This window comes from Syngnathoides biaculeatus, chromosome 14 (assembly GCF_019802595.1).
Source record: "Syngnathoides biaculeatus isolate LvHL_M chromosome 14, ASM1980259v1, whole genome shotgun sequence".
NCBI lineage: Eukaryota > Metazoa > Chordata > Actinopteri > Syngnathiformes > Syngnathidae > Syngnathoides > Syngnathoides biaculeatus.
The window spans coordinates 24,882,679-25,103,909 of NC_084653.1; the positions used below are offsets into that span (position 1 = coordinate 24,882,679).

Genomic DNA, 221,231 nt, shown 5'->3' on the forward strand with positions numbered 1-221,231 from the left:
ACCCACCCTGCGGGCCGGTGGTGCGGACTTGATCCGTCTCGAGCGCGATCTCGACGGAAGGCTCGGCCAAGCTCGGGGTGGGGTGGGGGGTGGGGGATTGCAAAACGTGCCCCTGAGACTTTGACGCAGGTTTGCTGACATCATTGCTCCTTTGGACCGAGCCGTCTGCTCGGCGGCGGCGGAGGAGGCGGGGCCGGCCTCCCGTGACGCTCGGCGTGACGAAAGGGAGATTGAAAAGAAAAATGGGGGACGTTCAGTTTGAAAAATATATCGCTCAGCCACCCTGTCTGCAACCTATTATATTGTCAGTCTTTAAGGATAATTAGTTCCCCCGCCTCCTTTTTCATGATAGTATAATTAGGGCTGCTGATTTTAATTGCATAAAGGTATCACACTACGATAATAATATTTGACTCATAGTATGGGGTCCATACATATTATGAAAAAACCAGAGAGGGAAAGAGAAAGAATGGGGGTGGGTGACGGGAGGGAGGGGGTGGGGGAACCGCATTCAAGCTGACATCAGTGACACGGCGGTGCTACAGCGAGAGGATTTTCAAAGTTAAGAGGCAAAGTTTTGGACAGAAACAAGCTATGGAATATATAATAATATATATTTCACAAAAGCTATTCTTGTGGTTGCTGTTCAAGGCAAAAAGTACTTTGCACTGCAACTTCACAGTGCGACAGGTAGCCATTGCTCGGAGGGTTCGACGATCGTTGGGCGGGCCGGTTCTGGCGCGCTGAGCCCATCGTCGAACTATCAAACTATCGGAAGGTCCATCTTGAACTACGGCGGTGCAGTGTGGTCTCCCTCCCGCAAGCCATCGCACTGGAAGAAGCTCCAGACTCGGCAGAGTCACCACCGACTGCCTGGCCATGGCTAACGAGGACCACCTCCATCGTGAGACCAAAATCCTACCGGTGAAGCAACACAACGAACTACTCGCCCGGCGGTAGCTGCTATGTTACCAGACACCCGCACACCCGTGCCATCGGCTGTCAAATGAACCATATCAACCGCGCTTAGTTCACCATGACATTCGTAAATACCGTCAAGACATCGACGAAGAGATCCTCACCGACACGGTGTTCGCAGAACGAGCCTACCCAGACGGGCTACGTAGGCTCCACCGAACGGCGGTTGAAGTACCGGCTACAAAACGGTCATCATCCTTGGTGGCTACCCTACTCCGAGGTGGACAAAACCGAAATCGATCTTCCGCGGGACACTAGATCCAAACTATCGCAACTCCGCTGAATGTTCAATGACTATCTGGCTCGTGTCGACAATACTATCGTCAACCTCTCCCCGAAATGCGGACAGCGCCCTCACGACACGCAGCACATCTTCAACTGCGCAGCGGCTTCCACAAAGACCTGTGGAAACGCCCGAAGGAGGTGGCTGCCTTCCTGGAACTAGAACTCGACTGAACAATGCAATTGCCTGACAACAACAACAACGTCAACAACAATGTGATAGGTGAAGTCTGTTCCTGCATCAATCCATTAGAGGTACAGTAGAATGTCACCGGTCCTCTCAAATCTACAATTTCTGTCCTCCTGACTGACACTCCAAAATAAAATTTGCTACAACACAGAAAAGAGTGTGCCCAAATCTGACAAATTTCAACGATTAAAAATATCTGAAAGTACATCTTGGATCAGCAAAAATATGTCCGTTTGAAGCCTCCGGTGGCTGGAATAAATGTCAATGGGTCATCGCGGGGGGCTTTCCGAACTGCAGCGAGAGGTATTAGCCACCAGCTAGCTCGCGGGCTAATAGGCTTCCGGGGATCCTCTTAGCCGGCACAGGGGCAGTTGGGCACGTCCGTGAAGTCAAGTCCTCATTTAGGAACTTAAATAACGACACCGAGATGTTCAGTCAATTGTCAATTTGCGGGGTGACGGCGTTTCTAGTTAGCCGACTGCATGCTTCAGTAGTAGAATTAGCCTACGGGCTAGCGGTATATTAGTGTACTTCTAACACACTTTTTTTTCAGCTTCAGCTTCAAATATTGGTTGAGCTTCTGTGAAAAATGGAGTCACAAGCTGTATGGTAAGAATTATCAGTCGTGAACTAGTCAGCTATGACCTCATCCACTTGAAATGACTCAAGGGACAAATGAGACTAGCATCTTACCTGCAACCAGTCCTGAATCCTACATTCTTTTTTCATTCCTTTCAGGACTCAAACCTTCGACCCTCCTTCACAGAGGTGGATGAGTCAGTTGGATGATTGGAAGATGTCACCTCCGTCTTAGGGATGGTCATCCACGACGTCATCTATGGGCACGACCCACGGCACAAAGACAACTAAGATCTCTTCAGCAACCAGTCCTGAATTCCATATTTTGTTCATTCACAGAAGGGATTCCAACCTCCAACCCTCTTTCTATCCATGGCACATGATTTCTATGTCCTTGCCAATGTACAGAAATTCACCTTGGAGTCCAGCAATTAGCCTTACCAATTCATTTAGAATTTATTCTGACAGTTTATCACCCCACCCTGAGTGACTCATATTCTTTATCAACAGAAACGCTAACGTTCATAGATAAAGTGAAGTATGGGTGGTCTGTTTGAGAGGGGGTCGGGGCGGGGGGGGGGGGGGGGTGGAGGATTGAACCGAGATGGAAACACGAAGGCTGTTTGTTGGGCAGGTTAATGAATAACGGTAGGTGGTCCGGGTTTGCCCGGTTGGGCCGAGGAATAAAAGGAAGTACCTTGACAATCTGACACTTCATTTTACGAACAACAAAACTACTCAGACGATAACGTTTTTTTTTTTTTTTTTTTGTGATCACTTCCACAAATGAGCGAAATTAAGCATTTTTCATGACAAACCGCTCACGGGAAAGCACGTTCCGCACTTGTGGCGGGGAAATTGGAAAGCGTCTTTTACGCCGAGTTCCATCCTTAGAAGAATATAAAAAGCGACGTTACGTACATTCAAAGTACCGACAGCGGCGTTATCTTTTTGAAGAATGATAAAAGTCTCAAGTATAACTTTGTCTGGAATGCCAGTAAAAGTTTTACGTGAGCCGCAGTTTGACTCGAACAGATCATTTGCCTTTCCGTGATTTGCAATTGGGAAAAAATGTTATAATATAAGCAAATCTACGGTCGAGCAGCAGTCCAGGAATGAGTCTGTACTTTGAATCAGCACTTTAAATTGGGGGGGGGGGTATAATGAAGAAAATCTGAGCACAAATCTCTGGATTTATTGTTCCAGGACTTTTCAAATCAGTGACATTTGGGAGAGGAGAACAGTATGTGCCGGGCGGTGCGTGCGTGGGTGTATGTGCTTATTTGCACATTTTCTTGGCGCGATCGCACGAGCGCTTTCGTGTAGAAGATAACGTCAAGCGCGGACGAACACCTCGTCAAGACGTTGCGTTGAGTTGATTTATTGCAGATGATCAAAAAAAAAAAAGCAATAAAATCCCTTTTTATCGTGATCTCGTTCTGGCGCCGCGCTTACATCTCCAGATGAGTAATGTGCGCGACTCATCCCCGTGACACATGGCGAGAGCGACCTCTCGACCCCCCGGTGCCTTGCATGCCTTTTTTTGGTCCTGGCGCGTACAAGATGACCCCCCCCCCCCCACCCGCCTGCGGACTCCTCCCCGTTTTCCCGCTTTGATCCGGCGATCACGTGGCTCGAGCAGGCGGCCGCGCAGATGTCCCAAGTGGCGTCGCGGGCTTTTCGGACACCCTCCTTTAGCCAGATTAAAGACTCCTAATCCTCGCTTAGCTGTTCTTTCCTCCGTCAGACGCCTCTCTGGCAACATCGCCGGCGCCACAAACGAAAAACACGTCGCTCTGCTTCTCTCCTCGGCGAAATGTGAAAGGTGACGCCGGGCGAAAGAAGCAAAAAATAAGGTTGTTCGTGGGACTGAACAACATCACTTTGGAAGGTGATGCAAAAACCACAAAGGGGTCCTCATACAAATCAGCACTTTTTCTACGTCCAAAATCAAGACCGACGCCAATACTTCTCCCGCCGCTGAGAATGTTATCCGGGTTTAAGGTGGGCCGGCTGACCGACCATATGGACTCCGAGCAGCAGAGATCAGGAGCAGACGCTTCAACACCTGGAAAGATAAAACTCAATTCCCAACCGGACTTTTCCATTGTGAACTTTCAAGGCCATCTCGTGATTTGTCCTTGGTACCGACATGTTGCGTTGGCAGACAGTGCCACTTTTGGCGCCTCAATGCAGATTCCATGCAGCTATCATGTGGCATACGCCATTACACTACCAGCCCATTCCAGAGGTTCAAACAAACCAGCTCTTCACGCATCTCCAGGATCTAATCACGCAAAGGAAACCACTTCCCCAGAATTGTCCTAACTGCATTATACGCCCCACAATCTTGCTTTTGAAGAGAAGTGATCTTAACTTGGATTTGAACCGCTGGTCTTTTAAGTTGATAAAGACCAAAGGCCTTAGCTACATTACGAGCATAGCTGGAATGTAGAACACGCCGTCACACACGTTCTCCCTTACGGACATGCTGCTCGTCTAATACGAGGCTCGTCTCCAGAATCCCAAAACCCTGGTCAGCTTCTGACACCAGCGATGTTTGAAGTTGACTACCCCTAACGTGGGTTTTATTTGAACCCCCGGTCTTTTGCGTTGTCAAAATTTGAGGGGAAACATCAACGCCGATTTGAACCGGAGTTTATTGGGTAACCGTCAGTCTATGTCTCCGCCAAGTGTCCCATTTCAACCATCCAGTCCTACCAAGTGGGTAGCCTCGCTCCTGTTGATCTCACGTCTGAAACCACGGACGGAACAGATTTTGGAACCTTTGTCAAATGGACTGCAAAAGACTCAACTGAACTGAAAAAGTGGAGTGACGCCTGGTAGCCAGATCACATAGATCACTATAGCAACGGCACAGTTACCGGTACACTAACTCTTGCTTCCCTAGGTGGGCCCAAATCCCACATGGGTGCCACATTCCAACCATCTTTGCTTTGATCCCATTTCAACATCAAAGGAAGAGAATCCTAAACGCAAATTTGAACCCTGGTGAGAAGTACTGAAAAGGGCTAAAGGCTCTTTAGCATGGTAGCCAGATTACATACATGCAGTACTACCTTCTTCCTACTTCTTCACCTGATGAGCCTACTTCTGACATCTGCAAGATATTTGAACCGAGTTAAAAAACAGCGTTATAGTTTGTTGTTGTTTTTTTTTTTTTAGCGACCCAGTATTCACAACCACAGTGATGCCGCATTCCATCCCCCATTTTATACAGTGTACTGTATCCCAAAAGGATTACCGTAATTCCTACAGAGTGCACCTGGTTATAAGCCTCACCCAGTATATTTGTGAAGGAAATACCATTTGGTGCATACGTAGGCCGTAGCCGTGTAAAAGCCGCATGTGCCGGCATTGAAACCGACATTGAAAGACGAGATATTTACAAAGAAAGACGGTACACGGAGAGTTTAACGCTAGCGCAGCCACGCTAACACTAATGCCAGCACCGCCGCGGCAATTGCTAGCCCCGCCGCGATAACGCTAGCGTGCTAACAGGGCCGGTTAAAAAAAAAAAAACATACTGGTAAAAATAATTGAGACACGGCGGTATCACGCTAACAGGTCCAGACCGGTTAAAGTCACTTCCTCGGCACCGGTCTCACTTTTACCTTTTCCGTTCCAGTGCCCCGTTAGAAAAAAAAAAAAAAAATGCACAAATTAGCCGCATCACCGCATAAACCGCAGGGTTGAAAGCGTGTGGAAAAAGTTGCGATTTATAGGCCGGAAATTGTGGTACTATATAATTTAATCAGACAATTTTGGCAATCCTTATTTCATTGCCGCTTTCTCACACGGGCTTCAGACGTTTTCTGACTTTGTGGAGCCTCCCTGGCTGGATTTCCTTTAGACATGAGTCAATCTTTTTTTTTTTTTTTTTAACCGCATTGTGTGATGTATTAAATCCATTTTAATATAAGCAGCTCAATTTTATAAATCCCCTGTTGGGTTTAGATTGTGTGTGCGTACATGTGAGTCAGCAGTACTCTTGCCCTGCACGCCATACTGTACATATATCATATATGGTTATATATATTTATATATGTGTGTGTGTTCTGCACACTGTGAAACACATGTCGCCAACTTTTTGTTTGATTTCATAAAAAAAAAAAAAAAAAAAAAGCCGGTTGTGTTTTTAGTTCAAATTCATATAATGTGAAACGAGGTAAAAAAAAAAAAAAAAATAAAGTATCTTGGACGCAAGCAGGATTAACTCTTATCGGCATTTGACGAGCCTGCGCGTCCGCCGCCATTCCTGTGGTTCGTGCAATTTTCACCATCGCCTCCAGGGCGCCCCGCAAGCCGCGCACATCCACCCCCCCCCCCAAACCCGGGATAATAGACTGATCCAGGTTATGACGCACACGGCTTTGGTGTGCAGAGGGGCTCTTGCGCACGCAAAGCGTTCACAAAGGCTTCGTTTTTTTTTTTGTTGTTTTTTTTTTTTTTACCTTGTGTGCGGACACGGGTCGCGGGCAGGTATTTACATCACAAGATAAGAAAGTGACGCCACGCGATTGCTGTATCAGCACGCCTTGTGCTGATAGTGCGCCACAATGCATTCTTTCGCCAAATTATATATTCCGTCGATAGATGAGTTCCATATGTCACGAGCACTCAAAGTACTAACCTGTTTTTTTTTTTGTTTGTTTTTATCTTGAGGATTTTTTTACATTTCATTTGATGCCATTAAGGTGAATGGGAGGAAGAGATATTGGAAATCGATGTTAGGGGACAAAAATGGCAACGTCAGTCGAACTGGATCCAATACAAAGTTTGTTGTTCCATAGAACTGCAATACATCATGTTGAGAGCTGTTTCCAATACTTTTTGCTACTTTGGAGTCACTGACTTTCAACGTGTTGGAATTTAAAATAAAAATGTCATTTAATGTAATCCTTTTATTACCTATACAGGGATTTTAGTCATATTTGAACGTTCTTACGTATCACAGGAGTGTAAAAAATAACTTCAATTGGACTTGACTGGATAGCAAACAAAACAGTCCTTATGTTAAGGACTTTTTTTTTTTATTTTGCAGCTCCACCTCTATTCTTCTCATTTTCATTCCATTCTTAATTGTGTCATGTTGTTCACTTCTTTTTATATTTTTTACTATGACGCACATGGTTTTATTGTTCTGAATAAGACGAGAAAAAGCAAAACACCAGCATTAATGCTTACTCTTGGCCTTTTTTTTTTACAACTTTGTGGGCATTTTTGAACCCCGGGATTTTGCTTGGCTTGAGAGTATAACCAAAATATTGAGGCTCACATTGAGAGTATGATTCAAAACTGAGTCATAAATTAAAATATTTTGAAATTTTTTTGGGATATGGTCAGCACGGTGTCTCAGCTTGTAAAGTGTTGGCCTCACAGTTCTGAGGACCCGGGTTCGATCCCGACCCCGCCTGTGTGGAGTTTGCACGTTCTCCCCTGTGCCTGCGTGGCTTTTCTCCGGGCACTCCGGTTTCCTCCCACATCCCAAAAAACATGCAACATTAATTGGACGCTCTAAATTGCCCATAGGTGTGATTGTGAGTGCAGATGCTTGTCCCTATTTGCCCCCGCGATTGGCTGACGACCAGTTAAGGCTGTATCCAGCCTCCTGCCCGTTGACAGCTGGGATAGGCTCCAGCACGACCCTTGTGAGGATAAGCGGCAAAGAAAATGGATGGATGGATATTTGGGGATATGGGCGGCACGGTGGACCAGCAGTAAAGCGTTGGCCTCACAGTTCTGAGGACCTGGGTTCGATCCCGGCCCCACCTGCGTGGGGTTTGCATGTTTTCCCCGTGTCTGCGTGGGTTTTCTCCGGGCACTCCGGTTTCCTCCCACATCCCAAAAAACATGCAACATTAATTGGACACTCTAAATTGCCCATAGGTGAGATTGTGAGTGCGACTCTCTCTTTATGTGCCTTGCGATTGGCTTGCGACCAATTCAGGGTGTACCCCACCCGCCTCCTACCCGTTGACAGCTGGGATAGGCTCCACCACTTCCCGTGACCCTCGTAAGGATAAGCGGCTAAAAAAAATGGATGGATGGGATATGTGGGATTCATTTGGACAACACGGTGTTATGCACAACTGCCTCCCAGTGGGGCAGATCTGGGTTTGAGTCCCCTTTCCGACCATCTTTGGTGCGGAGCTTTCCATGAAGATTCCAAATTGTGCACAGGTTGAGAATGTGAGTGATTTATGCGCACCGCTTCTGACTCCTGTCACGGAGAATGGATGTATGGATTTCATATATATATGAGTAGATTGATCTTATGTTGAAGTGCACGTTGCAGATTGTCCTTTTCATATTTCATCATTCAGCAAAACCATTGCGGAAAGTTCGATCAAAGTCAAGAGACACCAGCAAAATAAGGAATGCAAGTCCCCTAAAGGGCAAATTTACAAAAAAAAAAAAAAAAAGGCACATGGACGCACGCTTAGCTCTCCTCACCGCGATAATTTTTTTGATGACGCACGAGCTCACGAGGGCACGTGGCGCAGGCGAGTGCCGCGGACACGGCGCTGGCGCCAATTAGCAGAGAAGAGTAGAGGCCCTTGTGTCTCGGGAACACAAAGACGGCGAACCGTCGGCCGGACAAAGATGCTTTTCACACCGCAAAAATCAAGCGAGATCAGCGACGGCCGGCGCCCAAACGATCGGGCCCTTCTGTCGGTCGGGACTCTGGCTAATTAGTGAAGCGCGACGCCAACTGCGAGTGCTTGTGAAAGATTGTACGTGTTCTGCAGAGAAAGAAACTCATCTTTGTCTTCTCGATGATGCAAACGGACTGCGAGCGTCATCCCGTCATCATCTCCTGCAGGTGTTTTGTTGGACTCAGATGTGACCCGTCCGAATGATTCACAGCTTTTAATCGAATCACTCGCGTGAGCTTTGTTCAGTATTTGTCACACCGTGCCCTTTCCAAACAAGTCAAATAGAACAAAAATACATATAAGCATACCATCGATTGAGTAATAAAAAAAATTAATACAAATAAAATCAATTCAAAGAACAGGAAATGAGAACAAATCCCGGTTCACGCAGTGCAAGAAAGATTGCAGTTAAGTGAAATGAAATCCACTTACCGGCCTTTTTTGGGTGTCTCGTCCCTTCCTGTCCGAGCGAGATGACCCGGAAGTGCTTTGACGAGAGGTCGCTTACATTTTAAAAAGTCCGACGCTTTCAGCAAAGGTTACCGACCTTTACAAAAAGGTTTACAGAGCACTGATAAAGTTTACACACTACACAGAGGTTCAGCACCTCGACTTAAAAAATTATTATTAAGAAAATATCTATATATATTTTTTATAAAAAGTACAGAATAGTCTATGTAAACAAATATGCAACAACAGAATAGCAATGTGAGCCTAAAAAAAAATTGGCTCAAAATTGTAACATTTGTACATCCATCCATCCATTCTGTTAGCCGCTTATCCTCACGAGGGTCGCAAGGAGTGGTGGAGCCTATCCCAGCTGTCAACGGGGAGGAAGCGGGGTACACCCTGAACTGGTTGCCAGCCAATCGCAGGGTACATAGAGACAAACAGCAAATCAAACTCACAATCACACCTATGGGCAATTTAAAGTGTCCAATTGATGTTGCATGTTTTTGGGATGTGGGAGGAAACCGGAGTGCCCGGAGGAAAGCCACGCAGGCACAGGGAGAACACGCAAACTCCACACGATCGAACCCGGGATCTCAGAACTTTGAGGCCAAGGCTTTACCAGCTGATCCACCGTGCCGCCTCAAGAAAATATATTTGAATAAAAAGTACCGAATAGTCTATGTAAATAAATATGCAACAATGCAATCTTGTAGAACAGCAATAGCAAATTTGAAAAAAAAAAATGGCCTCAAAATTGTAACATTACTACATGTACAGAAAAAAAAAATGCTGATGACAAATTTTTAAACTAAAAATACAGAAACGTGTGAGGAATAAAAGTTGTATAGGAGAGATAAAAGACAGAAAAATACAAAACGCAACTTAGAGACTTCCATCAGCAAATAGTCGCCATCGTGCGATGACGTCGGTAAGGAAGGCAAAGTCAAATCTATTTGAAAATGTTCTGTTCTATGTTCTGTTTTGAAAGGAAGCAAATTTTCATGACTTCTCGGCGTAATGGCGAGTTACAACAAAGTTTAAGGGTTGCTGGCATAAAGTTTAGGAGATTCGAAGCCCGCGTAAAACGTGGGGGTGCAAACCTAATTTCCATCCTGACGACAAAGTTTGATTCCACCCTGAAATATCTGCGACATTAATTCAAAACAGAATCAGTATCAATTGTCTTCAATGACCCCAAACCGACAGGAACTCTGAAAGTGAACCATACGAAAACCACTTGAGCAAAATTGTGTTGTTTTCAAAACCCGATCCCCGTTCGGGAGGGTCTGTTTCACCTCCATCCCGTTGGTTTTGCGCTCTGGCTAACTCGCAGGCCCCCGCTGACCAATCCGCTTCGTGGCGGCGCTAAAAACGTCACGTTGTTTCATTTGGTTTCCTTGTATTGTTCGGAGTTGCAGTCTTTGGTTCCTTTGAGTAATGTGTCAAGGCTACTTTTGTTTACGTTGACCTCCACCCACAATCCCCGAGGGGTCAATATCTAGTTTTTATATTGTCCCCGAGGTATCATTGTGATTTCATTGCAAATGATGTCACATGCTAATGCTAACCTCGTCATTTAGCATTTACGTTACCAACATTTTTATTTGCTGAATGTTCCAAAAGTTGGCACGGAATAAGGCAAACAAATAGTTTTTGGAGCTTTCATAAATATTGTGCGGGCGGAACAGTGGATCGGCTGTAAAGTGTTGGCCTCGCAGTTCTGAGGTCCCGGGTTCGATCCCGAGTTTTCATGTTCTCCCTGTGCCTATGTGGGTTTCCTCCGGGCACTCCAGTTTCCTCCCACATCCCAAAAACCTGCAACATTAATCATCCATCCATCCATCCATCCATTTTCTTTGCCGCTTATCCTCATGGGGGTTACAGGGAGTGCTGGAGCCTATCCCAGCTGTCAAAGGGCAGGAGGCGGGGTACACCCTGAACTGGTTGCCAGCCAATCGCATTGGGACAAACAGACGCACTCACGATCACACCTAGGGGCAATTTAGAGTGTCCAATTAATGTTACGTGTTTTTGGGATGGGAGGTAACCAGAGAGCCCGAAGAAAACCCACGCAGGCACGGGGAGAACATGGAAACTCCGCACACGGGATCGAACCCGGGTCCTCAGAACTGTGAGGCCACCCCTTTACCAGCTGATCCACTGTGCCGCCCATACCCCAAGATATCCATCCATCCATTTTCTTAGCCGCTTAACCTCATGAGGGTCGCAGGAAGTGCCGGAGCCTGCGGCATTAATTAGACACTCTAAATTGCCCATAGGTGTGATTGCGATTCCGGCTGTTTGTCTCCATGTGCCCTGCGATTGGCTAGCAACCGGTTCAGGGTGTGCCCCGCCTCCTGCCCGTTAACAGCTGGGATAGGCTCCAGCATTCCCCGCGACCCTTGTGAGGATAAGCGGCTACAAAAATGGATGCATGGATAAATATTGTGCGTGACTTACTGGACTCCATTTTTAATATGCTGTCAAGGCCAGGCTTCCGTTTAAAAAAAAAAAAAAAAAAAGATATTGTTTCTACTTCCCATTAACTGTTTTCAAATAGAGATTGTTTTATCTTCCCGTGCCGTTCTGCACGCCGCCCCGGGGGAGCCATCTTGTTTTGCCACCCCGCGTCTCGTGATCGTGACCTTGCCGGCTCCCCCCCCCCCCCCACCCGAGGGGATGTTTGGATTTGAAGTACGTCCGCAGATGTTATTGCGAAACCCCGCAGATTAGCAGATCCCCGCTCTCAATGTGCCCCTTTGTGCCCGTTTTGCATCGTCGGGCGAGCGCACGTGAGCGCCAGGAAAATTATCATAGCCGCGAGGTCGCTGGCGGAAAGCAGGACTCGCACGGCCGCGTACAAACTTTAAGCGCTCGCGGACAAGTCTGGCGAGACCCCCGTGTGACTTCTGTTCCAAAACACCTGAGCGACAGTGGCGCACGATTCCGCGACTTCAATCAATCAGCGATCAAAAAGAAAAAAAATGAACCCTACTTGACCCGTTGCCACGCTCTCCTTTTCTGCACGTCTTTGCAGAAAGAATGCGGACAGTTTGCGTCAGTCAGCACTTTAGCGCGTTCCACCCATAGCGATGTTACCGTATCTGCAGATGAAAATACGCCGACGGTGTCTGTTGATGACACACGTGAGGAATGCGGTGACACGCACGCACGCCTCTGGAATGAGGAAACGGTAGATACAGTAAATGGATCCGACCCGTTTGTAGCTTGTCGTTGCTGGACATTTAGCAGGTCTGCGTTTCTTGTCATTTTCCTCATAGCCAGCAACAACGATTCAACAAGGTACAAAACAGATCAATGGAAACAATGCAAAACTTTATTTCCAGAAGTCTCATTTTCTCATGATCACAATGTCCCATGAATGGGGAGCCATTTTTGGAAGAGGCTCACGGGCCCCTCGTGGGGTCCTCGCGGGCCACCTGCCGCCCACCGACGCCATGTTGGTGACCCTTTGCAAGCTAAATCAAGGCTAGGCAAACTTCTGGATTAATGTCACATTATCCATCCATTTCCTTTGCCGCTGATCCTCACAAGGGTCGCGGAGAGCGCTGGAGCCTATCCCAGCTGTTAACGGGCAGGAAGCGGGGCACACACGGAACTGGTTGCCAGCCAATCACAGGGCACAAATAGACAAACACCCGCACTCACAATATACCTGGGGGCAATTTAGAGTGTCCAATTCATCCATCCATCCATTTTCTTCACCACTTATCCTCACAAGGATCGTGGGGAGTGCTGGAGCCTATCCCAGCTGTCGACGGGCAGGAGGCGAGGTACACCCTGAACTGGTCGCCAGTCAATCACAGGACACATACAGACAAACAACTGCACTCACAATCACACCTATGGGCAATTTAGAGTGTCCAATTAATGTTGCATGTTTTCGCGATGTGGGAGGAAACCGGAGCGCCTGGAGAAAACCCACGCAGGCACGGGGAGAACATGCAAACTCCACACAGGCGGGTCCGGGATCGAACCCGGGCCAATGCTTTACCCGCTGCCACACCGTGCTGCCCATGTCACATTATATTTTTGAAAATTGACAAACAAGTTGTATGTGCATGTGTACAGGAATGAATAAAAGAGTTCATCGCGAGAACAACAACAAAAATCTAAGTCATTCTTATTTTTCTTTCTTTTAGGGATATTAACATCTAGTCCTACATAATACATGTTATTTTTCAAAAGTAGGATGCATCATTATAATTGTAAAATGAACATTATAGTAGCTAAATCAATTATTTCATGTGATAAATGTATAATCAAAAGAGCAATATGTATTCATCTGTTTTTAATCGGCTCAACGGGTGAATTAAAGCCACTCCTGGAATAAAGGGCATAGCAGCTAATATAATGCAACTTTTAGAATTGCCATCGTGTCGTAGAATGTGCAGAATAAGTACTTTAAAAGCGAAAGTCAAGAGAAGTGCGCTGATCGTCAGCGGCGACTTCCTCTTTCTGTCACACTCAAACATCACGTGGTGACACATCCCCACCACTGACGTCACGCCGCCCATCACCCGGCAACCACCTCCATCAGCGCCGACGTCACCGACAGGCCGAGCCGCGCCGTTGCCACGGGCGACCCGCGCGCCTCGAGCCGGCGCCCGGCCTTGCAGCGGACTCGGAGCGCGGAGCTCTGACGCGGGTGTGACGTTAATGAGGCGGCCGGCAATTTGTCACGGCGGAGTGGAGAAGGGGGGGAGGAAAAGGAAGACGAAGGGGAGGAGGAGGAGTCCGCCACCATCACTTCCCCCCCCCCCCGCCCCCCCTTACACACACTCACCGACGCTCGCGTCCACTTTTGCGAGCGCCGAGGAAGCGACGACACTTGGCCACATTCCGGCGGAAAGCACCGCGGCGCACGGCGGCAGCACAGCCCCAGCACAGCCCCCTTGGGTCAGCCCGCCCGACTCACCTCACACGGGCGCGGAGGCGACGCTTCTCCGGCTCCTCTCGTATTCTTTCCTTTCCGGCCCCAAACGTCGCTACGAAATTGTAATGCCATTTTGTTAGCTTTCTTCGTTCGAGAAGAACCCCCGGGAGAAGATTTATGTGCGCTTTGTAAGGTAAGACTCGTTTATTAAATATGACCGCGTGCTATCATGCTAACTGGTCTCAAAGCTAGCTCGCCTCCAAATCGCTTTAAATACAATTTCCTGTATTATATTTGATTTTCGCTATTCGGGCTACGACGACCAAAAAACACATTACATCACTTAACAGTTCAGTTATTCAACACAAACGGGAACTACGTACAAGTAAAATGTTTTACTTTAAATTTGAGCAGAATTATGTTTTCTATTTAGGTGCAGGAGTCGGTGGGGAGGCTACCATTACGGCTCTTTTGGCCAAATTATCCCAACAACAACAACAAAAAAGATCACAAATGCACTTTTTCCCCCAAACTAAATGGATTAACAACAATATTAGTACTATCTCTCTTGCACTACACCATTTTTTTAAAGCGTACCTTGTTTTTACATGTCTATGTCCTCTTTTCCACTTTTTTTTTTTTAATTGTGTAAAGCATATTGGGTTACAAGGTGTTATATAAATACATTTGCCTCGCCTTTTATAATGGTGTGATAAGAAAAGCTCAAGGTAGCTCTTTTGCAAAGGAGTGTACATTATAGCTACTATTTTGTTTGATTGAAATACGATGTGTTTATATAAGCAATTTCTGGGGTAAATATTGTGTCTTGAATAGTCACAGTGTGACATGTCCCTGTTAAAAATTTTCTATAGAATATTTTTATAGAACTTTAGGACCCAAGTCCTATAGAACAAGTTGTTCTGTATAAATTCTATAGAATTTCTATAGAAAATTTCAAGCAGTGGTTTTCTTGGGCTATATTGTAATAGAGCAAGTTCATCCATTTTTGTTCCGGTTTGTTATGCCATTGAGCGTCCGAACAATAGATGACCTGAGAACGTTTATTGACGTCCGCATAACATCTCATTTGTAGGTCGCCAGCCTCGTCCCGTTCCCCGCCTGCTTCGGTGCACCATGGTGATCATGTCGGACCACAACCGGGGGCCCCAGCCCGGCCCGGGGCCCCAGGGGAGGCCCCTGCAGGTGGGCTTCTACGAGATCATCCGCACGCTGGGCAAAGGCAACTTTGCCGTGGTGAAACTGGCAAAGCATAAAGTCACAAAAACACAGGTTCGGGATTATTCTCCTTGTGCATCCATTTGTTATTATTTTGAGGGGGAAAAATCCTAATTTAACTGTGAACGATTTCGATCAGGTGGCCATAAAGATTATTGACAAGACCCGACTGAACCCGTCCAACCTGGAAAAAATCTACAGGGAAGTGCAGATTATGAAGCTGCTCAACCATCCTCACATCATCAAACTCTATCAGGTATGCGTTTGAATTTTCACCCTGTGTGGGGGTGTGCGCGGTGGCTGTTTTACCACATTTACCGGTATTTTCCCCCTTACAAGAAATTCCGCAGGAAGTGGTTTCGTGTTCACTGGCCAAGTGAGAGCTCACGTAGCAGCGCAACAATTGCGTCCCTCAAATGTTTATTTTACGCAGTCATCTAATCCTCGTACGAGGGTCACTTTGGTTGACCGCGCTTAGCGTTAAATCGAATTAGCGTCCTCGGCAACGGCGTGCGGCGTGTCTGTGCGTCACGTGAAGGCCTTCCCTCGCTAATTAAATTGTGGAATTAAAAAAGGAAGAGAATCCTCTCAGCTGGCTTCGCGTGACACGCGCCTGGCAAGCGCAAACAACACGCCATCTTGTAAACAAACTTTCTTTGTTTTTTCCCTTTCTGCCTTTTGTTCCAGTCTCCTTTGTTTCCGGCCACCTCATTTGGCGGATTATTAGTCAAAGTTCCGGTTGTATGCGGCTCAACAATGCCTCGCTCGGTAAAAATTTGACAGATTGACGATTATTTGTGTTATTTTGTTGTCCTGGACTGGCCGAGGAAGCCTACTCTGTCGTTTTGCGGCAACGTGGCATCGTGGTGTAGAAATGGACGCTAAAGTGGACGTATGACCAGAGCAATGTGATTTTTTTTATTTTTTTTTTCTCAAGGCGATCAGTCAAAAAATTTAATGAGAGTTAAGAAAAAAAAAAGGGTTAATGGTAATTTCTAAATCAATCGGTGAGTGTTTTATAAATTTTCAGGCAAATATAAAGATCAGGCTTTTTTTTTGGCCTTCTTCTTAGTCTTTGTTGTTGGTGGCAGTTACTCCTACTGCTAAGTTCTTCCTGTACTTTATTCTTTTAAAAAATAGAGCCTTTTTTTAAAAGAATAAAGTACAATTATTATATAAAGTACAATTAAAAATATTCCCACTTCTTGAAACGCAATGACTTTGTTCTCATAACCTTTCAAAATTTCTCATACTTTTGTTCCGATAACATTTTTAAGATTTTTTTTGGGCCACATTACAACTTTTTCTTATCATTGCAAATGTTTATTTTTTTTTTTTTTTAGTTTTTTTTAGCCAATTAACTAACAAATTTGAAGTCACGTTACAAGGGCGCAGTACATTTTTTTTCTCATGAATTAAGAGATTAAATCTTGTCATGTTACACATTTTTCATGTAATTTTATTGTAAAATGAACAACTCTTGAGGACCTTTTTTTGCGGCTTTTTAACAGCATTTAGTATTCTGCGTTTGAACTACGTTAAAGGGGTTTCTTTCTCTTTTGCCGTCATATTGCGTGGACAGTAATCCTGGTAATTTTGCGGTAATCCCGCTAACAAACAGACGTGCTCCTTGTCGGCAGTAATTCCCAACAATTACATAAGCTGCGCAGCTGTAGCCGTCATTGGTTTCACACGTACTTCGCTCGGTCTGAAGGGAAAATCTTGTTTCACGGCTTTATTCATAACGTGGACAATGAGTCAGCATTCCTAACGGGGTCCGGTCTGATCTGATACGCACGCCTCGTGTTATGATTTTGTTTCCTCGCCGAGTCGCACGTCACTGTCGAGCGAATGTCCCTTTGACCTTGCGTTAGCCTTTGACCTTGCGCCGCGGGCGTCGTGCCCGAGGGCCCTCGTCGACGTGCTCTAGCGCCGTGACGTCAGCTGGGGCTCCACGAGCGCTGGTCTGTGTCACCGATTTAAGAAATCTGTCGCCGCACGCAGGCGGCGGCAAAGTATCAGACACCGGAATTTACAGTCGGTGCAAATTTTTCAAATCGGCCAATTTTGGGCAGGGCCCTCGAGAGATTTCTGGATACACACAACCTTTCTTCAAGTATCTGGAACGATCCGGAAGGACGTCTAACCGGGGCTTGTGTTGTCAGCTGGCTGGCGAACACGTTGCCGGGCCATGTGAGCGGCCCTCTGAAACCGCATCCAGTGTTTTCTTGAAAGTCAGACCACACAAAAGACGCCACTGTTTTTCTTCCATTTATTCTAAAGAATGCCTGAGAAATTTTGTTGACTGATTCGAATTTTGCCTCGTCATTCCATTCATGGCGCGTTTCATTCAATATTCCTTTCTCTTGTCTCCGTAGGTCATGGAGACCAAAGACATGTTGTACATCGTAACAGAATATGCAAAGAACGGGGAGATGTTCGGTGAGTTCTTGAATTGTTTTTCCGCGAATCTTGATTAGCGGGCAGTTGCTATAGGAGCTAAAATACTTCCTGAGGCACCAAACTAGTTGAGACAGGCTAAAGAACGCGTTGTGACTCCCATTTGGCCTCAGTTGCTTGGAGACACAAAAGTACTCAGCAAATGTCTCACACGGGGGAATACATTACATACAGATCAATGAATTAGTTGTGCTGGTCATTCCAAATTGCATGACCTATGGGAGAGAGGCATTCACACTTTCATTATTACTTGGTAATCTGTTTGCGCAGCTCTATTTTTAACAAAAATCTCTTAACAGTGCTTGCCTGGTAGCTCAATCCCGGCCAAAAACAACAAAGTTAGTCTGGGGCAGGCGAACTTTTGTTGCAAAATATAGTACAGTGATGCCTCGGTTCTCAACCCCAATCCGTTCCAGAAAACAGTTCGAAAAGTGAATTGTTTGAAAACCAAATCGATGTTTCCCATTACAATGAATGGAAAAGGATATAATGCGTTCCAAGCCTAAAAAATTAGGCTTTTTAAAACATTTTTAGCGTTGCCTGATAATAAACTGCATAGTAGAAATATATGTCTAGTTTAAATACTTCATATAATAAAATTATTTAAAAAATATATTGATTTTGTTTTTGCTTAAAATGTATGCTGGATTAGTACAGTACGCTACACTGGGAGTGCATTGCTGTATCTGTAGCGACTCGGCCCCCAGCCTTGTAAAAAAAATTTATTAACAAAAGTGCAGAATAACTTATCCAAACATTACTAGGGGGGGTGGGGGGGCATTTCTTTGTAGGCATGATTGAGGGTTAATACAAGATGACGGGAATGAGATGAGAAGAAAAACAACAGTTACTACCGGGACACGTCTGTGTACAGAGGCTGCGTTATACAGAATAATAAAAAGAATAGAAAAGAATAACAAAAGTTGTTATTTCCGGGGCTTTTTCGGCAGTGTGGGAATTCACAACAAAGCGCGTCGCAATATGTTATTTTTGATTTTTGTCGGGGGCGTTCGAGTACAGATTTTGGTTCAAAAACAGAAGCAAAAAAAAATCTCAACATTTTTCGTTCATGACACCATTTTTAAATAATAAAAACATCTTTGCATCACCTCCAGATCACCTGACCTCAAACGGCCGCATGAGCGAAGCCGAGGCCCGGAAGAAATTCTGGCAGATCCTCACGGCAGTTGACTACTGCCACCGGCACCACATCGTCCACCGTGACCTCAAAACCGAGAACCTGCTGCTGGACGCCAACATGAACATCAAACTGGCCGGTACGTCCCCTATGACCCTTTGTTGCTCCAGTTTTTCCTCTTTCAAATTCCTTCATGCTTGGCGTGCCGTGAAGAGAATGTTAAATTATCGCACTGTCTCCGGGTTAATTAGGTGTGATAACACTACGTACGCTTAACACACGCAAGAGAGAACGCATAGTTCTAGTCCCTGGCTGGTGATGTAATCTGGTCCACAAACACGCCGAACCCGAGTTCAGTGACCCTGGAATGAAGAAAGGGTTTTGTACTCCCAACTGTTCCCACAAAGTCGTCCAAACTGTCTTGCTAAGGTGAATAATTAAACCTCAGGGAGAAATAAGTCAACTCCTGATTCATTAACTAACCGAATAAAGTCTGCTTTTGTAGCATATTGTATCTCTCCCCCCCCCCCCCAAAAGAAGATTTGGAATGGCGAGGAAATAGATCCATAAATTAATAGGTTTGAATTACTCTCTTTGAACTGTTCAAATTCAACTGACCTGAAGCAAATACATATAATAACTGCACAAGTGTTTCTTTATTGGAAGGCAGAGTACAGTAATTACGGTTAAATAATGGATGTTTTTGTGTGTGTTTGCAGACTTTGGATTCGGGAACTTCTACAACGGCGGGGAGCCGCTGTCGACGTGGTGTGGCAGCCCCCCGTATGCGGCCCCCGAAGTCTTTGAGGGCAAAGAATATGAAGGCCCTCAACTGGACATTTGGGTAAATTTTGCTTTCGGAAAAAGAAATCATAGAAAGAATCCAACTACAATTTGTTCGAATATTTCTTACTGTGTATTTCCTCCTCGCAGAGCCTCGGTGTGGTGCTTTACGTGCTCGTATGTGGCTCCCTTCCCTTCGACGGTCCCAGCCTTCCTGCGCTCAAGCAAAGAGTCACCGAGGGACGCTTCAGAATCCCCTTCTTCATGTCCCAAGGTAGCTTTTCATTGCTATTACAGTGTAATTACTGCTAATCACTTCTAGTCATTTAAAAAAAAAAAAAAAAACCTCAAACGATTCCTCCAGACTGTGAAAACCTCATCCGCAAAATGTTGGTGGTGGACCCCGCAAAGAGGATCAGCGTGGCCCAGATCAAGCAGCACCGGTGGATGCTGGCGGACCCCCTGGCCGCCCACCAAACCCTCAGCCACTCCCTGACCGATTACAACTCCAACCTCGGGGACTACAGCGAACCTGTGCTGGGGATCATGAACACCCTGGGGATTGACCGCCAGAGGACAATTGAGGTGAGCAAATCAAATCTAGTTTAAGGGGCAATATTAGATTTAAATTATTATAGTACATATAATGCATATTTTTGTGCATCCAAAGATTAGACTCATAAAATACACAAAACACGAACTGTGCCCTGCGATTGGCTGGCAACCAGTTCAGGGCCCTGCCCGTTGACAGCTGGGATAGGCACTCAACCGGGACCCTCGTGAGGATAAGCAGCGAAGAAAATGGACGGATGAATTCTAAATAAATAAATGCATCCACTCCTCCCCTCATCTACAGTGGACACCATATCGTCATCATAATTCATTCATCATGCCTGTCATATGGAGTTAAAATAGACTGAAAAATGATTCTTGCAGCCATAAAATGCTTGCACGGTTGATGATTGATTTTAAAGTTCATTATGGCGTTGGCTCAAAGGTTTAAACCAGCCAAAGACGAGGCTAACACAATGTCCCTGTTTTGTCTCCAGTCTTTACAGAGCAGCAGCTACAATCACTTTTCCGCCATCTACTACCTGCTCCTGGAGAGGGTCAAAGAGCACCGCAACCAGCAGCTGAGCCGTCAGTGCGGAAGCTGGAACCAAAGGCAGAGGAGCGTTTCGGACACCACCGGAGCAGAGGTGAAGCTTGTCCCTCCTGCTCCGGCGAGAAACGGTTGAATCTCGTCCGGGCGACTGACGAAGAGCCTCTGATTTGCAGCAAGTCATCATGAAGGCGGACGGTTTCAGAACGGCGGCGTTCTCCATTCCGACCAAAAACGTTCCCGCGGTCTACTCGGAGATGGAGTGTGATCAAGGTGGACTGTTCCAGGTAAAAAAAAAAAAAAAGGGCGCCATTCGTAATCATCATCGACTTGCCGATTGTGTGGCTAAACTGCATCGATCTTCTCCAGCGCGTGGTCTTCCCCGTGGAGGCCAGCTTCAGCAGGCTGCTGTGGAATCGCTCCATTTCGCCCAACAGCCTGCTGGAGACGAGCATCAGCGAGGAGGTGCGGCCCCGCGACCTGGAGGAAGAGGAGGCGGCGCAAAGCTTGGGTCCGCTGCTGCCGCCCGCCACCACCTCGCGCCGGCACACTCTGGCCGAAGTTTCCGCCCGGTTTCACCAGTGCAACCCTCCGTGTAAGTAGGAGTCCAACAATTACGCCTGTTCACGTCACAGGAAAAGATGTAATCATAACAGATCGTGCATCCATTTAATTTAATACATCCAAGTCAAAATGAATGGGAATGAATGGTAATTCCCGGCCGACAGAGCGCACCTGTTTATAAGCCTCACCCAGTACATTTGTAAAGGAAATACCATTTAGTACACACGTAAGCCGCACCCGTGCAAAAGCCGCAAGTGCCCACATTGAAACACGAGATATTTACAAAGACGGTAAACAGAAAGCGTTTAACATTTTAATACCTTAGCTTAGCTTAATATAGTAACAACACTGTAGAACGAACGGGGCCGGTTAAAAAAAGCATACCTAAATCGCTGAGGCGCAGCGGTAATGCAGCAGCAGCTGCTAGTGCGGCGCTAACTGCTCTAGCCGCTAGTGTGGCGCTAACTGCTAGGCGGCGCTAACCGCTAGCAATGCACGCGTACACAAAAAGCTACATAACTGTGTTAATGCACACACCGTTGAGTTTGTGACTGACACGCAGATAATGTGTGGGAACAAAAGAGGGGTGGGGCGCTAGCGCGGCGCTAACCGCTAAAAACATACCGGCAAAAGTCACTTCCTCGACACATATATTCCACCGGTCACACTCTTACCCTTTCCGCTCGAGTGCCCCCTTGCGCCCGTTAGAAAAAAATGCACAAATCAGCCGCATAAGCCGCCAGGTTGAAAACGTGTGAAAAAAGTCGCAGCTTATAGGACGTAAATTACGGTGAGCAATTCGATTCTGAAAGTAAATAAAATATGATAGAATATAATACATCGTTGTGAAAAATGTGCAAAAGGTAAAAATCTGTGCAGAAGTGCAGAAGGATAAACAGTGTGCAAGAAATGGCAAATATCAAGTCATATTTAAACAGTCAAATAAGGCTCTGGAATCAAATCGTAGATTTAAAAAAAAAAAAAAAGGCAGTGATGTCATGGAATTGCTGGAGATGGATATTTTTATCTACCCCTTCGGAGTTTTTTTCTTTTGGTATTTTGATTGAGGAAGCGCATTCTTACAGGAATCACTGATGAGGGACAGCCCAATGACTGAGTGAGGAGTGCCAATGACGGCGCTCTACCGTCAAAAGGGATATAAATAGAAACAATACAGTCGAGCAGGGGTGTCAAACTCATTTTTTGTCGCGGGCCACTTTGTAGTTCTGTAGTTCCCCTCAGAGGGCTGTGATGACTGAAACCATGAAAATGTTTCGCCTCATCATATTTACACGTGAAACATGTGAGCTAGTTTTGGAATCAAGGTTAATGACCTTTTAAAATATCGCTGATGCTTGGGTACACAATAATGCTCGCAATATCTCACCACTATCATTTATGCTATGACAATTTGATATTTAGGTACAGATTTGAACAAAAATCATGGAAGTTCATACTTGTGAGTTGCCTTTGCGGGCCACATAAAATCATGCGGCGGGCCGGGTCTGTCCCCCCGGGGCCTCGAGTTTGACACCCGCCCAATAGAGGAATACGTGCAGACTGCGTTCACTTTTGAAATATTAAGTCGTCATCCACTCCGCATTTTGACCAATTTTTCCGTTCTCATTTTCGCTCCCCCTTTGCAGGTATCGTCGTGAGTCCCTCGGACGGGGCCTCTTCCGACAGCTGCCTCAAGTCGTCCGCCAGCCCCGCCGCCGCTCCGCAGGCCCCCACGGGCGGCGACGACGTGTCGACGCCTCCGGCCTGCGGGGCCAAAGCGGGGGCCCTGCTGCCGGCTGGCGCCCCCCTGGCGTTCTCCTCTCACCTCCTGCCCCAGATCCAGGGGAGCCTTCCTCTAGCCAGCTTCCAAGAGGGGCGCAGGGCCTCGGACACCTCCCTGACACAAGGTGCCATAACAGAACATTCAAATGGGTGGGGGGGGGGGGGGGGTACACGTTGTCGGATCACAAGGCGGTATTGTGCAACACGATTCCCATGCCTCTCCGCAGGCCTCAAAGCGTTCCGGCAGCAGCTGAGGAAAAACACTCGCACCAAAGGGCTCCTGGGATTGAACAAGATCAAAGGTCTGACGAGGCCAGGCGCGTCGCCCCCGGCCTCCAACCGGGGCAGCCGCGGATCCCTGGGCCCCGCCCTCTCTGAGCACCGCAGCATGCTGGAGGAGGTCCTGCACCAGCAACGGTGAGACGCACACAAAAACATCATCACATTTTCCATTTAAATGCTAAATATCCACAGACCGCGTCTAAAAGTTTCCGTTAGTTTTGGGACTATAAACTGTCAAGACCCATAAAAAAGGACCACCTATAAACCTGGTAAGACTTTGAACTGCATTTAAAGTGTGAAACGCTGCAATGAAAACCGCCAAATAAACCTTGATTCACTTTACAGTTAAAAAACTGAAATCTTTATTGATTATACAGTAACAAAAAAACTATTATTTGAACATTTTTAGCTTTCATACAAGTATGTATAAAAGTAACTTTCGACCCATTCATGGGCTGGGTGGCAATTTTTTTTTTTTTTTTGCCTTATTGAGATAAGTCTCCTAAGAGGCCACAATCTAGGAAATTACATTTCTTTTTCATTTATGCTTAATTTATATGATAACTTTACTAATTTATAATCTCATCCCAAAAATGGGACGAGAAGGTACTTGGGTTTTTTTAGTAGATCGTCGCAAAATCCAGAATCAGATTAAAACACTTAAATATTTTGATCTACAGAAGGATATGATGTCCCAAAAATGGGACGCTGCCCACGAATAGGTTATTACTAACTTTGTCAACAATTTATTTATTTATTTTTTTTTTTTTTACACCATTTTACAATACGATAAGAGATGACAAAATTTAGAGCATTGGATATAAAAATTATTGAACCCTGCCGCAATACTGATTCTATTTTCGACTCTCCTCTGACTCAACTTTCAGTCGCATCAAATCAAAAGTCTCAAAGGGACTTTTTTCTTTTCCTTCTTCCCATCAGGATGCTCCAAATCCAGCACCAGCCGCACCAACCTCAGGTCCAGAATGCTCCGACGGGCCCCACCCACAATCCTTTGCTGTTCCTGCCCCGGCGGCAGTCGTCCTCCCCTCCCCCCGCCTCAGTATTTGCCGCCTCCCCTTTATTCGAGGCGCCCTCCTCCCTCCTCCAGAACGCGCCTCAGCACGCCCTGGCGCCTCCCCAGCCGCTGGGCCTCCCCCGCGGCCGCTGGCAGCACGGCCGCGAGACCGCCCCCGCCTCTTTGTCTCCCGTGGCGTCCGCCGCTTACCTCCTGGAGGCCCGTCTGCACATCAGCCCGCACGCCCAGCACCACCACCACCACCACCGGAACGCCCGCCACCACCACCACACGGGCGTGCAGCGACCGCTGGGCGCCGCGGATTTCGCCGGCGAGCCCGCCGCCTGGGCCGTGGCCTCGGCATCAGTCGCCGCGCCCGACGCGCAGGAGCTGGTTCTGACGGGTCAGACGCCGCTGAGCAACTGCGTGATGGTCAAGTAGAAAGACTTGAATGAAGCAAAGTACTCAGTGCGTACACGCTTTAGTTGTCGTATAAGCTAAAATAGCAATAACCAAACAAGGTGGCACGAGAAGCAATAGGAGACGAAAACGGGAAGACGCGCGACCTGAGCGAGGACCAAAACATTTCACTTCTTCACAATACGCGTCCCAATTTGTTCGCCTTTTTTTTCCCCTCCCCAAAGACATTTAATATGCTGGATGAAACTGTGATTTTATTTTGTTTTTCTTGAATATAATAAGCTGTTTAGCTGCAGACCACGCCCACCGCACCCCCTCAGAACACTTCCAACGTCACCCAACAATGAAGGAAAATAGTTCATTTTTCCTAAGACCAAGCACAACACATTTGGTACCTCGCATCCGGTCCGTCCCCTCCATCCTCAACAATGCACCGTGCGGACCTAAAAATCGACATCCCGTACTGTGTGGGCCCGGTTAGATTGAAACCCAACCGCCGGATGGAATATGCAAATGGAAGGGACGAAAGAGGTCTTCGATTTCGCCCTGGGGAGAGACTCCAAAATCCGTTCCTAGTCGGCCTTACCGGTGTCCCCCCTTTTTTTTGGAGTTTCTCAAATTTGTTTGGAGGAACCGATGGCAATACCAACACAAAGATGAATACTTAAGTTTCTTCAAAGGTGCAGCATTGTCCTGATTTTTACAGTATGAGGAGGATCTCGTTTGAAGTCAGCAAAGGGCGCGCACCAGTCCTCAAGGTGTCGCTGGGTCACACTCCGGGTCGCGCAGCCCCTCGGAAGGAGGATGATATCAACAAAATAATAAATCTAACAGGCCCTTTTTATCTTCACCTAGCGCACCAAACAAAAGTCCACCGAAGAACTTGATTCCTTTCATTTTTCCGTCCCTCTTCCGACGCTCGTTGCCCTTTGTTAGGAAAAAGTTAGCAATAATACAGCACTGAGGGGAAAAAAAAAAAAACAAATGGAGGAAAAAGAACACAGGAAGTTGATTCTGCTCGACTGGGACGCTAAGCAGGAGTTCAGGACGATGATGATGATGATAACCGTCTCGTGAAGGAAATTCACACCATCCCAAGACTGCGGGAACAGTGCAATAGCTTAACGCGACATAGGATGGTGACAAATGCGCAGGTACGAGTCGTGTAACATAGTAAGTCAAATGACTGATTTTTATTGTTATTTCTTTTTTTTTTTTTTTTGCTACCAAAGAGCCGACTAGAATCCGCGATAAAACACAACACTACTGAGTCGTCCACACGTAGTAGCGCGTCGCTCGGACTGCCACCGAATCCTAATGCTGCTCGATGGAGAATCTCTTCTGCCGGTACTGTCACAATCTTAGCAATATACTGTATACTGTACCCAGCAAAAATATGTAGAAGTGAGTGAATCAATATTTAAAAATGAGAAAGAAAAAAAAAATAAGCTGTGTAAGATCCTTTTGTGTCCGTTTCCACTTCCGTGTCGGAAAAAGAAACATGGCAGTGTTGACGTCGCGGGTTGTTTTGCACTCCCCCCCCCCCCCCCCCCCCCCCGACACGTGTGCCTTTTGATACGAACAAACGTGCAATGTTTCGGCTCCTCGGCGACTTTGCCGCGGAAGCAAAAGCGGCGTCGCACATTATTTCCTGTTGCCGAAAACGGGCACGAGCGGGATCTGTTTTGTGCAAAAAAAAAAAAAAAAAAAAACGGCGGTCCCGAGTGACTCAAAACACTAAGAACTCTTGATCCGACGTGACCATTATTATTTTTTTTTTTTTTTTGGTTTTGATAACGATTTTGGATATCAAGAAGTATTTCATGTTTATCTTCCTGATTTGTTACTTGACTTCTACTTGTGTGTGTGTGTTGAAAGATGTGAGAATGAAGAAAAATTATTTATGTGGCTATTTATTTGAATAAAGTTCACTTGCAAAATGGCCTGCGGTTGCAATTTATTCATCACATACACCCTTGTGGGATCAGCTGGTATAGCGTTAGCCCCACAGTTCCGAGGTCCCGGGTTCGATCCCGTGTGGAGCTTGCATGTTCTCCCCTTGTGCCTGTGTGGGTTTTTCTCCGGGCACTCCGGTTTCCTCCCACATCGCAAAAACATGCAACATAAATCGGACACTCTAAATTGCCCGTAGGTGTGATTCTGAGTTCACCTGTTTGTCTCAACATGCCCCGCGATTGGCTGGGAACCAGTTTAGGGTGTACCCCGCTTCCTGCCCGTTGACAGCTGGGATAGGCTCCAATGCTCCTGTGACCCTCGTGAGGATAAGCAGGTAAGAAAATGGATGTACTTAATGTTACAATTGTGAGCCAATTTTTTTTGAGCTCACATTGCTATTCTATTGTTGCATATTTGTTTACATAGACTATTCTGTACTTTTTACAAAACCGTATTTTCTTAATAATAATTTTTTAAGTCTAGGTGCTGAACCTCTGTGTAGTGTGCAAACTTTATCGGTGTGTGGCCTGTGATTGGGTGGCGACCAGTTCAGGGTGTAGCCCGCCTCCTGCCCGCTGACACCTGGGATAGGCTCCAGCACTCCTGCGACCGTTGTGAGGATAAGCAGCAAAAGAAAAACGGATGGATGAATGGACATTAGCTTACACTTGTACCACCAAGACTTTTGCTTTTCCCTTGAACAGAACCAAGGGGCAAAATAAGCTCATTAGTTCAATGTAGTTTTAATCAAGCTGACTTGTCATTAACATTTAAATAAGAAATGGAGTCATTTTAAAAATATTTCATATTAGTCGCAGAGCAGATATTTACGGAAGCGTATTGCTGTCACACAAAAAAAAACCTCCTGTTTTTCGGGAAATTTTTTTCTGTTTTTCGGACAAGTTATTTTTTCCCCTCTGTTTTTCGAGCCATTTTTTTCCCACCCCGAGTTATTGGGACACATACCGTAGAACTCACGCGAAAAACAGAGGGAGAAATATTAGCCCGTAAAACGGAAAAAATTAGCCCGAAAAACAGGATTTTTTTTGTCCGTGTGTGTGACAGAAATATGCTTCAGTAGATATTGACACCATCATTGAGCGGGAATTGCAACGCCATCAGTGGCAACGTTTTCAAAGTCCATCCATCCATTCATCCATTTTCTTTGCCGCTTATCCTCATGAGGGTCACAAGAGGCGGGGCACACCCTGAACTGGTCGCCAGCCAATCGCAGGGCACATAGAGACAGTCGCAGTCACAATCACACCTAGGGGCAATTTAATGTTGGATGTTTTGGGGATGTGGGAGGAAACCGGAGTGCCCGAAGAAAACTCCACACAGGCGGGTCCGGGATCGAACCCGGGTCCTCATAACTGTGAGGCCAACGCTTTCCCTGCTGACCCACCGTGCCGCCTATTTTCAAAGTCCTTCAATCGAAAGATTCATTTTGCAATAAAACAAAAAGGGAATTTTTTCCTCCCCTCCATTAAATATTGTATAATTTTATTGGTGACAACAAATTGGGGCATATGTGCTCCCAGAACGACGAGTTTGACACGCCCGCGAATGCCTCGCTTTGTTTCCTGTTGAGTGGCCGATTAACGTATTCAATAGCTGCGTGCGTGCGGCGTGTCATTTCCATTAAAGAGAAATTATAAAAGTGCTCGGCAAACCCGAGCAGGGCGCGTTGACATTCCAGCGCCGCCGCCGCCCGGCGTGATCTCATCCGTCGGCCTCTTTATGTAACTTCTTTAGGAATGCATGAAGACACGGGAATGTCATGAGGGCCCGCGGCGTGCGTCATTTACATAAGCGGAGAACCCTCTCCAACATTGCTCGAGATTACTGTATCGCCGTATACCGTACTGTACCGGTGTCAAACCCGAGGTCCGGGGGCCAGAGCCGGCCCGCCGCGCGATTTTAGGCGGCCGGCGAACGCAAACCGTCCGTGTCAACTTCCACGATTCCTGTTAAAAGCTGTCCGAGCATTTCAAATTGTCGTATCATTAATGATAACGGTGAGACATTTTTACCAAACGTCAACCATTACCGGTGAGTTCTGATTCCAAAACTAGTTCATCAATTTGATGTATAAATATCATGAACTGAGTAAAGATTTTGATGTTTTCAGTCATAACGGCCCTCTGAAGGAAACAATAACCACAATTTTGGCTGCGACAAAAATGAAATTGACACCTCTGTCGTAGTTTGTGCCCAGTGAAGCACTGACTACGAAGTCTGGATGGACACAGTCAGTCCAAATTGAATGCTCGTAGGTGATTTTTCTACATTAAAACTGTTTTTTTAATATATATAGTTTAACACTCTTTAAATCTGAACAAAAAAATCTGTCCATCCATCCATTCTCTTAGCTGCTTGTGCTCACGAGGGTCGCGGGGAGTGCTGGAACCTATCCCAGCTGAAAGACTGTACACACAGCTGCTAACACTAACGCTAAAGCTAACACTAACAATAAAGCTAGCGCCGCAATAACACGGCCCGGTTAAAAAAAAACATACTGGTAAAAATCACTAAGACACGGGAGTAACACGCTAGCGCAGCGCTGACAGGGCCAGACTGGTAAAAGTCTCTTCCTTGGCACATCTGTTCCGCCGGTCTCTCTTACACAACCGTAACCGCTCGAGTGCCCCCCTTGCGGCCGTTAGAAAAAGATAACAAAACATACCTAAATCACTGAGACGTGGCAGTAACGCAGTAGCGCGGCCCTAACAGCTAGGCGGTGCTAACCGCTAGCGACACACGAGTACACAAAAAGCAAGATATTTGTGTTAACTCACACACCATTGAGTTTGACACGCAGATAATATGTGGGAACAAAAGGGGGATGGGGCGCTAGCGCGGCGCTAGCCGCTAAAAACATACCGGCAAAAATCACTTCCTCGACAAATATATTCCACCGGTCTCACTCTTACCTTTTCCGCTCGAATGCCCCCCTGGCGGCCGTTGGATAAAACTGCACAAATCAGCAGCATAAACCGGAAATGACGCGAATATCTGTTATTTCCCTCAAAACGCAGCTATTTGTTGTTTCGTCAACGTGTAACTTGGGCGCCGTCGGGGTGGCAAAAAAACTAGGCCGAAGTGAGGCGAGGATTTTCATTCGCGGCATCTGTCATTGTTGTATTTCTTTCCATTTTTTTTGTCATGAGTTGTGTATTTTAGCGGGGTAAAGGTCGCTATTCCCCAGCTGCGCGTTTGTTGACTTTCCCGGCCGGGGCCGCATTCATTCTCTTCCCGCCAAAGAGGGTCCATTATGCCGCGCCGTGACGCAAGTGCCCCCCCCCCCCCCGCCCCAATTAGCGGCGCGCTCATCTCGCTCGGCTCCACGCCCGACTTCCTGGCAATTGGCCTCGTGCGCCTTTGTGTTGACGGAGCATGTCGGCGCATGAAAGGGACGTATTATGCGCATTTTTACTATCTACGTTTTGTGTCTGGGGCTCGCTCAAGAAATTCAGATGTAGAGCGAAACCTCGACTTATGAGCAGTTTTGGAAAGATGACTTTGGAAATGGAGCCGGTGACATCTGCAATTTACATTAACACCATCCTCTGAAATACAATTTTTCCACTCTGAAACATATTTCAATGTTTATCAACACAGTACTGCGCTGTAGTACTATCCATCCAGTTTCTTTGCCGCTTATCCTCACAAGGCTCACAGGGAGCGCCGGAGCCTGTCCCAGCTGTCGACGGGCAGGAGGCGGGGGCACACCCTGAAATGGTCGCCAGCCGATCGAAGGGCACATCAGGACAAACAGCCGCACTCACAATCACACCTATGGGCAATTTATGTTGCGGGTTTTTGGGATGTGGGAGGAAACCGGAGTGCCCGGAGAAAACCCACATAGGCACGGGGAGAACTTCCAAACTCCACACGGGCGGAGCCGGGATTCGAACCCCGGTCCTCAGAACTGTGAGGCAGATGCTCTAACCAGCCGACATCGTGCCACATTCCTTCAATTTCATTTTGGTATATTTGAGCAGTTGCCCAAAGACAGCTGGGATAGGCTCCCCGCACTCCCAGTGACCCTCGTGAGCATAAGCACCTCGGATAATGGATGAACTGGATGGAATTTTTTTGGAGTGAAATCATACTTTTTACATAACTTTCATTTTTTCAAGTTGCCACTTTACACCCTCCTGTTCAGTGTCGTTGTGCAATCGCATTTTAATGAGATGTTACGTGAGACATTTGTCATATTTTGGATGCATTTTTTTTCATACTTAATCTGACCGTTTTCATTTTCCCCTCGATTGAACTTTTTCGTCGTGTTTTCATAACATTTGACATTTTTTTTTTTTATTTTAAAAGAATTGTACCGAATCAATTGTCCCACGTGGGCTGGAAACTCGACCGTGATGTAATAACGCAGCGTGGGCCGCGGGTCGGAGGTCAGCGGGACGGCCTCACGCCGCAGTGCGTCAAGGTCGCCGTGACGACAGCGCGCCGTCCGTGACGAACTGGGTCGGCTCTCCCCTAAGTGGGTCGCGTCTCGTGCGTCGTGTTGGCCGAGAGCGCCCGGGGGGGGGGGTCCAAAATGACGATGAGCGTTGGCAGTGATGAGGAGAGGCCGGTTCGAGCCGGAACGACCCGGTGTGGAGGCTTTTTTTTTTTTATTATTGGGGGGGGGGGGGGGGTGTTGAGTATTTCGCAACAGTAACAAAAATGAATCTGACATTTGGAGCAAATTTTCACCTTCCTATTGTCACTTATCCAATCAGATCACTTTGTCAGTTATGTCATCTCCTTATCCGAGCCGCTTATCCTCACAAGGGTCGCGGGAAAACCGGACCCTATCCCAGCTAGCTTCGGACTGCACCCTGAACCCAGTCAGTCGCAGGGCAGATATCGACACCGTCGCTGGGCGGGAATCGAACCGACGCTGCCCGGCGGACACGTGTACCACCGCACCATCAGTTATGATTCTCGTTTTCCTTTTTCAGGGCATATTTCCGAGAATCAAAACTTTTTGTTCCATTGGTTGCCCCATTTCTTTTAACATGCGGCACGGTGGAGCAAGTGGTAAAGCATTGGCCTCACAGTTCTGAGGACCCTGGTTCGATCCCGACCCCGCCTATGTGGATTTTGCATGTTCTTCCCCGTGCCTGTGTGGGTTTTCTCCGGGGACTCCGGTTTCCCCCACATATCCCAAAAACATCCCACTTTAATTGGACACTCTAAATTGCCTAAAGGTGTGATTGGTCGTTTGTCTCCACGTGCCCTGCGATTGGCTGCGACCAGTTCAGGGTGTACCCCGCCACCTTGCCCGTTGACAGCTGGGATAGGCTTCGGCACTCCCCAGTGACCCTCGTGAGGATAAGCGGCAAAGAAAATGGATGGATGGACAGTCTTCTCTGTGACACATTCCATATTTAGAATTTGTAAAAAAAATTGGAAAATCTACATGAATCTATATTTATCATATTCTACCTCAATTTTTCTTCACTGTCTAGTTAGGACTAGTTATGGGTTTATCCTGCAACCTTAGTGAGGATAAGCGGCTCAGAAAACGGACGGGTGGATGCCATGGGCTTTCGGGCACCGTTGCGAACAACCACTTGAGCGACCAAATATGGTTCCTCTGCTGGAATAAAAGATTAATATCAATTCACGATGACTTGGCCACTTTTGTTTTGGACGCAACACCCACTGCGTCAAGAAGGAGGAAAGACGGTCGCAGCGCTCATGAGGATCGGAGCAGGAAAACCTGGTGGTGACCGGGGGGGGGGGTGCTAATGGGGGACGATATGGGCTCTCGGGATGGAAAATACTGAGTAATCATAACAATTCGTCATAAAACCGGGGAAGTATCATTTTAATGCCGTGTCAGCGCTGTGCCTCCACAGCAAGTTTCCTGAGACACACAAGACGACCACCTCCATTCTTTTCTGTCCTGTCCTGTCCTGTCCTTCTCTGTTCAATCCCGTTCCATTCTATCCTTTTGTTTTGGGTTCTATGTTGTTCTGTCCTCTTCTGGTCTGTCCTATGCTGGACTGTTCTGCTCTGTTGTGTTCAAGCCACTCAGTACTCTTGCGCCATGTTCTTTCCTATCCTGTTCTGGCCTGTACTGTTCTGTCCTGTACAATACTGCTCTGTCCTGTCCTATCCTTTCACGGTAAATTCGGACCAATTTTGTTCTGTCTAATCTAATCTACCCGTGTTTTGTAATGCTCTGTCCTATCCCTTCCTGCTCGGTTCTGTTCCAGCCTCTGGAGTGTCCTGTTCCATCTCGTACAATGTTGTCGTCTACTCACCTTTCCGCTTCTGTCCAATCCACTTCCATCCTGTCCTGTCGTATCCTATCCTCTCCTGTCCTGGTCTGTCTTTCTATGTTCTGTCCTGTCCTATCCTGTCTTTAATTGTCCTTTTTATAGCTTGTGGTCTGTCATCTCCCATTATGGAATGTTGTATCTTGTAGTATTCTGACATTTCATGTTCTCTCCTATCCTGTCCCTTTCTGACCTTCATATTCCACCCAGTTCTGTTCTGTTCTGAACCATCCTAGTCTGTCCAGTGCTGTTTTTGCCCGTTACATCTGGTCCTGCTCTGTCGTACTCTATCCTTTCACACTCTTCCTGACCTGTTCTAGCCTCTTCTTTCCTACCTTATCTTGTCCTATTCTGTTCGCCAATCGGCTGACCTATCCTTTCCTGTTCTTTCCAATTGCATCTTGGTTCCTGTCATGATCCTGTCAATTTTTAACCTTTCCTCTTCTCTCCTGTCACCTGTTCTCTCCTGTCACATTATGTACTGTCCTACTTTGTCCCGTCTTTTCATCTTCTGTCCTGTCCTGTCATATCCTATTCTGTCCTGTCCTAGCCTGTCTTGTGACATTCTGTTCTGTCCAATTGTACCTTGGGTCCTGTCATGATCCTGTCATTTTCTGACCTTTCCTGTTCTCTCCTCTCACATTATGTCCTGCCCAACTTCGTCCCATCTTTTCGTGTTCTGTCCTGTCCCGTTTACTCCTTGTCACGTCCTTTCACATCACGCATAATACACACTCAAACACGTGGAAACATTTTTCTGCCTGTCTATGTGACAGGGTTAGGGGACCCTAACCCTAACCCCTAACCCTAACCCTAACCCCCTAACCCTAACCCTAACCCTAACCTAACCCTAACCACACTCATGAAACGGCTGCACGACTAAGCTGCTGAACATGACGGGAAAATAGGAACATACGGCGAAATAAAATGTAAAAAAATATTCGTTTTTTTTAATATTTTTCATTTATTTAGTCAGGAGGGAGTATGCGGTATGTGCTAGCGGCTGCGGTGACCTCACTCGCACGCGCTGCTCGGTCAGAGCTCATGACACGGCTCTGTGAATGTTGCATAAGCTGGAGCTGTGCAAGGTCATCAATGGGACTGGGGAGGGGAGTGCTGGTGGTGGTGGTGGTGGGGGGGGGCGGAATCACGCTGCATACGTCAATAACCCGCAAAGTTTGCAGAGGAGAGCGAAAAGAGGCGGGCTCACAACGAGAATAATATCAAACGCGACATCCCGCCCGTTTCCTCGCCGTGCAGTATTGATTTCGCCAGCGTCAGGCGAGCGTCACGCGGCCCTCGCGTCTCATCGAGTATTTAAAACCGCTGCACCGGCTGCCGAACTTTAGCTCTGACGACGGTAAGGTTGAAAAGCGCCCCCCCCTCAAAATTCAACTAATCACCTCCACTACTCGCTGAAAAACTCACCTATTTGCTGCTTCTGTGCTTTACTACAACTTCGACTTGGGCACCAACTTGGGGGCTCTTGGCGCCAAGGAATTATGAACGATGTGAGTTGAGGAGTTTCGTTTAAACAAAAGTGTTGCCTTGCTGCCAACGCATGGCGTCTCTTAGTCGTTCGAAACCACTTTAAGGGCTCTGTTTCTATCCTCTGCAAATTGGGCAGGGAAGGGGGTGTATTTGTATACAGTTTGGTTTACAGTTATCCATCCATTTTCTTCGCCGCTTATCCTCACGAGGGTCACAGGGAGCGCTGGAGGCTGTCCCAGATGTCGACGGGCAGGAGGCGGTGCACACCCTGGACTGGTCGCCGGCCAATCGCAGGGCACATCGAGACAAACAGTCGCACTCACAATCACACCTAGGGGCAATTTAGAGTCTCCAATTGAAGTTGTAATGTTTTTGGGATGCGGGAGGAAACCGGAGAGCCCGGAGGAAACCCACACAGGCATGGGGAGAACGTACAAACCCCACACAGGCAGGGCTGGGATCGAAACCTGGTCCTCAGAACTGTGAGGCCAACGCGCTGAAGTACAGGCAGACAAGAACATGCGAACCAGACTGGACCCTGCGTCGGTCACCTGTCAAATTTCTTTGCACATAGACAGGCAGAAAAATGTTTCCACGTGTTTGAAACCAAAGTCAATGGGCCTTTCCGACCTGTCAATCCCTCGTACAATAATAGCCAATCAGATAGCCGCATTGTCTTGACACGCCCCTGCCGCCATGTTGTCCAACAAGCAATACTGGCTGTCAGTAGTGTGCGCTTGGAAAAGTTAATGTTACAAAGAAAATGGCCCTCTTGTGCGCATTTGACGAAGTGTCTACGATGGATTCAGGCTCGCGGAAGAGCGCGCATACAACTAAATGTGGACAATATCAACAAACACAAGGCACACCAGACTTTTAAGACAGAGCACTGGGTTCGATTACGAGCCAAGACTAGTCACTTCTAAAGACTACAAAGATATTACTCGTGATCTTTCCAAGTAAAAAGTACTCACCCTGCTTTACTTGCGCAGTACGATTCCACAACTTGATCCTGTTGGATTTCAACATGGCGCTTGTGAGGCGTTGAACTTTTTTTGCATCGATCCCCAACGTTTCGCCGTAACTCTGACATTGCTTCCCGCTCCATCCAAAATCTTAATTCCGTGTGCGTGAAATAGTCGAGACCTCTCTGTAGAACTCTCTTGGACGAGTCTGTCGCACTTGGCAAAAAACATACCCCAAAATGGAGAATCGACTTCAAACATGTTCTGTTCAATCGCCATTTTGAAATCCTGCGGGGCACGGCGAAGAGGGCGGAGCTTAAGCTCGCCATCGGAATGGTCCATTTTTCACACAGGTCCCCTTCAGTCGCGCTCAGGACCCCGAATCATCATCATTCCAGCCATTTTTTTTTAAAAAAATCAATTGCTTTTATTTGATCAAATGCTTTTGTTTACTGGTAACGCAAAGGACGTGACGTCATAACCACGCGTCACGTACGAACGGCACAACAAAATGGCAAACTCCCGCCGTGGTCTGAAAACAGCCTTTGTGTTGTTATTTCCTGCCTGGCGGCGAGCGAGTGCGCGAGTGGAGCTATTTTCACCTCCCGCTGAGTGACCCCCACCCCCATCCCACGAATGGACGTGACAATCGAGCCCAATCAGCGCCGCCTCCGTGTGACGTAAAACTCCCAAACGCGGCGGGGTCGCGGCTGCAGGTGCAATGGCCGCACGATGCCCCCCCTCCCCCCCCCCCCTTCACTTCCTTCCTTTCCTCAGTGCTGTAATTTGGATAAATGCCGGTCGGGAGGCCCGAATGAGCCGCTGACGAACTTCCTGCCCTGAGCCGCAGTGTGCAGTGCGGACGACGGGCTGAATGTTTTGTGTGCCCCCCCCCCCCCCTCCCGTGGGTGGGGCGCAGATATCTTAGCAGGTCCGTGTCCCATTCCGTGGTCCCGTTCGAAACGCGCCCGACCTCCATTTGCGTGGTACCACTGAATGCGACACCACGTCACGACTGCAAATGGCGATTCGCTGACAAATTCCAAGGATAGCAAAAAAAAAAAAGGGGGGGGGGAGCACGCAACATGCAAACAACACAGTTAGCTGGCCAAACTGAGATTCGAACCCAGATTCTCTCGACTGCGAGGCACACGATTGATACAGTACTCTCATTTTGAAAGTTGTGTATGTACTTATTATATTTTATTAATTAGGCTACAGTTGTTTAGTGGGAGCTACCAAATATGTTGCAGAAATGTCGATTTCCATTGAGGCTCACATCAGATGATTTTGATTCCATTCATCCATTTTCTTTTGCCGCTTATCCTCACGAGGCTCATGAGGAGTGCTGAAGCCTATCCCAGCTGTCAACAGGCAGGAGGCGGGGCGCACCCGGAACTGGTCGCCAGCCAATCACAGGGCACGTAGAGACGAACGACCAATCGCACTCACAGTCACACCGAGGGACAATTTCAGGGCACGTAGAGACAAACGACCGATCGCTCTCACAGTCACACCGAGGGACAATTTCAGGACACGTAGAGACAAATGACCGATCGCTCTCACAGTCACACCGAGGGACAATTTCAGGGCACGTAGAGACAAACGACGATCCCACTCACAGTCACACCTAGGGACAATTTCAGGGCACGTAGAGACAAATGACCGATCCCACTCACAGTCACACCGAGGGACAATTTCAGGGCACGTAGAGACAAACGACCGATCCCACTCACAGTCACACCTAGGGACAATTTCAGGGCACGTAGAGACAAACGACCGATCCCACTCACAATCACACCTAGGGACAATTTAGAGTGTCCAATGTAATGTTTTTGGAACGTGGGAGGAAACCGGAGTTCCCGGAGAAAAAACCCACACAGGCGGAGAACATGGAAACTCCACACAGGTGGGGTCGGAATCGAACCCGGGTCTTCAGAACTGTGGGTCCAACGATTTACCATCCCAGCCACTCCATTTAAAATTAAAAAAACCTTTTTTTTTGTTTTTGTTGTTAAGACATTAATATCTGCCGAGGAAGTGATGACAATGGCAGAATTTGATCCCAAGAATGTGGATTGATGCAGGCAGGCAGCGGCAGTTTTGCAACAGTCGTTTGAAAACACACACCGCGCACATCATGTTCCATCTGAAATGATATCATACGGCCTCCCGCGATTAATCACAAAAGCTCCATTGTGGACATTTCGTGGGAAAAGAGAATTTGAGCGTCTCGACTCATGACACGCTGTTCGAGCCACTTTTTTTTTTGGTTTTGTTTTTTTTGAGCGCGACTCTCACACGGCCGCCGTCATCTGCTCCGACGAGACACTTTCCTCCGGGCCCTCGCGAGAATCTCGTCCCCGACGCAAACTTCCACTTTTTCTGCAAATGACTCGCAGCGGCGCACAACTAATCTGCGAACGGCCCGAGATGGCAGCGGACGTGCGTCATCGGTCTCAAACTCGCACACTCTGTTCCTCATCGGTATCGACGCGCACGCGCGGCTTTGTGGTCATCGGGTGATGAAGGCACGTGCCCGCGTCCTCTTCTCCTTTTTTGTTGGATGTCGTCAAAGCGCAGGATGATGGGGATGGAAAAACAAAAGGCATCATTTATTTAGCACATGCATCGCTGACACGTTCTTGTGTAATATATCCCGTACGTCAGCCCCCCTCCCCCCACTAGTGCCGTCCCTGGCAGATGCCAATATCATCCATATTCATAAGCGCCCTTGACCACCTATGATGGCACTTTAGACAACCCATTACCAATAAAAAAAGAATCAACCATCTTGTCTTTGAGTGCTGCCAGAAGAAATAAAAGTATTACTTTTGCATCTTTGTAACAAAGCAACTATGTTAAAGTGCATTGAGAGCTTTCGTTTAGACAAAAGTAGTGCTTTTGCCTCCTATCCTGTGAAATCCAGAAGCTTCTAAACCAGGGGGCGTCAAACTCATTTTTGCCACGGGCCGCATTGTAGTGACCGTTTCCCTCGGAGGGCCGTTATGAATGTGAAACCATGAAAATATTTTGCCTTATCATATTTACTAAAGAAATTTTATGAGCGAGTTTTGAAATCACAAATCAAAGGTTGCTTGCAATATACTAATGTTATCATTTATGATGTGACGATTTGAAACTTGAGTACAGATTTTTTATTTTTTTTTTAAATCACGGAAGTCGATTTCCATCATTTTCCTTCGCGGGCCACATAAAAATCACACAGCGGGCCAGATTAGGCCCCCGGGCCTTGAGTCTAAACCTCAGTGAGGGGCATCAGTTACAGTAATCGGTCCAAATCCGGCGAGACCACGGTCCTCAGTCGGAAAAGGGTAGCGTACAGCATCGGAAAATACTTTTAACGGCCTAACGAACGGCAAGTGGTCGCTTAAGTGTTATTGAACAAAATGCCACAAATTTAATCCGAGACCGCGAATCGAAAATCGAGAACAGACGAATCCATCCAGACAGATTAGACACGTCACATTACATAAAAATTTTAATGGGATGAAAGTAATTTCAGAACATAACAACTTACAGCCGTCAAAGCTTTAACAACTGGTACCACTCAATTCTTCCTACAATAAAAGTGGGAGGGTACAAACTTTAGAAAAAGGAGGAAAAAAAAAAAAAAAACTGCGAAGATGGTACAAGGAAGCATGTCGTCATGGCTCGTTGGTTCAGAAGCGTCCCGAGCGCTCCCTGTCTCGGGAACGGCGTCTATCGTGGTCGCGGCCGCCCCCCCGGCCCCCTCGGTCGCCTCTGTCCCGGTCCCTCGAGCGGGATCGGCGGTCCCTGGAACGTGACCTGGACCTGTGGCGGCTAAGGATAGGGAGGGTCCAATTAGCCAGCGTGTCCAAAGGGGCGTTTAAGAACCGCCAACAAAATGTCAACGGGTGATTTTTCCCCAGTAAATAAAAGAGGATATTATTTGAAAAAAAAAATATATATATATAGATCCAATTTGTTAATAAGTGGCGCTCAACGGTACGCGTGTAAACGTACCCTCCCTTCCGGCGACGTCCATACAGCTCTCGCCTCAGCTCTCGCGAGATGGGCTTCAGGTGCATGAAATTGCAGAAGCCACCTCGAGTGCATTCCCTGCGGACGGAGGACAACTTAAGAGAACGGCAAAGAAAATCAGACACAAAAAAAGAAAATTGTGATTTAGGGGCCTGTTGCGACCGTCACGCTTCATTTTTGTTGAGAATTTACCGTAATTTAATATAAAGCTATGACTTTTTTTTTTTTTTTTAAACGCTTTCAACCCCGCGGTTTATGCGGTGATGCGGCTAATTTGTACATTTTTTTTCTAACGCCAGCGAGGGGGCACTCGAGCGGAAAAGGTATGAGTGAGACCGGTGGAATATATGTGCCGAGGAAGTGACTTTTACCGGTCCGGCCCTGGGGAATTACGCTCGTCACTCTTGTGGAGTTTACTCATTTGTCCCCCCCCAAGTTTATGCGTTGCAAGCTTCAAGCAACACATTTCATGACTTAATTCGGTTAACTCTTATGCTGTCTAAAATTGAAATAAGAAATAACCCAACATTTTTATTCCTGTAAAGTCTGAGGCGGACTTTTGAATTCAAACATTTTCGGGCAAAGATATGCTCAAGAAAAGCGAAAATGCGCTCCGACTCCCCAGAGTTACTCCAGCGAGCATCGAATGATTGACACCGCCGGCGTTTGTCGTAGCTCACGAGGACGATCGACAGAGCGCGCGCAACACCCACTCACCCCATTTCATACTGGCGACAGCAAGCTTCCCTGAAGTCTGTGACGGGAGAGAGCTCGGCATGGATGGGCTGCCCGTTGAACCAGCGATTGTTCAGGTCGATCACCGCCTTCTCGGCGTCCTCTTCGCAGCGGAACTGTGGAGAAACGATTGCGCTGTTGGCACCGAACGGGGAGGACGCTGAAGCGGCGACGCCCGGCGCCCACCTTCACGTAGACGTTCCCCACGAGGTGGTCTCCAAGGTTGTCGCACACGTTCATTTCCTCCACCTCGCCGTATTTCTCCTCCATTTCTGTGAAGACCTCCTAAGATCGGCGAAACGGGGAACAATTGGCCTCCATTTTGTCTATGTTGTAGCTGGAATTGCTAACACCCGTGAAAACTTTACCTCAAAAAACTCATCATAATGCTCCTGCATTTCCATGTCACTGATGGCACCTAGTGGACAAAATCGAGACTAGCAATGAGGCACACATGGTAACGTTTGATTTAATTTCATCTATTTATCCATCCATCCATTTTTTTTTTGCTGCTTATCCTCACAAGGGTCGCAGGAGTGTTGGCGCCTATCCAATCTCTCATTGGGCAGGAGGCACAGGACACCCTGAACTGGTTGCCAGCCAATCACAGGGCAGACGGAGATGGACAACAGACACACCCACAATCACACCTAGGGCCAATTTCCATCCATCCATCTGTTTTCTTTGCTGCTTATCCTCACAAGGGTCGCAGGAGTGTTGGAGCCTATCCTGCCTGTCACTGGGCAGGAGGCACAGGACACCCTGAACTGGTTGCCAGCCAATCACAGGGCAGATGGAGACGGACAACAGTCGCAACCACAATCACACCTAGGGGCAATTTCCATCCATCCAACCATTTTTCTTTGCCGCTTATCCTCACAAGGGTGTGCCGGAGCCTATCGCAGCTGTGAATGGGCAGGGGGCGGGGTACACCTTGAACTGGTTACCAGCCAATAGCAGGGCACATGGAGACAGACAACAGTCGCACTCACAATCACACCTACGGGCAATTTAGAGTGTCCAACTAATGTTGCATGTTTTGGGGACGTGGGAGGAAACCGGAGTGCCCGGAGAAAACCCACGCAGGCATGCGCCACACAGGCGGGGCAGGGATTTGAACCCCGGTCCTCCGAACTGTCAGGCCAACTCTCTAACGGGTTGCGTCACTGCGGCGCCTGCATCTGTTCATTTAAATATATATATATATATATTATTCCATAAATTTTGATACTTACAGGTGAGGCCATCTGCTGATTGCGCGCTATTCTGGGGGTTGCGGTAAATGTTCAAGAGAGCGATGGTCTGAAACCCAGCGTACACACATTTAGGATGATTTACAATAACTCAAAATTGAGGCAAACTTTAACTGACTGCAATTCCATAATTTGTTTTCACCACTTATTTAAAAATCAGTAGACATTAGGTACACCTGATGCAAATGGTCAAATATTTTGCCTGTACCGTATGGCCCGAAACGGTCAGATGCAAAACAATGTTTGTGCTAAATGTTAACTGCATACGTTTATGAGCATAAAGTTGCAATATTGTCGTCACCCCCCGTGCTACATCTTTAGTCAGACTTTGCAGCGCCAATTTCTAATTCTTACACATTTCTATTTGCAAATTCCATGTCGTAATTTAAAAATGTTGCGGGCCGGTCCACGCCACAACTACAAGGACAAAAAATAAACACGTCAACTCCAATCCGAACTCTGTGAAAATCATTTTTTGCATTGTTTGAGATTGTCGACCGCGCAGGTGTACCTGATGCGAGATCAAATCTGTAGGCAACTAATTTACCTGACTGAAAGTGGGCTTGTTGTGTAATCTGGAGCAGCGGTCACCATGTCGACAGGCACCGATTTTAAAATAAAAAGAGCAATTTACTCTGGGGAGAGAAAAAGAAGAGAGACGCCAACATTATTCATTCATTCAGTGTGATAAAAGTTTAATAACTTGGAAACAATAGAACACAGGACACCGACGTGTCACCCGCAAGTACCCCATGAGCTCACATGGCTGTTCTAAAAATTGCCAACCAGTCATGAGCTATTATGATTTCCTCGGAATGTCGGAGAAGTCTTCATTTCATTGTGTAAACATCTGCGGGGATTGATAAATGTGTTTATTTTGATGTGTTTGAATTGAATTGTACGTTTCCTACATTTTTTTTAACTAAATTTTGATCATTAGTTTGAGACATTAACATGATCACTGTCTTCACGTAGATGAATATCATCATTAAAAGTTTTTGAGTAAATCTGTTACTCTTAAAAAAAAAAAAAAAAAAAAAAAAAAAAAAATCATATTAACCAGCAGCAGTCGGTTACAAAAAAGGTTTTTGACCCAGCTGAATACAGAAGAATAAATCAAGTGGATATTTTGTTACTAATTTTGGGGGCGGAAAAAAAGATAAACTCATACAAGGCGTGGGTTTAAAATAATTATTTTTTTTTAATCAAGGGGTTTAAGTCTCATTGCTATTTGAACGGGCCTCTGATGCTACCTTATGTACATAGCATGCTACACGGCGTTTTCATTCAAAGAAAGACTTGATTAGATCGCAGCCACTTTTTGCGCGTGTTCCAGAAATGTTCACCTCCACTGCATCCACGCGTTTTGATGTAACGATTTAATAAATCGGATGAATTTGTGGAAGTATTCCAGCACTTTAGACATGTTGCCGTTGCAGGCCAAGAAACATTAGCAGCGCGGCATTTTCTAGCTAGCCGGAAAGCTAAAGCTACCTGGCTAGCTAGTATGTTAAGATTTAGCTCTTCGAAAACTCTGCCAAAGCATGCGTTTAAACGCGTGGCATCGCTGTTGATGTAAACCGTATAGATCGGGTTTTATTTAACGTAGAACTATTCGTTTAATGTCTTACTTGTCTTTCTCTGTCCCAAAAATCGACGCCAAGTACTCCGCCATCTTGGCTAGCTTTCCGTCCTACCTTCAACACCACGCTTTCCCGTCCCACCCCTTCACAATAAAATAATGACCCCTATCAACCAATTCAAGAGAAATAATTTCCTAGTCAAAGTATTCCAAGATATTATACAATGGATGTAGGTTGAAACACTTTTACATTACAAAAGCAACCAAAACCAATGTGACGTAATGTCAACATTTTTAAGTTTTAACCTTAAAATAATAATGATCGGTTGAAACACTTTTACATTACAAAAGCAACCAAAACCAATGTGACGTAATGTCAACATTTTTAAGTTTTAACCTTAAAATAATAATGATCGAATCGTGGCATGTTCCATCACGTTTATTGTAATTTGTGCACACGACTTTTTCTTAGCAATGTCATATTTGTGGCGACGATGTTACTGTCAAAAACACGAAGTTACAGTATGTTTCAACAAAGCAACGGAACATGAACGCCTTTATTTTGACGGGTTGTATCCGTACCGGCAATTTATGTATACATAGTCCAGTTTAAAATGGATTTCAAAATAAGAGCTGCCGAAAGTGTCAGCTTTTAATTCATCTTCAATACTGTTTTACCTTTATTTTTAATGTATTGACCTGAAACAGACGAATAATTTTGTTACATTTTTAATGCTGGTGCTACCAGTATTACCTGAATGCAAAAAAAAAAAAAATGCAGCTGGAGTTTAATTGCAATTATTCCCTTTGATTTTGGTCATCAAGAAAATTGTCTAGACTTGATTAATCATTTTCAAAACAGCGATGGAAGATGTCTAAAAATCAGTCCCTTGTGTTATTTTTACTGTTATCCTTTGTCCCAACAAAATAATTATAACAGGCATGAAAAAGAAACATGAAACTAATGTGGCCAAATAATTGGACTATTGTACAAGTTTGTTGCATGTTTTCTTAATTTCTCTGAAAAATTATAAAACTTGATACAGATACACAGGAGAGCAAGACATTTTTTATTGAGATGGTAGATACATCTGCGAAAAAGCTCCAGAGAAAAATGGGACACATATTTTGAGGTGATGGGGTCAAAGTTCAACTCCCAGTCTTTTGAGAAACGTTTGCATGTCTACGCTTCCTCCCATACCTCCAAAATATCCCTCCATTTTCTTAGCTGCTTATCCTCACAAGGGTCACAGGGATTGCTGGAGACTTTACCAGCTGTCGACGGGGGTACACCCTGAACTGGTTGCGAGCGAGACAAACAGCCGCACCCAAAATCAGACATAGGGGCAATTTAGAGCGTCCAATTAATGTTGCATGTTGGAACGGTGGACCAGCCGGTAAAGCGTTGGCCTCACAGTTCTGAGGTCCCGGTTCAATCCCAGACCCGCCTGCGAGGAATTTGCATGTTCTCCCCTTGCCTATGTGGCTTTTCTCCGGGTGCTCCGGTTTCCTCCCACTTCCCAAAAACACGCAACATTTAAGTGGACACCATAAACTGCCACTAGGTGCGATTGTGACGGCGACTGTTTTGTCTCAACGTGCCCTGCAATTGGGTAGTGACCAGATCAGGGTGTACCTCCCGCCCATTGACAGCTCGGATAGGCTCCAGCACTTCACGTGACCTTCGTGAGGATAAGTGGCAAAGAAAATGGATGGATGGATATATAAGCGATATCGTTCCTCAATAAAAGACTGTGAAAAAGGGTGCATTTGATTTCCACACCACCACCGGGGGGCGGGGGGTGTGTTCTAATATGGGTGATATAGGCAGAATATTATGGGATGCCGGCAGCTGCTCCACCCCCCCAAACTCCGGTCTTGGACCGCCTCTGACCCAGCAGTGGTATTCGGGCTCTATCTGGTGAGTTTGCAACAGAATCACCGAATTAAATATAAAAATTGGCAATATTTCAAACAAATACATCAAACACTTCTGAAGGAAAATGATAGCTATCAGTTTTAGTTCCCTGAAAACCTTTTTGGACTTTTCAAGTACAGTAATTTCATTCAACTACAGTTCAGTTGTAATTAAAATTGTGTAAAGGCAAGACAATGCAACTATTTCACATTATGCACTACATTGCAATTATGCCATGATTTAAATATTGAAAAAACCTTTTGTCTTATTCAAAACCACTGCACCTGCTACAGTGACTCACAGGTTTGACATAATATTTAGGCCTCCGATTTATGTGCATTTTAATTTTCATCACTATGGTGGTACTTTGACAGTAAAGTAGAATTTTGGGAGAATTGGTACTTGGATGATTTATAAAATTAAAAAAAAAAGTTTGATGAGGAGAGTTTGAGTTTCGAGTCGTGCCAGTTAGTCCCCGCCCATCTCTGACTTGTAGTAGTTGACCAAAAAAAAAAAAAAAAAAAAAAAAAGTTCGCCTCTGCTGAGAGAATACAGACACCCCCTCGGCCCCGAATTGCTCACATTTCAACATTTTCAGCTCGGGGCTCCACGTTTAAGAGGTATGTTAATTTCTGAAAACACTCGAATCGTTCCAACACGAAGCGGAACCAAGTCCGTGTTTTGTTAGCAGGTGTGTTCCCGCTGTTTCAGATAGCCTAGCAGTCGTTAGCCTAGCTTTGGAGGCCGCCTGCCTTACTGCCTCGACGGCGGGGAAGCCAACTCGTGCCGCCGCGGACCACGAACGAGCTAAGTTTGGGTCTTTTTTACCCAAAACAAGCCGGTAAATCGCTTGACTACTTTTCCAGGCGGAAGTTAGCCGCGTCGCTAGCCGCTGTTAGCCGAGCCCGCCCGCTGCAAAGACGGCGAGTGCGTAATAAGACGTCGTCAGATGATAAATGGCGTCGTTCGGTCCCCATCAGCGCCGCCCGTCCGACGTGAGCATCAAAGCGAGTGTATAGGAAAAGATGATTCGAAGAGTTTTTAGGCCATCCGCGGACTCGGTGGTGCCGCTCCGGAACGCGTGTGCGCGGCTGATCTCGGAAGTCTAAACGCAGTAAACCTTGGCCAGGATTTCCGGCTCCTTTCCATTTGCCCTATGCTGTTTTGTTTCCGTTTATTCTATTTCCGTTTCTCAAACTTTTCCCCATTCAGCGACCAAGTACGCCCCGACGCCCATCTTTTTGAAAACCACGAAGCCCCGCGTGCGTGTCGGGATATCGCAAGCGTTTCTTCTGCTTACGGTTGTGCAACGGAGGGGCTGGCCGCCTTGCCTCGCCTCGCCCCGGCTTGCTTCGGCACTTGTGTCGCTAACTTTGGTCACTCGGCGTCACCGAGCGACTTGCTCGGCCTGACGTTTACTTCGTGGCGCATTTATGTCGACCCTCGTGAACGCGTACTTTGAACATTTTACGTGAGGTCAATCCTTTTTCATTTTTTTTTTAAATAATTGGTATACGTTGGCTGAACGTTTGGCCTTAAGACGCCAGAGCCTCGCCCTCGAGTGTGCTAACGTTAGCCGTTAGCTGTCGACGGTCCCAGGCGGCACAGTGCAGTTTGTGGTGTCGGATGCTGACAGGGCCTCTGTTCTTGAAACCCTTCCTCATACTACACATTTTTCACACATTTATAAAATGACCAGCATACTACAAATGCAAAATACCACTTCAATGGCATAACATGGATAGTTTCCTATTCATAGCCTGCATACAACGCAATAGTTCCTGTTAATTCCTTTAATCAAAGTGGTTGCCCGTGATCATCGATCGACAGACAACTTTTCATATTCCTAAACGTCACAGTATGGGTGTTGGAACAAAGCATCGAACTGAACAAGTCTACACACCCCTGTTCAAATGCCAGGCCTTTACAAATGAGATAGTATAATACAAATAATATTTCACTATAATTGTGACCTGTAATTTTTACAATAGGGAAAAAAGAAAGTTTTTTTGAAAGATCAATTGAAACAATAAAGATATTAAGTGTACATCCTTTTAAAACTGGTTATGTTAACACCATCCTTTCTTGTTCTTGGGTATATTTTGTCAATTCACGCAGCTATATTTCTACTTGTCAATAATTAGTCATTTAGTTGTCTTTTCCTGTCAATTTTTTAATTTGTGGTGCAAATGTATGTGATTGGCAGTGCGGTGGATCAAATGGAAAGCGTTGCCCTCACAGTTTTGAGGTCCCGGGTTCAATCCCGGTCCTCCCTGTGTGGAGTTTTCATGTTCTCCCTGTGCCAGCGTGGGTTTTCTCCAGGCACTCCGGTTTCCTCCCACATTCCAAAAACATGCAACATTCATTGGACACTCTAAATTGCCCCAAGGTGGGATTGTGAATGCAACTGTTTGTCTCGATGTCCCCTGCGATTGGCTGCCAACCAGTTCAGGGTGTACCCGGCCTCCTGCCCGTTGACCCCTGCGATAGGCTCCAGCACTCCCTGCGACCCTTATGAGGATCAGCGGCTAAGAAAATGGATGATGCAAATGTATGTGATTGAGTGAGTTTTTTGGGTAGGGAAATGCTATTACAACCCCTAATGCCCCTTCATTTTAAAGGAAATAATTATTTTCAACTGTGACAAAATCAAACATCAGAGAGATCAGTTACTACACTTTTCTGTATCTGTCAGATAAAGAAAAAAAAAATCTAAACATTTGATTTGGGGGGAAAAAAAAAAAAAACTTTGTGGCATCGCATTCAAGCCCATGTCCATTTGGGAATGGAGCCACTTTTTTTTTGTTGTTGTTTTAATTTCCTGAAATGGTACCGTATCAGGAACTCACCAAAAACAGAACAAGAAGTAAGCCCGTGCAATGCAAACATACAAGAATGACCGGGAAAGAAGAGACATTTATGCGGACCGAGGACGAGGTACAACATCTGCGGAATAAAATTCCAGGTCACTGTCAAGGTAAAGAACACCTGACAAAGTGATGCACTATTGGTAAAGTTGTTGGCCGCGTTAGCGCACGATCAAGTGAGGTCTGTGGCGTCATCGTCTCATAAAAGATGTTAATTGTGTGTGATGGTATTAAAATAAAAACGCTCTTACACAAAGCAATTACCAGTTCGAAATGGGATTTCCTGCCAGTCCTCTCCGTTAAGATATATTTTTGACTTCTAAAGCCATCAATGGCAGTTTTTTCTTAAACGACAAAACTAAAATAGGATTAAAATGCAGAAAAAAAATTTGTTTCTAAAATAAATCCACTTTCCTGCAGCTCGCCTGTCTGAAATTTCAAAGAGACGATGTCTAAGGGTGGAGTAGACGACATGATAGAGATTGAGATCGATGAACGAGAAAAGCAAGCGTGCTTAGAGGAGGGGTGAGGACCATCAAATTTTCTATTCCATGATTTTTGCCCCTTATAGGCACGTCACAGTTATGATATGCCTTCTTGTCCCGCCTTTAGCATGGAGGAACAGACCATCATGGCGTCGGATCTGATCCAGCAAGACATCGACATCAACGAGCCGGTCGGCAATTTGAAGAAGCTGCTGGAGCCCCGCCTCCAAATTGCACTGGATTCATATGAAATATGCCTGCAGGACATTCAGGTAATGCCACATATTTAATAATTTGCTTTTAATTTGACGCTTTAGTTGATGTTATAGGGGGGGAAAAAGATTTTTATTCCACCTTTCCTCCAAAATGTGTATAGAGCTCGTGAACCTACGTCGTAAAATCACGTGACCTTTGTTTACGTCGCCATATTGCCGGTCAAGCTAAGCTAAGCTAAGGCGACACAAAAATATGTCTTATAGAACGACGCCCGGAGTCTTGTCCGATACTGTCAGACATTTAGAAGGTGAAAATAAACAAAGGTACGTGGAAAAATGAGATAAACTCAGCATAGAGGACCGTATTTAATGCCGAAGTCGACGTTTTCGCCGATAAGAAATTGGACTGTGAATTTGCTTCCACTGGTCTTGGACAAGTGGATCTACACATGGATCTGGTAAGTAAGTCGTCGAGAGTTACACGGAAAAATTCGAAAGCGTAGAAAAGTCTGGATGCTTACAAATACTTTGTTGCTGGATCTGTTCTCAATCAGGAATAAATCCCGCATAGTGACGCTTTTGACGGGTAGTGAACGTGGAAAGCGTTCGGCAACACGTTAACCTTTCCCGGAATCCATCGATCTGTTTTGCTAGTATTCAATAAAAACACCAATATTTAAATAAATGACCGCTGGTTTTACAAAAACTCGCATTCATTTGCTATGATTCGGGGGAAAAAAAAACAAAAGAGGACAGTCGTCTCCACGGAACGTACACGGAAGCCATTGCGGCCACACTTAACTTCCGTAAACCGCTGCGACAGACTTTTTTTTTTTTTTATGCATTTTTCTCAAATGAGCCAACTTGGCATTATAAATACTTCCTGGGAATTTGAGATTGAGGAAAAATAATTCCTACCTGGAATGAAGTGATCGCTACACAGGCGTGTGTGTATTTTAGTCAGGCACCATCCATCTATCATGTTTAATTTTCCGAAATCCATCGATATTTTCTGGTCTTTTTCAGCTGGCGTTCCATAGAATGATCTCTTTGAATATCGGTCTCGTCTGTCGTGACAACCAACAGCACAACAAGTCTCGGGCATTGTGAATATTCTGTTCCGGTTCAATGTCGAGCACCTCTGTTTGACCGGCAACATGGCGCCGTGAAAATGGTGACGTCAAGTGCACCTGCTCTGTCGCGTTTGTGAATTGAATCCAAACCGTCATGCGACACTGCTTTAACGGTCAAGTTGCATCTATTTGCTGAAATTCATTTTTGTTTGTTACCTGATGGTAAATTAGTTGTCAGCTAGACGTCAGCCTTTGATGCCCGGTCAGCTTTGTCTTGAACGTCAACAGATTGGTACTAATTTCCCGAGTTAATGACTTTTCCAGTGCCTTCCGCGACTATTTTTCAAAACACAGACTCGTGACTTTAATTCCTTTATTTAAAAAAAAAAAAACAAAAACAACGTGAGCAGAATCATTCTCTCATTGTCTTTCTATTCTTCCAATTATTGTTTTTAATGTCTGTTCTGCTGTGAATTTGTTCTCATTTGTAGTTACACCCCGATCACAGCCTCTTCGACCAGGGGGTCAAAACAGACGGGACGGTGCAGCTCAGCCTACAACTTATCACCAAACCAGGTGAGGATTTGGACCGAGATCCTCAAAAGAATTCGCAGCACCAAAAGCTTGAACGCTCCATTGGATATTTTCGCTCTCGTGCAGGCGAGGAGAAGCTGAACATCCTGGAGATCGTGAAGCCCGTGGAGACGGTGGAGGTGGTGATCGACCCGGACGCGGCCGGGGAGGAAGGCTCGCTGGTGGAGGAGGGCCAGCTCATCGCCGTGGAGCGCTCGGGCCTGTCCGACGAGACCTCCGAGCAGGTGACGCGCTGGGCTGCGGCGCTGGAAGGCTACCGCAAGGAGCAAGTCCGACTGGGCATACCGTACGGTGAGGAAAATGTCCGCTCGGGAGAATGTGCCCCCCCCCCCCCAACCCACCTCCGCCAAGGCAAAATAATTATGGCCAAATCGCAGTAGCCTCAAAACAAAGCTGGTAAAATTGAAATGTAAATGTTTGTCTTCATAATACACTAAGCAAAAATGGCAAAGGGTGTTTATTTAGTCTGTTTTGGGCCGATTACCAGGCCTGTATTGGGCATAAGCTGCTCTTAGGGGCAGTTACAGCATTTATTTGTATGTCGTAATTTCTTACCACAAATAAATAATGATGTCGCTTAAAACAGTCAAAACAATTTGAATTTATTTGAATGAATGGGTGGATATGAAAATCTGAGTAACTATGTCTAAGGTCAACATAATGAAATAGATTCCATTTTTAAAAATTCTTCATAATAGGCATCAGATTAATAAGTTTTTTTATTTATTTCTATTTTTATATTTAAGGCAGCGCTTTACTCTGGAATGTGCAATCGCAAATACAGGGAATCCTCAGGTTAAGACGTCCCCCGGCCGCCATTTTGTCTGGCTTTATTCGTGTCCGTTTTTTGTATCTTTGCATTTTTCGCCATCCTTTTTCGACATTATCGCCCCAAAGAAGAAAGCTGCGTCTTTTCGCAACGCTTCTGCGGCCAAAAGAAAATCCATTACCATGGAAACGAACCTCAAGATCATAAAAAGATTGGAGGAAGGAGAGACACCAACACCACCGAGACTTCAGTCGGTCGACCGTGGTGACAATTATTAAAGACAAAGTTCATATTTCAGTTCCCGGTCCTACGTCGGATACGATGATCTCAAACCAAGGTTCTTTGACACTTGTCGAGATGGAGAGGATTGAGGACCAGGTTCCTTGGCGATAGCTAAGCACAGCCTCCCCTTCTTCATCTCCATCCACCTCTAAACAGTCATGCTAAGTACGTCATTTTGTTTAGCATTTGTTGGTATTTTGATGTAAATTCTAACGTTAATGGTGGAATCCGACTTAAGTCGAAATTCGAGTTAAGTCGCTACTCTAAGAACGGATCTCAGTCGTAGACCGAGGACTCCCTGTAGATCAGGGGTCACCGACGCGGTGCCCGCGGGCGAATGGTAGCCCGCGAGGACCATATAAGGCGCCCGCTAGGTATGTTCTAAAAATACCGTAGGCCACAAATTGTTGCGATTATTTGTGCTTTGAATTCTCAATCCGACTTGCCTGCGTGAATTAAAATTTTAAAATACCTGTAATGTCATTTACTACAATAAATTAAAACAAAAATATTTTATTCTGAAATTTGGCACAAACTGGTCACGTAGGCCTTCATACAATCGGCGCTCGCGAAGTAGCCCTCGGCCTCAAAAAGATTGCTGAGCCCTGTTGTCGATGAAATCTCATCTTCACAGAGGTCTGTTGATTCCGCGGGTGCAATACCGCCACCAAGTGGCACCGCTGGTAATTTTATTGTTGAGTTAAATGTTTGCTTCCAAGCTTCTCTCAAATTTGAAAATATGCAATGTGGTTGACTTTCTTTCTCTCTCGCGCTCTCGTTTTTTTTTTTTTTTTTTTCTCTAGACCCCGTCTTGTGGACGGCCGACCAGGCGATCCACTGGGCGGTGTGGGTGATGAAGGAATTCAACATCGACGAGATGGAAATCGGCAGCATTCACATCCCCGGTCGAAATCTCTGCGCGTTCAGCCAAGAAGAGTTCCTCCAGAAAGTCCCCAATGGAGAAATCCTCTGGAGCCACCTCGAGCTCCTACGCAAATGTAAATCGGCTTCAATTTTTTTCAAAATTCCGATTTAATCCTGACGTTTACGTGTGGAATTTCAGACGTTTTGGCGAGCCAGGACCCGTCCGGAGGGGACGCCACAGTCACCATTGATCAACGTAAGATCATAAATTGCCCAAAAACAATTAAGACGATTCCACCGCTGTTCTGTTCTGACGAGCGTACAATTTTTGTCCGTTCCTCCCCAGCCGTGCAGATAATCCCGGCTCAGGTCAGCACGCCCACGGCCATTAAGGTGCTGAAGCAGAGCCGCGGACCCCGAGCGCCCCGCATCTCTGGAGAGGAGCGCAGCTCGCCTGGCAACCGCACGGGTTGGCGCGCTGCACGCGAGCATTTTCACATCACGATTTTATCACATCTCAACTGCCATGTTTATTGAAATAAAGACAACGTTAGGGGCTTAAGTGAAGCAAATAAACTGAAATGTAACTCCTGTGGGGACAGGAAACAACGGTCAGATCCAGCTGTGGCAGTTCCTGCTGGAGCTGCTGACGGACAAAGACGCGAGGGACTGCATCTCCTGGGTGGGCGAGGAGGGCGAGTTCAAGCTTAACCAGCCCGAGCTCGTGGCACAGAAGTGGGGCCAGCGCAAGAACAAGCCCACCATGAACTACGAGAAACTCAGCCGAGCGCTCAGGTACGATTGTCACCCGTGCGCGTTCAGCAAAACGATAACATTCAAAATACACGAGACATAATTTATTCATTTTAAACATTTTAATAGGGAGTGCCAATAAATGACTCGAAGCAAGTCCACATTGATTTATTCTTTTTTTTTTAAAGAACTTCTTATCTGCCAAACTGCACACCACAAGCGTAGTACAGTGATGCCTCGGTTCTCGACCACAATCCGTTCCAGAAAACAGTTCAAGAAGTGATTTGTTCGAAAACCGAATCAATGTTTCCCATTTTAATGAATGGAAAAAGAAATAATGCGTTCCCAGCCTAAAAAATTTGCCTTTTTAAAGCATTTTTTGAAAACTTTTCCTGATAATAAACTGAACCGTAGAAATACATGCATAGTTTAAATACTTTATATAATTATTAAATCATTTAAGAAATATATTTAATAGCATATTGTCGTGGGTCTGCTCTTCAAGGCGTTTGAATAACGATTTTCGTTTGAAAACCAATTTGTACAAAAACATTTTTTTGTTTGTTTTGGTTTTCAAACGAAAATCGTTATTCGAACGCCTTGAACAGCTGACCCACGACAATTTGTTATAGTGCTTTCGAACGCACCCCCGAAAAAAACAGAAAAGACATAACTTAAAGGCTGGGGGCCCAAGTCGCTACAGATACGGCAATGCACTCCCAGCCTCGCGTACTCTACTACTATAGCATACATTTTAAGCAAAAAATAAATATATTTCTTAAATCATTTAATAATTGTATAAAGTATTTGAACTATGCATGTATTTCTACTATGCAGTTAATTATCAGGAAAAGCTAAAAAAAAAAAAAAAAAAACCAAAACATTTTTTTAGGGTTGGAACGCATTATTTCATTTTCCATTCATTGTAATGGGAAAACGTGCTTCGGTTTCCGAACGTTTCAATTTTCGACCGGGCCTTCTGGAACGAATTGTGGTCGGGAACGGAGGCACCGCTGTAATAATAAAAACTAAATGGACTGTCGTGCATATTAAAATGAAATCAACCCTGATTGTAACCTGAAACTTTAAAACGAGACGCGCATTTTTTTTTTAAATCACAAGCAACAGTCAGCCCCCACCTTCATCCATTGCCCCCTCCCCGCAGGTACTACTACGACGGCGACATGATCAGCAAGGTGCAGGGCAAGCGCTTCGTGTACAAGTTCGTGTGCGACCTGCGGACCCTGATCGGCTACAGCGCCGCCGAGCTCAACAGCCTGGTGGCCGAGTGCGAGCAGAAGAAGATGTCGCGGGTGCAGATGCACGGCATTGGGCAGCCCATCACCACGGTGACGCTGGCCACCACCCTGGACAAGGACAACTGAAAGACGGCGAAGGCGGGGGACGAGGCCTTGACCCGCAAACTCTCCGACGCGGCGGCGTGGACGAACACCGAGTTTCAGCACCCAGGGAGGTACAAATGAGGCACGGCGACAAGTGAATGCTTTAAACGTGACTGAAACGTCTTCCTCGTCCGTAGCGACGGCCGTCGTGTAAATATACATTTGCGATTCGTGTTTTTTGATAGCTGCGCCACAGCACAAGTATTTTCATATTTTTCCTTTTATAGAAGACCTTATTTTATTTTATTTTTTTTGTATTTTTATTTTAGTCCATGTTCCCGGTGTTTTCGGACCCCGTTTTTTTTTTTTTTTTTTGTCTATAAGGGGAATAAAGTGGCAATTTTTTGTTTTTTTCCACAGCTGTCTTCACTCATTTCGTTGAACGGCGGCCATTTTGATTCTGGTTAAGGCCACTGAAAATATTAATGTAAAGATGATTCACATTTGGCTCACAGTCCTGATCGGAGTTCAGGATTTTAGTCTCTTGTCGTAGGCTTTCTTCCTTTTGATTCCAATCCCATAAATCGGGGCGATAAATCAGAAGCGATGCGCTCCAATGGCAGCACGCTGGATCAGCTGGTAAAACTTTGGCCTCACAGTTCTGAGGTCCCGGGTTCAATTCCGGACCCGCCAGTGTGGAGTTTGCATGTTCTCCCCGTGCCTGCGTGTGGGCTTCCTCCCACATCCCAAAAACATCCAACATTAATTGGACACTCTAAATTGCCCATAGGTGTGATTGTGAGTGTGGCTTTTTGTCTCTATGTGCCCTGCGATTGGCTGGCGACCAGTTCAGGGTGTACCCCGCCTCCTGCCCGTTGACAGCTGTGATTGGCTCCAGCACTCTACGCGACCCTCGTGAGGATAAGCGGTAAAGAAGATGGATGGATGGGTGGATAGGCTCCAATGTTGCAGAAAATGAATGCAGGACAGTGCACCTGTGGGAGACACATCAGGCTCACAGTCCTGAAGTTCAAGGTTCAAAACCTGTGTGGCTTTTGTGGGGCTTCACTCAAGACTAAATTGTCCATTGTGAGGGTGAACGGCTGTCTTGGCGTGTGCTGCCGTCGGCCGGCGACCGGTCCAGGTCGTACGTACCCTTGCCTCTCACCCAGAGTCAGCTCGGATCAGCTCCGGCTCACCCGTGACCCTAATGAGGACAAGCGCTATAGTAAATGGCTGGATGATGCAAAGATCAAATACAAGTTATGATTATTAGTAGCCTTTGTGTATACTGTACAGCCCACGTGTTGGAAAAAAAAAAAAAGCAGAGACGACCAATCGATTATGTACATTCAAATTTTTTTTTATTCATGGTATGGTGGCGGTCGAAACCGTTAAGCAAAAATGGTTCATGGAACTACAAAACATTTTGAAACATTCATCAGAACGAGAGCTTCAGTTCACGTCTTGTGTTTGGATATGATATGATATGTTAATGTTAGAGAAGGGGGAGGGACGGGCTGAGGGGGCGAGATGTGAGGACTCCAAAGATCTACCACGCGACAAGAAAGGACGCAGCCGCGATGAAAAAACAAACTGAGATGGTCTCGTAAAAGGGTGGCGTTTTTGGGACGTGGGACTCAATTTCCCCAAATCTTTTTTCACTATTAAAGCTGCAGGGGGGGGGGGGGGGGGGGGAAACGGGGCATATTTTGCCCAAACATCAATTTTACAATCAATAACGGAATGATTCAACAGGAATGATTGAGATGTTAGTCTCCACATGGAAGTAGATCAGTGCCACCAGAATTTGGAATGTAAAGTGACGTTCCCACATCCCCAAAAACATGCGACATTAATTGGACACTCTCAATTATCCACAGGTGTGATTGTGAGTGTGATTGGCTGTTTGTATCTATGTGCCCTGCGATTGGCTGGCGACCAGTTCAGGGTGTACCCTGCCTCTTGCCCATTGACTGCTGGGATAGGCTCCAGCACTACCTGCGACCCTCGTGAGGATAAGCGGCAAAGAAAATGGATGGGTGGATGTAAAGTGATCACATTTTCAATAGTTGCTACAATTCGCTGTCTGAAATTCAACCGTCTGTGCCACCGGGCAGGGTTACTTCAGGTCAGAACCGATCACCCAGCCAATCGCAGTTATGCTTTCTTAGTCACGTGATGTCACATACTAAGAAAGCGTAACTGGATTGGCTGGCTGAGTCTGACCTGAAGTACCCTGCCTGGTGGCACAGACAGTTGAATTTCAGACAGCGAACTGTAGCCGGTTGAATTGTTAACGTTGAAAAGTTACTCTGAAATACATCCATCAATCCATTTTCTTTCCCACTTATCCTCACTAGGGTCACGGGGAGCGCTAGAGCCTATCCCGGCTGTCGACGAGCAGGAGGCGGGGTACACCCTGAACTGGTCGCCAGCCAATCGCAGGGCACATCGAGACAAACAGATGCACTCACAATCACACCTAGAGGCAATTTAAAGTGTCCGATTAATGTTGTATGCTTTTGGGATGGAGTGACTGGAAAAGACCCACACAGGCACGGGGAGAACACGCAAACTCCACACAGGCGGGTCCGGGATTGGACCCGGGCCCTCCGAACTGCGAGGCCAACGTTTTACCGGCTGATCCACCGTGCCGCCATCACTTTCCATTTCAAATTCCAAATCGCGGTGGCACTCATCCGCTTCCGTATCTCCAGCTCCACATACGACTTTGAAAAGTCTGCATCGAGGGGCGAATACGGCGGAACCTCCCGAGCGGACCTCTGAGCTGTCCCGATTTACGGCGCCATTTTCAAAACGAGAAGAAAAAAAGTCAAAGATCATCTGGGAGTGATGGAGAAAAGGAGCGTGTAGTGTACTCGCTGATATTGAAACAATTCTATTGCTCATATTGCACAGAATAGTCAGTCATTTCCTCTTTGCTATCGCTAGCGTCCTTCACACAAAAACAGGTAAAAAAAAAACGTGTATTTCATATTTCATCCTTCGTTCCACCCGAGAGCTTCCACTGCACTTGATCATCAGATGTCCGCCCCCTCCCCCCCCAAAAAAAAAACGACAAAGACAGAGTGCATAAAACGCAAACAGTAACACAATCATCTTCCTTTCGGATACTATTACACTTCATATATTACATATAATATTTGATTCTTTTTGTTGTTGCTTGATTTTCGCCCATGCAGCCAACACGACATTGACGCGCGGAGATGAACTTAAAAAAAAATGTTTAAAGCGTTCTGAATGTTTTTTCTTTTTTTTAAATCTTCTTATTGCACAAGATCACGAAAAGAGACGCCGGAAATGTACAATCTCGCTAAAATATCGAAACGTTAAGACGCGGTCGGACGCGATGTGGCCATGCACTACGTAGACGTTACAGCTAATCTTCATATTTTACACGCAAAAAAAAAAATAAAATAGTCATTCTTTTGATATTTGAAACAAACTTGAAATGCTTTTTGCGCTGGCTAGTTTAAATAGCAGGGTAAGCACAGTGCTGCGATGATAATATTCATATATGTATGTGTGTGTATATAAATACCTATACATACACACACATATGCGTGTGTGCTTGTACTGTGTCGCTATAGTCGGTCAACAAGTTCATTGAGTACAAAAACACTGCAAAGGGGTTTGTGTTGTGATTGGTTGAAATGTGCAGGTGACACAGGGCGTACCCTTGTCTCACTCCGTTAGTGTTACGTTGTGCAATGGGGGTGGGGGGGGTGGGGGGGGCTTTGTTCCATGTCTGCTTCCTTTGGCCCAAATGCAAATTTCCAGTTTTTTTTTTGTTTGTTTTGTTTGCGTTTTGTCAAATGGGAGCGGAGAGTGGAACAGAACCTCTGGGGAGGAGCGAGAAAGAGAGAGAGGGAAGGCGGGGGTCCTTATTAGTTGTGGATCTGCTCAAAGAACTTGTAGGTGGGATTCTCGTAGCCGTTCTGCTGCATCTTGGCCAGGTGGCGCTCCTCGGGTGTCACCGCCGCATCCACCTGAACGCAGCAGCAAAAATCATATTACACGCAGGTATCATCTCAAATGCGGCGTACGAAGCGTTTGCAGTAGGGACGGGTTTTACAATTAACGATGTGATCGTCAATAACTCGATCGATTGTGAGGAACGGATTGGCAGTTAAAAGCAATTGCCGTAATTTCCGGCCTATAAGCCGCGACTTTTTGCGGTTTATGCAGTGATGCGGCTAATTTGTGCATTTTTTTTTTTTTTCTAACGGCCGCAAGGGGGCACTCGAACCCAAAAGGCAAGAGTGAGACCGGTGGAATATATGTGCCGATCAAGTGACTTTTACCGCTCCGACCCTGTTAGCGCTGTGCTAGCGTGTTAGTGCCGTGTCTCAGTGAGTTCTAGCGATATGTTTTTTTTTTTTTTACCGACCCTGATAGCGTTAATGCGGCACTAGCGTTAGCATTAGTGCGGCATTTGTGTTAGCATGGCACTAGCGTGGCGGCGCTACTGAATTAACAGTCCAATTTCTTATCGGCGAAAACGTCAACATCGGCATTAAATGTGGGTCCTCTATGCCGAGTTTATCTAATTTTTCCACATACCTTTGTTTATTTTCACCTTCTATATGTGTAACGGTATCGGACAAAACTCTGGGCAGCGGGCTATAAGACATATTTTCGTGTCGTCGCCGACCGACTTAGCATTGAGAAATGCTTCGCTTGACTGGCAATATTTTATGACGTAGGTGCACAAGCTCTATACATAATTTTGAGAAAAGGTGGTATAAAAATCCTCTCATCTCTGAGGTCACCCTTAACCCCGATATCGGAATAGACTGGGCGTCGTGCTACAAGACGTATTTTCGTGTCGTCTCCAACCGACTTAGCATGTGCAATGCTTTGCTATACCGGTGTGAAGGTCTGAGCGCTCCCGGCGCTGCAAAGTGTCTTTATGAGTAATGCGCATCAATATATGGACATGCGCGTATATTTTGTAAACTTCCGGCCATTCTAAAACATCCCCATCCATGCTTCAACACGTGCCATTCAACAACTTGTCGCCGAGTGTTCATGTTCGCTATGGATGTAGAAGCAGGGGAAATATGAGACCGGGGTATTTTCCCCAGTAAGCGTCTGCTACGTACCCAGAGTTCCCTTGTTAGTAACGCACGCGCATTCATCACAAGGAGACATTTCAGCACGGGGGAGCGCTCAGACCGTCACACTGGTCTGTTTTTTTTTTAACTGGCCCTGTTAGCGTTAGCGCGGCACTGGCATTTAGCGCAGTGCAAGTGTTAAACTGCGTACCGTCTTTCTTTGTAAATATCTCGTGTTTCAATGTGGGCACTTGCGGCTTTTACACGGCTGCGGCCTATGCACGTACCAAATGGTATTTCCTTTACAACTGTACTGGGTGACGCTTATAACCAGTTGCGCTCTGTAGGCCGGGAAAGTAGTCAAGCGCGGGAGCTTCCATTTTTACCTCGATGACGCCGTGGTGGATGGACGTGTATTGCTTCTTCCTCAGCATCACCAGGGTGATGACGATGACGGTCGCTATGACGACGCCTCCCACCATCAGCCCGATGATGGCGCCTTTGTTGGAGCCGACGTCCTCGGCGAAAAACACCTGTCGTGGAAAAAAAAAAGTGTACGGTGATTAACAAAACCCCCGCCGTACCACTTTCAAAATATTTATGCTTAAAATACAATAAATAATAATAAAAAAAATAGATTCAAAAGTTATTTGAACATGAACACATTAAAACTTGTTTTAAGCGTCACTAAACAACCACGTGATTTACCAAACACTGTATATGTGGTAGGCGGCACGGTGGATCAGCTGGTAAAGCGTTGGCTTCACGGTTCTGAGGCCTTGGGTTCAATCCCGAACCCCGCCTGTGTGGAGTTTGCACGTTCTCCCCGTGCCTGCGTGGGTTTCCTCCGGGCACTCCGGTTTCCTCCCACATCCCCAAAACATGCAACAATAATTGGATACTCTAAATTGCCCCTAGGTGTGATTGTGAGTTTTTGTCTTGATGTGCCATGCGATTGGCTGGCAACATGTTCAGAGTGTGCCCCGCCTCCTGCCCGTCGACAGCTGGGATAGGCTCCGGCACTCCCCGCAAGCCTGGTGAGCATAAGCGGCTAAGAAAATGGATGGATGGATGTATATGTGGTGAAATTGTTCAATAAGGTTTCTTTTTTTTCAAAGTAAAAGAAACTCATTTGACCTTATGTTAGTCAAACAATTTCGATTGCTGATTTCTTTAGCTCCTCCCACCCCGGTCCCTTGTCAGCGGGTTGTCGGAACGAGATGGTGCGCTATGGCAACCGTAACCGGCACAACACGACCGGCTGCCTTCTTTTATTTATTTTTCTTCTCTGCTTTACTCCTCCATGACGACCGGCGTGATGCCCCTTTGTTCACAACTCACCGATCCGATTGGCTGTTGTGACGCCATGTTGTTAACGATGCGCCGTTTTATAAGCACCGCACCAATGTATGTGCACGACGATCCAATGACGCCTCAACGCGGAGGGTTTACATTACCAGTTTTTGATGGTGGACTTCGTAGCCAGTGCTTTGCCTCTCGTCGGTCTCCATACGCACTTGGGGGATTTCTTCGGGCTTCAGGGCGGACACTAAAAAGCGTGAAGCCACATTGTAAAAACGTACACGTGGGAAATGAATCAGCATTTGCAAAAGACAAATATGCGCTGCGTCATAATGAGGGCTGTTCTGAATATTTTACATTTGTGCTCAAGGACCACATTGGATTTTCAAAATGGACAGATAGGCCAATGAGGTTAATACATAAATAAATGCTGTAAAACATCAAAATTGACATTGTAACAGATTAATTCCTTGTCAAAACTCCAAAATTTCCAAACTTCTACCGTAATTCACAGCCTACAAGAGCGCACCTGGTTATAAGCGAGTTTAACGCTAGCGCCACGCTAAACTCTTTCTGTGTACCGAGGCTTATAACCAGGTGCGCTATCGCGAGCGCCGCACTAACGCTAGCGCTGCATCACTGCATAAACCGCAGGGTTGACAGCATGTGAAAAAAGTCACGGCTTGTAGGCTGGAAATTACGGTAATTTTTTTTTTTTTGGGATGCGCCTGTATGTGGGTCTTTGATATTATATTCAATAAGGCATTGTTTTGAAATAAAGACACAGAAAGGTCAAGAAATGTTGGATCATTTTTAAATTAATCAAAAGTGAGCAGCATTATTATTTTTGTAAAGGCAGCACTGCCTCCAGGCTAAGATTGTAAGCACGTACCAGGCCGTGTGGGGAGTCCTCGATCCGGAAGTGGGCGGGCATCAACTGGCTCAACTGTGAAGAAATGGAACCTATTTGAGGTGCTTATCGTACATATTTTGGTGCCTTCTGCGTACATCTGTCATCGGATCGTACGTCAAGATCTAGTCGGCGGAAGTACCGTAATTCCCGGCCTACACAGAGAGTTTAACACTAGCGCCGACGCGCTAACGCTAGTGCCGGGTTAACAAGGCGGGTTAAAAAACAAAAACTCAGAGACACAGCAGTAACACGCTAGCGCAGCGCTAACAGGGCCGGACCAGTAAAAGTTTACTTCCTCGGCACATATATTCCACCGGTCTCACGCTAACTTTTTCCGCTCGAGTGCCCCCTTGTGGTCGTTGGGAAAAAAAAATGCACAAATCAGCCACATAAACTGCAGGGTTGAAAGCGTGTGAAAAGAAGAAGTCACGGCTTATAGGCCAGAAATTACGGTAAATACATGAAAGGTTCGTGTTACCGTGGTTCTCTGTGTTGGGCTGGTTGAAGCTCTCGGGGTGGATAAAGCCCAGCCCGTCGAGGCCGGGTTGCATCGGAGCCGAGCTGAACGCCTGGTCGGGCATGAGGGCGTCGTTGCCGAAGCTCACCCTGCCGTCCGCCTGGTTACGGAGACAAAAACCAGTTTGCGTCTTTCGACGTGTGCTGAGTCGGAACGTGGCGAGGTCCACTATTTGTTCCGAGTGCGAGCGTGGGGGAGCCCGTGCTACGTGACTCACTCTGTTGTCACTCTGCAGGGAGGACACTTGCTGAGACAGCTCGGACTGGACTCGCTGCACGATGACGGCTAGAGGAACAAAAGTCAAAACTAATATTACTGCTCTGTGTAAAACTCTTAAGCCACCGTTAAATTTGTTGATCTGGACGAGGCCCCATTTACACCGATGCTCGAGGGAGGACGTCCGGCAGACTTACAGACTTGGCTGTGGATCTCGCTGGCCACGTTGGGCACCTTGTACAGTAAACCGAGCGACTGGTTCATCCGCTCGTCCAGCACACGCAAGTGCGTCAAAACCTTGCAGGGTATCAACAGCGAGAGCTCAGTGAAATTTACGCGCTGTTACTTCCACACATGGGCAGCTACATTGACTCCACATTTACTGAAGGGATTTTTGCGATTACCGTAATTTCCGGTTTATAAGCCGCGACTTTTTTCTCTCCCAGTTTCGCAAAGTCTCTTTGTGAGTAATGCGCAGGGGCGTATATTTTGTAAACTTCCGGCCAGTCTGAAACATCCCCGTCCATGCTTCAACATGTGCCATTCGACAACTTGTCGCAGAGTGTTCATGTTTGCTGTGGACGTCTCGGAAAGACGAACACTGCGAACGTACTTATATGTGTAGATCTTTTTTTATTAATCAACTTTTGTTTTAAGGTAAGGTCATAACGTATGTTAGCTCCCTCTATGTAGAAGAAGGGGAACTATGAGACCGAGGGATTTCCCAGTAAGCATCTGCTACGTGCTGTCATGAACCTCAGGTGCGGGGCTGGACACAAATGCAGGACTCCAAGACGAGGACATGATGTTAGGGGTAGTTTTATTGAAGCTGAGGTGGCACAGAAACACTGTGACGAGGATAGCTCAACACTACGCGATTTTCAGTGGTGGAGATTCCTACTGTCAGTGAATGCAACTCACAAACTCGGGCACAACGAACTGGCAAATGCCAGTGACAAAAACTCAAACTCAAATACCCAGACTAATTACAGTCCCAATGTGAAACAGCCGAGAGGAGTGGCCACGCCCCTCTTGGCTGTGGTCCAGCCTGGCTCATGACAAGTACACAGAGTTCCCCCGTTTGTAACGCATGCGCATTCATCACAAGGAGACTTTCGAGCACGAGGGAGCGCTCAGACCGTCACACCAGCCCTGTTAGCGCGGCGCTAGCATTAGTCTGGCGCTAGCGCTGCGCTTGCTTTAGCGCGGTAGCGATTGCGTTAAACTCTTTCTGTGTACCGTCTTTCTTTGTAAATATCTCGTGTTTCAATGTGGGCACTTGCGACTTTTACACAGCTGTGGCGTATTTGTGTACCAAATGGTATTTCCTTTACAAATGTACTGGGTGGGGCTTATAGCCAGGTGCGCTCTGTAGGCCGGGGATTACGGTAATTGTTCTTGTCAGAGTGGTTTCAATGGACTTACCACTTATTGAATCTACAACCGATCCAGTTTAGTAGGCAACAAAGTGTCATGTGGCGTACCTGTGGCCGAATCTGCGCCGCCTTCTTCGGGTCGACGGCTCGGACGTGCTCGTAGTGTTTGACTGTGTGCTGGCAGTCCTTCTGCTCGGCCCGGACGTACTTCTTCAGGAGACTCAGCACCTGACGAGGCTAGCGAAGGCACCACAGGACCCGTTTTAAAAACCAAATGCCTCGTCGATGGCGATCCAAAACAGAGCCCTCGGTGTTTATTATTGATATTGCAGTCGTGTACCCGTGGAGGGTTGGTCTGCAGTGCACTGAGGTAGTTTTCCAGAGCCACGCGTCGGCGGCTGTTGAGCAGAGCCTCGACTCGGGCCATGTGGGTTTCCACCAGCTGCTGCCTCTCTCCGGCGGCTTCCTCCTCCAGGGCCTCCACCTTCTCCTGGAAGCGCTGCGAGTGCATAAGCATCCCAGTGCGTCATTCTCAGAATCCCGTGACAGAGAGGTACCAAAATCGTCTTTTTTCCCTCCTGTGCAAATAATCACAAGGTGTTCTAATCGCTTTGGCCTTCATGAAAGTTGTTTTTTTTTCTGCTTCATGCTCTAAAATTCCTTCGATCGGGAAAATTCTTATTTGAACAGCATCGCACTAAATTGGCTCAGAGAAGATGACGACAATCTGAATGTAATCTGATGGATTTGTTTGCGTTAGCGCCACGCTAACGGTAGCGGCGTGCTAACACAAACGCTAACAGTAGCGCCGTGCTAATAGGGCCGGTTAAAAAAGAAAACATACCGGTAAAAATCACAGAGACACGTCAGTAACACGCTAGCGGAGCGCGAACAGGGCCGGACCGGTAAAAGTCACTTCCTCGGCGCATATATTCCAGCGGTCTCACTCTTACCTTTTCTGCCCCCTTGCGGCCGTTATTAAAAAAAAATGCACAAATTTGCCGGATGACCGCGTAAACCGCAGGGTTGAAAGCGTGTGAAAAAAGTCGCTGGAAATTACGGGATGTAAAAATTATGGGGAATAGCATACAAACGTGTGAATGATCAGAATGATACCAGGCCTGCCCCGATTTGAGCCAGGAAAGACCCTGCTCCTGTAACAAAATGGCTTTCAAATAACCGCACAATTACCTGAATGATGGCTTTCTTGTCGGCATGCGGGAGGTTCTTGGCCTTCCTCTCGGCCTCCTCCCATTCCTTCATCACCTGAGCATCAAAATCCATCATTCCGTGTACGTGCATTGCACAAAAGGGGCGGCAGAGTCAAAAGCATCGTATCGCGCACCTCGGACAGCTTTTCTCTGTGCTTGGCCTCCAGGCTTTCCTTCGCCCTCTGGAAGTCGCCGTGCTCGTTGTCGTCGCCGGGCGACTCGAGGTACTGGTCGACGGCGTCCGGGGGGCTGGGCGCCGTGGTGGGCACTGGCGGGAGGAAGGAGATCGATAGGAGAGCTCAAACGTGACACGCAGAAGAAAGACGTGCGAGAAAGTTGACTGAAAAGTTGAAAGGACGGCAGCGCTAGTCCTCATGCTTCTAGAACACGAGCAATGTTAGTGTTAGAACACACACGGTGAACATACAATTCAAAGGATCCGTGTTAAAACAAAAACGTACATCGTATTAGTGGCCAGACATTTTTTATTTACACTCAAATGCAGAGGAGAATTTGTCCCCTTAAGGGTTTCTCTTGGCATCGTGAAATTTCCTTAGCTAGCCTATTAAAATGTGAAACGAATCTACGTTATAACTTAGAGCATTATCATGTTAAAACAGGAAACGTTTCATGTTATTATGTGAAATTATGTTATAACATGAAATGATTCATGTTACAACGTATAATTAACCACATTATAACGTGGAACATATCATGTTATAACATGAAACATCCACATAATAACGTGAAACATATCACGTTATAATGTGTTTTTTTTGGGTGTGGCAGCAATAAGCTTCCGTAGTACGGTAGTATTATAATGTGGTTCATTACACGTTATAATGTTAATCATTTCAAGTAATAATGGAATTCATTTCATGTTATAACGTAACATACGTATAACGTATAAATTATAATGCCAAGTTGGCTCATTTGAGAACAATGCGTATTAAAAAAAAAAAAACATCTGTCAGAGGTTTACGGAGGTCACGTGTAGCTGCAATCGCGTCCGTGTACGTTCCGTGGAGACGACTCCGTCCTCTTTTTTTTTTTTTTTTTCAATCATAGTCACTGAATGCGAGTTTGTGTAAAACCAGGGGTCATTAATTTCAATATTGGTATTTGTATTGAATACTAGCTGAAAAGATCAATGGATTCCGGCAAAGGTTAACGTGTTGCCGAACAAACTTCCGCGTTGACGGGCCATCAAAACCGTCACTATGTGGTACTTATTCCTGATTGAGAACAGATCCAGCAACAACAACGTATTTATATGCGTCCAGGCTTTTCTACGCTTTCAAACTCGTCCGTGTAAATCTCAAGGATTTACTCACCAGGTACATGTGCAGATCCAGTTCTCCAAGACGAGCGGAAGCGAATTAACAGTCCAATTTCTTATCGGCGAAAACATCGACTTCGGCGTTAAATACGGGTCCTCTATGCCGAGTTTATCTCATTTTTCCACGTAGCTTTATTTTAACCTTCTAAATGTCTCACAGTATCGGACAAGACTCTGGGCGTCGTGCTATAAGACGTATTTTCGTGTCCTTGAGCAATGCTTTGTTAGACCGGCAACATCGCGAGGCAAACGAAAGTCACCTGATTTTATGACGCAGGTGCACGAGCTCTATTTGAAGAGATCACTACAGTTTTTGAGGAAATGCAGTTGGTTACGTAAATGGGAGGTTCTAGAAACAGGTCATCATGGAATGACGGGAAATGAGCGTCTCAGGACAAAATGTGCTGTTAATGTTTGAACACCAGAAGTGCCGAGCCGTGATAAGCACTGAAGCTGTTTCCCCTAACGTTACGCTAAACATAACCCCCACCCCCCCCACCCCGCTTCCCCACAAGCACGCACAAAATGGTGCAATGGTCAGCTGGCTGAGACGTGACACGGTCAACAAGAACATCCTAAGTGGAGGCGTGGCTCCGGCGAGGCATGCAAACACGTGCAAGCGCTATGTTCCGGCTTAAGAAGCGCTCACCGGTTCACATGCCGGAGTTAAGGATCGGTTGGTTAGTGTGACTGACCGCTTAAAAGACGCTAAGACGAATGAGTTGAGCCTCCCGCGTGATCTGCAGCTGATTAACAGATTAACGGGACCGCCGTACAAAAAGGGAGCGACAGAGCGCACCTGGTTATAAGTCCCACGACGGTACCGCCGCGCTAACGCCAAGGCTAGCACCGCCGCGCTAACAGGTCAGGTTAAAAAAAAAAAAAAAAAAAAAAACATACCGGTAAAAATCACTGAGACACGGCAGTAACACTCTAGCGCAGCGCTAACAGGGCCGGACCGGTAAAAGTTACTTCCTCGGCACATATATTCCACCGGTCTCACTCTACCTTTTTTGCCCCCCTTGCGGGCGTTAGAAAAAATGCACAAATTAGCCGCATCACCGCATAAACCGCAGGTTTGAAAGCGTGTGAAAAAAGTTGCGGGTTATAGGCCGGAAATTACGGTTATCTATAAAAGAATAGCTATAATCCCATTGTAAGAATGAGGGTGTTATGAACTACAGTGCGGTATGCACATTTTTAATATATAATACTAAATAATGGTTTAAATCTTTTTTTTGTTTATAAATTTAACACAGCCCCGGCGTCAGTCCTCAGATAAATCAAGACTGAAAGGAGAAATGTGAGTACTAAAGGGCGAGAGTCAGAGCAGTCAGGCTTTAAGAGAGCCGACGACGACCCGGTTTCGGACGCTTTTCCGCCCAGGAACTTACACGAGCTGCTGCAGACAGCAAGGCAGTATTCCTCGGAATCAAAGTTATTCCTGTTGCCCCCGCAGCCCCCGAACAGGAAGGGGGCGCAGCGGGCCTTTTCAGGCACGAAGTACCAGCGCTCCAGCATGTCGTGACACGGGCCCGACTCGGCGCGTGCCCAACAAGCGGCTGGGGCGCGTACGCACACAGGCGGTGACACAGAAACAAAAATAATAATAATAAAGCAATGTAGAAACTAAGAATCATAAATGAACCAAAAAAATAACTTTATATGTTACCTCGGACGACTTCCTCAATGGATTCGGTGGTGGTGGTGGTTGTCATGGCGACATTAGCGCTGCGCTCGTCGCTCTCCCGCTCGCTGGTCACGTCGTCGTCGTCCTCCTCCTCCTCTTCCTCCTCGTCAACTTCTTCGCCGTCGTTCTCGTCGCGCTCAAAAGTGTCAGCCTCTTCGTCGTCTTCCTCATCGTCCTCCTCCTCAGCGGCGGCGGGATCCGCGTCCGTCTGCTGCGCCGTGCTGGGAAGAAACGGTACTCGGGTATTTTGGGTATTGTGCGGATTATAAACGGGGTGTCTACAAAGTCTCTTTACAACTTCAACATTTACCGTAATTTCCAGCCTACGTCGCGCATCGGATTTTAAGGCTCCCTCTGTACATTTGGAAAGGAAATACCATTTGGTACATACATAAGCTGCACCTGTGTTTTAATACCTTAGCTTAGCTTAACATAGCAACAACATGCTAGCACGAACATGGCTGGTTAGAAAAAAAAAAGCCCGGCAGCTACATAGTAGCAACATGGTAGCACAGCACTAACAGAACCAGTTTAAAAAAAAAAAAAAAAACCTTTCCTAAACCACAGAGATGCGGCAGTAACACAGCAGCAACGTGCTAGCACGGCGCTTACGCTAGCGCTGCACTAACAGCGCGGGTTAAAATAAAACATACCGGTCAAAATCACTGAGACACGGCAATAGCACAGCAGCAACACACTAGCACAGTGCTAACAGGGCCGGTTAAAAAAAAACAGCGGTAAAAATCACGGCAGTAACACAGCAGCAACATGCTAGCACAGCGCTAACGCTAAGTCGCAGTTTATAGGCCGGAAATTACTGTAATTAAAAAAAAAAAAAAAAAACAATTACTGTATGTCCATTGAAATTGTTCTCAAACTGGACCTCTGTATTTATGAAATTGTAAAGAGAGCTTGCGGATCGAAGGGGTACCTGTCATCGTTGTTGTCGGGCTCAGCTCCGCCCCACCAGACGTCCGACTCCTCGCCATCCAGCGCCGCGCTGTCGGACTCCTGCTCGGCCTCGGTCGGGCAGCACACGAACTCCACCCCTCGGTAAAGGTCGATGCCGCAGGGCATCAGCAGCCCGTAGTCATGGAGGTCGGCGGAGCGGTCGCCGCAGGACTGAAAGACGGGGAAAAAAAAAATGGAAAGTTGGGACTTGGCGGAGTGAAATCGAGCGTTCAGAGACGTGAGTAAGTGAATATGAACAAAAATAACATTGCTGCAAATCCTATTTTTTTATAAATCTTACCTAGAGAGTAGAAATTGTTATGGGATATAATTGAATACATATTTGCCCCGAAAACAACTTCCACTATGAAATTACAAGTTTCTGCTACTCCAAAATTCAAAACATGCATCTTGAAGCTGACCAGATGGCAAATAATAATAATAATAATAATTATTATTATTATTATTATTAAAAAAAAAAGAGAATATGAGCTTCACCACAGGGGTGGGGGGCTGAAACTGTGACCCACCTCTTGGGCAACGGTGTGCCAGTACAGATGGCTCTCGCACTGGTCCATATACTCCTTGTGCAAGAACTTACACTTGTCAGGTACCAGAAGGGCGTCGCTCACAAACTCCCCGACTGGAAAAAAAAAACAATGTAAAATAAAATAATCGTACGACTTTCACACAATTATTTGCATCCACCGGCAGCATTCGGTGAGCGTACCCAAGCAGCGGTAGGGCACCACGATGTGATTCTGACTGCGGCACTGCTTGCGGCCATTTTTGCACCAGTTCTGGATGCTGACGGGCTGGTTGGCCTCCACCACGTTAGTGATCTGAAGTTCCGGATAAACCTGAACACAACATCCCAATTCTCACAAACATTTGCTGCCTTCTTGACCCCTTCCCGTCTTTCCACGTCATCCTACCTCTTGGCAGTAATTCAGAATGCCCTCCTTGGTGCCGATGCAGCTCTTGGACCCAGATGGGTCTGGCTCCCAGTTGCCGCTCTGCACGTTGATGTGCATGTTGAGCTTGCCGCAGAACATGGCCACCTGCGGTTCGGTCAGCAAACCCACCAAGTCGTCAGCAGCAGGCACCTGGACAAACATCAAGAACACTACTCAGCTTCCTGCTAACATTGCACAGGAGGGAAAGTGTGTCACAATTGATTCCTTGATCATTTATAATTCCATTTAATTCAATCCTTGTAATAACTGGCACCCTTATGTGGCGTGAAACATGATTGCCCATTTGGCCGGCTCGCTGTTCTGTGATTCAGGGTTTAAAACCCGGAAGACTAAACTCTCCAAAGGTTTGAATGCCAGTGTGAGCGGCTGTTTGCCTTTCTGCCCCGCGGTGCCTTGGCGATCATTCCAGTGTGTATACACCCCCACCGCCTTCCCAAATGTCAACTGGGACAACTCAGGTCCATCTCGACCGGCACCGCTATTGAAAACCGAGAACCGATTGCTAGTTTTCCCCTTTGTCAATGGAAACGAAATATCATATCATTCCCATCCATATTTTGCAGTACGCGGAACTAAATTGCAAGGATAAAGACAGAAATGGATCTGGAATACTGTGCCTTTAAATCAGACCAAATTTTTAAGCATAATCCTGGAGAGATATGGAATTTGCATTTTCTCCTCCGTGCCTGCGTGGTTTTTCTCCGGACGCTCCAGTTCCCTCCCGCATCCCAAAACCTTGCATTAATCGGAGACTCTAAATCACGGGCGTCAAATTCAAGGCCCGGGGGCCAGATCCGGCCCGCCGCATGATTTTGTGTGACCCGCGAAGGCAAATCACATGTATCAACTTTCATGATTTTTGTGAAAATCCCTACCAAAATTTGAAATTGTTATATTGTAAATGTTAACATTGAGATATAAAAAGCGTTTTTGTGTTAACAGACAACAATAGTTTTTTTTTTTTAAATGTTATTCTCGATTTCTGATTCCAAAATGAGTTCATAAATTTCATATGTAAAACGGCGAGTAAAATGTGGCCCGCGACAAAAATAAGTTTGACACCCCTGCTCTAAATTGCGAGCGCGAATGGTTGGCAACAACTTCAGGACGGAAACGGCCCCCCGCCCGGAGATAGCTGCGATCGACTCCAGCACGGCCACGACCTCTAGTGAGGATAAGCAGCTCAGATAATGAATGGATGGACAAATTCCCAACCTCTCATTCTGCAAAATGTTTCTTTCTGAACAACTCAACATTAAATTTTAAAATTGCGTCTAAATTTTGGCACCGTATCCTGCACCTTTTCTCCCTTTTTGGGTCAGGTGGTGTAAGAAATCATAATTACAATTAATAAACAGATTGTAAAATTAAAACCTTGGGAGGGAACCCTTGACCTGTTTTTGGAGGTTTTGTCTTGGCTCACAGAAGGCAGCATCGAAAAACTGCCCTTAGATTAATAAAATGACAATAATAAATTCTAACTATGCACCAAATGGCACACTTTGCGGGGAGTGCAGTTGAGGTTCCGTTCGGATGTTTCCGAAAGGACCGCAGTCGTGCGTTTGATTTCCCGAGGCGAAGCCAAACAGCCGCAAACGCAAACAGCGGGCGCCATCTTGCTTGTGTCATCACTGCACGGCCTTGTTGTTTGTCTGAAATGGCTTCTGACAAGGGATTTGGAATCGTGCCCGAAAATACATAAATAGAAAAACGTGATATTTAATTTATCGTGTGGCGGGGCGAGTTATTCTCGCTTCTGGAGGATTTTTATCCTATTTTGTCTACGCGATTTGTGGCCTTTTCCTGAGCGCAAGAATTAGCCAAACAAGCTAACAAGCATTAGCGTCATAATCGTCGATCTGTACGCAAACCCAGCTGGATGTATAAATTCTAGAGGAAAATGAGTCACCTTCGGACTTTAGTCCATATGAATCCGCATTATTATACAGAAAGTGGTATTAAAAAACAATTTCAGTTGGGCTTTGGGCCTTTTAGTGATGCTAATCGTATGCGCTAAACCAGTGTCGCTAAACAGCAGTATTTTTCGCTAAACTTTATACACAATTGTTTACAATCATGAGCAACCTTAAAGTGGATTAAATCACACAATGGCCTGGTAAAAAAAAATGTATTTTAAAAAGTAACGACGCCGTTACGACGGGGATATGAAACGGAACCGTTATTTCTCCCACGTCATATGCATTTCGTCATGAGAAAGGCACCGTGGCCTGGCCGACAAGCAAGCCGGGTAAGGATTAGTGACACTCGGCGACAATCTGGCGGGGATGACGACGACGACGACGGCGGCGGCGGTGCTGTCGCTGCTGCTTCTACTCACCTCGGATGAGAGCGTCAAGGTCGCCGCAAGTAAGAGCACGAACGCCGTGTGTCCCCCCATGCCGTCCTCCGGGTATCCAATTCGAGCAAAAAAAAAAAAAAAAATCCTCTTGGCGATGTCGGCTGTTCGACGGCGGCTTGTTATTCGAATAAATCACGCGTTTCGGCTTGATGCGGACGCGGCGGATAAAGCGATCCCTGATCCCGGTGATCCCTCCCTCCTCCCTCGGTTTTACCCTCGCAGCCTGGATGCGTTTGGATGGGGGCGGGTGAGGATGGAGGAGGGAGTCTGCGGTCCCAACGCTGCGAAATAAACTGCACATCATATTGAATATATTAACGCAATGCAAATAACACCTGATTAGTGCAACACATACTTGATATGTACCTGGACATGCTACAAGTCTTGTATATTACCGGTGTCAAACGCAAGGCCCCGGGGGCCAGATCCGGCCAGCCGCATGATTTCATGTGGCCCACGAATGCAAATCAAATGTAGCAACTTTTGTGATTTTGTTTCAAATCTGTACCAAAATTACAAATTGTCATATCATAAATCTGGGCTCAGCAACCTTTTTGAGGCTCAGGGCTACTTCGTGACCACTGATAGTATGAAGGGCTACGTGACCTGTTTGCGGCAAATTTCAGATTCAGATCATTACACGTACATAAAATATTTCAGATTCAGAATTTAAAGCACAAATAATAGTAACAATTTGTGGCCCATGTTTTTTTTAGAACGTACCTCGTGGGCGCCTACCGCGTTGGTGACCCCTCTCATAAATGATAATAACGTTGAGATATTACAAACACTTTGCGTTACCATACAAGTAGTTGAAAAACGAGTTCATGAATTTCATACGGAAATGTGATTTGCGTGCATTTTTTAATATTTCCTAAATGGAAATTGTACTTTGCGCTGTACGAAGTAAATACTATTTTCTAGTCTTTGCCCTTCAATGCCCTTGACTTTATTTATGTTTTCATTGTAACTATTTTTTTTTTAATTTTTAAGTCAGATGTAGTAGCACAACGGTGCAATATATCCGTCCATTTTCTGAGCCGCATATCCTCACAATTGTGGTGGGAAAACTGGAGCCTATCCCAGCTATCATTGGGCAGGATGCAGGGTACACCCAGAACACAGTTGCCAGCCAATCACAGGATACGTGGAGACGCACTCATAATGACACCTAAGGGCAATTTAGAGTCATGCATAAATAACACATTTTTTAAGAAGATGAACATTACAGTAAATTTGAAATAACTGGCGTCACGAGAGCAGAGATTTAGATGTCGTGGCCGTGATAAGGACTCCCAGATGGCAGGACACACCGTGCTCCAATATTAATGGCTGCGGGACGATTGGATCCTGCTGGCCCCAACCATAACAAAGTTCTTTGTTTTGGTTTCGTGCAAACGAGATACGGTACATGGTTGGGACGTTACATTTACGTAGCCTCCTGCAAGCAGGAGCCAATCATGTTGCAGTGGGGCGTGTCCTGCCCCCCAAAAATCATGCGGGCAACCATAATCACGCCTCTTAAAGCGGTAGACACGACGCGCTCCTTTTGAACTGGGTGCTTGAGGGGATGCGAAGGAAAAGGGGTTGAAATAATGATCGCATTCCATGTGTACCTAAGGAAAATGGAAAAAAAAATGTATTCCATAGCATACAACGACGTACAATCATGATAAGGAACTAGCATTATCATTCCAGTCACCAGACAAGATTTTACCCTTCCTTCTCTTGAATGTAATGTATTAAGAGTGCAATTTTTAAGACTTACTAAAAAGTAAAACGGGAAAATTGGTTAAGAAATAAGCAGATTAGGATTCACTATACTGTACTTTCAATGTCCATACATTACGTTTAATGGCAACATTGACCTTTCCAACATGGCTGCCACTCTGGCACGTCAAAAAGTTGAGCTGCGACAGTGCAGCTAGCTAGTGTAAAAAATCTATGACACGGATTGTCCACCAGCTAAGGCTTGGCTAGCAAATGCGAAGGAAAATGTATTTTATTATTCGTATTTTGTCAAGCAGAAACACGACAGAACGGTAAGAACGTGTGATGGAGTTGAAAAAAAAAAGCGTCTACGTTTGTGAAATATTTTGAACGTATAGTTTTAACAGTTAGCGCAATACTATTATTCAAACTACCGGCGGTATACTTTTTGGTCAACATTTTAATTGATGATGATCTTTCCGTTTTTTCAATGAAGGTGACGTTTGTCAATATACAAGTAAAATGGGCCAGCGAAGAAGAGCTGCACTTCTCAATCATTCGGCTCAAGCGGTCTCTGGAACCCCTCAGGGGGTCACCAAAGCCCCCGTCAGGAAGCACAACATCTGCATGGTGTCGGACTTCTTTTACCCCAACATGGGAGGGGTGGAGAGTCACATTTACCTCCTCTCCCAGTGTCTGATGGAGAAGGGACACAAGGTGGTGATCGTTACGCACGCCTACGGCCACAGGAAGGGGGTCAGGTACCTGACCAACGGGCTTAAGGTCTACCACCTGCCCCTGCAGGTGATGTACAACCAGTCCACCACCACCACCTTCTTCCACAGCATGCCGCTCCTGCGGTGTGTGTTCGTCAGGGAGCGCATCACCGTGGTGCACTCGCACAGCTCCTTCTCCGCCATGGCCCACGATGCTCTGTTCCACGCCAAGACCATGGGCCTGAACACGGTATGTGGACCTTACGTTGAATTCGCACTGCGTGTCTTACACACCGTCAACAAGCTCCAATTTTGTCACTTTTTATACACGGAACAAATGACGCTAAGCATCAAAAACGGAGTGAAAGTTTTTGTTTGGGGGGGGGGGGAGCCAAAGAAAAAGAAAGGCACTCTTATCTTCTTCAGATGCTCACTAAGCGGACTTTGAAGAAAAAAGAGATTGTTGGGTGCAAAATGTAGCGGTTATTGCGTCACTTGGGCCACGCACGTATTCTACATCCAGCTGTGGGGAACTCTGCGTGTTATTAAAATCTGATTCATACAAAAACTACATCTGATTTCACAGGTGTTCACCGACCACTCGCTCTTCGGCTTTGCCGACGTCAGCTCCGTGCTGACCAACAAGCTCCTGACGGTGTCGCTGTGCGACACCAACCACGTGGTGTGCGTCTCCTACACCAGCAAGGAGAACACGGTGCTGCGCGCCGCGCTCGACCCGGAAATCGTCTCCGTCATCCCCAACGCGGTCGAGCACGCCGACTTCACGCCCGACCCGTCGCAGCGGCGCGACGACAGGATCACCGTCGTCGTGATCAGTCGCCTCGTCTACCGCAAAGGTTCCGCCCTCCGCGGTCTTCGTTTCTCGCGGTTATTCGGAATGCGAAAGATCGAGGTTGGACTGAGGCTTGGATCTTTTGCAGGCATCGATCTTCTGAGCGGAATCATCCCGGTGCTGTGCCTCAAACATCCCGATCTTCATTTTCTCATCGGTGGAGAGGGACCAAAGAGACTTGTGTTGGAGGAAGTGAGGGAGAAATACCAACTTCATGACAGGTACTCTTAAATGTTCTTCGACCAAACACGACTTCATCACCGGTCTCCACATCCATCCATCCATCCATCCATTTTCTTTGCCGCTTATCCTCACAAGTGCTGGAGCCTATCCCAGCTGTCACCGGGCAGGAGGCGGGGTACACCCTGAACTGGTCGCCAGCCAATCGCAGGGCATATGGAGACGGTCACCCACAATCACACCTTGGGGCAATTTAGAGTGTCCAGTTAATGTTGCGTGTTTTGGGGATGTGGGAGGAAACCGGAGTGCCCGGAGAAAACCCACGCAGGCACGGGGAGAACATGCAAACTCCACACGGGATCGAACCTGAGACCTCAGAACTGTGAGGCCAACGCTTTCCAGATGTTCCTCTGTACAACCTATGTCTGCACAGTTAATTATTATTATTATTATTTTTTTTTTTTTTTTTTTTTACAAACAATAAATACAATTTACCAGAGCTGACTAATATAGCTTCTCGAGTGCATTAACTCTCTGAATAATGAAAACAAGAACTTTTCACGATGACAATACTATATGTTTGTTTAAATATACTATAATTACATACATTTACACACATTTTTCTCGCGGGCCACATTGTTGTTCCAGTTTCCCTCAGAGGGCCGTTATGACTGCGGAACAAAAATATTTAGTCATCTCATCATGTTTACATCATCGATTTATGAGCTTGTTTTGGAACCAGAAATCAAGGGTCATGCGTTTTTCAACTATTCACATTTGGTGACACAAAAATGCTTGTAATATCTCAACTTTATCATTTATGATATATGACAATTTGAAATTCTGGTACAAAATTTTACAAGAATCACGGAAGTAGATCTTGCATTGGGGGCCAGCTACAATCATGTTGCGGGCCAAATCTAACCCCCCGGCCTTGAGTTTGACACTTGTCCGATATAGCGTCCGTTTTAGGATTGCCGGGCAATTTCGCTTCTGTACCGGCTCACTTTGGGCTCTGTTTTAACTTCCTGTGAGCGCAACGGGCATCTGTCCAAATACTTTTGTCCACACGGCTCCTATATTTGCCTGAATTGTTGTAATTGCAGGGTGCGTCTTTTGGGGCCTCTGGAGCACAAAGACGTCCGAGGGGTTCTCGTGCAAGGTCACATTTTCCTCAACACGTCGCTCACCGAAGCGTTCTGCATGGCCATCGTGGAGGGAGCCAGCTGTGGACTGCAGGTGCGCCGCATTTCCACACCCGCTATACATTCCATTTTTACTCAAAACAAGAGTTCGATCTGAAATATCTCTCAGTTCATCGTCGATTTCTGGGTGTGTGTTTTATGTCATCCTTCCCGAAGGTGGTCAGCACTCGCGTGGGCGGGATTCCAGAGGTGCTACCCGAGGACCTGATCACCCTTTGTGAGCCGACCGTGCACTCGCTGTGCGCCGGGCTGGAATTGGTCATAGCGCAGCAGCGTTGCGGCTCCGTCTCCACGCCCGCCTCTGTCCACGCGCGGGTGCGCGATCTGTACACCTGGAGGAACGTTGCCGAGAGGACCGAAAAGGTGGGTTGAGCTCGACATGTGACGTTCTGTAGACTATAAAGGAGGTGTGCTGCGATTGTTTTGTTTGTTTTGGAAAATATCTGTTTCAGAATCTTAACTGTACTGTAATTTCCAGTGATTTTTGAACATTCCTCACAGTTGTGATATTAGTTAACCTCTAATAGCAATTAAGTAGTTAAAAGAACATTTTATTTACCGCAATTTCCGGCCTACAGAGCGCACCCGATTATAAGCCTCACCCAGTACATTTGTAAACGAAATACTATTTGGTACACACGTGTGTAAAAGCCGCAAGTGCCCACATTGAAACATGAGATAAAGAAAGACGCTACACAGAGTTTTCAAACTTTTAATACCTTATCTTAGCTTAACATAGCAACAACACGGTAGCACAAACAGGGCTGGTTTAAAAAACAAACAAAAAAAAAACATACCTAAATCACAGAGACATGGCAGTAACACAGCAGCAAGACGGTAGCACAGCGCTAACAATGGCTCAGCGCTAATAGGGCAGGTTAGAAAAAAAAAACATACTGGTAAAAATCATGGCGACATGGCAGTAACACAGCAGCAACACGCTAGCACAGCGCTAACACTAGGACAGTGCTAACAGGGCTGGTTAAAATAAACATACCTGTAAAAATCACTGAGACACGGCAGTAACACAGCAGCAACACGCTAGAGCAGTTCCAATGCTAGCTCGGTGCCAACAGGGCCGGTTAAAAAAAAAAAAAAAAACATACCGGTAAAAATCACAGAGACACGCCAGTAACACAGGAGCAACATGCTAGCACAGCGCTAACAGGGCCGGTTAGAAAAAAAAAAAACATAGGTGTAAAAATCACTGAGACACGGCAGTAAAATGTCAGCAACACGCTAGCACAGTGATAAAAGGGCCGGTTAAAAAAAACATACCGGTAAAAGTCACTTCCACAGCACGTATATTCCACTGGTCTAACTCTTACCTTTTCCACTCGAGTGCCCCCTTGCGGCCGTTAGAAAAAAATGAACAAATTACACGCATCCCCGCATAAGCCGCAGGGTTGAAAGCTTGTGGAAAAAAGTCACGGCTTGTAGGCCGGAAATTATGGTATTCATTATATATTTCAAATATTAAACCCCAAGCTAACACTTTTTATGACAAATGATGGAGATATAGCTAACATTTCAACGAGAATCAGCTTCACCTCACTTCTTCTCTAACGACCCCTGCTAAGCCTAAAACGGGTTCTGCAAAAGACCCGAAGAACCGTCTGACTTGAAGGCTGTTGCGGGTTCCGCTTTATATTCAAGCCAAGCTTGACGAAGTCCAAATTTTTTCTCTCCCAGGTTTATGACAGAGTCTGCGGCGAGGAGGTGCTGCCCCTGGACCGGCGCCTTCAGAGGCTCCGGACTCATTGCGGCCCGGTGGCTGGCACCATCTTCGCCTTCGTGGCGGTCCTCGACTTCCTCTTCCTGTTGTTCCTGCGGTGGATGCTGCCCGACAGTCTCATGGACGTGGCCGTGGACGCCAGCGGTCCCCGCGGGTTGTGGAGGCGAGAACCGAGCGACGGTCAGTGTAAAGCGCCGTCAAAAAGAGTCGGGCTGACCGACGCTTTTGGGAGCTGAGTGAACTAAAAACTTTGTTTACGTGATGAGAAAAAAAGGGCCACGTTTTCAAGCTTTGGATTGTAAGAAATTTGCGGGGAAATTTGCTTTTTATATCGACATGACGGGGTGTGTATGATTTTGTATGACATAACTGCACAAAACGACCTGGATGTTTTTCACCAACATAGATACAGAAATGTGAACTCTTTTGGCTTTTTCAGTTGCTGTTTTTTTTTATTATTATTATTATTTTTTTTTTTTTAAATCTTGCGACACGCTTCGGATTAAAAATGTAAATGATATTCATTTCAAAGATTCGCCTTAAAAAGGAGGCCCGGTAGCACGTTGCTTGCTTTAATTTTGCATTTTTATTTTTCCACCAAGCAAGTTTCTCTGTTTTTGTTTTGAATAGGGAGAAAGTTTCAAAAGAAAAAAAATTTTATTGTTCTGTCATGGTTTGGGGGCACAGTGGGTCAGCTGGTAAAGCGTCGGCCTCACAGTTCTGAGGACCCGGGTTCGATCCCGGCCCTGCCAGTGTGCAGTTTTGCATGTTCTCCCCGTGCCTGCGTGGGTTTTCTCCGGGTTCTCCGGTTTCCTCCCACATCCCCAAAACACGCAACATTAATTGGACACTCTAAATTGCCCATAGGTGTCCTGTGATTGGCTGGCAACCATTTCAGGGTGTACCCCGCCTCTTGCCCGTTAACACCTGGGATAGGCTCCAACACTCCCCGCGAACCTCGTGAGGATAAGCGGCAAAGAAAATGGATGGATGGATGTCATGGTTTCATTAACCTACCGTAATTCTCGGCCTACAGAGCACACCTTGGTACAACCCTCATCAAGTACTAACGCTAACGCTAGTGCTAATGCTAGCACCGTCGTAAAGCTAACGCTAACACTAACAGGGCCGGTTAAACTAAAACATAAATATAACTGAGACACTCCAGTAACTCAGCAGAAACACTAGCGCAGCACTAACAGGGCCGGTAAAAGTCACTCCCTCGGCACATATATTCCACCGGTCCCATTCTTACTTTTTCCGCTCGAGCGCCCTCCTTGCGGCCGTTAGAAAAAAATGCACAAATTAGCCACATCAGCGCATAAACAGCAGGGTGAAAAAAGTTGCGGCTAATAGGCCGGAAATTACATTACTGCTTTTTATTTTTATTTTTAATCAGGGGTGTGTTCACTTTCTGTATCCACTACTGTCCTTTTTTTCCCTTTCACCTTCGACATTACTCAAATCGCACAGAATTTATTGAAGCGCTCGTTGGACGACGAGCGTTTTTATGAATTGCACACTAAATATTAGAAAAGATAGATGCACTTGTGTGAACATTCTCATTCTTCAGATATAACTAATTTCACGCGCGCTCCTTCACTTTCCGTTATTTCAGTCGTTTATTTGTCTGCTAATTTTGAGATTATCTCATTTTCTATCCTGTGTTATATTGATATGACGCCAGGAAGACTTTTTTTTTTTTTTTTCCTCCAGGCTATGACCGAGTGTACCTCGCATTGTTATTTTTATCATAATAATGATCTTTTTTCTCCTCAGGACAGGTTAGTCGAGTTGATCCAGTAAACTAAACATCCTCCTTTTCCACTGTCTCATTTTACAAACATCAGCGTGGAAGGTCAAGCGGCAGCCATAACAAGCCACGGAAATGCGGCAGCTTTTTGAGAATAGCGGCGCTAGTTTACATATTCGGGCCGGTTGGCGCTCGAAACAACGCACTCCACTGATTACGGTCTTAAAAAAAATGTTAGGAAATAGGAAATAAAAGTGTTTACCCTATCTGTGTTATTCTGTTATTAGTTATCGTAGACATTTGAAGTCATGCCCTCACTGCTGTTCAGTTTGGAGCACCGTGGACAGTATCAGTTGCACCCCCTGGTGGTGGGAAAGAGATTGCTTCCTTTCCACAACAAAACCTCCATTTTTTTTATTTTTATTTTAAGATTTCAAAGAGCAGGGGTGTCAAACTCGTTTCTCTCGCAGGCCACATTGTAGTTACGCCATCTGTGTGAGGGCCATTATGACTGAAACCATGAAAATCTTTAATTGACCCGTCATATTTACACTTTAAAAATTTATCAACTGGTTTTGGAATCAGAAATCAACGGTTAATGGGTTTTTCAACTATTGTTGATGTTTGGTAACACAAAAACGCTTACGTCGTCATTTATGATATGACAATTTGAAATTTTGGTCCAAATTTTACAAAAATCATGGAAGTTGATCCACGTGACCTGCCTTCACGGGCCACATGGAATCACGTGGCGGGGCGCATCTGGCCCCCAGGCCTTGAGTTTGACACCTGTGCCCTACAGGAAATGGTGGAAATTTATGCCATGCATCAAAATTGCTATCTAGTATTGTACAGGCAATGTCATAACTACAATTTCTACATTTTGTGTGTGTGATTGTGAGTGCGGCTGTTTGTCTCCATGATTGAGTGGCGACCAGTTTGGGGTGTATCCCGCTTCCTGCCCGTTGACAGCTGGGATAGGCTCCAGCACTCCCCGCAACCCTCATGAGGATAAGCGGCAAAGAAAATGGATGGACATGCCTCCCCGTGGGGATTGTCTTTCTCTTCACCCCGAACTGGTCGCCGGCCAATCACAGCGCACATGCAACATGCAAACTCCACACAAGTGACCACACAATTTTAAACTTTATTCACAATGCGATAATGTGTTATGCTGTACTCTTATGAAGGTGTATTAATATTAAAAATGCACTACTATAGAATAGAGCTTTATTGTCACTGTCACAGAAAAAAAATGAAATACTAAATATAAATATAGGAAAGCGGATCGTGACTTTGCAACAATGTGAAAATGCAGGTCGCAGGGTGACGACATGTTGAGTTACTTTTGAACTTTTGTCATACCTTTGTTATATTCCTTGAAATTATGATAAGTTTCATAGAGGACGATGAGTCCAAGCGGAAGTTATTATCAGATATGCGTTGGCCATTCTGATTTTGGGAAATAGATGACTTTTTTTTTTTTTTTTTTTATAGCTGTGGCAACCTTACAAAGTACGGCTTTTTTAACCAATTGACGGGGTTCCACAGATAAACAGCAAAATTATGATTGCATAATTGTCCTTTGCCCAATAAATTGGCCGTGTTGTCGTTTGTGGTCCAGATTATCATCACCCAATCTGAGCCCAAAGCATCACCGGTGCTGACGGCCAATCAGATCAGGGCTGACTGCATCGGCCCGCTATTTCTCCCCCATCTCCCTTCCATCCTCGCATCCTCGCATTTCAGGATCCGGACCCCGCAGCGATCCGCCTAGGGCCTCTTCTCCCGGGGATGGAGAACACCCGTTGCTTCGCCAACCGCTTCTCCGACTACAAGGGCACGCTGCTGCCCGAGCACGGCGCCGAAACCGTGGTTCCGGCCGTGGTGGCCACGCTGGACCGGATCCTGCAAAAGGTGCCACTTTTCAGCGACCAGGACGAGTGCGACGGCGGGCTGTACGACGGTCCGGCCGGCGTGGCGTACATGCTGTACCACGTCAGCGAGTGTCCGCTGTTCTCGGAGCGGCGCGACGCCTACCTGAAGGCGGCCAAGCGCATCATCGACGTGTCGGTGCGCCACGCGGACGCCGAGCCGGACCGCAGCATGCGCGCCGCATTCTTGCTCGGCGGAGCGGGCGTGTACGCCGCGGCCGCGATGATCTACAGGTCTTTGGGCTTGGCCGACTTCGTCAAGCCGCTGACCAAATTCCGCAACCTGTGGGAGGTGTGCGCGCCCGTCCACTTCCTGGAGTGCGGCTCCGACGAACTGTTCGTGGGCCGGGCGGGCTACCTGTGTGCCGCCCTGGTCCTCAAACAGAAGCTGGCCATTGAGGTGAGCTGATGATCCTGATTATCTTCATAATCGATTTAGCCTTGTCCGAATCCTCACAACTGCAGTCTCGCATGAATAAATACTGTCAGATTTTTGTGGTCCTCCAAAGAAAGCAACATCGATTATCTTTGTTTATAATCCAAATAAAACATTTGTAAACATCTCCCTTTACTTGGGAAGAGATGATCAAAATGTTTGCTTGCTTTTCCGGCAAACCAATAACTCAATCAATTATTTGTTTGTGTTTCTTCTGGCCTGTCCATTTAAAATAATGTCCAGGTTTTGAATCTGATTCATCAATTGGATTAAAATTGATCAATTAAAAAATTTGTGAGTTGCAGCCCTAAAAATTCCACTCGTAAAAGTACAAAGCATGTAGTAATAAAAATACTAATTATCCAAAGAGTTACAATCTATCTTTGTATATTGATATAGATTTGTAGTTGGTAAAATAAATAAATACATTTTTGGGGTGGATTGTTGTTCAACCCCATTCGGCAATACCCCGGCAAGTAAATCATATTCCCAGATTTTTCCACCTTTTTCTGACTAAGCATGCACTGTACATACAGTATTTCCCTCACCCATCCATCCCCTTTCTTAGCCGCTTATCCTCACAAGGGTGACGGGAATTGCTGGAGCCTATCCCAGCTGTCAACGTACACCCTGAACTGGTTAATCTACGTTAATCTCCAATTTGTGTTTTACTGTGCAGATTCTCAGCAAGGATCAAATCAAGTCCATTTGCCAGGCCATCATCGAGTCAGGAAAGCAGTACGCCAGGAAGAAGAGAAAGCCTTTCCCCCTCATGTACTCCTACTACGGGACGGAGTACCTCGGTAAGAACAACTTGAGTGTCGTACGCCAAAGTGAGGTTAGCGACTTGGCTAGCTCTCAACTAGTTCACATAGTAACGCTAAGCTTGCCCCCCCAAAAAACGGCATTTACATTTGACGCAGCAAAGAGAAGAGCATTGTTAACAAGCCTGCCAAATTTTTTTAACGGAACGTATCGTCATGTGTGACGCTAACTGTCCTCTCCTTGATCTGCATCAGACGACGAGACCCGAGCGCCTCCGTAACTATCACCCCGACACAGTTCATAGTAAGACGGATTTGCATGAGGTCGAAACGACCAGCGGCGCGGCGACGGCGCGTCTGCGACCCGAGAAAAATGACTCCCGACGTGGCTGCGGTTCCGATCCTGCTGCATGTCTGTGCCAGAACGGGATTATGGACTTGACTTGATGAGAGATTCTGAAGGGAATTCGCAGACAGCTGCTTCCCAAGAGCTGTGTCTTCCCTGCATGTGTTCACTGTGAACCAGGACGGGAATTTCACGTCGATAGTGGATGATCCCGCGCTCAATAGTCCGACGTCCGCTGCCAACGCTCGCATGAAAATAGGGGTGTCCAGGACACCTCATTAGGTTATCTGATGAGATCCAATCCAAGAGCTGTGTCAAAAGCTATAAGATAAGATTCAGATTTCTTTTTAAAAAGTACACTTTTTAATCATCAAATTGACATTTCTTTAATACCAAAGTAATTGTGGTGGCGAAGTACTGCATTGAGTCTCGGTGAGAGGTACTCTCAAGTAGCCAAATGAGGTAGCCAGAATATTAGGGATAGCAACAGTTCTTGATGCAGCTCTTGTACCGGACATAATTTTTTCCCCCTGAATTTTCAGTATAAAAATATGATGTACTTTGGGATTTTGGGAGGGGGGGGGGGGATGGTAGCGCACGTTGAAACGTTTTGCTGCATCGTCCACTATCATCACTGAGTTGTAAATCCTACAGAGGACTACTTTTCATGATTTTCAATTCCTAAAATTTAGCCGTGAAACTTTGCATATTAAATTCTTCAAATTCGCTGTGTTTGCTCGGCATGGTCCGTCCCCGCATGCCTTGTTTTTGGGCGGCGTTGTGCTTTTTCACCCCCTCGCTAGGCGCCGCCCACGGCCTGTCGTCGGTGCTGCAGATGCTGCTGAGTTACCAGGACCTGCTGAGCGGCGCCGACAGGGACCTGGTGTGGCAGAGCGTCGACTTCCTCATGAACCAGGAGCAGAACTGCAACTGGCCCGCCGAGCTGGGCGCCGTCATTGAGCGAGAGAACGAGCTCGTCCACTGGTGCCACGGGGCGCCGGGTACTCTTTGTTTACAATGTCAGTTCTCCACCAAGTGGTACAGTCCAGGACGCTTGAGATTGTGATCAAAATCTATGGACTGAATCAACTCAACAATGTGTGCATAGCGTCACATCCTTTAGGTACTGAACCCCAATAAGAAAGTCCCCAAAATGGTGCTTTTCTTATCTGTTATCTGAACACAAGCCAACAAAACTCAGAAAGTGAAAACTCCACACAGGAAGGCCGAAGCTGAGACTCTAACCCAGAATCTCAGAACTGTACGCACAGAACTGCGAGGCATGCTCTAATCATCAATCTAAGATCAACTGTGACGGCTCAAATACACACCGGCAGTCAGCGAAATCAAGAGCAGTCGATTCAATACGTCACGATTGATTGTGTGGGTCAGGCTTTGAAGATGACATGGCCTTGGCCCAAATGATGCAACGATGTGTAATCTTCAGGAAATGCTCAAACCTAACTGATGTCTTAATCCACAATTCAGAGAGCAAAAGCGGGTAAAACAGGAAACTCACAACGTGACCTTGTAGCAGAATCACGGAGGCTGTGAAACTGACTTGGTGGGGCTCGAGGTCATAAAGGAAGCTGTTCCAACAGGCACAGGAACAAGTAACTTTGAGCCGAGTTCCACCCACCACCGGAAATTCTGGCAGTTGGCATAAATCAGAAGCCTGGTTTACCAGCTAACAGGAACAGAAAAACTTGAGAACTCCCGGTCATGGGCGGGACGGGGAGTGGTTTCACCCGGAAGTGCTCTTCTGTTTCCCGTCGTTCTGAATCAAACTGTTCTACTTGGTGGAAACGGGTCTACATATATTTGGTCATTGGTTCCTGCCAAAACACCGAATACGTCCGTTCAATCCGCAGGCGTGGCGTATCTTTTCGCTAAGGCCTACCTGATGAACAAGAAGCCGCAGTATTTGGACACGTGCATTCGCAGCGGGGAGCTGGTTTGGCAGAAAGGTCTGCTGAAGAAAGGGCCCGGCATCTGTCACGGCGTGGCCGGCAGCGCTTACGTCTTCCTGCTGCTCTTCCGCCTCACCGGCAACTCCAAATACATCTACCGAGCTCAGAGGCAAGAATCCCACGCCGCACGACATTCATGACATCCAATACCAGAACTGTGTCAGGAGTAGATAATTGCAGTACTGATATGCGAGTCACGGTAATCAGCAATGTTTGAACTGAGACAAGTGAACTAGTTCTTGAAGACATTTCACCTTTAATCCTAAAGGTTTCTTCAGTTCTGAATTTGTATCTGTGGAGTCTTTGGATCAACAGTACGCCAAGAGGTGCTGCATCAAACCTTGTTCTGTTTCTAGTTTGACATTGATGGGATTCCTCAACGCCTCTTTTGAAACCAGGTCTCCATCACTCGTGTTCAACAGTTGCCTTTCGTTTCACAAAGGTTTGCAGAGTTCCTGTTCACCGAGGAGTTCAAGGCGGGCTCGCGCTCCGTCACCAGCGTCTACAGCCTTTTCGAAGGCCTGTCCGGGACCGTCTGCTTCCTGGTGGACCTGCTCCAACCGGAGCAGGCGGAGTTCCCGCTGTTCAGCGTCTTTGTGTGAAGGACAGAACACTGAAGGGGGGAAAAAAGATACTTGAAGGTGAAATTGTCATGAAGTGAAGTGCAGTAGAACCCAATCTTGTGCTATAAATGTGTTTGCATAAATGTTCAGTTTTTCAGCTTTACCTGACTCATCCCAGTAAATGTCACATTGGCAGGTGGGCTAGGTCGAGGGCGAACAAATACACATGACAGGATTGTGTACAGTATTGGGCTTTCAACATAAAATAGTTCAGGACACGTATGAGGGCAGCAGAACAACGGTGAGATGTGCCGTAGGTGTGTCAGAAGAATTTAAGGTGGAGGTGGGACTGCACCAGGGATCCGCGCTGAGCCCCTTCCTGTTTGTGGTAGTAATGGATAGGCTGACAGATGAGGTTAGACTGCAATCCCTTTGGACCGCGATGTTCGCAGATGACATTGTGATCTGCAGTGAAACCAGGGAGCAGGCGGACGAACAATTAGAAAGATGGAGGCACGCACTGGAAAGGAGAGGAATGAAGATTAGCCGAAGTCAGGAGGAAGAGTGAAGCTCCAGAGAGAAGAGATAGCGAGGGTGGACGACTTCAAATACTTGGGGTCAACAATACAGAGCAAAGGAGAGTGTGGTAAGGAAGTGAAGAAACAGGTCCAAGTGGGGTGGAACAGTTGGCGGAAGGTGTCTGGTGTTCTATGTGACACAAGAGTCTCCACTGGGATGATAGGGAACATTTAGAAAAGAGTTGTGAGGCCGGCCAAGACGTACGGATTAGAGACGGTGGCGCTGAAGAGACAACCGGAAGCAGAACTGGAGCTGGCAGAAATGAAGGTGTTGAGGTTCTCGCTTGGATAGGACTGGAAATGAGCTCATTAGAGGGACAGCCAAAGTTGGATGTCTTGGAGACAAGGTTCGAGAGAGGAGACTTCGATGATTTGGACATGTCCAGAAGCGAGAGAGTGAGTATATTGGTAGAAGGTAGCTGAGGATGGAGCTGTCAGGGTAAAGAGCGAGAAGAAGACCAAAGAAAAGGTTGATGGATGTTGTGAGGGACGACAACAAGACTTAGATTTAGATTTAGAATCATTCACAAGCAATAAGCAAAAGTAATAGGCCTATACAAGTTTTGCAACACTTAGCTTAACCGGCTGGAGCTTACAAAATGCACCGGACGACCTACGATAAAGGCTCTCCTTCACAACCCGGGCTAAACCTGGCTCCTTCGACACACAAAACTTGATTCTCTTCAGTTGGATCGCTCCAATGTACTCCGTTGATTGCCTGTACTGCTTTATTTAGACAGCGTTATGGCGCCATCTTGTGGCATCTTAGGGAGTTTCAGAAAGAGCACAGAAATGGCAAATAGATGAATTTTTCAGTGAATAATGAAGGAAGGTTTCCAAAATAAATAAAAAAAAAAAAATACATTTGAGAATTTACGAATAGTGAGACGTGAAAGTGCGACTTGGATTACTTATTATATTAAACTTTGAAAAAAGATCATCACTGAATTAAACAAAAGTGCAAATGTCTGTGATTGGCTAGTTTATGTCTCCAGATTATGGCTGATTAAAAGATGAATTATGCATATGTCAAACAGCACACAAATTGAAAAAAAATAGACATCACATAGCTGCTTTCAAAAGATTTTCTACCACTTCACCAGCTCGGTGCCACATATCGTTAGATATAAATTATGTATTAAATGTGAGTGAGCGAGGTTAATTATTCTTTCTTGTCCGTCCGTGAATATCTCACGTTGAGCTTTTGCGATATTTTTTAAAAAGCGAGACTGGCTTGTGGCAGCTGTAATTGTCTACGTGGCGGTGTGTTTTTTTTTCTTCCTCTGTGATTTTACTTTAGCATACATCGCAACGTGTTTGTCCGTAATTCAGTAGCTTGGTTTGTTCGCGTGAATTTGTGGATGAACACATCTGTTGAAAATGTATGACAACGGAGCGACGCACTTATCCGAAAATCCAGTTTGTTTTCATTTCATAAGTATAAATGTGCCCATAGGAAAACACCTTAGGTGAATTTCTGCTTGAAAATCTTTTCTGGTGTGCGGGTTGGGGGGGGGGGGGCTCATAAAAGCACGCTGGCGGTGTCAAACATGAGCAGAATTTTTAATAATCTTAATTGTGATGTCATTGGATGAACTCAATTTGCGACATTGACAAATGCCCATCAAGAATATCCTTGTTTTGAAAAAAAAAAAAAAAAAAAAAAAAATGGTACATCCCCGATGAGGATATGCGTGAATGTGTGATGACAGTTGGTTTAAATATTTCAATAATAATAATAAAAAGAAAGGCTTGTGAATTCAGGAAACTAATTGTGTTTTTCGGTTATGAACCTTTTATCAAGCTGTGATGTAATTTATCATGTAAAAACTGTATGTAACTGTCACATTGCACAGTTTGTACATTTGTTTTGATTGCGTGGTTGTTGTTTTTTTCTGTATTTGATTTTTTTTGGGGGGTATTTTTCTTTGCTTTGTTTGACTCTAATAAAAAGAAGCTTGCGAGCTGGAGCAACCTTCAGACGCGCTGCACGCAAATAGCTCGAGAGTCGCTTGCCGAAGAGGGCGCGGTCAACACCGGAAGCGGGAGCGTGCCGAGCGGAAGTGGTGTTCACGACAGCGTCTTTGATGCACTTCGTGGTCTTTGGTCACGCTCAGATGGCGCACATCGCAAAGGGCGTCGTGCGCGTCGCGGCGGTGTCGCTTCAATCGCGTGACGCCGGAACGCGCCGGTACTCGACGCGATACGGCGCGCCTCGCGCGACAGCGCCCTCTTTCCCCGAGGTGGCCGCCGCGGGCAACTACAGCCGGGCCGCAGAAGCCGTCGGCGGGTCGGCGGTTGCCAGCTCGCGCCGGATGCTCTGCGCTCGCGCGGTGCTCCACTGCAGGGCGCCCACGCCGAACGGCCGCCCTCGCCCGCGCATGGCGGCGTGAGCGAGGATGCGAGTGCCGAGCTCCATCCTTTTGTCGGTGTCCCTGTTCACGGCCGAGACCAGCGCGGCGCTGTACCTGAGCTCCACGTACCGATCGGCGGGGGACGAGGCGTGGCAGCAGCTCACCCTGCTCTTCTCGCTGGTTCCGTCCATGCTGGTGCAGCTGGCCCTCATCTTCTTCCACCGGGACCTGGGCAGGGACAGGCCCTTCGTCCTGCTGCTGCACATGCTGCAGTTCGGACCCATCGTCAGGTCGGTTTGGGGGCGCTTTGCTTCTGCACTTCATGCTCATGTCACTGATTTGTTAGTTGCAGCAAGCTGATCGATACTCATTGATGTGACCCCCCCCCCCGTCCCCACGCGCAATTTAATGACATCCAGTTGAACGTTTGTCCGCCAGGAGTACTTCTCGGGTCAAAGGTTAAGGTGGACTTGTGCATTTTACAAGTGAAAGTAGCACAATATGTAAAACCTGCAAACGGAAATCGACTTTTGTCAATACTTTGAACAAGAATAATATAAAATCCTCTCTTTGCTCCTCCGTTACTCTGTCCGATAGTACTTTTAATATTTTTAGGCATCCATATTTTTGGGGGGGAATCTCGTTTGGAGCCACACTCCATGTGTTGATTATCGTGTTTGGAATTTGCAGCGCTGTAGAATTGCGCAACTGTTTGGACTATTTGACATATTTCATTTAGCTAATCAAAGCGGCACGGTGGATCAGCTGGTAAAGCGTTGGCCTCACAGTTCCTCCGACCCGGGTTCAATCCCGGTCCCACCTGTCTGCAGTTTGCATGTTCTCCCTGTGCCTGTGTGGGTTTCCTCCTGGTGGGCACATCCCACAAACACGCAACATTAATTGGACACGCTCGATTGCCCGTAAGTGTGATTTTGAGTGCGTCTGTTTTGTCTCTATGTGCCCTGCGATTGGCTGGCGGCCAGGTCAGAGCGTACCCCGTTTCCTGCCCGTTGACAACTGGGATAGACTCCAGCACTCCCTGTGACCCTTGTGAGGATAAGCAGAAAAAAATGGATTTAGCTAATCAAAGTGACCGCAATATTCCGATGGACTAAAATCTTGGAAACAGCTTTCGGTGGGTTGCAGTGAAATCGTACACACCCCTGTGAAGCTGTACCAGACGTACAAAACTCGCTAGAATGTTTTGATTAAAATGATAAACCTCATTTTTTGGTCTCATCTCGTGAACGCATGACCTGATGTTAAAGTACACTTATACGTTTACAAAAAATGTGGTTAATTCGTTTGCATATTTTTGCCTTTGGAAATCCATAAAAATGTCCATCCATCCATTTTCTTAGCTGCTTATCCTCACAAGGGTGACGGAGAGTGCCGGAGCCTATCCCAGCTGTCATCAGGGAGGAGGCGGGGTACACGCTGAACTGGTTGCCAGCCAATCGCGGGGCACCTATGGGCAATTTTGAGTGTTTGATTAATGTCGCACGTTTTTGGGCTGTAGGAGGAGACCGGAGTGCCCACCCGGAGAAAACCCGCACAGGCACAGGGAGAATATGCAAACTCCACACAAGCGGGGCCGGGATCGAACCCGGGTCCTCGGGGCTGTGAGGCCAACGATTTCCAGCTGCCCCACCGCGCCGCCCCCTAAAAAATGCCATTGTTTAAAATGGGATTTGGAAAAAGTAAACACTTGTTGGGCAGCGGAGGGTCTCATCCTGGCCTTCCCTTTTCCTCCTCGAGTGTACACAAATGCGGGGTTTGCGTGTTTTCCCCGTCTAAGAATAGCACGTGACACCGTTGGCTTCCTTATCTTCTGACCACACGAGCCGAGAGGGGAAGCCGGCGCCCCCGCCCCCGCCACCTGACCCCCCCTTATCTCAGCCAAAATGCTGCACATGGAATAAGATAAATACTGTCTGACTGTACAAGTGTTTTGAGAACTTTTATGAGCCAATCACATTGTTTGGGACTGAAGAAGTTTATTAATTCCGTTATTTTCAATTATTAACAAATAAGTAACACCGAGACAGCACGGTGGGTCAGCTGTTAAAGGGTTGGACTCACAGTTCTGAGGTCCCGGGTTCGATCAAGGACCCGGCTGTGTGATGTTTGCATCTTCTCCCTGTGCCTGGGTGGGTTTCCTCCGGGCACTCCGGTTTCCTCCCACATCCCAGAAAAACATGCGACATTAACTGGACACTCTAAATTGACCATAGGTGTGAGTGTGACTCTTTGTCTCGATGTGCCTTGCGATTGGCTGGAAATCAGTTAAGGGTGTAGCCTGCCTCCTGCCCGTTGACAGCCGGGATAGGCTCCAGCAGTCCCCGCGACCCTCGTGAGGATAAGCGGTGAAGAAAATGGATGGATGGATGAATGATGACAACATGTTTCAATAAGTATACATGTGGATAAAACTCTACATTATGACTTTTCGAGTACAGGGTTTTCCTGTAGCTCTCATCGAATGCGCAAAAGTGACGTTGAGTGGCCTCTGTCGTCGGAAGGTGTTTGGAGGCGTTCTGGACCTACGGCAGCACGGGCCGCGTGGAGGATCCGTACGTCAGCATCACCAGGAAGAAGCAGATGCCCCGGCGGGGCCGGCCGGAGGAGGTGGAGCGGCAGGTGGGCCAGGCCGAGGGCAAGCTGGTGACGCACCGGGCGGCCTTCGCGCGCACCGCCGTCATGCAGGCCTTCCTGGGCTCGGCGCCGCAGCTCACGCTGCAGCTCTACATCTGCGTGCTGCAGCGAGAAGTCTCCGTCGGAAGAGGTCAGAGGGAAGGGGACGGACGTGGTTGGGGTCCACCTCGCCAGGACTGACATCCGAAAACACAATCCAAGTCATGATTTAAGGCCGCAATGCAACGGGTAGATCCGCCGAGGGCGCTCAGCCACGCCTACTTAGATACTGTCGTTATGGGCACCAAGCTACCGATCAAAATGGCGGACGCAGTGGCACGTTATGAGCGATTTTGCGAGTTTACGCCGACTAATTGAATAGCTTACCTTTGGAACAGACGACTTTGTGCTGATTTACCTCCGATACGTTCATCTGGTCGTGAGGTCGTCCACGAGCCTTAATCCACTGTTTGCGTTGATCTAAATTCCCCTTTGGGGTGGGACAGCGCACCAGATATCCTCCCAGTAATCGCTCTGGGTAGCGCTCGTCTCCATTACGCGTTCCACGCCCACATCGTAGCACCATATTTCCAAAGCGGATATAAGCAGGACGATACACTCGCAATTCAGAGGCTTAAAGTAACCACGCGCTCTTTTGTTTGTGGGTAAAAGGTCGCGGCTGTGGGGAGCATGGGCGGAGTTCAGAAAATGATGCTCACTGATTGGTCAAAAGAGAGCTGCCAATCATTGTCACGGATCCATCCATTGTGCTAAACCCGTTTGGCCTCCAGGAGGCAGTATAAAACAAGCACAAATGAAAACAAATACTACTGTACTACTGTACGCGACTCAATAAGATGTAATATTACGCATTTTTCACAGTGGATAGAAAATATAAGACGGAGTACTACACGGTCTTGTCAAATATCATTGCTTGTCAAACTAGTTAGCGATGCCAAATGTTAGCATGTGAATGGCGTTTTGCAAGCTTACGTGGCCTGCATCATGTCGACTGTCCGTGAAGGTCTTTTGGGTTCCGGTTGCAGGCGCGCTGATGGTCATCTCCTTGCTGTCCATCGTGTACGGCGCCCTCCGCTGCAACATCCTGGCCATCAAGATCAAATACGAAGAGTACCAAGTGACCATGAGCCCGTCGGCCTACCTGTGCATCTTCCTGTGGCGCAGCTGCGAGATCGCCAGCCGCGTGGTGGTGCTGGTTCTGTTCAGCTCGGTGCTCAAAATCTGGGTGCTGCCCGTGGTCCTGGTCAACTTCCTGGCTTATTTCTTGTACCCGTGGGTCCTGTTCTGGAGGAGCCACTCGCCGTTCCCGCAGCACATCGAGAAGACTCTGACGCACGTGGGCACCGCCGTGGTGCTGTGCATGCTCACCTTCCTCTACTCCGGCATCAACATGTTCTGCTGGTCGGCCGTGCAGGTGAAGCTCAGCGACCCGGACCTGATCAACAAGTCCCAGAACTGGTACCGCATGGTGGTGTACTACATGCTGCGCTTCATCGAGAACGCCTCGCTGCTGCTGCTGTGGTACATCTACAGGACGGACTTCTACGAGTTCATGTCGGCGCCGCTGCTCATGCTGCTGGTGCTGTTGGCGTACGCCGCCTGCATCTTCTTCATGCTCATCTTCTACCAGACCTGCCACCCGTGCCGCCGGCTCTTCACCTCCAGCATGGGTCAGAGCTTCGAGGACTGCTGCGCCCTCCTCTGCCTGTCGTGCGCCTCGCCGGAGTCGAGCCCCGAGGCCGGCAAGGAGCTCGCGCCGGACCGCGTGCGTTACGACACGCCCGACGACGACGGGGTCGGAGAAGCGGCGAAGGGCGGCGCCGCCTGACTCCTTATTGCGCCGCGCTGGCATCGGACTCTTTTCCTACCGCTCTGACAGCACGCGTCCTCAAATCTTCGTCACGTCAATTCATTTTTTTGCACTTTGTTGATGTCGCTCTGTCGCCTGCAGGTAAGCTACAATTCTAAAAAAAAAAGATGTTTCAAATGGGGTGGGGAGTATTGTAAATATTAGAAAGTGAAAATATTTGCAAGCTGCTGCCAAAAAAGTTGGATGCAGTGGCGCCTTATGGTATCAAGTCATCTTTCCTCGTTAAAATGAACGGAATGCGATTAATGTGGTCCAGCCACTGCAAAAAAAAACACGGGAATAATAATCTCACTAATGTGCCCACCAAACGCAGGAAGTGTAATACGCTGCAACGATCAATCGATTATCAAAAGAATCCATTTTGTAAACTGATTTTTTTCAGTCGTGGCGGCACAGCTGGTCAAGTGTTGGCCTCACAGTTCTGAGGACCCGGGTTCGATCCTGGCCCTCCCTGTGTGGGGGTTGTATGTTTTCCCTGTGCCTGCGTGGGTTTTCTCCAGGGATTTCGGTTTCCGGACACTCTAAATTGCCCCTCGGTGTGATTGTGAGAGCGGCTGTTTGTCTTGTTGTGCCCCGTGATTGGCTGGCGACCAGTTCAGGGTGTACCCCGCCTCCTGCCTGTTGACAGGTGGGATAGGCTCCAGCACACTCCACGACCCTCGTGAGGATAAGCGGCTTGGATAACATGGATGGAGTTGCAAAGCTTTTCTCAATCTGTACTGAGATGACAAATGCAAGAAAATGATGCACTGAATTGATTCCAAATGCCTCCCAAAACAAACTTGTATAAATGCAGCGAGCTTTGTTGCACAAAAGGACCCAAAAAAAAAAAAGTCGAATCACGCAATTGTCCACACTAGGAAGGAAAAAAAAAAGCTCAGTGACGATGTGTGCATGCATTGAGCCTCGATTTCCTATTTGGGTTGATGGCTTGCTTCAATTTTTGCTCGTTTTTCTTACCTCAGCGATGAAAGCTTTACAATACGTACCACTGCTGTGTCGTACTGCATTTGAGATCAACAGCCAAACACGAGACGAACGCACAAATTGTGTTTTTTGCACGTTTACACAAGCGTCCCGAGGGCTTTTTTTTTTTTTTTTTTTGGGGAGGGTTGGGGGGGGGGTTTGCTTGCTATTTAATTCAGTCTGCGTTAAGTTTTTGTGTGTGTAAACAAAATTGACAACCAAGAGCAGACACAAATGAATGATGCATTGTAGTTTTATCCTCTACTTGGAAAAGTCAAATGTCTCATGTAATGGATGAAAGATTTAATAAATCTATATTTATACCTGAATTTTCAAGTTTTTAATTCCTTTTGAGTTAAGCAAATATGTCGCTCTACTGACCACTCGTGGGCAAAAGCAGAACTTCCCATGGGCGGGCTTGTTGAATGCTTAAAAATCTTTTTCCACGTGATATAAAAAAATAATTTTTTTCTCAAGTGCTTTCTACCGAATATTTTGTAGTTTATTTTTTCCTCAAATTCCATTGTGATGTGCAGGCTAAAAATCATTCATGAAGGTGTCGTTTTTTTGGCACAGTGTTTCAGCTGGTAAAACGTTGGCCTCAAAGTTCTGAGGTCCTGTGTGGAGTTTGCATCTTCTCCCCGTGCCGGGCACTCCGGTCCCCCCCCCCCCCCCAAAAAAAAAAAAACATGCGACATTAATTGAACACTCTAAATTGCCCATAGGTGTGATCGTGAGTGCGGTTTTTTGTCTCTGTGTGCCCTGCGATTGGCAACTGGCAACCAGTTGAGGGTGTACCCGACCTTCTGCCCGTTGATAGCTGGGATAGGCTCCAGTGCTCCCCGTGACCCTCATGAGGATAAGCGGCAAAAGAAAAAATGGATGGATAGATGAACTAAAATGGCCGCTGTGAAGAAAATGTAGTCAATATTTTTTAGCCATTTAATTCTGGAACAAAACATAACAATTCAGGATGTAATCTTGAACACAAATGGACCAAACAACAATTATGTTATTTATAAATAAGAAATGGTTTGTTTGCGCACGTAAAGGCAGGCAAGCCGACGTCACAACGCGTGAAAGGAGCTGAAGGGGCTCACGACACGAGCGTTCAATCCGCACTGCGTCAGCTCCTCCAGGCGTCGCCACGACGCGCTCGACTCGACCCGGAAACGGGATTTCCTTCCCGGCGCGGGACGTTCGACCGACGGGAGGAATACGGGAAGCTTCCGAAGCGGACGGAGGGTCACGGGGTCGGCGGGGGGGTTTATATCGCGATGGCAAAGACGCTGACCACGCAGTACATGGTGCGGTTCTCCCACCGCACCGTGCAGCTTCCTGAAAAACACATTTCATATCACGCGTGAATATTTTCATGCGTTAACTTAGAACATTGCTTGTATATTTGATAAAACTCATAAAAGTGGAACCTCCAAACTTATTCCCCGAAAATTGACAAATTTGCCGAGCAACCCAAATGGTTGGATAAAGTATGTAGGGGTGCAAACAATAATTAATGATTTTTATGATGGTAATGAGTGATCATTTATAGACTGTTTAAACTTAAAATTGTCCAGATGCTCTAAACAATAAATATAATCAAAATGAAGCAGTCAGTATTGATAATTTGATTTATCATATGAAAATCAGGCAAATTCTTTTTATGTTTCATTTAAATAAGATTTTTGCATATGTATTTTCCTTTGGCAGAACAATGATCAACATTTTTACCCATTACAGACAAAACCGGACAATTTATGTTTGTGCATTTTCTGCTGTCACTTTGAATAATGTCGGTTTTGAAAAAACATCTGCTAATGTTTACATTCTTTTCTTCCAACTAATCACAAAAAAAAAAAAAAATATTCAATTATCAAAATAATAATTTGCTGGATCCCTAAAAATATCTCAAATGGAAAAAAAAAAATAAAAATAAAAAGCAAAGCGTCCAGAGTATCCGCCATCCTCTCCCATTTCCATATTTGTTCATTCAAACATCCCTGGGCTTGTGCACTATTCATTTATCTCCCACTCAGACTTCTGACACAGCCTGAAATGAGTGTGCAGACACCAAAATATGAACGATAATGAATAAAAAAATACAAAAAAAAATTAAGTAGAACGCTCAAATTTCCCGTGGTGTTGTTTTTGACATATTTGGCACATAATGTGTATTGTGATGCCGATTGAGCATCCCGAGTGGCACCGATTTAACAATCCAAGATGGCGGCCGATCTCTCACCATCCGTAGTGTTGTCCCAGTAGCAGGAATTTGCCGTGTGCAGACCGGCGCCGCTCTTCTGCATGACGGTGCAGTTGACTGCCAAACACACACGCCTAAGTCACGGAAAACACTTCCCCCGTACGTCAAACGTCGCCGCCGACTCACCGATGTACTTGAACGGCCGGCCCTGTTTGACCAGGTGGGTCAGGGAGTGCTCCACGATGGCGGCGCTCCACTGGTTGACTTTGCTCTGACTGTAGTCCACGCCGCCGATGACGCCCTCGATGCACTGCGACGACACGCGACCGCTGTAGAATCACATTTTGCCGGAATCATCGGGAAGCGGGCGCTCCCGCTTACCTCCTTGACGTTGTTTGTGGCTTCGTCAGCGTTGAAGACCACCTACGGGAAACGTCGGTGGAATTGTTGAGCGCGAAATTAAGATTTCATTGAACGTACAAATGTTTGTATGGCGGGGAGGAGCTTTGTTTAGCCTGGGTCGTAGTAGAAGTTACAGAGGACCCACCTATGCGTGTTTTTGCCCTTGTGGGTGGTTTCCTTCCAAATAAAATCATCTGCAAAGCAGTTTATTTATTATTTAAGGTAATGTTGTGAGAACAAAGATGACGACATTGCAATGTTTGTTCACCGTTTGAAGCAGGAATTTACAATAATGCTGCGCAACTGCGCATTTGCGCACTTGTCACACAGTCTCAGCGCAGAGGAAAACCGATTCAGCGCAGTGATGTTTTTTTTTTTTTTTAAACACGGCAGTACACAGCCTCTCACAAAGAACTGCTGCTCGGCCACACCACTATCTAATAAAAAAAAAAAAAAAAAAAAAAAAAAAGCCAAAACAGACCAAATAGCCTATACACACTGAGCGCTGTCAACTGGTTGAAGCCAGTTGGCTGCCATCTTGGTACTCCCAAAACGTGTGGCAAACATGGCTCACAGGTTGGATTACGGCAGGGTTTTCCTCAAAGTGAGTAAAAACACAAAATTCTTAAAAACGCTCTGACGGGAATGGAATCCGAACCTTTTGATGAGCCATGTGACTTCAATGGATGACACTGATTGACCGCAGTGCGTACGTCTCAAAGTGTCAAAGGGGGCGCTCACGGGCTGTCAAAAATTAGAGGGGGAACATTGGCTGCAAACTACCGGAATGTTCTACTTAAAAAATATACGAGTAGCTGTGAGAGTATTGCTGGGTGCACTTCTGAAAGCAAAGGCACATACGATAGGTGAGTAAAGGGGAAGGGGGGGGGTGCAAAAAAACAAAACAAAAAACGAGTGTAGTAGCACTGTTGTTGTTTGCAGCACGGGAAAGAGGGGCACCCGCTGCTCCGAGTACTTCGGAGCAATGTTACATATTCATATTCATATCTACATTGGCGCAATCTAACATATATAGTAAACCCCCCCCCCCCCCCACAAAAAAAAGATTACGCTACAGGAAAAGATTAATAGTTCTGCATTTCGTTTGTGTTGATTGTCGGGAGACCCTCGCCCCACCCTGGGGGCGCATCCACGGTTTATCACGTCAAACTAGCAGATTATAAAGCTATTTTAAAAAAATGTTCTTCCATCCCAAAACGCGGCGTCTTCATGTGACGGATCATATGTACACAAATACCTCATCGCCGTTGTTATATTCGTCCATTTGCAGTCGGACTTGCCGCAATCGGTGAATGAATGATCGTCGCCTTGGTGGTTTTTGCGCATGCGTCAACCAAGGAGCGCAGGAAGTGGAGCTGAGCATTTAGGCAGCCGGGCACTGCTACAGCGCCCCGCAGCGGCCATTTTACGCTCTACTTCAATGACATTAAAAACGATGACTCTCAAACTGTGGTACGCGGACTCCCTCTTGCGGTAGGCGGATGAAATACTGCACAAGTTTTAAGATTAATACATTTGCATGTATTTTTTCAGAACTCCTTGTATTCAGATGCAAGTTATTATTCACCTTTTATATGCCGTAATTTTTAGTTGAAGCATTTCTCCATCATTCCATCTCGGAGAGTGCAGAGCAGTCCAGTTGTGATCCATTCCAATAAAACGACTTAAATGAATGAGGCATGTAAACGTTTAAAAAAAAAGTACAGAATTATAAATGTACTTATTAAAATAAAAAAAATAAATAAAGAGTCACTTATATTGATTGAAGAGTGGATTGCATTGTGTGGTGTTCAAGATGACCACTTAAGATAAATATAACAATTCCACTAAATATTAGGAGGTGTTTCTAATATCTGGGCGACCTCTTTCATCTTACACGAGATGCAAGCCACAGACAGAACGCGATTGTTATTATTTTGAAAATGTTATTCAAAGGCGCGCACACGCACACGCCCACGCCCACGCACACCACGCCCCCTCCCGTCGAAACACCCTTCCAGTGGCTGTGCGCCCTCCCACAGTGCACTGCGAGGCGCGCAGAGGAGAACAACCTCCCCCCTCCCCCCCTCCACACGCGCACACGGTCACCGACCCCCGGACGAGCACGATCGCGTTCCCCGCGGCCGTCGGAGCTCCTCTACCGGCTTGGCTCGCCGTCCCTCCGGGTAAGACGTGCCTCTCCCGGCGGGTCAAACAAAAAAAAAAAAAATCATCATCATCATAATAATAGTAATAATAGTGGCATATGGCAGCTACTTTCTACTTGTTACTCTCGTAACGAGAACCTCTCTTGGGGTGGGTGAGGGGGGCGCGATCACGTCCGCGGTCGGTCACCGGTGGGACCGGGGAAAGTTCGGCGTGCTTTGCACAGGTGCAATGCAGCAAAAGAGCCCATTTTCTCGCCGCGGCTGCTTCAGCTGCTGCTGCACCCGCTGATAATGATGATGATGATGATGATGATGGTGGTCGTGGTCGTGGTGGTGGTCGTGTGCATGTGGACCGTGAACAGTTTCCAGCGTCAAATTTATTTGGTTTCGCGATTATTATTATTTTTTTTTTTGTGGTGACGCCGCAGCGCATTCGACGATGGCATAACAGGTGCACAAGGTGCGTTTAATGAGGAGACGTTCGGTGCTTGAGTGCACGTCACGCGGAGTTGCTGTGATGTTAGGAGTTCCACGTCTCAACGTTCTTAACCCTCCCTCCCCCAAATGAGCTGTTCAATCAATAGCGCAATTTTGCAATTTAAATAATTGATTTTCGATTGAAGCAGGACGTTGGTTCAGCTTGTAAAGCGATGGCCTCACAGTTCCGAGGTCCCGGGTTCGATCCCGGCCCCGCCTGTGTGGAGTTTGCATGTCCTCCCCGTGCCTGCGTGGGTTTTCTCTGGCCACTCCGGTTTCCTCCCACGTCCCCAAAAAACATGTAACATGAATTGGACACTCTAAATTGCCCATAGGTGTGATCGTGAGTGATACGTGCCCTGCAATTGGCTGGCGACCGGTTCAGGGTATACCCCACCTCCTGGTTCCAGCACTCCTGCGACCCTTGTGAGGATTAGCGGCAAAGAAAATGGATGGATGGATTTTGTATTTGCTCACAAATCATTACAAACTGAGCAGTGTGATTATCGCAAAGAAACAATTACTGTAAGGCTGTTGCTAAATTAATTCGAAAAACCTAATGACAATAATTTTAAAAAATAACGCAACATCGTAAAGGCATAAAGGCTAATGTTGAGAGTTTAAAATGCACGTTTTATTTTTCATTATTTTTTTTCCATGAAGCATTTAAGCACATTGCAAGAAAACAGTTTGTGCGGAAGAGCGTCCTTCGTCTGGGCTGAGGAGAAATATGTCAGAAAATTAAAAAGAAAAGAGAGAAAGCACAACGAGTGCGTTTCACGTTCTGGCTCGGAGGTTGCTGGATGTTGAGCGGGGGGGGGGGGGGAATGGAGCGAGCCGGATGTGGAGCACGCGCCAGGCTGTCAGGGGAATAAAAGCGCTGCGTGACCGAGGAGAAAAAGCCTGGGGGGGACTCCCCTGCTTTTCTGGACTGGATGACTGGAGGTCAGCGCATCATCGCCACGGTTGCCCGCGTCCCGCGAGGCCCCCCCCCCCCCCCCCCGCACTGAGCACGTCTTGGTTGTCGTACGGCGCGGGGTTTCCCTCCCTCCCACCCACACGCGCCGGTGCCTCCCCGCTCGCTTGGTATGCAGCCGCAACCCTCCCGCAGCCTCAGCCAGACGCCGTGTCCCCCCCCCAACCCCCCCCCCCGCCCCCTTCAGGATTCATGCATGTTTTGATACGTTTGTGGGGTTTTATTCATCTTAATGTCAAGCGTGTTGAAACCCGTGAATGGATTTCATTTTTTCTTAAGCAGTTTGATCGATTCACACTGGGCATCTGTTTTTTTTTTTTTTTCCTTCCGTCAACGGCATAAATGCTTTGCGCCAGAGGAATGTTAGACCGGCGTCGCCAATTTCGCAGACTAGCGCGGGTCGGCCGATATTGGAGTCGGCGGGCGGGTCCGCCGTGGGAGCGTTTACGGCCCGACGGTAGTCGCCGCCAATCGAAGCGGCTCCTCTCGTTCCCTTTCAACGCGGCGCCGTCATGATTGCGGAGGAGGACGATGCATAATTGCAGCGATCGTGCTGACTAACCCTTATTGAAACCGTAGATACAGAATCATACTCCGCTTGCTCAATTATTATTATGTTTTCTGTTAATATTGCAGCTTCATTCTGAGAGCCTTTCGCTAATTCATAATTTATTTTTGTAACATTACAATGAATATTTCACTTTTTCCTCCTGATCCTGACCTTATTCTAGAAAATTAAAAACCAATAAAAAACATCATTCCATCCATCCAATTTCTTAGCCGCTTATCCTCACAAAGGTGCGGGGAATGCTGGAGCCTATCCCAGCTGTCAACAGGCAGGAGGCACCTTGAACTGGTCGCCAGCCAATCGGAAGGCACATCGAGACAAACAGCCGCACTCACAATCACAATCAACTAGCGGCACGGTGGTCTCACGGTTTGGAGGACCGGGGTTCAAATCCCGACCCTGTCTGTGTGGAGTTTGCATGTTGTTTCCGTGCCTACGTGCGTTTTCTCCGGGTACTCCGGTTTCCTCCCACATCCCAAAAACACAACATTAATTGGACACACTCTAAATTGCCCCTAGGTGTGATTGTTAGTGCGACTGTTGCTTGTTTCTATCTGCCCTGCAATTGGCTGGGGACCAGTTCAGGGTGTGCCCCGCCTCCTGCCTGTTAACAGCTGGGATAGGCTCCAGCACACCCCAAGACCCTTGTGGGGATAAGCAGCGAAGAAAATGGACTGACGGTTAGATTTACTTAGTTACTAAAGATGGTTCCGGTTCTGATGATAGCTGGGATAGGCTCCAGCACTATTGCGACCCTTGTGAGGATAAGCAACTCAGAAAATGGATGGATTATATGACAATTTAATACGCCAAAAGAATGACTTTTTATTATATTACAACCTTTTCCTTGTAATACTGATCTTGAAAAAAAAAACATAACCTTTAGTATCATTGTGGCTTTATTCTCATATTACTGAACCTTATCTAGAGAAAAAAAAATGGATCTCCTTTCCTTTTTTTTTTTTCATTAGACCGTCGCCTGACAATATTCATGTAATAAAACCGAATTAAAAAAAAAAAAAAAAAAAAAGAAGAGCGGCCGCCTGAATGTCGAGAGCAGACGTACGGCCAAGAGCGCCGCCGAGGTCAACGTGATACCGTCTGAGTAACGTTCCCGACGTAGTGGTTGCCACGGCGATACAAATTGTTGAGGATGGAGCGGAGCACCTCTTGACCTTTTTGGAGAAGGCGGCACGAAGGCGGCGCTCCGACGTGTGTTGCGGGAAATGCAGGCGTGATGGCTTTGGTGATTGTCCCCCCCCACCCCCCACCCCCGTTTATAAATATTTAATATTGGCCGCACATCCCAAAAAACACCCAACATTAATTGGACACTAAATTGCCCATAGGTGTGATTGTGAGTGCGGCTGTTTGTCTCAATGTGCCCTGCAATTAGCTGGCGACCAGTTCAAGGCGTACCCCGCCTCCTGCCTGTTGACACCTGGGATAGGCCCCAGCACTCCCTGCGACCCTCGTGAGGATAAGCGGAAAAAAAAATGGACGGATTAATGGATATTTAACTGTGAATATGAGCAGTCGCAATGCATTTAGGTGACGCCGAACGGCTTCCCGCGCTGGCGGCGTTGCGGTTTTGTTTTGCCCGGCACGATTCCTCTCGGCTGCCCCTCGTTAAAGATCGATGTGAAGTTTGTCGAGGAACGTGCGAGTCCGCCTGGAATACGGCCGACTGCTTCGCTTGAAAAGCCGGCGTAGTACCGCGGCAGCAAAAACAAAGCCAAACAGGATTTTCTGCGCGGGTAAACATTCAAAACGGGTTTGCACGGCACGCAGCAACTCCGCAAATACCCGCCTGGAAAACCTGAATAACGTGCGGTTCTAATTGACAGCGACACGGTGGTTCAACTGGTAAAGCGTTGGCCTCACAGTTCTGAGGTCCCAGGTTCGATCCCAGCACCGCCTGTGTGGAGTTTGCATGTTCTCCCAGTGCCTGCGTGGCTTTTCTCCGGGTAGGCACTCCGGTTTACTCCCACGTCCCCAAAACATGCAACAATAATCAGACACTCTAAATTGCCCCTAGGTGTGATTGTGAGTGCAACTGGGTGTTTGTCTCTATGTGCCCTGCGATTGGCTGGCGACCGGTTCAGGGTGTACCCTGCCTCTTGCCCACTGAAAGCTGGGATGGGCTCCAGCACTCCCGCGACCCCTGTGAGGATAAGCAGCAAAAGAAAATGGATGGATGGATGTAATTGAAACCCATGTCAAACCCATTTTTCTCGTTGGCCACATTGTTGGTTCCGGTTTCCCTCAGAGGGCCGTTATGACTGAATCAATACAAATATTTAATCGTCTCTTCGTATTTCCATCATCAATTTATGATCTACTTTTGGAATCAGAAATCAAGTGTTATGTGTTTTTCAACTATTCATGTTTGCTAACACAAAAATTGCTTGTAATATCTTGACTTGATCGTTTTTGATGCATGGCACTTTAAAATTCATTCATCCATCCATTTTCTTTGCTGCTTATCCTCACGAGGGCCGCGGGGGAGTGCCGGAGCCTATCCCAGCCGTCGACGGGCAGGAGGCGGGGCACACCCTGAACCGGTCGCCAGCCAATCGCAGGGCACATTGAGACAATTGAACTCACAATCACACCTACGGGCAATTTAGAGTGGCCAATGAATGTTGGGACGTGGGAGGAAACCGGAGTGCCCGGAGGGGAAAAAAAAAAAAAAAAAACATGCACGGAGAGAACATGCAAATTCCACCCAGGGAGGGCTGAGATCAAACCCGGGTCCTCAGAACTGTGAGGCCAACGCTTTACCAGCTGATCCACCGTGCCGCCCAATTTGAAGTTTTTGTCCAAATTTTAACAAAAATAATTGAAATTGACACTCTAGATTTGACTTTGCCGGGCCACATAAAATCATGTGGCGGGCCGGCTGTTGCCCCGGGGCCTTGAGTTTGACACCTGTGTATGAATCCAACGAGTTTATCGCGGTTGTAATATTGAGTGGTGTACAATATCATACTTGCAAATGCTTTTCCTTTCACACAAGGGGGGGGGGACTCTCAACATCGCCATTTACATGTCATGATTGTGTTGCATAATCCATATTTTAACTACTTTAACTTTTTTTTTTTTTTACAAGTCGCACTTTCCTGGCAGCATTCCAACTATATACGCGGCGTTTATCCTCGCGGGGACAAATTACTCGCACTTTTTCCCTGCACGACGATTATGATGATAACGACGACGATGACGACTTTGTCTCTTGTGCTCCGGCGTCATATTTGTTATATTTGATTATTTCTCTTCGGTCCGAGGTCCGAGCCCACAAAGCAAAGGCAACGAGGCATTTGCAGCAGCCGCTCTCTTTTTAACGATGTCCAGCGCGCTCGTCAATGAGGGCAAAAGGAGAGCTATGAAATATTCACGCGTGAGACGAGGCAACAAAACTGGGTTAATAACCCCCCCTCCCAAAAAAAAAACAATAAAAAATAAAAATAGATGCCTACTGGAAGCAAAACGACTCCTCGACTGGTACACAAACAAAAGTCTTAATTGTGAGACATTCACGTCACCAAGCGGTGTCTATTATCCAACCATCCATTTTCCTGGGCGCTTATCCTCACAAGGGTCGCGGGGAGTTCCGGAGCCTATCCCAGCTGTCAACGGGCAGGAGGCGGGGCTACACCCCGAACTGGTTGCCAGCCAATCGCAGGCCGGCCTTATTCTTGCATTTCTCGGACAAGAAATGTCAGCGCGTTATTGTTTTTGGCGTGTTTGTACCAAAAATGTTGAAATGTTCAAATATTCAAAGTGCAATCTTCACTTGCTTGAAAAGACGTCTTCTCCAAGGTCAGCAGCACTGAGTCACGTTTTCAAGGCGACGTCGAGCGCGTTATTTTTCCCAATCATGCCTTCTCCTTCCTGTGGCCCCCGCCTCGCCTCGCCTCGCCTCGCCTCCTGCTGCTGATTTTGGGAGGCGTGGCCTGGCCCTCATTTCCTGCCGCCGCCGCCGCCCTCGCTTTGCTTTGAATTAGCAGCCCAAAGGACACAAACAAGGCCTTGAGGGCACGAGTTCGCGCGAGGACGGCGAACTCGCAGACACGTTGAGCTGCGATGACCGAAGGGAAAAAAATGTATTCCTTTTGAAGTTGAAACAAACAAAAAAATGTCCATCTTTGCCGCTTTGAAGACATTTCAGGCTCTTTTGTGATTGCGATTCTGTACGATAAACTTGAATTCATGAATTTCATTCACAAATGTCGGAGACATTTTAGACCAACTCCTCAGCGATGTCACTTTTGAAAAGAAACACAACACAAACGCGCACTATCCAAAAGTTGCTTTTCGCACAGCCTTCATTACTACAGCCCAGATTTAATAATAATCATAATTTGATTTGTGTAAATCTTGTTGCACTATGGAAACGCAAATGTTGTCGTGGCACGAGTGATGCGCTCTGCTATGCTAATGTGCTGCAGGACGGGTTGGAAGTCTCTGTTCTAGCGTACCGAATTTATCCTTCCATAAAGCAATTTTCTTTGCCGCTTATCCTCACAAAGTCGCAGGGAGTGGCGGAGCCTCTCCCAGCTGTCGACGGGCAGGAGGCGGGGTCCACCCTGAACTGGTCACCAGGCAATCGCAGGGCACATAGAGACAAACAGCCGCATTCACAATCACACCTACGGGCAATTTAGAGTGTGCAATTAATGTTTCATGTTTTTTGGGGGGTGGGAGGAAACCGGGGTGCCCGGAGAAAACCCACGCAAGCACGGGGGGAGAACATGCAAACTCCAGACAGGGAAGGCCGGGATTGAACCCGGGTCCTCAGACCTGTGAGGCCAACGCTTTACCAGCTGAGCCACTGTGCCGCCTGTACCAAATTTAACGGTCGATCATTCTAGTGTTCTCCAACTATGTCACGGTTTTTACATATTTTGTGATTTTTTTTTTTTTTTTTTTTTTTCAGAAAAAAATCCTGGTTGTGGGGGGGGGGGGGGAGTAGCACAGCTCAACGCAACGAGTACTCTCACACAGGAGCTGCTGTAAGCCGCAGCTGACGTCCGGGCACTCACGCGAGGCCCCGCCTCTTAAAGGCACACGCATGTCTAACGCAGACACTACACATACTAAGTTAGTAGTAGACAAGTTTAAAGTATGCTGTAGCGGAGCAACAATTCAAATAAAGTTTTTGATGTGGTCAACAGGGCACAGATACGCAATCACTGAGTGGGCGCCTGAACCCGCGTTGCCTGCACCAAAGTCAGGCAAGTGAACCGCTACATCGTCGGTGACCACATCCGATCGGTCGCCATCGTCATGACGGCAGTAACGCATATCGCGGCACGGGAGCCGAACGGATTTCGCTCTCCAACAGAAGAGCGTTTGAATCCCGCGCCGACGTCGACCGTGTCAAACAAGCGGCCCCCTCGGAGGCGGGACCTCATGTTGTTGTTGTTGGTTTTTTTTGTTTTTTTGTTTTTATCCTTCTTATTTTCTGCTCCATCGAGCTGCGGCGAGGACGTGCGGGAGCAGCCTGAAGGCCTTGACGGGTCCTTTAAAAAAAAAAAAAAAAATGTGGCAAGGTAGAGCGACACTTTTTCGACTCTTTGTCATGGTCGTACAGATTAGCTAGCTCACGATCATCTAGCCATCGTCTTAGCCGCTTATCCTCACGAGGGTCGCAGAGAGTGCCGGGGCCTATCCCAGCTGTCGACGGGCAGGAGGTGGGGGAGACTCTGAACCGGTCGCCAGCCAATCGCAGGGCACATTGAGACAAACAACAGCCGAACTCAGAATCACACCTTTGGGCAATTTAGAGGGTCCAAATAATGTCGCATCTTTTTGGGACGTGGGAGGAAACCCGGAGAAAAGCCACGCAGGCACGGGGAGAGCACGCAAACTCCACACGGGCGGGTCTGGGATCGAACCCCGGGCTTTCCAGCTGCTCCACCGTGCGGAAGCTCATGATCTGCGAATTGAAAGATGAAGAGAAGACGGATGGCAAGCGGCTGAAGTGCACGCAGATGTGTCGCTTCATTCTCGCGTCACAGCCAGCGAAGAAGGCAAATTTAAAGCCATTCAGGAGACGCAGCAATAATCCTCATCATTACTTTCCTTAGCCAGTATCAATACAGCGACATGATGATGTATTCATACTCGCAATTGAACACAATGTCGTTATTGTGTCACTTCTCATGATGTCGAGACGCCAACGTCGCTCACTCGACAGTTCAGCACTGAGACGCCGACATTGTATAGCAATACTACGGCTGGTTTAAAAAAAAAAAAAAAAAAAAATATGGGTATGATATAGGAATACGTGCATATCGTATCGTTGTGTCTCATACAGCGACATCACATATTTGTACTCGGGCTTATGCGAATTACCAATTTTTTGATGTATCGGAAGTTTTTCCTCTCATCTCTCATCAATTGTCCCAGCTGGTCAAGCGTTGGCCTCACAGTTCTGAGGACCCGGGTTCGATCCCGGGCCTGCCTGTGTGGATTTTCTCCGGGTGGGCACTCCGGTTTCCTCCCACATCCAAAAATAGCCTAAATTGCCCCTAGGTGTGATTGTGAGTCCGACTGTTTGTCTGTATGTGCCCTGCGATTGTCTAGCGACCAGTTCAGGGTGTACCCCGCCTCCTGCCCGCTGACAGCTGGGATAGGCTTGCTTCAGCACTCCCTGTGACCCTTGTGAGGATAAGCGACAGAGAAAATGGATGGTTGGATAAATTGGGCACTCCAAATTGCCCCTAGGTGCGATTGTGAGTGCGGCTGTTTGCCTCCATGTGCCCTGCGATTGGCTGACGACCAGTTCAGGGTGTACCCCGCCTCCTGCCCCTCGACAGCTGGGATGGGCTCCAGCACTCCTTGCGACCCTTGTGAGGATAAGCGACAAAGAAAATGGATGGTTGGATTAATCGGGCACTCCAAATTGCCCGTAGGTGTGATTGTGAGTGCGGCTGTTTGTCTCCACGTTCCCTGCGATTGGCCGGCGACCAGTTCAGGGTGTACCCCGCCTCTTGCCCGTCGACAGCTGGGATAGGCTCCGGCACTCCCTGCGACCCTTGTGAGGATAAGCGGCTGAGAAAATGCATGGATAGCAGTAGATGTTAAAAAAGCGAAGCTTCAAGTAGCTCCCACTAAGCCAGCACTTTTCTACTCCCGAGTGTGTGACGTTTTGTCGCAGTCATCGCATTTGTGAGTTTTTGTCATTAGAATTTTTGAGCGCACGCACGACGGCCCGCAGGCGGGATTCGGGTATGATTCAGACGGGCAGGCCGACTGACGGGCGTCGCGCGGAGTTGATCTGGCGGATGGCCTCAAGCGGCGGCTGGAGAGCGGGCCGTTATTGACGTGACGGCGATCCATTTTTAATGTTTCCAACACTTGAGTGTCCCCCGCGCGTGCATACAGCGTACGCTTTTTTTGGCGCGCGTTTGAGTCTCCGACTGACTCGCGATGACCTGCTGGTTATTGGTCACAAATTCCCCGCATTAATTATTCAGGAGGAAGTCGTCAGCGTCGGAGGGGTGTTGATTACCACACAACAGCTGCAATGCGTCATCTCCAAATTAACACATTATTAATACTGAAAACTGTCAATCAGATGAGATCACTAGGTACAAAAAAAAAAAACGCTTACTTTTGACACTTGTCAAGATGCGGTGCCTCCACGCCGGAGTTTAATTCATGATTCAGAACACGCGCTTCTCAAATCAACTCTTCCCATTGAAATGAATGCAGAATGCATGAATCCATTCCAGGTCTGCCCAAAAACCAAACTATAGTAAAAGAAAAGAAAATACCCTCAAGTGTATTGCACTTAATATTGAAAAAACACATTAATACAGTACCAGCGGGATGGCGGCGCACCTGTAGAGCGTTGGCCTCACAGTTCTGAGGACCGGGGTTCGAATCCCAGCCCCGCCTGTGTGGAGTTTGCGTCTTCTCCCTGCGTGGGTTTTCTTCGGGCACTCCGGTTTCCTCCCACATGCAACATTAATTGGACACTCTCAATTGCCCCTTGCCCATGACTGCTGGGATAGGCTCCAGCCCTCCTGTGACCCTTGTGTGGATAGGTGGCTCAGAAAATAGATGGATGCATTATGTTAAATGTGTCAGCATTAAGCTAGCGCACTGCCATAATACCAAAATATGCAGCAAACCTGGACCGTTCCTCACCCCTGTGGCCTCTGCTTGTCTGGCAACGGCGCCGTGGACACTTGTGAGCTTCAACCACCGTTTGCACGTGAACGCGGCTGCCCCGCACTCAACGGATTCCGAAGGGGCACACGCGCGCGTCGCCTCCCATGCTAAGACTTCAAGTCGGCGACAAAAGGCTCGGAGCGAGCCATGCGTTCCTCTGAGCTCCATTTTTTTTTTTTTTTTTATCGCAAGGCTAGCGGCGGCATTTATTTGATCCGAAAAGCCAAACATTTGACAGTCTCCAGTTTGCTCAAGGGCAGAGCCGACAAGAACGTGTGGGCTGGCAAACACACACGACACTACTACGAGATAGACTGAGTGATCGTAAACTTTGAACCGTCCGAAGCGTAGAGAAAAAACAAAACGTGAGGGTTCGAACTTTCAAGGCATTCCGGAAAATTCTGGACAGTTTCTCGTGCTAAGTTCCAGGTGAAAATTTGTACCACAGGGCTATTGTCTTAAAAGAAAACCCTGCTCAAGAGGTAGTACTGGGGCCCAGAAACCCTGGGGTGGGGTCTGCAGCCCTTCACGCACGTGTCAGAACCTTTTTAGTTCCAGTGGCAACTTCAAAGAATTCAGAATCAGGTAGAAATGAGGAAAGAAATGCGCGTACGTGAAGCTAAAATTCCAAATGCAAGCGGCCTATAAAAGGTTAAAAGCCGCAGACGACCGATTGTTTATTTCCTTCCTACTTGTAATTCCCTGCGTGGGGACTTAAAGGTGAAAGAAATTGTCCTCATTGATCAGCAGCTCAAGAGGCGGCGGCGGTGCAAATTGTTGATCACGGAGCCGCGCCGCTTTCCTAATTGGCGGCGGGCGGAGGAAGGATGCCGCCGCTGAAAGGGGAGGAAGCCCAGCGGGGAACGGAAAGATTTGCAGGGAGGGCCTGAAAGGAAAATGTCGCCACGGCATGGCCAAACCGAGTCAAAACGCGCAAGTCCATTAGTGGGGGTTTTGTTCTTTGTTGTTTCCGCCGAGACTTTTGCGCTGTAACGTTGAGATTGAAGGAAAATTTCGGTGGTTTGGAGTAACGACGTATCCAATAGGTCGCGTAATATGTACTCTATCATGATGACGTTAAAACCTCTCTCGTTTAATCGTGTTTTGAGAGACAATTATGAATTTTCAGGGGCGCCGCGAGTCACACGACCTACGCACGTGAATGTGACGTGTTACGTGCCGGTCCAAACGCTAGATTACTTGGGTCACCATTATGCCCGGTCTGACGATCTCACAGTTCCGCCAAGCGGTCATTGCGCCCGAAGAACCATGCGAACATTCAACATTAATTAGAGTCGCAGCTTCAAATCTGTACGGAAGTATTCCTCCGTCTTCCCGATCAAGCGATACTGCTATTTCTTCATCAGATTAGGACGAATCCGAGAAATCAGCGCCAGGCACAATGTAATCAAGCCTTTGGTGCGGCACCTTACACGTCACATCCCTACACGGAGGTCATGTGACTCATCAAAATGACGGCGCCCGTGAAAATTCGTAATTGTCGATTAAAAATCTTCTCAAAACACCATTAAATGAGAGACGATTCAACATCACATTATCAAGATAGAGTACATACGACATGACCTATTGGATACATTGTTACGCCGAACCAGCGGAATTTTCCTTTAAATGCTGTTTGGCCCAAGGGCTCCGGGTTCCCCAGGCCTGCAACACTGAATGTAGTATCGTTTCAAATTTGAGATATTGATATCTGTCCACGTGTGTATTTCCAACACCATCACCGGTTCAATGTGACTTTACATATTCCTAAACCGTCCGAAAAGGTCAAGAACATCAAATTGGGATTGTAGTACGACAAAAACTCCACTGGTTTTTCAACTCGCGTCCGTCTGGGTGCTCACCAGGTTTCCGCTGCAGAAGCTCGGACGACAACGTGAAGCGCGAAACGGCAACGGCGGCGCGCGTGATGCAGAAGTCGGCGTCGACCTTGATGCGGCGTCCCCGCCGGGCCGATTCCGCCGCCCGCGCGTAGAACCGAGGCGGCGATGGGGTCGGTCGAGGACCTGAACCTCTCCTTCCTGCTGGAGCACGAGCGGGACAGCATCCTGAAGGTGCTGCAGAAGGACGAGAAGCTGAGGAAGCGAGAGGAGAAGAGGATACGGTGAGAATATTAGCTGACGCAGGGGTGTCAAACATACGGCCCGCGTCCTAAAAGTCGACGCTCGAAGGTTCGATCTGAACATTGTGGTAGCGGGGGGATATGAAATTATTATGATCATGTAGAAAATGGAGCCAAAATAATTCCTAATGCGGTGACAACATTCGTTGGGAGTCTTCATCTGGTTTGCTGCGCTCCCCCCAACAGGAAGTTGAAGAACGAGCTGCTGGAGATCAAACGCAAAGGCTCCCGGCCGCCGCGGGAGCCGGCGGAGCGTCGGTGCGCCCGCTGCGTCAAGACGCTGGGCCTGATTTTCGACCGCGGCGAGCAATGCGACGAGTGCCAGCTGCGCGTGTGCGGCGAGTGCCGCGTCGCCACCCCCAAGCGCCGCCGCTGGAGGTGCAACGTCTGCGCCAAGATCTCGTGAGTGTCGGCAAGATTTCTTTCGTGATGGATTGTTTTATCGTTCCGTATCTCTTCCGTAACTTCGATCTCACGGCCATGAGAACGCCCCCGATCTCGTCAGGTCTCGGAAGCGAAGCGGGTTTGGCCCTGGTTAGTACTTGGATGGGGGACCGCTTGGGAATACCAGGTGGTGTAAGCTTCTCTCCCCGGCTACGTGCAAAAGGGTTTTGCGCCAGGAAGGGCATCCGGCGTGAAACTGTGCCAAACAAATATGCGTTCATCTAAGATGACACACTGCGGCGACCCCTAATTGGACAAGCCGAAAGGAAAAGAAGAAGAAGAAGACGAATTCTGCTGTAACTTCTCTGAGATCTGCAACCTCGCAAAGTTTGTCTTATCCAAGGATGTTCCCGACTCTCTGGGTAGCTCCTAGGAATTAAAACAAAAACCTGTAAAGACAAGATCGTTTTTCTGATTCCGCACGCGTGCGCATGTGGACACGTCGAGTTTATTATTTCCGCCGCGTCCGCAGAGAGTTGAAGGTGGCGACAGGCGAGTGGTTCCTTGAGGAGCGATCGAAGCGCTTTGAGCGCAAACTCCTGAGCAGCGACGTGGTTAAGCAAACAATCCTGAGCACCCCGACAGGTGAGTTTTCGCTCGCGCGCTTGGCGCCGCGTCGGGGACTTTCCGAAACCGCCGCATCCGCCGTGTGTTTCGATCCCAAGCCCCGCAGGACGGAAAGTCCCCGGAGAACTCGACGCTCCGGCCCGAGGCGGGGACGCCCGACACGCCCAAATCCAGCAGGAGTTCCAAAAATGTTGTCGACGGACTGAGAAAGAGAGGGTGAGACTCACGAGATTTGCGCAAAATAAGTCCCAGAACACGTAATCCGGTGGTCTTGAGATAAAAATCCGCACGGGTAGACTCCAGGAAACTGAACTCGTCTTGTCCGTTGAATTTGTTGCGTTATTTCTCGCTCTCTGGAGTTCAGAACCCACTTTTGACGATGGTACTTTTCCGCCGCCGACGCATAAAAATGAGCTTGTTGCCGTGTGCCCTGTGCAGGAGGATGAGGACGGCGGACAAAGTGGGCAGCCGACACTTGAGGTCGCAAAACGGCCTCACCGGCCTCAACGTCAAAATCGCTTCGGACGGCGACGCTCAGAGCGTGCGGAGCGTTCGCTCCGCGCCGGATTATCATTCAAACAGGTGTGTGTCCAAAACCTCGCCGACGTCAGGTGCATTTACAAAATCTGATGCCGCCAACACTTTATAAATGATAACAGTTATGACTGACACATTGCATGTTTATCGTTTCCAATTTAGGCCTCCTTAGATGTGTGAAAACGGAACGCTACAGTTATGTATATGTTTAAATAATAAACCAACAAACATGCAAATAAATAGATAATGTCTAGTGAGATTAATTATGGATATCTAACACCGTGTAGATCTGGTTATTTTTCTCTACGGTGCTGGCAACTCATTGGCATTTCCACCCATAAATATACCACAAACGATGAGGACAAAACAGACTTTGTTTCAAACCTGTCCGAAATCGCTACCTTTAAAAATCGATGGTGAAAAAAAAAAAAAAAAATGAGCCAAGGATTCTGTATCTTCCACTAACAACCCAGGCTAAACTTAGCTCCTGCGTCTCAGCCGAGATGGATCACTTCAACATTCTTCCTTGACACCAATTGCTGTTTTGCTGTAAAAGAGAGCATTAGTGCATATTAGCCAAGAATAGGTGGCCCCGAAAAAAAAACATCCATCCATTTCCTTTACCGCTTATCCTCACGAGGGTCGCGGGGAGTGCTAGAGCCTATCCCAGCTGCCGACGGACGGGAGGCGGGGTTACGCCCTGAACTGGTTGCCAGTCAATCGGAGGGCACACGTAGACAGACAACACTTGCCCTCACTATCACACCTCGGAGCAATTTAGAGTGTCCGATTAACGTTGCATGTTTTGTGGGATGTGGGAGGAAACCGGAGCGCCCACCCGGAGAAAACCCACGCAGGCACGGGGAGAACATGCAAACTCCACACTGGCGGGTCCAGGTTTTAAGCTGGGACCTCAGACCTGTGAGGCCAACGCTTATTTACCAGCTGATCCACCGTATTATACACATAAAGTGTCTATTTTCAGAAAATAGGGACCGATCCCGATGTGAAAAGCAAACATTAGTGAGTAATTGACGCTGAGTTTTCTGGGCAATAACAAAGACTAAAAAAAAAAAAAAAACAAAAAAACCCCAACTGTGAATATGTAAATTTGCAAATGCCGAACAAATAATTGGCTGAGGTTCAGTATATATATTCGGCCAAACACAAAGTTATGATCACGGAAGCGGCATTTTACGACTTGCTCTGTCCTCGTCTCTTCCAGAAAAGCCACCTCGGCGCCGGACCCCTGCGGGACGCCGGCCGCGCTCAACAACCGGCGTTCCAAAACTCCCGACCGACACTCCACCGCCGGCAGCGACCGGAGGGTCAGGGTTAGCTGACGCGCAAAACGTACGTAGATCCGTCCCCGGTTCGTTGTTTTGAACGGCCGCCTCGTTTGTGCAGCCGGACGGGGCCGAGAGCGTTTCCAGCTTCCACTCCGGCGGCAGCGCGCCTGAGAAGAAAGCCTCAGGGACTCACGCCAGAGGCTACGGCGCGCCGAGCATTTCCGTGTCCCAGGCTTCGGTGTCATCAGGTCGCTACTCATGAGATCGCATGCACATTTCGATTATTGTTATTATTATGCTTTCAAATGATGCAGCGCAGGCTCCCACCGCCGCAATAAACACGTCGTTACACGTCCCCTCCCGTAACAGCTGCCGCCACGAAGTGTGCATAATTAATTCCCAAGTAAACCCCATCTGTCTGTAAAAGGGCACATCTGTGCCTATCAATCATATTCATAGGGCACCAACTCGGTCCGAGCCCTCGTCACAGAAGATCTTTTCAAAGTCTTCCGAAGCGCGCAAATCCAACTCGTAGCTCAAGGCACTATTGTGCATACATATTTTTGCATTCTTTGATTTCAATACAGAGATTAAAGGCTCATTCGATTCTTGTCTTGTCGACCAGATCACAGCCGCTCCGAGATGGACCTCTCAGCTGCAGGTTCGGAACACAGCGACGACGCCTTCAGCCTCAGAAGCCGCTCTGTGCCTGGCCTCAATGAGACGGTGAGTTTTTGTGTTTTGGGTCTTTGCTTGATTGCGACACACCTTCGGTTTGGACAGATGGCCTCAATTTCTTACTTTTGATAAACTTGATCAAATTCAATTTTCCATTGATGACAGCAATCCGTCCAGGCCCTGAGATAGCAGAGCACCCCCACCATGTTTCACATTTGGGACACGGTTTTGCTTGTAGGTCTGGCGTTTTTCCTGCACACATGACGTGTTCCTTTGTTTATTATAGATTTTGTTGGGCGGCACGGTGGAGCAGCTGGAAAGCGTTGGCCTCACAGTTCTGAGGACCCGGGTTTAATCCCGGACCCTCCTGTGTGGAGTTTGCATGTTCTCCCCTGTGCCTGCGTGGCTTTTCTCCGGGCGCTCCGGTTTCCTCCCGCATCCCAAAAACATGCAACATTAATCGGACACCCTAAATTGCCCCTAGGTGCGATTGTGAGTGCGGCTGTTTGTCTCGATGTGCCCTGCGATTGGCTAGCAATCAGTCCCAGGTGTAACCCGCCCCCTGCCCGTTGACTGCTGGGATAGGCTCCAGCACTCCCGCGACCCTTGTGAGGATAAGCGGCTAGGAAAATGGATGGGTGGATAGATTTTTTTTTTTTTTTTTTTAGTTACTAAAGGTGGTTCCGTTCCCAAGAACTGCGGTTCCATTATTGCTTCGTGGCTCTGGTGACTGCGCTCAGTCTATCGCCTAAGGGGGGGGGGGCAGTGGGCTCAGTAATTGGCAAAGAGGCCAAGAAATAATCACACAGTGTCCTGACTCGCCTCAGTGACTTTATGGAGGTTGACTGCATGCGCGAACGCACGCACAGCGTCGCAACGGCCTCGGGGAGGCCATCCCCGTTCAGTCTTCTCATTGGACGTGACGGTCCGCAGGAGTTCTCCGACCGGGACGCCGAGGAGGACGTCGACGCCCTGACGTCTGCCCGCAGCCGGTCGGCCGGACGCCGCCTCGGCGACGCCGTGTCCACGGTGAGGACGCGACCTCTTTCCAACCGGCGCCGACGACGCACCGTGCCCCGATACGACCTCGTGCCGCAGTGCAAACGTGCGCCTGGTCGCCGGGTGTGGGCAACACCTGTTGTGTGTCTTGACTGTGTAAATAAGAAGGGACCTTAAATGCATCGTGCACGCTCGAGTGTTGCTTTATGATATGATAACATTTATTGTGGCGTGTCTGACACTTATTCACCGCTGCATTTATGGAGGGTGTGAATGCCTGCGTGTAGGATGTGGTACGTCATAACTCGCACAATGGACGCACCCAATATTAAGAAGTAGTGCGCATCAAAAACAGCATTCAGGTCCTACCCCCGCCCCCCACCAAAAAAAAAAAAAAAAAATTCAGGGTAGGGTCGAGAATAATGCCAAAATATTCTAGGAATACATTTATGAATGAATGAATGAAGTCAGAATGTTGAGAGAAAATAGTAAAAGGCTACAAAAACTTTGTACGCATTGTTTTGAACAGAAAATCATATCCTGCACGAAAGAAATCGTAATATATATATATATATATATATATATATATATATATATATATATTAGGTGTGTGCGTAAAAACATTTTACCAGCACCATTTTTTTAAGCGGTAATAAAATCTGAATTTAACAAGTAACTTATGTACATTTATGTTTAAAAAAAAAAATCTCATTTAAGGTCATAATTTTAATGAAGTGAAATCTTTAAAAAAAATTCCATACAGCATTTTTACACCCATAGACATTTCTTGCTTTTTTTTCAGTTTTTTTTTCCCCAAGTATTTTAATTTCTGATTAAAAACATCTATGAGTAAATATCCTCATGTTTGTAACGGAACAGCAAATACTCTACTGTATTAATTATTAAGTTCATTCATTACATTTGAACATGATAAATTTCACATTTAAAGGTGACAAGTTTCAATTGAATTTTGAATTTGAATTCAATTTGCATTTTGAGCACGATGGTTAGCATGTAGCATTTAGCAGAAGTTGTACTGTGCTCTCCACCTCACTTTTTCTTTCATTTTTCTTTAAAGAAATTCAATGTTTTGAAATGACGACAATGTAAATAGTTTTCCCCTCTTTCTGATTTCATTTCTTCCTTGGCACGTTTTCACGGGTGGACAAATCCGAGCTAACGCGAAGACAGAAGTGCCCTTTGGTGTGATTTTTTTTTTTTTTTTTTTTTGGGTGTGCGCTCGTGCCGATTCCGGATGAGCTGTAATCTCTGCGCCTTGCCTCTGATAATCGCCATGGTAACCGAGCGTCACGTTGTTCCCGGGTGTGCTGTCGGCGACCTCTGCAGCCCTTCCTCGCGGGTCCCCGGTGGGCCGATGGCGGTGATGGGGGTTGCTTTGTGCTTACTCTCTGTCTCTTCTACTAATAGGTCCGAAAGGCTCAGTTCTGATGTTTCTCTTCTTTCTTCCTAACCCTGCGCTAGTCTTCCACTCCCGCCTCGGAAAGGAGGTGGGCCTTCCTCAATGTCCCCGACTCTGACGCCGAGACTGTAAGGTTCCCCCCTTCCGCTTTTTCCAACTCGTAGTGCATGCTAGTTGGCGCGGACTAGTAAGTTTAACCTTTACGCACGTAAAATTTGACCCAAACAGCATAAAAATGTTTAGAACATGAAAGTTTTACTGAACAACTAAGACGGGAAACCACCTCAGCGTCGCTCCACTTTCCCGTCCTTCTCGACCTCAATACTGGTCCCCCCCCCACCCCCCACCCTGCCTCTCTCGTCTGTGCCCCGCCAGAGTAGCATCAGCAGTATGATGAGCATGTACAGCGAGACGGGCGACTACGGCAACGCCCGCATCAGCGGCGAGATCCTGTTGAACATCAGCTACAGCTACAAGACGGGCGCCCTCAACGTGCTGGTCAAGGAGTGCCACAATCTGGCCACGGGGGACGAGAGGAGGCAACGCACCGACGCGTAAGACACGTCCATAAAACAATTTTACGCTTACTATTATGTTAGCGTGAGGTGAGATGTGCCGTTGGTGTGTCAGAAGAATTTAAGGTGGAGGCGGGTCTGCATCAGGGTTCCGCGCTGAGCCCCTTCCCGTTTGAGGTAGTAATGGATAGACTGACAGACGAGGTTAGACTGGATTCCCCTTGGACCAGGGTGTTCAAATAGGATATTGTGAAAGCAGGAAACAGGCGGAGGAACATTTAGAAAGATGGAGGTACACACTGGAAAGGAGACGAATGAAGATTAGCTGAAATAAAACGGAATATGTGCTTAGCGGGGTTCGAGTAGTGTTAGTGATCAACATCAGGTTAGTTGTTCTGGTGCCGTTATTGGTTAGCTTTAGCGGTCCGGGTTTATTTTGAGGAGTATGATTAATTTTAGGGTAGGGTTTAGGGTAAGCTATACAGTTTTTAGTGGTTCTGATGAATGATTAAGTTTGATGGTTCACAGTTAGGGTTGGGGGGGGGGGTTCGAGTAGTGTTAGTGATCAAGATCAGGTTAGTTGTTATGGTGCTGGTATTGGTTAGCTTTAGCGGTTAGGGTTAGCGTTAGGAGTTGCCATTAGGTTTAAGTAGGGTTGGAGTTGGGGTTAGTACGTTGCTAACTGAAGTTTTGCGGGATGCCGTCCAAAGTTTCACACTCTCGCGTGCTCCAGTTCAGAATTGTACAAGCCGGACTTTTGATGTTTGACTGAGGTTTTAGGTTTTGAGGTGAGCACGCGTGTTTCCCGACAGATACGTGAAAACGTACCTGCTGCCGGACACGTCGCGCCAGAGCAAGAGGAAGACCAGCATCAAGGCCAACAGCATCAATCCCGTTTTTAACCAGAACCTGAGGGTGGGTGCATTTCATCAACGCGGCGTTTTGGTCTGATCCGAAGCTGACTTGCATCCTCCTTCGTCGGCGCAGTACGTGATCAGCCACTCGCAGCTGGAAACGCGAACCCTGCAAGTGTCAGTGTGGCACCACGACCGCTTCGGGCACAACAGCTTCCTCGGGGAAACGGAGCTGACTTTCGACTCCTGGGAGTTCGATTCCCAAATCGACGAGTGGTTCGCTCTGCAGCCCAAGGTAGCAAACGCCGCTTCTCGCGTCTTCTCCCATCGCAATGCGCAAAACGCGCCAGTGACGACGCCTTTGTGCAGCTGGAGAGCGGCATCGACGCCGCCATGCAGTACAAAGGAGAACTGACCGTGGTGTTGAAGTACATCCCTGCAGAGAAGAACCTCATGCTGCCTCTGGACCAAGTACAAGGTATATTCACAAATACAGTACTTGAACTGAGAACATTTAAGGATAAGCCCAACCACAGCCCAGACCTAAATCCAAGTGAAAATGCACGCAGTGAGCTGTAAACAAGTCACGTGTTTGCAACGTGACCCATTTTGGCCGCTTCCGCAAGTAGACGTCCAAAATATTGTTAAATGGATACTTTGACTGTACTTTTTATGAGTTTGAAAAAAAAATAAAAATGTTTGCTGCTTCCTTCAGTCAAGAAAGGCTTCCTGAAAGGCAAGAAGAAGAGCACCTTCACGCCACCCAAAGGGGGCATGGTCGAGCTTCTCGTCAAGGGGGCCAAAAATCTAACGGCCGTCAAGTCTGGAGGAACGTCGGATCCTTTCGTCAAAGGGTGAGATCCGGATGATGACCGCGCCTATTTCCGATTTATGATTGTCGCAAACGGTCTACTGTGCGCAGTTACCTGCTGCCGGACAGCCACAAGTCCACGAAGCACAAGACGGCGGTGGAGCGCCGCACCGTCAACCCGCAGTGGAACCACACGTTCACCTACTGCGGTCTGCAGCCGGGAGACCTCAACAACGTGTGTCTGGAGCTCACCGTGTGGGACAAGGAGGCCCTGGCCAGCAACGTCTTCCTGGGCGGAGTCAGGCTGGGGGCTGGAACAGGTGGGCGCAAGACTGCCGCAGCGCACCGGCAAAATGGACCCTTCCGACTGGTGATTTTTAAGCTCCGCCCCCTTAGCTACAGTTGCCATGTCCCACAAGCTTCCAAAATGGCGACTGAACAGAACAGGTTTGAAGTTGAGTCTCTGTCGCGTATTCCAGATAATATTGCCGTATGTTTATTCGCCAAATCCGTCAGACTTGTCCAAGAGAGGTCTCAGCTATTTCACGCAAGGATATATACACGGAATTAAGATTTTGGACGGAGCAGGACACAATGTCACAGTTACGGCGAAATGCATTTAAGCATCCCTAACCCGACTCTTCGGCATAAAACGTGACACACTTCATTCGGCAGGTCAGCGATACGCTAACAAAGTGAAAGTTCTTCTCCCGCAATGTATAAAGGCATTGATAATAATTCAATCAAACTCAGAGAAAATAATTCTCCCTCACTCATCTTCGAACATGCAGCCTTGTGTTTGTTGATATTGTTCACATTTAGTTGTACGTGTGCCCTTCCGCGAGCCTTCATCCACCGTAGACACTTCGTCAGCTGTGTTTTAGGTTCTGGAAAATGAATCAACCTAGCCGGATATCTTTCAACTTAACTGAACGTTCACCTAGCGCATCTGAGGACCATTTTCTTCATAACATGAACTCTTCCGAGCGCACGCTACTGGCAACCAGCATTGCAGGTCGGAAAGGTCCATTGAATGCAGAGGTGGGTGAAGGTTTAGGGTTGGGGGCTCAGTCTTGGGTTTAGGGTCCGTTTTTCAATCCGTCTTGAACAGCAAAAAGAGGGGCTAAGTGCCTCGTACGAAAACGTGCGCTCGTCTCTGCCAACATTAGCTCGGATCGGCTCCATCTTGCCTGCGACCGATTGTCGACAAGCGCTACGGGTGGACTGCTGTCGCTTTGCTGTGCCTTGCAACTGCATACAGTATATCTTGAAGACATTGTTTATTAATATTAACTCCACTCACAACTCTTCCATGCACCATTTTTTCCACGCTAATGCGACCCTGGAACGGAAGCAAAAGTTCAGAGTTTCAGAGAAATGTAATCATTGAGTAAAACTCGGTTCCTACATTTGATCAATGGTCTGCTTTGTTATAAATCACTATAATCAGTTCACCTCACCCCCGTAACATAATAACGATGTTTTTTTGTTTTTTTTTTTGTCTTCCCCTCCTCGCCTCTAGGCACAAGTTACGGGAACGAGGTGGACTGGATGGACTCGTGCGGGGAGGAGCAGCGACTGTGGCGGCGCATGATTGAAAATCCAGAAATCCCCCAGGAGTGCACGCTCGTGCTGAGGTCCAGCATGCGAAAGTGCGCCACAGGCACCGCATGAGCCCGAACGGATTACAAACGCGAGACGGGTTTCCAACAGGCAGTACAGTACAGCACAGCCCGGAACAGCAAAACGCCATCTGCCTTTCCTCGGGACCCCGGTCGTACTACTCGGTTTGGTCTCGGAACCAAATACATTTTCGCGAGTCTCTCGCACCGAGATGCCGCCAAATTGTTTTGGTGAAATTGAACCCACGGGAGGGGTTATTGCCGCATCTGTGTGCGCTTCGCCACATGGTCGCTGCAAAAACCGAGCTTCATTTAAACAAAATCTTCTGCCGAGAGGAGAGCAAAACTGAACCCGGGGAGATTTCTGAAAACAATTACGTAGCTCGCCTCAAAACCCTTAAAACGAGCGCATTTGTACCAAAGTACCCCGACGGGACCATTAGGGGTCTTTATTTTTCATATTTTGCCTTCATTTCAGCGATTCATTGTTGTTTAGCGGTTTTCCTTTCACGCACAGATCTTGAGAAATCGCTCTGCTGGCTGTCCCTGTTCTGGGACTGTCTCAGAATGCAGAACTCTACCGAACAGCAACCCGAGAAAAAAATAAAACCCAGGCAGCGCGGAAAGGTTAAATAAATCAGCCAAAACGTTCCGGCGTACTCGCTTTACGCTTCAACGGACACGATTTCAAATGATCAAATTGGACTTTTCGCTTCTCGGACTATTTATTCCCAAACAGTAAAAAAAAGATTAATGATTCGATTCTGATTTGCGAGTCATCAGTTACCGTCAAGACAAACGGCCAAAGGGTGATTTAGAGGGCGGGTCCGAGCCCTGCCACACTTTATAGGGAAACGTAACCCGTAAATTAAGACGTTAAAAATAAAAACATAAAAAAAACGCTACCTGACTGTACTGCTTGGTGGAAACTGGCCAAAAGAAGAAGTGACGGCAAAAGAAGAATCAGAACCGACGTCGCGAGAAAGTCGAGCATCTCTCTCTAGTTCCGCCTTTCTTCCCTTGTCTGGAACAACCAATCATGCCTTAGACTAAGATCCAAATGCGACCCCCCACCACCACACACCACCTCCTGGCCCTGCAAAAACTTCTCCATTCACTTCAAAACGGTAAGCACATGCTAATTTCAAGCACAGCTACAAACGATTCACGAGCTCCCCGATCATTTTTTTTAGCATGTAGCTAACGATGGCTGACATTTTTTTTTTTTTTTTAAAATACAAGACATAAATCAAAGCAGTGGCAAAAGGTCTGCTTTGAAAGCACGTACTCGCAAGTACGACGAGTGAAAGTATCTGTTTTATCGTAGCTTCGAAATGACTTTTCACCATTGAGCTCGGTAACGGCCTTCTCTATTACTAGTACGCTAGCTGTCCATTTCCAAAGAGCTCTTTAACACAATAGAATAGCACCGATGGCAAATGCATATAAAAATTTGCAAAAGTGTTTGCGAAATGTGAATTTGGGGAACTGCAAGAGGTTACGGCACAGTCTAAAAGTGGGTGTCCAGGACCAAAGGACTCTGTGACAAGTGAAGGACTGGCAGACCAACTTCGGTGCTTAATGGACCTTTCCGATGGAGATCTTAAGCTCCGCCCCCTTAGCCATGTCCCTCAAGCGTCCAAAATGGCGATTTAACATCACATGTTTGAAGTCGATTCTCTGTCGCGTAATCCAGATAATATCGGGGTATGTTTTTTGCCAAATGCGCCAGACTTGTCCAAGAGAGTTCTGCAGAGATCGTCTCAACTATTTCACGCAAGGGTACGTACACGGGATTAAGATTTCGGACGGAGCGGGGCGCAATGTCAGAGCTACAGCGAAATGTTGGTGATCGATGCAAAAAAGTTTGACGCCTCACAAACTTTGTATTGAAATCCAACAGGATAAAATTGTGGAATCGTACTGCGAATGTAAAGCAGGGTGAGTACTTTTTACTTGGAAAGGTCACGACTATTATCATTGCAGTCTTTAGAAGTGAGTGGGTGTATTCATTTGACTTGGCTTGTGATGGAACCCAGTGCTCTGTCTTAAAAGTCAGATGTGATACAAATAGGCAAATAGACATTTCTCTTGCATGACGTGGTGCATTTACGTTTCCCTAACCCGACTCTTCGGCATAAAACATTCGGCAGGTCAGTGATACGCTAACAAAGTGAAAGTTCTTCTCCTGCAATGTATAAAGTGCTGGTAATAATTCAATCAAACTCAGAGAAGATACTTCTCCATCGCTTACCTTTGAACATACAGCCTTGTGTTTGTCGATATTGTCCACATTTAGTTGTACATGTGCTCTTCCGCGAGCCTTAATCCACCGTAGACACTTCGTCAGCTGTGTTTTAGGTTCTGGAAAATGAATCAACCTAGCCGGATATCTTTCAACATAACTGAACGTTCACCTAGCGCATCTGAGGACCATTTTCTTCATAACATGAACTTTTCCAAGCGCACGCTACTGGCAACCAGCATTGCTTGTGGGACAAAATGGCGACAGGGGCGTGTCAAGACAATGCGGCTATCTGATTGGCTATTATTGTACAAGTGATTAACAGGTTGGAAAGGTCCATTGTGGGAAGAGTAACCATGTGTCCATCCATTATACCCCCCCACCCCACCCCACCCCTGAATTAAACTCGTACATCAAGGTACACCCGCTACACGTTTGCTACCAAAGTTATAGACGAATCGGACCATCGGTGGACGTGTCGTCGTCGTCGTGAGCATCTTAGCATGCTAATCTTAGCATTTAGCTCAAAGTTACCACCGTGCCTATAAAGCACAATTTCACTGCGCAGTCTCGCTAGCATGATTTTGTCCTGCCTCGACCTTTAGATTTGATAGATCGTAACTCATTGATGAATATTTCTTTGGTGACAGTCCGTGCCTGGGTGGGAAAAAATAAATAAAATGAAATCTGGCAAGAGGAAATACCTGACTTGATCCAGCCTTGATGTAAACGTAGCTAGCACTGTATCAGTGTGAACAATTAGCTGCTTGCTCGATGAGGGAAACACGAACAAAAGGGAAGTTGAGCACTGATAAACGGCAGCGTTGGAGGACTCTGACGATGATGATGATGATGATGATGATACATACCATATATACCATTCCTGCACTACTATTATTAATAAATGTCCGACACGATTTTAGATGACAAGCTCCCGCAATACCCGACTGCTGACTTTTAATGTACAGCATGTGTTATCTTGTGTGTCTAAACCGGTTTCATCCCATCGCAAAAATATTTTGAAAGTAAACAATAAAAACCTTTACACAGATGGCTGAATGCAAATTGTTGATTTTTTTTTTTTTTTTTTGGGGACGCGCCACCGTATATTAATAACCAGCGGGAGGGAACACACGGCGTAATCCAAAGAGTGTGAGAATACATTATTATTATTATTATTAAGGAAGTGGGATATAAATAATATAGTTTTCCACTCCATACAGTAAAAATATTTTTTTTTTTGTACAAAAGATATTTTTGTTTTGAAAAATAAAAATAAAAAACATACCGGTGGACCAAGACACAGGAATCAATATGATTGTTGTGACGTGTGACTTGAACGGCTTCCGAAAACTTGACTTGAGGGAAGCCGCCGGATGGAAAATGGCTGCGAGTCCCGGGACGGGCGGATCCGAACGGCGCCCGTTACGATTGGCAGGTCTGTCCGGCCGCCTGCTGCATGGCCATCTCGTCCTTGCGCAGGGGGAAAGCGTCCACGGTGGTGAACAGCTCGGCCGCCGTGATCGGGAACGGGTAGCGCTGCTTGTCCGTGCCCTGCTTGTCCACCAGGACCATCTGGAAGGACCTTTGCGGGATCTGGAGCAGTAACCTAGGCAACGCGGAGGAGACCGCGTGAGCCGTCAAGTGCGCTGACGTCGCGCGTTTGCGCTGTGCTCGTGTACCTGAGTTGCAAGGCGAGCATGGGGGGGAGAAGCCTGTGTCGGATGCGGCCGATTTGGGCCGGGAAATTCCCCACCAGCTCAATGACGGTCATGTGACGGAGGTCCAGTCCACACTGGGCATGCTGTTGTCGCCACAGATGTGCAAGTTTAATTCTCTAGCGCTTACTTGTACAGACAAAGGATGTACACGAAGATCCTGTTCGTTACTTTCCAGACCACACGCAATCAATGGTAACATACGACATGGAGAGAATACACAGAGAAAAACAAATCTCATGTAACATACATAATCATTGAACTGTTGCCACATTTAACCTAAAATTGTCCAAAGCCTCCGAATTTCAGCTTCTTGATGATAAATATTCTGATTTCTGTAGTCTTCCACGAATGCTTAAATGTACAAACATCTGCCTTAACTTTGGAAAACAACTATCAACATTTGCGCACATTTTCTGACACGTTACGGGCCAAATCGGTAAACGAATCGTGCGATTACGATGACGAGTGTGACGTTGCGTCCGAATTGGTTTCCGTGAGTCGGTTTCAATCACACATTGGAGCGTTTGGGAGTGGACGAGAGACAATTAACGCATGGGATACGATGACTATCCATCCAATAATTACATTAATATACCATAATCCTCGGCCTACAGAGCGCACCTGGTTATAAACCTCACGCCGTACATTTGTAAATGTTTGACCTACCTAAATACAAAGCAGCTGTGTAAAAGCCGCGAGTGCCCACATTCAAACGCGAGATATTTACTAAGAAACACAGTACACAGAGAGTTTAACACCTTCACGCTAACGCTAACCCTAGCGCCATCGCACAAACGCTAACACTTTGCTAACGCGAGTGCTGCACTAACAGAGAGTTTAAAAAACAAAAACATACCGGTAAAAGTCACTGAGACATGGCAGTAACACGCTATCACAGCGCTAACAGGACCGGACCGGTGAAAGTCACTTCCTCGGCACATATATTCCAGCGGTCTCACTCTTACCTTTTCCTCTCAAGTGCCCCCTTGCGGCCGTGAGGAAAAAAAATGCACAAATTAGCCACATCAGCGCATAAACCGCAGGGTTGAAATCATGTGAAAAAAGTCGCGGCTTATAAACGGAAAATTACGGTATATTTAGGTAAGTTTTGAATTGCCTCATTAGTCCGTTTCAATCACACGCCGGAAGGTCTAGCGGACTCAGGTTTACGGTTCCAGGATGCGCGGATCGGGTCCTCGTGGATGCGATTTCAGCTGATGAGCCGTCAGTATTGGAAAGGTCGCACATTCGAAGGCAATGTGACTTAGTAGCTTGTGACAAGGCCGATCCTCAGAATAGCCTAATTAGAGAAGATGGAAGCCTCACGGTACCGTCACTTTGACGTGTTCCCGGCCATGCTGGGTCTGCCATCTACTTGGAAAGATTCACAGAACGCCGCCAAACTGTCACAAGAAAGTACCGTCCGGTGACCTTGTCTCAAATCACTCTGGAAATTGACTTTGGCAGTTTGTAATCTGGCTAACTGAGTTAAACACAGAGTTGACATTATTCAGTGACTCTGTTGTACAAATCGCAACATGTGGATCCACAGGTTGATTGTCAATCCTTCTTCTTCTTTTCCTTTCGCCTTGTCCCGTTAGGGGTCGCCACAGCATGTGATCTTTTTCCATTTAAGCCTCCTCTCGAACGCCCACTCCACTGTCCTCGTGTCCTCCCTCACAACGCCCATCAACCTTTTCTTTGGTCTTCCTCTCGCTCTCTCTTCCTTGACAGCTCCATCCTTACCGTCTTCCTAGCAATATACTCACTCTCTCACCTCTGGACATGTCCAAACCATCGAAATCTGCTCTCTCTCACCTTGTCTCCAAGACATCCAACTTTGGCTGTCCCTCAAATGAGCTCATTTCTAATCCTATCCGACCTGCTCACTCCGAGCGAGAACTTCAACATCTTCATTTCTGGCACCTCCACTTCTACTTCTACTTCCTGTTGTCTCTTCAGCGCCACCGTCTCTAATCCGTACATCACGGCCGGCCTCGCCGCTGTTTGATAGACTTTGCCCTTCATCCTCGCGGAGACTCTTCTGTCACATAGAACACCAGACACCTTCCGCCAACTGTTCCACCCCGCTTGGACCCATTTCTTGACTTGAGTGTCAATTAATTCTGTTAATTCTGCCATCGAGTGCAAGTCCAGTGGAACCATTCTGCTTCTCGCCATAAGTCGTGGGCATGATTATATGAACACAGATACCTTCGTTGTCGTAAATAGATCATTTTCTGACCACTTATGTGAAATGGGACCATTTCCAGTCACCGTCGTCCACTTGCTCGCGGCTCACCTGCAGATTGGTCATCTGGAAGCGGTAATTGTGATTGGCGGCTGTCGGGGCGGAGATAATGAGGAGCCGTCGCTTCTCGTAGAACTGGTCGAGCAGCGCCGAGGCCCTGCGCACCCCCACGTTAATGTTCATGGCTGCGACGGGCAAAAGAGAACGCACGGATGAGGGGAGGCGATTGCGCGGCGACCGGAATGAGATTTGACGCGACGCGTTTAGCGGGGGCTGCGTCCCCCCGCTCCCGTCGGCCTTACAGGAAGTGAAATCAGCACGCCGACGGCAAAGGAACACGAAATGAGCGGCATGAATAATAGAAGAGCAATAGTTGAATACATCACGCCGGTTTATGCTTTTGCACTCATTTGTCATTCCGTGCACGCGGGGGTCAGGGAGTCGGTCGGTGCATTTCGGGCCCCCGTTCCGCTTCATCACAAAACGGCATCAACCGCAAACGCTCTCACGAGTCTTCCTGGAATAATTACGCCAATTATATTCCTATTACATAATAACTGACCGCAGTGAATACACGGCGGGCAGAAACAAATGAAGAGTAAATACAATTTGTATCAATTATCGTACGGACGTAAGCACCGCGGAACGAGATAATGGACGGACAGATAAAGTCATCGACTTCAATTTATACGAATTTGTTTGTCGATGTCCGCGGAATTGTGTAACCTTTTACATTAAAGAGGTCTGTCGTAAGCCACCAATCGATTTCTTGGTCAAAAATAAAAAGGTAATCAAATGAAAGGGACCAAGATGGAATAAAATCACGAGGCGATAATCTGTTGTGAACCGGGCGACGAGAAATGCAACGCGGCCCGCAACGGAAACCGAATGTTGTGGTATTTACTTCTAAACACACGCACAAGAGTATCGACGGATGGCGAAGAGGCATTTAAGGGCTCCGGAGGTCACGCGCTAAAACGTACGTGCGCAGTTGGTGTCGCTGCCGGACCAGGTGAGTCCGTACTGGCACACCCTGGCGGCGCTGCCCTGGAGGTCGGCGCCGCCGGTGCAGGAGAATTGGCAGGTGGCGCCGTAGTTATCGCCGTCGCTGTCGCATTTCATGTAGCCGTTGTCGGGGGGGGACAGCGGACTGCAGCGCCGCACTGGAGAGGAAGACATTGCAGTTACACCCGACGAGTGACCACATCGCATCTTTTTCAAAATCCCACCTCGGACTCGGACGGTGAAGCGACAGGATCCTTTGTTCCCCGCGCGGTCCGACACAGTGTAGGACATCTTGTGAAGACCTTCGGGGAAGTCCGATTTTGGAGCTTTGCCTTTCAGGATCACGCTGCAAAAAGACCGAAGGCGAGGTTGGACGGGGTCACTGAGACGCCCTCGAGAGAGACGGCGGCGACGTACTCGGTGAGGATGCCGTCGGCCGTGTCCACGCCCTCGGGCGTGTCCCAGGTCACCCGGGCAGTCAGCTTGCCCGGTTCTGCCCATTTGTCCTTCACATGAGGACACTTGATCTTTGGAGGGTCCTCGTCTGGAACGAATAAATGCAAATGGAAAACAAAAAATAGGCTGGATCATCTTCATTTAAAAAAGTGTGGCAGGATTTCCAAATACCGTCATTTCCGGCCTACAGAGCGCGCCTGATTATAAGCCTCACCCAGTACATTTGCAAAGGAAATACCATTTGGTACATATATAAGCCACACCACGTTGAAACACAAAGAACCGAAAGTACACAAAGATTTTTCAAAGTTTTAACACCTTAGCTTAAAAAAAACCAAGTAAAACTGTTTTTTTTTTTTGGGGGGGGGGTTCTATTCTTATTGGAGAGAAAGTATTATTTTGAAAATCATGTTTTTCTTTCACGTTGCATAATCAGATTTGGGGAAAAAAATGGCACTCAGAGACGGCTATTTTTATTTAATTTAAGTCCTCACCAAAAGATGAACAAAGTGTTTCTTGATAAATATTTTATTTATAAATTTCTTGTAAAGTAAAAACAAGTTATTAAAATGTAATAAATTTGGCACACCAGAGAGAAGCGAGTTGTTGATGGAACTGCCAAATTTGAACGATTAAACAAATCATCGCTGGGTTTCAAAATGTGAAAAATCAAAATGTCGTCTCCGCCCTCTAACGCCGTCGGCGAGTCTGCTGAAGTTATAAAACCGCGCCGAGTAACTTTCTTAAAGCTAAATACCCGGACATGTTTGAGCAGTGAATATGTATTCATTTATATCGCTTTATATCCACTTCAAGCCTCAAATGGCTGGAATAAATCCCGCAGGCTCATCGCGGGGCTTTGCACAGCATGACGGGAGCCGCGAGCTACCGGCTTAGCTTACGGGCTGGTTTACGGGCTAGCTTGCGGGCTAACAGGCTTCTGGGGCTACTCCCTGCCAGCACTATTCGGTTGGTTTGAGAATTTAAATAATGACACCAAGTAATTCATCCATTCATCCATTTTCTTAGCCGCTTATTCTCACAAGGTTCGCGGGGAGTGCCTGAGCCCATCCCAGCTGTCAACGGGCAGGAAGCAGGAACCAGGGCGCATCCTGAACTGGTTGCCATCAATCGTAGGACACATGGAGACAAACAGCCGCACTCACAATCACACCTATTGGCAATTTAGAGTGTCCAATTCATGTCGCATCTTTTGGGATGTGACCCACCATGCCGCCACATCAAGTACCTGAATTTCCGGCGACTTTTGTACACACGCTTTCAACCCGGCGGTTTATCCGGCGATCGGGCTAATTTGTGCATTTTTCCTAACGGCCGCAAGGGGGCACCCGAGCGGAAAAGGTAAGAGTGGGACCGAATATGTGTGCCGAGAAGGTGACTTTTACCGGTCTGGCCACGTTAATGCTGCGGTAGCGTGTTACTGCCGCGTCTCAGTGATTTTTTTACCAGTATGTGCCCTGTTAGCGTGACGGCAGTAGCGTTAGCGCAGCGACGCTAGCGTTAAACTCTCTGTTTACCGTCTTTCTTTGTAAATATCTTTCAGCAACAACACCGGAAGGTGAAAAGTGTGTGGGTGAGTGCAGAAACGTCAACATTGTCCCAAGTCCATTCAATTGTGGAAAGAAAGCACATCGGTCAAGGCCTTGTCGCTCAAATATGTTCCCGCCTGTCTTTATACCACAAGCATATACAGTATAACCTTGAATTAGCTTGAAGTCAATGGTGAAGAATCCAAGGCCCGCCACCGTTAGGATATGTAATCATAAATATTTGTTCAGCATCACGACCCCGTGCTTACCGACGCAGGTGGGGACCGCGGCGCTCCAGGCTTTGTTGTACTGGCACGTGGCCGTCTTGGGCCCCTTCAGGGTGAACCCTGGTGAGCAGAAGAACTCGCAGCGGGAGTTGTAGTAGGAGCCGTCCGAACACTTGTAGCCGCCGTCGGTGGGCATGCTCATCTTGGGACAGCGGATCTCTGCCAAAGACAGCGGTTGAGGATCGGTTGGGAACGGTACGCCGGCAGGCGCAAATGCAATGTGAACCGCGCGTTTATTTCTATCCGACGAACGTTATCGTCTGCCGATATCTGAGAACGATTTGCGGATATCGGTTCATTTTCGGCCCACAGTGCCAGCTTTCATTAGACTTTCAGGAGGAGACCTGGCTCGACGCGCTGTAAACAAGCTTTCATACGCGAGGGGGACGAACGCCTTATTTGGCAACCGCGGCCGGCAAGAGTCGTCCGGCGTGCGTCATAAAAATCTGATGGGGGGAGGGGGGGGGGGGGTCAGAACCACTCCTCGAGGCTCCACAAATCATGCACGCTGGAGACATTTCAAGGGGTTTTTTACCCCCAGCGTACTGGCAACGGTAAACTTGAATCACAATAGATTCCTGGCAGCTCATTCATACGTTGTCCACAAATGGTGATCGTGTTTCCACAGTGAGGACTGCAGTCCCGGTTTTGTTTTAAGTCCTGAATTTAAAAATAAATAAATCAAGCCACAAGTCGTTCCTGATGTTTTTGAAAGCTGCAGCTGGCTACTAATGTGGACGGAATGTGTTGAAACGGTGGAGACGTGCTAGTATTTTGCAACATATTGGAAGAAAGTGAATTTAGTTCGAGTTTAAAATGTGTCATTTGAATTACTTTGTGCAGAAATTGAACTTTTCCAACACTGGTGCTCATTTGACGTCACGTTTCTTGTGCTTGCCGTTATTATTCTGGCCCGCGGGCCTTAAGTTTGACACCCGTGGTATATGTTGTCGCCGTTTAACCCGTATTGCCAACGGATGAATGCGGTTGGCTGTTTGGCGGTGGCCGGGGTGGGGCTGCAGGCGCGAAACGGCAGCCGCGCTTCTGTCAGACTCCCCCAGGGCAGCTTTGGCCGCACGAGTACTTTACCACCATCACCAGAAGTGACTCACGCGCGAGCGAAAAACGCGTGAAATAGTAAAACGTGTACCGCAATGCATTATTGTGACTAATCCTGGTCGTCACCTTGACACGCGTAGCTGGAGGACCAGTGCTTGCTGGCCATGCACACCACCTCGCTGCTCTGAGACTCGTACCCTTGCTTGCAGCGGATTTTACAGCGCGCCCCCATGGCGCTCTTGGACTGTTGCCCCCTTGGCGTCCAGCAGCTCACGTCGCCGTGCTTCACCTTGATGGGCGCGCACCACGCTGCCCCTGAGAAGTATATGAAGTCTGTTGCTTTGATGTCTTAGTGTGGAAAACTGACAAACTTTGAAAACCAATATATATATATATATATACATTTCTTAAATCATTTTGTTATATAAAGTATTTAAACTATAAATGTATTTCTACGATGCAGTTTATTATCAGGAAAAGCTAAACAAAATGGTTTAAAAAGTCTTGTTTTTTTTAGGTTTGGAACGCATTATTTATTTTTTCATTCATTTTAATGGGAAATATCGCTTCGGTTTTCGAACAAATCGCTTCTCGAACCACCTTCTGGAACGGATTGTGGTCGAGAACTGAAGTTGTACTGTACATCGCTATCAAGAAAATAAAAAATGTTTGCCACCTTATTTCTACGTATATTTGTAACTAGAGGTTTGTGAAAAAGATGTATGTGCATTCCATTATGATATGATATGCAACGGTCTGATGTTACAAATTTGTAAATGTGATGCGGTCAATTTACATGGCTCATTGAGGCCACATTCAGAAATTTAATATGACACGCTAACTCGATCATTTTCTTAGTGTCATTAAGTGATGAATTTATTAACTGACCTGTTTGAATTTTTTTAATGTAGGATTTAAACTATACATGTATTTCTACTATGGAGTTTATTATCAGGAAAAGCTAAAAAAAAGGCTTTAAAATCCCATTTTTTTTAAAGGCTTAGAACGCATTATTTCTTTTTCAATGAATTAGAATGGGAAATATCAATTCGGTTTTCGAACAAATCGCTTCTCGAACTGCCTTTCAGAAGGGATTGTGGTCAAGAACTAAAGTTGTACTGTACTATATTTAGGGCATATATACTGTAGATTTTTTTTTTTTTTTTTTTGGGGGGGGGACAAGGTGTGGGTGTGTTGTACGTTATTGGCCATTTTTCATCATGTCAGCGAGAGGCCATCCTGGACATTTTTACAATCGAGGTTAACGTGTCTGCATGGACCTCGACAAGCCTGGCTGCCAATTTTGAAAACTCGTCGCCCATTCCTGCACTCCACTACATTATTCTCTCAGATTTACAAGTCGGTTCAAGGAGGAATCTGCATATTGCGCCAATTAAAACCATGATAAAAAAAAAAAAGAGTAAACAGACGACAGAGTCTGAGCACATCAAAAAGGAAGTCTTCAAGGCTTTTGGGGGCTCATCTAAAAGATTGGACTTGCTTTTACCTCCAAGTTCCTCCGTCAGCCATCGACGTCAGACGGAGAAGGTGACCCGCAGCTAGTCCGCGATGGCAAGCAACCGACATTTCCCTCCCAAGATGGATACACGTCTATTATGCTTGTGTAAATAAACTCTCGTGGTTTCACTTCCATCGTTAAAAAAAAAAAAAAAAAGTGTATTTTCCGCTAGCTCAGGATAAACACAAATACGCACGGCTAATTCCCAGAATGAAAAGGAGCATTCATGAGCGGAATAGCAGAGTGGCGGCGTTCCTTTTGGAGCTTCTCTCACCCGCTGACTGGCCACTTTCATGCAATTGTTCACACAGTTTAGAACACGAAAAAAACCAACAACAACAAAAAAAGAAGGAACGCGTGGCATCACCTTTGAATGCATGAGAATACCATTCCTCATCATCTCCGTAGGCGTGCTGTCCTGACCCTGGGGAGGCAAGCAAAAGATAAAAAAAGAAAAGAAAAGAAAAAAAAAAAGCAACTAATAAGCAGGAGACAGCATCCAAGATGTTGGGCAATATTTTTAACACATTCTCCCGGGGTTGTTTTTTTGCGTGTGCGTGCTACAAAACAGCTCCGGGATCAAGTTTAAAAAATTGCTTTTACATCTGAAACACTCACAAGGGAGAGAGCGTGGGGGAGTTGGGGGGGGGGGGCACGGATCTTTTGGGTTGAAGTCATGCAGAAAAGAGCCAACTTCAAATGATCCATTTTGTTCCGTCCGCTTCTACACGAATTGGCGGTGATTTTTGCAGGGGGGGGCAAAAGTTCAACAGTGATTGGCCGTGTATGAATAAATTCTCTCGTTCATTTTTTTTTTTTTTAAATTGACCTCCATAGTGTGCATAAACGCATGTCACGACCAAAGTCACACTCACCCTTTTTTTTTTCCTGCTGGCCCTTCGTTGTCAAGGCAACAGCATAATGAACGTGACATGTATACTGTCACGTAAATTATGACTATAAACAAAAACGATGTTACCAGGAAAAAAAAAAACTGACCAAACTAAGTTTTTATTTATAATCATATTTGATCATGTATTCAATTTTTTCAGATATATGAAATATGTGAACACAACTTACATAGTCAACTTTTATTTGATAGACTTTTTGTATACCATACTGTGTAAATTAATAATTTTGAAACATTACTTTCGATATTGCCTTTATAGTTATTCAGGGATTCATGCTAGCAACATTAACCAAGTAATACAATTTTGAATATTCCCTTTGCGTTATGTTTGGCCTGAGAGGTTTCACTGTGTTTGAGTTCTCTGTCGTAACCAAGTTATTACACATCAGTTACTCTTTTTTTTCCCTCCCACCCATAAAACACAACACTCAAGAGTACATAAAGTGCATTTGGAAACATTTTTTGTTCCAAAAGAGCTCCCCAACAAGCATACTTACCACAGGCATCGATTCCTCCTTAGCCAGTTAAAACAACAAAAAGCGTCTCAAGGCAGAGGGGTTTTCAAGGTGCGGCACGGGGAGCCTCCCTGAGACACAGCTTAACGTCAATCCCTTTTACAAAGCTGAAGATTGGAATAAAATTGATTTTTTTTTTTCCTCGAGATGCTTCAACCGTGTGGCTCGCACTTTGAAAAACAATATGAGGAGAAATTCAGGCTGAATTTGCAGTACATTTTTTTTCCAGACCCTGCTAAAAAAAATTTCTATAGAAATTCTATAGAAATCCGTAGAATTTGTACAGAACAACTTGCTCTATACAACTTTGGCTATGATCTTCTATAGCATTTCTACAGAACAATAGAATTTCTATAGAAATTCTATCGGACCTGGACTTCTATAGTTCTTCAGAAATTGTTTAGAAATGTTCTATAGAAAATTTTTAGCAGGGGTTTAGGGCTGATATTTACCATTTTGGATCAATGCAACGGCTATGGCTGAAGTAATACTTCACTCGTACTTTTGATACAGAAATTTCAGATAACACGATGACATATGATTGTGAATCAAATACTTTTTTTCCCTTACTGTTGCATATGATGATTCGTCAGTGTATCAAACCGACATAATGTAGCGCCCACTACTGGCGAGGAGGACTTACTTGCCATGTTTTTTTTCTGGCTTCAGTGTTGGTGTCTGCTATTAGGAGCTCTTAAAAGTACCTGCTATCTTGAATTAAGACCCGTATCTGCCCAATACCGATACCTGGGATCAGTATTCAAAGATCCGTAATTGTCATATTACATTAGCCTTCATAACAAAAAAAACAAAACTATATATGTACTATTTATTGGTCTGCGCTTTTATTGTAATTTTGACTAACTGTGAGATTTTTTGGGGTAATGGGTGTGCGATACTTTTTTTTGGGCCACGTTTCATCATCACTCACATTAACTGGAAAGTACCAATCTGGCCATTTTTGATTCCCTCAAATTGGCAGGTCCGGCATGGGAGTTTGGGGGGGGGGGGGGGGGGGTTAATATCCAATTCCCTGTTTCTGTTTACGCGGCCCTGACACATATTTGAACTGTGCCATTTGAGTGCAAAGGGGAATCCATCCATCCATCCATCCATCCCTCTTCTTTGCCGCTTATCCTCACTATGGTCGCAAGGAGTGTTGGAGCATATCCCAGCTGTCAACGAGCAGCCAATTGCAGGCCACATGGAGACAAACAGCCGCACTCACAATCACACCTACGGGCAATTTTGCGTGTCCAATTAATGTTGCATGTTTTTCGAGATGTGGGAGGAAACCGGAGTGCCCGGAGAAAAGCCACGCAGGCACGGTGAGAACCTACAAATTCCACACAGGTGAGACCAGAATCAAACCCAGGTCCTCAGAACTGTGAGGCCAACGCTTTACCAGCTGACCACCATTCTGCGGCAAAGGAGAATCAAACAAAAAGAAAACAAATTGGAATTGCGTCATTTGAACCGTGCACTAGTAAGTGACGTTGGCAATTTTTTTTGTGCCCCACCCCCACCGCCACCCACGACAATTCTCGAACTAATATAGGACGGCGCATGAAAGTGCGGACACACGCACAAGACGGCGACCAAAGCAGCGCTGAGGTTCTCACCGACGCACGACATCGTCACTGGGGAAGAGTTTAAAAAAAATAAAAAATAAAAAAAACAGCTCGGGCTGAGTTTCGCTGGCTCAGGGGAAAATTTGTGATTGCGCTCGTTCAAGAGGAGAAATGAGGAGGTCATATACGGAAAATGGATTGCAGAAAAATGAGAGGACAAAGAGTTCTCGATATGCCTCGGGGACCTAACGAGGAAATTGTGTTTGGAGGGTCACAAATCGTGCCAAGATTTCATGCCGTGGGAACTCCGGATTTAGAATCAAGCCAAATTTTCCAGAAGAATGCTTCAAAATTCACACATAGTTCAAAACATCATCGGTCATAACTTGACAAAATCAAGCCGGACTTCAGCTCGCTGGATTTGAACCCGCGACCTCTGAACTGTGAAGTGGATGTAAGAGTTGCCCACCGCGCCTCGGGCGTATTTCAAGGACATCCATTTTTCCAAACCAATTTTTTTCTCATACTGGGGAAGTAATATTTTCTCGATGGTGCCTCAGTAAATACTTGAAATATGAATTCAAATGTTCCACGCATTCCTGAGTGCCAAACGACCTGAAATCAGGCCATTGAGATTTCTCCAGCTTATCTTCTGACTTCGTTTTCCGGTTCGGGGCGCAAGTGGCTCCCCTTCCCGGAAGCGACCAATCTATGAAAAAGGGGGTGGTCTTAGCCAAATATGGACAAATCCGATACAAAACTGGGTCAAACAGAAGTAGAGGTCAGAGGGGCCTTTTCTGGACACCCGTATGGCAAAACCGAGGTAAGTTTTCAAAAATGAAACCGACACTTTCTTCCTTACCATACTGAGGTTCTGGTTCAAATGAAGACCTGGGCCCGCCCGTTTCGAGTTTACATGCCCTTCCCGCAATTGCGCCGGTTTCCCGCGATCGTGAACGCAGGTTTTGTCGATCCGTTCCCACTGATTCGCTTCAGAGCAGCCCGAGGTGTACGCCACCTCTCGCGCAATGTCAGCTGGGAAAGGCTCCAGCTCACCTGCAACCCTCTCAAGGAAAAGCGCTATCGAAAAACGATAACTGGGTGGATGGATTTTCCAAAACTCGAGTTTGGATTCCGAGTTATTTGGAGCTTTGACGGGGCCATCGTTCCAATATGGAATCCGACGTTTCTTCACATTTCTGGCTTTATCTCAGTCATTTGTCAACTTGCCGAACGCCTCCGCAGTCTGGCCTCCCCGCGCTAGTCATCCTTCTCCACTTTGGTACTAATTACATCTTTCCTCACTGCAGCTTTCAAAAAGGCCGTTGATTCGCCATCCCCGTGCGACACACATATTAACCGACGCGTCTTAATTATTCTCCACCTCGCTACCAACAGCGTCTTCCAAAGTTTGTCTGAGGCCCGCAGCTGGAATCCATTGACTTTATTTACGCCTTAACAAAAACACTATGCTCAGTTTTATCTGCCAGAACCAGAACATTCACTGCCTCCCAAACCCCAATTGTCTATTTCACAATTAATTTATTGTTTTTATTATATTATTATATTATATTTATTATTTATTCAATTTATTTGACCCCACAAAGGTTTTTTTTCTTCCTTTTACCCCACAAAACAGCATTTTTTTTTTTTTTTTTTTTTTTTACATTTCACTTGCCGGATCGGAGGACGTACGAGGAGACTCATCACAGCACGAAACCCAATTCGTCTTGATCCACAACGGAGTGCGGGACATGCGCCAAGTTCAACAAAAGTGGCGTCAACGCCGCCTCAGCTCGTCGCTGCACAAAATTTTATTATGCAAGTGTGCAGTGAATCAAGGCCACACAATGTGGATGTGAATAAAAGGAGACATTTTTTTTTTACACTACAGTAAATGACATGAAGAAATTACGGTTATTAGGATTGACCTGACTTGTGGGATTTTTTTTTTTTTTTTACATTTTTATTTTGGTCTAGATTTGTGGGGCAAAAACTCAGCACTACAGTTGCTGCAAACTTAACATAAAGCAGCAGTTTGGGAGGCATAAACATTAAACAAAAAGAATTCTGTATATTTAACCAAATGTCTCATGCAAGTCTAAAATCTTAACGCTAACAGAAAATACCATATATGGTATAACGACGGCGGCACGGTGGATCAGCTGCTAAAGTGTTGGCCTCACAGTTTTGAGGACCCGTGTTCGATCCCGCCCCCGCCTGTGTGGAGTTTGCATGTTCTCCCCGTGCCTAAGTGGGTTTTCTCCGGGTTTCCTCCCACATCCCAAAAACCATTCAACATTAATTGGACACTTTAAATTGCCCATGGGTGTGATTGTGAGTGCGGCTGTTTGTCTCGATGTGCCCTGTGATTGGCTGGCAACCGGTTCAGGGTGTAACCCGCCTCCTGCCCGCTGACAGCTGGGATAGGCTCCAGCGCTCCCTGTGAACCTCGTGAGGATAAGCGGCAAAGAAAACGGATGGATGGATGGCGTAACGACAGTAGCATCAGTCGTTGTGTTCTAGAACCCTTTAAGCAATGGATATTTTAGCAAAAATGGTGCAGCAGCACATGGAGACATACAATATTACCCCAATTACAGGCTTCATCGTCTCCAAAAAAATGAATGAATGAAAAATCACGACAGTACTGAAAAGGTGACGGTAAAGCTGCAACAATTAATCAATTGATCGACAATTATTGATTCTCAAATTATATAAACAACAATACCGTCATTGTCCTCTACATTTTCTGAATATTGTCAAATTTTGGCCATCCTCCGTGAAATCAGACTACCTTTGGGTTTGATCGAAATAAGAAATCCCTAAATCTGATTTTACTTTGGGAAACACTTAATATTTTTGCCCTTTCTCTGAAACGTTAAACCAAACCAGGAAACTGAATCATAATCATTTTGTGTAGTTTCTGTTTTTGAGTAACAGGTCGAAATGATCTTTTTTTTTTTTCTTTTTTAACCGCGTGATAAAAAGATTTTTTAAAAAGTCAACAGATTATGATATAAGTATTGAAATAATCATTCGTTCCATCCCTTTTCCATACTGCTCGATCTCGGATGAGCTGAAGAAATTATTTGAAAGAAGTTGAATTGATCATTTAAAAAAAAAAAAAAAGTGATGAATATCCCTTGCAGACGTTTAAGGAAATGTAGACAAATGCCGATCCGGCCCGAACACGGGATGATGATTAAGCGCGAACGTTAGCAAGCGAGCAGCGATCGAGAGGATGTGGCTATAGCATCCGCATGCTAATGACTCATCTTGGCTGGCGCAGGAAAATATGTCCGCAGAGACGCATGACACATCTCTGGGCTAACGAGCGTGGCGGCGCGTTCAATTCCCGTCTCCTCGCCTGTGCCCGTCCTTTGATATTCTTGCTTCGATTCAACTTTGGCCCGCTTTCTTTTCCCGGAAAGAAAGAAAAGAAGAAATAAATAAATAAATAAATAAAGTCAAAGTATTATCAGCGGAGGCGGCTTAAGCGCTCGCTCGCCTTCCTGGCGAACCTCCGGGAATGACAAAGGCTTTCAATTACCGAGGCCGATTCCCAATTAGCTTTCCTCCGCGGGCTCGCAACACAAACTGCCATTAAGCGCCCGCGGCGCTCGTCTAAAACGTGCACTTACGGCTTCCGAGAGGGCAGAAAATGATGTCATTTCCTCTCGCTATAAATTCCTCATGAAGTCGCGATCCCCTTTTCCAAATGTACTTTCACGCTACTTACAGTAAGGCTGTCGCTTAATCCACTGTAACGTCACTTTTGCTTCACGAATGCATTATTATTATTACTTTTTTTTTTACAGAAAAAACAAAATGACAAGAAACGTAGAAAGCAGTCAAAGCGACTTATGACGTTGAATCTTGGACATGGCGCGATTCCTCTTGGGTCAATCGGCAAAAGCTGTCGAGCGCTGCTTTTTTTTTTTGGTACCGTAACTTTGCATTCAATACTTTATACATCCCATCCGTTTTCTTTGCCGCTTATCCTCACGAGGTTCACAGGGAGTGCTGGAGCCCAACCCAGCTGTCAACGGGCAGGAGGCGGGGCACACCATGAACTGGTTGCCAGCCAATCGCAGGGCACATCGAGACAAACAACCAATCACACTCACAATCACACCTATGGGCAATTTAGAGTGTCCAATTAATGTTGCATGTTTTTGGGATGTGGGAGGAAACCGGCGTGCCCGGAGAAAAAACACGCAGGCACAGGGGGGGAACATGCAAACTCCACACAGGTCGGGCCGGGATCGAACCGGGGTCCTCAGAACTGTGAGGCCGTCGCTTTCCAGCTGAGGCACCGTGCCCCCGTCAATACTATAATGATGGTGCAAAAAAAAAAAATAAAATAAAATATGGAATGGTACGGAGCAGCTGTATTGATTGGTACTACTTTATAACTTTTGACAACGGTGCCAAAAAGTGGTTTTGTACTCTCTTCCGGTACCCATTTACCACTTTTGACGACAGGAAATGCATATTTTTCCAAAAGCGGTACAGTTCACCCCTTCATAACGTGCCGAAAAGTGGACAGATCCACTCTTTTGGTGCCCGTTCGTGACTTTCATCAATGAAAAACACAAGGACACCAAAAAATCTGGTACCGTACCGATCAGTACTTTCGATTCCCATTCACAACATTCGGGAATGGAAACGCAAGGGTGCCGAGAAGTGATCCAAGGGGATCGCCCTTTTCTCGCCATCCGCTCAGAGACGCAACGGCCCCAAAAAGTGGTTTTGTAATCTCTTTCGGTACCCATTTATCACTTTTGACGACCGAAAATGCAAGTTTTTTTCCAAAAGCAGTACAGTACACTCCTTCATAACTTTGGACAATGAGAATGAGTGCCGAAAACTGAACGGATCAGCTCTTTTGGCCCCCATTTGATTGAATGAAAAACACAAGGACACCAAAAAATCTGGTCCTGTACTGATCAGTACTTTCGATTCCCATTCACAACCTTCAAGAATAAAACACAAGGGTGCCGAGAAGTGATCCAAGGGGATCACCCTTTTCTCGCCATCCGCTCAGAAACTCAATGGCACCAAAAGCGGCACAGTACACCCCTTCATAACTTTTGACAATGAGAATGGGTGCCGAAAAGAGGACGGATACGCTTTTTGGTGCCCGTTCGTGATTTTGATCAATGAAAAACACAAGCACACCAAAAAAAAATCTGGTACTGTACTGATCACTACTTTCGATTCCCATTCACAACCTTTGGGAATGGAAACACAAGGGTGCCGAGAAGTGATCCAAGGGGATCGCCCTTTTCTCACCATCCGCTCAGAAACGCAACGGCGGCAAAAGTGGCACGGTACGGATCGCCTGTTGGAGATTTCAAGAATCATCCTGGCATTCAAACACATACACCAGAACCCCCCCCCCCCTTGTGTAAAATAAACATCCCCCTAACACACAGAACAGAGCGGAGCAAAAATTCTTCTTGACATTTTCGCCGTTCATGTTTCAGCGTGCGCGATTAGCACACGGCGTGCATAACTTTGAGGTCGGCCCCAGCGCCACAGCGGCTGGCTCCCAAACCCAATCGGGTCTCATTATTTGCTTACCGCCCGTGTGTACAATACCCTTTTAGCGGCTATTAACTGCTGGCCCGGCGCTTCTTCTAAAAAAAAAAAAAAAGGGGGGGGGGGGACACGCCGAGCTGTCCGAGTCCCGCCGCGTGCACACTGCACTCCCCCCGTTCCACACCCCCCTCCACGTACACGCAACTAAAAAAAAAAAAAAGTGCCTTGACCCACAAAATCTAAGAGCCTTCGACTTGAGAGAATCCGGCTTGCAGACATAAAAAAAAAAAAAAAAAAAAAGATCTCGCCTCTCGGGACGAGTCAGCGGCGGCCGGGTTGTCTTTGGAAATTTGGAAAATTGAAAAAAGGGGAAAAAAAAGTAGGACAGGGATTTGGCAACGGTTACTTCTTACCTTCGTAGGCAGAGCAGAAGCAGATGTGGACGCAGAGCAAGAGGAGCGACCGCACGTCCATGCTGAGAAGGGAGACCAGGACCGGGGGGGGGGGGGGGAAGACGCTCCTCGACGTGCGAAGATCTCCTGCAGGAAAACTTCCCAGCGCATTCCTCCTTTTCCCTAAAAAAAAAAAAAAGGAAAAAGAAAAAGAGGCCCGCCTCTTTGCTCGGCAAACAAGGGAACGCAGTGTGGCTCACCCCGAGAGAGCCTTAAACCAACATGGACTCTTCATCACGCGCAGGGCCGGCATTTTTCTTAGCCGGCGACGTTTCGCTCTTAATCGAGTCCCCCCAGAGCCGTGGGGATCGATTTCAAAAAATATATACAGTGCGATGCGACAAAATATTGTATTTCATCAGTATTTTTTATAACAGTTCCTCTCAGGGACAAGATCAAGTGGCTTTCCTTCCACACCCCAAAAACATCCGACATTCAATGGACACTCTAAATTGCGCATAGGTGTGATTGGGAGTGCGTCTGTTTGTCTCTATGTGCCCTGGGATTGGCAGGGAACCAGTTCAGGGTGTACCCCGCCTCCTGCCCGACGACAGCTGGGATAGGCTCCTGCACTCCCTGCGACCCTTGTGAGGATAAGCGGCAAAGAAAACAGATGGATGGATGTGATTGCGAGTGCAGCTGTTTGTCTCGATGTGCCCTGCGATTGGCAGGGAACCAGTTCAGGGTGTACCCCGCCTCCTGCCCGACGACAGCTGGGATAGGCTCCTGCACTCCCTGCGACCCTTGTGAGGATAAGCGGCAAAGAAAACAGATGGATGGATGGTAGTCTAGAAAAAAACTCAGTCAAATGTTTTACGTTTTAAGAAAAAGTCCAGAGAAAGTTGAGAATCTTGATTGTATATTTTCAAAAGGTGTGCAAATTCTTGATAGTGTAATCTGAAAAGAATAAAATGAGTCATTTTTAAAACTTTGTTTTTTAATCTTTTGGGGAAAAAATGTGAACAAATAGTACAGTATTTACATATTAGTATTTTTTGAGAAAATAGTCATATTACATGGATAAAGTCTGGAAAACATTTTCTATTTTCACAATAACAAAAAACCATTTAGATTGTTTTCCATCCGTCATTTATTTTCTTAGCTGCTTATCCTCACAAGTGTCGCGGGGAGTGGCTGGAGCCTATCCCAGATGTCAACGGGCAGGAGGCGGGGTACACCCTGAACTGGTCGCCGGCCAATCGCAGGGCACATGGAGACAAACAGTCGCATTCACAAGCACACCTATGGGCAATTTAGAGCCTCCAATTAATGTTGCATGTTTTTGGGAATGTGGGAGGAAACCGGAGTGCCCACCTGGAGAAAAGCCACGCAGGAACGGGGAGAACCTGCAAACCACACACAGGCGGGTCACCTCAGAACTGTACCGCCCTTAGATTGCTCTGGGGGGGGGGGGGGGGGACTCGTTCCTTGACTATAGATCTTTTTTTTTTTTTTTTCTTGAAAACGTGTCACTTTATTCTCATGCGAGTTCATTTTGAAGTTTGTTCAGCGCGGTCGTAAAATTCGAAACATGTCGACCGTACAAAAAGTGAACGGGGCACGTACACGGCAAGTCAACACACGAAAAGTCATTTTTGCGTTGCCAGCGAAATGTGAGCAGGATCAAATATGTAATTACATAGCTTCAACGCAGATGATACGACGTACCGTCACATAATCGCAGTTCGGCAACTATTTGCCGATTTATTTGATGGACCGACTGGAAAAACTCACCAACTCGCTGTTTTTGTGCTCAGTCCAATGCAATAAAAGTATTACTCGGACGCCATCTTGGTGCCAAGGAACTCCGTTGAAGTGAATTGAGGTGTGTCATTTGGATAAAAGAAGTGCTTTGTAGCCATTTTGCGGCAGCTAAAGGGCAATTAGTGGCAGATTTTTGCAATCCGAGGCGTCGGTAGTCGAACAGATCTGGAGCAGGATTGACTCGTGTGCATGATTTTTTTTTTTTTTAAAGGAGTAGGAGATTATTAAAAAAAAGAAGACTTAAAAGAGGAGAATATATTGTACATAAGGCAGTTGTTAATTTCATTACTTGTCCAGTTGAAGAGGTTTAGCAATGGCCCCAGTTTGACCTTGTAACAGACCGTTTCCATGATGTCATGAAGAGAAAATTGCACTTAAAACCGTAGCGCGCGCGTTTATAAACGTTTTATGACAACCAATTTGACCCCGACTGTGTTTACTTCAATTGACCTTCTTTATGTTTTCAAATTAAAAAAAAGATGGCGCATCTCTCAGCCTCCCGGAACAGAATTTGGATATTATCCGGGCATCGCTACGATATTCTGCTATTAATCCGATCACTTCATTTCTTGTTTTGGTTCCTCTTTCCTTTGTTTTTCTGTGCCTCCACTTTCCTCTTCTTTTTTTTTTCCCCCTCCGGTCAACCACGAGCGAATCATTTGTTGCCGCGGGTTTGACTCGGCGGTCTCGGTCCTCACCCGCGGCGGACTTGACAGACCCGTCTCGGCGCATTGTGAAGGTTTTTATTTAGTTTCCTGCGTCCTGGCCCGTTCCCACATCATTGTGAGAGCCTTTTATTAAAGAAGAGGGCTCGGTTTCTGCGGCACCCTCGGAATTTTGATTTCTCCTCGAGCTGTCTTCTCTGTCAGTCTCACTCTCGTCGCTTCATTTTTATTTTCCATCCTTTGCCGCTTATCCTCACGGAGGTCGCGGGGAGTGCTGGAGTCTATCGCGGCTGTCAACGCGGGTGCAGGAGGCGGGGCGCACCCTGAACTGGTCGCAAGCCAATCGCAGGGCATATCGGGACGAAGAGTCGCGCTCACAATCACACCTAGGGACAATTTAGAGTGTACAATTAGCGTTAGCACTAGCGTTAGCGTTAGTACTCGGTGAGGGTTGCAACCAGGTGTGCTCTGTAGGCCGGGAATTACGGTAGATTAATGAAACCATGACATCCGTCCATTTTCCTTGCCGCTTATCCTCACGAGGGTCACGGGGAGTGCTGGAGCCTATCTCAGCTGTCATCGGGCAGGAGGCGGGGCACACCCTGACCTGGTTGCCAGCCAATTGCAGGGCATATCAAGACAAAGAGTCACACTCACAATCACACCTATGGGCAATTTAGAGTGTCAAATTAATGTCGCATGTTTTTGGGATGTGGGAGGAAACCGCACGCAGACACGGGGAGAACATGCAAACTCTACACTGGCGGGGCCGGGATCGAACCCGCGATCTCAGAAATGTGAGGCCAATGCTTTTCCAGCTGCTCCACCGTGCCGTCATTTTTATTGATTCATTGTATCTCGGTCCATTTATGAGTTTGAATGATAAACTTGGGTTTTAGATGCAGTATATTTCAATGCTCGCTCAGCTGAACATTTGCTGCGTTCTGGAGGCAGGAGATTGAAAAAATGAATTTTAGTAAATTAACGAGCGTCGCACTCAACCAAGCATCACTCACAGTGGGAAAACCGATCAAATATTTTGTTTATGCTGACGTATGCATATTTCCAGGTAAACATTGCCAACGGGCGGCACGGTGGGGGAGCTGGAAAGCGTTGGCCTCACAGTTCTGAGGGCCCGGGTTCGATGCCTAACCCACCTGTGTGGAGTTTGCATGTTCTCCCCGTGTCTGCGTGGGCTTTCTCCGGGTACTCCAGTTTCCTCCCACATCCCCAAAAAACATTAATTGGACACCCTAAATTGCCCGTAGGTGTGATTGCAAGTCCGACTGTTGGTCTCCATGTGCCCTGCGATTGGCTGGCAACCAGTTCAGGGCGTACCCCGCCTCCTGCCCGTTGACAGCTGGGACAGGCTCCGGCACTCCCCGCGACCCTCGTGAGGATAAGCGGCTTAGAAAATGGATGGATGGACATTGCTAACTTTCTAAACGCCGAACGACAAGCATGCAATATTTAGTGTAGTCTGTTCCAGTGTCAAACTGTTGCTGTTAGGTCACTGCAAAAACCTGAAACTATAAACTATAAATAATACTATAAATAATAAAAAACGGACCACCCATCATTTTTCTCGTACAATTTCAGGTGTTGGAAAACCATCTCGCCGCACCTCGTCTGGCCAAATGGGGAGCCGCCCGGAGCGCTCCCTTCATGAGACGTACTAATGATGATGATGATTATGATTGATAATCCGTCTCGTCAATTGGCTGAACGGAACATCCCGGAAAAAAAAACCCGCAGGCGGTACATAAAAGACATCATTGAGCAGCTTGAGGGCTGACGTGCTGGTTCCCCTTTTTGGTCCAACACTGCCCCATCCTGGACGAAAAATGGAGCACTCCATTAAATAATAATCATAATAACTTGCCCAAAAGGAAAACATTTTAAAAAATACAATATATATTATTAGACTAATGGCATAAGTACCCAAGTTATGTTTGAACAACTGTGACATTACCAATAAAAAATATCAATGTGCTTGCAAAAAAAAAAAAAAGTAAATGAAAAAAAAATCTAATTTTCTTATTTACATTTTAAATGTGTAGATCACAGGTGTCAAACTCAAGGCCCGGGGCCCAGATCTGGCCTGCCACATGATTTTATGTGGCCCACGAAGCCAAATCAAAGTGTAAATTTCCATGATTCTAGTAAAAGAAAATAAATTTAAAAAATACTTTGGATGTAGAGTTTTAAAAACATGGGAATAAAATAAAACTGAAATTTTGTAATTGAAATTGAAAGAGACTTTTAAAGGAATTAAATTGTCGTCAACAACAACAAAAATGAGGCCACACCCCATTTTGTGTGCGTGCTCATCATTGAATGTTTCCCTCCCTGCACACAAATCAGTCCATGACAGCATCACTCGCACCTGGAATAATTTTGCAATGTATTTTAAACATTTCACCAATAAGAGTTTAATTTCTGGGAGTTTGAGGACGTTTGAAAACCCAATTTGGCGTGGACTTAGGTAAGAACTTTCGATGTGTGTGTGTGTGTGAAAGAAATGCTAATGATTATAATGAGAAATGTCGCGCACTCGCCTACCGTCGTCAGATGCGGCGCCGCCGCGCGGTGCGCCGTCGCTTTGAAGGGTCGCAGCTGTTTGGCCTTGAAAGACTTCACCCCGGAAGAGATCAAGACGCTCTTGTGGGTTTCTGCCGACTTAAAAGATTGCATCAAGCGCGGAAAACAGGTCCGAATGTTTGCACTTGGGCTTTGTGACAAACACGGTGATGCATTCAGGGAACACGGCTTCTCTGCTTTATGCTTCCAGTCGCTGCCTCTCCTGCAAGGGAAGTCCATTGCAATGATATTTGAGAAGAGGAGCACCAGAACCAGAATTTCCACAGAAACAGGTGTCCTTACAACCACGGGTGTCGCGGGCCACATTGTAGTTACAGTTTCCCCTCGGAGGCCCGTTGTGAATGTGAAACCATGAACATTTTTTCACCTCATCATATTTACAGATGAATTTTACGAGCTACTTTTGTAATCACAAATTCAGGGTAATGGATTTTTGAACTACCGGAATTCCTGGCCTACGCGGCGCGCCCGGTTACGAGCCTCACCGAGTACATTTGTAAAGGAAATACCATTTGGTACATACATACGTACGGCGTAGATGTGTGAAAGCCGCAAGTGCCCACATTGAAATATTTATAAAGAAAGACGGTACACAGAAAGAGTTTAATGCTACCGTGGCGCTAATGCTAGCGCCGCGCTAAACCCAGCGCTAACAGGACCAGTTAAAATAAAACTTAGCGGTAAATATCACTGAGACACGCCAGTAACACCGCAGTTACACGGTAGCACAGCGCTAGTGCAGCACTAACGGGGCCGGTAAAACTCACTTCCTCGCCAGATATATTCCACCGGTCTCATGCTTACGTTTTCCGCTCGAGTGCCCCCTTGGGGCTGTTAGAAAAAATGCACAAAATTAACCGCATCACCGCATAAACCGCAGGGTTGAAAGCGTGTGGAAAAAAAGCCGCGGCTTGTAGCCCAGAAATTACGGTATTGCTGTTGTTTGGCCACATAATATTCCTTGCAATAACTCAACGTTATCATTTATGATATGAATATTTGAAATTTAAGTACAGATTATTTTAAAAATCATGCAAGTTGATTCTCGTAATTTTCCTTCATGGGCCACATAAAATCATGCGCCAGATTTGGCCCCCGGGCCTTAAGTTTGACACCAGTGCCTTACACAGTTGGACAATGAGTTTCTTTTTTTTTTTTTTTTTTTGGTGCCACTTAAACACAACAAATCACACACTGGCGCTACGTAAACAGTCTGCTCAGCACCGCTGGGCACAAAAGCGCTGCTGAGCGGGCAGCGCATTCTGAACAAAGCTCGACCCCCCCCCCCCCCGAGCCCCTCAGCTCGAAATGCGGTCAGGCTTCATTATCGCTGGCTACAAAAGACCGGCAAAATAGTAGAAAGCGTTCTGCCAATGACACGTTCCGATGCAAACCACAACTGCAGTCATAATAATAATGATAATAATAAGACAAAAATCATATTGTTGATATGTATGATTATAACTGCAGGCTTTGCTTTGCTGGGGGGGCACCCTTGCTTGCTCGCAGCCCAAGACATCCATCTGGGGGTGAACGAGAGTTGCACCGACACCGCAAGGTTGGTACCACTAAGATGGCCTGAAAAGAAATACACAAGTATCCGTCCATCCATTTTCACTGCCGCTTATCCTCACGAGGGTCGCGGGGAATACACAACTACTTACTGATATTTTGTTTTTGGAGTCCAAACATCACAACTGCTGTTATGAAATATTCCAACAATTTTCTAGAAGAACATTTTGAACTGAGGCAGCACAGTGGCCTAGTGGCTAGCCTCACAGTTCTGACGTGTGGGGTTCAATCCCAGGCCGTGTGGAGTTTTCATGTTGTGTGGCTTTTCTCCGGGTACTACTGTGAAATTTCGTGTCCGTTTTTCTCCTCCATATTTCAATACATTTGTGCCATTCTGAAATGAATTAATTCCATATTTTGGGATGAATTCATCACCAACTGTATATATCGATCACTTTTTGTCACATCACATTTTTACATATTTCGCACACATTCCTCCGTAGATTTTGCACACATTTTGGGTGAATTTTTCTCACATTTTTCAGTCAATTAATTATTATTTTAATAGATTTCTTGCTCATTTTTCTTTAAATTCCTAAAACAATGTAATAAATTTCAAATACATTTTTGTATACTCCTCCTCTTTCAACAAACTTGTCATACTAGATAGATAGATAGATAGATAGATAGATAGATAGATAGATAGATAGATAGATAGATAGATGGATAGATAGATAGAAAGAATCTGGAAGAAAAAAATCCTCATCTTTACATTGTATTGTGCGTGTGAAGCGAATGTCGTGGCAGATTAGTGGACATCTTTGACCTTTGACCTTTGACCTTGCCTTTTCTTTATTTTTGTGATTTTTTCCCCCCGCAGGGTTCTATCAGGACTGTGCGACATGGTCCTGGCCCGAGTGTACAGCCACTCCACCCTGGAGGAACTGGACAAGGCGTCCTCGGTTCCCGTCATTAATGGACTGTCAGACCTCTACCACCCGATCCAGATTCTGGCGGACTTCCTGACCTTACAGGTGGCTCGAAATAGCGCAATCGACGAAAAACTACATGACACCAGTCCGTTATTCGTACGTGACTGTCGCCCCGCAGGAGCATTACGGCTCCCTCGCCGGACTGACGCTGGGCTGGATTGGGGATGGGAACAACGTCCTGCACTCTTTTATGATGACGGCACCAAAATTGGGAGTCCACTTAAAAGTCGCCACCCCGAAGGTACGCACGTCCCCGCTCAAATGTTGTTTTCACGTATTTTGCGGTGGACTCGTTCGCAAACACAGCACTTCTCGAGCCCAGTCAACCTATGGAAGTAAATATGTGCCGGCAGGATATGAATTTTAAATGTAAAGTCATCACATTTTCAGTAGTTGTACTTCAGTGTCGCTTTTCAATGTTAACAATTCAAGCGGCGACAATTCGTTGTCTAAAATTCACCGTCTGCGCCATCAGGCAGGGTTACTTCAGGTCAGAGCCGAACACCCGGCCAATTGCAATTGCGCTTTATTAGTATGTGACGTCACGTGACTAAGAAAACGTAACTGCGATTGGCTTCTGACCTGAAGTAACTACTGATCTGAAAAAAAAAAAAAAAAAAAATGTACTTACATGTCATTGGCCACCAAAACGGAAGTCGCCATCCGCCATCTTGATACTCCCCAAACAAGCGTGCCGACCTGTGCGTTACCTGCCAGTTTTGAGGCTGTGAGAAATCATTCCACAGGTAAGTTAGAAAGATATACCTTGACACTGTTAAAGTTTGTTTGTAAAGTTTTTTTTCTGGAATTTTCTGATGAGCTGAATTCACTTGAAAAAAGTTTTGTTTTCGGTTGTTGTTGTTCACTGTTCACGTTCTGCTTCCCCTTTATCGACCGACGGTTTTTTGCGAAAAAGCGAGGTCAATATTTTCCCAAACTTCATCAGTGGATAAGCAAGAAAACACATTTCCTGTGAAATTTTTGATGCATTTCATAATACAGAACTCTGCAAATTGAATTTGACTTTCAAATGCGAGGAAACAAGTTTCAATTTTCTGTCTGAAATAGGACGTCGCAGAGACAACAAATGAACAATGCGTTTGGCGTGTATTTTCCCATTGCGAGTCCTTATTTCCAAAAATATATCTAACTGATTGACTTAAAATGTAATCTTTTTATGACAAAAAATGCTTAGTTTTTTGCTGTGTTATGATGATAGTGCTTCACAGCATATTTTGGGAAAAAGACATCGGGCCCTATATGCAAGGTTTCTTGCTAGTCACGGTGTTCTATGTCTTTCCTTTGCAGTTAGCATTTTTTGGTTTACCAAGTCAAATTAAAAATTCTTCATGTTCCCAGAACTGGAAAAAAATGTGAAGCTCACATGACCAGTTTTAATTCTACATGCCAAACTTTGAGATAACGCCCGCCATAATCCAACCTGTAAACCATGTCCTCCATTAGTTTTGGGAGTACCAACATGGCGGCCAACAGGCAAATTGACTTACTGCTCGATGTGTATGCGATATCCAGTCTTTTTTTTTTAATTTTAGATCAGTGGAAGTAACCCTACCTGATGGCACAGATGTTGAATTTCAGACTGAGAATTGTAACCAGTTGAATTGTTAACATTGAAAAGTGACACCGAAATGCAACTATTGAACAATGTGATCACTTTACATTTCAAAATTCAAATCCTGTTTTCTGTGGCATTTCAAATTCAAATCCCGGCGGCACACATTTACTTCCATATCAACCACTCAGCTAAAACTTAAAGAAAAGGAAAATGTAAAAATTTATATATATATATATATATATATATATATATATATATTTTTTTTTTTTTTGGCACCACTTATGCGCGTGCACCCTGTCTACAAATGACTGCACCCGGCCTATCTGTATGTTTACATTTTTTTAGGGGGTAATTTGAGAAGTTACTGTGCATTTTATTTTAATTCCTCAGGGTTATGAGCCAGAACGGAGCGTAACTGAAGAAGCTGTGAGAATCTCTAAAAAGGTAGCGTTTCTTTAAAGCTTGCGATTGAATCCCCCCCCACCTTTTAAACAAGAATATGTACCGTTTTATGCGACTCCAGCATGGTACCCAGCTGCTCCTGACCTCGGAGCCCGCGGAGGCGGCTCGCGACTGCAACGTTTTGGTGACCGACACCTGGGTCAGCATGGGGCAGGAGGAGGAGAGGAAAAAAAGACTCCAAGACTTCCGCGGTTACCAGATAACCATGCGGGTAAAACAACGAATGCCACCATTGCGGACGTTGTCGTGGGGGCTTCACCCTTACTTTTTTGTTTGGTTTCGTCATCTCCAGACGGGAAGCGTCGCCCAGCCGGACTGGACCTTCCTCCACTGTCTTCCCCGGAAAAAGGAGGAAGTGGACGACGCCGTTTTCTACTCGCCGCGCTCCCTCGTCTTCCCTGAGGCGGAGAATCGGAAGTGGACAATCATGGTGAGGGCGAGGGCGGATTTACTCTCGAGTGGTTGAGCGATAAGAACATTTTTAATTACAGAAACGATTGAGAACGACCTTGAGTCAGTAAAATGATCTCAGAACTTGACATCTGTGTCTTCGCAGGGCCTGATGGTGTCACTCTTGACTGACTACAAACCGCACATACCAAAGCTCAAGTTTTAAGATCAAGTTTCGGTGCAGGCATGACAACTCTTCATTAAAAAAAAAATTAATCCAGTAATTGTATTTTGCTTTGCATTTCAAATGGTACTCAAATTAAATTATATCATGTTTTAATACGGGTGTGTAGAAATTTTTCTATGATGGACAATTAAAAAGTATAGCGTCAAAAATCTGAATGCATTATATCAGCGGTCTCAAGTGGTGAAAATTTCACCCGCATATTTTTCACTTCTTCTCAGCAGTATTTTGCTAAATTTCGATTATGTTTTTATACATAGTATATTTTAGATGGATAGCGCATACACATCGAGTGGTATGTCGATCGGTTGAAGCCAGTTGGTCGCCATCTTGGTACTCTCAAAACGTGTGGAGGACATGGTTTACAGGTCGGATTATGGCGGGGTTTTTTCCTCAATGTTTGGCATGTAGAATTAAAACCGGTCGTGTGAACTTGACAGTTTTTCAGTTTTGGTAACATGAAGGATTTTTTAGGCCAAAAAAGGCGAAGTGGAAAGAAAAGACAGAACACTGTGACTACCCAAGAAACCTTGCATGTTACCTGAGGTCCGATTTCCGTGACATGTTAACTTTTCCCAAAATACGATGTGAAGCAATATCAACACAACATAGCAAAAAACTAGGCATTGTTTGCCATAAAACCATAAAATTTTAAGTCAAACGGTGCGATATATTTTTGAAAATAAGGACTCGCGATGGGAAAATACATGCTAAACACGTTGTTCATTTGTTGTCTCTGCGACGTCCTTCATTATTTATTCGACAGAAAACGTAAACTTGTTTCCTCGCATTTGAAAATCAAATTCAATTTGCAGAGTTCTGTATTATGGAATGCATTGAAAAATTTCACAGGAAATGTGTTTTCTTCCTTATCCACTGATGAAGTTTGGGAAAGTATTGACGGGGCTTTTTTCGCGAAAAACCGTCGGCCTATAAAGGCCAAGCAGAGAGTGAACAGTGAACGACAACAACCATAAACAAAACTTTGTTCAAGTGAATTAAGCTCATCAGAAAATAATAAAAAAAACCTTCACAAAGAAAATTTAACAGTGTCAAAGTCAATCTTTCTAACTAACTTCCACGAAACTGGCGATTAACGCAGTTCATCGCTGTCGCTGCAAGGGTCGGCATGCTTGTTTTGGGAGTATAAAGATGGCGGATGGCGACTTCAGTTTTGGTGGCCAATGAGCAATCCATTTTTTTTTTTTTTTTTTTAAGATCAGTGTTTGGAGCCCCATCTCCCATCTCTGTCCTCTCGTTGTTGGTCTTCTTTTTTGCGTTTACATATCCTGGATACGTGTTTCCGTAAGTAAAGGGCGCCTCCCTGTGGCTAAAGCGAGTAGCGCAGAGACGTCTGATTGGTTGAAGAACAAAATGACGTCAGAGTGCGGGAAGCTTTGTTCCACTTGGGTGGTCCAGACGTGTAAACGCAATTAGACAGCTTATTACTTTATAAACAAAAGTGGCCCCATCGTGTAAATAACCACATACCAACTTAAACTGCAACAAAGTTGTTGTTTGTATACACTGCAAGGCATTCCAAAGTGCCTAAATGTAACTTTACCTTAGCATATGCTAGTGCAGTTCCACCGTTATTACACTGCAAATCTTAAAATGGCGGAATGATTTAAAAACGCCTAAAAAGCGCTGAGAGAAGGCGACCACCCACACGCCGTGTGTATGTGTGGGTCGAAAGAGGGAAGGCGTCCGCCGAAGGGGGGAAAGGGAGGTGAAGTCGGGGTGGGGAGGAGGAGGACGCCATTGCCGCCGCCGCAGCTGTTGGGGGAGTCGCCGGCTTGAGCGCGGACGCGAGCCCCGCTCGAAGACGCTTGTGTCGGCTAAAAAAAAAAAAAAAGTGCTCGAGGGGACCCTCGGACGCCGACGGGGATGCGGACGAGTAGAACGTGCGGTTTGGTCGAACCGGGGGAGGAAATGTGGACGGACGCCGTCGAAGAAACAAATCAGGTAAAGTTTGGGGATGAAGATGAGGAGGAGACAAAAGAGGGAAGAAAGTTGCTCAACTAAGTTAGCGCACTAACTGGCTAGCCTAGCTGCTAGTAAGCTGTTCCAAATAAGTTGCTTTTTATCGCGGGGCTAATAAATGTATTTACATGTCATTGCAATTCTAACACAAACATCGTTTCCACGAACACTTTCTCCTCCTCGTAGAAAAAGCGCCGCCGCTTGCAAATCACAATTACCACGCACAGTCCACGCGAAAATGTCGCCACCGCTCTTTAAACGGTTCACCATGTGAAACTTTCTGAAAGGTTTCTGTCGTTTTCGTTCGTAAAACGTCGCCGCTAACTTTATTTACTTTAACACTTATTTGCCTCGTACTGACGTCCCAACGTTGGAACGTTCCCAACCTAAAAAAAAAAACGAGTTTACCCTAACTTACAGATTTATATTAATTTTTTTTTTTACTGAGAAATGTGCTCTAACTTGTCAAAAAGTGAAAATATAACGAGTTAAAGAATATCAGAAAAAAATTATATTTAATAAAATGTGATAAAAGCATGAGATTTGTTGAAATGTGGCAAAATTTACAAAAAGCTGCATTGGCATTTTACGTGTCACTCTTCGTACCTTTATTATGCCGATGTCCGTCCGCGATTCCAGCGGGGAACCCGCTCGGCATGAACACCAGTCGCAACTGCACCCCGCTGGGGCGAAGCGGCGGGCTGGCCGCGCTGGAGTCCGTCTCCATCGTGACCATCACCCTGCTGGGCTGCCTGGGCAACCTCCTGATCGTGGCCACGCTCTACCGCCGCCCTTACCTCCTGACGCCGAGCAACAAGTTCGTGTTCAGCCTGACGCTGTCCAACCTGCTGCTGTCGGCCCTGGTCCTGCCCTTCGTGGCCGTGAGCTCGGCCAAGAGGGAGTGGGTCTTCGGCGTGGTGTGGTGCAACTTCACCGCCCTGCTCTACCTGCTCGTCAGCTCGGCCAGCGTCCTCACCCTGGGGGCTATCGCGATCGACAGGTCAGTACGAAGTAACGATCCGTCCGTGTTTATCAATTATCTATAACACCTAAGAGATACTTCGTCATCGACGCACGCAGTCGAATCAAACCTGGCCGATACAACGTGTTGTATTCCACCGAATTTGAGCTACTGCGACGTAACTGCCGATGCATAACAAGTGTACAAATGAACACAAGCCTAATCGGACCGGCGCCTAAACCACAGGAGAGAACGTTTTCCCCATTATTGACCGACTTTGGCGGCTTTTGAACTAACGTTCTGTGGATCATTAGAGACATGTCCCAATATACGCATGGTGACCCGACCAAAGTGAAGGGGCTTAAATATTCAGGGATGAGAATTTTCTGCATTTTTTCAGCTGAAAAAGTCATTTTTGTTAAACGCATAAATCCGTTGAGAAAATTTCGGGAGTGGGTGGAATAAGGTACGGCTTGACGCAGGGCGAGGCTGCCATCAAGACCGGTATGATAGTCTGAGCGCTCCCGGTGCTGAAAAGTCTTCCTGTGATTTAATGTGCACGCGCGTAAACTTCCGGCCAGTCTGAAACGTCCCCATCCACGCTTCAACGTATGCCATTCGACAACTTGTCACCGAGTCTTCACGTTCGCTATGGACGTCTCGGAAAAACGCCGCCAGCGTCAATCGGCAACGCTCGTCGTGAAATTAGTCACGGCTGTGATAGCGGAAAACGGCATTGCTATCTGTTTGCATTAAATTTGGAGTTTATAATAACAACAACATTAAGATTTCCGGCAGCATTTTCACTCCGATTTTTAACATTTCATAAAGAAGCATTCTGTTTACGGCGGCATAGTTATAGCTTATAGACATACGTACGCATATGTTATTGAGCTGTCTGCACGTTTGTCAGTATGGCGAAAGTCTTGTAGCGAAAAGATGAAGATTGTGCCCGGGAAATTGATAAAAACCACAGGGTAAAAAAACAAACAAACAAAAAAAACTGTGTCAGGTAGGCATGGCTTGAAAAAAAGGTGTAACCGTGCAGAGAGGAACAAAAATGGCATCAACACGTCTTACCGGACACATACAAAATGTGGACATTCAAGGCAAAGTGCTGTGCACTTGGCGTTCTGATATGATCAATTTTGGAAGCCAAGGAGCAAAATCATATCCAGGGGCATATACAAACCAGGAAACACAAAGTTGGATGTAAATTTCTCAAATATTATATAATTGACAACTGTTAATATGATTAGGGCTATCTGTAGCACTCGCCCTGCAGATCAAGCATTTTATTGCTCACTTTTATATTCCATGATTTCTCTCATATATATATATATATATATATATATATATATATATACACACACACAAATTAGTTGTGTACTTATTTCTGAAGTATAACTTGTAAGTGCAGCAAGCAGCCTATTTGATACAAATTTCACTCAGTCCACATTTTTATGTCTGAAGTTTGGCAAAATTATTTTTGGTTGTTTGGACTCATATTTGAAGTTTTCAAAAATGTTATGATTGCCCTGTATTGCCACTGTTAGAAGTAACCAGAGGTCACAATTTAACAGTTTTATTTAAAAAAAAAAAAAAAAGTTGTGCCAAAAGGCAGACATTTTCAGTGTTTTTCCAAATTGGTCATTCTCTTTTTCCATGTTGTCTGGAACGTATCCCGGGCGAGGAAAAGGGCGTCACGGTATCGCCCGACTGATTACTGATTACCTCTCCGTCCCGACAGGTACTACGCGGTGCTCTACCCGATGATTTACCCAATGAAGATCACAGGGAACCGAGCCGTGGTGGTCATCGCCTACGTGTGGTTGCACTCCCTGGTGGGCTGCCTGCCCCCCCTGTTCGGTTGGTCCTCTTTTGAGTTCGACTGCTTCAAGTGGACCTGCGTGGCGTCGTGGCACCGCGAGCCTGCCTACACCGCCTTCTGGGTGCTCTGGTGCATCCTGCCGCCCTTCCTGGTCATGCTGGCGTGCTACGGCGTCATTTTCCGCGTGGCCCGCGTCAAAGCCCGCAAGGTGCACTGCGGGACCGTGGTCGTGTCCCAGGAGGACGGCGGAGGCTCGCAGAGGAACGGACGCAAGAACTCCAGCGCGTCCACGTCGTCCAGCGGCAGCAGGCGGAGCTTGGTGTACTCGGGGAGCCAGTGCAAGGCCTTCGTCACCATCCTGGTCGTGATCGGGACTTTCCTCGTGACCTGGGGGCCCTACGTGGGCGTGGTTTGTACGGAGGCCCTGTTCGGACAAGGGAGGGTCTCGCATGGGGTGGAGACTCTGGCGGCGTGGCTTTCCTTCTGCAGCGCCGTGTGCCACCCGCTCATCTACGGTCTTTGGAACAAGACTGTGAGGAAGGAGCTTCTGGGGATGTGCTTTGGTGACCGTTACTACAGAGAGTCCTTTGCCACGCGACACAGGACTTCGCGCCTCTTCAGCATCTCAAACAGGATAACAGGTTACTCATCATTTGTTTACTAATCTGCTAACTGAAATTTTTGTTTGATAATGTGAAATATCACACGATCTAGTGAAAATGTTCCAGGAAAGGAGGTTGAAATTTAGTTTTTAAACGTCTCAAACCTGGTACATAGACTTTTTTAAAAATCTGTGACATTCCCCACATAAAGATATTGTTAATGCTTAAAAAATGCGTCGAGGCAGTCTTGGTGGATCGTGGGACGGCGTGCCCCCCCGCCCAAAAAAAAAAAAAAAAAAGACGGCAGCAAATGTTCCCTCTAAAGTGAACTTGTGCGAAATTGTGCACCGCTGATGCAGTCTGTTTGCAGATATTCTGCATTGCACACAAAAAAAAAAATCCAATGCAAATTAGAAGTATTACATACAGCTATTGATTCTTTTATGGCATTTGGCAACGTGATTCAATGAGTGAGGGATGACTGCTTGTTACATCCAATGGGACAAGAAGCCACTGGTTTCTTTTAGGCAGCACACGGAACTCTAACAACGACCGCTGCTCGGCCACACTCTCGTTTTCCTAGTTTACTTAAACCCCCCCCCTTCCCCCTGCTCTTAAAGACGTACACTCATAATTACAAACGTTACAGTACTTACACACCCCATCAACGTGTTTTATAATGACGGCGTCCACCACCGCTGCTTTAGTTAGCAACGTAGAGCAAAGACGACTTAGACATGCTGCTTATGTTTACTTTCCGTATTAATGGAGAAAGTTTAAAAAAAAGAAATGCTGTTGTTTTAAGATGCAATGACTTTCAGAGTATGTGAATAATCGAAGAAAAAGTGGTTAAACTGGACGAGATTTTCTCTTTTCCGAGTGGGAAAGGTCTGGTCTGAACCCAAAAGTTGAAAGTGCAGGATGAGATGGTGTAAAATTTGAAAATTCCACCTTGGCACAGCCTGGTCCAGGATGAAAGCACAGATAATACAGTGCACAAAAAGCTAATTCTGTATTTTAAATATACGACGCAACATAACATTAACCTTAAAACGGTTTGGTAGCATCATTCAGGCTGCCCCCCGTCGTCAGTAGCTGGCAAGAGGCTGGCTGCTTGAAAAGTAGATCTTGGGGTAAAAAAAAAAGTCTGGGCATCCCTGGCTTAAAATGTTGAGAATTGACATCGCCACCCCCACATTTCTACTGCAGTTCCAGTTGTTCCACATTGCACTAGTTTTGTCCTGTCCACCTAAAATTCTGATCTGTGACATCATAGTAATTGACAAGCATCATTAAATCAAAGAAGAATGACCAATCATCAAAGTTTTTGGTACAAAAAAAATGTGACAAAGGTTGTACGGGCATTTTTTTCCCACTAACCGAGGTTTCCACAATAAGCTCAGTGACATGTCAAATCAAATTAAATAAGGCGGATGGGAAGGGAGTCAACTAGTTACTTTTTAAGCCCTGACTGGGGTAGAAGAAGTTTCCACTTCAATAATGTGACTTGCCAAAGAAGTCTTAAACGCATTCAAGTTCACATTTTGAAAATTCACAAACTTTTGCTTTCACCAGACTTGGGGATGTCGCCCCACCTGACGGCAATGTTGGCCGGCGGAGGGCAGCTGCTGGCCCCGGGGAGCAGCACCGGAGACACGGGCTTCAGTTTCACTCAGGACTCGTGTAAGTGTTGCGCGCCATCGGATACCCTCGAGCCTGACACGAAATGTAATTACACTTGTAATTCGACTTGTTTAGAGTTTTGATCTTTGAACGGTTTGTTTCCCTTGCGACTGTGTTTGCTTTTTGAGACCCGCTTTCTCACGGTCGCCCACGCAGGTACGGATGTGATGCTGCTGGAGAATAACTCCACCGACGGTTCATCCCATCCACATTATCCCTTCCATCCATCTGGGAAGAGGAGGAGCTCCGTTACCTTCGAAGACCAGGTGGAGCATTCCAAAGGTATTCATCAGTTCCCAAAAGCCACTTCGTCATTAAAAGGCTCAAGAGGTAACTTTGTACTCACAACCCGCTTCTTCCTCGTCGGCAGCTGAGCACACGGCGTCAGCGCAGGTCCACGCCCGAGTCCAAGAGTCCCTGGACACCTTCGCCACTTGCCTGGCCAAAGCCATCGAGAGCGACGCCAAACTCACCCTCTTCGGGGACATCGTGGCCCTTCCGGCGGGGCTCTTCACTGCCCGGCCGGCGCCCAGGCCCAGATACCCGGACGGTCAAAGACTGAGGCTACAAAGCATCGACGAAGGCATCGTCCAGGATGACAATGACCAGCAGGACTCTGAGATGATGCCGCCCTGAGGTTCCAGGTGTATTATTCACACTCTGAACACTTGTTACGCTTTCACGTGCCAGAGTGAGAAGACAAAACGCTGCACATTCTTCATTCCTACATCCACATAGGAAAGCCTAAAACCACTGCAACCTTAGGCTGTAGGGTATTTTATCCAAGAGCAAAATCAGGGCGGCAAGAAAAACCAGCTGCTGGTGCAGTAAAGTGAAGACTGTGGCGTACTCAAACGTTACCAGAAATCGACTCGACCATTGAGTCCAATATTGTGTCTCAAGATAAGCCCAACTCAGTGAGTGCTGGCGATATTTGGCACTGGAAAAGCATCAAGAACGAGTGGAGCTGAGCCAAGTAGGTACCGTGCAGTAAAAGGGGGAATACATTTGCCACTTTATTTTAGTACTGTAGTCCGTTTACTAATATTAACAGTGTTCGATTTCCACAAAGTCAGAAGTGGAAACGGGACAAATAGCTTGCTTGATAGATTCAACTATAGAGCTCGTGCACCAACGTCATCAAATCACGTCACTGGCCGGAAGGGCCAGTCGAACAAATCATTCTTCAATGCTAAGTCGACTGGAGACAACGCGAAAATACGTCTTACAGCACGACGGACAGAGTTTTATCCGATACCGTTAAACATTTAGAAGGTGGTGATAAACGAAGCTACGTGGAAAAATGAGAGACATTTGGCACAGAGGACCCATATTTAATGCCGAAGTCGATGTTTTCGCCTATAAGAAATTGGACCGTTAACCCGCTTCCGCTTGTCTTGGACAAATAGATCGCCACATGGATCTGGTCAGTAAGTCGTCGAGATTTACATGGAAGAGTTTGAAAGGGTAGAAAAGTCTCGACGCGTACAAATACTTCATTGCTGGATCTGTTCTCAATCAAGAATAATTCCAATAATTGAGCCACTCTGATTTTTTTCAATAGAAACAACCAATATTTAAATAAATGACCCTTGCTTTTACACAAACTCGCATTCCTTAGCTATGATTGGGGAAAAAAAAAAAAAAGATTGAGTCGGCTCGTCCCGACACGAAGCGTGTTGCGGCCACATGTTAAACTTTGGAAAACTTCTCCGTGACAGACTTTTTTTTGAGTCCAATGCGTATTTAAAAAAAAGAAAAACTGCTGTGGTATGTTTCTGCCCCCGTACACGGAAGCGTATTGCGGCCACACGTTAAACTTTGGAAAACTTCTCCGTGACAGACTTTTTTTTGAGTCCAATGCGTATTTAAAAAAAAGAAAAACTGCTGTGGTATGTTTCTGCCCCCGTACACGGAAGCGTATTGCGGCCACACGTTAACCTACATAAACATCTCTGTGACTAACGGTTTATTTTCTTTTTTTAAATATGCATTGGACTAATTTGACAACAGTACATAAAAAAAAAAAAAAGTTTAATGTGTGGCTGCAACACGCTTCCGTGTAAGTGTTGTTTTGTTGTTTTCTTTTTAACACATTGTTCTCAAATGAACCAACCTAACATTATAAATACTTCTTGGGAATTTGAGATTTAGAAGAATAATTCCTACCTGAAGTGAAGCGATGGCTACACAGTCGTGTGTATTTGGTTGCGCACGAATCCATCACGTTTAATTGCCGAAATCCATCCATCTTTTCTCATCTTTTCAGCTGGCATTCCATAAAATGATCTCTTTGAATATCTTTCTTGTCTGCCGTAACGACCAACAGCACAACAAGTCTCGGGCATTGTGAATACTCCGCTCCGGTTCAATGTCCGCCACACTGTCGACCGGCAAAATGGCGACGTCACCTGCACGAGCTCTATAGCAGAGGAACACAATCTGAGACAATGGGTTGTTCCCACTTCAAAGCATTTTTTTCCCATGGGAAATGTAACGAATAGAAGGAAAGCGAATTAGAGGTTGAAACCATTACCGTCACTGTAAAAAATGCATAAAAAAAAAAAAATGAACTGGTCCAATGACAGTTTGGGGGTACCCAACACGTGGAATGGAGAAGTAAACAAGAATGTGTTTCTGACCACTGCCACTTCCATACGACAGGGAGTCCTCGGGTTAAGACGATCTCGACTTTACAACGCCCGCCCCCCGTCTGCCATTTTGACTGGCTAATGCTTGTCTGTTTTTGTATCTTTGCATTTTTTTGCCCTCCATTTTAGACATTATCGCTCCATTTCACAATGCTTCTGCAGCCAAAAGAATATCCAGAGACACCAACCCCACCGAGGGTTCAGTCGGTCGACGGTGGTGACAATTATTGAAGACAAAGCCCGTATTTTAGCGCACGTGAAGGGTTCCGGTCCTACGTCGGATACAATGATCACAGAACAAGGTTCTTTGATACTTGTCGGGATGGAGAGGATTGAGGACCAGGTTCCTTGGCGATAGCTAAGCAGGCTGTGCTTCTTCTTCCCCTTCTTCCTCTCCATCCACCTCTCAGCAGTAATGCTTTGTACATCATCCTGTTTATCATTTGTTGGTATTTTGATGTAAATTCTGACATTAATGGCGGAATCCGACTTAAGTCGCTACTGTGGGAACGGATTGCAGTCGTAGACCGAGGACTCCTTGTATAGTCTGTTTGTAATTGACATTTGTACAATTTCTGCCAAAGAGCAAAAAGACACCTCTGGACTTAATAATTTTTTATTATTTTTTTTTGTAACCCATAGACTACCAAATTGTACACGTTTGGGGCATTCATTCCATTTTAGATGTTGCGCTGTGCCGCGCCGTCAAATGATGATGTACGAGACCCAAATTTTGTGTGTGTAGTGCGCATTTTAAACCTGATTCCAGAGTTCCAGATGGAACTATGGGAGGATGCAAGGTGTAAAGCAGGGGTGTCAAACTCATTTTTGTCACGGGCCACATTGTACTTATGGTTTCCCTCAAAGGGCCGTAAAAAGTCTTTAACCACCTCATCATATTTACACATGAAATTTATGAACTAGTTTTGGAATCAGAAATCAAGGGTAATGGGTTTTTCCAACTATTGTTGTTTGGTAACACAAAAATGCTTGTAATAGTGCAACGTTATTTATGATATGACAATTTGAAATTTTGGTACAGATTTGAAAAAAGAAAAAAAAAATCACAAACGTTGATGCCACATAAAATCATGCGGTGGGCCGGATCTGGCCCCCGGGCCTTGAGTTTGACACCCGTGGCGTAGCGCATTTAATGATGACGGCACTTCAGTCTTACCTCGTATGCGATCTTTTGAATGGTACTACTTTATTTTTTATTTTTTTCTTTACAAGGACAACGAGCTGTATAACCTTCGATCTTCAACACATTGTAACTAAAATTTTTATAGCGTTTCTATAAAAAGTTTTGTACAAAAGTGTCCACAGTGCTGTCGTTCAAGTCACAAAGTGCGTAAGCCAAATAAGTGAGCAGCGGCAAGTTTGTCACACAGACATCTCTCAGATGCCTTGTAGCTTTATTTTTTTTTTTTTGTCTTCTAAATTTTGTAAAAGTTTTTTTTTTTTACCGAGACCAACCATATTTTTTCGTTCTCTCCAACAAAAGCAAAGCAAGTACCCTTTGTTTACATTGCTTCAAATCCAACGTAACACTGAAAACCATTGACGCGAATATACGCTCCCAACGCGTAACAATAATAATATTGCACTTAATCTTGCACACCACTCACCTCTCGCTGTTGATGTATTGGGACGCCATTGCATTAGCGCACACTTAGGTCACCCTTTTACATAAACGTCGGTAAGAAAGTCTTAAAAAACAAGTGGTGGGAAAGTGGGGGTTCAAAAAGGTAGTATGCTACACTTGTACAAAGAAGTGCTCTCCAGCAAAAGGGGGAAGGAAAAGGGGGGGGGGGGAGTCACCCATCTACTGCTCGTCCTCGTTTTCTTGCCCTGAACCTTCAGAGCGTTCGCCTTCGAGACGATCTGAAAAGCGGTCAGAGGTTTGGGAATCTGCAGGTGAAAGCGACGAGGCGCGCGTGCGAAGAGCGTACCTGATCGGATGTGATTGAGGGACGCCAGCATTCGCAGCATGAAGGAAGCAGGCACTGTGATTGTGTTCCTCGTCTCCTCCAGCATCAGCTCGTTCCGCGTTATCACCTGCCAGGTAGAGCCGGTGCAAAAAAAAAAAAAAAAAAAAAAGTAAAAATGGATACTTCAATACAAAAAGTGAACTTGCTGGAGGGCCTGTCCACCAATCATGTGACCGTTATCAGCAATTTTCAGTCAATGTTCTGGACGTCAACCAAAATTTTCAACCCACAGCGTGACCGGCCAGGCTGCTCGAAGATCCTGAGTAACTTTTGAGTAACAGGTAAAGCCCCCCATCTGAAAAACCAAATCCCCCAAGTAAAGGTCATTCAAGATCTGTTCCGGTCGTCATCGAGATGGATAGAGAGAGAGAATCAAGTATAAAACCGGAAAAGAAAGAAACTTCATTATCATCATTGCAAAGAAGTGAGGTCCAGCTCCAAATTTGTGTTTCAAGAACAAGAATAAAAAAAAAAAAAAACTAAGAATACAAAAGAGATTTTGCCAAGTCAAAACTTTCTACTTTGGAACCCATCCATCCATTTTTTTTTACCATGGACTAGTTGCTGACAATCACAAGGCACATATACTGTAATTTCCGGTCAATAAGCCACAACTTTTTTCCACACGCGAACAACCCTGCGGTTTATGCGGTGATGCAGCTTATTTGTGCATTTTTTTTTACGGCCACCAGGGGGCACTCGAGCGGATAAGGTAAGAGTGGTAAATATCACGTGTTTCAATGTGGGCACTTGCGGCTTTTACACAGCTGCGGTGTCTGTATGTACCAAATGGTATTTCCTTTACAAATGTACTGGGTGAGGCTTATTACCAGGTGCGCTCTGTAGGCCGGGAATTACGGTAATCATTCAAATCCAGTTTCCAAGTCTTCAATGAACATAACATGCATGTGGCAGAAAGCCGGGGGATTAGCATAAAACCAGCATCATGCCAACTTTGCATTGGAAGATAGGAGCAGATACTTGAAGCCAGAACCCCATAACTGAGGTAGAAATGCTAACTTCAATATACAGTGACGCCTAGGTTCTGGACCACAATCCGTTCCAGAAGACGGTTGGAGAAGTGATTTGTTCGAAAACTTAATTGATGTTTCCCATTACAATGAATGGAAAAGGAAATAATGTGTTCCAAGCCTAAAAAAAATGGGCATTTTAAAGCATTTTTTTAGCTTTTCCTGATGATAAACTGCACCGTAGAAATGCATCTATAGTTTATGTAATAAAATTATTTGAGAAATATATTTATTTTTTGCTTAAAACGTGTGCTTTAGTAGTAGAGTCTGAAGTCTTTGTTGTCCTACCTCGTCAGCAAGAACCCTGTTGAAAGACGGCGACTGCTCCATCGGCGACCAGATCTTGATGTCGTAGTCGATGCCCGATGAGGCCAGAACTGCACGGGAACAAAGAAACAATAAGTGCGGCGGAGCGACGGCTACGATGTGAGGTTGCGGCGGAGTCCGAGCAGGGACTCACTGGGGTCGTAGGGGTGCGGCTGGAGACAGTTGACGACGTGGTTGTCGGCCTCCAGCAGCATGAGGTGCTCGGCGGTCTGCCGGTCCCAGATGAAGATGTGGCCGCAGTCGGAGCCGCTCATCACAAACTTGTTGCCCCAGAAGCACGACTCTTTGATCTGGCACAATCGAGTACAAGTACAACCCCTTACAATACAATCATGACCGGCTGAGAGATTAGAACCCGTCGCCGTCCATCAATTTTCGATCGCCGCTCGTCCTTGGTGTGCGAAAAAAGGTCGTGAACTGGAATTTTTAGCGTCATGGTCCATGGTTTTCTCGGTACCGTAACACGCTTTCGGACCCTGCGGTTTCTGTGGTGATGCGGCTAATTTGTGCACACCCCCCCCCCCCCCAACGGCTGCAGGGGGGCACTCGAGCGGAAAAGGTAAGAGTGAGACCGGTGGAATATATGTGCCGAGGAGGTGACTTTTACCGGTCTGGCCTTTGTAGCGCTGCGGTGCTAGCGTGTTACTGCCGTGTCTGAGTGATTTTTACCATGTTTTTTTTTTTTTTAAACTGGCCCTGTTAGCATGGCGGCGCTAGCGTTAGCACAGTGGCGCTAGCGTTAGCACAGTGGCGCTAGCGTTAGCACAGTGGCGCTAGCGTTAAACTGTGAAAAGTCTCTCTTTGTAAATATCTCGTCTTTCAATTCGGGCACTTGCCGCTTTTATACAGCTGCGACGTATGTATGTACCTAATGGTATTTCCTTTACAAATGTACTGGGTGAGGCTTATAATCAGGCACGCTCTGCAGGCCGGGAATTACGGTAGGTACTACAGTTTCCTTCCACATTGCAAAGCCATAAATGTTACGTTTATTGAGGCTGTGAATGAGACCGAGTACCAATTTGTCTACAGTCTATTGGCCTTGGGATTAGCTGGCGACGAGTCCAGGGTTTCTCACCCAAGGTCAGCCGGGAGAGGCTCCGGTTCGCGCAAACCCTTACGAGGACAGGCCCGCTAGAAAATGATGCAGAAAGCAGTCAGGCGAGTACCATCGTCCGGGAGTTGCGGTGGCCCTTGTAGACCATTTTGACCGAGGGCCTCCTGATGTTCTGCGTCTCGCTCTCCTCCAGCTCCCTTCTCTCCTTCCTCCTGCGAAACAGCTCCTGGATGCGAGCTGCTGCAGAGCGTCTGAAACGCGAGGAGACCATGTGACTCTGAACAAAAGCTGTGTTTTTTTTTTTTTATTTTAAATTAATCTCATGCTTCTAATTAAGACTGTCTGAAGCTTGCAACAGCCCCCCCCCCCAAAAAAAAAAACAAAACAATTTCTGAAACTCAAGCTTTGAGTATCATGTTCATTAAACAGATGACCTCAGGTTAGGGGCGGAACAAAACATTGTGCTGTGTTGTATTGTTTTCTGTTATGATACAGTATACGTGCACATATTAATGTTTGCCCAATGTCCAAGGAGCAACTCTCTACGACCACAAACAAAGTAAACAACTTTTAGAAACATTTTTATTACATTCTGTGTGTCTTCAGGGTATCTGATGGATTAAGGAAGTCAAATTTAAGTCTTAAATTAAGCCACTAAGATCAAATTGAAACCTTACAATACTAAAAGATGAAATATACAAGTGTGTTTTTTCGAATACACAGTGATGCCTCGGTTCTCGACCACAATCCATTCCAGAAAACGGTTCGAAAAGTAAATTGTTCGAAAACCGAATTGATGTTTCTCATTACAATGAATAGAAAAAGAAATAATGCGTTCCAAGCCTAAAAAAAATTGGGCTTTTTAAAGAATTTTTTTTAGCTTTTCCTGATAATAAACTGCATAGTAGAAATACATGTATAGCTTAAATACTTTATATAATAAAATAATTTAAGAAATATAATTATTTTTTGCTTAAGATGTACGCTTTAATAGTAGAGTACGCTAGGCTGGGAGTGCATTGACGTATCTTTAGTGACTCGGCCCCGAGCCTTGTAAACCTTTTTTTTTTTTTTTTATATGAACAAAAGTGCACAATAACTGTAAACAATAATGAGGGGGGAAAACCACTTAATTTTTCTTTTTTTCAAAAAGCAACACAAAAACATCCGTAACTCGAGTTTAAATAAACAAAACAAAAATGCAGAAATGCTTCAACAACTGTTCGTATCAAATGTCTTGCATTAAATTACTCGAGAAGTCCCACCGCTATTTGGGTCAGTATGGCCCGTTTAAACTTGCTGGCCACTTCATGAACATCAAATTAAACCAACTACAAGAGCTGTGTGGAAAATTCCGTGTTGTAAGTGTAGCTCAAGATGCATCCGGTGAGTGAAACGTTGCTTATCCCTACAAAGCAAAGTGCCCAAATCATTCTTGTCCATTGCTCATTTGAGGCCAGTGGTGTCAGTACACACATGCGCAACAGTTAGTCTCGTGTGCACGCGTTTGCGCTCGTGCGTGTATTAGTTCGCTCGTAACGCACGCGGTTACCTGATCATTCTATCGCCTACTGCAGATCCTCTGGAACTTAATCTAAATGTGCAGCACGACAATCAGCGATGAAACTCGACAATCCAATGGGAAACGGGACCATTTTGAGACGAGAGACCGTACCTCTGACCCTGCCCTCTGAACCTGGTCGACGGGATGAGAATTGGGTCGTCGTCACTGTCGTCCGAGTCCTGGTTCCCCCGTGCGGTCTGACTCGGGTTTTCATCCGCTGGCGCCGGCGCTTCCGGGCCCTGCTCCCCCGAGGGCTCTTGCCTACGGCAGTCCCCCGGGGAGTCGGCAGGGCTCCTCTCCGCGGTGTTTTCCGGTGTGACGCTGGCAGGCGACCTGTCTCGGGCGCTGGAGGAGGGGGCGTCGCGTGGAGGATCTGTGCTGGCCGACGTCCCGCTTAGCTGCCCTGAGGAGTCACGCGTAGCTGAGGGGGGGAAAAAAAAAAAAAAAAAATGAAAAAAAATCAAACAGGTCATTTAATGAATTCATCACTTCATAATGATACTAAGAAAATGATCGAGTTAGCGTGTCATTTTGAATTTCAGAAGGTGGCCTTGATGAGCAATGGAAATTGACCGCATCACATTTACAAATTTGCAACATTAGACCGTTGCATATCATATCATCATAGAATGCACATACATCTTTTTCACAAACCTTTGGTTATAAATATAACTAAGGTGACAATCATTTTTTATTTTCTTGATACCGATGTACAGTACAACCTCGGTTCTCGACCACAATCCGTTCCAGAAGCGGTTTGTTCGAAAACCGAAGCGCTATTTCCCATTACAAATAATGGAAAAAGAAATAATGCGTTCCAAGCCTAAAAAAATTAAGGCTTTTTAAAGCATTTTGTTTTGCTCTTCCTGATAATAAACTGCATAGTAGAAATACATGTATAATTTAAATATTTTATATAATAAAATTATTTAAGAAATCTATACATTTTTGCTTTAAATGTATCCTTTAGTCGTAGAGTAGGCTGGTAGTGGATTCGCATATCTGTTGCGACTTGGCCCCCAGCCACGTAAACTTTTTTGCATGAACAAAAGTGTAGAGTAAGTTTAAACAACAATAATGAGGTGGGGGGGGGGGTTGAGCAAAAAACATTTTAATTTTACAAAAAGTAACATTCAAAAGCTAACTCGTGAATAAAATCTTTGAAACAAAACAAAAATGCATAAATGCTAATGGGACAGAGCATTATTAAAGTTAACAAAAAAAAAGCAAAGCAAAACTATCAACTACTGTAGCAAATCTCTTTGGTGGGGGCGGAGGGCAGGGTGACGAAAATGTCACTTCTTTGGAGCCATGATTGGGGGCTAATAGTCCTCAATCGGAAGAAAAAACAGTCAGTAAATGGAGCTACCGGGACAGGTCTGGGTACAGAGGCTGCGTTATACAATAACAACGTGCGCCCTATGTTATTTCTGGGTTTTGTCTGAGGCGTTCGAGTACCGATTTTCGTTCAAAAACAGAAGCAATAAAATCTCGAAATTTTCATTCGAAAACCGAGACGCTCTGTAGAAATAAATGTATAATAAGCAGGCAAAATGAACACTAGAACATCATCACTCACGTTGTTCCACCACGAGGTTCTCTGTGGATACACTCTGTTGGCTGTGCACTGGGTCAGATGCTTTGGGACCGCCACTGCCCAGAGAACTGGACGTGCTGCTGCTCCTGAAGAAACAAAACCAGTTCAGGACATTTTCTAATCGTTGCTTGGTTATTTAATGCAACCTAAACCAGAAACATTGAAAGTTCAGGTGTTAGGTACAAATATCTTCCAGCAGATTTACCACTCGTCAGTGAAGTCCAGCTTAATGGTGCTGGTAGTGGTTCCCTCCGAGCTGTAGTGCAGGCTGAGCACCGGTTCCGCCGCACTGGATCGGCCGGTGCTGGAGGTGGAGGGGGGGCTGCAGATTCCTGGCACGGGAGTGTCTTCGCACCGCGAAACCGATGCACCTCCTTGAGAGCCCGGAGCGCGCACACAAGGAGGAATTGTTCATCGGGTCAGTTGAAGTAATCATAAGACGTTCTGTGACAGGCCATGGTCTAAATGGCGCACCCTCAGTGTCCATTTATTTTTAAGGACAATATTGTAAGGTGATTTTGAAATTATATTTTGGAATCACAGTTGGCATATTTCAATTTTTTTCATTATTATTTATATATGAAAATATACATTATATATTTATTTATAAATGAATATATATTTTTTAAAATGTAACTGTTTAAATTATTAGGTAATATTTTGCTCTTCACTAATGGATATTATTAAAAAAAAAAAAAGGAACAAATACAGAGCAGTAAACCCTTAATATTTTGGTGAAGATCTTGGTAAAGGGTGCAGATAAAAAGTCTCTTCTCTACTTGGTGCCATTGCAGTGATAATGTTTGTTGTTGTAACTGTTAATTGCAAGAGCGTGTCATATTTGAGGATATTATTGTTATTTTAGTTACCATGTGTGTAGTACAACAGTCTACCAAAAGTTTGTGTCAGTCAAGCATTACCATCTTATTAAAGGCACCATTTTAATATTGCTCTCGTTACGTGACAAGAATGGGAGCGAGTAGTTTTAAGACGCACCCTGCTGCTCATCCAGAGTCATGGAACCCAGCTGCTTGTTCACCACCGACGAAGGCGAATCTGCAACACAAACAGATGATAAACGACACCCAAAGACCAAAAGACTGAAATTCAACGCAAGCGATAACGGCGATGGACTCGTCGCACTGAGTTGAGGTCACCTGAATTAAACGGTGGGGGAGGAAATTGATTCGTTAGAAATTAGTTGTTCCACAACACCACATACAAACAAAGCTCCTATATAGACGACTACCTTGTGAGAGAAAATTAATACAAAAATCTCTAACCTCAACCTCATTCCACCCAAAAAAAAAATGATGCCATACATGCGCTGAGCACAAAGGCTATCAGGCCACGTTCCACTGAAGCAGAACCATTTTCAAAGATATCAAACTCCCAGTAATGCCGACTGTTTTCCGTGTACGTGCCGGGGCCTCTAACACGGTTGTGTGGACTGCAGGTGAAACCTCGAGAAACACGTGGAGTGATCCAGCATGAAATAACAGCTTTGATAATACCCTTTCACACGGACAGATGATATTTTTCCGGGTTACTGAACAACTTTGTCTTCCAAATATTCTGCCTTCAGAATCTGAAGTAGCTTCAGACCATGCCGAAAAAAATGGCGAATGTGGGAAAGGGAGGACAGGGATTGTTAAAGAGAAAACATTCATTCACCTTTTACCATGTTTGTTCTGTAAAAATGACAGCGACAACCTAATGTCCCATTTTCAGAGGATGTTACAGGGCCGTAACGGAAACCCTTTGCCTCCTGCATGGAAGGGTATTCGGCAATGCCAGGATCCAGGAATGTAGTTGAATACCAGTCACACTTCCTTACGTTTTATTGTGTTAAAAGCAGTTGTCACTGTCTAGGAAGTATTTTACGGTGACAAAGGGGGACCAAGTTGTCCCACCAATAGGCCACCTTTGGATACACAGTAAAGCCTCGGTTTTCGAATGTCCCCATTTTCAAACGAAAATGTCTAGATTTTTTTTTTTTCTCGCTTCTCGGTACTCGAACGTCGCTGAAAAAAACCCACAAATAACAAATTGCGCGTGGCCAGACCAGCTGACCCACGACGCACATTGCGATGAATTCCCACGCTGCCGAAAAAAAAAAAAAAAGTGAAATAACATAGCGCACGGCGCAAGCAGCTGACCCACCCACGACCAGCTTTGTTATTGTCTTTGAACGCCCCCCCGAAAAAACACGGAAATAATATTGCACACGGCGCAGTTGACCCACCCTCGACACGTTTATTCAAACGCTGCCTGAAAAAAATAAATAAATAAATGACATAACGTGCGCGGCGCAATCAGCGCACTTTTGTTATTCTGTAAAACGCAGCCTCTGACATCAAAGCCATCTGTGCCAAGTGGAACGAAATCCATAATTTCGTCGAAATTCATCACCCCAATAAATCTGAATGAAGCGGAGTCCTCCAAAATTTTAATGATGTAGTGACGAGCCACTTCAGAAATGTTCTTAAGAGACGCCAGAAACAAATGATAGATTTGCACTTTTGTTTTGTTTGTTAACTCGAGTTACAAATGTTTTTGTTATTTTTGTAAAAAAAAAAAAAAAAAAAAAATACCTTTTTCCCCTTCATTACTGTTTAAAATTATTCTGCACTTTTGTTAATAAAAAAAAAGTTTACAAGGTTGGGGGCGGAGTTACTACAGATACGGCAATGAACTCCCAGCCTAGCGTACTCTACTACTAAAGCATATATTTTAAGCAAAAAATAAATATCGTTCTTAAATTATTTTATTATATAAAGTATTTAAGCTATACATGTATTTCTACTATGCAGTTTATTATCAGGAAAAGCTGAAAAAAAGCTTTTAAAAGCCCAATTTTTTTAGGCTCGGAACAGATTATTTCTTTTTCCATTCATCGTAATGGGAAACATCGATTCGGTTTTCGAACAATTCACTTTTCGAACCGTTTTCTGGAACGGATTGTGTTTGAGAACCGAGGGATCACTGTACTGTAGTGCATTATTAGAACAAGAGCGTAAATGGCATATTTCAGAATGGCGGGACACGGGTGTGAAGTTTCACACACACTCTTCTCCTGGCTAGTTATGGTAAATGAATGAAATTGATATCCAAGTAAACGAGGCTTGTGGGATGTTAATAAGCACATTGCGGTATTTCTGTCAATGGGGGAGGGATCACTGCGGGATTAGTGGTCATTGTGGAGCCCAAGTGGCTCTACACAAGCATTGCAAGCGCAAGATGGCAAGGGGAGGGGGCAGGCGCAAAGCGACAAGAAGGGGGTCGGGGTGAGGGTAACCTGTATGGGGTTGTGTCTCGGGAGGAGCAGTGGCAGCCAGTCTTTGCAACTGCCTCTCTGGGGGTGCGGAGGAGGAGGAGGTGGCGGACGAGGGGGCCGCTCGCCGCCCCTGTCCCGGGGGGTCGGCCAGGCGAAGTAACCTCTGCAAACGCCTACACACTAAACTTATGGGCAGCCGATGGGGGCCGTACTCTGACGGAGAGGCGGAGGGAGAGAAGGGTAGAGATTACGGATGGGGACAACAGCAAATGGAGGACAGAATGCTGCTCGAGAGGAGTGGCGTCACCACACACAAATGAGACTTATCATGCTATTTAAAACAAAAAACAGACATTTTCCAGGTGATTTATCAACAATGGCCAAGGGTTCAATAATTAAAGCAGACTGATCAGGGGGGCTGTCCTGTCTCAAGTACATGAGTCACTGCTCGGATCGCCCCTGCCGCCCCGTCCGCCCCCCCTGCAGTGTGTTTCAACAAGATATCGCCATCTATAATTGAGTCCAGAGAAAGAGGAGACCCTTGAACAACTCCAACAACTGCAGTAAGTGGACTTGTGACTGCGACCATGGCAAATTACATCGTGTTTATGTGCCAGTTTGCAGACCCCTAACGCTCTCGGATGTTGGCTAACTAAGGTGCTGCATCGACAACTCTGCAGTTCTACTCAAACCAGGCACACGTAGATATTGATAATTGGACCAAATTTGAGCATGACTCTATTTGATCAATCGGCCGATTGTTCAATGATCAGATGTCTCAAAGATTAGCGTGTAAGATAGGATGTGACGTCCACCAGACGTGTGATTTGACTGAATGAAAAAAGACAAGCATGACCAAAGGATGATCACCAATTTTAACGTTTTTTTTTTTTTTTAATTGTGAATGAAATATATCTAGTAAATCTGTAGATAAATGATACTCGTTTTCAAAATGTACACAATATGATCATTCATTATTTAGGTGCACATCTTTACCCCCCAAAAAATTATAACTTCAAATACAAATTCAACTAACTATTAAATTGAATTCAGATTAGCATCATGGCATGCAGGCGTGCTTTTATAGCGTGTATATCGTATCCATTCAAAAATGTTTTAATTTCTTGTTTTAGTAAATGACTGAAACGCATGAATTTGACAACAATTATTAACGTCATGTGTCGTTATCAGTAAATAATACAGACATTTTTAGTAGTAATTGCTTCTGAACTCTCACCGTCTGCAACTGGTGTTGGTTGTCTGCCTTGGGTTGACATCCGAATGTAGCAGTTAAGCAAAAGTTCATTTTCGTTGCTTTCAGTTGTTTGATGTGTTTTTTATCATTTCGCGTGAACTCCCAATGCCTTGAAACTTGTTGATCCATATTCAATACTATCCTGACACCACATGTGCACAGTGCTTTACCAGGTCGATTGATTTTGCGAATGAAGTCGCTTAACAGAGTAGCAACTTCCTTCTTTCCAGTTGTATTGACGATTTCTCGTTCCATCCAATCCCATCGGAACTTATTTTTGACAGATCTATCAATTTCTTTCACCCGAGAGGCGTCTTTCCTCTTGAGCACTGCCATCGTGTTCACTTGAAAATGGCTAACTGATCTGCCTGGTATCCAACGAGCGTTTTCATTGGTCAGGAGGAACACATTCGACCAATCACCAGACGCGTACCTAATCTTTCACCTCGCTTCCAAAAGTCGGACCGGAAAATGAACGAGTGTATATATATATATATATATTTTTTTTTTAAATCAATGCAATTTAAAAAGACAGAATTCTGCCTATAAACGGAAAAATAACATATTTGCTTCTACTTAATCTACTCCAAAAAACGGTCAGGGCACACGGGTAAATATTACATTCTAATGAGATAAATATGTTACTTTATGAGGTGAGGTGCTTTGGATGACCTCAACACTGAGTCCAGCCAAATCACTGACTCAATGATTTTGACATAAAATGCTGCCCTGGCCAATAAGGAAATCACCTGAAGTACTTTCGCACAAACAGATGAGCAACTGCTTGTATTGAGTGTTGGTTGCTATCAAATTTCTCTTAAGGCCTTGTACATACACATGGATTTTTAAAATCTTTGATGATTTTTCTGTGAGAGATCCCACACACAAAGATAAGATATCAAGCAATTCACAGTTTTTGTCATATTGCGTGTTGTGTACGCCGATAATCTCAACACCACAGACAAATATTCTGTTTGGGCACTCACTATTCCAGTCTCTCACATAAGAATCAAACAAAAAGCTTTTTTTTGTTTTTTTTACATACTATGTTCCCTTTTATAATATAAATGACAAGCGGACACTTACCCGAGACCGCCGTTTCCGACGCAACCGTTGCCGCGGTTCCGGTCGCGGGGGTCTCCCTCTGGGACCCGGATCCAGAGGACGACGGAGCTGAACTCTCGACTGAAGACGTGCTGGAAGAGGGAGGTACGGCGGCACCTGACGATGACTGAGACGGGTGAGACGACGTGGGCGAGGGTGCCGCCGGGGCAGGACCGGTTTGCACGTCCTGGGCATCGGACGCCGCCGGCCTCTCGGGGGCGCTGCTCCCCTGGCTGGAGGCACCTCCAGTGGCAGCGGGAATATTGGGGCGAACAGCTGTGCCTAAAAGCGAGATGGTTTGAATAAAATTGCACGAATGATAAACAAATCTTATTTAAAAGCAGAAAAAAAAAGTTCCACCTCGAGGTCTCGACTGAGGGCGAGTCCCTCGACTGCTCTGAGCCTCGCTGGCTTCCTCAAACCAGCGTGACAACATGTCCGACATCCTCTGCATCAGAGACACATTCGGGCTTTGCTCTCCTGGAAGACAGAAAAAAAAAAAAACAGAGTAACAACTTTCTCTTTTTTATATTATTGACGGACACAAGATGACAAGCACGACTAAGAATAAAGGAAGTGACAAGTTGATGAAAGCGGGGGTCGGGGTATAAAAAGCATGCCAACGTGTGTTTGTTTATATTAAGGGTGGATGAGATACCTGTCAGTATGCAGCGCTGTCACAAGACAAAACCTGAGGCAGACTTGTGCAATGAGCTCAATAAAACAAAAACCAAACAAAAATCACTTCCTTTGCAACAATAAATAACCACAAATGGTCAGTTGTAGATGACCACAATGTACCCGGGAGAGATGAATGTTCACGCTAGAGAGCGAGGATTTTGGACAACATAGTGAATTTTGGGACTTGAAGGAATGTTTCACTGCAGCTCCCAAGATGTTACTTAATGGTAAACAAAAATGACCTTTTACTTCAAATGTGGACCCCCGGGTGGGCACTCTGGTTTCCTCCCACATCCCAAAAACATGCAACATTAATTGGACACTCTAAATTGCCCCAAGGTGTGATTGTGAGTGCGGCTGTTTGTCTTGACGTGCCCTGCGGTTGTCTGGCAACTAGTTCGGGGTGTACCCTGCCTCCTGCCCGATGACAGCTAGAGCATTCCGGCGACCCTCATGAGGATAAGCGGCTCAGAAAATGGAAAGATGGATGCAAAAAAGGTGAACAACAGGATTTTTTTTTTTGGGGTGCGTCTGTCGCAGTCTTTATTACCTGCCAATCTTGCCGTAGTAACTCCTCTCTAATGACCCATCATTACCTCCACCGAGTAGTAGTACTAGTTTTACTGTGTACCGAGTTGCATTTCTACTGCCTGAACTCATTTCTGTACATTGTGTCAGCGCAGTCAATGAGTGAATTATGTTTGCATGATCTCATTGTGACTTGTTGGAAAGTCATCCAAGAGGAGCTACGTTTGCACTGGCAGGCGTCACGCTGTTGGCGGTCAACACCAATATACTTACCATCTCTCTCCCTCTCACTCTCGGGACGGGCCCGGGGTCCGGTGTCCGACCAGTCCCCCCGCAGACGGAGGCGCTTCACTGGCGGCTGCCTCAGCTGTGGAAACACGCAAAATCCACAGACACACGTACACGCCGGGAGATTAGCAGTTTGTCAGTCAAAGCGTGGTCAAAAATAGCTGTGCTGCCAACGCCGAAGGGGTCTGCATCTCAGTCAGTGTGCCCCTTTCTCACGGCACACCGCTGATGTCGCCTTCGCTTTCCATTGCCCCTGAGCCCCCTCCACGCTTTCCCATGCCGCCTCCATTTTTGCGACGACCAGAAATAGAAGAAAGGGGGTCTGAAAGCCTATCGGCCGTTTAAATGGGGAAATCACGGTCAGAGGTGCTGAAAAGTGGAGCGACGTGCACTCGGTGAGAGGAAGTGCAGATACAGGTGGAGGGCCGGGGGGGCCCTCACCGCAAATGTGTTTTAACAGAACATCCACTTGAACTATTTCAGGCAAGGAGGAACGCAGTGCGCATCGGTTGCTCTATTTGGAAAGGAATGTCGGGCCGCATCTCGCCCACAGCTGAACTCACGAGGCTTTGGAACACTGGCACCATGATGGAGCACATTTAGGACGCGATTCCTCGGACGGATCCCCTTTCCAAACTAAGCGCTCCCATGTCATGACCCACATGATTGCGTATAGGAAAAAACACAGCAACCGCGCTTCTAATAAGAGGAGAGGAGGCCTGTTTCTTCTCCTGGCTGATGTACTCCATTGGCAAGCAGCAACAGTCTATCTACCTTAAGAGCACATTTTTCACAACTGGGGCACCCCAAGCCGCTTTGAGATGATCTGGAAAAAACACTTTTCCATGTTGCTGTTCGCTATATTTGGTACCGAAAGAGAAAGACTGTTACAAAGTCGACCTGGTGCTTTTCCATCTTGCACTACAGCAAGGGTGCCCAGACTTTTTCACCCCAAGATCTACTTTTCAAGCAGCCGACATTCTTACCTGTACTACAGACAAAAAAAAAAAATGTTTTTGACGTAATGCCACGGATGGATTAGTTTCACACGTGTGCGTCATGCTTCTTGTTTTTCAACATTCACATTTCTACTTAAGAGTAGAAAAAGTGCATTCTTCTTCCTTAGCAGTGCTCTGCTAAGTTTAGCAAAAATGGCCAGAAGACAAAGAAAAAGCAAAAATCACTCATCATCCTTTCCTGCTCTCTGAACTGAGCTCAAATTGCCAACATTTTGTACCTTTTTGTATAACTTTAGAGCATCGCTGTCCAGACTTTTTTTTTTTTTTACCCCAAGATCTACTTTCAAGCAGCCAGCCTCTCGCAGGTTATCACTGTCGTCGGGGTTGATGATGATGCTTCCAAACCGTTTTAAGGTTAATGTAATCCTGCCTGCTATATTTAAGATACAGAATTAGCTTTTTGTGCAATGTATTGTCTGTGCTTTCATCCTGGATCAGGCTGTGCCAAGTTGGAATTTTCAAATTACACACCTTCATATCATCCTGCACTTTCTACTTTGGCTTCAAACCAGATCTTTCCCACTCGGAAAAGACAAAAACTCGTCCACTTTAACCACTTTTTCCTATATTATTCACATACCCTGACAGTCATTGCTTCTTAAAACAACAGCATTTCTTTTTTTAACTTTCTCCATTAATATAGAAAGTAAACATAAGCAGCACGTCTAGCCCGTCTTTGCTCTACGTTGCCCAGACTGTGTTGCTAACTAAAGTGAAGTAAAGGTGGTGGACGCTGTCATTATAAAACATATTGATGGGCTGCGTAAGTACTGTAACATTTCCCATTATGAGTCTACGTCTTTCAGAGCTTGCTTCTTTCTACACTGGTAAAAAAAAAGTTTTGACTGTTAAAACATTGCCTGTTGTAAATGAAGGTTTTATGATGACCCTGGAAAGTATTATTTCTTTTTCATTGTTTCGGACTGGAGAAATGTGTTTCAAAATACAAACAACCACCTCGACTAGATTATATAATGTACCTTAAAATAAACAAAGTCACGAGACACTCTAAACTGTCAATAGCTGCGAATGTGAATACAGTGGACCTGATCTAAATCCCTGGGGAAAATTTTTGAAAAAAATGGATGGCTGTGGTGCATTATGGCAATGTCTGAACAAAATTCAGACAAAAATTGAAAGTAAAATGTGGAAGTCCTAACAAAAAAAAAAAAAAAAAAAAAAAAATTGGGCAGAAGTTCCCCAAGGCCAAGCCCAGATTTTTTTGCCCCCTATCCCTGGATAGCACAAAATCACATTTGTCATTAAAATATGCTTAAAAAATGCCAGCATGTTCATTAATTTTTGTCAACTAGTATCCGGATTAATTTTAGGCAATTTTTCCTCAATTTTCCGGAGGAATTTTCATGAAAATTTGAAAATCCGTAGGACTTTCCTCACTGACTAATTTAGCATAAATGAACCCTGCGAAAGTGTACTCACCTCCTCCCTCCTCTCCTCCGAAGGCCCCTTCAGCTCTCGGGCCTGGTCGTCTTTGGGGTCAAAAAGGTAAATGTAGTCGGAGGAGTAGCTGACCAGCACCTCTTGGCCGTCCTCGCTGTAGCACAGCGACGTCACGCGACACGACTTGTTGGACAGGTGGGCAGGCACGAACCTCACGCACATACCCGTCGTCCCCCGACCCATGTAGTTACCTACGGAAAGACATTAAATAAATGTGACAATGTATGGTTGCTTTCTATTACATAGCAGAGTCGACCTCTTTAGTTTCTGTATAATTTGTCCTTTTCAATAATAAGAGAGCTTATGAGAAAAGATTCGCATTAACACATTTATAAAGTCTAGATCAGTGCTTCTTACACTTTTTACAGAGTACCACTTAGGGAAAAATATATTTAGTTCTCCAAGTATCACCAACATTAAAAACATTTAAATAAATCAGCATAGTTTTCTCAAGTTTAAGTGTTAATTTTTTAAAAAGTGCGAAAAAAAATTGTGTAGTATTACTGTAAACCACTAACATTCTATTAAAACAATGCGCTGCTTAAATGTGGAAAAGTACAAAAGAAAACCTACAGTTATTGATTTGCTTCAAATATATTGCACACAAAAACTGAAAAACTAGCTAAAAATGCTTAAAAATTGTTCTTAAAGATTGCATGCAAATGAACTTGCGTTAAATACAAGTGAAATTGAGGCTGTGATGAGTCTTTCACATACTACAGGAGGAAGACCTTTAAAACTCAGTTCTGATTCTGATGTATTGAACCAATTTTTTTAACTTCTGATCACATACAGATATTGCAGACTTGAATTTTTGCCGATACTGACGTCGATCAACTCTAACATCAGCAATAATCATGCATACTGTAATTTTCAGCCTATAAGCCGCAACCTTTTTTCCACATGCTTTCAACCCTGCAGTTTATGCGGTCATGTGGCTAATTTGTGGAGAAAAGGTAAGAGTGAGACAGGTGGAATATGTGTTTTACCGGTGTGATTATTATTATTCTTTTTAAACCGGCACTGCACTACTGTGTTGCTTCTGTGTTATACCCGTGTCCCAGTGATTTTTACCATGTTGCAGCTAATTTGTGCATTTTTATCTAACGGCCGCAAGGGGGGCACTCGAACGGAAAATGTAAGAGTGACAAAGGTGGAATATATGTGCCGAGGAAGTGACTTTTACCGGTCCGGCCCTGTTAGCGCTGTGCTAGCATGTTACATCCGTGTCTCGGTGATTTTTACCAGGTTGTTTTTTTTTGTTTGTTTTAACTGGCCCTGTTAGCGTGGCGGCGCTAGCGTTAGCATTAGCGCAGTGACACTAGTGTTAGCACTAGCATGGCGGCGCTAGTGTTAAACTGTGTACTGTCCTTCTTTGTAAATATCTTGTGTTTTAATGTGGGCACTTGCAGCTTTTACACGGCTGCAGCCTATGTATGTACCAAATGGTATTTCCTTTACAAATGTACTGGGTGAGTCTTATAAACAGGTGCGCTCTGTAGGTCAGGAATTACGGTAACTTATTTTGGAGAGTGGAATGTTGGGAAAAGCTTGATGAAGTAATATCACTTAAATAGAGAACAATAATCTGGAGATCAGAGGAAAAAGTTCATTCATTGTGGGGTATATTCGACCTCTTACCCATTGGCACCGGTGATCGACGCCAACCCCCCTTATGTTTAAAAATCTGAATGGCATTGTTGCCACAGTCTGCCACTGGGACTCGGGCGATAAACGACAGTTTAATTATTTTCCCCGCAACCGCACTGCTTACTCACCAGTGGCCCTGGTGCCCAGCAGGCGTCGATCGTAGATGCGTACGGAGCTGTCCGAGCAGCCCACCGCCAGGTAGTAGGGCATCAGCGGCGAGATGGAGATGGACGTCGCCGCTCTCCGGCAGTTGATCAGGATGTCCTGTCAGTAGCACGATCATGAAACCACATCTTGTGAATGAAAATGAAATTGTTGAAACAGGATGTCACTTTAAGAGGACGTTACTTCAACTCAAGCATTGGACCAATAAAACAAGAGTGAAGGGAGATGATTTATTTCTTACAAAGCTATTTTTGAGCGCAAATTGTACAAATGAAATACGGCAATTTCCGGCCTATAAGCCGCGACTTTTTTCACACGCTTTCAACCCTGCGGTTTATGCGGTCATGTGGCTAATTTGTGCAGAAAAGGTAAGAGTGAGACAGGTGGAATATGTGTTTTACCGGTGTGATTATTATTATTATTATTTTTTTTTTTTTTAACCGGCACTGCGCTAATGTGTTGCTTCTGTTTTATACCCGTGTCCCAGTGATTTTTACCAGTAGGTTTTTTTTTTTTTTAACCAGCCCTGTTAGCGCCATGCAGGCATGTTGCTGCTGCGTTACTGTTACTCTGAGACAGAATATATGTGCCGAGGAAGTGACTTTTACCAGTCTGGCCCTCTTAGCGCTGCACTAGCTTGTTACTGCCGTAAAGTGAGTCAGTGATTTTTACCCGTATGTTTTTTTTTTTTTTTTAAACTGAACCTGTTAGCGCAGCGACACTAGCATTAGCATGGCGGCGCTAGTGTTAGCGGCAGCACTAGCGTTAAACCCTCTGTGTACCGTCTTTCTTTGTAAATATCTCAATATCGGTTTCAATATGGGCACTTGCGGCTTTTACACAGCTGCGGTTTATGTATGTACCAAATGGTATTTCCTTTACTAATGTCCTGGGTGAGGCTTATAACCCGGTGCGCTCTGTAGACCGGGAATTACGGTACATGCAAAAGGCCTTTGACACTGCACTTGCTCAGTGTGAAAGGCGCCCAGGTTAAAACGCAACAACAATGGCAATGAGGGTGGGGCCATTCCTAAATCTCCATTAACATGATGCTGTGTGTGCGCCCCCCCCCCTCCCACAAACGCACACAATGAATAGAAAAGTCGAGGGCGTCACACGCTTTGCCAAGTGCAGTGTGAAAAGTCCTTAACAGATGTCACCGTACATCTTTGCAGTCCTCTTTTGTGCAGCTCGTTTTCATCCGGAGGTCAAACCATCGAACTGTGCCGTCCTCCCCGCACGACAGAAAGGTGTAGGGGTCATTTGGTACTGTCATAATCTGACAACGCGACCAGCAAAGACCAGGTTAGAAATAGAAACATTGTCACGGAGGGATGCGAGTAGCACTTTTGTCTACCTCATAGGCGGTGCCGTAATGGCAGGTAAACTGACACTGTCTGTTGAACTCGGCCGTCTTTTCCGTGCGGGTGTAGTAGAGGATTCCGTCCCCGGAGCAGGAGATGATCTCCTGGTCGTTGGTGTGGGGCATGAACTTTGCACTGAAAATATTGGCCCGGTGGCCGGACCGTATTGACCTTTTGACCTGAGGGGGGAAAAAAAAAAAAGATGAAGCTAAAAAATGGGAACAGTTACAGTTTTGTCAAACTTTAACGCCCCTTCGGCGGTACAATATGGAATTCGAGCAACAGTTGCATTGCAAATAGGCCTCTGAAGTTGTACAAAACTTTGGTGTTTGAACACACCAGATTTTAAGGTACCATAATAGAGGTTAGTTCATCGAGCAGAAACAAATTCAACCTGTTTTGAGTTTTTTCTTTGGCTTTTATTTTTTGCAAAAGCTATTCCTGAACCTCCTTCCTTTGTGACATCACACAAGATGTCAGTGTGCCTCACTGGAGCTCAGTTGCGTGACCATCAAAAGTTTTAATTCACCTCAAAAACCGACATTTGCCGAACTGAAAGTCAGTTCAGTATTTTGCAGGTGACTGTGCTAACGGTCTGATTTTTAGTAAATTATCATCATTAAATATATGACTCTAAAGTCATACAAAAAGGTACAAAATGTTGGCAATTCAGTGCGCCAAGCCTCGAGCTCACGTCGGAGAACATGAAAGGATGATTTTTGCTTTTTCTTTTTGCTAAAAATAGAGCACTGCTAAGGAAGAAGAATGCACTTTTTCTACCGTAAAGTAGAAATGAAGCACACGTGTGGAACTAATCCGTGGCATTATGTCAAAAACAAGTTTTTTTTTTTGTAGTACAGGTACGAATGTTAGTGCTCCCTGTATATTTAATAAAGCGCCACAATTTCCTCGACAAACCTTTTTGTTGTACGGGTTGGTAATGGCCAGGAAGGTATCATCGGAACCTGACAAGATGTACTCTCCCGTGTCATTCCAAGATATTGTGTTCACCTGGAAAGAGCAAAAGAGGACGCACACAGTGAACAGAAATTCAGTGGTAAAACTCAAACAGGTTTATTGCCGGTGCTATGTAATTACATATTTATTAACACCTCTCACAATGTCAGACAGAAGTGACATTGTTACCCAAATTCTTGAATAAAACTCCTATACTGGATCTTATTAAATTGTGCATTCTTAGATTTGTTTCTTTTTTCAACTATTGCACGCGTTTCCCTCCAAACAGACACGGTTTCCCTGCCATCCTCAGTTGTACTGACCCCACCCTCTGCCTGGTTCATCCAATCACATTCATATGACTTCATGGTCTCGTACACCGTCAGAACTTGTAAAAGGGTCACTACTCGCTCAAGTATATAATGGTAGTATATTATTTGAGAAAATTATAGAAGGAGGGAATCCCGGACCTGGCTGTGTGGACTTTGCATATTCTCCCCGTGCCTGCGTGGGTTTCCTCCGGGCACTCCGGTTTCCTCCCACATACCAAAAACATGTAACATGAATTGGATACTCTAAATAGCCCCTAGGTGTGATTGTGAGTGAGACAGCTGGAATAGTCTCCACCACTCCCCTCAACCCTTGTGAGGATAAGCGGCTCATGTATCGTCGCAAACCTTCAGTTGTGCAATGTGGATTCGTATAAGAGTTTAAAAACGTCCGACTGTCTGTGAGACCATGACGCTATCGTGAATGTGATTTGTGATGGGAGGGGTGAGTTGGGGGAGGAGGGGGAGGACTGGAAAAGAGGAAGAAAGGCTTCAGGCTTGAGTGAAACAATCGTTGTTGACGACATTAACCGTTCATTTTCGGTATCTTGCAGGTCTTTTTACTGCTGCGGGAGGCCGTTTGGTGAATTCAGGGATGACAGGCTGTTGGTGAGCAAGTTAGCAGAAGCCGTTCATAGCACGTGCTTTTGTTATAGCTGAAGATATATCGACATACTCAGCAAGTGACCGTGCCGCCATTCTCGGTGAAACACATCCACGTGCTTGAGGCAGTATCGTGCTGCTCATCTGTTCATTTCTGCGAGGCGTCTGCGTTGTTAATGCCAAAACCCTTATACATGGATCAATATTGAGCCTTTAGCGCAGCTCCATCTAACGGATGCATAACGTAACCCCAGCCTCTACTCTAGAGTCTATTCTATGCGCCTTATAATGCGCTGCGCCTTATATATGAAAAGAAGTTTTACAATAGGCCATTCATTGAAGGTGCGCCTTATATATGAAAAAAGTTTTAGAATAGGCCATTCATTGAAGGTGGGCCTTATAATGCGGTGCGCCTTATAGCGCGGAAAATACGGTAATTTAACAATATATCACTAAATTATGTATGTTTAAGGACGAGTGCAGTGAATGCAGGTTCACTTTGGCTTTTTTTTGTGCATTTTGATAAGTGTAAGAAAGCAGAGCAGTTTTCACCATTCTGCAACATTTCAACGGTTTCAACGGTGGATCTAATGCAAACTCGAATTTTTGATAAATCCATTCGGTCATTTCTTTTAGCTATGCCTCAGGGTCGCTGCTTGCGTAGGTGATGATTTCAAAATATACATAAAAAGTACAAGGGGCAGCGCTAAACGCATACGCAGCTCAACTCCGCCCGCAGTCATTCGAGTGTTTGTGACACCGTTTGACATGTGGTGTGACGCTTCTGCCGGTTCAGGTTTCCGCCGGGCCTGAAGTCAATTGTCAACAGGAGAGGTACTCACGCAGCCATCGTGGACATTCAGCGTTTCTTCGAGTTTCAGTTTCTGAACAAACTCTCTTCGACCTGTGGATAACAAAGGAAATCATGACAGTTAAGAGGAAATTAATCCCCTCATTTTTTTTTTTTTTTTTTAAGCAAGAGCATGCGTGTGCCAGGACAGGTCAAAACACGTTCCTCTGATTAATATCGACGTGTGAAATAAGAATTAAACAGAAAAATGAATTAACATAAAGAAAAGCCGTATTGTACAGATCATTTTCAGCCGCAGACCGAAACTGACGTCGAACCGCCAGTCGAGAGTTACCTCCTGCCAGGGTCTTCCATCGAATCGGTTCTGCTGAAAGATTTCGGAGCGCAATGGATTTTGCACGTGCTCTGTAATGTCCCTGTGTCGTCTGATATTTTTATGCATTCACCTTTTTAAAGTATTGAAAATAGCACGAGAACAACACTTCAAAACAAATCTGAACACTCCGATGTCTGAGAACTGTCGTAAAACTCAGCCTCTGTCCTAACTCTCCAGAACTGTGCGACATAATTATGGCCTCAAGATTGACAGTCTGGATTATTTTTGTATTTATTTTTTTCTAATTAACAAGTGAACATAGCTAGGTTAAATAGCAGACACATTTGAGTAAGTATTTGTTTTTATTTATTCAAACTGGATCACTGCAATGCTTTGGTAAAGCAGGAAGGAACCTTGAGTCATAAAAAGGTGTGTCCAGATTAATTTTTCATCAATTAAACACTGATCTGAGTCAGGTGACCGTTTTATTTATTGCATCACTCATGGGTCTATTACCTTTGAAAATGAATTTGGAACGATAATGCAGGTTTTTGGTTTTGGAAAGCATTGAAGGCATATTGTCTTGGAGTGCTGGTAGAATGATGTGGAGACCTGTCACCGTATTCCATTATTTCAATACATTTTTTGAATTACTAAATGAGCAAATTGATTTTTTTTTCATTTTGGTTATGTTGATCTGCAATGGTATAATATTGGAATATAAAAGGTACTTTACCAACCCGAGCAATGCTGCGTTTGATAACTTAACCTCCCCCTTCCCCCTAAGTGTCGTGATTTGGGAAACGTGAAAATTCCACCCAACAGCGACGACGTGCAGTTTTTCGTTCCTGAAAACTTATTAACTCTGTATGGTTTTTGCAATAAATAAAGCTACATAAATCTATAAATATGACTAACTGCCAAACACGTCACATTGGCGCGAATTTGCACTGTGGCGAGAGAGACAAAAGACGTACACAAGGGCGGATGCAATAGTTGAAACATAAATACTTAAATACTGTCAATTTACGTAAAAAAACATCTGACAAAAGAATAAATGCAGTTCTTCTTTTCCTTTCGGCTTGTCCCGACAGTGTAATTTTTTTTTTTTTTTAGATGAACGCATATTTGTTTGGCACAGTTTGACACCGGATGCCCTTTAGTTCTCGTTTAAGGAGGACTCCTTTATTGACTGTGCAGTGGTGAAAGGTTTTTATGATGGCAACAGTTTAAGCTTGGAACAAATTATTACATTGTTTCAGGTGATCAGGTTTTTTTTCCCCCCAAGATGGCTCAAGGTTAAAAATAAAAATGCCAATTGCTGCAGTATGTTTTGATGATGTTGGTAAACAAGCAGGTACAAAAACTTGTTTTGTTTCGTGTTACTCTTCCTTTGAATTTGGAGCACTGCGTGTCAACGTTGTGAAAATGCATGTTATTATATTTTATATGGATGAGGTCCTGGGAGCGAAACCGCCTTTTAAATGAGAGTTTTGAACAGGAGATAAAAAAAAAAAAAAAGAAACCCTGTTGCAAGGCAATAGTTTGTGATTGAAACACAAGCCACAAGTTGTCCCCCTTCTCATTTTTCCAGGCTAAATATAAAATGGGAGCGCTGCTGCGGCAGCATATCGGAACACAAAAAGAGCTTCAAGTGTATCTCTCTCAACCTAAATACAGATAGTAGTGACTTAAAAATTCATGCAGTTGCAGGATATCGATACACAAAGTGTATCTATCTCAAGCTAAATACACAGCAGTGACTTAAAATTCACAGGCGCCTGCCAAATCAGGTGTCGACACAGTATCAAGTAACACTACATTGATTGATTCTGCTAGTTCACTAGTGCACTGCCATCCATAACTCAAAAACATAACGCCAGACGCGCAATAGCACGCAAGTGCGAATCTGTCAAATTAGATATTTAGTGTTAGATACTGCTAGGCATAATATTATATTACAAAAGGTGCTCTCCTATGTGGTAAACAATTTAGGTAGAGGAACAAACAAGGGATACAACATTCTACTACGTTCCAAGCACGCTAGCTTCGTCCACGTTGTTTTACTCTCACCTAAATAGTTCGTCCTGATGATGTTGGGTTGGCTGTATCCGATGAGGCGTTTATTTACATCCCAAACCAGGTTGCCGGAGCAGGACATCGTGACCTCGCGTGGCTTTTACTAAACAACAACATTGACATTCAGGCTAACCGCCGCGGGGGGATGTTTGGCCATCGGTCCCTGTGTGTCGGTGGGGACGATGCTAACGTTAGCGCGCCGCCGCAATGCTGATTTTCATGGCTGGAAGAAAGAAGACAAGCTCCCGCCGGTTCCCGTTTCTTCAGGGCCTCTCCGGTTCGTGGCCCGGCAAGGTCCCCCGCTCCCCCAGGAGAGGAAGTGCGCGCCCGGCTAGCCTGGCCTGTTTTATTTTGTCTAGCAGGCAGGGGAACGATCAGCTGTGTCCGAACAACGCGAGAAACTGCGAGGTTTGAGAGGGAGCGAGGGTGAGCTCGATTTGGAACCTCGTAAAACGTGTGGGGGGGCGGATTACATTCAGTAAATTACTGAATGATTCGGAATATATTTTACATATAAATTGTATATAAGATGAGATAGATAGATAGATAGATAGATAGATAGATAGATAGATAGATAGATAGATAGATAGATAGATAGATAGATAGATAATGTCTAGTGGAATTTGTAAATAGTAATGTAATGTTTCATGATTTATTTGTTGGTTTCTTTCCAGTTGCATGTGTTCTACGTACTTTTTGTGCATTATTTTCATTATTATTCCCACTGTTTGCTCATCGATAGCTCGGTAATTGCTAATGCTCATCGAATGAGAGATTCTTTTCCAAAAGAATATTAAAAATAAGAATATTTTGCCTCTCATGCATTGGAAAGATGCGTTAAGGTCAAGGGGGGGGGGAGGAAATGCAACAAGTTGAAACAAAGAGTACAGTTACTCTTTGTTCATGCATTCCACGAAAGGAACGAATGTAAAAAAAGGGTCTCAGCAAAACAAAACAAACATTTATTTCCCCTTTGATCACTTTGAAACTTTGATCAATAGTTATTTGCATAATTGGCGCAATCACTTTATTGACTGCATGTTAACCGGGACGGCTGGGAGTGAATGAGATTTATTTGAGAGACAATTTCCAGTTTGAAATAGAGAGTTGTTTACGTTAAACATTTGTTGCCTGGGCCCTAATAATACATTTTCATCAAAGAAGATGACTCCGTATTCGCAGTAATTGAAGAAACGTCGCCACTCGGCTAGGAGACGTCGTGCTGTAAAACAAAAGCCTCCCGCCCTCAACCAATCAAATAGGGCTTGCGGAAAAACTGACCAATTGGAATAGTGTTCCTCTTTTTGCCCCGCCCCGTTGCCCAAGGTTGCTGTTCCAGTGGAAAGTCACCTCAAGCTAACGACAGCTAACCCAAGCGGCGCGCATAGCATCATTTTCTAAGCTTAAACCACACTCGTTTTTTTTGTGCGTTTGTCAACGTCGCAGGATATTTTTTACAAAAGTGTACATTTTAACACGAGCTACTTTTCTCCTTTTTAAAAAAAAAATCATTTAAGAATAGCTCCGACCGGGCGTCATCTTTACTCTTCTTCCCACATTTCTAGCTAGCATCATGGCTGCATTGAGAGCGTCCTATCACAGGATTCTGGACCAGATCGAGCACATGCTGCCGGCCAAACTGAGACCTCTGTACAACCACCCGGCAGGTAAGGCGAGTCTCCCCCTCCCTCCAGAAAAAAAAAAAAAATTAAAAAGAGAAATTATCGGTAACTTTTCAAAAACGGTATCCCGCACTGATCCCTGCAATAAAGTAGCACCGAGATGAAATTGGCATGACTTTTGCGTGTGTTTATAGTTCATAACACGCTTCGAAATCAACTGATAACGTTTTAAGGTTTTTATTTTTATTTTTGGTACACAAGTGAGACTTCACAGCATAAAATAAAATGGACAGTTGTCCTAGGTAACACCGAGATGAGTTTAGTGCAAGTGTGTCGTGTACTTTTTCCATTCCACTGTCTATCATAAACTAACACTCATATAGGAATATGACAGGAGTTATTATTGTGTTCAGTCTGAACGGCACCACGGCATAAGTAAGAGCTCAGGCGGACTGTCGGTTATTGTTAACTCACATTCATGCTTGAGCGGATTGATCGTCTGGTCTTTGTTTTGTTTGTTCCCTGTCCAAGGGTATTTGGAGGTGCGCAAGGACAGCTTTGTGACCAGGTACGAAGGGGCGGCGACAAAGAACCGCCTCCCTCCCGGGCGATTTGCAGAAACCGTGTCCTTTATTCATTGGTAGTGTAGCAAGAGCAGGCCAGAAGTCTGCGAGACTGAATACAGTAAAGCCTCGGGTCTCAAACGTTCCCGTTTTCGTACGAAAATCGGTATTCGAACGTCCCCGAAAAACCCAGAAATAACATATTGCGCGCGGCCAAGCCGGCTGTCCCGCGACTAGCTTCGTTGTGAATTCCCACGCCGCCGAAAACCCCCCCAGAAATAACGTAATGCGCGCGGCGCAAAGCAGTTGACCCTCCCACGACGCGTTTTGTTATTGTCAATTCGAACGCCCCCCCGAAAAAAAAAACAAACCTGGAAATGACATAAGGCAAAAGTTTAGAAGGCTGGGGGCCGAGTCGCTACAGATACGGCTATGCACTCCCAGCCTTGCGTACTTTACTACTAGAGCATACATTTTAAGCAAAAAATAAATATATTTCAATTATTTTATGATATAATGTATTTAAACTATAGACGTATTTCTATGATGCAGTTTATTATCAGGAAAAGCTAAAAAAATGCTTTAAAATTTTTGTAGGCTTGGGACACATTATTTCTTTTTCCATTCATTGTAGTGGGAAACATCGCTTTGGTTTTCGAACAAATCACTTCTCGAACCGTTTTCTGGAACGGATTGTGGTCGAGAACCGAGGCGTCACTGTATTTCCAAAGTGGAGTACCCGCATACCAGCTTTTGAGTTCTTAACCAAATGTTGCTTTGGTAGAGTGTTGGAAAATACAAAAAAAAAAAATAATAATTCGCACTGCAGTAGAAAAATAAATAGAAGCTAGCGTAGTCTCCAGACCCACCCACTTTTTACCCTCAAGTACTGCTTTGTACCCTAAGTGCTCCAAAAAGTGCCCTCGGAGCGGGGAAACATTCTTCAAATGTTTTGTCCCACCGCCACAGGAGAGAACACGAATTAAGGATTCTCGACGGCAGCGGGTTTTAGGATTCCTCTGCGCCTCGGTGTTACCTTTTTCATCGACTGCGATTTTTTTGTGTGCTGGTCGTCTGGATCGACGGTTACGTTTTCACCTGAATGGAGAGATTAATTCCCACCTGAGAGAAACCCGACAAATACTGCAACATAATCGTAATGTCCACAGAAAACTTACATAGTTTCCTTCTTTTTCTTCTGTTGTCATTCAAGGTCCCAAAACAGTGTTCTTCTGGGCGCCCATGTTTAAATGGGTAAGTGTAGATTTATTATTTTATTTATTTATTTTAATTTCCGGATCGATATTGGCACTGGTGTCAAACTCAAGGCTCGGGGCCCAAATCTGGCCCGCCACGTGATTTTATGTGGCCCGCCGAGGCAAATCATGGGTGAATTTTATTGATTCTTGCTAGAAATCCATACCATGTCATATCGTAAATGATAATGAGATATTGCAATTATTTTTGTGTTATCTAACATCAAGAATAGTTGACAAAGCCCTTATACTAGATTTCTGATTTAAAAACTAGTGCATAAATTTCATTTGTAGATATGATTTCGCTCATAATGGGAAATTGTGACTACAATGTGGCCCGCAACAAAAAAATGAGTTTGACATCCCTGTTGTAAAGGTTCCCGTAGCATGTGAACAATTTCCAGTCACTTCATTGTTTCCGTTCCACATTGCAGTTGATCATTTCTAGTTCTTCCAGTACTAGTTCAAATATTTTTTTAAAAAGTATGTTTTCAATATAAGTGGCACGGTAAAGCGTTCAGAGGACCCGGGTGCAATCTCGGCCCCGCCTGTGCGGAGTTTGCATGTTCTCCTTGTGCCTACGTGGGGTTTTCTCCGGGCACTCCGGTTTTCCTCCCACGTCCCAAAAACACGCGACATTAATTGGACACTCCAAATTGCCACCAAGTGTGATTGTGAGGCGACTGTTTGTCTCTATGTGCCCTGCGATTGGCTTGCGACCAATTCAGGGTGTACCCCACCCGCCTCTTGCCCGTTGACAGCTGGGACAGGCTCCAGCACTCCCTGTGGCGCTCGTGAGGATAAGCGGCAAAGGAGATGGATGGATAAATGTGTTTAAAGCGTTTGGGAAGGGAAAAACTAGTGTCTTAGCATTTTCACCTATGGCAGGTGGGTCTGGAACATGTTCCCTACGATAAACATGATTTCACAGTATGAAAAAAAAAAAAAAACGGAGAGATGGAGGACGGTTAGATTGCATCGTCAAATATGAAATATCAATTTGAGACTTGAACATTGCTTGATTCCACTTGTCGCTTTGGCAACAGTTGAGTCACTCACCCAAACGGAACCCAAATATACTGTCCGGGAGAACCTTTCGTTTCATTTTGAAGCGTTCATAAAATAATACCGTGGATGTAAACGCGGTGGATTAATATTTTCAGGGCCTGGTCGCTGCCGGCTTAGCCGATATGACGCGGCCGGCGGAAAAGCTGAGCACCTCCCAGTCTGCGGTACTGACGGCAACAGGTAAACGGAGTTATGCATTTTTAGTGGTTTAGTCCAAAGTACGCAGATTCTAACCGATGTATGTCAAAGGTATGCGAGGTTCGGCCCGTGTTCTTTTTCCTATTTCTTCAAACAAATCTTATCTGATGATGCTTTGAACAAACTATGTCGCCACCCGTGTGTGCGTAACCTTGGCTCTCGTCCACCAGGCCTGATCTGGTCCAGGTACTCGCTGGTCATAGTACCAAAGAACTGGAACCTGTTCGCCGTCAACTTCTTCTTGGGCTGCGCCGGGGGCTCCCAGCTCTACAGGATTTGGAGGTGACCGTCGACGCAACCTTTTACCTGTCTCGAATGTACACAAAGCGTTACAAAATGTCACTCGTGGTTTTTCTACATCCGCACGACGGACGACTTACTCATATTTTCATTTTGCTGTCGTCTCCTCCTTGAACAGATACAAGCAGGATCAGAAGGCTCTGGGGGCAGCCGAGTCCTGACCGTGATGTAAAAGCTCAAGTTCTTGCCAGGGCGACCCCGCAAGCCTGCCCCCTGCCCCCGTGCGCCCCGCTTCCGTTCCCACATCACATCATCTTCGTTTCCACGTAACATCCACGCCAGCAATACGATCCGACCATATTTAACATCCGTTTCCCTGCTGGAAATGTGCACCCCCTCCCCCCCCCCAGTTCCAAGTTTCCTCAGGGCGCATAATTGACGTTTAAAAAAACTAAAGCGAAAGTCACACTTGGTCACTAACGCACAAGTTATAACTTGTTTGTTAACAAGTTATTTGATTGTACATTTAGTTTGTGTATCATTTTTTCAGGTGTAGCAGTCATTACCTCATGCAATCATTTCCCAAAAACATTCAGTCTGAAGATTATTGTCCGATGCCATTGAAGGGAATCATCGCAGTTTTAGTAACTTATTTATAATACAGTTATTAAATTATCATTTTAATGGCTTTAAACATGAGAACAAATCGCTGCATTGTTTCACTTTTCCTTCTCTTATCACTGTTGAAAAATTTCTGTTCAAACCTGTCCAGCTTGTAATTGCTACACCAAATGATGTCTAATGTCTTCTTTTTTTAATTTGTTAATCATTCTTTGGCTTTTTTTTTTTTTTTCACCGTAATTTTTCATTCTAATTCCCCTCACATTAATATCCCCTGATCTGCAAATGGCACTTTGAGGCACTGTGGAAATGTCATTGCTGTTATGACAGGTTAATAAATCCTGTTCAACTAATAATGTACAATCTGAATTTGTCGAGTCCCACTCCAACCTAATTATTGATGACACTAAAACACGGCAAATTGAACATTGCAATTTCTATTCACATATTTGCGGGTTATGTCGCAAATCAAGCCTGTGGCCCCTATAAGAGCTGGTATAGGAAGATCACATATATTTAAGGACACATTTCAAATTTAAAATATAACGCGCAGATGATGGTTATCCAAAAACTTTTATTCACAACCAAAAACGAGGAGCCAAGGCTTAGCGTTTTCCACCCACGCGGGGAGCGTTCACCTTCATGGGCTTGGCGATCTTGGGCTTCTGTGCAGCCTTGGTGGCAGCCTAAAAAAACGTGAGGATTCAAGGAAATACAGTGGCAAAAATATTGACTAATATGTTATGAATTCATGTCCACTCAACTAACTACAACGAGTCCCACGATTATTTCTTGCTTGCTGCCTTTAGAAATAAGACGACTCTCACCTTAGTGGGGGGAGCAGGCTTCTTGGCAGCCTGCTTTGCCTTCTTGGCCTCCTTGGCAGCTCTGATTGAGGGCGGAAAAAAAAAAGATTGTTACATTACATTCAATCCCATCTTTTCACAACTTTTTAAACACCTGAAAATGCCACAAGACTACATAAAATCTTTGACTAATAGGAAAGTAGTAATTTATGTCAATGAAGTAATGCTGAAGTCATCCATCTTGATCTGAGAGACTCAAAATCTTTCCATTTGCTGTTAGCAGAAGTTCAAGAGTGCAACAAATGTGCACGTGCATGCTGGCAATTTTTATTTTTTCAAATTCAAATTGTATGTGCAGGGTATTTAATTTTAAAACACGTGATAAAAATGCTCCCTCAATCAAATGGCCGCCATTTCTACCACAGGCCCACGTGGAAGCGGCGAACGCCGGATGTTTTTTGCCTACTTTAATTCGACTCAGTGATGTCGCCAAAGCTAGATATGTACCGAAGATCAAACTCTGAAGATATCCATCTTTATACTCTCCAAGGACGACGCACTTTTCAAAATATGTGAAAGACTTCCCTGAAGTAGAACATCTGGACACGAGAAATACACACGCTTACCGCTTACACAATGATCAGAACGGACTTTCAAATAAATAATTTGCCTTGTGCACTCGACCTTCGTTCAGATTTGCACGTCGTATCTTTGCAAGCCACCTTTGTTGCCGTTTTTTCAATAACTCCATTGTATCTTCTCCTTCATGCAATCTAATCTTTGGAACGCGGAAAATAAATCGCTTCCCAATGTCTCCGTTTCTGCGATTTCCACATACGAAGACGCGACAAAAATCCGGCATGACGGCGATGGACAGCTGACTGCTTGTCTGCAACAAGCGCGACGTCACGTGCAACCCAACAATTGTTAGGAGCCTGAAGTATAAACAAAAAAAAAAAAAATGGAATCATTTGTATAGCTTCAGTTTAAACTTAATATAGACAATCGAATGTTTTTCCGTTATTTAAAGCGGGACTCAGTCCCCGTGCCATGCGGATAACGGACATTTTACTGTATAACAAACGTGGAAAATGGCTTGAAATTAATTAGCTGAGCAATAACTTCTACTTATCCATTATATTAGAACAGTGGCATCCAATCAGGACTTAGAAAATCTCTAGCTTAGCCTACATTTCCAATCACATGATGGACCTGTTCATTTACTGTATGTATTTGTGTACTTAATTGTTCCTAAAATATGTTTTGAATAAATACATCTTTGTTCATCTATTTATGACATATTGTACAATCGGCGCCATCTATTTGTGCCGTCATCCCTACGGCAACGAGTGTAGTCATTTTGCAGTTTAATTTACAAAATAAAGCCCAATGATCCCAAAAAAATGGGATGTGGTGGTCTCGTAACAAGATTTTATTGCGGTAGTCTGACAGTACAATCGTGAAAGAGTACATTTGTCTTGCAGTCTGATCCGCGCATTATGTCTCGTCTCTCCCATCATTTTTATAACTGTCCGTCAGATATATACAGTACTGTCAAAAGACACGAAAAAACTATGTAAACACTACCACATGAAATTAAAACTAGCTCTTGGATTCAGATATACTGAGCACCACGGTGACACAGAGCAAATGACTTCCTCGGACCCGATCAATAAAACTGATGACGTCGTAACTGATCAGCAAAATATGCCAATTGTTATCTGATCAGTTTATTAAAAGTCATAAAAATGAGCAATGCTCCATTGTTGCTCTTACCTGATGGCCTGCTCTCTCTGGGCCTTGCGGACCTCGGGCTTCTGGTTCCTTTTGGCCATGATCTCAGCCAGGGAGGCGCCAGTGATGGCCCTCTGGAACTTGACGGCACGGCGGGTACGCTTCTTGCTCACCTCTTCCTGTTGGGATGCGAAAAGATCAGCAGCGATCCACCGTCACACACACACACAAACAAAAAAAAAAAAAAACAACAAAATAATACTCAATATTAACAGCTGCCGGTACAGTAAACTCCACAAAGAGCATTAAGATACAAAAAAAAAAAAAAAAAAACACACGAGTAATCCAAAAAATTGGTTCACTTTGTACCTATAAAAGCCACGAGATGACATCAATGGACTAATTTAGTGTAAAATACATCTCCCAATTCGCTTGAACAGTTTCCTTCCCAATATGATTCAACCAAAGCTGGCGAAAAACTGGTGACTACCAGATTTTTCATTTAACTACAGAAGATAGCTTCCATTAGAAAAAAATCTGACATATCGAATGCCAAACTTTGGCTATGGAGGTGTTCACAGTACTAGCTCAACTGTGGCATCGAATGTAAAAAAAAAGTTAAAATAATTCCTATGATTGAGGCATGTCGGAGAGTTTGGAGGCTGGCCGTCGGTAAAGCGTCATTAATGACAACAAAGACCAGTACTATGAACTCCGCGTGTTCTACGGCTACGGGGTGTGGAGTGAGCGCCGCTGCACGACCTGCAAAACGCAGGCCGGCAACCGCACGTGACACGGACGGACGCCATGCACACCGTCCCCCCGCAGCCAAAGTAGTCACAGACAAGGGACAGGAAGTACAAGTACAGTAAATCTTCGCTGATTTGCGTAATTTTTGGGAAACAGAACAAGCTAGTCATTGAAAACGCAGCTAGTCGCAGCTATCGCTGTATAGAGCTCGTGCACGTGACGTCACCATTTTCACGGCGCCATATTGCAGGCCAAACAGAGCTGCTCAACATTGAACCGGAGCAGAATATTCACAATGCCCGAGACCCGTTGTGCTGTGGTTTGTCACAACAGACGAGACAGATATCCAAAGAGATCATTCTATGGAATACCAACTGAAAAGACCAGAAAAGATCGACGGATTTCGGCAATTAAACGTGATGGATGGCGCCCATCCAAATTACGCACACGCCTGTGTAGAAATCGCTTCATTTCAGGTAGGAATTATTCTTCTCAGAGGTGAGGTCAGCCCCAAGTGTGAATGTTTTTAAATCCAGGTTGAAAAGTTCTTTTTTTCCCTCATCCTTTTTACAATATATCCACTTTTTGATGATACTTGCACTGTATGCGATTGTCTTTTTTTTTGTTTTTTACATTGTCATTTGTATTCTTTTTATGCCGTTTAAAATGTTTTATCTCTTTGTTTTCAAATGCCTTCAATCATGTAAAGCACATGGCGTTACCTCGTGTATGAAATGCGCTATACAAATAAATTTGCTTTGCATCTCAATCTCAAATTACCAAGAACAATTTATAACGCTAAGTTGGCTCATTCGAGAACAATGCGTATTAACAACAGAGGTTTACGGAGATTAAGTGTGGCCGCAATCGCTTCCGTGTACGTTCCGTGGAGACGACTCCGTCCTCTTTTTATTTTTTTTTCCCAATCATAGTTAATGAATGAGAGTTTGTGTAAAACCAGGGGTCATTTATTTAAATATTGGTATTTGTACTGAATACTAGCTGATAGGATCGATGGATTCCGGCAAAGGTTAACCCGTAGCTGAATACGCTTCCGCGTTCACGAGCCGTCAATCCGTCACGATGTGGGATTTATTCTTGATTGAGAACAGATCCGGCAACAAAGTATTCGTATGCGTCCAGACTTTTCTACGCTTTCAAACTCTTCTGTGCAAATCTCAACGAATTACTCACCATATCCACGTGTCCATCCAGTTTTCCAAGACAAGCGGAAGCAAATTAAGTCCAATTTCTTATCGGCATTAAATACGGGTCCTCTATGGCGTGTTTATCTCATTTTTCCACGTACCGCCGTTTATTTTCACCTTCTAAATGTCTGACGGTATAGGACAAGACTCTGGGCTTCGTGCTACAAGATATTTCAGTGCCATTTCCAACCGATTTAGCATTGAACAATGCTTTGTTAGACCTGCAATACGGCGAGGTAAACAAAAGTTATGTGATTTTAAGACGTAGGTGCACGAGCTCTGTTGTTGTTTTTTTTTTTTTTTTTTTTTGCTGCTCTATCATTGACACTGATGCAGTAATGGAGTTGTAGCCAGGATTAGCTAGAGAGGATGACCATAACTGGACATACAGTTCCAACCCAATAGGGATTATACGATGAACATTTTATGAAATTTTGTTTGACAACTGCGGTGTTGTATGGACATTTGCACAGACAATCAAAACGGTCATTGGTGGCTTCTTACTTACAGATTGTCCCTTCTTGTGCTTGCGTCTGTACAGCACAGTCCAGTTGATCTGTCGGGGATTCCTCTTGGCCAAAAACGCAGACTCGCATTTGGCGTTCAAGAACTGGAACACCTATTAGAATTCATTAGAATAGCGATTTGGAGGACTTGACGCAGCCATTAAAGCCGATTCTGATTTACTGCGCATGCTCGTCCGTATATGGCATGCTTATATCACATTTAACGGGACCCGGTTAAAGCCACTATAACATTGATAATATAGCAAACATAGCAAGCGACTAAACAAGAAAGGGTGACAACGGGGACGGCGTTGACGTTTACCTTCCCGTCTGTCCTGGCGTATCGGCGGCCATGGCCGGGGTAAATTTTGTACCCGCTGAAACTGCACAACTCGACCCTGAAAACGACAAATGTCGGAAGTCACCCAAATAGACGAGCGTTTGTATTCGGTACAGTGACATGATTGTACAGTATAGTTTATTTAATACTCGAGATGGAGTTTGATTCTAATCGGTAAACTCACTTCATGACGAATACAAGAGGGCGCAAAACCGGAAAGACAGATCCCGGAAGCGGAAGCTCAGATGGGAGGTTGAAGGTTTACAACCTCTTCATTTGATTGTTTTTTTTTAATGACTTGACGAGTTACAACATGTTTGACTAAAATATGTAATTACTATAACAAAAATAATTTTATAATATCACAAGTTGCCACGCGGTAAACGTCAGTTTGATGTCCTCGAGAGTGTCACTAAGTAATTGGTTGTATGGGTGCATAAGAACAAAACTTTGAATATGCATACATAACATACATACATACATAATTTTTCTAATTCTTAGGTGTTTTGACAAACTTGCTCAAGTAATACATTCATCGCCGTTGCTACATTTCGCGCGTCGCGAACAACGATCCGGTAGTGTAGTCTTTCATAACACACTGGATCATCCGTCCAATCCAGGAGCGTCGTAGATGTGAACTACTTTTCCCACAATCCTTCTCCGCTACTCTGTTTGAAGTTCTTGCTAGCGACGGCCCCTTCTTGACTTGGTTTGAGGCGAATTCCCCAAAAATTCCAAATTTGCCGACTATTTGTGGATGTGTGTGGCAACAGAATGGGGGTGTCGGATTTAGAATTGGATACAAATGGTAAGTATGCAACTTGTGCTTTAATATAAGTTGTATTTTTGCATGACTACCTTCTGTGAACGTTAACTAGCGTAGGTTGTTTTCTGTTTTTGAGTAGAGACTACGATCATTTGTTCTTATATTATTATTATTTGTTTATGTCATCTTGTTTTTAAAATACATCGTATTCAAGCGCGCATGGAGATGAAATAATATTTTGCGGCATGTTTGGTGGTGTCTCCACCCGAAGAGCTTGTGACCAGTTTAGCATAAACAACATAATTATTTAGAATGAATTCACTGAATTATACTGGAAATAAATAACGTTAAAATTGTTGCATTTCATTTGTGAAACTCTCACAATCATTTCATAATCGTGATCACTGCCTTCATGACGTTCACATTGTGCGTAAGCATTAATTGTTTTATTCCATCCTAATTTTTTGTTGTTTGTTTTTTTACCATTACAGGGCCCGTCGTAGATCTTTCGGCTCGGGGGATGCGGAAGCTCGACGCCGGTTTCATGTGCTCAGAGGACACGCACACGCTCATCCTGGACCAGAATCAAATCATGAAACTGGACCACATGGAAAGGAACCCGGGCCTTCAGCAGGTGCGTCGCTCGTCCCCCCCGCTGAGCAAAAAATACTGTATTCTTCATATTCCATGTGTTTTTCTTGGACTTTTCATATTTAGCTGTCTGTCGCCAGCAACCGCCTGGTTCGGATGATGGGCGTGTCGCAGCTCAAAGAGTTGCAAGTTCTGAATCTTCCCAACAACAGTATTGGCTACATCGAGGGACTGCGCGACCTGCCGAAACTCAAATGGCTCAACCTGTCGGGAAATGCGATTAAGGTTCATCTTTAATCGCCGTTGTGCACAAAATTGTAAATGGATGAACGCATTAGTTGTTCTCTCATATGTGATTGATGTGCGATTCTTTTTTTTTTTTTTGTTTTTTTTTTTGCACAGGTCATCGAGCAGCTGAACAACTGCGTTTCCCTCCAACACTTGGATCTTTCCGATAATAGCATATCAATCATTGGCGATCTGAGTAAACTTGTTTCCCTCAAGGTGTTTAATTTCATATTTAAAGTGAACACATTCTGTTTTTTTATTTCTTTAATCTTATCTTAATCATCTGTGAGATGCAATTCTAGCACGCTTTTTGTAGTATCGCCAAAATTAGCGGCTAGACTCCGCCCCCTAATATATATATATATATATTTTTTTTTTTTTTCGACTAAAATGAATTTTATTTTGTGGATTCAATTTTGCAGACTCTCCTCCTGCACGGCAACAGCATCACGACTCTCCGCACTGTGCCCGCCAACCTCCCCGCCCACGTGTCCATCCTGTCGTTGGCGTCCAATGAGATAACGGATCTCAACGAAGTAATTAATTAGTCCTCATTCGTTGCTCCAAAAACCGACGGGTTTTTTTTTTCCCTGTGCCGTTTACAAGTGCTCACTTTTTTTGTCCATAGGTGGCGCACCTGGCCCCCCTCCACGAACTGGAGCAGTTGTCCGTTATGAATAACCCGTGCGTGATGCCGACCCCGTCGCTGCCGCGCTTCGACTACCGGCCGTACGTGATGAACTGGTGTTTGGGCCTGAAAGTCTTGGATGGCTTTGTGGTGTCCCAAAAAGAAGGGTAAGCAAATTTATCAATCAACGTATTATCAAAGGTGAATGTATGGAGAAGAGACGCTATAGAAGTAATATGTATCGTAATTCCCGGCCTATAAGCCGCGACTTTTTTCCACACGGTTTCAACCCTGCGGTTTATGCGGTGATGCGGCTAATTTGTGCAGTTTTTTCTAACGGCCACGAGGTGACACTTGAACGGAAAAGGTAAGAGTGAGATCGGTGGAATATATGTGCCGAGGAAGTGACTTTTACCAGTCCGGCCCTGTTAGCACAGCGCTAATGTGTTACTGGCGGGATTTTTACTGGTATTTTTTTTGTTTTGTTTTTTTTAAACCATTTCCGTTAGCTCGGCATTAGTGTTAGCATGGTGCTAGTGACAGTGTTAGCGTTAGTGCGGTGGCGCTAGGAGTAACGCTCTGTGTATTGTCATTCTTTGTACATATCTCGTGTTTCAATGTGGGCACTTGCGGCTTTTACACAGCTGCGGCGTATGTATGCACCAATGATATTTCCTTTACAAATGTACTAGGTGAGCCTTATAAACAGGTGCGCTCCGTAGGCCGGGAATTATTATAATCAATACTTTTTTTCTACCTAAATGTACCGTAATTGCCGGCTTATAAATCGCAATTTCAACCCTGCGGTTTATGCAGTGATGCGGCGAATTTGTGCATTTATTTCTAACGGCCGCAAGGGGGCACTAGAGCGGAAAAGGTAAGAGAGACCGGTGGAATGTATGTGCCGAGGAAGTGACTTTTACTGGTCAGGCCCTGTTAGCGCTGCACTAGCGTGTTACTGCCGTGATTTTTACCGGTATGTTTTTGTTTTTTCTGTTAGCGCGGCGGCGCTAGCATTAGCACAGCAGCGGTACCGTTGAACTCTTTGTACCGTTTTTCTTTGTACATATCTCGTGTTTCAATGTGGGCACTTACGGCTTTTACACAACTGCGGCATGTGTATGTACCAAATGGTATTTCCTTTCCAAATGTACCAGGTGAGGCTTATAACCTTTTATTTATATATATATATATATATATATATATATGTTTTTTTTTCCACAAATTGCCCAGACTGAAAGCAGAGTGGCTGTACAGCCAAGGAAAAGGCCGCTCGTTTCGACCGGGACAGCACGATGAACTGGTTCAGTACCTTTCCACCGTTTGCCTCCGGACCACGTCGTCGCCCTTGGTGATGGCGGAAGATGCCAAATTGGAGAAGATCCTGAATAAGCAGAGGTAGAAACTTGAGCGAGACTTTGCATGCACATGTTCCGTGTTTTGTTTCTTGCGGGCGATTGTGGATACGGGAAGAAAAAAAATGATGAAATTTGACATGAATGATGTTTTTCCCCCTTTCCCAAGGTTTCACCAAATGCAGTTGTTAGAAGAGACCCGGGGCGAATGTCCGAGCCCTCCTCGGCCCACTCAGCTCGCTGTGGAAACACGGGACACTTTGCGTACGTCGCTACAAGGGAACGCCGCCGAAGTGAAGAAAATGACCTCACCAACACCACCTGCGAGCATTTTGGACCCGGAAAGAGGTAAGGAGAGGCTGTTTTCCATTTTCTTTGCCGCTTATCCTCACGAGGGTCACGGGGAGTGCTGGAGCCGATCCCAGCTGTCAACGGGGAGGAGGCGGGGTACACCCTGAACCGGTCGCCAGCCAATCGCAGGGCACGTGGAGACAAACAGCCGCACTCACAATCACACTTATGGGCAATTTAGAGTGTCAAATTAATGTTGCGTGTTTTGGGGATGTGGGAGGAAACCGGAGTGCCCACCCGGAGAAAACCCACGCAGGCACGGGGACAACATGCAAACTCCACACAGGGCGAGCTGGGATTCAACCCGGGTCCTCAGAACTGTGAGGCCAACGCTTTACCAGCTGATCCGCCGTGTTGCTTTCTCTTTCCATATGACCCCAATTTATATTCATATACTTTCATTGTCCCGCAACCCTTGTGTGGATAAGCAGTTCAAATTATGAATGGATACTTGGATGCAGGGCAGCACAGTGGCTCAGCTAGAAAGCGTTGACCTCACAGTTCTGAGGCCCCGGGTTCAATCCCGCACCCGCCCGGGAGGCTCCAGCACGCCCCACAACCCCCGTGAGGATAAGCGGCTAAGACATCGGATGACTGGATGTGATTGCAAGTGCGACGGTCGTCTGTCACCGTGTGCCCTGCGATTGGCTGGAAACCAGTTCAGGGTGCGGCCCGCCTTCTGCCCGTCGACAGCTGGGATAGGCTCCAGGACTCCCCGCGACCCTCATGAGCATAAGTGGCAAAGAAAATGGATGGATGGATGTATGATGATTTTTTTTTTTTTTTTTTACCTCTGCTTTTCCCGCATAGAGCGAGCCGTGCAGTTCAATACGTGGATGAGCCACGACGCGTCCAGCACTTCGCTTCCACGCATCAGCGACCCAAAACCGGGAGAGGCCGAAAACCTGCGTTTGGAAGACGTGCAGACCGACGAGGACAAGCTGAACAGCAGTTTGCTCTCCTCCGAGTCCTCCTTCATGCCCTTCCCGCCGGACCTGGACCCGCGGCCGCCTCGCTCGGACAGCGAGGACGAGACGGAGACGTTCGAGGCCGACTCGCTGGCCCCCGGGCGCGTCGCAGAAGAAGAGGCCGTCGCGCCGCGTTCGGCAGCCCCCGAAGAAGAACATTTTTTACACGTGGCCAACACGTCGGAGGAAGCGACGAGAGCGGCTGTGAAGATTCAGTCGTGGTGGAGGGGGCGCTACACCCGCTGTTGTCACCCCGAGGCCAGGGAGGTGCGCGGCGAGATCCGCCTGCGCAGGATGCAAGATCACATCGTCTCTTTGTCGCTAAAACTGGAGAGGTACGCGTCATCCACATTTATGGGCTTGGTTAGACGAGGGCAAAATGTTCCACGATTCCTTGATGTGTAATATTCTACAACCACCATGATAAACATTGTTAAATCAATACCTCAGGCCATCAAGTCAAAGTGAACACCGTCCATATAGCTCTTGCATTGGCTGTCCGTCCGTCCATCCATCTTCTTCGCCGCTTATCCTCACGAGGGTCGCGGGGAGTGCTGGAGACTATCCAAGCTGTCAACGCGCAGAAGGCCGCGTACGCCCTGAACTTGTCACCGGCCAATCGCAGGGCACATGGAGACAAACAGCCGCACTCAAAATCACACCTAGGGACAATTTATCCATCCATCCATTTTCCATGCAGCTTACCTATCCTCACGAGGGTCGCAGGGAGTGCTAGAGCCTATCCCAGCTGTCAACAGGCAGGAGGCGGGGTACACCTTGAACTGGTCGCCAGCCAATCTAAGGGCACATCGAGACAAACAGCTGGACTCACAATCATACCTAGGGGCAATTTATCCATCCATCCACTTTCTTAGCCGCTTATCCTCACAAGGTTCACGGGGAGTGCTTGAGCCTATCCAATCTGTCAAGGGGCAGAAGGCCGGGTACACCCTGAACTGGTCGCCAGCCAATCACAGGGCATATGAAGACAAACAGCCGCACTCAAAATCACACCTACGGGCAATTTATCCATCCGTTTTCCTTGCCTTTCACCTATCCTCACAAGGGTCACAGGGAGTACTGGAGCCTATCCCAGCTGTCAACAGGCGGTGTACACCCTGAACTGGTCGCCAGCCAATCTAAGGGGAATTGTCCAATTAACGCTGCATGTTTTTGGGATGTGGGAGGAAACCGGAGTGCCCGGAGAAAACATGCAAACTCCACAAAGGCGGGTCCGGGATCCAACCCGGGACCTCAGAACCGCGAGGCCAACACTTTTCACCGTTCCGGCGCATCGGCTGTCATCAGATTAATCAACGTTGAAGTCTGTGCTCTTATTTTTGACGACATTACGGTCCGGAGACTTAAAAGGGGAAATGTTGATTTGCAGGGTGCAGAAGCAGTGCGAGGAGGAGAGGTTGAAAAGGATGGTCCAAGAGGAAGCCGTCCGGTTTCTGTGGACGCAGGTAAGAGAAGTTTTGAACGCGTCTTTGGGCTGTGAGGAATTTCTATTTGCAAATTTCTTTGTGCCTGTGCTAGGTCCAGTCCATGCATCGGTGGAAGCAGTCTGTCGAGGAGCAGCTGGCCCGCCTCGCTCACGTCCCCGCCCCTCCCGGACCGTGTCCGGACTCCCCGCCCGCGGCGCGCGGCTCCGCCGACCCGCCGCCCGCGGACGTCTCCATGCCGGACTCGGGCTTCCAGGTGACGACCGGCGAGGAGCGGGCCTCCCCCGGAGACGGCTTCCTGAGCGGCGGGACGGCGGAGACCGTGCGAGGGTCCCGCGGCCGCGTGGACAGCGCGGACTGCAGCCTGCTCGAGCAGTACGCCTCCTCCTTGCAGCAGAGGGAGGAAGAGGAGGAGGAGGAGGCCGAGGAGGAGGAGGAGGAGGAGTCGCTAACCGCACAAGCGTCGCCTTCCCCGCAAACCGAAGATGACCAGGCGGATATCAACGGAAAAGAAACTGGATCATAAGAATGCTCCCATTTCCCCAGCGAGGCGCGGCTGAGAATTGCACTTATATTTATTGTCTTATCACCCACGAAAGTGTACTTTTATTTGTTGAACACAAAAAAAAAAAAATCAAACCATATTTGGATTTTGGGTGATATTTTAGGATGGACCTGAAATGCACAGTAAGCAACAACAAGTAAGAACAGCAAAAGTCTCAAGTTCACCGATAAGAAGTTTTACTGTTATGCATTTTAGGCTCATCCTGAAATTTTGCCCAACGTCGCTGACTTTTGTTTTTTTCTACCTCTTCTGGTAATCGAACATCAACCCGTTCTCCTTGCGAATAATATGCATACAAACATAATCACACTGAAATAAAAATCAGATCATTGCAAGAGTGTTCACTGGACGGGTGTCATCACGGGGAAATGCGTCGACCGATGCAACACACCCACACCCAAAATATGATTCGAGTCCAGCTATAAAATATTGAACGTTGGTGGGCTGACTTTCAATTTCATAACTCCCAAGAGTAGCAAATGTAGCATTAACGACTCCAGATTTTTTGTTTTATTACTCTGACGAATTAACATGAAACGATACAAATTTAAAATATATGTTTTAAAGATGGTGGCACGGTGTGAAAAGCGGGTAAAGCGTTGGCCTCACAGTTCTGAGGTCCCGGGTTCGATCCCGGACCTGCCTGTGTGGGTTTTCTCCGGGCGGTCTGACTTCCTACCACATCCCAAAAACGCGCAACATTAATTGGACGCTCTAAATTGCCCCTAGGTGTGATTGTGAGTGCGACTGTTGTTTGTCTCAACGTGCCCTGCGGTTGGGTGGTGACCAGTTCAGGGTGTACGCCGCTTCCTGCCTGTTGACAGCTGGGACAGGCTCCAGCAATCCCTGCGACCCTCGTAAGGATAAGCGGCAAAGAAAATGGATGGATAGCCAAGTTGCCCCTCGGTGTGATTGTGAGTGCAGCTGTTTGTCTCGATGTGCCCTGCGATTGGCTGGCGACCGGTTCAGGGTACACCCCGCCTCCTGCCCGTTGACAGCAGGGATAGGCTCCAGCACTCCCCGCGACCCTCGTGAGGATAAGCGGCAAAAGAAAACGGATGGACGGATATTTTAAAGACTAGGCCCGAGGAAAATGAGCATACATATTCGATTTGTTTTTGACGTCATTTTAGGACGGTTTCAAATCCACAATGTAAAGTTAGCAAGTAACGACTAAATATTGACGTGTTTAAAATGTTGTGAATTCTCCTTCGCATCATGCAGACTGTAAAGACGGCGATTTTTAGTATTATTCATTTTTATCAACCTCGAGCACCTTTCCTGAATCTCTTTGTTTTGTTTTTTATTTGATCAAAGACTTGCAAGAAACGGATGGACGTAAACTGTTCAGCGGGCTGTGTTGTTTCTATTCAATAAAGTTTATTCGTAAAAAAAAAAAAAAGGAATCCGGAAGTAGTGAATGAAACCAGCCAATCACCGCGGACGACGAGCAAACGAGCACGTTCGATGTTATTTGCTTGTTTGCTTTTCAACCGAGCCAGCGAGGAGGCGACAAACTCACAACGGGCACAAATCGGAGGTCATCAAATCGCGCTTTGGGATTCATATTTTGCATTTTTAAGAATTGTCAACAACCAGGAAGCTCGATTTTCCACCCCCCTGCTACCCTGCTTCAGATCGTCGGTGTGTGTGTGTGTGTGTGTAGCAGAAAGACCTCATCTTGTGGAAGATATACTGTATTTTTCTTTTTTTCTTTGCATTTTTTTCTTAATTTTTATAAACGGTAAATATTATTCTTTTTCTCGTTGTTGTTAGTGTAATCAATGGGAACAAAAATTTATGGTGAGATTATACGATAAGGTTTATTATGTTACCATATCTTTTTTTTAATAGACGCGAAACAGACGTTTTTATTGTACTCATGGTGCAGTCAAATATGATTTTGGCGTTATGCATGCGTCCGCTTGACAGTACTGATGATCCTCACGAGTATCTCAGATGACTTTGGTCATGCCAGCAAATTACAACACGAGGAAAAATATACATTTAAATGCATATTTTAATTAATATGTAATTAATTCATGAAAACAAATCCCTCCCAACAACAACTAAAAAATTTGGTCAACACTTTTAAAAAGTAGCGGGTTACAATTGCAAAAAATGTAAAAGGGTCATATCGTAGCGTAACTCTTTAAAATATTTTATTAAAGTAATTTAAGTCATTACATTGAATTACTTTTCATAATTTTAAACGAAGGCATGAACAGGACCCTTTGGTAAACGTTTACAAGTCGATGTTATTTTATGTGTTCAAAATTGTGGACAACAAGTCTAACCTTTTCAAAATATGAAACAAAACATTACACGATAAAGATGGCATGTTTGGAAAAGTGCGTACAAGCGCCGGCTTCGGAAGGAGGTGACGATATGAAAATTCATCTTTTGTGGCTTTCTTCTTTTTTTTTTTTTATTCAAATGAAGCAAATGGTAATCGTTGAATTTTCCAAAAGCAGCTATAATTTGATTACATATTTCTCCCAGTCATGTCATGCATGAGTTGCATAGATTGTCTAATTAAATTACATCTCTTTTCGGGTTATTACTCTATTACTTCCTTTTGAAGATTGTTTTGGCAGTTTTAATTTTAATCGGATTAGGCAACATGATGGTTTTGGATGTATGAGTTATTTATTCGTGTGTTTATGAAAGGTGTCCCGTTCCCAAGGCGCTTATCCTCACAAGGGTGGCGGGAGCGCCGGAGCCCAAAGTCGGACAACACCCTGAACCGGTCGCCCGAGCGCATATCGACGCCGTCACTGGGCAGGAATTGATCCCACGCTTCCCGCACCAAAGTCAGGTGCGCGCACCGCTGTCAGATTAATCGGATATAAAGTTATCTCACATTTGCTCTCTTGGTTGTTTTTAATGTGATGCAATCAAACAGGCCCATCGGTTGCCGTGGAAACCTTTGCTATGATGCGCTTAATCAATGTGATGCATTCGAGTTACATTGGGTGCCGTGGAAACAGCAGACTGGGACGTAAAAAGCAGACAACGTAAAAAGTGACGATCTCGAGAGGACGACGAAGACGTCGCAAAGGCCCACGTTGGCTATTTTTGTCACATGTGCTTTGTTTGTCACACTTTGCCGCTTATCCTCACGAGGGGAGCGCCGGAGCCTATCCCAGCTGTCAACTGGCAGGAGGCGGGGTACGCCTTGAACTGGTCGCCAGCCAATCGCAGGGCACATGGGGACAAACAGTCGCACTCACAATCACACCTAGGGGCACTTTCGAGTGTCCAATTGACGTTGCATGTTTTTTGGGATGTGGGAGGAAACCGGAGTGCCCACCCGGAGAAAACCCACGCAGGCACGGGGGAGAACATGCAAACTCCGCAGAGGCCTCAACAACCGTGAGGCCGACACTTTACCAGCTGATCCACCGTGCCGCCCATGTATGAAACGTTCCATCGTGATTGCTCGTTTTTGAAGAATGCGCGAATTGCGTTTACCCAGATCTCTCACCGGTGGGCCGAGTTGAACTTTGCATCTGGAGGATCACGTCCAAATATTGCCAGGATCAACACACCGAGCCGACGATGCTATCATGAAGGAGGAATGAACGCTGTCCTCGCGACCTGGAAGAAGTAAGACCTTCATTTTTCAGCAACATACCAACACTTTCTGTTTCAAAACGTGCATGCAACACCTTTCACTTGCTCTGGCTTTATCCTCACAACCCTTTTTTTACCCCCTTTTACGCTATTAAAAATTTCCAATTAATCGTTACATTAAAAGCCATCGTGGAAAAGAAATAAGTCCATCCATCCATTTTCTGAGCTGCTTAGACTCACAAGGGTGGCAGGGAGTGCTGGAGAATCACAGCTAAAAAAAAAAAGACAACGGTCGCACTTGCAGTCACATCCATTTTTTTAGCCGCTTATCCTCACGAAGGTAGCGGGGAGTGCTATCCCAACTGTCAACGGGCAGGAGGTGGGGTATACAATCGTAGGGCACACGGAGACAGACAACGGTCGCATTGGCAATCACATCCATCCATCCATCCATCCATCCATCCATTTTCTTAGCCACTTATCCTCACAAGGGTCGCGAGAGTCTTGGAGAATCACAGCTGTCGACGTGCAGGAGGCGGGGTACACCCTGAACTGGTTCCCAGCCAATCGCAGGGCACACGGAGACAGACAACAGTCACGCTTGCAATCACATTCATTTTCTTTGCCGCTTATCCTCACGAGGGTCGCGGGAGTGCTGGAGAATCCCATCTGTCAAGGGGCAGGAGGCGGGGTACACCCTAAACTGGTTGCCGGCCACTCGCAGGGCACATGGAGACAAACAGTGGCACTCACAATCACACCTACGGGCAATTTAGAGTGTCCAATTAATGTTGCACGTTTTTGGCATGTGGGAGGAAACCGGACTGCCCGGAGAAAACCCTCGCAATCACACCTAGGGTCAATTTACTTCCATCAACCCCTGTCGATGTCACACCCCCAAGAGCCATACACCACATCGTCATCGGTCGATCGGTGCGCTAACTTTCATATTCAGGTGGGGAGCGTTGGAGGACGCTTTTTTCCTCCACGTGTTTGTTTCATTTCGGGTTGTGAGAATCTCTGTCACCCAAATACAGCTTGGAGATGATGAACGGTTTATTCGAAGCTTTAAGTTCCAGAATATTCCGGGCAACGGCTGTAACGCAACTTTTATCTTGTCTTTAATGTCGGACCACGGACGGTATCTAATCTATTGCGCAACATCGGGTCCTTCTACTGGACAAAGAGTTTCTGTCTCAACCGGTTCCAGCTGGAAATGCATTACTGCAAGGTTTCCGGTTTACAGTCCAGCAGGGTTAGCTCACGGGTCTAACGTGCCGAGGCGCGCGAGAACGTTCGAGGACACATCTGGCCATGGAAGAGACCCCCACTGAGGACGTGAGGGGAACGATGCAGTCATGACTAAATATGGGCAGGAGACACCAATAGCACGCGGACCTCCGATTTGAATTTTGTTTTTGATTGAGTCTGATTGTGTATTTTTCAACCGATACAGCAGATTCTTCGACTTGGCCTTAACAGGTTCTACCTCCACAACCGAGTGACACGCGCACATTTTGCTACCGTCAGGCTCCTTCCTGCTTCCTGAAGGATTACGGATGGACACGTGGAGCCAATTCGATTTCCAGGAGACACAATTAGAATTTTTTTCATTTTTTTTTTTTTTTTGCTTTGTCGTCACAGGCGCATCTCTGCAATGACGGCGGCTACTCAAAGGGATTAAAGCGAACATGAAGCCCGGAAATGTTTTGAAACACGGCCTCATCGTCCTCTCCCTGTTTGGGCTCCTCTTCCTGCTGCACAATATCACCAATAAGGAGGTGAGAGATGCTCATTTATGTATCTATAATCACTTGAAAGTGATTGTTTGGCCTTAAAACGACACAGCTGCATCCAAACAAAAGAACAGACCAGCAAACGAGGGATCCGAACCCTCAAAATGCTCAACTGCCGTAATCAAAGCGTGCGTAGCTTAATGGCTAACTGCAAATTCTAATGACATCACAGGGTACAACTTTTTTTTTCAACAGGGAAGCGGCAATCGATCGTCACGCCGACCACGTGTTTGTTTGTTTGTTTGTTTTGGACGGCAAGACCGCGTCTACATATCACGGCTAGGAAGGCGATAAATGTTTACCGTTAATGTTTTGGCTACGGTTATCGTTTGATCTTTTTAATCTTGAAAGTCCTTTGACAAACGAACACCGGAAGCGATCGAGGCACTCGTGCCGGCGTGAGGAGTAAAGAAAGAAGAACGACGGAGGCCGCGTGCGAAACAGAGCATTGCGGGGCGCGACGAGAAGGGACGATAAGGAAGTGAGCAGCTGAGGCAGAGGTGGGGAAGCGAAATAAATGTCACCCGCGTTAAAAAGTACTTTTGGGCTCACGACTACGCAATATCGTAAGGTGGTGTCGGAGTGACGGAGGCGTAACTACAGAATCAAGAGAAATTAAAAAAATATGAACTCACGGGGGCGGGGGGGCTAATGAAGACGACGACGAGGAGGCGTTCGGTATTCCAACTCACCCAATTTACCGGATGCGTGGGGGAGATTCAAGCAACAGGCCAAACTCGTGTTCACGATGTCGTGAGCCGGGCCGGACCACGGCCAAGAGGGGGGTGGCCACTGCTCTGGGCGGTGACACCTGTCACCGCTCACGGCTGTTTCACATCCGGATTGTAATTAGACTGCAAATTTGAGTTGGAGTTTTTAGTTCGTTCTGTCAAGAACCTCCGGTGCGGGGCCGGGCCCAAATGCAGGACTCCTGGACAAGGACACGACGTTAGGCGTAGTTTTATTCAAGCTGAGGTCATACACAATGTAATGAGTCCGAGAAAGCAGAAACGCTCGGCTAAGCAGGATCCAAAAGACATGCAGCGAGTTCTGATGACTAAGAGTCGAACTAGGAGTTAACTATGGAACATAAACTGAGACAGGACTAAACTGAGGTGGCACAGAAACGCTGTGCCCAGAGTTAGTGAGTTGCATTCACTGACGGTAGAAATCTCCAATACTGAAAATAGTGTAGTGTTGACCTATCCTCATCACAGTGTTTCTGTGCCACCTCAGTTTAGTCCTGTCTCAGTTTATGTTCCATAGTCAAGTCCGAGTTCCTAGTTCGTCTCCTAGTCATCAGACCTCGCTCCATGTCTTGTGGATCCTGCATACCCTAGCGTTTCCGTACCGCTTCCTTCTTGGACTGCTTACACCGTGTATGACCTCAGCTTGGATAAAACTACACCTAACGTCATGTCCTTGTCCCGGAGTCCTGCCTTTGGGCCCAGCCCCGCACAGGAGGTTCTTGACACACGAGAGCGTTTAAAAACAGCACTAAAGAGGCAAAGTGCGGTCTCGTTCCTCCTCCTCCTTCTACGAAGAGGGAGCTCACATACGTGATATCCTAACCCTAACCTGACCCATCGATGTCATCTCTTCAGAACTGGAAGTACAAACTCCAGGACCCGGTCCAGTCCGTCACCTGCACGAGGTTCCCGACGTGTCACCGCAATCGCACCTTCTGTTCGCATCTGGGTCAGCCGGCGTCACCGGAAGAGGAGCTGGAGGAGCGGGACATTTTGGACTCCATCGCCTGGCCTCAGCCACCGCCTCGGGCGGCGTCGCCCGCGCTGTGTCAGACGAGTGACCCGGCCCGCAGCCTGTTTACGGTCGTCTCCCCAATAAAAGGACGACGTTGGTACGTGGGCGACCAGCTGGAAGTGCTGGTCCACCTGCACGACTTCGACGGCCGACCCAAGCGCTACGGCGGCGACTTCCTGTTGGCCCGGTTGCACTCCCCGGAATACCAGGCGGGCGTGGCCGGGCAAGTGCTGGACCACGAGAACGGACTTTACTCCGCCCGTTTCCCGCTGCTGTGGGAGGGCTCGGCCCGGGTCGAGGTCACGATGGTGCACTCGAGCGAGGCCGTCGCCGTGCTGCGCCGGCTGAGGGAGAAGCGGCCCGATCGGGTCTACTTCGTCAGCCTCTTTCGTCTTGGCCTTCGTTCTGAGACGACTGTGTGCAACATGTGCCTGCCGCAAGACCAGGGACCGCTGTGCAACTACACGGACCCTTACTCCGGTGAGCCCTGGTACTGCTACAAGCCCAAAGCGCTCAGCTGCGACGCCAGGATCAACCACGCCAAGGGAGGCTACCTCAAAAACCTCATCACCAATAAGGAAGCTTTGCTATTTCAGAGGTTCGTGCACCTCCGCGTTCCCTGACACGAGCCGTGGACCCCCAAGTCCCAGTCGGGGTACTTCAGTTTTTAGGGAAAAATGTGTTCAAACGAGACCACCCGTGGACCCCCCGAGTCCCGGTCGGGGTACTTCAGTTTTTAGGAAACTGTAAAAATGTCTGAGCAGAAATCTTTTGATCCGTACAAAAATTGCTGTATTATATCATTATTGCTTTTCTTCTTGCAACTTTTGCAATGCACAATTTTAATTTTTTTTTTTTTTTTTCAGCGACGTGAACGTCAAAGTTCCCATCCACGCTTCTGCGACGGACACCATCAACGTGTTGCCCTCCAGAAAAGGTACCGCCGACGTCTGCTTTTTTGGGCCGGGGGGACGGCACATCCATTCACGTCATCGCGTCTGTCATCAACGTAGAAAGCGGCGGTCCAAAAACGGATCTCGTCAAGATGGCGACGTCCGGGTACTACTACCGGGACTCGTGGAGGCCGTTGGGTGGCATTCCCATGCGGCGGTTTGACGGCGCGGCCGCCATCTCGAAATGTTTAACCAACAAGGCGGTCTACATGTACGGCGACTCCACCGTGCGCCAGTGGTTCGAGTATCTCCTCAGCGTACTTCCAGGTGAGCGATTTTTGTCTGGTAGCGCCGTGACCGCTGCTCCTCCGGTGGTGGACGGAAACGAGGAAAAAGGATTCGGATTATTGTTCTATTAGACATTTCTGACTGCTTGGATTATTGGAGAAATCAATTCTCAAAGAAAAATAAAACCACTCTGAGCATTATGCCTTTGCCTGGAAGTCCTGCATTTGGGTCCGCTGGTACATGACGCGAGGTGTGATTGTGAGTGCGGCTGCTCGTCTCTTATGTGCCATGCGATTGGCTGGCAACCAGTTCAGGGTGTACCCCGCCTCCTGCCCGTTGGTAGCTGGGATAGCTGTGACCCTTGTGAGGATAAGCAGCTAAGAAAATGGATGGATGTAAAGTGAGTCTTGAGGAATGACGCGGTTGTTGCACTTTTTTCAGCGCTTGCGACCACATGGAAGACGTATTCTTGCTCCTGACACTTTGTTCCCTCTTACGTGGTCTGACTTGTGTTCTGCCCTGCAGACATGAAGGAATTCGACCTGCGCAGTCCCAAAATGGTGGGGCCCTTAATGGCGGTGGACAGCACCCGCAACATTCTGCTGAAGTACCGCTGCCACGGGCCACCCATCCGCTTCTCCACCGTCACGGCCAGCGAGTTGCGCTACATCGCCAACGAGCTGGACAGCCTGACCGGCGGTCCCAACACGGTGGTGGCGCTCAGCATCTGGTCTCACTTCAGCACCTTCCCCGTGGAGGTCTACGTACGCCGGCTGCGGCACATCCGCAGGGCGGTGGCGCGTCTCCTGGAGCGGGCGCCGGGGACGGCGGTGGCGGTGCGCACGGCCAACCCCCAGGACCTGAAAGGCGACGTCAGCCTGTACAACAGCGACTGGTTCTCGCTGCAGCTGGACGCGGCGCTGCGAGCCGTGTTCAAGGGCCTGGACGTCGTTCTGGTGGACGCCTGGCAGATGTGCGTGGCGCACCGCCTTCCTCACCACCTGCACCCTCCTACGGCCATCGTCAAGAGCATGGTGGACATGATGTTGTCCCACGTCTGCCGTGAGGGAACCGGGAACATTGGGTGATTTTTCATAAATCGGACCTGGTTGAACGTCCGGAAGAGTGCCAAGGCCTCACAGGTTAGGCATGAATGGGTTGTATTATTTAAAAAAAAAAAAGAAAAAAAATGCGTATTTTTTTTATTGCATAAAATGGCGAAGAATGTATTGGTATGATATTATCCTCTTAATAGTAATAATAATACATAATTTTGCACAATCAATTGCAACTTAATGAGGATAAAATATTCCGGTATTATGAAAATGGACAGTATTAGCCTATTTAAAGACAACTTTAGTCTCAGTAGCAGTGTTTTCATTTTAGTTTGGGATTGGTACACGGTACACCCAGCAAGCTCCTGTTCAAACTTGCTGCATAGCTGGTTAAAACATGACAGCAAAATATAGCACATTAAAAAAAAATAATAACTGACTGCTAGTTTGCTAACATGCGGACAAAGAGAATGACAACTTGCCAAGTTTTCCTTTGCCATTTTTTTGAGGTCTGCCTCATCTCAGCACTCAAAATTCTACAACTTGTTGTGCTGCAAAATTTGAATTTATTGGACCTTTCCGACTTGCGACCTTGACCCCCCCCAGCCATGTCCAACAAGCTTCCAAAATGGCGACTGAACACAACAGGTTTGAAGTGGATTCTCTAACACGTATTCCAGTTAATATTGCGGTATGTTTTTTTTTGGGCAAATGCATCCAATGTCCAAGACAGTTCTACAGAGAGGTCTCAACTATTTCACGCAAGGATACGTACACGAAATTATGATTGTGGACGGAGCGGGGCGCAATGTCAGAGTTACAGCGAAATGTCGGCGATCGTTGCAAAAAACATTTGACGGCTCACAAACTTCATATTGAAATCCAACAGGATAAAATAGTGGAATCGTAGTGCGCATGTAAAGCAGGGAGAGTCCTTTTTACTCGGCTTTACTTGACTTGGCTCGTAATCGAACCCAGTGCTCTGTCTTTAAAGTCCGATGCGATACAAATAGGCAAATGGACATTTCTCTTGCATGACATTGCGCATTTACGCGTCACTCACCCGACTCTTCGGCATAAAACGTGACACACTTCATTCAGCAGGTCAGTGATGCACTAACAAAGTGAAAGTTGTTCTCCTGCAATGTATAAAGCACTGATAATAATTCAATCAAACTCAGAGAAGATACTTCTCCATCGCTTACCATATTGTCCACATTTAGTTGTACGTGCGCTCTTCCGCGAGCCTTAATCCACCGTAGACGCTTCGTCAACTGTGTTTTCGGCTTTGGAAAATGAATCAAGCGGGCAGGATATCTGTGAGGACCATTTCCTTCGTAACATTAACATTTCCAAGCGCACACTACTGTCAACCAACATTGCTTGTGGGACAATACGGCGAGAGGGGCGTGTCAGGCCAGGGGTGAAGACAATGCGGCTATCTGATTGGCTATTATTGTACGAGTGATTGACAGGTCGGAAAGGTCCATTAGCACGTGGAGCTTGTGTGCGATGTCAAGACTTGAGCTCATTCTTCACCGCGTGTTGCCTTGTTCTCCACGAAGTGCGCACCGCTCGCTGCACGACGCCGTGTATTTTCCCTGCTTCTTGCCTTGGCGGAGATTTGAATTTTACATTTGTTTGTATTTTATTTGTCACAGGCCATTTTTTTTTCTACAGATGCACTGAACCTGATTTATTGCAGGGAATATGATATGATGAATATCTGCACAACTGAGTGAAAATAAAGATTTCAGAGAAACTACTTCCACCAATTATAGTCCCTGCATAACTTGTAGTCATGAAAATCATCCATCCATCCATTTTCTTCGCCACTTATCCTCACAAGGGTTGCGGGAATGCTGGAGCCTATCCCAGCTGTCAACAGGGGCAGGAGGCGGGGGACACCCTGAACTGGTCGCCAGCCAATCGCAGGGCATATGGAGACGGTCACTCACAATCACACCTAGGGGCAATTTAGAGTGTCCAATTAATGTTGCGTGTTTTTGAAATGCGGGAGGAAACCGGAGTACCTGGAGAAAACCCACACAGGCACGGGGGAGAACATGCAAACTCCACACACGCGGGTCCGGGATCGAACCAGGGACCTCAGAACTGTGAGCCCAACGCCTTCCATCTGAACCCTGATGAAAAGAGATATTTTATTGTTTGATGGCTACATTAATTGCAAAAACTCAAGCGTTGGCGAAATCTACAGTATTACTGATTGTATTATAGCCAATTTTCCAATTATTAACCATAAATTGATGTTTACTTTGTATGTTTTCTTTTGTAATACCTTAACGTGAATTATTTTTTTTTTTTTAAAGACCTCTGCAGTGCAAAATAAAGAAAGTGCTGAACCGGAAATCAGGTGGCAACATCTTGGCGGAGCGACTCATTAATTAATGAGTAATAAATAATGAGTATGAAGTTGTGGGCAGATTTGCCTCGCAGATTCCCCTGAAATTGAATTTTTTTTTTTTTTCCCCAAATACATAGGACAGTCATTTAAAAAAAAAAAAAACAAAAAAAACCAGCTGTGACTTTGTAAAAGTTCATTAGAAAGTTTAATGCTCCCTTTTGCAAAAAGCACAAAACAACGTCATGGCTTTTCGCCAACACACGGATTAGAAAGGGTCGGTCGGCGGGGACGGGGGCGCTACCGGGAGGGGCAAAGATGCGTCGCGGGGAGGAGTGTGACGTTAAAGCTTAGGTTCCCATGGAGACATTCAGTCAGGAGTCGGAGTGCAGTGCAAACCCTCGTAAGGAGCCAAACAAATCCTGACATAAACAAAAAAAGAAACTCTGAAAAAACTCTGCACTACGTAAGGACGCGACGGACGATCACACGTCCTGCACGTTCATGGCCTCCTGCGGCCAGGCGTACGTATCCAGCGTGAACGAGTCGTAGTCGGGGCTGTAGATGTGTGAGAGGACAAAAGCCTCTTTATCCTTGGGCTCCGGGTACAGCGACGCCATGTTGTGCTTGTACGCATAGTTGACGATCTGGACGCAACACAAGAACGTTATTAGGTGGTTCCTCTAAAAAACACGAGCTTTCTGTCTTTACAGTCCTTTGACGGTGATACATATTTAAAGGGGAATTCCGGTGGTTTGGATTAATAATGAATCCAAGAGGTCATGTCATATGTACTGTATCTTGAAAATGTGATGTTAATCCTCCTCCTTTAATGCTCTTTTGAGAAATTTTTTTTAATCGGGCAATTACGACTTTTCATGGGCGCTGCCATTTTGCCGAGTCACATGGTTTACGTGCGCGGATGTGATGTGTAACATGCCCCAAAAAAGGCTAAATTACGGCCAGCGCTGATTTCTAAGATTTATCCTCATCTGATGAAGGAATAGCATCGGTTGATCGGAAAGACGGAGGAATACGTCCGTCCAGATTTGAACCTGTGGCTGGAAATAATGTTAAATTTGCGGATGGTTCTGCGGACGGGAATGACGCGGAGTCTGATGAGCGAGCTCCGACGGCGAGCGACCAAGCTGCGAGCAAGCTCCGGCGGCGGAACGCGAGGAAACCCACGAGCTCCGGCAACCGCCCACGAGCGAGCTCCAGTGGGGGGCAGCGAGTGAGCTCCGGTGGCAAGCGACCAACCACGAGCAAGCTCCGGTGGTGGGCCGCGAGGAAGCCCACGAGCTCCGGCAACCGGCCACAAGCGAGCTCCAGTGGCGGGCCGCGAGCGAGCTCCGGCGGCGAGCCTTACGTGTCGGCTTGCGAGTAATCAAACTATTTCTTTATCAGATAAGGATAAATCCGACAAATCAGCGCTGGCCATAATTGTGTCCCATCGTAATCGAGCCTTTGTTGCGGCACGTAATAAGTCACATCCGCGCATGTAGGTCATGTGACTCGCCAAAATGGCGGCACCCGTGCAAATTTGTATTTGCTGATAAAAATCATCTCAAAACACCATTAAATGACAGAGGATTAACGTCACATTTTCAAGATACACTACATATGACAAACTCTTGGATACATTGTTAATCCATACCACCATAATTCCCCTTTATGAAGAAATACGATGCATGATCATAGAAACGGTTATTTGTCATAAGTGGCTGGCACATCCAAAGATTATTAGTGCGCCACGTCTGTTGGCTTTAGAGACGCCTTTATGCCCCGCAAAATGACAATATTAAAATGTTTGCCAATGATATTGCTATTGAAATGAACATATTTTATCTCAAACCTTGACAGCGATCTTGAAGGACACCTCTCTGATGGAGTGGAGAGGAGGGTAGAGTCGCCCCTCGGCCAAATGCTCCTCAGTCACCATGTCGGCGATGGCCTGACAAGAACAGCATAGTTGATGACGAATGAGTTGGTAATGATATTAATCATTTAAAAAAAAAAAGGACCTCTGCAGTGGTGAGGAAGATGTCGTCGGATATGTGGCGAACGCCGCAGGCGATGACACCCAGCGCCACCCCGGGGAACACGTAGGCGTTGTTTCCCTGGCCGGGGTAGAAGGAACGTCCGTCGGCCAGTGTCACCTTGCTGAAAGGACTCCCGCTGGCGAAGATCCCGCGGCCCTGATCCAAAAAAAAAGACAGTAAACAACCAAGCTTGAAAAGGTTTCAGTCGGACTCCGCAGTCTATGCGTTTGTTAGCATTTCTTTTTTTTTGAAGTGGCGAGGTTTTGTTCCGGCGACGGCAAATCCCCGGGAGTCGTACCTCGGTGAGAGTGTAGCATTGCTCCGCCGTGCACTCGGCCTTGCTGGTGGGGTTGCTGAGGGCGAAGATGATGGGCCGCTCGTTGAACGACGCCATGTCCTTGATTATCTTCTCGGTGAACGCCCCTGCGATGGCGGCGACTCCTTCGCGGCCACCAAAAACAACAACGCAGGACATTATTCGCTGCCGCATTTATTTACTTTAGGATTGTGAAGTAGAGTATGATCTGCCATTCGTAGTTGATTTCTTCGTTAACAGTTCCATGAAGGAATGCGACGGATTAAACGTGCAAATTACGAGGCGCATTCACTAAAATGTTAATGAGCCTTTTCACCAAAATTATTTCTTCAAATGCGGACCTCCGCTCACCTAAAGGCCGTTCCCCAATTAATTCCATGGCACCCCAAATTAACCCTCCCCCCACCTCCAAAAAAAATAACACTAGATAGTTGCAATTACCTTTACTTTAAATGACACCACCATGTGTTGTAGTAGCCCGCGGAGCATGCGTGGCACCTGTAAAGCTGACCTTTTGGTGGAGTTCGAAGAAAAAGCAAATATTATCGGATTGAACTTTCAGTAACTGCATGTTTAATAGATTGAGCGTCATAAAATTGTCATTTTTTTTCCAATGATTTCCAATTTATTTAACTATTTTTATTCAAAACACAATATATTTTCCATACATTTCAAGAGGGGGGAAAAAAAAAATCACAATTGTTTAGACAGCAATTATTATTTCTTTAACTTTTTTTCATGAAAAAATAAATGATAAATTATTCAATTTCTCAAGGTACTATAGCTTCCTCCCACACCACAAAAACATACCGTAATTCCCGGCCGACAGCCCGCACCTGGTTACAAGCCTCACCAGTACATTTGTAAAGGAAATACCATTTGGTACATACACAAGCTGCAGCTGTGTAAAAGCCGCAAGTGCCCACATTGAAACACGAGATATTTACAAAGAAAGACGGTACACAGAGAGTTTAACGCTAGCTCCAACGCGCTAACCGAGCCAGTTAAAAAAAAAAAAACATACTGGTAAAAATAACTGCGACACGGCACTAACACGCTAGCGCAGCGCTAACAGGACCAGATCTATTCGGTCTTACTCTTCTTACCTTTTACGCTCGAGTGCCCCCTTGCA

At 46.0% G+C, this 221,231-nt stretch overlaps 17 protein-coding genes, 2 long non-coding RNA genes and 1 other non-coding gene across 40 annotated transcripts; 12 read left to right on the plus strand and 8 right to left on the minus strand.

Annotated features, from left to right (window-relative positions):
* The first annotated feature begins 538 nt into the window (after positions 1–538).
* On the plus strand, positions 539–2,545 carry LOC133512227 (uncharacterized). The gene is made up of 3 exons (XR_009798138.1): positions 539–1,515; positions 2,004–2,059; positions 2,189–2,545. It is a non-coding gene; the product is annotated as an uncharacterized LOC133512227 (long non-coding RNA).
* Positions 2,546–13,950: 11,405 nt separating this feature from the next.
* On the plus strand, positions 13,951–26,786 carry sik1 (salt-inducible kinase 1). Its single transcript, XM_061841823.1, has 14 exons — positions 13,951–14,252; positions 15,153–15,349; positions 15,435–15,551; positions 17,674–17,737; positions 18,871–19,032; positions 19,613–19,737; positions 19,827–19,950; positions 20,041–20,261; positions 20,726–20,875; positions 20,955–21,065; positions 21,148–21,373; positions 22,989–23,249; positions 23,352–23,541; positions 24,349–26,786. Exons 2-14 carry the CDS (start codon positions 15,194–15,196, stop codon positions 24,863–24,865), a joined length of 2,424 nt encoding a protein of 807 aa, XP_061697807.1. The 5' UTR covers positions 13,951–14,252; positions 15,153–15,193; the 3' UTR covers positions 24,866–26,786.
* A 12,244-nt stretch (positions 26,787–39,030) lies between these two features.
* Positions 39,031–43,335, minus strand: u2af1 (U2 small nuclear RNA auxiliary factor 1). Its single transcript, XM_061841346.1, has 8 exons — positions 43,192–43,335; positions 42,108–42,195; positions 41,543–41,609; positions 40,676–40,725; positions 40,494–40,592; positions 40,290–40,423; positions 39,555–39,650; positions 39,031–39,371 (listed from the first exon to the last, which is right to left on the minus strand). The coding sequence occupies exons 1-8, from the start codon at positions 43,233–43,235 to the stop codon at positions 39,230–39,232; spliced, it is 720 nt and encodes a 239-aa protein (XP_061697330.1). The 5' UTR covers positions 43,236–43,335; the 3' UTR covers positions 39,031–39,229.
* A 923-nt stretch (positions 43,336–44,258) lies between these two features.
* On the plus strand, positions 44,259–54,722 carry gabpa (GA binding protein transcription factor subunit alpha). 6 transcript variants are annotated; one of them, XM_061842174.1, is made up of 11 exons: positions 45,577–45,680; positions 45,772–45,901; positions 48,348–48,452; positions 48,540–48,684; positions 50,192–50,276; positions 50,361–50,585; positions 52,149–52,343; positions 52,409–52,465; positions 52,556–52,678; positions 52,812–53,004; positions 54,128–54,722. In XM_061842174.1, the coding sequence occupies exons 3-11, from the start codon at positions 48,376–48,378 to the stop codon at positions 54,345–54,347; spliced, it is 1,320 nt and encodes a 439-aa protein (XP_061698158.1). In that variant the 5' UTR covers positions 45,577–45,680; positions 45,772–45,901; positions 48,348–48,375; the 3' UTR covers positions 54,348–54,722. The 6 variants fall into 6 exon arrangements, with proteins under 6 accessions (XP_061698160.1, XP_061698155.1, XP_061698158.1 ...); XM_061842175.1 differs by having other exon boundaries at positions 45,772–45,866; XM_061842172.1 differs by lacking the exons at positions 45,577–45,680; positions 45,772–45,901 and adding exons at positions 45,912–47,611; positions 47,902–48,037.
* Positions 54,723–55,643: 921 nt separating this feature from the next.
* Positions 55,644–72,471, minus strand: appb (amyloid beta (A4) precursor protein b). Of its 2 annotated transcripts, XM_061842164.1 has the most exons (18): positions 72,217–72,471; positions 69,837–70,007; positions 69,632–69,761; positions 69,432–69,544; positions 68,882–69,072; positions 67,933–68,171; positions 67,655–67,822; positions 65,056–65,189; positions 64,902–64,976; positions 64,051–64,209; positions 63,819–63,947; positions 62,532–62,631; positions 62,336–62,403; positions 62,080–62,218; positions 61,581–61,634; positions 60,844–60,935; positions 59,773–59,919; positions 55,644–58,318 (listed from the first exon to the last, which is right to left on the minus strand). In XM_061842164.1, exons 1-18 carry the CDS (start codon positions 72,274–72,276, stop codon positions 58,217–58,219), a joined length of 2,271 nt encoding a protein of 756 aa, XP_061698148.1. In that variant the 5' UTR covers positions 72,277–72,471; the 3' UTR covers positions 55,644–58,216. The 2 variants fall into 2 exon arrangements, with proteins under 2 accessions (XP_061698148.1, XP_061698149.1); XM_061842165.1 differs by lacking the exon at positions 67,655–67,822 and having other exon boundaries at positions 72,217–72,470.
* Positions 71,788–80,609, plus strand: piga (phosphatidylinositol glycan anchor biosynthesis, class A). Of its 5 annotated transcripts, none has more exons than XM_061842168.1 (8): positions 71,788–72,245; positions 74,444–74,913; positions 75,250–75,520; positions 75,605–75,737; positions 76,803–76,935; positions 77,058–77,264; positions 78,594–78,816; positions 80,421–80,609. In XM_061842168.1, the coding sequence occupies exons 1-8, from the start codon at positions 72,164–72,166 to the stop codon at positions 80,423–80,425; spliced, it is 1,524 nt and encodes a 507-aa protein (XP_061698152.1). In that variant the 5' UTR covers positions 71,788–72,163; the 3' UTR covers positions 80,426–80,609. The 5 variants fall into 5 exon arrangements, with proteins under 5 accessions (XP_061698152.1, XP_061698151.1, XP_061698153.1 ...); XM_061842167.1 differs by having other exon boundaries at positions 80,416–80,598; XM_061842169.1 differs by lacking the exon at positions 80,421–80,609 and having other exon boundaries at positions 74,444–74,664; positions 74,752–74,913; positions 78,594–79,084.
* Positions 80,610–82,183: 1,574 nt separating this feature from the next.
* On the plus strand, positions 82,184–86,441 carry LOC133512482 (lanC-like protein 3). The gene is made up of 5 exons (XM_061842178.1): positions 82,184–82,723; positions 83,439–83,562; positions 84,673–84,870; positions 85,741–85,948; positions 86,282–86,441. The coding sequence occupies exons 1-5, from the start codon at positions 82,184–82,186 to the stop codon at positions 86,439–86,441; spliced, it is 1,230 nt and encodes a 409-aa protein (XP_061698162.1).
* Positions 86,442–88,673: 2,232 nt separating this feature from the next.
* On the plus strand, positions 88,674–94,938 carry xk (X-linked Kx blood group (McLeod syndrome)). The gene is made up of 3 exons (XM_061842177.1): positions 88,674–89,624; positions 91,857–92,119; positions 93,015–94,938. Exons 1-3 carry the CDS (start codon positions 89,380–89,382, stop codon positions 93,815–93,817), a joined length of 1,311 nt encoding a protein of 436 aa, XP_061698161.1. The 5' UTR covers positions 88,674–89,379; the 3' UTR covers positions 93,818–94,938.
* An 815-nt stretch (positions 94,939–95,753) lies between these two features.
* Positions 95,754–98,832, minus strand: dynlt3 (dynein light chain Tctex-type 3). Its single transcript, XM_061842074.1, has 5 exons — positions 98,689–98,832; positions 97,410–97,451; positions 97,215–97,338; positions 97,068–97,145; positions 95,754–96,163 (listed from the first exon to the last, which is right to left on the minus strand). Exons 1-5 carry the CDS (start codon positions 98,812–98,814, stop codon positions 96,093–96,095), a joined length of 441 nt encoding a protein of 146 aa, XP_061698058.1. The 5' UTR covers positions 98,815–98,832; the 3' UTR covers positions 95,754–96,092.
* Positions 98,833–99,487: 655 nt separating this feature from the next.
* Positions 99,488–124,975, plus strand: sytl5 (synaptotagmin-like 5). 3 transcript variants are annotated; one of them, XM_061842066.1, is made up of 18 exons: positions 99,488–99,616; positions 111,669–111,925; positions 112,130–112,345; positions 112,860–112,972; positions 113,053–113,170; positions 113,393–113,536; positions 114,717–114,819; positions 114,899–115,028; positions 115,406–115,506; positions 116,392–116,487; positions 117,940–118,005; positions 118,253–118,431; positions 119,205–119,307; positions 119,380–119,541; positions 119,616–119,724; positions 119,962–120,100; positions 120,169–120,377; positions 121,580–124,975. In XM_061842066.1, the coding sequence occupies exons 2-18, from the start codon at positions 111,810–111,812 to the stop codon at positions 121,729–121,731; spliced, it is 2,256 nt and encodes a 751-aa protein (XP_061698050.1). In that variant the 5' UTR covers positions 99,488–99,616; positions 111,669–111,809; the 3' UTR covers positions 121,732–124,975. The 3 variants fall into 3 exon arrangements, with proteins under 3 accessions (XP_061698050.1, XP_061698048.1, XP_061698051.1); XM_061842064.1 differs by having other exon boundaries at positions 114,717–114,825; positions 121,580–124,974; XM_061842067.1 differs by lacking the exon at positions 117,940–118,005 and having other exon boundaries at positions 114,717–114,825; positions 121,580–124,974.
* A 219-nt stretch (positions 124,976–125,194) lies between these two features.
* srpx (sushi-repeat containing protein X-linked) lies at positions 125,195–152,733 on the minus strand. 3 transcript variants are annotated; one of them, XM_061842068.1, is made up of 13 exons: positions 152,605–152,733; positions 152,383–152,474; positions 150,933–151,011; positions 142,729–142,890; positions 134,140–134,196; positions 132,380–132,568; positions 131,177–131,353; positions 129,319–129,445; positions 129,126–129,247; positions 128,880–129,059; positions 127,948–128,081; positions 125,607–125,728; positions 125,195–125,533 (listed from the first exon to the last, which is right to left on the minus strand). In XM_061842068.1, exons 2-13 carry the CDS (start codon positions 152,401–152,403, stop codon positions 125,350–125,352), a joined length of 1,554 nt encoding a protein of 517 aa, XP_061698052.1. In that variant the 5' UTR covers positions 152,404–152,474; positions 152,605–152,733; the 3' UTR covers positions 125,195–125,349. The 3 variants fall into 3 exon arrangements, with proteins under 3 accessions (XP_061698052.1, XP_061698053.1, XP_061698054.1); XM_061842069.1 differs by having other exon boundaries at positions 150,933–151,026; XM_061842070.1 differs by lacking the exons at positions 150,933–151,011; positions 152,383–152,474; positions 152,605–152,733 and adding an exon at positions 147,759–147,887 and having other exon boundaries at positions 125,198–125,533.
* otc (ornithine transcarbamylase) lies at positions 146,565–153,260 on the plus strand. 2 transcript variants are annotated; one of them, XM_061842073.1, is made up of 10 exons: positions 146,565–147,681; positions 147,768–147,906; positions 147,988–148,069; positions 149,268–149,355; positions 150,190–150,343; positions 150,420–150,542; positions 152,268–152,321; positions 152,401–152,550; positions 152,632–152,769; positions 152,896–153,260. In XM_061842073.1, the coding sequence occupies exons 1-10, from the start codon at positions 147,494–147,496 to the stop codon at positions 152,953–152,955; spliced, it is 1,176 nt and encodes a 391-aa protein (XP_061698057.1). In that variant the 5' UTR covers positions 146,565–147,493; the 3' UTR covers positions 152,956–153,260. The 2 variants fall into 2 exon arrangements, with proteins under 2 accessions (XP_061698057.1, XP_061698056.1); XM_061842072.1 differs by having other exon boundaries at positions 147,768–148,069.
* A 1,389-nt stretch (positions 153,261–154,649) lies between these two features.
* Positions 154,650–162,209, plus strand: gpr161a (G protein-coupled receptor 161a). Its single transcript, XM_061842071.1, has 6 exons — positions 154,650–154,938; positions 155,596–155,956; positions 157,668–158,389; positions 159,926–160,033; positions 160,190–160,315; positions 160,404–162,209. The coding sequence occupies exons 2-6, from the start codon at positions 155,613–155,615 to the stop codon at positions 160,667–160,669; spliced, it is 1,566 nt and encodes a 521-aa protein (XP_061698055.1). The 5' UTR covers positions 154,650–154,938; positions 155,596–155,612; the 3' UTR covers positions 160,670–162,209.
* Positions 162,210–162,321: 112 nt separating this feature from the next.
* On the minus strand, positions 162,322–188,560 carry dcaf6 (ddb1 and cul4 associated factor 6). 3 transcript variants are annotated; one of them, XR_009798191.1, is made up of 21 exons: positions 188,133–188,560; positions 185,775–185,836; positions 183,962–184,054; positions 183,037–183,222; positions 182,845–182,958; positions 181,643–181,778; positions 179,844–180,055; positions 177,370–177,463; positions 176,248–176,367; positions 175,870–176,169; positions 171,248–171,307; positions 170,457–170,625; positions 170,234–170,337; positions 168,766–169,075; positions 168,643–168,684; positions 167,203–167,341; positions 166,167–166,323; positions 165,995–166,083; positions 164,637–164,742; positions 164,313–164,568; positions 162,322–162,455 (listed from the first exon to the last, which is right to left on the minus strand). XR_009798191.1 is itself a non-coding variant. In XM_061842062.1 (20 exons), exons 1-20 carry the CDS (start codon positions 188,218–188,220, stop codon positions 164,510–164,512), a joined length of 2,640 nt encoding a protein of 879 aa, XP_061698046.1. In that variant the 5' UTR covers positions 188,221–188,560; the 3' UTR covers positions 163,285–164,509. The 3 variants fall into 3 exon arrangements, 2 of the variants coding, with proteins under 2 accessions (XP_061698046.1, XP_061698047.1); XM_061842062.1 differs by lacking the exon at positions 162,322–162,455 and having other exon boundaries at positions 163,285–164,568; XM_061842063.1 differs by lacking the exons at positions 162,322–162,455; positions 168,643–168,684 and having other exon boundaries at positions 163,285–164,568; positions 188,133–188,559.
* Positions 188,561–189,451: 891 nt separating this feature from the next.
* mpc2b (mitochondrial pyruvate carrier 2b) lies at positions 189,452–194,062 on the plus strand. Its single transcript, XM_061840595.1, has 5 exons — positions 189,452–189,805; positions 191,537–191,577; positions 192,743–192,827; positions 193,016–193,127; positions 193,264–194,062. Exons 1-5 carry the CDS (start codon positions 189,712–189,714, stop codon positions 193,304–193,306), a joined length of 375 nt encoding a protein of 124 aa, XP_061696579.1. The 5' UTR covers positions 189,452–189,711; the 3' UTR covers positions 193,307–194,062.
* Positions 194,063–194,260: 198 nt separating this feature from the next.
* On the minus strand, positions 194,261–199,359 carry rpl24 (ribosomal protein L24). The gene is made up of 6 exons (XM_061840594.1): positions 199,235–199,359; positions 199,033–199,108; positions 198,713–198,823; positions 196,289–196,425; positions 194,534–194,594; positions 194,261–194,392 (listed from the first exon to the last, which is right to left on the minus strand). Exons 1-6 carry the CDS (start codon positions 199,237–199,239, stop codon positions 194,312–194,314), a joined length of 471 nt encoding a protein of 156 aa, XP_061696578.1. The 5' UTR covers positions 199,240–199,359; the 3' UTR covers positions 194,261–194,311.
* On the minus strand, positions 196,888–197,069 carry LOC133512771 (small nucleolar RNA SNORA23). Its single transcript, XR_009798289.1, has one exon. It is a non-coding gene; the product is annotated as a small nucleolar RNA SNORA23 (small nucleolar RNA).
* Positions 199,360–199,501: 142 nt separating the features above from the next.
* cep97 (centrosomal protein 97) lies at positions 199,502–206,342 on the plus strand. Its single transcript, XM_061840591.1, has 11 exons — positions 199,502–199,858; positions 200,308–200,450; positions 200,534–200,692; positions 200,810–200,911; positions 201,118–201,231; positions 201,324–201,490; positions 202,557–202,721; positions 202,848–203,026; positions 203,840–204,332; positions 205,388–205,463; positions 205,537–206,342. The coding sequence occupies exons 1-11, from the start codon at positions 199,825–199,827 to the stop codon at positions 205,966–205,968; spliced, it is 2,064 nt and encodes a 687-aa protein (XP_061696575.1). The 5' UTR covers positions 199,502–199,824; the 3' UTR covers positions 205,969–206,342.
* LOC133511731 (uncharacterized) lies at positions 204,172–212,288 on the minus strand. Of its 3 annotated transcripts, none has more exons than XR_009798023.1 (5): positions 212,072–212,288; positions 209,482–209,607; positions 204,703–204,795; positions 204,443–204,601; positions 204,172–204,282 (listed from the first exon to the last, which is right to left on the minus strand). It is a non-coding gene; the product is annotated as an uncharacterized LOC133511731 (long non-coding RNA). The 3 variants fall into 3 exon arrangements; XR_009798024.1 differs by having other exon boundaries at positions 209,495–209,607; positions 212,015–212,288; XR_009798025.1 differs by having other exon boundaries at positions 212,015–212,288.
* nxpe3 (neurexophilin and PC-esterase domain family, member 3) lies at positions 209,486–217,718 on the plus strand. Of its 2 annotated transcripts, none has more exons than XM_061840592.1 (6): positions 209,486–209,616; positions 211,228–211,364; positions 212,984–213,741; positions 214,010–214,080; positions 214,157–214,363; positions 214,850–217,717. In XM_061840592.1, exons 2-6 carry the CDS (start codon positions 211,275–211,277, stop codon positions 215,410–215,412), a joined length of 1,689 nt encoding a protein of 562 aa, XP_061696576.1. In that variant the 5' UTR covers positions 209,486–209,616; positions 211,228–211,274; the 3' UTR covers positions 215,413–217,717. The 2 variants fall into 2 exon arrangements, with proteins under 2 accessions (XP_061696576.1, XP_061696577.1); XM_061840593.1 differs by lacking the exon at positions 209,486–209,616 and adding an exon at positions 210,275–211,065 and having other exon boundaries at positions 214,850–217,718.
* Positions 217,719–221,231: the final 3,513 nt, after the last annotated feature.

Excerpts from the sequence above, each read along its gene's own strand:
- piga (XM_061842166.1), top strand. The coding sequence starts at position 72,164 with ATGACGACGACGACGACGGCGGCGGCGGTGCTGTCGCTGCTGCTTCTA. Across the intron at positions 72,246-74,443 it reads GAGCGTCAAGGTCGCCGCAA|GTGACGTTTGTCAATATACA; the intron begins GTAAGAGCACGA and ends TTTTCAATGAAG. Across the intron at positions 74,914-75,249 it reads AGACCATGGGCCTGAACACG|GTGTTCACCGACCACTCGCT; the intron begins GTATGTGGACCT and ends CTGATTTCACAG.
- LOC133512482 (XM_061842178.1), top strand. The coding sequence starts at position 82,184 with ATGGAGAACACCCGTTGCTTCGCCAACCGCTTCTCCGACTACAAGGGC. Across the intron at positions 82,724-83,438 it reads AACAGAAGCTGGCCATTGAG|ATTCTCAGCAAGGATCAAAT; the intron begins GTGAGCTGATGA and ends TTTACTGTGCAG. Across the intron at positions 83,563-84,672 it reads CTACGGGACGGAGTACCTCG|GCGCCGCCCACGGCCTGTCG; the intron begins GTAAGAACAACT and ends CCCCCTCGCTAG.
- rpl24 (XM_061840594.1), bottom strand. Across the intron at positions 198,824-199,032 it reads ACGCCAGGACAGACGGGAAG|GTGTTCCAGTTCTTGAACGC; the intron begins GTAAACGTCAAC and ends GAATTCTAATAG. Across the intron at positions 196,426-198,712 it reads AGCACAAGAAGGGACAATCT|GAAGAGGTGAGCAAGAAGCG; the intron begins GTAAGTAAGAAG and ends GCATCCCAACAG.
- dynlt3 (XM_061842074.1), bottom strand. The coding sequence starts at position 98,814 with ATGCTCAGCTCCACTTCCTGCGCTCCTTGGTTGACGCATGCGCAAAAA. Across the intron at positions 97,339-97,409 it reads CCACAAACAACGTCAAGGAG|TGCATCGAGGGCGTCATCGG; the intron begins GTAAGCGGGAGC and ends GTGTCGTCGCAG. Across the intron at positions 96,164-97,067 it reads CTGGGACAACACTACGGATG|GAAGCTGCACGGTGCGGTGG; the intron begins GTGAGAGATCGG and ends TGTGTTTTTCAG.
- otc (XM_061842072.1), top strand. The coding sequence starts at position 147,494 with ATGAGGCCACACCCCATTTTGTGTGCGTGCTCATCATTGAATGTTTCC. Across the intron at positions 152,322-152,400 it reads CTGTGAGAATCTCTAAAAAG|CATGGTACCCAGCTGCTCCT; the intron begins GTAGCGTTTCTT and ends ATGCGACTCCAG. Across the intron at positions 152,770-152,895 it reads ATCGGAAGTGGACAATCATG|GGCCTGATGGTGTCACTCTT; the intron begins GTGAGGGCGAGG and ends GTGTCTTCGCAG.
- gabpa (XM_061842176.1), top strand. The coding sequence starts at position 48,376 with ATGTCTAAGGGTGGAGTAGACGACATGATAGAGATTGAGATCGATGAA. Across the intron at positions 52,466-52,555 it reads CACAGTCACCATTGATCAAC|CCGTGCAGATAATCCCGGCT; the intron begins GTAAGATCATAA and ends GTTCCTCCCCAG. Across the intron at positions 53,005-54,127 it reads AAACTCAGCCGAGCGCTCAG|GTACTACTACGACGGCGACA; the intron begins GTACGATTGTCA and ends CCCTCCCCGCAG.
- xk (XM_061842177.1), top strand. The coding sequence starts at position 89,380 with ATGCGAGTGCCGAGCTCCATCCTTTTGTCGGTGTCCCTGTTCACGGCC. Across the intron at positions 89,625-91,856 it reads CAGTTCGGACCCATCGTCAG|GTGTTTGGAGGCGTTCTGGA; the intron begins GTCGGTTTGGGG and ends TGTCGTCGGAAG. Across the intron at positions 92,120-93,014 it reads AGAAGTCTCCGTCGGAAGAG|GCGCGCTGATGGTCATCTCC; the intron begins GTCAGAGGGAAG and ends TTCCGGTTGCAG.
- cep97 (XM_061840591.1), top strand. The coding sequence starts at position 199,825 with ATGGGGGTGTCGGATTTAGAATTGGATACAAATG. Across the intron at positions 201,232-201,323 it reads AGATAACGGATCTCAACGAA|GTGGCGCACCTGGCCCCCCT; the intron begins GTAATTAATTAG and ends TTTTGTCCATAG. Across the intron at positions 202,722-202,847 it reads AAGATCCTGAATAAGCAGAG|GTTTCACCAAATGCAGTTGT; the intron begins GTAGAAACTTGA and ends CCCTTTCCCAAG.
- srpx (XM_061842069.1), bottom strand. The coding sequence starts at position 152,403 with ATGCTGGAGTCGCATAAAACG. Across the intron at positions 134,197-142,728 it reads CTTCTGCTCTGCCTACGAAG|GGTCAGGACAGCACGCCTAC; the intron begins GTAAGAAGTAAC and ends TTGCCTCCCCAG. Across the intron at positions 129,248-129,318 it reads GCCGACGGCATCCTCACCGA|CGTGATCCTGAAAGGCAAAG; the intron begins GTACGTCGCCGC and ends GTCTTTTTGCAG.
- gpr161a (XM_061842071.1), top strand. The coding sequence starts at position 155,613 with ATGAACACCAGTCGCAACTGCACCCCGCTGGGGCGAAGCGGCGGGCTG. Across the intron at positions 158,390-159,925 it reads CATCTCAAACAGGATAACAG|ACTTGGGGATGTCGCCCCAC; the intron begins GTTACTCATCAT and ends TGCTTTCACCAG. Across the intron at positions 160,316-160,403 it reads CCAGGTGGAGCATTCCAAAG|CTGAGCACACGGCGTCAGCG; the intron begins GTATTCATCAGT and ends CCTCGTCGGCAG.
- nxpe3 (XM_061840592.1), top strand. The coding sequence starts at position 211,275 with ATGAAGCCCGGAAATGTTTTGAAACACGGCCTCATCGTCCTCTCCCTG. Across the intron at positions 213,742-214,009 it reads GAAGCTTTGCTATTTCAGAG|CGACGTGAACGTCAAAGTTC; the intron begins GTTCGTGCACCT and ends TTTTTTTTTCAG. Across the intron at positions 214,364-214,849 it reads TCTCCTCAGCGTACTTCCAG|ACATGAAGGAATTCGACCTG; the intron begins GTGAGCGATTTT and ends TCTGCCCTGCAG.
- mpc2b (XM_061840595.1), top strand. The coding sequence starts at position 189,712 with ATGGCTGCATTGAGAGCGTCCTATCACAGGATTCTGGACCAGATCGAG. Across the intron at positions 189,806-191,536 it reads TCTGTACAACCACCCGGCAG|GTCCCAAAACAGTGTTCTTC; the intron begins GTAAGGCGAGTC and ends TTGTCATTCAAG. Across the intron at positions 192,828-193,015 it reads TGCGGTACTGACGGCAACAG|GCCTGATCTGGTCCAGGTAC; the intron begins GTAAACGGAGTT and ends CTCGTCCACCAG.
- u2af1 (XM_061841346.1), bottom strand. The coding sequence starts at position 43,235 with ATGGCGGAGTACTTGGCGTCGATTTTTGGGACAGAGAAAGACAA. Across the intron at positions 40,593-40,675 it reads ATTATGATGAGTTTTTTGAG|GAGGTCTTCACAGAAATGGA; the intron begins GTAAAGTTTTCA and ends CGCCGATCTTAG. Across the intron at positions 39,372-39,554 it reads GGACGTCGCCGGAAGGGAGG|CCGCCACAGGTCCAGGTCAC; the intron begins GTACGTTTACAC and ends CCCTATCCTTAG.
- dcaf6 (XM_061842062.1), bottom strand. The coding sequence starts at position 188,220 with ATGTCCTGCTCCGGCAACCTGGTTTGGGATGTAAATAAACGCCTCATC. Across the intron at positions 181,779-182,844 it reads CAAAAGAGGACTGCAAAGAT|GACATCCTGATCAACTGCCG; the intron begins GTACGGTGACAT and ends TGCTACTGACAG. Across the intron at positions 164,569-164,636 it reads CCTCAATCACATCCGATCAG|ATCGTCTCGAAGGCGAACGC; the intron begins GTACGCTCTTCG and ends ACCGCTTTTCAG.
- sik1 (XM_061841823.1), top strand. The coding sequence starts at position 15,194 with ATGGTGATCATGTCGGACCACAACCGGGGGCCCCAGCCCGGCCCGGGG. Across the intron at positions 19,738-19,826 it reads GCCCTCAACTGGACATTTGG|AGCCTCGGTGTGGTGCTTTA; the intron begins GTAAATTTTGCT and ends TCCTCCTCGCAG. Across the intron at positions 23,250-23,351 it reads GGACACCTCCCTGACACAAG|GCCTCAAAGCGTTCCGGCAG; the intron begins GTGCCATAACAG and ends GCCTCTCCGCAG.
- sytl5 (XM_061842064.1), top strand. The coding sequence starts at position 111,810 with ATGGGGTCGGTCGAGGACCTGAACCTCTCCTTCCTGCTGGAGCACGAG. Across the intron at positions 112,346-112,859 it reads AACGTCTGCGCCAAGATCTC|AGAGTTGAAGGTGGCGACAG; the intron begins GTGAGTGTCGGC and ends CCGCGTCCGCAG. Across the intron at positions 112,973-113,052 it reads AATCCTGAGCACCCCGACAG|CCCCGCAGGACGGAAAGTCC; the intron begins GTGAGTTTTCGC and ends TTCGATCCCAAG.
- appb (XM_061842164.1), bottom strand. The coding sequence starts at position 72,276 with ATGGGGGGACACACGGCGTTCGTGCTCTTACTTGCGGCGACCTTGACG. Across the intron at positions 68,172-68,881 it reads CCCGACAACAACGATGACAG|CACGGCGCAGCAGACGGACG; the intron begins GTACCCCTTCGA and ends GTTTCTTCCCAG. Across the intron at positions 60,936-61,580 it reads AGGACTCCCCACACGGCCTG|TGTCCGCCCTGAAGCCCGAA; the intron begins GTACGTGCTTAC and ends CACGCTTTTTAG.